The 256,656-nt window shown below is 40.0% G+C and overlaps 2 protein-coding genes across 2 annotated transcripts; one reads left to right on the top strand and one right to left on the bottom strand.

Moving 5' to 3' along the window:
• The first annotated feature begins 11,074 nt into the window (after window positions 1–11,074).
• On the top strand, window positions 11,075–24,239 carry GPR143 (G protein-coupled receptor 143). Its single transcript, XM_009820607.2, has 8 exons — window positions 11,075–11,318; window positions 13,002–13,111; window positions 16,095–16,189; window positions 17,723–17,815; window positions 18,323–18,432; window positions 19,802–19,910; window positions 22,368–22,485; window positions 23,940–24,239. The coding sequence occupies exons 1-8, from the start codon at window positions 11,075–11,077 to the stop codon at window positions 24,237–24,239; spliced, it is 1,179 nt and encodes a 392-aa protein (XP_009818909.1).
• An 18,237-nt stretch (window positions 24,240–42,476) lies between these two features.
• Window positions 42,477–242,335, bottom strand: TBL1X (transducin beta like 1 X-linked). The gene is made up of 18 exons (XM_059815202.1): window positions 242,306–242,335; window positions 241,304–241,447; window positions 183,617–183,689; window positions 133,896–134,003; window positions 97,199–97,306; window positions 78,994–79,139; window positions 75,990–76,239; window positions 69,200–69,332; window positions 60,344–60,485; window positions 57,423–57,486; window positions 57,222–57,319; window positions 55,615–55,675; window positions 51,268–51,389; window positions 49,753–49,827; window positions 47,135–47,262; window positions 45,297–45,462; window positions 44,405–44,506; window positions 42,477–43,242 (listed from the first exon to the last, which is right to left on the bottom strand). The coding sequence occupies exons 5-18, from the start codon at window positions 97,254–97,256 to the stop codon at window positions 43,216–43,218; spliced, it is 1,572 nt and encodes a 523-aa protein (XP_059671185.1). The 5' UTR covers window positions 97,257–97,306; window positions 133,896–134,003; window positions 183,617–183,689; window positions 241,304–241,447; window positions 242,306–242,335; the 3' UTR covers window positions 42,477–43,215.
• Between the last annotated feature and the right edge of the window lie 14,321 nt (window positions 242,336–256,656).

Here is a 256,656-nt window from a genome sequence, read left to right as displayed (position 1 = left end):
TCTGTGCCACTGGTGAAGATATTATATAGGATTGGTCCTTGTATGGACCCTTGAGGGACACCACTTGTTACTGGTTTCCACTTGGACGTTGAGCCATTGACTATAACTCTTTGGACACGGCCATACAGCCAATTCCTTGTCCATCTAACAGTCCATCCATCAAACCTGTATTTTTCCAATTTAGAGGTAAGAATGTTGTGGGGGACCATATCAAAGGCCTTACAGAAGTCCAGGCAGATGACATCTGTATTTCTTCCCTTGTCCACTGATGTAGTCACTCCATCGTAGAAAGCCACCAGGTTAGTCAGGCATGATTTGCCCTTGGTGAAGCCATGTTGGCTGTCCCTAATCACCTCCCTGTCTTCTATATGTTTTGACATGTCTTCCAGGAGGATCTGCTCCATGATCTTACTGGGCACGGAGGTGAGGCTGACTGGTCAGTAGTTCCCAGAGTCCTCCTTTTTACCCTATTTAAAAATGGGCATGATGTTTCCCTTTTTCCAGTCACTGGGGACTTCGCCTGACTGAAATGACTTTTGAAATATGATTCAGATTGGCTTGGCAACTGCATCAGCCAATTCCTTCAGGACCCTGGGATGCATCTCATTGGGTCCCATGGACTTATGTATGTTCAGGTTTCTCAGGTGATCTCAAACCTGACCTTCTCCTAGGATGCGAGGGACTTCATTCCCTCAGTCCCTGTTTTGAGGTTCAGGGGCTTGAGAGATGTGGGAAGAGAGATTACCATTGAAAACTCAGGTAAAAAAACTCGTTAAGTACCTCAGCCTTCTCCATGTCTGTTATCACCAGTTTTCCTGTCTCATCTATCAGGGAGGTACATTTTATTTAATCTTGCTTTTCTGGCCAACATACCTATAGAAACCCTTCTTATTCTTTGCATCCCTTGCCAAATTCAGCTCCAACTGTGCGTTAGCTTTCGTCATCCCATCCCTACACATCCGGGCGGTGCCCCTATATTCTTCCCAGGATACACATCCCTGGTTCCACTACCTATGCATTTTCTTCCTACACTTTAGTTTGACCAGAAGGTCCTTACTGAGCCATGCCAGTCTCCTGTCTTCTTTGCCTGATTTCTTAGACATGGGAATCAAGAGCTCTTGCACTCTAAGAAAAATGTCCAGCTCTGTTCAGCTCCTTTTTCCCTGAGGGCAGTTTCCCAGGGGATGCCATCCACTAATTCTTTAAACAATTGAAAGCTTGCGCTCCTAAAATTCAAGTTTCTGACCCTACTCTTCACCTGGCCCATGTATCTCAAGACTGTGAATTTCATCAGGGCATGATCACTGCAGCCCAGGCTGCCACCAGTCTTGGCATGTCTAGTTAGTTCACCTGTGTTGGAGAGCAATAGGTCCAGTGATGCATCTCCTCTGGTTGGGCTGTATATCACCTGGATTAAAAAATTATCCTTGATGCACTCCAAGAGTCTCCTGGACTGCCTACAGCTTGCTGTGCTGCTTTTCCAGCAGATGTCACAGTGATGGAAGTCCCCCAGCAGGATCAGAGCCTGGGAGCGTGATGCTTCCTGTAGTTGAAGTAAGAACGCTTTGTCAATAGGTTCCTTTGGTCAGGCAGCCTGTAGCAAACACCAGCCACGAGGTTTCCTTTGTTGGCTTGGCCCCTAATTTTTAACCATAAGCTCTAACAACCTGTTCATCACTATTTTTCAACTCCATTTTTTTACATAGAGGGCAACACCACACACACACACACACACACACACACTCTTTTCCTTCCTTGCCTGTCCCTTCTGAACAGTTTATAGCCATCGAGTGCAGTGCTCCAGTTGTGTGATTTGTCCCACCACATTTCCGCGATAGTGATTAGATTGTAGCATTCTAGCTGCACAGTGGCTTCCAGCTCCTTCCTGTTTGAAACTCTCGTGTCTTTGAAAATAACCATCACAAAGACCAAAACAACTGAAATAGTGATAAGAAGTTCCTGTAGCAGAAGTGAATGGATTTTTTGATCAAGTAATTCAAGGGTTGGCAAACTGCTAACAGCTTATTGTGGAGTCTGAAAGTCCTGAGAACCTAGAGAAACAGGTTGGGTAGCAGCCCAAGAGACAGACATCCTGGCATAGCTGGGAACCAGGAGGGTTTACTTTGGAAACCTGCCGTGTTTCTTCTGGTGATTTCAGCATAATCATGCTCTTCTGCAAAACACTTTGATTTCAACAAATTATCCGTTTTCCCAGAATGAAAAATACCATGTTAAAAAACTCCAGCAGGATGTCTCTTGTGTGATTTACACACTTTAAAAGCCTCTCCGAAGTGTGTCTTGTTTCTCCTGTATTGCAAATAAGGCTTCATCAGCACATAATTAGTGCTGGAGAAACCCTTAGAAGTTCTCAACCTCTCAACCTTTCAAATGTATGTTGACTTCTTCAGTTCTTTAGGATAAAAAAAAATGCTTCTGTATTCTTTATCTAGGGCTTTTTATAAGGCTGAAATTTGTGAAAGAATAGCATTTCATATGATACTCTGGTATTTCTATCTCCATTAAGTTTTTGATTCAAACTTCCTTCAATTCTTACATATTCTCACAAGATCACATATGCTTTGTGAGCAATTTTCTGAGGGTGAGGGCACTCACTGCGGAACAAACTGTGGCTGTGAGTGACCAAGAGAAGAAAGCCCATGATTTGCTGACAATAATACTCTTGGATGAGATCCTGAGACCTATTAGACCTGTAGACAGAGAAAAAGGAGATGAGTTCAGCACAGACTCCTGTAACGCATAGCCCGCTTCAGGATTTATAGTTTTCATGATTTTGCATGATAACAAGATTGAAAGTCAAAGAAAAGGGCAATAGCAACTCCTCATGTGGTTGCAGAGTCAGAAGACAACATACAAACTAACAAGAGGAGGTGAATAGGTAACCAGCTTTCCCGGGGGATGGAGTTTTCAGCTGGCAGTCAAATTCAGGCACAAGTTAAGTCATGCCTTGGGCCATAGTCCCTCTGGTAGCTGTATACCTGTTCCTTTTTCAGTTCCTGCATTTAGGGCCCTTTGTCAAATCGTATTACAGCATCTCAGACTAGCACTTTACAAAGAAACCCAAAAGCAGAGTGAGAGCACACAGGTTGAAGCACTGGTACATGACAGTCCGTACTGTTTCATTGTCAACAGGCTAACTAGGCAATGCTTGGGCACAGTCTGGGGACTAGTGTGGGCCAGTGACTGTTAACTATGAGACTGTATGGATGAAGCCACCCTTTTTTAGTTGCAGAAGAGAGTTCAGCAGTATATGCATATACATATATATGCACTATATAGCTTTATTTGGTCACGTGTATGTGTGTTGCAGCTTCATTGACCTGGGATTTTTTTTGCTTCATGAAGTTCCATCATTTCAGTGAAGCATCATTTGTAACGTCTATTCTTGCTGCTGCATGTCTGATCGTGGTACATTAGGGTGTGTTTTTTATTGTCCATCTTCTTTGATAACACATGTTAAGTGATAACATTCTCTATACAAACTGTGCTGTGCCACTTGCCCTTATATGCCAAAAACCAGACACTGATCCATTTTAATTACTTGAGGGACATAGCCTCAGAGGCTAACAAGCAGTCTTTAATGCATTTAAACTCTGATATCACAACATGTTTTACCAAAATTCTGTACTTGATGAAGATGATCACTGGAGCAGGGATGATCAGGGAAAGTGCCAAAGGGAGGGTTTCAAATGCTCTTTTTGCAGAGAATGCTGTGAAGGCTTTTAAAAGGGTAGATAAATAGCAAGAGGCCAAAGTATGCATGAGAGCAGACAAAAGCCGGTATTTTTCACTTGGACTTTGTCTTCATTTGCTAGCTAACCCCAAACAGACATTCCTTTTTTCTGCCTATCAGCAATGTGTAAATAAATCTCTCAGTGCATTCTATAAATAGACACAATTCCTTCATTACAGATGACCTTTCTACTCTCAGCTTGGTTACAGAGAACATGAACCATGTCCAGGTGGAGGTCATAGGATGTAGCATCTTGTGAGAGTCCGTCTAAGCATGCATGCAGCATGAAGTAAATGTTCCTTTTTTTGCAGTGCTATAGCAGTTTGCCCTAAGGTATCAGGTATGCACAAGAGGCTATAGTCCAGCACTGCCAGACCTGTGATATCATATGAATTTGGTGATATTATGGCTGATATAAGGCTGTTTTGACCATGCCCAGGAGTCCATGGGGTGCAGAAGTTCTTTCTGTGCATGCCACGTCCCCAAAGACTGCTATGCCCCTTTATAATGAAGGTATAGATGCAGTCTCCTCTCTCAGGAGACTAAGGCAGAACAGTTAGCAGTTGATGGGAAGATTGAGGGAATCCTACCGAGTCATACAAATCAGAAAAAGTGCCAACATTCAGGCTGTGGGAGGTACTGCTTTGTTAGCCTGGATTTTGTCTACAGCATGGAGTGTACTCATGTCAGTGGGGCATTGTTAGTAACATCCTAAGGAAACAGCTTCGGGGTGGGGGGTGATTTTATTACCCGTCTTCTGTGATAACACAGATCCTATTACAACCCCAAAGGTTAATTTCTTTTGAAAGTCTGAATTATGTCGTATTAAAGATACACAGAGAATTGCTGAAGCAATTTTCTGAAGCATTTTCTGAAGCAATTTTAGGACTTTAGGACTTTAGGACTCCAGTTTCTTGGAGTCATGCTCCCAGGAAGTTGACTAATGGAATTAGCTGAGGTAGCCAAGCTATAATATAAGTGTATATCGTCGTCATATTCACACAGAATCACTAAGGTTGGAAAAGACCTGTAAGATCATCAAGTCCAACCATCAACCAACAAACACCACCATGCCCACTAAACCATGTCCTGCAGTGCCACATCCACATGTTCCTTGAACACCTCCAGTGATGATGACTCCACCACCTCCCTGGGCAGTTTATTCCAGTGCCTCACCACTCTCTCAGTAAAGACATTTTTCCTAATATCCAGTCTGAACCTCCCCTGGCGCAACTTGAGGCCATTTCCTCTTGTCCTGTCACTCGCCACTTGGGAGAAGAGGCCAACACCCACTTCTCTGCAACCCCCTTTCAGGTAATTGTAGAGAGCGATGATTGCTCGCCTGAAGAGTATAACCAGTAAACTACTTTGGATGCTGAGGGGTTAGTCTCATTACTTTGTCCACCCTGGACTCTGAAGTCCACCTCTGATAATGAAGTCACGATCTTCAGTCCTGAAGAACAGAAAAGTCAAAAGAGTGGATCTTAAGTGCTTCCTGCACTATAATGTTTCTGCTGTTATTACTGAGTTTCCTTTTGATTCCCTGAGCCAGCTAAGGCATGCTTTTGGGCTTTCTGCTCATTTCAGAAACTACCAGACAATGATTTGTGGAGCAGAAGGTTGCAACTTTCCTTCACCCAAGATGCTGCAGGGCTGACTGCTGGCCATGCAGCCACTGGAGAGGGAAGAAACCCAGTGATGCTCATGGGATTTCACAGGGGAGCATTGGCTGGTCCCTGTGGTGACTGAACACTTTGTCAGAATTCCCTTCAATACTTGGTTACAGCATTCAACAATACCATCTAAGTGGCCATGGTACACTGACATTTTTAGCCATGTAATTAACAGAGTCTTGGAGAATTCTTGCATTGTAAGAGCTCTGAAATTAGAGCTGTAATATATTTTGATTTGGTTACGTAGACTGGCCTCGGAATAGAGGTTTTGTGAGATAATTTTCTAGTGCTAATGGGCTTTGAAACTATAACTTCTGGGTGGTGGGAGATATAATCTAACAAGATCCCACAGTCTAACAATCATAACAACGATGTAAGAGTATCCCACCTAATTTCTCCTGAGGGAACCAACTAATGTAACCTCTAAAAGAGAATGCAGAAGTAGTGGGGCCTCGGATACCTTTGGAGGATACTGAGGACAGGATAGACATTGAACATCTTTGTAGACCAGGGTACCCTCTGCATGCTTATGAACATTAAGATCCAGTTTTCAATATCACTGTCTGTGGAGAGGATAATATTATTTCTTTTCACAGTCTTTTTCATCAGTCAGTTCCTACTAAAACTGTGTTTCATGTAGTCTGCGTAGGTGTGGGACAAGGTGTCTCTATTACATGTATGCTGAAAGGGAGGTATCTTCTTGTTCTGTGAACTAATGTAACAATCACAATGATTAATAGTGGAATTTGTCCAGAAATGTGGCCACAAAATCTGTCTTAATGCAGGTTCAAAGATTGTAATATTCTCAGCATTGACATAGAGGAGGGGGATTTTGTTCTTCCAATCCCTGAGCAAAAATTATTTTCTCCACTTTATGGATGCATTTTTCTACTCAGTTATTTTGTAATTCATCCATATAAACCTTGTTTACTAATTTAAATGCATAATAGGCACAGTTTCAGTAACTAATTTTTGTATGTTTCTTCACGAAAGTCAGGTAGGATAACATTTCCCTGGAGAAGGTATATAAGAAGTCAATAAGATATATGTAACATGGTTGCATCAGCCAAATACACACAATTACTGCGCTGTTCAAATGCACACTCATTTCATGTATTTATGTTTTCATTCTTAAAGAAAACAAAAAGAAGTCAAAGACTATTTTTAGGCAAAGGAGATACATTCATTCTCATCCTTTTAAATTAATCTTCGCCATCCTTAAATGTAAATTAATAATTTACAACTCTATAATTATATTCAAATCACTGAGGGAAGGGAAGTGATACCTCTGTTTTTCTTCCAGTTCTTTTTAATGGAGTCTGTAGCTGTTATAATCATGACAGATGCTACACTTTGCATATCACTATTGTTCCAACATCCCTGCCTAAATTTACAGAAAACTTGAAATAGAAATGTTGGGGTGTGCATTTCCCCATTCATTTCAGTTATGCACTAAGCGAAATGCCAGTTTAAAATTAGCTTTAAAAATTAGTGCTGATAATTATGGGAAGAACATATCTTATCGTTTCTTCCAAAGTAAATCTAATTGCAGGAGGTCTGTGTGGGTAAAATGAAGAACGTGCTAAGCATAAAGAAGATTTGTATGTTAAGGCCTTTAAGAACATACTGCAGGATCTGTTGAGGAGATCGTAACTGGTTTTACTGCATCCATTTAGCTTGAAGACAGACCCAGCTTTCATCAGTTGGGAAATGCTCTGTCAGGTAATGTGTAAAAGACTATGAGATCATGAACCATTGACAAAATACAGGTTTGACATTTGTAAGGTAGCTAAGATCTTCATTGGGACCTATAAATTCAGGCAGTGATGCATTGAACTGTACACATAAACAAAAATAAAGTCTCCTCTGTCTCTATAACCATAAATTTCCTTCTCCTTTTTAAACTAGTGCTGTAGTCCCAGATTTAATTAAAACAGTTATTAAAGTATCTGTAACTGCACACTCAAGCATAAGCTATAGCACACTCCTTAACAGCAGAAACGGATGCCTGTCTTATTTTTGTAAACCTGTTGCTTTCCTTTAGAAGCAGGCAAGCCAGTGTTTCATCTTAATGGTGAACACAGACTGGACTGAAACATTATGTCCCAGGTCCGAGGAGAGCATGGGTAGGTATTTCTAAAAGCTGTGCATATGGAGTACTTGCTCGTTCTCCTTGCAAGGAGCACAGTATTTTTCTCATTCTTGAGCACACCGCTGCCAATGTACAAAACCAGGACTGGAATGTTGTACTTTCACACTGTGAGTTTGATTGATTAGTATTTGCAATGCCAAGGTTTTTTTTAATGTTTCTTATGTATGTGCTAATGGTTGTCTCCAAGCTACACCATTTGCTTAATTGAGATCCTGCCTTGGTGCAGAAATGAGAGACATACTGTATTTGTGGGTCTGTTTTGTACCACTGGCGACAGTGGGAACTGTGTCAGTAATTTCAGGGGGAAGGGAATTAGGACCTGTAGAACGACGTAAGTTTTATTGAATATTAAATAATGTTCCTTAACAAGACAAAATAACTCTTCTTTTACTTTCTTTCATTACTTTTCTGTTTCCTTTGCCTTTGTCCCCAGCTTTTATGCTCTTGTTTTCATAATCATGAGAAGCCAAATTAATCTCAGGTATGGGACTACCAAACCAGCTTTTAATTTTCTTTGACTGTTCTGACTCTTTATACCTTGACCCCAGCCACGAGGGCCGGAGACTAGCAAGATCTTACCAATTGAGGTATTGGGTGGCTCATTAGTTTGGCAGATCCATCTCCCATTCAGCCTCAGATGTCCACATGTAATGACGCATCCTCTTGTATCATGGCATGTATCCATTCACTCATGGGTCATCTTATTTTCTTTTTGTATTAGGTATGCTACAGGGCATATTCTTTTCTTCCAGTAAAAAGCACTTACTCTCTCTGTGTCATCAAATCCTGAGAGAGTAGGAGGGAGGGGGCCCAGAAGAAGAGGTTAAAAAGCAATTCTCAGAGAAGCAAAGCAATAAAAATAGGGTGCACAGCTGGCAAAACTGTGGAGAAAAAAGGAGAGAAGGATAAAAAAAAAATTAATCTCCAGAGTATAAAACTACAATTGAGGAATGAAGGTAGTTTCAAAGTAGCTACATAAAAGGGAGGGAGAAGTTAAAATAATGAAATGATAAATCCACATGGGCAAACTAGAAAATCACAGTTAGGATTAATGAAAACAGATGATAAGCAGAAAAAGCAAAACACACAAAACGTTCCTCTCTGTAAGCCAGAACAAACGATCAGGATAACAACTTGTCATGCTTTTCAGTTTTTTGAAGGAAGGAACATGGCAACAGGAATAGTGAGGGTAACAATTTTAGAAACTGATAGTGGAAATAAAAGTCTTCTATTCAACAGTTTCTGTCTAATACTCTAAGAGTTTTGCTGTTCTAAGTATAAACCAGGCAATATAAATTTACCTTCAAATAAGAGCAAACATAATTTATTTTAATTTATATGTATTCGCATTGTATGTGTGGTATATGATGGCTATATTTTAAATAATTGTCTGTCTCTGTGGAATCTTTGTCATTTTTGTTCTTTCATAGCCAGGTAGACTGCAATGCAGTATCTTGACAGAGAGGTGGCAACTCCGTGCACTGCTGCTCCAGCGGAGGTGGAATGAAGTCTGAGTCCCAACCTTTTACCAATAATGGAGCTTTGTATTGACAACATAGCATAGGTATTCTCCTTTACCTCAACAAGAGTTTGTATTTCTGGAGCAGGGCAATCTGGTTCGCAACGTTGCTGTCCACAGTGTATTTTTGTATACATGGTAGTTACAAACATAGGATTGCGACATCCAGGTCACTCATCTGTCCTCATCCATGGAGCAGGAAAATCTCTTTATGCTGGAAAGCAGCACAAACATCCAGACAACATTCAGCTTCAAACTCAGCTGCCTGGATTTCAGAGTATTTAATGATGTGTATGCCTAAATTCCCATTAGAGTCACTGGAGCCCACTCAGCTTACCATGTGCATTTATTTTAGGAAGAGCTGAACAGCTCTCTAGACTAAATCTAGACTCTAGGCTTAGTTGCCTAAGATCTTGATTGACTATACGGGACTTCAGACACCTTGCCAATGGATGGACACCGGTGTGCAGGAGCCTGAATCTGCAAGCTAACATCCTGCTCTTCAGGTGACATAGCCCAAGCAGAGCACTGGGGAGTCCCCTTGGAGCAGGCTGGGTGCACGCTCGACATGCCTCGCAGCTTGGGCTCCAGCTGCCACCCAAGCCCTGCTGTGGCCGTCATGCACCGAGAGGCTGCACGGCCCCCACCAGCAGTCAACAGGCTGTTGAGCTTGGTGGGGTTCATTCTTGCACTGGGATCAAGTATATAAGGTGTCTTCTGTAACGAAGACCTTGTCAGGTACCAGTTTTCTCAGGACTGGCAACTGTTTTCTCTACTGAGGGCAAACATACTGGCTGAAGCCTCAGTGTTTAATATCCCCTGCACGTACAACATCTCACTGTCATTCATCAGGCCTTCATAATTTCTGCTAAAAAAATAAGCTGGGCCATTGGAAAAAAATAACTAAAGGGTTAGGTCATTTGTTCTTATAAGGACTAATTATAAAATCCATGACTGTGTTATTTAACATCGAGTTCACTTCAAGTCTGTTGGCAATGCTCCCTACTGTATTTCCTGAACGTGTTCCTACAAACAAGCTTTCTGGAGGGATGAGGGCTGGCGCAAGGAGTTTGCAACTCAGCTGAGAGGGGAGAGTTAATTTTTGTATTTATGAGTATTATGAGTATTTGATGCTGTGTCTAATAGGAGCCCTGACTTAAAGGATATTGTCTAGCTTATAAAGTAAAAACAAATATTACAGGTCAAATTCCTGTTTTCATATTAAACCCTTACCAAAAAAACCCCAAAACTTGAGAAATCAGAAGTCCTGGAATTTTCCCTGTCAAACTGATCTGATGCAGCCAGTATAGACTAAAGAGAAGACTTTCTGTGCTTGTGGTTTAAATAGGATGAGGTTAATATTGTCTTCTTAGATATAATCTCTTTCTACGGTGATAGGATATCGTGTTTCTAATTTTAATTAAAGAGATGGGTGGGTTGGATCACTAAAATTTAGATTTGGGTTAGGGTGTGGATTTGTAGCCCTGCTCCTCCCTGTAAAGGCTGGGACTACTTGTGCCTGGACTCATCTTTTCAATTAATTTGCAGTAATTAAAGGGTGTTGTGTGGGATGGGGCTAAAGAGAAACACAATTAAAATGTAATGCTTCTCCTTTGGTATCTGCATCCTTATTTATTTTAAACCATCTTCAGTGCTCTGGTGAGTTTTAGTCTTCCTGTATCACATACTGTGCAAGCAGAAATATGTGAGTGAACTGTTGCCAATGGCTCTGAGCAAGCATGGGGCATGTTTCAGATTACACTGTGCTTTCTTGTTTGGATCTGATCTTGCTAGGAGAGGCTGAGAAAGGCAGCTCTAGGGGATTTACTTCTAGCAGCAGCAGCAACACATGATCCATCAATCGCGTGATTCTCACCACCGAGGACTAATGGGGAGGGTGAAGAAAAAGTGAACGCTGCCTTGGGAAAGCAACAGTATTTTCTTCTGCTCGTGGGACCCCTCCACCAGCTGGACGCTTCATGGCTTCTCCCAGGTTAGAAACCTACTGCTGCCCGAACCGGGATGCGGCTACACAGCTAGTGATGAACTTTCAGCCTGAAGTCTTCTGTGGAGTTTGCATTGGCAGTGCCTCCATCAGTCTGCTACTGACCATCCTGCAGCTCCTGCCGAAGAAGGGTCAGAGCCCGCGAAAGATGCCCAAAGCCTCCTCCTCTTCCACCATCCTTCTCCTTATCTCCATTTGTGACATCCTTGGTGGTTTAGGTAAGCGCCAGCTTGATGTCCCTCACCCTTGCTGTAGCAGGCTCTTGTTGCTCTGAGGTACCACAGCCAAATGCAGCTGGTGAGTGGACAACAGAGATTTCTGAGGGAAACATGCTATATGTATTCACAGGAAGATTTGGGCTAAGTGAGATCAGAAAATGACGGGCCTTTGGGGCAGACAGGTCTTGTTTAATAGTTATATTTTAGAAGTAAAAGCTCTTGGCAAATCTAGACCTAAATCTCTGCTTTAAAACAAATTAAAATCCAGAACAGTGGCTGGTTCTCAGAGTAAGGCATAAAAGTGGAGGCGAGGCAGCACATTTAAAACTAAAGCTGACATCAAACACTTAGCCGATCCCTAGGACTACATTTGAAAAACACTTCCTATATGTCTTTAAATCCTCTCAGACCAAGTTTGCTGTCTTGTTCATGTGCCAGCCACTTCTCTGGGCACATCACATCGACAGCAAACGAGTTTGAATTGCAGCTGTAGAGAGATCATGCTGGACACAGGCTTTTGAAATGCGAGCAAAGCTCCCTTATCAAGGGCAACATGCTGCCCAGCCCCTGGCTGATAGGCTGGAGGAATAAAACAACAGAGACTAAACCAAAACTCATTAGTCAAAATGAAACTAATGTGTCTAAATCTGTCCCGTCAGTCTATGGCATTTACTGCCAAATTAGATATAAATTACCATGACACATCCTATGAAAATACAGGATGGGTTTGTTTCTACAACGTTTTTGCCCTCACATCAGATAACAGAAGTAGTGCTGTTTTGTAAGTCTCACTGCCTGGGGAGGGAGTGGGATTTCAGGTCTTTTCCCCTTTCATACCTAGCCAGGTTCTCTCATGGTACATAATAAGTGCCAATATTCAAACAAACGATAGAGGGGGGAAATAAAGAGACATATGGAAAAAATGTGTGTGCATTCACCTGGAAAAGGTCCTTTCAGTCAGGTGGTGCCAGCAATAGATAAAGTTATTTTTCTGCCTTTCACTGTCAAACTCAAACTAATTATCCATCATTGTCTTTGAATTAGAATCACTTTGGTGGGTGGAAAACCATTCTCTCCTGGTGGGAGACCTGGTGGGTTTGTTCTGCTGTATGTTGGTGTTTTAATGCCTATTTCGAGCCAACCCAGAAAATCTCACTAACAAACTGTAAGTTCATTTTAAAAAATGGGTATTGTTCTCATGTAATTCCAAAGCCCTGCTTTGTTCGGTCCTGTGACAGAGAGGAAAAGAGCTGCTTGTAAAAATGAAGACAGTGAAAAGTAGGAAATACCTTTTTTCTTCAGTGGGGGATTATAGAGAAATGAATGTTAGCATATAAATATATATCGGTAAAATTGTAAATAGTTAGTTACTGGTTTATGTCAATCTGTTAAATGCTACACGATTTATTTTAGGGAAGAGCGTGACAGTATCTGTAAGTAAGTGAGATTTTAATCTACGTAACATTTCAAGTCCCAGCAGTTTCAGACTCTTGGGACTACTTTCCCTAAGCGATTACACCGATGTTTAAATAGCGCAGTTGTTCCTGCTCTGCTCCTCTGCAGCTGGAGGCTTGCTGTGAATGCACAAATCTGGGCTGCGATGTGAACTATGCGGCCGGGAAGAAGCATGTGACTCAAATCACGCCAGCAGATTCAAAGCATTAATACATTTTTTTTGTTTAGGTATGATCTTCCGGTCAAGTGTATGGCTAGGCTTCCCAGGCTTCATAGCTGACATTTCTGTGGTGAACGGGACCGACATGTGGCCTTCTGCTTTCTGTGTGGGGAGCGCGGTAGGTACAGAGATCGTCTCCCCTTCCTCCTGCTCCCAGTTGACAGTCCCTCATCGTGAGGAGTCTGAAAGGCAAACCACTGTGTCCAAAAGGAAAGTCAGCTGTGAGTCAGAGCCTGGATATGATGGTTTCAGCCTCTGCCACACCCCTGCAAGTGCATTCATGCCTCCCGCTGAAAGCCTGGCTCAGGGCGGGCAGGGTGCTAGCTGCCGCACGGTGCGTCTGAGAGCACAGGGCAACGCAGGTCACACTGGTCCCAAGCTTTTTGTGGTACTCGCTCATTGCAGGAGTGCTGGGATAGTGGAGGGCAGGCCTGTACTGAAGTCAGGGGTATGGAGGCATCAGGGTACAGACATTCCCGAACGGGATGTGGAATCACTGGCTTGATTTGCGCTAATACCCCGGCAGTTCCATCGCACCCGCAGCACGAACGTATGTGCCCACCTTCCCCAGCAGACATTGCAATCCGCACTGTGGCATATTGTCAGGATTGACTGAAACCAGCAACTCAGGTAGCTTAAATTATCTTCTGCAGTGTGAGAGTGTGTGTTATAGACACACAAGGGCTGCAAGAGAAATATACCCAAAGATGCGAAACTGCTGCAGAAGGTCCGTCCCTGCCATGCAGGATAACAGCTCAGATTGCTGTTTATATGGGCACTCAGCAATGACTGCATCTGGCCTAGTCTAATTAAGTACCTTCTGGATTAAAAAAAATAGAATAAGAAAATGTAAATGCATTCCAAAAGTGCAGATTGAAACTCGATTTCAAATATTACAATTACAATACTATCTGAGACATGTAATTTGAGTTTATTGTACAAGAAAAAGCCATGTTTCTACCAAAACATGGAGAATGACAAATAAGACAGATCATCGCTTTACCCAAATTCAATAGGAACGTAGGGTGCCCAACGAATCAATGCATGAGCAATAAGAGTATTAGCTTTACAATTCAAAGTTTACAATATAGAAGAGGATATGCTTCATGTAAACAAAATTATTCAGCTTCAGTAGTTTTTAAATAAAACAATATGTGCCAAAATGCAACTCACTGTACCTTACATGCCTCTATAATGGCAATTTCAGACATGATGGTGTTGTGCTATAGAAGCAAATATGACTTGTATGCATCTACCGACTCTCAATTCCATCATAGATGTTTAAGTTTTGCTTATTAGATGCAAATGTTGATTTTTTTTCTTTGAGGAAGGGGAAACCAACAACATCAATATCTTGTAGCAAGAATGTCCTATTCAAAAACCATGTTTCCCTGTGTCTTAAATTTCACTTTCTGGCCTTTAACATAAAAAATAGTATTTTTAAACAGTGACAAAGGTATTATATGCAGACTGTTTATTTTTCATTTGGATCTCAGGTTAGATGGCAAGCAGCATAGCGGTCTACCACAATTTTTATTTTCCCTTTCTTGGGCTCCAGCAAAGTGCTGTAATTTGAGTCACTTGCTAAATTTAGGTTTAATTATATTGGAATGAAAAATAACCCTCCTTCCTCTCACTTCCCCTAACATATTCTCATGTGAGTTAATAAAATATTTCTGATTCTATTTTATTTTTCCTTTTAGTACTATTGTTTTATTTCACTTAACCACAAGCCAATACAAACTCCAAGTAGTGAGGCTTTTACGCATCTCCTTTGAATAACACCCTCTGGTTTGCAAAGGGGTACCCTCTCAGGCACTGTAGCAAGATGTGTCATTTTGCTAAAAAGTGAGATAGCTTATGAAGATTTTGGTTTTAAGGGTATCTGATTTATATTATTTTTGGAGACAGTTTTGTCTATGTTGGATTTTCTGAGTGGAAAGACCCCGCAGTTTATTTTTATATGTGTGTGTGTATGTATAGTAAATTGTGCATTTTTCAACTGCAGCAAATATGTAGAAGTGCAGATGAAGTTACATGCTGAATGCTATGGATAAAGTGCATTAGAAAGAAGACTGGAATTTTATTTTCTGGCTCCTGTGCACTAGGAAAATGTCATGGTGTTTGAATTAAATACTGAATAATTTGTGCCGCAAATGACTAGAGGTAGGGTCTACACCCATGGTGAAAGGAAATATTTCCCAGCTTGATTTGCCTTTTGGAGGAAGGAATGGTAGATCTCTCTTCATGGACATTTGGCTCAGTAACAAGTATGTTGGTTTCCAGCTGTAAAATGATGCTCCTATGGAGCCATGATAAAGGATATTCAGATAAGAACTGAAAGAGGGCTCGGAGGGAAGGTAATCTGAATATTAAAATAGTTCCAGACTATTACAAAGAGCCAGCTCCTATGGGGAAGAAATTTGGAATTTATAAACGATAGCAAAGAAAGGCCACTTATCTTATATAGGCTCATGGGAAAAATGCATAGGGTCAGCTCATGAACGCTGTGGAATTTAACTTGACTTGAACCTGTTTCCTTTGGATTTTTATTGAAGAAATCAGTCAGGAAGTTCAGTATGGATAGTTTTTCCAGAGGGTGAGTGATATTTTTCTTAACAACCTTTTTTTCTTAATAACTGTTCCCTGAATCTGGTTCTTATGCATGGAGAAAACACCCGCTACATGCAGACCCCATGATGCATAGGCACACTGTGGTGATGGCTGACCTCGGATGTATTTTCATGCCTCAGTTACTGAGAAACTACTAAAATTGTAACCTAAAATTAAAACATCCTCACTATAAATTTCTTCGGGCTTCACTCACGACATTGAGGGTTAGGACTGGAGAGGTAAATAACAGGTTTTCTAAACAACAGAATAAGCTGTGAAAGCAAATGCTGTTCAATTTAGCTATGACTTCACCTGTTGGCTACAGCAATTTTTTTTGTGATTTTGAATAAGGTTTCATACTTCATAATCTCAGGTGGAAAATACACACATTTTAAAGAACAAATCACCAGGCTAAAGGTTTGAGTCCCTCCCTGTCCCCAGTGGTACCTGAGAAGCAGCTGTGACATTTGGCATTTTTTTCCCTGCAGATGTGGATCCAGCTATTATATAGCGCTGTCTTCTGGTGGTTGTTTTGCTATGCCGTTGATTCTTACTTGGTGGTAAGAAGATCAGCTGGACTGAGGTACCCGAGTTAAAGCTCTGAATTTGTTATTTTCCTTCCAACACTGTATGTCCTTGTTCGACTGCAGCTATCTAAGTGTGTAAGTGAAGCTTGTACAAACATCTGATGTCCATATGGTTACCAGGTAATGATACAGATGAGTGGTGGGCTAAGTGCTTAAATTGCCATGGCAATGCTCAGATACTGAGTTGTTTATGTCCAACTGGAATTTAAATCTAACAACGCAATTAATTTAACCTTTGGAAAAATAGGGAGCAGATCAGGCTCTATAAACTTTATTGCAGCAAGATAACTATTTTTGTCCCTACTCCATACCTGAAATTGATTCTTGTGGCAAAAAAAGTGTTATCCTGAAAATAAAAAAGTGGGAAGGGGAAAGTGCTGAATTTCATATAGTTCATTCTCCAGGTTTTTTTCTCAGATTTTCTATTTTATCCACTTCTCAGTGTCGTCATTATTACACTTCTGATCACATCTGTAAAGTCTTTAAGAAGAACAATATGTATTTACTATACATTTTTCTGCAATGTCTTGTAACAGAAGAACCTAAACCCTTTGAAAAGTACCATGCTTTTAATGCCAGACAGAAAATACCAAGTGTTTCTAAGTTGGTTGTTAGGATAAGCTACCCAGGGAAGTGGTGGAGTCACCCTCACTGGAGGTGTTCAAGGAACGTGTGGACGTGGCATTGTGGGACATGATTTAATGGGCATGGTGGTGTTGGTTGATGGTTGGACTTGATGATCTTACAGGTCTTTTCCAACCTTAGTGATTCTGTGTGATTCTGTGTGAAGGGCAAAATGACTTTCAGTTGCTACTGCTAAACATGGAATTATGTGACTCTGTTCCCAGAAGATACTGAGCAATCGGGTACTGAAGACATGGTTCTTCTGGCAGATGTTATCACTATGGGGATTTTTGAGTTAACTTCAACCTGTGGAGGATAAACCTGATTTTGTGAAGTCCCATAGTTCTACTCTGAAACAATAGGGACCTACCTCCTTTCCCCATCCCTGTTAACCAAAAACATCATGTGTATTTGGGCTTGATTCTAAGATCAGAGTAAACAACGGAAGACTTTCTACACACAGAGCTCTGAATCTCCCTAAGATGGGAGCAGTATCCAACTCTGAAAGTTAAAGATAATTCTCTGCAAATTACAGAAGGGTGGTTTATTTGACTGTTCGGCTCCATTCTTAAGTCTTAATCCCCTAATTTGCTCTCTGCAGGAGAAATGAAGGATGCAGGGGTTCCTTCTGGAGATCTGGGGATAAGGGAAAGGCTTTCTACCCTACAGGTTGGAGGACACAGGATTTCTGTATGCAAGACTCAACAACTGCTTTGGCTCATCCTTTTTCTGAAGGGCCCCCCCACCCCACCTGCTTTCCTTAGTTTAATGTACTGCCAGTGTTGTTCTGCACCATTTCATACCTGTAAAGCTCTGTTTGAATGAAGGTCCTATTTTTATGTTGCACTGTGGAAAGTATAAGGTTTGGTATCTTTAATTACGCCTGTCCTGTTTGGTGCCTGCAGTACGATTGTGCTGTACCACATGATGACGTGGGGTCTTGCAGTGATGCTCTGCGTGGAGGGAATTGCACTGCTTTACTACCCTTCTCTCTCCAGGTAAGCAGGGCTCTGGGAACACACTGTGAAATCATAGTGGTCTCTGGTCATTTGAATGTCTTTTGGTCAGCTTTAGAGGCAGTCATCCAAATGTTGGGCTTTTTTGATCTTTGACAAGCACGTCCCACTGAGTCAGTGAGTATTCTAGAAATACCTGCCTGGGTTTCAGGGGGCCCTGAAGAAGTATGCCAGGCAATGCAGGCACTTGGGACTGCACAATGCTGCAGCACTGTGATACAGCTTCTGCTACGAGCCACTGTTCTCCCACTCCTGGTTTTAGCTTTGTATTTGTTCCTTTAAATTTGAGAAAAATGCACAGGCAGCGCATATTAAAAATTAACTTTGTGTCCCATGTGAACGGGTGCTGAAGGTCTGTGAGTTAAAAGTTTAGTGTCTATTTGCTTAATTCCTTTTATTTTTTTAAGATAAAGATGATATATATAAAATAGCCAGAACTATCAGATGTGCAAAAAAAATATGCATAAGCTGTTCATGATTTCTTCTCAGCTGTGAAAATGGCTTGGAGCACGCAATCCCACATTACATCACAACCTATGCCCCACTCCTGCTAGTGCTGGTCGTCAACCCAATCCTGTTTAGGAGGACAGTATCAGCAGGTATGTTCTTAATGGCCAGCATCAATCAGTATGTGTTCTTCAGCGATTTAACAATACCGTAAAAAGTCATGCCTGTGTATTCAGTGATGTGGGATAGCTCCTCATTAAATCGTAAAGATACAGCAAAGGGTGGGAGGGAGCTGCCTATTGAAATAAAGATACCATCTTGATGGGAAATTTGCCCTAGAGACACACTCTGATGATGTACTCAAGCTATGTTGTTATAAACATCTACTTCAGATTGGCAAAGGTGTTTCTATGTTACTAAATTACTCTTGATTTAAAGTATTTGAGGCAGTGTATAGTGGATGCTTAACTCTACCATAGTATTGGTACCAAACTGGACTTTGGAATGTAATTTATTCTGATTTACAGATAATGTTGGTGAGATCTGATAGTTGATTTAACTTCTTGGCAGCCCTGGAGCTAAAAAAATAAAAAAATATGATGAGAATTTTGTTACTCCTGATTCTGAGATTATGAAACAAATGGGAGTTGTACACAATTCAGATGGGACCTTGAAGTTCCCATTTAAGTTATTATCCAGTGCTTTGAAGAAATGAGGCTGAAAAAAAGCCACAGATTCAATGCATTCTTTGCATGTAATATGACCAGTGCTAGATGTTTGCTAGCACTGAATTCATACTTATCATCTACACATTGAATATATAAAAACAGCAACAGAAGACCTTGTATTCTCAGTTTAGTCTTCATCCCATCTATCCTGCGTCTCTCAGTAATACTCATTTTCAAAGCAAGAGTTGTTCCTTTAAAAATTTGTTCCTATAAAAAGTTGCTCTTTTTATGGGAAAATACACACCAAATATATTTGTGTTTATGCATATGTATATTCCTTGTGATATCTGAACAGCATGTGGCATAACTGTCTATTTTTGCTGACATCACACCATTAAGTTTTAGAGGTGTAGCCAATGCTGTATCTATCAATTGCACAATGAAATACAATGTGCATAATAGGTTAGAATGTATTCTATTTTAGTCTAAACATCACCTAATAAATATATCATTATATCACACATTATATAGAAGTTGTAAGGACTACCTTTTGTTATAAAAGAAAAGTATGTTAACTGTACTATTTTCTATTTTCAGTGGGACTGAGAGAAGAAAAAGCAGCTGGTGGGATATCACTCATTTTAGGAATCCATAATGGATGTACTTCTTTTCCTTTAGTATTAGGCTATATGTGAGAGTCCTTGATGATGGTCCTTCCAGCTTCTGAACTGCTGCTGGAGTCAAATCCATCCATTCCTTTGTTCCCTCTTTACAGACATCTATCTTCTGGATCCTTGTGCCTATAACTAACAAGATACACATATATTAATGAAAATAATTGTATGCTTTCCAGTTGCCTCCTTACTGAAAGGGAGACAAGGGATTTACACAGAGAATGAGAGACGTCTGGGGACAGAAATCCAGATCCGCTTCTTCAAGATTATGCTGGTATTTGTTATTTGGTAAGAGGTGCATTATTTTGTTTTAAACTGTCTTTTTCCCAGCTGGAGAGGGTTGGGGACGAGAATAGAGTCTAATGAGTTGCTTCATTCCATGCTTGGAAGGGAGGGTGTCTAAGGAAGAAGTAGTTCTAAACTAGTTCACAAAGTAGCTGAATCACTCATGTAGCATCACAAGGCTGCAAGGAAATGATAAAAATGTTTAATCACCGGGAAAACAATAACCCCAATAAACAATAGCAAAAAAACCAAGACTACTTAGAGCCTCTTGTCACCAAACACATTACTGAAAACCTACAACAAATATGCCTCTAAGACTGCCTTCCTGGCCCTGACTATGATTATATAATGCAGCCACCTCTGTGGTCTGCAGATCCCAAGTGTGTGAAAAAAGCATGGATATCAACTGGAAATACAGGGTTATATGCCAGAAAAGAAATCTCCATATGATTGTGTGTGAAATTTCTGATCGTTTAATCTTTTTTTTTAATATTCCATCTTCTTCCATAAAAATAGCACTTTGGGGTAGGACAGGAAAGAGATAGGGAGGAGAGGAGGGAGAGAGCAAGGGAAGTGGGGAAGGAGTGCACACCTCATCTCCAAATCCCTCCGCCTCTGCTCCAGCAGCACCATCCAGCAGAGTGGTGACTGGAACCGGAGGTACTGGCTGCACGCAACAAAACTGAGCTGAAATAGGACGTGCTGTTGGAGGAAACAGTTTCTACTGCAATCTCACAATTATCACACAGCAGTAAAGGCACCAGAAGGGGTGGTGAGCCACTCTACAAAGGTCTGTGCAATGACCTAGCAAGAAGTGGTCACTGCTGTCAAATGTTTACTACCTACATGGGTAACACAAGTGACAGGGGGAGGAAGGAAACGGTCCTGGAGTAATGAAATGACGTGGACAAACTTCACAGTCTCTACAACTACTTCGCTTTTCAATACGCAGGTGTATTAATGTACGTTACGTTGCTTTAAAAGGCTGAGCAGGGAGAAAGACTGCCTTTTTATCTTCTCCTGGCTGCTGTACACTGGAGTGCTCTTGAGGGAAATTATTGTCTTTTCTTGGGGAATAATTGAGTCCACTTGGCTCGGGAGAGAGGTTTCTAGTACAAAGGGTGGGGTAGCCAGCAGGAGAGGGGGAGAGAGACAGAAGGGAGCAAGCCTGCAGCATGGCTTCCTGGAAATTGTTGAAATAATGAGGAGCAGAGATTTAGCCAGGCTTCCAGGGCTGTGGAAAGAGTGAGCTTTATTCTGCAGCCCAGAGGCACCACAGAAGTGCGTTGCAACCTAAGGAATGGTGGCCAGCTTGCTGGTCTGGGAGCAAGCATGAAAGAAAGGACCAATTCCCCAAGGACACAGTGGGGACATTTGTTTATTTTCATTCTGTCACATTCTGGGCTTTCCTGTTAAAAAAAATAAACATGACTCTCCTTTTGGCTTTTGTTCTCCTGATAAAACATAAGCTTTAGAGTGTAAAAACTCTCTCCAAGGTTACTGTAGGGAAAGACTGAGGCAGTCCCATCTCAGAAGCTTAGGGAAGATGCCTTTGCATCCTAGAGGTCAAATATGAGATGAGTTAGTCAAAGACAGCAGGTTGGGTCAACATGGGGCAGAAGAGATGCCTGCAGATTTGGAGGGGAGAGGAGGAGGGTTTACACTGTGATAAAAATATAATTGCAAGAAGGACATGTGTAAGCCCCTTTAGAAAGTATGACATGGATGCTGATGGTTTCCTTTCTGACGCTGCAGTAGAACTATAAAGAAATGCTGGTCTGACTGTTTAGAAGTTATAAGAAGTTACAGTCATTTACTACAACCTTTATTTAGTGTAGAATATCCTCAGTTTCTTTCACAGGATGACATTTGATTATGCTTATCCTTCTTTGGAAACAGAAATTACCTTTATTCCAAAAAGTTGATGGCATTTGCAAGGATTTTAAAATCAACTTTGGTTTTGTTTTGTAGTTTTTTTATGTACATTTTGAAAGTCTGCTGTAATCTAACCCCGAAATTCTAACTCCAGCTAGAGTTTCTGCAGCCTTTTGCAACACCCAAGCATATATTTGGTTTCCTTATCTGTGAGCACTATCCTTTTAAGACATAAGCAAAAGAAGTCAGCATGCATGATGTTCCCGTTATGGATCACTGTTTTTAATCATCTCATTTTTATCCTGCAATTTACTGTTCTGCAGCAAGCTCAAATGATTAGGTTCTTGTTTGTTTGTTTGTTATATTGATTTCTTTGTCTAGGTCTGGGTAAGTGTCTGGTTTTTGATCTCAGAGACCTACTGGTCCCTTCAGATTGAGGCAACATTAAAAAAAAAATCTCACTCTCCTTATTGGTGATCCTAATTTCTATGATTTGAAATTAAGGCATACTTTACATATACATACACACACAGATATATATGTATAATTGTCTTGTTTTCTTCCTCTTCTTTATTCCTGCAATAGCTGGTCATCCAATATCATCAACGAGAGCCTTTTGTTCTACCTCGAAATGCAGCCAGATATCAATGAAATCCTCCTGAAAAACATCAGAAGTGCTGCACTGATCACATGGATTATAATGGTAGTTCAGCCATGACATTGCTTAGTCTTAGAAATTACTTTTATAAGACCGGTGGAACAGCACCAGTGTAGTGGGTGGCTTATGATTTTGGGGGATATAAACACTCTGAAAATCAAGGAAGAAAAGTAGAAAGTAAGAGAGAGGAAGGAGCAGTCACTGGGAGTGCTTTTCACATATAAACTTTGCCAAAAATATACCAAAGGCCAAGTTTTTCTCCCATTTACTGGAGTATGCATTCTCTCTGTAAGTGATTGATACCCGTTTTAAGATCCACAACAGACCACTACAATGATTTCTAGTCTAACCTTGCTAACCTCTGCCATAATGCAAGCTACAAAGTTTTAGCTCACGATTCCTGAAGGTTCCCCAATAAAATGGGCATTTTCTGGTAATTCTCTATTATACATTTCTTTATTATAAAGATAATTGCATCTTATGTCATGACTTTTGGATAATTATTTGGGAACAAATATATGAAAAATCTTGAAAGCAATGGACAAAAAATAGCTGTAAGATGCTGGCCTCTTACTGTACCTTACCTTCTTTTCTCTGTCTTTTTGACAAGGGATTTTTCAGAGATGACATCGCAGGTTCCTTTTCCAAGGGAGTTTATTCTGGAGTTGTTAAATACCTGTAAGGCCTGAGTATGCTTTGTGTAGTTAAGCTCTTGAGCCATTTTGTATTGAAGGGTTAAGTGATGCAACTGATTTGATACAACCTCCTCCTCTGACAAGGAGCGAACAGATTCATGTGACAGGGACCTTACTCCTGCTCACCTGCAGAGCAAGAGGTCAGGTCTAGGAACTGAGCTATTTTTTAAATTGGCTGTAAAAATAATTTGCTCTTTTCTCATGAGAAAAATGGAAAGCGCTAACGCCATTTACTTGCCAGGCATCCCACGGCACTGGGAACAGAGGCCATTTTTTTTTGAAATCGCTTGGGAGTTTCTTTTTCAGTGTCTCTCCCCATTTTTCCATCTGACTTTGATGGACATTTTCACTGGCTGAGGAATCTGCAGCAATTCCAGACAGATCAACTGCTGCTATTTTAAAAAACTTGACTCTGTGTGTGCTAGTGTCTCTCAGATATTTGACTTGGCTTCTAGTGAAAAATGTAGTATTTGCTTTTGTGAAGAAAAAAGTCTAGAGCTTGTGGGGAATGTTAAAAACACTCCAGGGGATTGGCGAACTAAAGTTCATGCTAGAAAAGCCATTCAGTGCTTGCTGTTCAGTGGGATGGCCTCAGCATATTGGAACAACAGGTCCTAGTATTTCACTCCAGCTTGTTTGTGTCTGAAATGGGAACAACATACACTTTTATTTGCATGCAAAGCACATCTTTTAAAGACAGCAGTTGTTCAGTGAAAGGGAAGTTGTTAATGCATGCAAAGTGTTTTGCTGGAGTTCAAAATGAAGCCTTGCTGGTGTAACTCCTGTTGCACTTCTCTTTCCTAGGGGGTTCTTAATCCAATGCAAGGCTTCCTCTTCACGTTAGCTTTCTATGGCTGGACAGGATGGAGGGTGGACCTGAAATGGCGGAAGAGAGAAATACCCTGGGAATCGATGTCCTCATCAACTGTGGGTGAAAATGCCTATCCCTCACCAGTGAACTACCAAAGCAACATCCATGATTCAAAGAAGATATCGATGACTGACAGCCAGCAGACCGATGAGGCTATAAGCATGTTGTCTGAAGGTAACACTAGCAGTGATGACAGGTTAACCAGGAGCTCTCCCATCTACCAGGGCTGGTAGTTTCTAGGTGCAGAGCTGGATCCCACTTCTCAAATTGTCAAGACTCATAAAACCATGTCACTGTGTGAACTGTTGCGTACTCTGGAATTAGGTTTGTGCCCAATGGCTTGATGGCATTTCCTATAATGTGCATGTTTGTGCGAGAGAGAGTGTGTGGAATGGGGAGAAATTATGGTTTATGTCTTCATTTGCCTTATGGGAGATGTGTTAAAAGGTATAAAAGCGTGATCATTTTTCAGCAGGAGGCTATCTCTGCAAAGATGTGTGTTACTTATGGTTCATTTTCCTCCATTTTGTTTTAATCTCTCTGGTAACGTCCATATGGTAGAAGAGTCTAGTGTTTAAATAAATGGACTATTAATATGTTGGGTTTTTAAATGTGTTGCCTTGCTTGCCTTGCTCAGCAAAAAATTCCTCACCTGGAATCACAGCTCTAGGATTTCTGAGACACCATTTCCAGCTTTGACACTCTGGTAAAACATTAGTGACAGCAAACTTTGACGTAAGCACAAATATTCCCTGTTGGTGTAGAATCTCACTGACATAGTCTTCTTTTAGCTTGTTTATATGAATTCTCAGTTTGGTTTTATCTAGGGAGCTGAAAGGCTTTTTTAAAAAGAAATCAAGCCCAGTCTAGGCTCCATAAACACTTCAGAATAATGGTTCCAGTTCACTCCTGGCTCAAGCAAAAATAACCCTTCAAACTGTCTTTTAGTATGGATTCAGTTTGATCCTTACATGTACTTGTCTAACATGATTATGGCTGTTAGGGGCAAGTGCATTAAGAGACAACGTTTGTAAAAAACACATAGATGATCTGAGTGCTCATCAAAAACCAGAATAAATAGAATCAATAGTCCTTTCTCTGAGGTGTGCTCTATTTTATGTCTTCATCTGCTGAATGAAGAGATATTAAATCCATGCTCCTTATCCTCTCATATACATACTTCTATCAGTGCAGTGCCCTAAGTACCTATATCCAAACAATTCCCTTGATTGGTTGAAAGTTAAGAAAAAATGATGGTCGTCTCTACCCCAGGCTTTTAACTTCATATCAAAAGTAGAAGTAGCATGATTTAAGTCTGGTTGTGCTGGAAGCTGTTTACAATACAGTTTGACTGATGGCACAGGGGGAGCCCCTTGACCCCAGGTAACCGCCCTCCCTTCCTTCAGCATGTGGCCAGGGCCGGGCATAAAACAAAACCTATTTTTTAAACGCTGTTCACCTCCACTTCGGCTGAACTTCACTGGCTGTCCACACCTTTCTTTTCCAAGACAGTTCAGTCTCAGCTATTGTCAAAAAAAGAAATACATTATTAAAGAAAGACAGCTAAAAGGTTAGTGCAATAATAGCATGAAGCTTAAGCTGCTGTGTTACTCAGGGAGTCCCAGGATGGTTAGAGAAGCAGGCTCAGCAGAAACTATACAGAAAAATATGGATTGGCTATTTTGAATAAATTGCCTTCTTGAACTAATCATTTAATACAAAGGTGTTAAACAATGATCCGATAATTATTTAGGCAGATCATTACAGAGCTGTGGTTGTTTTGTAGCAAATCTCTTACATTGTGCCCTGTAGAAACCTGTATGGTTTTATGGCTTTGTATTGCTGTTTTCGTTGTCAGAAATATTGGCAGGGCACCAGATCCTTTCTTTTCATCACACTAATTTCTTTCCTAGCCAAGCATGGAGAGAAAGCACGGGGACTTGGGAGCAAATGATACTGATCTTTATGAAACAGAGACCGCATTTTCGGTGCAATACTCATCACAGTAGGGTTCAAAAGAGCAGGAAAAAGGCGGAGGTGGAATCGTTGGTAAACCTTTTCAGATGCTAGGGTGTGGGCCAAGCTAAAACCAAATAAACAGCCTCTGGCTTCACGGGAATAGTCATGTGGCACAAAAGCACTTGGGAGGTGACAGGCTGCAGCAAGAGGCCCTGTGAGAGGCCTGAACAACTAATCCCTCCTTCCTTTCGCTGCTCCAGGGCATACATGGGACAGGGGACAGATGCGGTGCCCCGGCCCAGGCCCCCTGAGGCCATGAGCAGCCCCTGAGCAGTGCTGGGGGGCTGCTGGCGCTGAGGCACCCCTGCACTGGGGCAGCCTCCCGCAAGGGCTGCACTTTCTCCCTTCCTTTTCTTGTTCTTTCAAGGTAGTCCTTGGGATGTGTGTGGCTCTGTATTGGGATGTCATCATGAACGATTAGGACCCATCTGAGAGCTTAAAGACAACTAAGCTAATGCTGAGGCATTGGGAACATGAAACGGGGCATAGAAGAGCAAACCAACAGCAGTTTTTAACTTGCAAAAGAAGTAGGTGGGAGTAGAGTTTCCTCACCCGCTGTTACCAGCCTCTGGTGAATGTACACGAGACATTCCTCCATGTCTTAAGATGGGGCGATAATTGATTCTGCTCCTGTGCAACCATGACTGTATTTGATTTCCCCCCACACGGACCTTGTTCTTGCCTCACCGTTCAACAATTCAAGCAAAGCATTGCCTTCTCCGAGTGTTGCAGGGTGTGCCCGTCTCTTCCCATCAGGAGCATGCTTTTGAAGTGCATCTCCTGATTGCCCCCGCTACCTGTGCTTGCTGCATGCATGTCATGGGTCAGCACTGGTCTGCCACAGCCGGCTTCATTTCGGGGGAAACTAAGTGTGTGCTCCAAGGGTCAGCGAGGGCACGCTATAGACACTGTGTCTTGGACAGTATAGCTGTAACACCTAAGCACTAAACCTAAACACTGCCTTCTTAAATGTGCCAGCCACCCTCTCTTGATTGGATCCTTGTGCTTATCAGCATATAGAAAAACAACCTAGTTTTCATTTGGACAGTGATTTGTATCTGCATAGTCATCATAGTGTGTTCATTTTTACATCTGGATTTCTAGCCTATGATGGTACAAAGGGTTGCTTCAAAAATGCTTATTTTTAGGAGCGTGCTGGCAGGCTGCTTCTGGTGAATGTGCTTGTGGGGAAGTGCTCCAATGAATGTGAATGTGCTTGTGGGGAAGTGCTCCAAAGGGAAGTACTTGTGTCTGGCCTGAATATTTGTTTTCTAAGGTGTGTTTCAAACATGGTTTGGGTTAACAGGGGAAAGATCTTGTCAGTACTGAAGTCCATAGATGCAGTCAGAGTCTATGGTCTTCACCTTACACTATCTGCGAGGGGGGTCTCTTCCACAGTCACACAGCTCTTCAGTTCATGAGCAGGAATGCAGCAGTTTCTTTGGAACAGCAGAGTGTGACTCAAAGGAGAAGTAAATAGGGAAAGAGATCAGATATTGTCTAATAAAGTATGTGTAGCTTAAATACTACGCTTTGAGAGTACAGCAATTGTCAGTTTCAGCTTACTGTATTTTGGGCATATCAGAGAACGAGACACACTTCCTTAATTTACTGAAGGAAAAAAAAGGTAAATTTAAAAAAAAAGTTGAATCCCTGCACTGAAATAAATTTTTTATAGTGGAATCTCATAAAAAGGATATTTATGCGTACAGGGCAGTGCAGCAGAATTGCCTCTATTTAACACCCTCCTTGCCTCCCAGCCAGCTTATCAAACCCAACCATACACAGTAAGTGTTCTCTGTATTCACCAAAACTTATTTTTAAGCACTCAAAGATAAAATTAAAACTTCCAGGAAAAGTGTCCTCCCATATCCTGTAATACTTTCTTAAACACTCCTAACTGCTCTGTGTTGGTGGAAGAGAATGCATGGGACTGTATTTGACCTGCCAGTCTCATATGTTTAATTACTATTTTATTTGGCCAGATGTTCAGGCTAATTGCAAAGCTGAAATATGAGCACTAAACTACTTGAATAGGCAGACTTCTTGCATACCAAAGCTCTGCATTTATGAGGTCCACCATATGTCTGAATATCAAAATTCTAACTACACCTCTCATTAAGCCCTTCCTCTCGTCTTGTAAACCAAATACATGGAGAAAGCTAGATAGTGAAATGCTAAATGTGATTCCTCCCCCACCCCCCCCACCCCCACCACCCCCCCGCCGCAACCCCCTTATAACAGGACTTGATTTGTAATTCAGAAGTTGTCCTTGTGTATTCATGATGAAAAGTTATCTGCTCTTCTTAAATTTTCTTAGTTTTCACAGATTCCTCAAGTTTACAGTAATCCCAGATGGAAATCACTAAACCACGTGGTAGCTAACGTAATTTTAAGACAGGTCAGATGATGTCTGGGTCACTTCATCCTTTAGGGAACTGGCATGCATCTGTGTGGTCGTTGAATTTGGCAGCTGAAGAAGATGCAGTCTTACTGAGAGAAAAATAGGGAGCACAGTCAAATCCAGGGATGCATTTGAATCTGTTTTCCCGTGTGGTTTATATTCCCTAGGATACGCTGTGAGGTGTATGGAAAGTTGATTCTCCTGCCGCACCTCTCTAAGCAAAGTCTTAAACATTCAGAGAGCTAAACTCATTAGAGGATTTGTAGGTAGTTTTCAAAAGGCTGAGAAAATTCACCGAGTGATGGTAGCATTTGAGTTTACACCCAAAACAAAGCCCCAAAGCGAACTAAAGCACTTTCTTCCACGCAGCTAACAAGAAAGGGTGTCTTTCTAGCTTTCTCCAGCTTCTGTGTGCTCATACTACATGAGAATGAAAGAGTGCTAGGAAAGAAGTCAGACCATCATACCTAGAGAGAACCCCTGTAGCCATCCCTAGACCTTTGACAGCCCCACGGTTTAGAGTGCGTTCCCAGCTAGCCTACGCTTGCCCCTGCTCGGTGTGTTTAAATGTGTGGTACAGCAAGACCTGCTGGGCTGTGAACTTGCACGGCTCAATCTGCAGAAAGGACCAGCATGGGCAGGGATATTTTTGTATGTGCTGTGTAGTTGAAAGCCTTGAGAAGATGTTTTGCTGCTCACAGCATCGCTAGAGTGAGGGTTGAAAGGCCGAAGGGATGGGTGACATTGCTGGAACCCACCGCAGCCAACGGGACTGTGTGAATTGAGTCAAACACAATATAATGGAATCATTAGTGAGACCCAAAGGTGGCATCCACATGTAGAAAAGCCCGTGTGTCTAATTAATATAGAAACATTTATGTCTCAGCGGTAGAAAGCTCAGCTCTAAACCTCGATTTTAATGCCTTCAGGATTAGGGAGTTTTTAGAGCCCTGGAAATTAGTTCAGGCTTCTCTGCATTTTGCAGAAGTGATTGTTTTGTGAAGTGGTTAACTAATAACAAAACAAAATAAATTTGATGGGCTCCTTCAATGTCTCATACATTATGTGTGTTTTCACATGTTAGTATGGGATACAATTTAGGCCAATTGTATTTATTGGAGCATCAGTTAACATTATCACGTACAATGACATTGAGTTGACTCTAATATGTTGCTAGGTGTATTTGCTTCTGCAGGACTGAGTGGCTGAGCCTACATTTATCTCAATTTTTATTTCGAGTACCTTTTACAAGCAGAATGAGAGGTGAAGATGCAATACTGTGTTAAAGAACTACTAGAAAAAGATATCTGTTAGTTATCTATATTATGGTAGGTGCCCTCTCTGCCCAAATGACCATAACGCCCTTAGTTTTAGAAAAAGCTATAACGTGTCTGGGAAGTTGAACTAACATAAAACCAGTCCATGGAGTCAGAGCTGGAGTTCAGCTGTGTACAAGCCAGAAGCTGCAGTGAAAGCAGCATAAATGTGTAGGACACAGGAATGCCAGCTTGTGTGGGTGCTCACACCAAGCATGTTAATTGATGTTAATATGGACTGAGAATAACAAGCAGTAAGTTACCTGTGTAAAGCAAGGCGACAAATACTTCAGAGTGGAAGTGACCTAACCTTCCCTTTCCTCGCTCCAAAACGAATTAGCTTCTGATGAAGGTGAAATGAGCAATCCCACGGAAATAAAAATATTCTATGGCGTTGAGTGAGGGATATATTCTGGGCAACTTCCAGATAAGATTACGATTTTGCAGACAGAAAGTCTCAGCTACAAGAAGCTGCAAGAGCTCCTTTAGTCAGAATGGTCACTGAAATTTATTTCAATCCCTGTGAAGAATTATGTGATCTGTTGCTGCTTGAGAGTTTGGCAGACAGCATATAGTATTTTGCAGTTCCTTAGCAGAGATATAGAGAAGTAGTCTAAGTGATTGCTTTTCTCCCCAGCAGACACTAGCTCTCCACCCAGCTTGGAGTTTCTCCTACTACTTTTTAATGGAAAACCTTCTGTGAGAAGAGTGCAGCTTTTACACAACAAGCTATACAGGGTTGGTTTGAATTCAACATTTCCATTTTGCTTGGTTGAACAGGTTAAAAACCTGGTGGCTAGATCAAGGGAAGGGTCTGTTATAAAAAGCATTTGAGGGTTAAGAAGAGCTTCAGTTCTCACCACACTGGTATGAAACCAGTTGTACGTTAGTGGGGGATCAAAACCCATTGTCATCTGGTGACACTGTGTTGGCTTCTCTGAAAACAGTTTGTAGTCTTAATTTGGCTCCCAAAATGCAGGCATCCGTTTTGGATGAGCTGCCCCAGAGGGCAAGAACTGGAAGCGCCTGGGCCTGATGTCTAGTTCCTGTATCACCATCCTGGGCAACCAGCTCCAGGTGGCCCTACAGGAGGAGGGGGATTGGACCAGGTGATCTCCAGAGGTCCCTTCTCACCTCAACCAGTCTGTGTGACCCAAAGCCTCCGGTGATCTGGGCTCTCACCCTCACCCCGTTAGGTCTTTTGGTCAGGTGTTGGGCACAGCCTAATGGGTGTTGAAGAAGCTCGCGTTATTGCTTCTGAGCTGGGAGCATGCGCCGAGCATTTTCTAGTCTCAGCCTTTTGAGGGATCTGGAGACTGAATTCACTCAGGAAAATGAGGGAGCAGGTGATCTTGCTGCATATCACATGATGGCTGTCATCTCTGGGAAGGAAAGGTATTCCAGCTGGAGGTGTTAGTCTGCCGTGGCTAGAAACTATTATTTCTAACAGCCATGCATGTTAGTGTGTCTCTCTATAAGGCCTCTGAATGAAAATCATCCTGTCATTTATATTTACAAATATGAGTATGGTATGATCTTAATCTGAATAAAAACTTACAACAGGTAAATTTGCCCTGTGAAGCTTGAATAGAAGAAATTGGGTATTCTTTGCTTGCCCAAAGGTAAAAATAGTATTTGTATAAAAATAACACAGTCAATTTAAGAAATAATGCCACAGACATTATTTAAGAAATTATATATATATATTTTTATATGTATATAAAATATTTAAGAAATAATACCACAAATATTTTCCACATCATGGAAACCACCCAGTGATGAAAGTGATGGGAAGACTTTGTGCTGCTCCTTCATCTCTTGGTCGCTGGGGGTCATTGCATTTTGGGGTGGCAAGAAGCCTTTTAAGCTTTCAGGCTTCTCCCTAGGGGACATTCGCCTCTTTGCAAAGCCAAGGCCCTGATCTGGGGAGCCTGGCAAGGTGGCAGCTCACTATGGCCCATGGCTCTGTCCTGCTGTGGGTGGCAGTACCCGAGGGGACCACCAGTCTCTCTCTTCATGCCCTGGTGTTGTGTTGGGCTGAGATTAAGGCAATCTCTGCCCTCACTTCTGTGGGAAGGAACCTGAGGCTTACGGGATGGAAAAGAGCTGTGGTGCCTTGAGATGGGTTCCCTCTCTCTGGAGAACAGGATGACAGCGTGTCTGTTAATAAAGACAACCTTTGTTGGCCAAGCCTTGCCCTAACCTAGTTTTTCACCAGCTTTCTCCTGCCTCCCGTGACCTACTGAATGCTTTCACACAGCATAGCCGAGACGGATGCAGAGGGTAAATGGAGGCCTTGGATCCTTGCTCTCAGCTGCCCCCGGAGAGGTACCCACCCACTTACACATCCGTGAACCTCCTGAAAAGTCTTGAAAATGTGTAAACCCAAACATGAACTCTTTTATCACGCTCATTAAAAAAAGGTATGTTTTAAAGACATGGGTTTAGAACAATGCTGTGGGGGTTTTTGCGCGGTGTAAGGAACCAGCTGTGGCTGGGTTGTCCTCGCAGTGTCCTCCCCCCTCAGAGGACACCAAGGCTCTGGACAGCATGAAGACGCTGGCAGCCATTCATTGCAGCTGTAGCCACATGACAGCATCTGCTCCTGTTTTGCCTGCTACAGCAGATCGTGAGTCAATTTCCTTAAAAAGGAAAAAAACAAACCCAAAACAACCAACAACAACGCAACTCTCTCCTTAGGCTAAAGCACTCAACCAGGCACCACATTCTACATGGCAGTGGCAGTGAAACCGCGTCCTCCCGCCCTGCCCCTAGTCATGCGCCTCCATGTGATGGGGAGCACAGCATTCTTCTCAGAAGCCCTTTCCTCAAGGCACCAGACTCAACTTGCCAAGAATCAGAGGCATTCCCCCAGCCATGCTGAGTGCTCTGGGTAACAACCCAGCTCTGCCAACACCCGTGTCAGGCAGCCAGCCATCCCCTAGGAATGCAATTACACCCAGAACAATAGAGCGGAGGCTAGATAAGGAGGCTGCTTCTGTATTTCCCAGGGATTTTGTAGTCTGAAAGCTGGTATAGCCAGATTCCTTCAATATAATGTTTGAATTTAAAATGAAAAAACATTGCGTCTACATTAACAAAACACTTTTTGCTAAAGACAAAAGCCTTTTTAATAAATATCTTTAAATGTAATAGAGGCCTTTATCCTTTGTTTGCTGGGGTCTGATGTTAGTGAGCTCTATGGCTTAAATGGCAATGAGGCCGATGTTGAATACCTGGAAACTTGTGAAAGACACGAGCAGATGAGCTGAAGACGTAAAGGCAGCCACAAGGGTCTGAGAATTGTTACTCTCTTCTAGATGCATTTATTCTCCCGCAGGGAGCAGGGTGGTGGGAGACGCAAGTGCCCGTGCTGCTGCTGCTGCCCCCACCGTCACACCAGTCCCGCTTCTGCCTCTCGGAACCCCTCCACCGTGGTCAGGAAATCAATTCTTCACCGGGCCAAAAGGAGGGGAGAAAAGCAAGCGATGCTGACCTTACCGCCTGGCGGTAGGAGACCCCTTGCTTCAGTTTGGCACCATTTATGTTTACAGGGGGAGCCCCGGGAGCCGCAGCCCTGTGCTCAGGGCTCCCGCCGGGGCTGCGAGAGATGGCCCGGGTGCTGCCTGCCCCCGGCATCGGCGTCTGTCAGCAGAGCTGCCTGAGCACCAGGCTGTTGGCTACAGGGCTGTAAAACCTTAAAAAAATGTTGGGGTTTTTTCATGGCAGCTGTTTCAGGTATGAGTGCTATGGGTACATTACTGGGAGACAAAAATGGTATGTACTGTTTTAGTTTATTTTAAGAAGATATCACACTGTAGATACCCCGTTAATGGCTTCATTTTATGCCAGGTGAGATTCCGATCATACCTATGAAACTGTGGGGTTGCCTCTTGTCCTGCTCCTGTAGACACTTGCGAAAGAAGCTGATCAATATTCAGGCACAATTAGACAAACAACCCATATGTCAGCGCACACAAACATAGAAACACACACACACAAAGTACTCTTTAGGTTTTGACATTATAACTTCATAGTTTCTGATGATGGGTAAACTATTAAATTAAATTCTTTTGGGGTTGGAACTTCTGCGGTGGTGACAAGTGCTGGTTTTTCCCGTACCAACACTTTCAGTTTCCAAATTTGCATCTGGAGAAATACACCTGAATCTACTGATCTTTTGCAGACTGGCACAAAGTCCAGAGCATTTTTTTTGTACCAACACATTTTTTTTAACCACTCTATCTATGACATCTAGGCTTTCTGTTAAAAGCCGATGTTTCTTGTCTGTGAAAAGATTTTTATAGATCTTACTCCAGTCTTCAGCAGTGTCTCTGTACTGAAGGAGGTCCAGGTAGGAATGTCATCCTAAAAGTTGGTAGATTAGAAAGGTTTGATTTTTTTTTAATTGCTTTGCTCTGTATTCCTTGATCAAATCATAAGATCTGGACCTTTAATGTGGATATGAAAAAATAAAAGCATGCCTGTGTGGGCTGACTGAACCACAGGCTCTCTGCCTGTGTCATCCTCTGTGGAGGAAGGTGAGCGGGTGGGTGACTAGACATGGTCATCTCATTGCGCAGGAATGTCTCATGATTCTCCCCAAACTAGCCTCTGGGAAAGAAGCCAACAAGCAGCCGTTGTCCAGAACTTAAAAGATGGCAACACCCGGCTGCCGACTTTTCCCATCAGATTTCTGTTATTCTCAGGAGCCTGTTCCTGTCCACCCTAAATGTCCTCACTGATGGTACTCTCTGTAGGGACTCAACACCTCTTTCAGTCCACCTGGCAGGACACCGTGGCTGTAAGGACTGCAGAAAGTCTCCAAAACCCTTCTAAGGGTTTGACCTTTCTCTTTTGCCCTCAAAGAAAACATTGAGAGCTTTTCAGGAACTGCAACACAGCATGTAGGGACGTGATGCTCTCTTGACGCCACTGATTTTCAGAAGCCTAGCAAGATAATTCTGAATTTTGGAACTGCAGAATGGCAGTGCTCTGCTACTAAATCCTGTCTCATTTGCTGTGCATTTCCTACTGTGATGAATTACTCTAGCAAAGGACAAGGATGCCAACTTTGTCCCGGTTTTTAATGGGAAGGACTTGGAAAGAGATGAACAGAATCTTTTCTTGATCTTTTGTATTGAGATAGATACTAATTATTTACACGATGAAGTCAAGACTTCTGTGAAGACAGAAGATGTGAGACCTTGCAGCAGGAAAAGAGGCTATAGCTGTTTTCCTGTAGTTATTAGGTTTTGTATTCTTTTGGTTTTGTGAATATATTCAAAAGGAAGTAGAAAAAAACTATCTCTAAGGAAGCAAAGATCTTCCTTCCTGTTGGGAAAGGAGTCAGTGAGGATGATAAATTCCTTGCCAAGTGAGTCATTTCTTCACTTAAGATACTTCAAAGCTTTAAAAAGTACTTCTTGCAGCATGGAGCTTAGATACGAAATTGCATGTGCTCTTAACAGACACAGCTGATCTTTCCCTCGATGGGAAATGACACATAGAAAAATGGCAGGGAAATAAGTGGTTTTGAGTGAGATGCTGCAATATTACAGCTTCCCAGAATATCTCTAACAAATACCCTTTTATTGTATTGCGCGTTGACAGAAGCGAGAAGCAAGTTTTTAGGACTGCTCAATGCTTCCAGTGTTAGTCGTCAAATAGTTTACAGGCTAAGTAAATATTTATAGGATAAATAAAGGAAAACTAAACTACAATTTTAGTTTGACAGCGACACATTTTCTTGAAACGCACCTGGAAATGATGTGACTAAAAATAGGGCCATCACATAGCATTTACTTAAGAAGAAGGTAAGGTAAGAACTTTTTATATAGCGCTACGTACTAAAGCTAGTCCCACCGTGGCTGCCTCCTTAGCTCTCACGTTCTTTATTTTGAGAAACTGTTACGAAGACTGCTGGTGGTTCCTGGTCTTGTGAGAGCTGAACAAACGTATTTGTCCGACTGCTTTCAACTCGTACAGTTACAGGGAATGAATTGCACATTAATGCTGTGCAAATTTCAGAGCACGAACTGAGACAAGTGGCATGAAAGGGCATTACTTTCTCTTTTTTGAGTATTTGATGACGTGGTAAGGTGCTCATCATCAGCATACCAGTTTTTCTAGCACTTGAGTCTTCCCAAATGTTGTATATCAATCCTAACTTAATGCTCTAGGTCCTTAAACACCTAAAAACTAGATGATGTGACACATAAGACTGTGTTTGATGTCAGCGCTAATTCCTTTTGAAGGCTTTTGACAATCTTTCAGCCTTAGCTTAGGTGAATGGTCAGCATGTTACATGTCACAAAGCAAAAATCCCATGTTTCATGTGGAATTCCTCACTAAGTACCATGGGTACCATTTTGTGGAATCAAACCCAGCTAAAACCCACACGACATTCAGCCTGTTAAAGCTAAAAAACCCCCACTGTATCCTTTGAGGTGACAGTGCTGCAAGCCCCAAGCAGAGAGGAGCTATGAGATGGTGCCCACGGGAGCTCCTGCCAGAGGGGACAACTGCGACGCCATCACATGAGCTGGAATATTCTGGTGTTCTTCAAAAACCTCCAACTGCTCAAGCAAGGTTGAATTTAAGCCTTGCTAGCTTAAAGAAAAATTAATGATTTACTTCGATCAGAACGAGAGTCCGATTTACTTTACCTGGAGAAACTTCCCTTTGAGGAAACTTTTTTAAGGAAACTTTTTTTGAAAGTACTTCAACCCAGTCTTACTCAAATTGGTTCCTTACCAGCTGTATAGATTTCCAATAAATGCATCACGGGGGGAAAATAAAACTGAACAATAAACGTGATGTAAGCAGCCATAAAGGTGACCTGGTTAGAAGGGAAAAGGTACTGAACAGAAGATGTCTGCTGAAGTACTGAGAGGAAAATTGCCTGCCAGCCTGGGAGCTGCAAGCCTGGGAACCAGAAGCATCCTTAAGAAGCACAGCCAGCATCTTTGAAGTGCAGCTGGGTACCTAGAAACCAGAGACATCCTGAGATACCCTCGATGAGCACAAAATCAAGGACCTGTAATGGCAACTTATTGTCTGAAAAGGTGAAAAATAAACTAGAAAAAGGGGAAAACATCCTGAGAAAGCAAGAATCGGTAACTGACATGGGCTGTTCTATTTGCAGGAACAGGAAAAGTCCCAAAAAATAAAAATTGATTTGAGAGAAGAGAAATCATCATCATCTATTGGTGAAAAACAGATATTAACAGCATCTATTGGTTGCTCAAAGTAGCGGTGTCCTACACCCTCTTATGTCTCTATGACACAAAAATGATTTTTCTATCCAAAATGGAGCCTCTCTTTCTCTTCCTGTGATGCACATACTTGTCACTTTCCTAAACAGGTCTGCGTGAACTTTCTACAAGACCTTGGACCCTCACTGGGGATGCCTGGATGACTCCAAACTCCACGACATGGATCATCCATCATTCTGCTGGACAGCCGAGCCCAGAGAGTTGTGGTGAACGGAGTCAAATCCAGTTGGCGGCCGGTCACAAGTGGAGTCCCCCAGGGCTCAGTTTTGGGACCGGTCTTGTTTAATATCTTTATTGGTGGTCTGGATGAAGGGATAGAGTGCTCCTTCAGTAGGTTTGCAGACGACACCAAGTTGGGCGGGGGTGTTGATCTGCTCGAGAGTCGGAAGGCTCTGCAGAGGGATCTGGACAGGCTGGATCGATGGGCCCAGGCCAATTGTATGAGGTTCAACAAGGCCAAGTGCTGGGTCCTGCACTTGGGCCACAACAACCCCATGCAACGCTACAGGCTTGGGGACGAGTGGCTGGAAAGCTGTCCTGCAGAAAAGGACCTGGGGGTGTCGGTCGATAGCCGGCTGAAGATGAGCCAGCAGTGTGCCCAGGTGGCCAAGAAGGCCAACGGCATCCTGGCCTGTATCAGAAACAGTGTGGCCAGCAGGAGTAGGGAGGTGATCGTGCCCCTGTACTCGGCACTGGTGAGGCCGCACCTCGAATCCTGTGTTCAGTTTTGGGCCCCTCACTACAAGAAGGACATTGAGGTGCTGGAGCGTGTCCAGAGAAGGGCAACGAAGCTGGTGAGGGGTCTGGAGCACAAGTCTTATGAGGAGCGGCTGAGGGAACTGGGGTTGTTCAGTCTGGAGAAGAGGAGGCTGAGGGGAGACCTCATCGCTCTCTACAATTACCCGAAAGGGGGTTGCAGAGAGGTGGGTGTTGGTCTCTTCTCCCAAGTGACGAGTGACAGGACTAGAGGAAATGGCCTCAAGTTGCACCAGAGAGGTTTAGGCTGGATATTAGGAAAAATTTCTTTGCTGAGAGAGTGGTGAAGCACTGGAACAGGCTGCCCAGGGAGGTGGTGGAGTCATCATCACTGGAGGTGTTCAAGGAATGTGTGGACGTGGCTCTGTGGGACATGGTTTAGTGGGCATGGTGGTGTTGCATTGATGATTGGACTTGATCTTACAGGTCTTTTCCAGCCTTAATGATTCTGTGATTCTGTGATGTGAGACTCTGCCTGTTGTTTTATTTTGCCTCCACTGAGCCCACATCTGGGGCCGGTCTGGTTTGTCTAAGGCACTTGATGCCACATACATACATGTAAGTAACCTATCCTAAGTATATCTGCTGTTACATTATCGGTAAGTTTGCTTCACTAGTATTAATGTTGTTGTAACCTGTAATATTTTTTATATATATATATTTACACTTCATTGCTGCTACTATTGGATGCTGCTATAATTGCTTGTTGCTATAATTGATCACTGCTATACTATTGCTTGCTGATAATAATTTGCAATAGCTTGAGATACATATAGATTTGCTTTCTTAATCATAGGTACCCTTGCTAGTGGTATTTGTGTGGTATTTGTGGCAATCTGTAATAAAGTAGAGAAATTTAGAGGAAAAAGCCGCCGTGCCATTGTGTATGACAAAATCCTACGAACCTACGGTCTCGATCTTTATACACCCGCGGGGCAGGTAACCCTTTAGGTCATAATACCACGTTACAACTTAAGTCGCCCAACCCCAGCCCTTAAGCACAGGATGCTAAACAGCCAGGAAAGAATAAGGAACAACACGCACAGAATTCTCTAATATCAAAATATAGCAATTTATTCAAGACACTGAATATGATCTGTTGATTCTCTCCTTAAAACAAATGAGCTACAATACACAAGGTGAATTTGAAGAAAGTGTGGGTGGGGGAGAAACAAAATAAGGGTTGATGTTGTTTCAACAGAACCTAGGAAATGCTGAAATGAGAACCAAGTCTGGCTGCAAGTCTGACACAGACAATAAAAACTGCAGAAGCCAGAATTCAGAATTTCAGTGAGTGGCTGAAAGAACATTTCTGCAATTGACAAAGAACCACATCTTTTGAAAAGGCAAAAGTAGGAAAAAAAGGAGGAAAAATTAAAAAGGGAAAAAGAAAAAAGAAACCCAAAAACAAAGCAGACCCTTACATTTGACAAAGTGCACTTCACTTGGCTCTAAAATTAGCTATTTTTTTCTTTTTTTTAAAACAAATTAAAAGGAAATTTCTAAGATGTAGCATGGGGTTAATGTGTGTATAACCCTGTAAGTCAGGCCCTTTAGTGCCCCATAAGGGACCCAGTGTTTTCTACATAAAAGATTCAGTATCCTTCTAACCCACAGAGTCGAGTGGTTTTTCAGAAGCTGGGGTTTTTTTCACTTCAAGGCCAGTTCCAGACAGCCAGCAATGATAAAAATCCAGTAAGTCTGTCAATGCTTTCACAATCCTGTTTGGTCACTTAGGCTTTTCAATTTCTCTTCTGTTACAAAGAACGATAAAGAAAATTATCAAAAAATATTGTACGAAAAAAATGAAGTCCACCAGCTTGTTGCTTCGTGTTGTTCTGTTGCAGGGGAACCGCAGAAAGGCACTGCTAGCCGGGGATGCCGCTGCAGCAGTGGAGGAAAGCGAGAGCTCCCACGAGGGCAGTTTGGCAGCTCTAGGCTTAGACGTCCCCGTTGAACTACACCCTGGAAAAGCCTCTCCCCATTGCCCACCTCCTAATGAAATCAGCCCTCTAGGCTAGGATTAGCCTTTGCAACTCCATCTTCTGCCTTCCTTAATAGCTGCCCTCATTTTAGCTGAAAACTATCTACTACAGTATCTTTGAGGATTTTCCTGTCTTTAGGGTCTTGGGGAGGGGAAGAAACGTGAATTTTCTCAGCTTTTCACATATGCTGCTTTCAAATCTGATGGTCCGTATAGAAAACTCTCTGGACCAGCAGCCTCTCACACGTAGGTTTTGCAAACCAACTGATTTTCAAATTTTGTTTCTCTTGACTTCTTACCTCCCTGCAGGCGGGCAGACAACAGGTGGTGACAATTTAAAAAAAGGAAAAAGAAACAGGCATCATGGACACTGCCGAGCTATCCACAGTAGCTATCTTGGGAACAACCACGAAACACGGGCTGTGGAGCCAGCCAGCCACGTGGCGTTGCTGAACTCGGATTGAGCAACCTCATCTCTTTGAATCCTGAGGTCTGGCCTATTCAGGCGTCACTCAAGGGACAGAGGCAAGGCCAGGGCCCCATCCGCGCTGCCCTCCGCTGCCTGCAGACTGGGAGCTTCTGCATGTTATTCTCAGAAACTCCACCCAAAAGCAGCTTAGGGAATTAACCGTGTACATCCAATGACTGTAATAAAATCATCGACCCAACCATGCTTTATAAAACCACATTAAACCTTTGTATTAAAATTCAAGTCTCTCTTCGAACATGTACTCTTTTTTGTTTTTAAGTAGTGACTTTAAATTAGTAGGTACACATGGTTATTATAAAACAGTGCAAAACTGCCACGTGATCATTTACAGCCGTGCTCTTGGAGCAGAAAACTAAAACCAACACATGAATGCATTTAACACCAAAAAATAATCCTTGATACCTTCCAGTTTCCAATTCTTTGACATAAACTATGAACGAGCCTAACTGTCATTAATAACCAAAATCCCACATAACTGTTTTCACCTCAGGACTGAGTAACCCTTTTAACAGTTATTTCTTTTCACTCTTTTCTCCTTCCCAAATGTGTATCTTTAAGAAACGCAGCTGAAGCTGGCAGTGGCTAGTTCCACTGGAAGGACTAAGATATTGTGCAGATTCAAGTGTAAAGAGAGGAAAACACAGGAGAAAAAATGAGGTATGGATTCCACGATGCCATGATGATGCCATGATGCTTGGCAGGTCTTGCACCACCAGTTCAGAACTGGTGGTTCTGGTTTTGGCTTTGCTCACTTCAGCAGCTGTGGTCAAATCAAAGGGAAGACCCTGTGTTACAGAAATAGCGACTTTGGGCGGGAAGGTACTATATGATGTTAAGGGGGTTCTCTGCTTGATTGTTTTCCTCTCTCCTACAAATCCTAGCCTAGCCTGTGGGCTAGAGAGGACATCTGTTCGACTCAGCCAGTTCTGAGGATTTCTCTAAATAATGGCTGCCACCACCCCAAGGTTACAGCACCTTCAGTAAACTCTGCCTATGCATCCTTCCTTGCATCCATCATTTGCTCTGAGTAATGTAGTCTTCAGTAGGCATCTGTGCAAATGTCTAGCTTGCAGAGGAAATCATGTCCAAAGTGGATAGGTGGTGCTTTGGAAGTCCTTATTATCATTCCAATCATTTCACCCACTCTAACTTTATAGTAGTATATATGTTGAGATATAATTTATACATCCTTTATCATGTCCTCACCTAATGAAGAGTTCTACATTGTCTTCTGAGCACCACACTGAGGACACCCTGAAGGCTAAACCTGTCTGGGCAGACAGTAAGCCTCCAAGTGCAGACCCAGAGCTTTCCCTGTAGCATGCAGAACACACAGCTGAGGGTGACAGCAGCACCACATACTGCCTGACGCAATGGAAAAGCCTGCTTCTAGGTCTGTGCCGACCAGGGATGGACAGGAACTTGGCAAGAGTCTGTTCGTCAACAATGACAGATGCAGTCAATAGGTCTTGGTCCAACTGGTCCCATTAAGTCAGTGGTAAAATCCTGCTGACTTATTGGAAGAGAAACAGCTAAATGGGATGAATAAGAGGAGGACGGCACTGCTCAGCAAGGCCACGGGCAGCCAAATCCATGTTCTGTATGACATCTGAGCTATTGCTAGAGGGAAGTAGATACATAACCATTTTTCCCTGGTTACCAAGGATAAACGAAAATATGAACTCAAGAAAATGAAAGCTATATTTATAGTCTCAAACTTATGAATCCCTTTTAATATGTGTACATCACCAAACAGCCACAAAAATGAAATGTGACTATATAAATGGCTGGCTGCTGGAAGAGGACTCTTAGTAAATGACTGGCATTTATTGTACCGAATGGCATTTTTTCTTACAACACTTTCTGAGAGAGAAGAGAAAAAGGATACTGCACCTTTCATGTTCCTTGGACTCTGTGTCATTCTTTTTGCTTGAATTACACAACTGGTCTACATTTGGTGGCCATTTTAGGCATTTAAAACTGTTTAACATAAAAAATACTTTTTTTCCAAAAATACACTGGGTTCTTTCTGTTAAAAGTCATCTTTCTCCTGTAAAAATCTTCCCCAGCACTGCATTCTTATATAAAGCACTTATTACACAATTTGCTGAAAGTGCCCTTGAGACGCTAAGATCTGAAGCATGGAGGATTTTTTTTTCTTTTAAACGGAGAGAAAGAAAGGAAAAGGAAGAGAGAGAAGAGAGGAGAAGCAGTCTGTCAAAAATTTTCATTGTCATGTCCACCTGGCTGCATCTACTATGGGCATACAGGGAAAAAAGAATAAAAAAGGGCAAGAAGAAAAAGGAGAAAAAAAAGGAAGGAGAAGTTGGGAGTGGAAGGGAGAAATAAAAGGAAAACAAAAGTTTCATCCTAAGCCTGGGATCCTCCAGGCTGTAATATTCCAGCTGATAGAAAAACCACTGAACAAAAAAAGTAGTCTAGAAAATAGAAAGTGTTGTGATTACAAAGTTGAGCATTTCATCAGTACAAACTGGTCTTTGAACGTCCTTTGGGAGAGCGACTGTAGTGTCCAAATTGGAAGGAAAAAATACAACACCGCATGGAGGAGGATTTTTTTTCCCTTTTGGTTTATCACAGCATTTTTCTTTTTTTTTTTTTATTAATTTTTTTTGGCACAGCTTTTTTTTCCCAGCCATCAGAGCAAGTTCTCAGACGCAAACCAAACAGTGCAATGCCTAGCTGGTGGCTTCATGCTTCCAAGGCTGAATGTTCCAGGTGGAAACCATTCCCTCCCCCTCTGAAGTGACTGTGTTTTTACTCCTTGATGAAGGTTACGGACAAAATACTAGACACCTGTGGCCAGGGAGAGTTGGTTTCACGGTACACTCTAACTTTGTTCAAGTTCGTACAGTTCTGGAGCTGTTAAGAATAGTTTTGAAGAGTGCTTCTCCCCACACATTCACTGCTGGTCCATTTGAAATTTCTTCTAAAACATTTCACTTTTACTTCCGCAGATCTAGAACACAAACCTGGAGAGAAAAGACTCAGCATTAAGAACCATTTCTGAAGGTGATGTGGAGGCCCTATTAATGTACGGCTCCGTACACAGGCTGATCAGCCAGCTGTATGTTATACTCCCCAGCTTCAAATCGGCCCGTCTCAAGTGCCTGTTTACATGCACACAAGCAGTGAACAACCTGACATGGGAGAAAACCCAAGTGAAAACCACACATTCAACATTTAGCTGGGCTTTAATTGGATTACAAACAAGCATTTTGGTGGCACAACCCAAGTAAGACTATGGGCTCTATTTAGTTGCCTAAATACAGTGCCCACTTCAATTTCTGAAATATATCCAAAATAGATGCACAGGCCTGGCAGGCATGACACAGGACCTAGAGCGGACATGCGCCCATTTGGAGCAGCTGTTGGAAGCCAGGCATGGCACCATCTCAAATGGCACGACTAAGCTCAAGCAACTGAATCATGTTGTAGGTGTACCCTTTGTTAAAACCAGTTGAAAAATACTGCTCTAAAATTGTTATGCCAGCCAGCCATAGCGAAAAGTTATTTTAAAAAGCTGTAGAGTGTGTTATAACATCTGTGCATCCTTCACAAGCTGATCATGTTACAATTGACTTTTTTTTAAAGTAACATTAACAGCAAAAATAGTGATGAATAATCAGTATCTCTACGGCAATATTTCTCCTTCACCACGTGATGAAATCTTTGGGCATCATGCTGAAAACTTCCTCTTCTAGGAACTATTCAAGGGTAAACTTCTGTGGGATAAAACTTACAAAGCCTCAGGACAACTGTTTATTGGAGAGTTGACTGCTGTGACCTGACCTTCATTAAAAACTGACAGATGAGATAAATAATGATAGAAACAACAGTACTGTTGTTCTTATCAAATATGTATCTAGAAGTCATTCCCATCTTCAGTAATATTCACCTATTCCACAAGCATTCTTCATTTCCAATAGGAACACCATCTCCTAGCATTCATTCAAAACCTTCCAAAGCAGTAGCGTTTTTACTATACTCCACAGAATTACCTACTCCTGTCTTGAGCTATCTACCCTTCAGCTCTGTCCAGAGAAGGCAATATGGCACGTATGGTTTTTTGTTGACACTCTCCAGAGGAGTGACACTCTCCACTCAACATTTACCATGTGTAAAGCTCCTTACCGATCCGTCTGATGCGCTTGCTCCCACTTTGTCTCCTCTAGCATTCCAGCAGACTTCAAAGATGCCCCCGGTGCCTCGGTAGCTATGTACTAGGGTTCCACTCTACAAAGCAAAACAGCATGCAAACATTTGATACAGAAGTTCCCCTTTTTTTTTCTCTGTCACGTGGCAGTACATTAAAAAGAAGAGAGTGGTGGTGAGGGGGTATTATTCACATCACCCATCTATGGTCATCTCTATAAGGTGCTGATGTTAGGAAACTGGTCTTTGATAATGAAGAGAAACAGGCTCCTCCAGAAAGCAATTTACAGTAGGACTCTCAGACATCTGTTTTTGTCAACTTTGTAACAGTAAAGGCCTGGGGAGTTAGGCTGAGATGGTCTTTTCTAAAGTTTGTTGTTAATTCAGGCTGTGAGGCATCAGTACGCAGAATTAAATCTGTGGAACTATGATGTCCCACTTTTCTCCAGAATATCCCCAGTCCCCAGCCTGCACACCCTTTGTATCTATCATCTCCTCATCGCAAAGTATAAGCCAGGTGCATCGGACTCACAGCTGAACTCAGCTTGTTACTAAATAAATGTACCACTTATTTCTAAGAATCAATCCACACCTTTGCTTCACAAAGCTGACGGCACAACGTGACGTACCTATTTTCACGCATGCTAGTGTTTTAGCGTACAACAAAGCCTGAGCAGAAATGTTCTGGACAGTCACCTCACTCCACCTGAGTGACGCAACTGTTACGCGGGGATTTGTATCAGCCGATAACAATCAGGTTCACGTTGGCTGGCAGGTCATATGCTACAGAGGTACATATATTTTCCATTTAAGCTTTTGCTATTAATGTGTCATCTAAAACAGATGTGCTTCACATGAAGCAACACAGTACCTGAGTATTCCATATATGGACACATTTGTCAAAGGACCCACTGGCTAGATATTTTCCATCAGGACTAAAAGCTACACTGTAGACAGGCTCTTGATGTTTTGTTAGCGTATGGATGCAGACTCCTCGGTCAACGTCCCACAGCCGAACAGTGGAATCAAACGAAGCACTGCAAGAAGCATTCAAACACAAGCATGTCTTAATTTGAGTGTTAATCAATTTGTAGTTCGATAGTGTAAATGTTTTAAGAGAATAACACAGAGTTTTTTCTATGCTAAGCAAGAAACAAGGTTTCAAACAGAAAAGCTAATACTCACTACAGCCTTGACAAGAACTATATCTACAGAACTGAATTCTTGTATGTGGAACCTTTGAGTTTATCTCAGGGTGCTGTATATAGGATCAGATCACTAGCCTTACAAGAGCCAAACTCCTGCTTTTTGAGATTCTATCTGACATTATGCAGGAATGTAAAATACATATTGTCATTAATAGGGTAAATGGTTCCAGAAACATCTTATTCTTAATGGATTTGCATTATTTAATGAATTAGCATTCTGTAATTCTCTAGAACTGTAGTTCTCACTTTATTTCAGTGCTGTTTTTTGCTACAATCAATCTAAATCCGAAACTGTGGGCTTAGAAAAAGGCAAGGGAAATAATTGGTGTTAAAAATAATATTAAAAGAACAACTCCAAGAAAGCGAAGTTCTTCTTCCCTGTCCACTTCCAGACTAAGGAGTAAAATAAATAAAACAGCTTTGATACAACTCCTCTCCAAACTGAATACACCATGAGTTGATTTGATAATCCCATGGTACTACCATCAATTGGCATTCTACAAGCAAACATATTTGAGGCCGCCCCTCGAACACTGTGTTTAGTTTTGGGCCCCTCACTACAAGAAAGAGATTAAGGTGCTGGAGCGTGTCCAGAGAAGGGCAATAAAGCTGGTGAGGGGTCTGGAGCACAAGTCTTATGAGGAGCGGTTGAGAGGGCTGGGTTTGTTTAGCTTGGAGGAGGCTGAGGGGAGACCTTATCACTCTCTACAATTACCTGAAAGGGGGTTGTAGAGAGGTGGGTGCGGCTCTCTTCTCCCAAGTGAGAAGTGATAGGACAAGAGGAAATGGCCTCAAGTTGTGTCAGAGCAGGTTTAGATTGGATATTAAGAAAAACTTCTTCACTGAAAGGGTTGTCAGACATTGGAACAGGCTGCCCAGGGAAGTGGTTGAGTCACCATCCCTGGAGGTATTTAAAAGATGAGGTGCTTAGGGACATGGTTTAGTGGTGGACTTAGCAGGGTTAGGTTTACGGTTGGACTTGATGATCTTAAAGGTCTTTTCCAACCTAAGTGATTCTATGATTCTGCATTTGCTAAACTCAAAGAAGAATTTTGAACAGATTTTCAAGTGGAATTTTAAAGATTATCCAAGCTTTTCTCTGTTAGTTAACAAGGCTATAAAAATTGTCAGTATCTGCCCAGGTGAGTTGCATGACCCTGGCTAGAACACATTCCAACTGGCTCAATGGGCTGCCATCTGTCTCATTAAGTACTTTCATTCACAACAAGCGGATGCTGGACGTGAAGGTGCAATGGAAGATTTACAATCCTTTTATGAAGGCAGCTGAAAAGTGAAATAGCATATGACTCAATTTTCCTTCTTTTTCTTCTTCCTTTTTCAAATATGATTCCTTTCCCTTCGTTTCCATCCCCCTGATTTACAAACGTAGGTACTTTTTACTGGAATTCTCTGCAGGAAGACTGATGGCAAGGTGACAGTAGAGTTACACGTCACAAAGACGATCCTTCTTGGTAGGCAACAGAAAGAGGTATATTTTTACCTTGCTAACATGATGTTGGAGTTCGGGTTGCTGGTGCCTGGTCCTGTAGGACTCCATTTGATAGTATAAATCTCTTTGCTGTGAGCCTGAAGATCATGTACACAAGTATCTTGCTTCATACTCCAAATCTAAGTCAGAGTAATTATGAAGTGGAAAAATGGCAAAGTTACTAATCTCTTCTCAGCTGAATTATTTCAGTTCTATGTTTTTCTTACCATTTGTTTATTTAAGATCTTGACACAAATGCATACATGTAATTTAAGTTTATTAATGCAACAGTTTGGCATCTACAACGCACACACGTTAGAATAACCCCATTAAGGGAAAGAGCTACACATTTAATAGTATTTATTCAACAGATAAGAACTAAATCGTTGCTGTACTGCCCATAGCCTGTAACTGTATTTTTTTCATACAGAAGCTTAAGTTACTCTATTTAGGTAAGTTTAACTTGAAGTTTAAATGACACATTGCAACAGCAGTCATCTTAAAGAATCAAAATAAAGTTTCTATAACTGCTTAGAACCTAATAATTTTCTTTTATGCCAGTCAAGAGCCACATCAAATTTTCCTTTCCCTCCTAACTCCACTTGTTTTCCTGATGTTTTTAACAGCACAGGCAATGGAACAAGATCAGCTATTTATGCACTGTTACATGGCCAAATACTTCAGTGTGAGATAAAGAATATGCTCAACAGAGATGACAGGTAATTTAGTAGATCTTTTCTTCAGCTAACTGAGAAAACAAGATGAAGCTAATTCAAAGCAGGGAAAAATAACTCAAATTTAGTCAGTTTCTGAGATATATCAAAAATGTAGTAATGATTTAACTCACTTGTTACAAGTCTGTACTATGAGGGAAATGATGTGCTCTTATGCTGAATTTTCAGCAGCATACCTGAGTCTGCTTTTGGAAATGCCACACAAAGCTTAGCCACATTCTACAGCTAACAGGCAGCATGTTCCCAGAAGTTGTAGGAAAATATCAAGAACTCCAAAAAAAAGAAAAAAAAAGAAGCCAGAGAGGACTGAAGCCAAAGGAAAAAGAATAAGAAGAATAATTGCCCAAAAAGGATTTGCAGTCTCCATCATTGAAGATTTTTAAAAACATGCAAGGCCAGGGACAGCAAACCGTTAGCTCTTGTGTCAAATTCAGTGGTCAGAGATTTGAACTGGGACCAACAACACTGAGCCGCAGTGGTTTTTAAAACACAGCACGCAACTGGGCACCAAAAAAATGTGCTACCACTGGGTCAGGATGTTTAAGCAGAGCAATACTGGTTACTATAATACTGCTTTGTGGCAGCATAACAAACAAGGTGCTCTCTTTCAGTCTCTTCCAGCCCTATTTTCTGTAAATTTTCAGTTATGTGAACAGTTTGGAATAATATGTCTAGAACCCAGAGGGATGAAAACCCGAGTGGATATGTGGCAAAGACAGACCAGAATTGAGCAGAATTCAGGCTACCTTTGAAAAGGAAACAGTCACAACGCTGATGTTCACTCAGCTCTTATCTATAAGTTTTGCGGCGCTCTCAGTTTCAGGTCTTATACACAGGCTGTATGCATGCTAGAAACATCTCCTACTTTAGCTGTGCCAATCAGCAGCAGAAAAAGGTATGAAGCCTTAATTTACACAACTATACTATGAGAAATCTGTATTACTGGTACAATTCTATCCACAAAACCAAATCTTTCCTGGGATGTTTGCTTTGCTCAAGGAACCAGTATAAATCGACAGTCCAGCAGGAGGGCTTTGCTGTTACAACATACAGCTATTCCTACATGGACATAGCCTTCATTCAATGTGGCTGAGAAAGGAGAGTGAGAGGAGTTTCGGCTGGAAAAGCTCTATTGGGAAAAGTACTTCTGCAAGCCCAGACTCCCCTTGTATTAGTAATACTTTGCTGGTGCAGTGCAACAGCCCAGGTGTGCTGGTAAAGCAGCCTATGCTGTCTGTGAGCCACAATCCAGATTCATTCCAACTAACTTCAGGCACCTAACAGAGGCATGTACATCAGCAGTGTAGCTGCCTTAGGCTTCCCATACAGTGAATGGACAGACAGGCATCTTCAGAGAGCAATTCTGATTTTTGCTGGGATCTGAATTTATATGTCGTGTCACATTGCTTAGTCCAAGGCTATTAAAAAAAATAAAAATCAAACGGCTCCAATGACATTATTTTCAGAAAAAAGACTCCAAAGGGCAAGAAAACTCTTTATTTTTCTATTCTTTTCAAAGTGTAACCAATAGACTGCTTCTTAGCATAGGGATTGTGCTTCTGTTGACAGGCCAGCATGTGTATATATACACATATACATGTGTATATATATACATGTGTATATATATACATATATGCATATATTTAAACTATGACTATTCTATGATAGTGACATATCAGCCACTTAACACTTATTTGGATAGGATGTCTCAGTTTTTCCAGTGGCTGCTTCTCTGTGTTCAATCTTTCAGATTGTCTTTAAGAAATACGGGACAAAATGAAAATATTGTTCATGCAGAGTTTTAAATGATACACTACCATCATTCTGGAGAAGATTAAAAAATAGACATAATTTTTGTCTTTACTTTTTGAACAGCAGGAATGGAAATTATACTACCTTTAATGTCATATCATCGGAGCAAGATGCTAGTAGCATGCCAGATGGGTCCCACTTGATTGCATTAACCTCGTTCTGAAATAAAGAGTGATTTTATTAAGTAAATATTCTGGTTACCTGCATTGTACCGGGCTCCCAGCAGAGGGCACTCAAGGCTTATGCATGCGACAAGTTCTACCACAAATTACAGCGTGAACAAAAGCAGTGCTGCTTCCCTAACATGCTATTTAAGTGTCATTTAGGAATAGTAACCATTTTGTTTGTGAACAATACACACAATCAGTCTTCTGATACATGCTCTGGCACATAGTCTCTCATACTCTTTCTTCATATGCTAGGATTTAAATAAACTCTCACACCAGACGGATTGATGATGCAGCATTAACCTCTTTTTACAATTGAGATATTTCTTCGGTTAATATTCTGTAGATCTCAGAGATACAAATTTTCAATAGAAAATACGGGTGGGGTGTAAAGTTTTGTGGCATTTATAATTCTTAGTATTGCAGCTCTACAATGCTGGTCTCTCTAAACAGAGGTGTATGTGTAAATGAAATCCAGGATGGAATATTGCATAGTTTACGATGCTTTCTCTATCAATCTTTCTAGCACTTTGTAATTAACTAAGCCTAATGTATCCCCTTGGTAATCAGTAAGTTTTCTGTGCTTTTTTGAGGGTCATACATATGGGGGAAAAAAGCATTTAATAAAAAAGGAAAGATTTTTTTAAAAACATCAAGTGGCTCAGGGTCTCAGTGAAAATAATCCTGGAAAATATTTAAATTTTACTTTATCCATTTTACATGTTTCAGTCATAATTAAAAGGAACTGTACAGATACTTGAAGTAAAAATTTGTATCATGAGCAACACGGTGCATTTCGTATAATCATAAAAAGCACCAGCCTGTTGGTAGGAATGTATAACCTGTCATGAAATATCAGTTTAACCATAGACTAGATAAAGGTCTCCAAATGCACAATTTTTCCTCAGTGAGGAGATAGCAAGTTCTGGAAATTAGTATCTAAATTACAGGTCAGTATATGATAGCAGTTTTCTCATGAATGAAAGCGAGAAAAACTAGCTTTTGACAGTCATTAAGTACCACCAGGAAAAGAGGGGGAAATACATCTTAAATAGATCTTATTAGATTAAATTGATTCTAAAACTGAACAATGGCTGGAGGTAAATTGTTCTCTCCTTATCCCCAATTCTCATTTACTAAAGGAAATTAAGCTAGCGGAAAACAAATTCCTATGTATTAATGTGCCCTTAGTCCGCAGCTCATGCTACATATAGTCTCACTGTTTAAGATGGAGGTTTTGTCTCCTACAGTGATTTAGAACAGTTTATCCCCTCTCGCAGACAGCGAGTCACTCCTGAGGAATATGGTTTCAGGGAAGCAATGGGATGTAACACCTTTGGTGCTAGAACACACCCTGCAAACACATCAGCTGCCATCATCGCTACATGGTGCAGTGACTTTATCACTAACATTTTGGACTTCTTAAACTTACTGTGTGTCCTTGAAAGGTTTTAACGGGACGATCACAGCCAAGTCTGCATACATGAATGCACATGTCAGTGCTGCAGGAGGCAAAAGTAGTGTTGTTCTGCCAGTCTACATCCAGAGCAGGAGCTGTGAAGTACAAACAATGGAAGGAAAATCAGGGAACACAGCAAAGAAACAGCTATCCCAAATAATTTTTCTCCTGTCACCCATCTGGATCAAACAGACTAAAAGCTACTTCTTGAACTACTACCTACTACCAGTTACAGGGATGATAGGGACTGTCTGAAGGGCACAAATTACTTTTTCTCTTGTAGTAGACAATCTGGATGCTTTGCATGGCATCTATTTATGAGAATCTTTTGGGTTAAGTTACATAAAGGGGGCAAAACCACCTGCCTCCACCCTCCCCGCTCCCAGCTACACACTGCTCTGGGGCCATCTCTATCACTCATTCCTCTGTAAGACAGCTCAGCGAAGAACCTGGAAGAAAACTAATGCAGAAAAACCGTGGACGATTTCAGCTGGGTTAGAAAAAATGTTCCTGTGAATGCCAGACATAACACATGGGAAGGAGAAGCACCAGGTGGCCGCCTTCCTTTGCGCTAGCTTTATGCAACCACTGATGCAAACCTATCGTTCTGTGCAGGCACGTGGATTAATGACACCTAAATTCAGTTTAATTTGGTTGGGGATTGATTTACGATAAGTACATTGGTCAAGCTGATCTGAAATGAGAGGAAGAGTTTCGGTAGAGGGATTGGCATTAACTAGGATTGAACTAATGAAATTTTGTACACACATAGTACATGAACATCTAACTAGTGCCTGTGTGCAACACACACACTTGCAAAAAGTCTGGAAAAAACAAACAAAAACCCCTGTCACTGCGGCCTAAAAGCATGCACAGGAGCAGGAGGGAATCCTGACATATAGCTTGCTTGTGTTTCTACGACTGCTGCTTGTTTTTTTGCTCAGGGAAGAGTTTAGCTGCCCTCCAGAGGATGACATAAGACTTGCTAAAATACAGAAATCTTCATTCTCAGCACACTCCTGTGAGAAGCAAGCGTGTCAGAACAAGAGCAGCATATAGGAAGCAAAGTTGAATCTCTTTCTGGCAACAATACAATGCAAGTTTATCATTAAAATGAAACTAAGAAATGCCTTATTCAAACACGTTCAGAAAAATATTTTCGTAATACAGAGGTGAAAATATACCTGTTGTGCCATGCGTATTATATTTAAATATTTTTTTTCCTGTTATAATTTTTATGAACTGCAAAATGAGATTGATCCATGTCACCTTCCAAATCATCAAGTGGCTCTCTAAATAAGAATGGAGGTCTGAAATTGTTTCATATATAATTATTTTTTAGAATATTAATGAAAAAGCTCAGTAATTCTGTGTGACAGGTAAGGAATTTCTACATTGCAGAAATATAAAGGAAATTCATGTGAGGAAGGCAGATTACTTCTGAGTTTTCCTATAAGCATGAATGGGGATCAGGAAACAGTAAAAGATTTAGTTTCTTCAACTGCCCGTTTGTCTTTCTTTTTATGCTGCAAGCTTTGTATTACTGTTTCTGAGCAAACAAAAATCTATCTTCATTAAAGCAATATGCCTTCAGGGCTAGTATCTGGTATGATATGTATGAGTTAAAAAGTCATTTTCTGAGAGCTGTTGGCACCTAAAGCGATGGATATACATTGCAGCATAATTTGAATCATAGAGTGATGATCATTAATACTGATTCATTTATTGGTGTATTTAATCATATGATTACTGGATAAGTAACTACATAAAATGGACTGGCAAAACGAATGAAAAATGTTTTTTGATGCAAGTAATCGAATTGCCAAAGTGTCTCCAAAACCACAGGATACTAGCCAATTGCATAAAAACAATTCGCATGTCATCTAATAATAGCAGTAACAAATCCTTAAGAAATACAGCTAAAATAAATCCCAACAATAAAAGTGTTACAATAACGATCAGTTAATTTAAGCTTTTTCTGAAGAAATTTAGGTGTGATTCAGAATGAGAAGCTCAGAAGAGTACAGAGTGAAGTGTCCGCAGGGAGTGATTCAGAGCACTTACATGTCTAAAACTGGGTCATACAAATACCTCTCATGGTATCACTTAACCAATTTGTTCCTGCATGCATAGACATCACTCCACATCTATCAGCAGGTGTGAAAATTGGATTATTTCACTCCATTTTAAAGAAATAAGATTTGTGAATACATATTGTGATCAAATGCCCTATGATGACTCATAGTTTTGCAAAGAGTAATGAAACCCTAGAAGCTACTCAGCCACATACTTAAATATTTTGACCATAAAACCTTAAAGTTACATGGGAACATCAATGACATAGAGGCCTTCAAGACCTAGACAAAGGAGTCTTCCTTATGTATTTTAAGATGACAGTTTTGTCCATATGGGTGTAAACTAAACAAGTTGTTGTAAAGCAGCCGAGAGTAAAAAATTTATGTTATTCCCAGGCCAACTATCTCCAGACTTCAAAGAAGTATGCAAAGAAGTACGCCAGACAAGTATGTGTTAAAGGAACTGTATTCTGTCTAGACTAGACTTTTAATTGTTAAAATGCCACCTTTAATCCTTGTGTAGACAAGGTTTTCGGATTCCAGATATGAAAAGGAATTTGCTGTCAGTTTGTTCTGGTGAATAGGTGATGCAAAGAGGACAAGTTGAGGTCTTTGTGGCTTTAGACTCACGTGAGCACAAAAACTACAGCTGATTTTAAGGGGCTCTTTGTATGACATATGCTTTTGGCCTATCAACAATTTCCTTAATAACTAACTGCTTTACGTCCCTATGAAAACATATTTGAAATAATGGGAAAAAAAAAAAAATTAGCCTCTCCACATCTCCACTTCAGTTGTGTCTTATGGTCCAAAGACAAACAGCATGCATAATAAGAATTTTTGAAAAAAATTATTAATGCAGACGGACATTGGCATATTGCATTGGAAAATGTAGTTAAGTTTTCAACTTGCTAAAAGGGGAATGGAGTGATATGTCCTTGATGCACATCACTGCTAAGACTGCTACATGTCAGTGAACATGATTCTGAAGGGGCAACCAAGTTCTGAATCTGCAACTTCTTAGATCAACAGTTAGGATTCAGAAGGCTTCAGAGTCTTATTAACTACATCACTATACAGTGCAAAGTTTGCTTTTATGGAACAGTTATGATGGATAAATAAATGCCACAGTGAGAAAATCTGTCAGCAGATACTGACTCCTCCAAACTGATCGTTGCATTAATAAGCGAGAAGTTGAGTGACAAAAATGCAGAGTATGGATCTGCTGTGCGCATGGACACAATTTTGTCTTCTGTTGAATAACCATTTCAATTGCTACTGCATATTAGTAACATCTGTGAAAATGTGAGAATGAGAACAACTAGAAATTGAGTTGAAAAGCATGCACAAATTAATGTTTTAAAATTAGTAGTAAAATATGTTTTTTAAACACCATCAAACACCTTGTGAAAGCCTGCTGTATTTAAAAATTGATTAGTTACAGCGAACAACCAGGAAGATGAACATTTCCTGCATCAGAATCTGGAATGTGTTGGTGGTTTTAAACTCAGTTTGACTATGCCCCTTAAAAATTCTTCACTATGACAACTCATCCAGTTTGGATCATGAATTCAGTCATCATCTTACAAGTCTGGTCTCAGGTGAATTTAAGATTATGTCAATGATTGCCTGTTACTCAAGATCACTCAGTATCTATGACATCTCCTGTCTTCTTGAAGCAGACCAGATCTACAAACAACCCTCCGAGTAAGGTTTTGGTGCAGCAAGGTTTTGAAACTCAAAGTTGGCAATTGACTTCTGATAACCAGAGAAAGCAAATACTGAAGAACTTCAAGTCAAAATTAAAAGCTAAGAAATTCCTGAGGACCTTTATGCTTGCAGTCATGAATGCAAGCTGCACAAGAGAACCATCTGCTTCTGTCTCAAGTCAGCTTCATTGCAAGAGGAGCAGAAATAGTGGAAGAGATCCCAGACACCTCCACCAAAAAGCCTCTTCATAAATTACCACTTGTTACTATTCGAACATAAAGATAATGACAGACTCATTTAGCTAGGTAGGCATGGCTGGTGTATAAATCCTCTCCTAGAATCAGTTTGACTTTCAAAGGTGATTCTCACAGAACCCCGTCTTTCTGAAAAAAGAATAAACCCACAAGCCAAGACACTCAGGATAGATAAGCACAAAAAAACTGGTTCAAACTTCTCTCTGGCAGGTAGGTTTTTACAAAAGGATAAATTACAGTGACAAAATTAAAAACTGCATTTCATTTGACTAACAAATTACCTGAATGGAAAGGAAACTGCTGTTTAGCTTCTCCTGTGTGAGCATCCCAAATTATTGTTGTCTGCATCCAAAGGAAGGGTGAAAAAAAAGATTAGTGACTGTTCCGCTCAGAGAAAACAGAGAGCACCCTCACTGAGAAGCAATTCTAAAAGATGCACTGATAAAATTATTGACTGCAGAGAGCCTTGTGTGCTGAACAGCTGAAAAAACAGAAATCACTTCCAAATATCACAGAATAATAATCTAAGTGTAGATAAAGAAGTATCACGCCTACAGAGGAAGTAATGTAACTACTAAGAATCGGCATGTTCTCCCTGAATAATGCTAGAAAACAGTACTACACATTTTTAATAAGCATTTTCTTACAGCTGTTTCAGTTATCTTCTTCAAAGTTCTCCCCTTTTCAAAGATGCAAGTTGAATTCTATTCCAAAACTACGTGATACTACATTTCTAACAATTAAACCACCAAGTGAAATGTTTATCTAGCGGCAGAGTACATATCACTTCATGCCACTGTGGTGGGACAGACTGAAGTGTAATTTGCTTACTACAAGTTTAATCCATACTCACAGCACACGTAAGCAACTCCCCTGTAAAGCTCAATACCACCTTCTGAGTGAATCGTGAATTTATTGGGAGTATATGCTTCCAGAAAATAAATTAAGGATGCCTCATCTTGCTGATAATGGATCATCTAAAGTATCATTGCTGTTATTGGGAATATAGGTTTGCCAGAATAATGGAACTACCATCGGGAGACAAGTGTAGTTGAATATAAGCCAGTACTAAAAGGCATAAAACTACGTTTCCATTTTCACAAGTATGTGAAAATACAGGGATTCATCTAGCCTACAAATCAGATGTACAAGCCTGAGCTAGTTTCCCTAGAGTCCCCTCTGTCAGTAGCTGGAGAGGAGCACTGTCAGTGCATATCACTGCAACACAGGCCATGCAACCCATCACTTGGAAGTGCCATTTTTCTTTCTGAATTTTATAAAGGAAGCCAAAGATGACATACACATCTGATTTTTAGACATCAAAAGTTAGGCAAGATGAGTGCTGTGTACTTTCCAGTTTCAGTTTTAATGGATTTGTGCTCATCATCAGCAGTCACCTGTTCATTTTAATCTCTAATATGCACTCAGCTGAAACTACAATGTTCTGCTTGATTTGTAGTCCAGAACTACCATTTTTTTTGCTTATTTGCATAGAAAGCCATATATATTTTATTCAAATACAAGTGTTTCAATAATTAGATGAGCTAAAAGGTCAAGTATCTTTAAGATCACTTCCTTCCCGGAAACAGTTGACAACACTATAAACATAGGTACTGGAGGCAGTTCTTTCGTTAACTGAGAAACATATAAGATGCAATTTTACACAGGAGGCAAGTGGAGTTGTTTTTTTTTTTAAAGTAAAATCTTTTACATAAAAATAGTACACATCTATGCAGCCTCAAAAATATAATCAACATGCACTAAAACATGTTAAAGAAAAGTAAACTCTCCAGGATGCCTGGAGGAGAAGAAAAGAATCTTATGGAATTCAGCAGCACAAGCTCACCGAGTCAGCAAAATGTTAGAATGATGTGTTTTTAAAACTTACTTTATCAACACCAGCACTTAAAATATAATTCCCCTTTTTGTTCCATTTCAGGGCAAATATTGGACCTTTATGTTGACCTAAGGTGCTTGCAAGGTTACCTGGAAGAAAGAAAAGGTTAGTATTACAGTTTGTTTACAAATTAGCCAAAGTACAGTTCACTGCTGTTCGATTCTTAAGAACAATAAATGTTGTTTGACTTACCATCTTCTGTCCATATTCTTGCAAAACCATCATATGAGCCTGTAGCCAATAGTGTTCCATCACTCTGTTAGGATATATAAAAATGGCAAAGGTCGATACTAGATGAAATCTGTTTCAACCAACCTTTTTCTTTACTTTTTTTTACAGTTTGTGCATTGTGATTTATGGGAAATCTGAGTCCACACATTGAGACAGATTATACTATGATTTAAACTAAAGGTTATTACTGGAGACAGCAAAGAGGAAATAAAACCCTCTAACATACTGTGAAATACTAGGCTACACCATCAGATAACAGTAATTTAATCAAAAGGATTAGAAAAAGAAAACAAGATATAACAAATTCTATGGGATTCTTCCAGATAACAAACAGATACTACTTCGTAGACATAAAGAGCCTATAAAACATCAACAGATCATCTAAATCGTGACTAAATCCCAGTTCAGTGAAATTCAGGCACCTCTACTTGAACGAAGGACCTAAACACCTAAGCCACCTACACTCACGGTTAACACCTCAAATACTATCTACCACAAAGAAGCCGCTTCTTACTTGTCTGAAAACAGTTCCACACATGCTCAGAGGCACAGTACCATGATGGATAGCCTGAGAAAAGTTGGATTCGTGGGTCCCAATTAAAAGAAAAAAAGCATGGGAAACGTAATCAGTAAATTACATGTATTCTGCTGGAGGGAGCCCTTCACTGAAGGATATGTCCTGTGCAGCCAACAATGCTAGAGTTATCGGGCCAGAATGAGAATAATTAAAAAGGAACTCTGCAACCTGGTGAGATGGGTACTGTTGGAGCTGGGCATTTAGTCTTTAAACTTTTCAGCACCTGGATTAGGAGTAAGATTCACCCCATTTATCTCCAGATGTCCAGAAGTTAGGAGTTAGTTTAAGAGATTAATCTAGTCTCCCTCTATAGCTAACAGCATCACCCACCTCTGGAGTGTAATTTATGATCCCGTTTGCTTTAGAGTCTGCCCAGACCAGCACGAAGGCATGTGTCTCTCTTTCTGCTGACTGAGAGGGAGTCTAGATGACTAGTTTAGACGGTGAAATCCAAGGGAGATGAATCCCACCCTTGGTACCAAAGAACATGATCTGAATATGGCCTCTAGAAATGACCTTTCTTATTATAACATAAATCACATAAACCAGAGAAGAACCGATTTAATATCACCAATGTGAAAATTTCACAGTGAAATATGATTAATATTGTGGTTCTAAATAAACAATAAAGGCAGATGGCATTTCTAGCATCATGAATAGAAAACTAGGAAAAAGCATAAAACAATCCTTTAAAACATATGTCCACTCTAACTCTCCAAAAACAGTCAGACAGAGCAGTTCTAGATTTAACTCAGATGTATAATGATGTAAGGGGAAAAATATCAAAACCTAAGCCAACTTCACTGTGATATACACTTACCTGGACCACCGATGAGAACAAAGGTGATAAGACCAAAAAGGGAAAAGGGAAGGAAAGCTAAGGGACTTGATGTACAGTTTATCCACATTTGTTGGTGGTAATTCACATTCTTGGGAAAACTCAAAGTAAGATGGAAGCCAAATGTTTAAAGTAGGAACATTTCCTTACATTAAGTACTAGCACAATGCAAGTGAAGTATCAGTGATCAATGACATCTGGAAAGGTAAGGAACTACTACAAGAAATACTAGAGGATGCCCTATACTTTTTGGACAACTTTTCTCATAACTGTTCTGCACCTTTGCTTGTTTTCCTCTTTCAATTACTCTTCTCCTACTCCTCAATTCAGTTTTTCCTAACTATTTTTCTTCACTGTGATATCCACAGGAAACAAGTAATGAACATTCTCAGGTTATATCTTTATTTGCTTTGATAACCTACCTGTGCTTTCTGTACTATTCATCAACTTCTTTCATTGTGTCAAATATACAATACTTAGGGGAAGCTGATTTGTGCAGTGGCCTTATCTTTTACTTTTGTGAAGCACCTAGTTCACCTGAAGGACAATAATATTGCAGTAAAGATTAATCAACTCTTGGTCTCTGGCCAGCGACTGAGACTGTATGTAACTGCTGAGAATCCCTTCCGGTACTTTATTTTTAAACTGTTTTCCTAAGAAAACAAGACTAATGTGATCACTCTGTACTAATATCAACAAAATGGACAGAATGCAAGTGATCTCAAAATTAATTAAGGTTCCTGCAAGGTTTTGTAAGTTCTTTTTACAATGCTCGGTGGCAGAAAGGAAACATGAAGCAGCCTTAATGCTGCCCAAAGACACTGGCTGGACACTGGGGATTCTTAACACCTGTCCTCTCTGCTAACTTCAGTCTTCTCTGTGCATAACCTTATTATCTAAGACAGAAGGTTTTGCAGGATGAAAGCAAAAAGCATCAGGCAAGACAGTTCCACCCACAAGGTGGGTAGGTAAAGAGAGAATGACTACACATGCTCCTACCAAGATAAAGACAATTATGTGAACATGTTTTGCTATGCACAGTATAATTCAAATGGGAGAGGGTCTTGATAGCCCAACCTCAGAAAAAGCTTTGTTGTGCTTTTATCTCCTCACATGACAAAATAAAGTAACTATGAGATGCAAATACATTATTAATCAGGCTTCATTACTACACAGATTGGTGTTTAATCTTCATTCTTAAAGTTAGCTTAGTTTATTTTTACCCATGGTCCTAAAATAGAGATATAAATACATCGTTATTAAGCTTGAAGATGGCAACAGTCCTGGAAAATTATAGCATATAGGGGAAAGTTCAGCCTATTATGAGTATTTGAAACAAGAGGTCAGTAGGTTAGGACAGAGCTTCTGGGCACCTCAGATATAAAAGATACGGAGCAGCAGCTGTAATTGACTCTGAATTAAATTTAGACCATTAAAAACCATACACAGTCTTAGAAATTAGCTTACATTCCAGTCCAATGAAGTCACATCCTTATTGCTGGGGACATCATGTCCTCCTTCTCTTATGCAGTGCCTCAAAACTAGTTGAGTGGAACCACTGTTGCTGTTTTCATTGAGATTCCATATTCTGGCTGTTGAGTCTCCGGATCTATAAAAGTAATTGTGCAGAGATGAAAACTCCTCTTGGTGTCGACACAGCAAACAAAGTAAGAATCTCTATTTCTGTTTTCATTGAGAGAACATCACAGCCTTTAAAATGTAATTATTCTTTCCAGTTCTGCCCTTCCTGCACTCCCTATACTTTTTAAAAAATGCTAACACATATTTAATTTATATGTACCATCTGAATCCACATCATCATTTGTTTTACTCAGAAAAGTTTTACCTAAAAGACATTTGCTTGCTCTCTACATTTTGCACTTGATACATAAAGTTGGTATCACCGTAACTGAGACAGCGTGGGGGAACTCACCATTACAAACATAACACTGTGGAGATCCGAGTAAGGACAGAAACACAAAGGCTGCGCCCACGAGCTTCCCATAAAAAGTGAGCACAGTCCCATCAGCTCCCAACAGCCTGCCGAGTCCCTGGTGCTCCCCCAGAGCTGCAGTAGACTCTGAACACAGCACGATGGGACCTGCGGGGTCACCGCCTGCAGTGGTTCGGAGTGTCCCCTTGGCAGCAGCCTCGGGGAAGGGGACGTCTAGCAGTGTGACTGACGAAGGTGCTGCGGTGCCTAGACCGTATAAAACATAAAAAGTTTTGATCTTTTTTTTTCTCCTAAGAAGGTGCTGCGGTGTCCGCTCCCTGGTCCTGCCCAGGTTCCTCTGACCACTACTGCAGGAGCAGGAGGTGAACTTAAGGCTGCCTTTAATTTGGCAATGGCCCTTTCGTAAGGTACTTCTGTTCAGGACAGACCAGAACATAGCCTCTGACAGAAGCTGTTTGCAAAACAGCCTCTCAGCATTAATTGAAGCAACAGAACCTGAAGATTAGGAAAGTAGAAAGCTCATTTAAATTAATTTTAAAAATTCATCTTAATTTCATTTTTTAAAATCATGTCTACAGGGTCCTTTGCTGTCTGTAGCTTGGTTGCTTAGCTCACGTTGTCCGAAAAAGTGGCAAAACGACTATTGACATAACAGAGCAAGACAGAGACAGCATCAGGATTTTAATCTATTTTATAGACCAAATATTTACTAGGGAGATGTTTTTATTGCAGATTGAAACCCCTGATTTTGTCTAGAAAAAGCTGTGAGGAGGAAGTGAAGAGTTTATCATAATCTGCTGTAATGTATTTATTTTCACTTTGCATAAATCTTTCTTCCAATGAAAACTGTCTCTGAGGTCAGAAATCAATTTGCAACAGGGTGGAAGGTGTTACGCTTTCTAGTTTATTGGGATTTGCCTCTCACTCCCCCTCCCCCCCGTTTTTTAAAACAATCAATAACAACAACAACTAAAACAATCAAAGTACCCTGGATTGCTTGTTTTGTCCAGAAGGTAATTTTCATTTACGTGCAGTAAGTAGAATCTTGGAGCAGAATTAGGATGTCTCTTGTATTTCCAAGAATTCATACAGTCAAGATGAAATTTCATTGTCAATATACCTGCTGCTTTTCCTTTCTTTAAAGTAATAACTAAAACTTCCTTTCCTATACACTAACAAGGAGAAAAAGCCTTTCTTCAAAGACTGAAAACCTGAGATCCATTTTGGTTTGATAAACCATGTCTTATTGAAAAAGAAATCCATCACAAGAGAATATTAAATTTTCTTCTGGTCTACTAATAAAACATTTTAATTACTTGTACTAAAAGTACTGGGCTAATTTTAAACACTTCACATGTCTTCAAGTGCAAATATTGACCAATCAAGTATTGAACTTGATCATCTTTGTGTATTATTTTACCAATAATTTAGCCAAATTTTACATGAACAGCAGTTCAACTGTAAAAGTTGCCAACTGTAAAACTGCCTATATCAGTGGCCCTGAGCTCTGCTGGGTCACGGCACGCCTGGGGAATGTCTTCTGAACCCTTTGTGTCAAGCTGAGATGTGATGGCTGGCCAGGGCTTTGCCAGCCAAACCAGAAGCTACTGCTGTACAGCCATTCTTTAATTTTTGGCACAAATCTTTCACTTTAGTGATTAAGAAATAATTCAGATCAAGATAATTTTTGCCACCACACAGAGCTGTGATTGTAATGTAACTCCTTATTTCTTCAGAGGTCTGGAAAACTGAACAACAATTTTGCATGTGTTGGCTAGAAAATTAACGAAGTTAATCATGAGGCTCAGAGGTTAAGCAACATTTTTAGTTGTGATAATTTACGATAATGGGAATGTAAGTCTTTCATAGGCTTCGGTTATTGGTTAACATGCCAAGTAGGAAATTCCTTCAGTGCTGCCTTCTCGACTATATAGGACTCCAGGCCAGTCCTGCCTTCATTGTAATAACCCAGTTTGTTATTGGATCCTGTGAATAAAGTACTCAGCCACTTGGCTATCAAACACAATATCCTATTTGCTAGTTCTAAAAGGGTTATGCTTTGGTTTTCAGCAGTTTTATTTAGTCAGTTTTCTGGCGATGTTTGGGCAATCTTGTTTTCCAGTATTTTAATTTTGCTTTTCCATTTTCTTCTTCCTAAGGCTACATAAGCTATTATGTGTCCCTGCAGAGAGGCTTTATAAGCCTACCAGTGTGTGGCAGGGGCATTTGTGTGTCTTCCCTTTTGTTGCTGGGGAAAAAAAAAAAGAGTATTCTCTGCTCTGGAAAGTATTCTGATTTCTGCTGAATGATTCAGTGAACCCTGCCTTATTAGAGGACCATAGTTCAAGCACAATTCAGAAAGATATTTAATCTCCTTAGCCCACAGAAGCATTTCTATCTGCATGATAAAGCAGCTCATTCCAACATGCAAGTCATGAACACTTGAGTAATAGGTATAATGTTCTGCGCTATGGTAGAGTACTGCCAAATTTTAGCAAGGCTTAGTTCTGAAAGAATTTTATTTCATGCTTTCCAGCCCCGGTATAATCATGAATCAAAGTGGACAAATGTTTGCAGAATTTTATTTGTGACATACAAAATCTCCATTCCATAACTAACAGCAGAGAGGTTAAAACGGCTGCATTTGGGTAATGAAATTTGCAAGATCACCGTTGAACCTTCGTATTTCTAATCTTCAGCTGGAAGTCTTATAATCACTGTTATTTTGATATGCAATATTGCTAATGTGTATTTAACACTTCTGGCTCAAACAGGTTAGACTTTTTATTATTTTATTTTAGAAGAGATTATTAAAAGCCTAAAGGGAAGGAAACTACTCCTCGTAATTTACATACCTAACTTTTCCTTAATAAAGCAGGTCTCTTAAAGTAAGTGCTTATGTTTCCTAGACAGTCAGCAGAAGAAAGTGCCTCAGAGGTATCCAGAGAGAGATGCCTGTCCCACTGATTCTACAACATTGCTCCCTGCATCAGGTTACTCAAATAGACCTCACCTAATAGCTGACTGCTTTGTGTTAATGGATTTGATGCAATGAGGAAACTGGCCCCAATAAAGCTACCTGCTAACGAATGAGCACTTACAGTTAGCAGAATTAACACCTGGCACTGTCTGGGGAGGTGAAATCAATCCTCTCAACCTGGTAATTCAAAGGATTATTCAGAAAGGTAATTCACAATGGATCCTAAACCATTGATATGAGGAACACAGTAAAGCATTATATAAAACCCAGAGATGATGACAGAAGATGGCCTAGAAACATCCTTTCTTCTTCTGAGAGACACAGCCATAATGGAAAGATCTCAGACAACAGCTTTTATGGCTATTTATTTTGCTGACTAGGGAGAGCGAAGGTGCACAGAGCATTCTGCAAGAGACAAAGTTCCCCTGTGTGAAAGAGGCTGGTGTAGATCAGCAAAGATAAGCAAAGAAACTCACTGCTGGCTTTGGGGAATGAGGCCAGATCCCTCTGCTTCGTGGCTACAAGAATTACTTGAAGGGCATGGCTGGATGTAACAGAGCAGAGCACACTCTTGGAAGCAGCAGCTGAACGTGCAGACAGAGCACCCTAAATTCAACTAGCAAAGCCTTTAGAGTTCAAGGCTCCGGCAGCCTTGACATTCACAGGTATATTTCCATACTGGGAAATTCAAGCACGTGCAGGAACATGTTGGGTCACTGGACCATGATCACCTATGCTAGCAAACTGATAGGTTATTCCCTGGCCAGACTCTGGCCTGTATAATTAGCACTCTTGCTCAGGGCCCTGACGTTCTCTCTGAATAACTCCTGGGCATGGCTTGGTGGTTACAACGGTCCAGGGACAATTCCCACTGTGCAGTTTGTTTGGCAGCCAGGACAGTTTGCTAGCACAGATACTGGCCATTCTGTGCCAGCTGGCCTTAGTGCCTAGGAATATTCCTAGGCGTGGTTAGTTTACTAATGTGGATGTAGCTATAATGGGTTTCTGCACTACCCAGGGAACATAACCATCTGTAATAATTTACATGTGTCATAAAATTAAAACTTAAGATATTGGAAGATATCTCATGGAAGAAAACAGTCTTTGAAGAGGAGGACAAATAGATTTTAAGAGCAAAATTAGAATTATGGCTGGGAATGGCCAAATCTTCACATCTGATCAAGCACCTACTTTTTTTTTTTTTACCTGTCCAAAACAATATATGCAATTATTTGTTTTGGAATGTTCATTTCCTTCATAAAGGGTAATTAATCCTCTCACATGGCTGTATGTATGCACTTTACTGTACTATTATAATGCTCCCATTCATAACTTCTAAGCATTCTTCTTATAAGCATCTGGTGACAGTCATGCCTTTCATAGCCTTTATTGGTATCTCTAGTCTCCTCCACCCTCCACTTTAAAGGTTATGGGTGTGGTGGAAGAGGAAAAGCAGCTGCAGAATGTATTTTTTCTGGCTATTTGATCACAGAAATTCCTGTCTCCACTGTTTTTTTTTCTAAATAGTCCTTTGCAAAGTCCAGAGAGTATATATTCCTGTGCTAGCCTTCACACCCTAAAAAGTCATTGCAATTGAGTAGGTGGGACATCAAATATCAAAATCCCTTTCTATCAGTGGGATACTCACTAAATCTAGAAACCAATGCTCTAGTTTTGGGTAATTCATTCTGCAAACAAATCCCCTTACACAGCTTGCTTCAGATTAGGTCGTGAACCTGCATTATTCTTTTAGTGCTTAAGATTACATCAGGTTGCTGTCTAAACTGCCGCTAATTGTTAGAAAAATTTATTGCTTGTATAACAAGGCTTGAAGAAAATACTTTGCCGTGAATTGAGATTCGATTGTACTAGGCACTGTATAAACAGAACAAACGTGTTATTTCCCTTATTTAATAGTTAGGTTTTTATATTTATTTTTTAAGAAGACGACAGATGGGTACAATCAGGCAGATGGGAAAACAGAAGAAAACTATGGACTGGGCAGCACAATATGGCTATTATAAAATCTAACAATTCGGCATTTGCACATCAGACTAACTGCAGTTTTCTTTTTTTGAAGCATTAAAGGACAAACAACTGCAGCATATGTAGATTTTGGGAAATTTCTCCCCCTTGTTTAATTGGTGCCGTAACACATAGTTTACCTGTAGTTGATAGCTTGCACTATTATTATACCAGACATCTCAAACACTTCTTTATGCAATGGCATAATCAGATAATCAGCTCTCTTCCTTCAGTTTCTTTTTTTTTCCTGTGCATTCTATACCATTTCAGTCACGTAAGCTTCATCACGCGCTCACTGCTGCATTACCTGAAGGCTAACTGCATCACATACTTTATTTATTATGAGCAGGCTAAAACCTGATCAAGATGCATATGAATCTAAATTATTTGCATTTTCATTGCATTGCCAATAGTCTGCATGAGACACAGAACCTGACTGTACTTTCTAGCCATGTGTGTATTTATGTGCTTCCAAAATCAGTAGCAAAGCTTATTAATAAAGATCTATTCCACTGAAGAGTACAGTTTAATTGAAGGGATCGTGCGAGGGTATTCCTCTATCTTAGACATCAGACTAATGGTTCTGATTATCATCCTCCAGGTTTACCTGAAGCTGTTTAAGATCTCATTGTCCCAGGGATCCATTTACCAGTGCTTAGCACCCTGCAGCAAAGTGAAACACCCACTGGTTCCTCCATCACTGCAGTACATACTCTGGTTTATTAAACGGTCCACAGTTTAAACTACACACACCAGGACTGTGAGCCACAGATCCTAAGGAAGCAGTACAGTGTGGCAAGCACTGGCAGAGAGGTGATACCAGGAAGTAGTTACCAATGCCAAAGCCAACAGATGAGGTCTGAGCACCTATATTTAGGAGTCTTAACTCCCTATGTAATGAGTTGAGAGATGTAGGTACCTGCAGAGAGACAGAGCACTTGAGTAGATGCCTAATTTCAGCTGTGCAGATATTCTCCAGAATAAAGCAGCATTCTTCACTTCATCTCAGGTGCCACCAGGTGTCCCTAAAGAATAATTCTGTATGGTATCCTTTCTCCCCACTGATTTTCCTTTACGTAATAATGTGGGTGTGCTAACTGATCACCTGAAGACTGTTCTCCATATAATTCAAATAAATACCATAATGGGTAAATTTACTATTAAAAAGTATACTGTTTAGGATGACAGGGCTAAAGGATATCTATTGTATCAACAAATACAGTCCCTTCATTTGAATGATCCTAAATAAAGTACTTGCAAGCTGTTGATCTCAAGACAGCCCATGAAATTCTAATTAAGTTTGCCCCCACTATGGGAAAGCTCTTCCAGATTTTATGAAACCTTCTCTACATTTTCATTCTTTAATAAGAAACAACCATGACAACAATTTAATGAGGTTAACTAAATTCTTCTTAGTTTTTGAGGTTTTCTTCACTATTAGGTCATGATTTAACATTTACGGGTAGTGAAAGCATTTAGGCATACATGGAAAATTTAGAGGAGTAGTACAGGAGCATCTTTGTTCCGTATCATTTGATGTTGTTTTACAAATTGTTACGTAGGCAATAACATTTCACGAACATCACAGATTCTTTGTCTTCCCTTGATTGTTTTTTTTTCCCTTGAAAACTCCTCTCAGATTTGGCTGGGAGGATTAAGGAATATCATATGCTACAGTTCTTCCATGTTTGTCAATCCCGATTTTTATTTATTTATACATTAAATAAATCTCTTTTTATGGCTCACTCAACTGTATGCCAGGAAGAGGACAATTTGTGTGAAATAACTGTTTTATGCTTGCCTTTAACTGTTTTATGCTTGCACTTTAACTGCTGACTGATCTTAATGATCAGAACTTCCCTTCTTAATAATAATCATTTGCTAGGGATAAGTAATACTGCCAAGCAATACTGCCTCAGACACTAGAAAACTGAGTGGGTAGAGGAATACGGTTAGCAGAAAATACAGCAAATGCATAGCATAGGAGTGTGGCTGCTACTGCTGCTCTTGTCTGTATCATGGCATCACCCAGGGACCCTATCACAAACCAGGAGACCCACTGAGCCTACAGAAAAAAAGAGCTGGAAACCAAAGTTTTTCATCCAAAAACCCTACAAACAGCTTTTGCAAATTCTACTGCTATACCCATTTAAAATGAATAAATGAAGATACTATTGCTACAGATGCTAAAAGTACTACCAGGTCTGGGCATTCCAGAAACAATGCATATTCAGAAGGATTCTGGTTTCTAAAAGTTTGTAATCTGACAGTATTCTTTGGAAACTTCTGGTTTCACTCTTTTAGAGATCTCGTGCTGTTTATCCAACCTGATTATTTATTTCTGTTAATGACTTTTATTTTTCCTATTTATTCTGTCCCATTTGCATTTTGCACTTTCCTTGTTTTCATGTATTAAGTCAACAAAGATTTCATAAGAAGACTACTCTGATGATCATGCAAGAAGTTGGAAATAAAATAAGGACTTTCCTCTTCCTTGTAATAAATGTGTTGATACTGTCAGGTAACTTTAACCCATTTCTCTCCTCTAAAATCTACCAGCTTTCCTCCACGTTCCCAGCTAGACTTCTTAAATTCAGCCTTCATTTTAAGACTTAACTTTAAGCATGAACAAACACAGATTCCAACAATGTCTGTATATAGCTCTTGGGGTATGTTTACGTCAGCATTTTTGTTTGGATCAAAAGCGCTTTTTAAGTCAAACTCCTGATTGTCCCCCTTACCGTGCTTTGGTTGTCATTGCTGAGCAGTCCTGGGCTAGACTCCTTTTCAATGACAATAAACCAAAACATGCCTTCATGATCAGCTTATTGGACAAAACTAGGTCCAGCCTGAAGCCCCCACCCCGCAATACAAACAGTGGTGACATAAGGTCCTCACACAATAGTTTTGCTTTACAGATCTACTCCTGTTTATGCCGCACCATGCCAATGCAGACACAGCCAAAGAGAACTCTATTTTAGAGTCTCCATGCTTTTAAGAAGAAAACATGGATGCCAAAGACTTTCTGAGATCCCAATGTGAACCGTTAACTAAGAGCAGTAGGAGTAGATTACATGACCTTCAAATAATCTGAAAATTATCCACAGTTATTTTAAAAACCTTTAAAAAAAATTTATGTCTATTCAGGGCCACAGAGTGCACATCTTAAATGTACAAATGCTTCATATTCTGCGTCACCTTATAATTACTTAACTCCTACACAGGTACAGTACTGCTGAAAAGAACAGTTGCAGGCTGAAAAAACAGCGATGAGAATACTCATTCATCTCTAGTATACACTCGCAAGTTCTTGCATCTCTAAATACACTCTAATTGCAGCAGCTGGTTTCAGTCATGGTCTTACCCAGATGCTAGCAGGTCACTGACAGGGTTCCAGGCACAGATGAACACCTCTGATTCATGGCCCCGAAGGACTGTTGCTTTGTTAGGAGGAATTTCAACATCCCCATCAATTTCCATTGGCTTTGAATGATTATCTGTAAGGAGATATATCAGAATAAGTAATTTGCAAGATGCTATCAGGTCTGCTTTAAAAACAAGCTGGCTACCCATGGCCTAAAGCTTACAACAATGTATACACTATAAGTAATATTCTGTGTTGTGTCACTGACCATATTACTCTATTTTCTTCCCTATGATGATTCAAATTTGTATTTCCTCAAAATGTAGAGCTTTCCAAAATATTTTGTATAAATGCATGTAGCTTTTCTTCAAAAACTAGTTAGCATTTATTTCAGTGTATTTTTTTTGAAGCTGGCTTCATTAAAAATGACTTACAGATCTATTAAAATAGCAGATTGCCACATCTGAGAAAAGCTTTATGCTGTTCTTTTAAAAAAGTAACATACAGCACATACTTTTTCTTACACAGTGTCCTGTAAGTAATATGTGTGCTACTCACAGATGAAGAATATACCAAGTAAGGGCCTCATTCCCTGAGCATGGCAGTGAAATTGTGAGTGATCACCTTCTCAAGGATATCATAATATATGCCAAGGTACCAGCTGAGGCATAGATATACTTAACCTGCATGCTGTAATTCTGGGGTTCTTTAGACTGCAGTCTAAGTAACTTTGTTTTTATAAAGCTCTCTTATTTCCTTAAGGAAAAAAAGTGAATTTAAAATGATGAACTTCTCTTAGTGGCAGCAATTCATTCCAATTTCCATCATGAACAATGTTTTCACTCCAGATTTTCATTGCTTCAGTATAGATCTTCCTCATTCAGCTCAAACTACACTTCCTGGCAGCAAGACAAGATTATTATCCTCTGTGAACAAGACACCAACCAAGGACAGGTAACACACTGAAAGAGCAGACAGCAGATGTTACACACAGAAGTGTGGCCCATTTCACAGAAAGCCCATCCAAGAGTGGATAGCTGGCAGGCAGGGGGAAAGGCAGCCTTGTGTTATCTAATCAATGTCTTGGCCAGCTGATCTGCTCTGATTGATCAAAATCCAAGTTCTCATTCTGGGTTAAGTCTTTTAGTTAGTCATTCTTTAATCACATATGGAGATCCATAGGTTCGCAAGTAGAATAATTATGCTCCTTTATTGCCACATGTTTATGGCATTTAAAATCAGCCATCTGTCCTGGTACTCAAGCTCTGTTGAGCTATTGCCCATCGACTGGCAAAACAGACTGTGACATTGCACAACTGCCATCAGAAGGAAGATCTCCAGATTTCTACCCTTACCCAGGCTTTCAAATATCCCGTTTTGCTCTGCCTAATTTAAGCTGAGTCACACAAGTAGCACATCTCATTGCGTATTTGGTTAGGTACCCTATTAACTATGTCTATGCCATATCTACGCCATAGATGGAATGGAATTCACATGTAATTCAATGAGCTGCATAGCACTGAGTATCAAAATTAGAAAACAACTAACAGTGTAAGTTTCACAGCTTACATTTCTAATTCAAAATATCTGTATTTTTAACTACAGTTATTACCCATGGACCCGCTGCATAAAACTGAACATATTACAAATGCCTATTTGTAAAACCTACACTTACGCTGAGTCCCTATGTTAAGCATTGTCCTTGATAACTCCCTATGTGTGTAATTGCTAAAATTAATACTGTCACGATATACTAGTACTCAAGCTTTAGCCTGACACTAGCAGCTGGGAACTTTCATATGATATTCTGAACAATCAGGGCAATGAAGAGCAAAGCACTGCTAAAACCCACCAGAATATACGAGTCTAGAACTAGTGATCCTCTGTTTCTCAGCACAGCTCAGGATCACCAGGTTTAAAGCATATATTCAAGAGAAAACCAGCAGCATGGTAAAGGCTATGCATTCGTCTGTGTCCTGTTCACAGTGCAAGTTGGAAGCTGGGAGTAAATAAAGAAGTGAGATATTTCAAGTGTTTTAATTTGAAAAATTTAAATGAGAAGCTACTCTTATCACCCACAATCCTGCTGTTACCTGCCTAGCTCTAAAGGCAGAGCTGCTTTTCACTCTTGAATAAAGCAAAATGACACCTTGGAAGCAGCATTACTCCAAGGTCCCAGAGTTACGAGGTGCTATCAGAGCAAGGCCATCTCATACTTAGAAATATTTTTTTCATTTGTACATGGCCAGATGGAGGAACCTAGATACACACTTTGAATGTTATTAACTGCTGTGAAAAAAACCTACAGTCATGCTGTGGAAAAAAACCCTTGATCGGCTGATACCTGCATCAGTACATGCAAGACTGGTTTGCCTCTGGGAGCAATGATATACCTGCAGGATTATTTTCTATTGTCTTCCAGTAATGATTTTGACACTACAGCTTTGGTGATTCAGGAGAAAAGGGAGGGAAAATGAAGAGTCTTTCAGAAATTGTTCGCAAATGTTCACATTATATGTGTTTTCTTCCTATTCAGTAGTCAGGAACATTAATATTTTGAGTGTTAGGCACAAAACTTAAAATGCCCCATTGAACAAAGAGGACAGGTCATGCTTCTGTGATAATGCTTCAGGCTCTTCTCAGATTCAGATAGACACTAGCAATATAAAACAGATACGATTATGGCAACAACAACAAACTGCAGAAACCCCTGAGCACAAGACAGCACCCTTGTAAAAATGCTGAGTTCCTTACACAGCAAGAGCTCTCGGGAGCCCTGGTCTGATCTGAAAATTTGGCTTTCCTATGGATGCTGCTACAATGTGTGCATGGGGAATGAGAATAAATAGGTAAGATGCAGTAACCATCAAGAATAGGCTTCGATTTTTTTTAAGTATCTTCAGAGCAGAAAGCTCTCAGTTAAGACTTCATTTGCACAAAGAATGCCTCTGAGGGTGTCTCTGAAAGAGAGGGCAGTTCTACGAACTGCAACAGACTCCCATAGGTGAAAAATTTAAGTCTGCATGTCACATAGTGGAGGACTCTGCCCAAATGTTAACACAAACCATTTTCTAAAGGTCAGAGGATCTTTGGTTACGTCCATGCTATATTCTTCTAATTTTTTTTCCTCAAACATATTAAAAATCCCAAATCTCTGGAAATTAAAAGTCATATTCCCCCAAACTACTATGATTAAGTTTTAAAAATAAATATAATTCTAACATACCAGTGAGTAATATTAACTCTCTCTCTATTTCCTCCAAATTAAAAAAGATATATTTTTAAGATCTTACCGGTGCTAACCCTGTCTTTTCTCAGGAAATGTGGTTTTTTACTTAAATCTTTGACAGGCCTTTCACTGAAGTTGTTCTTTACAGCTGTACTTATAATAAAGGAACTGGGCTCAGTCTTTTTTCCAGAGCTTTATTTTTCTTAAACCCAAGCCAATCCTTGCAAATATAATGAAACAAATGACACTAAAAATATTTGAGTTGGAAAACAATCCAAAGTTTGGCTCCATTTCTACATGCCAATTTTTATTTTTTCTACTAATTTGTGAAGTGACTCAAGCTGAAAATGTTTCTCAGGAAGCAGCAAGAGAAGGAAGCGATTTTATTTATTTAGCATTTGAATCTGCACCTCGAACTGTTGTTATTGTTAGATTTTTTTTCTGTCTCTTCCCTTTCTTAAATCAAATCACCCTATCGTATTATATTGATAATGCCACATACAAAAATATATCTTATTATATTAAATATATTAACACTGTTTTTGGGAAGACTTAGTGTCAGGGAGAACTCCATGTCAGAATAAATGCAAACGAGGTAACTTCCCAAAGACTTCTCTTTCACCCACTCCCCCCATGCTGCCTTTTTATGACACGTTGATATATGGGTGACTTCCAGGACTAGCACACTATCCAGACCCATCCCAGTATACGCTAGTTCTGTGGAATCCAACAACAGTGAAAATGAAGTTTTGGGAAGTTTCTCACACCTTTCATATCAGCAGTCTTTTCTACCCGGTAGGTCTCGCAGCTTTTACCTTACCCATCTTACATCCTATCCTAAACTTTTGTCCAGTCCTACCCTAAACCTTTTGTCCTAAGCTAAGCTCTTGCCAGACCTTCATCTTAGTCTATCCTAGACTAAATAGACTCTCTGAACATGATGATAAGGGAAAAGGTAAGGCTGGATATACAGTTTGCCCTGCATAAGCAATGAAAAGCAAGGGTATGACCCTTTTGTTATTTCATTAATGTAACTATATTTCTCTAACTTTACCACAAGAGAGGGAAATACAATTCTAAGAGTGTTAATCAGACCCATGCAGTAAATTGCCAGCTAGTCTTTATTTCTAGTGTTTTCTAATAATTACGGAGGCAGATCTTTTGCAGTTTATTTAAACAGGTCTGTTCAAGGGTAAGAATGACAGTTGCGTGCATCTCCCATGTATAATCCTCACCTGCAGTTGTGCTACACCACCTTGCTGATACCCTCCGAATGCCTCAGACAGAAAGGTTATAGTCCTCCCAAGGTGAGGTAGGCACACAGATCAGTCGGCTGTCCCTGGATTTCTCAGCAGACTCTCCAAAGTCGCATTCTCCTTAAATTGCCGAGCTCACCTCTTCACCCAGGATGACCAGCTGGCACAACAGCAGCTGCCAACACATGCCAGCTGGCCAGATACTCCTCGAGGACTTTCTGTCTTCCCATTGCCACTGCTCAGTTAACGTGTCTGCCTGGTAGGCTTCTTAGCCACACTAATGCTTTGAAATTTGCTGTCTGGTAGAGTATCTCATTGATTGACATGTATCCTAACTCTGTGAAATTTTACTAGACAGCACAGTGTCATGTTCTTGCATCCTGCTCCAGACAGAGCTATCAGATGATATTAAGTCATACAGGACTTCTCAACACTCCAAGAAGGTCTGCAACTATTCGTGAAAATCCTTCTATTAAAAATCGCTGAGAGAATTATTATTTTTTAATAATAAAATGGCAGATCTGAGAAATTAAGGCTTAGAGTGTGGTCCTACATCTGAACTGATCTGCAAGGCTTTCCTTTTATTAATACAATAGTATGCGTGTTTCTTCAGATCAGAAGGAAATAAGTCTGAGCGGTTCTGTATTCGTGATGAACTGATAATTAGTTTTCTACCTTAAGAATTCGATTTTTTTGGTCCTGAGTCATTTCCCCAAAATTTTCACAAATCAGCTGAAGGAAAGTGTCAACAAACAAAATGTCAGCATTTGATACATTTGAAAGTGCTTTCATTTCTGTTTGCGCCCCTTCGCATATGAAATAAGTTCAATTTCAAAACAAAGGGTCAGTTGGAAGTAAAACAAAAGCAATCCATAGTCTAAAACCAGATTAGTATTTTCAAATTTTTCAGAATTTTTTTACATTTGCTTTCTCAAATGAAAATTGTAATTTAAATTATTGCAGTTTTATTGGGGGAAACTATCCCATCTAACTGGAATTCTCTGAAGAAAAACCTGGTTTGAAAGCATTTTTTTCACTGACCCACAGAGGAATCTGTTCAGATCAAAGAGAAGATGAAGACTGATAAAGGTACCTACACTGGAAAACAAATAAAATCTGTTACAAAACTACAGTCCTGACCCATTACTTGTCTAAGCCAAAGAGCTGTTGGGGCTTCCTACAAAACCTGCCCTGCACGTTCCTCTAGAATTTCCTCAGAAGGCAATCACACATTAAGGCCTCATTTCAGAAGTTAGCCAGTGCCCTAATATGGCTTGCACACAGAAACCCGAACCATTAACCATATCTGCCCCACAATGTTAGCACAGTCATCAAGACCTAGTTACATAAGCAGGTATGTCCACTCCTTGTTTTATAAGGCTGACTTCAGATGTCTAAGATATGAGCGCAGTCTCTCACCATCACCAATAAACAAAGGTGAATTCAGAGCTCTTGAGAACTGACTGTTCCCAAAGACTAAGGGAATCCTGGCAATCCCAGGAAGGTAGGACCTCCAGTTAGATATCTCCAGTGGACTGTATGACTAAGCATGTGCTATTAAATAAAAAGGTGAGGAACTCTTTCCTTTGTGCTTTCAAGACAGGTTGGCTGCATCCAAGCTGTCTGCTGGGAACGGTCCTTAGCACATGTGACTCCCTATCCTGTGCTTGGCAATGCTGTTCAAGAATGGATAGCTGGTATAGTCCAAACTGGGCCAAGCACCATGCCAATAAGGCTATGGATGATCTTGTGCTTGGCCATGCTGTACAAGAATGGATAGCTGGTACAGGCCAAACTGTGCCAAGGACCATGCCAAGGCTACGGATGATCACAGGATAGTTAGCGCTCAAGGCTATGCTCTGGCCATGCTTCATTTACACAGATACGGCTTGTACGTCCCAGCCTCTCAACCCATCTCCCACCTAGCCTCACCAAAATGACCAACTGTGGCTACAACTTGTCCCAACTTCTATCAAACTTCTAAAAGCATCTATAAAGCTGATAATATTAATGAAGTCTGGGTAGCCTGCTCCAAGGAGAGAGCATACAACTCCAATTCTTGATACTGTCTTCAACTTGCAATTCTGAAGATACCTGAAGTTTTTTGGATTCTGAGAGGACACCAGTAAAACACAGCACTGTGACGTGAAACGTGATTTTCACTCAGCAGCCTTTCTAGAAATACCCCGCCCTCCTGAAATGATTCCACTGAGTTTTATCGCCTTGCAGACACCAACTAAGTACAAGAATATTACTGAAATTCAAATTGCCCAGTAGTGGCAAGCAGCTGCATGAGTTGGCTTACTTATTGCATGTGCCCCATTCTCCTCTCCATTCACAGTGGCTTCTCCGTTCTTTGGTGTGTTCTGCTGGGAAACAGCAGTCGTCGTTGCTCCCGCTGTTGCTGCCGTTGCTGCTGCTGCTGCTGCTGCACTGGCTTGTTGCTGAGCTAGTTTCTCTCTGAACGCTTGCTGCCGGGTCTGAACAACATCAGGCATCACTGCGTCTATCAGAGACAGTGATTCTATTGGCCTGCCGTCAAATACTGTACCATCCTGCAGGGAAAACGAGCAGAAGTGAAACTGCAAGTTTAGGATCTTCACCATTGCGGTCGGCAAAGAGGTAATGATACAAAGAAACAAAACTAGGTTGTGTGAAGATAACTACATGTTGACTTAACCAACAGTGCCATGTTACTATGGACCGTCTCTCTCTCAGATCCATGATGGTGTTACTCATGTTCCACTTAGAAATATGTTTGGTGAATAACTACTTTATTGGAATTCTACAGAAAACTCAGGCATATAAACGCTTTACAGATGCAAAAAAGTCATGCTGTGGGGAAAAGAAAAAGTCTGACTGATGACAGAAAGTTTCTCTTTGTTTTGTATGTGGAAAAAAAGAGTCGTGGCTAAAGCCATGACAAAGGCAAATATACTTTAGTTGAACTGTTTGTCTTCCTGTACTTGCAGGGGCATAGGAATGGAAGCAGCTGATGAATAATGAACCTCAGCCAAAACAAGATGTATGTACAAATTCAGTAGTTTCTTACACTGCGTTCATCAGCCCAGCACCACCAGTTGTAGCTGACTGTACAGGACTGCTTTGCCATTATTTTTCCTTTATTCTGCTTGTTTTATTTATAATAGTTACGACTTTCATTTTGATTTCTGTAAATTAGGCTTCAGGTTTAACAACCTTTAAGGGCTGTTTTTTAAGACTCAATACAGACTTAGGTCAACAACTGCTATATCTACTTAGCTTTGCTTCACTTTCACTTCCTATTAACTTAAATATAGGAAAAAGGTTTTTAGTAGCCTCCATAAAGTGCCATTTTACTGATCTTCTGCAAACTCCCTTTAATTCTTTGAAATAATCAAGACTCAGCAGTGAAAGATCTGTGTTTGAGGAATAGCAGATAAGATTAGGATATGCATAGATGAAGGAGCTGGGAAACAATATAATTATCAATAGATAACAATAACTAATAAAGAAAAACAGCCATTTGGCTGACTAGTATGCTTCTGTTGGGCTAGTCATTGAATTACCCCTTACAATTACAATATTACAATAATACATATTTGCTTCTTCATGGGGAAGAAAAAGGAGGAAAGAGTCGTAAGAGAAGAAAGATACAAGCTCTCTTTCTCCTCAACATTTTTTATGTAAATGTCTCTACCGACATTTATTTCAATACTGGCTCAGATCCTTGCTACACAATGAAAAAAATGTTTGCCAATGGATTTTGGCATCTCACATTTTTAACTGTAAAACTGCTCACTGGACTATTTCCATGACTGCCCTTTAACAGACCACAAACAACACTTACAATTTTATACATACTGGTTTACAGACTCACTGATTACTCGCTGCTCTTAAGTAATACACACAGAGAAGTAACACATAGAGAAGCATATATGTAGCCCTTATTGGCTGTCAGACATAGAAAGAATGGCCTTTGCTGTAATGTACTTAACAGTAGGTATTTGAACAGAATCAAACCACAATGAGAGCGACATAAATCTTAATGGTGACAACATGCATTTTTTTAGATTATTCTCTCAACTGAGGCCAATTCTGAAGCTGGATGCACAGCAGCAGACCCCTACAACTGTCATACGACCTGAACCGGTAAGTGCTGTTCATGGCTGAAAGTTTCTAACTGTGTAGCTCCAATTTCAGGCACAGGGCAAAAAGTTAAGTACCAGCAAATTGGGACAGATTCCTAGCATTGGTTTGTTATTACAACTGCATCAAAGTGCAGCTTGGCATGAATGTCAAATGTCATTGCCCCAATTAAAAAATAACACACACACAACTCTTTAAGATAGTATCGAGTCATAAAAGGAAAACCACACAGAATGTTAGCGATAAAAACAAATGAGTTTCCAAACTACACATGGCAAACAACACAACCTTTTCTCTATTTTATATTCCTTTGTTCTCACCCATGCTGTCCACATGCTACATTCAGCTATACAAGAAAAAGCAATAGCTTTTTATGTATTAATATTTATTACAGATCTCTGTCAGTTACGAACATCTATGGCAAATATTTTGTAATGCAGTACTTGCTTATCTGTCATGCTTCACTCTCTCTTGAAGCACCATGACTTTAAGGTTGGCAGGGCAAAAACGCTGGCTTTTCCCACATCCCCTCTTTGTTTCCCCTGGCAGTGCAAGGAGAACAGAGACACTTTGTGGCTGCTCATGCAATCCCCACAGACAACGAGTGCCCCAGCCAGGGTCTAAATTTACACACAACCGTTTCACCATGTACATGAGAGGATGATGCCTGGTCTTACATGATCTGAGCCAAAGTCACTGAAATCAGAGAGACTCTCTCCCGTGACCTCTGTGGATTTTTCATCAGGCTTCTCATGGCTTGCAAGCAGTGCTTCCTGCTAGCAGGCGTCAGGGAGTGAAGTTTTAAGCTATGCTGCAGGCTTTTCCTGCCAAATTCTGCCATGACCTTGAAAATGCAATACTGTAAACACAGACACATCTTCTTGTTTGCTGCAAGAATCTGTGCCCCCTGTATTTGTTGACTGGGGTAGTGGAAACACCATTAATATCCATTTAAGCAGCGCCAAGGAGGCCTCAATGCCACAGCTAAAAATTGAAATACATATGTTTCAGAGCTTTTCAGCTCTCTGCTGGGGGTGGGGCACAGTGTGAGGAACAAAAGGAAACCAGATCAACAGAAACCGCGGAGCGGTGACTTGTGTCTCCGGGCTGTTGGGACGCGTGGCTTGGCAAGCCCCAGCGTGCCGGTCAGCGGTGGCAGCGGTGGCGGTGGGGGTACTTACTTCGTTGATGCTGATCTCGGCTTCCACATACTGGAGCCCCTTCTGGAGGATGGAGATGAGTGCGGCAGGTGGCACTAGTGTTCCGTTGATGTTGGACTGGCTGATGTGGCTCTCGATACCGAAGGTGAAGGCCGAGTGGGAGAAACCTGAGAGCAGGAAAAGGAAGCCATGACACGAAATCTAAATGCACCAGCCAGATACACCTTCACGGTCTAAAAATAATTCTGCTCCGAGATCTGAGAGACGCTGCCGCATAGGCAGAAGGACGCGGGTTGGCTGCAGGGAGCCAGGGAGGTTAAGCAGAGCCATCCTGCCCACCCTGCCACCCCCAGCGCCCACCCCCCTCCCCGGCACAGGCAGGGCAAGCCGTAGAGAAATGGATATGCATGCAGAGAAAAATAACCAGAGGAGGACTGTACTAACTGAAAACAAAACCGAACACAGAAAATAGGAATCGCCACAAGGGCAAGTCCCAGGGCTAAAAAAAGCGCCTCAAATCTTCGTTTCCCTTGCTGCACTTTAGAGTGGGTGTCTTCTGAAGATAAAGACTTAAATCCCTGTCAGCACACAAGTTGTATAAAACCAAGCCATAGATGCGGCTGACACAGGGGAGCCATTCCCTTATACCAGGGAGGAGATTTCAAATCCTCTGCTCATTTACTGCCGAGTACAATATGACGTGCAGAGAATTGCCTTTAAAACGTGAAACAACAGAAAGGCTGCTCCCGTAAACCTCTTTTCTGAAAGCGAACAGTAATAGCAGAAGTAAGTAATTGAGCTCTGCCAAACAGCAGACGAGAAGCCAGTGCGGCGGCCCGTCCTTTAACCAGAAGCCTTTCTCTTCCCCATTTCATTTTTGTCATTGTCCTAGAAATAAGGGGTAATGAAGGTGATGGCACTGAAAATTAAAGAATTTTGCTGGACACATTTTAAAGAAAGAGCTGTGCCTTAAACGCTGGCTGAAGCTGCTGAAAACTGTTGCTGGGTACGAAGGCGAGCGCTGCAGAGCGACTGTACGTCGGGGCAGATGCGGGAGGGGGAAGGGTGAACAGGATGTAGATATAACTGTAGGAACCCATTTATCACCACACTGTCTCCAGAGCATTAATCTAACATTAAAAGCCTTGGGGAAACCACCCATGCACTGTCTCAAACAGGAAGAGCCCTCGCAGTCTCCACCGACTAGACAAGAAAGAAGGAAAAAAAAAGATGAAAAAGAAAGCAGCTCTCAAATGAAACTACTTCCGTTAAATATAGCTGTGCCTCTTCCCCTTGTCAACAGCAGTTTCATTTATAGTTTTGTCCGTTAAGGGATTTCCCCCATATCACTGCAATGTCCAATTGTGTGTGGGCTGGAGGACGGGATTTTGGGCTCGCTCCACAGTAATGCTTTCTCTTTCCACTCAAATTGTTTTCAAGATCCTTTTTGCAGCTAGCTCAATTATGATTGTAGATAGATAGCAAAAACAAGCTGAGAAACAGAACGCCTCCCACATTTGAAACCGAGGTATGTATTTCTCTGTGATTCTCTCCCCCTACACATTCTATTTTGCCACTGGTTTTCTCCTCTTCCTGGTAACAGCCTCTAAACTCTCCTTTCCCGACCCTACACTTCCCTTCATGGCACTCCCCCAGTTTTGGGGGATGCTTGGGATGCTTTGGATACTTTTTAGAAGTGGCAGATCCACCTATGAGCAGAATTACGTAGGATTACAAGGCATAAAAATGAAGCACAGCAAAAACCACCTGAAAAACTGCAGTATCATTTCCCTCATCCCTGGTCCAATTCTTATTCTGTATTGCTCCTTATGTCCTGGTCTAGTTTATGAGCTGCTGGACCTCCTGCTGCATCCAAAATAGACTAAGATCTGCAGGGCAGCATTTTTCCCTTGTTATTAGTTTTGTAGGACACCTAAGCACATTACTGGCCACCACAATGAGGAAGAAATCAACCACTGAGCGTGCAGAGTCTGTGTCTGAGAGATCTAGGGCTTGATCACTGAACACTGAGCTCTCTACGTATATATAAATACATGTCATGCAACTAACCAGAATGAGAATCAGATCCCACTTAATTTATATTTATGTGTATTTAAATTAACCAACCACAACAACAATACCTTCTTGAAAAGGAATGGACTTTAAAATGCGTGATGGATAAATCAGCAAATCTACTTAAGAATGGAGAAGAATGAGATGATTAAGCTGTTGTCCAGAAGCACTGCAGTTCACTGCTAAAAAAGCCAGCAGCTAGTTTGTGAGTCAGCAACTCAGAAAATTGTAGCATGGTCTCTGATTCAATCAAAAGGTGGATGGCCTAAGAATGGCAACCAAAAAACATCGATAGAAAATGTGAAAAAGCAGAAAATCATTACTGTGGATCTACAGTAGGCTTAATTTTAACTATTACTTTGTACCTCTCATTATTGCATTTAGTATCTTGCAGACTTTTTAGTTCGCTGCTGGCATATATCAAGCCCCATCTTTGCCAGCAGACAGATGACTGCGGCACACAGCTAACCTCTTTGTCCAGTACTGAGTTGCCACATCCCCAAAGAGCAACACGTCTCACCTGGCTGCATGTGAGAGAAGGAACTTCTCAGAACAAAACCCAGTTGTGTTACTGCAATGAATCTTCTTATTTTACTGTTTCTCTCGATGCTAAGAAACTATTACCAAAGCACCTGTTAGATGACAAAACACAAAACTCCTGGCTACTTTGTCACTGAAGAGCAATCTCACAAGAGCAATCTCACTCACACATCTCCAGCAGTTGTAACAAACTTTCCTAAAATCTTACAAGACTGAAATACTGAAAATCAACAGAGTGAAACTGCTTAAGTGGGGGCTGCTGGACCTCACCCCTCTTGGAAAAATCCTCCCATACAACTGTAATTAAAAGAAAAACACAACAGCAACAACTCAACCAGACCACCCGATAGCTCATTACCTCCTGATTTCTTGTACTACCGTAGCATTTATATAAGGCTCATATGAAAGTAGACCGGTTTTAAAAGTAACACACACAGTTAACAAAATCCTGAATGAAGCTGAACCCACATCAAGTTTCTGATAACACTGAAAAATCACTTGAGCTTTGCTTTTATAGTTACCAGATGTCATGAGATCTCTTTGGGGCTCTGCGTGTGAGTACACTGAATTATATAGCAATGCTGCAGCTCTGTAGTTCAGTCTTACAAAAAGGTGATTTATACTAAACAAAGGCAAGTTTTTTTAAATATTAGCTTGTGTTACAAGTGTTAACTTGGCCCTCCTTCTGAAGTTCATGAAACCACACTGGGGAAGGCAAAGCCAAGACACAAGCACCGCCCCCCCTCCAGTGACTCTCTGCAGGCTGTCAAGGCAGTTGGGGAGTGAGAGCAGAGACAGAAGGTGCTCTGCAAGGGGGGATCTGAAGAAAGGACGTGGTAGGGATGACATGAAACGACAATAGACCCAAACTCAAAATGCTGTAGTAGCAGTGAAATGAATGAAAGTCGCAAATTTGTGTCCATACGCATTATTTCTCACAAATGCTGTCATTTCGGTGACTGTAATAATCACTCTATAAAACAGTAACTTCTATTCAAATAGTACCAATAAATGAAATCTTAATGTAGTAAACCCTTCGAGGACACGTGCAATGAGGCTATGAGCTTTTAAGGTTAAAGACACAAACACAAAGGGCAAAAGGGGAGAGAACACGGCCACACACTGAACTGGTTTTGTACCAGTGAAACAGACAGTCACTTATGCCATGACATGACCAGTGCCCTAAACGGCACCCTTCAGCAGACTTGAGAGAATGGCTTCCAGTTTTTTTCTACCTCAAAAAAGATGGAAAAACATAAACCGTCAAACTATGTACAATCAGTAAATACATCATCATACATGAAAAAAATATCCAAATGAACAGTGCGGAACTTGGTGTGATCAGCTTAAAGGGAGGTGACCTATCAACTGTGGAATAGTTGGTCTTAAAAGATTTTACAGAGATAAAAGCATAGAGGATATAATGAATGCAGAAAAAATTACTTAAATGACACCTCCCCAACCCAAAAATTGTTAGGCAAGTGCTTTTGACTTGAAAACTGAGTGAAATTCCCCACTGAGAGATTCCCACACATTTTTGTACTGACAGTGATAACAGGTCCTGGTTCTGTGCTGTATCTTTTCCCACACCAAGGTGTCCATATACACTCTCAGTGGTACATACACAGACATTTGGGAATTCTTGCCCTAGGCAGGGCCAAAAAATGCGTATGTAGGGCTGTGTTTTGGAAAATTTCACTGATAGATTTTGCTGTAACTGCAAAAATGGAGATGATCGAGTTTTTTTTCCCTTGGCTGCTCCTTTTTCAGTTAGAAATGGCCTCCCCTTAAAATAAGATTTGTCATCGATCATAACATGACTAGGTTTTATTTAATGAACATAATGCTGCTCTTTGTGCACTTGTTTGATCTGCAGGCTACATAATTTTAATTGTTTGTAATATGCCTGGCTCACAGCAGAAATGTCTGTCAAACGTAGGCGTAGGAAAGGGCACCGGGCAGCCACGCAGCCTGGGGAATGCCTTGTCTTCTCCAGAGATGTGTCTCACCTCTTCTGGGAGTGAGGGATTCTTCTTTTAGGCACACAACTGTGGTGCTGCCAAGTATTCCTCACGCTAGCTCATCTGGCAATCACAGATCTAGCTAAGTGACATTCACTAAGTGCTCCTTTCATTTTCTGATCCCCTTAGCACCGTCAAAAGCAGTCTTGTTTAAATTGCAGTTTTAAATTGTAACAGCTACAGCACCTACTGCTGCGTTTGTACAGGTGAGGGGAATGACAAAGAGGGGTCTGCGGAAGCAAGGACTTCTGAAGTGTTTCAGTCTTTGCCGGTTACTCAGGAGTTACCTTGGGGATGCCCTGATTAGCAATAGTTAAGCGATCTGTTGAATACTGTGAAAGTCTTCTGCTTGTGAACCAGACCTAGTTTTGTCTGGTAATCTAATTAGTACACTGTTCAGATAATTTTTAAAAAAACAGTTGTGTCTAAGTTATTTGCAAATTACTCAATTAAATTATTCACACTGTAAGAGTCTTCACTGAAACATTTATTACTGTAGAATGAAACAGAGAATAAAGAATTATGAACATCAAATTGCCTTTCACACACATCTCAGGCATCTTTATGATGAACAGCCTCTATCTGAGTACAAGTAAGAACCCATTCCTACAAATCTTTCTATAACTAATGCCCAGCGTGGCCCTCTGTCCTGGAAAATAGTGAGATTTCATATGGAGTTCTGTGTAATTTCCTTTAATAAATTTTCCTATTTCTTTAACTCAAGCAGTCCAGATTGAGGTTTTCAAATCCAGGGATCTTAGGTTCAATTTCCAGAAATCACTAAATTAGCGATCTTATTACCTCAATAGAAAGAGAGAAAAAAAAATGAGGAGGCATAAACTACCTAACAACCCTTTCTTTTTCTGTAACAATTTAACCATCTCCAGGTGGAAATAATCAACCCTTCCTTATTTCATTGATGTCTCTGACATTGTGTTGTCTTTCTTTCTGGAAATTCCCAATACTAGCTCTTCCAATCCTCATCTCTGAAGTAACGTGTTGTTCTCTTCAAAAGTATTTGGCAGGTACAGGATACAAAAATGAGCAAGGTTTTAGAAATGATTAAAACTTCTGGCTTGGTAGAACCGACCTGCAACTGGTATAATGGGATCCACTGGCAATCTCAAGTTTTCTGGCTGCATGAGTGCCTGTTTTCTTAAGGCGGTATTGTACCTGGCACTACTGCTGAGACTTTGACTGATGTAAAATTCATGCAAGAATGGAAGGCGTGTAAGAGCTGACTACAGCTGTACCGGCTGCAGGGAAAAAAAGATGGCTGTTGGGGGTAAAGGAAAGTCATCTTTACAATCATAAATCCTGGGAGATTTAGACACATCAAGTAGAAACATTCCACAGTGTAATGAGTCAAAAGAAAATCACACGCAGGAGGAAAAGACGTCCCCACAGCATCCCATCGGCCGCTTTACGATGTTACCAAACCCAAGTAACTCCAAAGCTGCCTTCACAGAAAAACCACAGAAACCAGACGCAACCAGTGGAAAAACATCTTCCCCAGTTTGATGTTTGGGTCTTGGGAGTGCCATCTAAGCAGGAAGGCAAGAAGGGAAGAGTGGTGCAGTGTGGTGATCTGAAATAAATTAGAGCCCCACCACTGCAGCTTAAAAAAACTCCTCTAAAGAAGAGTGAAATAGGACCATTAACAAAATGATTTCTTCCAAATACTAATGATGTACAAACAGCACAGTTAACACTAAGTCAAGACTTCTGCAGGTCTATATTTACCAGTGTAGAGAAGTAAAGGACACATATCACTAAGGGCATATCTGAACACAATTTCTGGCTGCAAAACCAGAAGCCAACAGTCTAACTTAAAACAACTGCATTTTCTTGATCCTGGGCCTAAGACACACTAATCTAGCTCCTAAGGTAAATGACATAATTTCTTGCCCATTGCCCAAGAGAATACAATGATGTTCTTCACTGTACTTGACCGCAGCTGCCATTTCAGAGTCTAGTATTTCCCCCTCTATGTGATGCACTGAGTGAGAATTGAGAATGTAACATGGATCCCCATCCTTGCTTCTCCTTACGTTTCTGTCTAAATGTAATTATGTACCCATAAAAATACGGCCATAAAACCCTAGTGTACACATGCAGAGGTTTCCCCAAAAGACACTGGTTTCTCCAAATATGTTCGGTTGCAGTTAGTAAAGGGTCTGGTGCCTCAAGCCACTGATAAGATTCTACAAACAGTTAAAAAAAAAAGGTGGGCAAAAATCCTACACCACATCGTGTTTATTATTCACAGCAGACTGAGATTCTTCTCCTAGCTGAGCTTTTTCTTTCTCGGTAATACATCCTGGAGTGCCTCTCTGGTTTTGGCAGTGTCTGCTTATTTTTGAAGACTTACCTTCACAATTACATAAAGGGCTTAACAAGGACACACATTAGCAATTTAAAATAGGAACTGCAGTTGAAATATATTTTTAGAAAAATCAGATGAACAATAGGGCTTGCACATTTGTTTCAAGATTAGGATTGCTGAACGATTAAAATTATTTCCAGAACCCTGGGAAATGTGTCCTGTATTACAAGCTCTTTCACAGTCCCTGGGAAATATAAAGAAGGGATCCCTAACTGTAGCTTGTGTCAGCTGCCAAAATTATAGTGTGCCTGGTTACCCAAAGTTTTGTAAAGTGATTATTCACTAATATTAAACGTTACACCCTTTTTTCTTGGGTATCTGACCTGTTCACCTTCTTCCAAGAATTCAGAGTAAATGTCTGCTACCCAAAATTATTTTATTATGTGCCAAAGACTTTTTTTGGCATTTTTTTCTTTTTCATGCAGGAAAATATGTTGGAAAAGATTAATACAACTTGGAAATGATCTTTTGATGAGCAGTACTTGGCACTCACTGTTTAAGCCTTTCTGAGGGCTGCAAATTAACAAAAAGAGAAATACGATACAGACAGAAAACAGAACATGAGCAATGGAAAGAGGAACTTAAAAAAATCTTTTGAAAAAAAAATAATCCCCTTTTTCACTCACTCTGTGTAAATTAGACTGACAATTGTGAATAAATGTCAACACCGATCTAGCAACTATGGACAAGGTTTGAAATAACTTACAAAGGCCACAGCAAGGCAAAAAAAATCTTTTCCTTCTAAATTAATGGGATGCTGTTATCTTTTAGCCCTGTCTGTGCAACCAAACATCCAAAGAAACATACATCGTTTTAAGGATCGCATTTATAGAAGAGACTTTCACAGTCATACATACTTCACTCTTTTTTTTCCATAAGCTATGTTCTTCTATCAGTTCTAATATATACCTATAAGCGGTGGCAAATAGGAAACCACAGCTGACACTCAGTGGGCATTCAAGAACTTCAACACCAGGACGGTTTCTGCCGATGGTGACTACAAATGGAGTCCTAATACAGCTGCGCTGGTGAGGTGTGAGGAGAGGTGATTTGTAACTGCCATGGCTGTGCAGGCAGAAAGTACCCAGCGTGCAGGTTATTAGCAAAACTTTGCAAAGCTGCAAGATACAGTTTCTTTCACTGGGCCTGGAGAATCATAAAGAAAAGCAGTAAATTGATAAATGTGTAGCACTTCACTGGTTTTACTAGCAAAGCCATCTTAACCTACAGATATCTGCCTTCCACCCAACATCCTATTTTCTTAATATCCCTTTAATACTGCATTTATGCAAGCTTTAAAAAACAGGACATGAAGCAATCAGAACCAAAATCCGTGCTATGGAATAAATTTGCAAAGGTGTAATTGCTTATGTTTGTGTAGCTTAAAAATCACCATGTTTGCTCAGTGCCTGAGATCAAATGCTGTACGGCAACATTCAGGCCAAAGAAAAACTAAAATAGCCAAGTTTACAAAACCGTGAAGAGACCTAGAAGGAAATACCAAGTAAGCAGGGTTTTGCAAATGGCAAAAGAACAAGATACTCAGTGTATTTTTTTTCCTTCACAGGAACTTATAAAATTCTGCACCAAGTATTGCTTTGCTTACATGGCGTTTATATTGCTGTTGTTATGCAACAGGGGTAAAAGACACAGAGAAGTAAGTTTTCAAAAGGACTTCTTGAACTGCACCATAAAACATCTGAAACTATCGTTTCTACATATGTATATAAAGTAGATATCTGGTCACAAAACTCGAAGTCTGTGCGTATAAACACACACAAAGATGGCCTTCATAGAGCTTATTACATTCTTTTGAAAATATAACCAGAACAAAGTATGACAAAACCAGTAACTTCTGTAGCTGTAAAGATATTTTTTCCTCTCCATTGTAGAATTTGGATTTTGGGAAGCCAACCATCAAATACTGCTAGTACGTATTCACTGCTCTACTTAAAAAGTGCACAGTGTGGTTTTGACTCACACATCGTTTCACATGATACAGAGGTGCTGTCGGCTTAGAAACCAATTTGCTTATCTTTAAAGGAAGCTGGGAAAAGTATTTACCTTTAACCTATCAGCTTCATCCTTCCCAAGATCTATAGCTTTGATAAATTTAAAAAAAAATGGTTTTGGAACTGCAGCCCAATAAAGCGTGTTGTCTTCTAAAGCTGACTCTGATTTTCTTAAAATGTACTTAGTATTTGCAAAGAGAATAAATGATTACTAGCAGAGAGAGAAACGGTGCATAATAATACAGTTCTTATTTGAGAAATGGATTTGTCTTTTCAGTAGTCATCCGTCCTCCGACCATGAAGTATAATTTCAAATTTAGAGTCAGTCTCACTGTTTCTGGAATCATACAGTCATTTCCTCCCTAGTTTAAGAGAAATACAGAAAGTAGGGGAGAGATTAAAAAAAAAAAAAAGAGCAGCGATTTATTAAAACCTCTTATAAACCCTTTTGATAGTACACTCTATTTTTACTACATACATATTATGCTGGGGGGAGTTATATATATTATGTTTCATTACATGCAATATAGTTACAGATGGTTTTTCATTAGATGGGAATGTTCATTCTGGGGTGACTTTTAGGAAACACTTTTATTTAAACCAAACCTGTTTTTGTCAAATTTCTCAAGCACTCTTATCCAAGAATCACTATAACACATATTCCACTCCTAGAACACCGTGGCTTTTATTTATCTCAAATAATTCATGAAAGGTCACAAATGTTGGTTCTATACCCAACTTCCAGAATATCAGAGATCTGGTTCATAAGCTTAAGTAATTTTATTTTAATTGAGTAGGCTGGCCCTAAAGAGGATAACACATCATATAAATAGGGCTGCATGCTCACAAATCAGTTCTGTGCTAAACCATGAGAATTAGAATGGAGTTTGTATTGCTCCAAAGCCTAGCCATTGTACAGTTGAAAAGGTGAAAGAAACCCTGCCTTCAGTCTTAACACCAGTTCCTGAATAACATAGTTAGCACCTCGTTCATACTGCATTTAGATATACAGACATGTAAAACTATAAATTCACAAATAGTACTTCAAAATAATAGAAAAGAAGTGATAAATAGTCTCCCAGCACACCTGTAATAGTCTTTCCTCAGAGGATTTCGATATATTTTAGAACCAAAACTTTTTACCATCTGCTGTGAGGTAGTATTAACCTCACTTTCAAAGAGGAATATTGAGGCACAAAAATTTTAAAGCCAGGTTTAAACATCCAGTTTTTACATATTTCCTTAAAAAAAGCATTGTTTTATTTACTCGGCAATAGCTGTTCAGCACCCAGTTACACTAGCACAAAAGTACCTGTGCAAATAGGAGCTAAGCAAATACACAAGCGTATCTGTATCAGTGCAGCTGAGTTTGGTCTATGAACTACAGTTACTCTGTAACGCAGGGACTTTACCTGTGGCCCAAGAGCCAGTGATAACACACATGTAGACACAAATAGTGCAGCCATAGATTGTTACTGAAACAACACTAAAATGTGTGTTTTATCTTTGGCTGGCAGGATGACATTTTAAGGATGTATTTTTCCCTCAGCAAACAAAAGGCCTCCATCCTTACTATTAGAGCACAGCTATGTACACAGCTTCAAGAGCATTCCAGTGACTACCGTGTTTAACAGCACCTTCATGTATAGGTTCTTTAAAAGATGTTTGAGGCTCCCCAGTTTTCAGCAGGGGGCTGGACTAGTTGAACGTGAGCCAGCAATGTGCCCTTGCAGCAAGGAAACCCAACAGAATCCTGAGCTGCGCTACAAAAAGCGTTCCCAGTAGGTCAATGGAGAGGATCCTTGCCCTCTATTCAGCCCTGGTGAGACGCACCTGGAGCACTGTCCCCCATTCTGGGCTTCCCAGTACAATAGAGACAGGGACATATTGGAGTGAGTCCAGTGAAAAGACCACGAAAACAATCACTGGACTGGAGCATCTGGCATACAAGGAGAAGCTGAGAGAGCTGGGACTTCTCAGCCTAGAGAAGAGAAGGCTCACGGGGGACCTTATCCATGTGCATAAATACCTGAGGGGGGCTGCAAAGAGGAGGGAGCCAGACCCTTCTCAGTGGTGCCCAGTGACAGGACCAAAGGCAATGGGCACAAACTGAAACACACATGAATTCCATTGAAACAAAACACTTTTTTAATGTGAGGGTGATCGATTATTGGAACAGGCTGACCAGGGAGGTTGTGGACTCTCCATCCTTGGAGATACTCAAAACCTGACTGGACACAGCCCTGTGCAACCTGCTGCTGCTGCTCCTGCTGTGAGCAGGGGAGTTGGACTAGATGATCTCCAAAGGTCCCTGCCAACCTGAACTATTCTCTGGTTCTGTCATCTTCTGAGATCATCCAGCCTGAACTCTCCTATGATCCTAATGAGCCAAATTAGAAGAAAACATAAAAAACAAAAGAAAAATCATTATCCACTGACTCTACTATCAGTGCATGCTATTGTTTTTACTGTCACACTGGCCAAATTCTTTTATTGACCAAATGCTTCATTCTTCTAATGAATTATTCTTCAAGGTGTAGATTTTAGTAATTTAAGAAAAACTCATGCACTGTACATTCCCCTTCTACCTAGCAGCAGCTTTCCTATGCAAAGGAAGCAGTTAGCTTTGAAGCAAATTTAGCTGACCTACATATGCTAGTATTTTATGCTATGCTTAATCTGAATTATTTTCAACATGAACTTTTGTCATCTGTGACTCAGGAACTCTGTGCCATACACCGTTGTTCAAAATACTCTAAACGTACCTCACATGCAGAAAAAATACGGACTTCAGAGAAAAATTACAGAGGCTTATGTAAGTAAAGACCGTTACATAAGGCACAAATTCAAAAGAACAGAATATTGATCTTCAGTCATTCCCTATTGCCTGAGAACTTACCCAAGCAAATTGTGATATTTACATTTTGCATAAAATTTCTTTGTTAAAAAAGAGAATGAGTCATAAAGAATATATCTTCCTTCAAATTTCTTGCTTCCTTTTAAAGAAATTGTAAATAGCATTGGAAAAATTGTTATCTAGTACTTTTCCAACTACTAGTATCTAGTTGGGCGACATCATAATGATGAAATCCCAGAAGCTTCAGAATATTCGTCTTTTGGATTATCTTATAATTTCCAAAGAGTAAGATGTCCTGGATGTGGTTAACAGGAAAGGCCCATGTTTATACATGCCTAACTCTGCACATGCCTAACTCTAGAAAGGAATTTCTGCTGTGATTCACGGAAACGCTTCATGCGATATGTGCCCTTGAGCCTATGCTTAAAACCTGAGAGAAAACCTTTTATTTCAGGAAAACAAGGAAAATCTGTCAACCATAAACCAAACAGACCAACGCACTGCTGTCATCCTGAATCTACAGATGGAAAACAACTACGTTATTAGCTGCCTTAATTTGCACGGTTGGGAAGAAAACAAATCACAATTCTGAAATATAATGGTAAATTGTCCCAAGTCAGCAGCTAAAAATGTCATTGACATCTTTTTAGCAAAAGCATCCAGCTACTGCTTTTATTGTCTTGGACATGATTCAGATTGTACACTGAGGAATAGTTTACCAAGTGTATGTCATAAAACATGGAAAAATTCAAACTGAATAGTAAAAGTATGAGTGAAAATGGAAACTGTTACATAACCTTAACTCTAACAAGTCATTGCAAGACATCCACTACAATAAATGCCCTACTAGAGAGCAGTATAAGCCGCAGACAGGTGGGGAGTTGATTTTCAGATAAGGATTCTATAATGCAACATGCATGGAAGTGCTAGGAAAGGAACACAATTAAATCAATCAATGCATCAAAAATACCAAATCTGAAAAAGCTTTAATAACTGAATTGCCATGTTGGGCTGGGTAGGGAAGGTAATTTATTGTAGCATTTGGACCTATGATAGGGTTTGTCACTCACAACAGATGGCAGCACATTTTAGATTAAAAGGTATATGAGAGATTTGCTTTCCCTTGGTTTTGCCATCCTTCCCCACCCCCCCTTTCAATTTTCCTTGGAATCTTTTTACTCCCATTGCATTGTACTGCTTTGACCTTCATTCCAAAAGACAAATAATTATCTGTTTCTCTTTTGGGCAGACAAAGCAGAATGGGGAAACTCTATATTCTGAACTCTGTAAGGTTTTGTAGAAACACAGTTCTTCACTCTGAAGAAAACCAATAGAAGGACTATGTCAGCAGTGAAGATGGCTTCTAGCAAAAGTATGCTTCTCAGGAATCTGAAGAGGTGCAAACCTGAACCAAAGTAATTTGGATGCCAGAACTGTGGCTTCTCTGGTATACCTTATTTCACTTTTGTCAGTGCACCTGCTTTGTTGGTATAACTACATCCACCACAGGAGTATTTTGTGTGGTTGTTATCTCCACACTGGTAGAACACTCATAGTGTAGACTTAACTTAAGCCTGATTTTAGTAACTGAGGCCAACATTTTCACCTAAAGGTAGTCTTTAAATCAAGACACCTACAAATAAATATAACCTGACTTCTAGAAGTTTGACTCTGAAGATAAACAATGCTTGGAAGTACTCGGCACTTTTAAGAATTGGGCCACTTTAAATTGTGCACCAAAAAGCTCATATTCAAAAAGGAGCAAACTGAACATTGCAGGACTTGACTTTTGGATAGGAAGTAACAATCTTAAACTGAAATTAAACACTCAATTTCTTTACACCTTAAGAAGGGGGGCATTCAGGGTCCTGCAGTAGAAGTGACAACACCCAGCCACCTTAGTGGTGGAATTCCTATGCCATCAACCCATGGAGCCTAAATGGAAATTATGCCTGACTGCTTTGTTTCTCTGGGCATAGATAAGCCTTGAGACAGTCACCTATGAGAAGAGGCAATTATTTACTTACTTCAATACAGCTAAGCAATTAGAGCTTTAACTTGCCAAGTCCTGTTTCGTACTGGAGGGATTTGACTGTACTGCCCCTGGACTAGGCACCTTCTCCAGCAGCAGGCAACTCAAAGCAGTCTCCCTGGATGTATTTTTTTCTTTTAAACCACATGATCAGTCAGTATAACTCATCAAGTGCCACAACTTACCATTTCATTCCATCTGTAAATGTACTCAAGAATCATTTTATATTTCCTTCCAGGTAACTGATAAAGCTATTGATCAGTATCATGCCAAGAACAGATTCCTGTGAGTTTCCACTAGAAGCAACCTGTGAGATGAATATTCTTCAACTCTAATCACTTTTCAAGACGTTTCCATTAGCCCATTTTTAATCCATTTTGTAACCGTGGATTATACTGATTTTACACACTGTTCTTTCGTTTTGGTTTTAACCACAGTGTCAGCAAGGCTAAGTAAATGTCATGAAGTAGTCTAAGTGTACTATTTTCAGCACAGTTATCTTTGTCAACTTAATTTGTGATCTTGGAAAAAGCAGTATCAAGTTTGTTTGACAACATCTATTATCCATAAAAACTTGTTGGCTGGCATTAGGCATGCTGACATCTTTTCATTTTTGTTGGAGGTATCTAGTTTCAACCTTCCAATGACTTTGCTTGACCTATAGTTACCTGGATCATCTTGTTTAACCTTTAAAAATTCTGGCACAACATTTGCTTTTTCCAGTTCACTGGAGCTCCCCTTAGTATGCCAAGACTTGTTAAAAAGCAACAATAATGGTTTAGACAGTTCAATTCTATTGATACTCTCCTGTACAAGTTTTCTAATCTGACAGAGAATTAAGAAGGAAATATAATAATTGAACTTAATTTATAACTTCAAATTTAGAAGAACTGAACTTCTACTAGAATGACCTGCCAGCATTTTCATAAGGAAGTGTAAAGCACCCACCAGTATCTTTGCTATAATGTTTCAAATAATCTCAAGTGCTCTGTGCCCTGCAGTCGCAAAATACTGGAAATATTCCAGGGACAGTTTTTACATAGTTGTTCCACCATATGTATTTCCTTTTGTCATTTCTTTCTTCCTCCTACCATTTGCCTACTTTTTGTGGGAAAGCCTGGAAGTTTTACAGGGTAAGATTAAAGGACAGATACCTGAAAAAAAAATTGAACTTCTGTACAGTCTTGTAAGCAACCTTTATGGTTGCGTTTGATACAATTTTTAGAAGCTTTGAGCTCAGCTGATGTTAATAAATGATCAATGTAATAACCTTCTTTTCGGCAAACTCCTTAAACTGTAGGGGTTTGAACTTAAACTGTATTTAAACACTAACCTTCTAAATTTGGCATGCATTATTTCTGAAGCTATTGATTAAACATCTTTCATCTGCTGTCGCATCTTACGGCATTTGTACCAGCAGGTGGAAAGGCAAGATGCTGTATAACAATTTCTGCCTTATTACCCTACTTTATCTGAAAATACAGATAGAAACATTTAGTTGGAAAAAACAATGACAGTATGAAAGAAGATTCAAACTAAATGTTACAAGCTTTTTAAACAGATTAGTGGATTCATCATTGGTTATAGATCTTATTTGCTGAATGGAATTACTAGCAAACTGTCAGGTGTATCTACTAAATCAATACCTAGCATCTAGATTTCAATATGCTCAGTTTGAAGCATATTTGAATGTTTCTTCAAATATTTAACCTCAACTTCTACTCTCTTATATGGGTAAAATACAACAGAACAGTGGAAATACAATGTTTTTGTGAATGCCTTTAGTATGTGTGGATTAAGTAAGAAAAACATTTGGCTCTTTACATAAGAAGATAAAAGCAGTACAACTTGCAATAAATATGAAAATTTGTATGTGAAGTTCTCCCTAACATGGCAAAAGTGATTCCTTGCTTGTGGAGGATGGGTTACCTAGAAGAACCTTTTCCTCACATTTGGCTGATACCACCACTCTTGATTGACTTTGTAAAGCCTCCTTCTTTACACAACACTAACCCACCTACTGATCTAACAAGAGGAATAAAAAAGGCTGGTTTTCTTTTTTCACATCAGGAAAAGTTATTGTATTAATATACTGTAATGTAGTATCTCCTACAATGCAAATACAACAATGCAAAACAATTTCAGGATTCTTTAGGCTTCGGCTATGTCCATGTGCACACCACTCTAATGTTCAAAAGCCCTTTCCAGTGTGGTACCCAATAGCTTATATTTAAAAATAAACTTTGTCTGGATGAAATTTTAGTTAGATAGTTCCTAACTTTCTTTCATCTGATTGCATGCAAGAACTGGACTATTTTTTTATAAGGTCCATTATTAGAGAGAGGAACACCATGTGAGAAAGCAGCTACTAACAAAGACCACAACTGGACTCTCAAAGAACTGTTTTAAAAGACCAAATCCTGAAAAAGTATTATATATCTTCTCAATTTCAGTGGAGATTCCTTGCATAGCGATTTGGGTTCCTGGGACTGAAATAATCTTGGAAGCAGAAGAAACAGATCAAAATAATGTAGCTAACGAATGTGAGTTATAATGACCAACAGACGCAGGCTAACCCAGTATCTTCTACCTGCTGGGATTTTGGTTCCCTGTCCAAGACATCTCTCAAGTCTGGAGGGCTTATTCTAAAACTGGCTTCAAGTCTTCTGACAGGAAGGCATATATTTTACACAGAATATTTTTTTTTCTTTCAGTGTATGAAACACCAAATATTTTTAGTCAATTCTACTTTTACCAACCCAGAACATAGGGCCAGCACCAAGTAAACTGGGATCCTGGCTATAAATCCTTTGTCAATGTTTCTCATCTCCCCTATCACCCCTGCTCTAACAGAACATTTTCCATTAGTGAAGAGAACTTCTACTTCTTGCAGTCAAAGAGTAGAATCAAGACTATGAAAACAAGATAGACCCTAAATTTAAGTTTCAATTTCAATTTATTTTTTGAAGGAAAGATGAAGTTTTCCTTCTAAAATGAAAAGCCCTGTAAAGACATTATTTTCCTACATGAAAACAGACAGAGGTGGAGTGGAATAACCCCATGCATCAGTACAGGATAGGGACTGACCTGGTGTCGAGCAGCTCTGTGGAAAGGGACCTGGGAGTCCTGGTGCACCACAGGATGACCATGAGCCACCAATGGGCCCTTGTGGCCAAGAAGGCCAATGGCATCCTGGGGCGCATCAAGAAGAGTGTGGCAAGCAGGTCGAGGGAGGTTATCCTCCCCCTCTACTCTGCGCTGCTGAGGCCACATCTGGAGTACTGCGTCCAGTTCTGGGCTCCCCGGTTCAAGGAGGACAGGGAGCTGCTGGAGAGGGTACAGCAAAGGGCTACAAAGATGATTAGGGGACCGGAACATCTTTCTTATTAGGAAAGGCTGAGGGACTTGGGTCTTTTTAGTCTGGAGAAGAGAAGACTGAGGGGGGATCTTATCAATACTTATAAATACTGAAGGGGTGGGTGCCAGGAGGATGGGGCCAGTCTTTTTTCAGTGGTGCCCAGTGACAGGACAAGAGGCAAGGGGCACAAACTTGGTCATAGGAAATTCCATCTAAACATGAGGAGGAACTTCTTTCCTTTGAAGGTGGCAGAGCACTGGAACAAGCTGCCCGGAGAGGTTGTGGAGTCTCCTTCTCTGGAGATACTCGAAACTTGCCTGGACGCATTCCTGTGCAATCTGCTCTAGGTGAACCTGCCCTGGTGGGGGGGTTGGACTGGATGATCTCCAGAGGTCCCTTCCAACCCCTATCATTCTCTGATTCTGTGAAGTGATACTAAGGCAGAGCCACACTGACACTTGCGCAGCTCAGTTTACATATATAATCACCCTAATGAAATTCTAAAACATCAAATGCTTGCACCCAAATTTCCATTTACAGCCAGTATAAAACCAGTTTAGACAATCCCTCTTTACTTAATAAGTATGTGGCAGAACTATTTCAAGTAGCTAAGAAAAAAGTTACAAAGTCCATGTGCTTGTGCCAGTGCTGCCAAAAATCACTTTGTCTGAGATGATACAACTCTACAAGAACATTTGTTAACATAATGTTATTTATTTCCTTGTTTTGCCTAACTGCAATGCTTACTTTGTACCTGCATATGTTTGTACTTTTGTTATGTTCAAGACCATGATTTCAAAGAAACATGGGTTTGTGCAAGAAATACTTAGTCTGAGTTTATCAGTCTGAAACACTCAACACAACATTCCTAAAGCAACACCATGCAAAAAGCCAATTTTCCAATTTCATCTATGACCTGAAGTTGTGAGGAAAGACAGGAAATTTACCCGATTCCTGGAGATAGCGATACACCAAGAAATTCACTTCGTCACTGGTTATGCTCATCTTAGCCCAACCTCAATATGATGAGGTTTACGAGAAGTGTGATCCACGCTCTGTTCAAAGGGAAAGAAAAGAACAGGTTTTGTTTTATCTCGATTTATTATGAAATTTATTATCAAAATAGAGGTGGGAATTGTTAAGGTATTTGAAGATCTCATATAGTTATTAGAGCTGTTAAATCCCAATGTGAGGCACCCATTAAATATTGTGAATCGAGTACTCAAGCTGTACTGTACCTTTTATTACAATTAAAGAGCAGTATTTAACATATATGAGAGAGTCAGAGGGAGCATTTTATATCTTGTAAGCCTTTGCAAATGTAAACTCTTTTACTTCTGTGGCTGTACTATAGGTTCTTCGGACACTCATTCTACTGTGTGAGCATTTTCTTTTCAGAACTGCTGGCAACTACCGTCACACATAACATATCAAATCATAACCTCTTTGCAGGCCCAAATTTGTAATCTGGTTTTCTGTCCAGTAGTTCATCCACTGAAAAGACAGATTCTTTCCTTACAGAACCATGTTATGCAGAGAACTTAAATAAAGTTCCCATAAACCAGAAAAAAATCTAAATTTAAGATGAGATTACAAATCTCATTACCGGGGGGTATGGGGGTGAGGGGAGAGAGAGGAAAAAAGAGAGAGAACGCCATATACCTTGTGCCAACAAGGAATACAAATGTCCTGGCATTATATAAAGTTATAATGTTATAATGTTTCTGCTGATTAATGGTGAGCAAGAATTAAACTTCAATTATTCACTTAAGTAACTGTAACCTTTAGGATGACAGTTTTACATTACTATTTTGGGCATATACTCTTGATAATAAAAAAGCTGGGTTTTAGACAACAAATTTGTTTTGAACATTTTCCATTAAATCTTGATGATTCACTTCTGTTTGGGAATCTGACTTAAGTAGTTTGGTTTGAAAAGCTGTTAAGTACTTCTCAGACATAAACTTTGCAGCTTTGTCAGCCACACCATACCTATAACTAATCGTGTAAAGATGTGGATGCAGAAGCACATGCTATGCTCTCGTCACGTATTACAAATGAAAGACTGTAGGCGTGTGCCGTTTGTTTCAATTTCCCGTATGTCTCTTCTTGGCAAACAGAAAGGTCTTTGTTGATCGAAAACCTCTTCAGTAATTCCTGCTGCCTAAAGTAGCACCTGCTACTGCAGGCAATGCTGGTCAACTACAAGTTTCCCCTGCTATGATTTAAACCAGCAGATCACTCATGACTGTAACAGATGTCTCTGCATATTTATGTAAATGGGGGTCTTTCGAACCCTGGTAAGCCTTTTATTCTCCTGGGCTGCTATATTTCATCAATGGCTCGGATGCTGGCTTTCCATAAGAAACAATAGCTTGCTAATTTGGGAGACAACCTCCTCAAGTATACCAGTCTTTATTTTTACAGTTTGGTCTTCACAGAGAACAAGAAGAAAAAAAATACTGAAAATCATGAAGTCTTGGTGGGGAAAACTTCATCCACTTTGGAAAGGATGATCAGTTTCTGCTGACATCCTGGATGAGGACATCAGCTGTATCCAACAGCCAGTTCTGTCACACATGGCATGTATCGCCCTGGAAAGTTGTTTGGTCTCTTTTCTCCTCAATCCCTCATCTGTAAAATGGGTTCAAATTTCTCTGCCACAGGATCAGGAGTCTGGAAGCACTGGTAGCTGTAAGGGCTTCAGTTACCAAGGTTGACGACTGCAGACAGCGAAAGCACTACTTTCAGTATACCTTTATACATACTTCTTCCAGATAAACAGACTTGGTTCTGAATAATTAATAAATCCCTGTGCCCCTTTTTGCATAATCTTCACCATACAATGAAGAACAAGACAGACATTTGTGGCAACAGTTAAGGCCGTATTCATCCCTGTCTGAGTACTTAAAATACATCCGTATCGCTGCTATGGCCATGATAACAATATATCAAGAAACTTTGATAGCTGTGGGTTTAAAAAAAACACCCAACATAAAACTTCTAAAAGCATTTTAAAAATAGCAGTTTCAGTATTTGGTGGTAGGAAAGTTGGTAAAGATGAAACCTCTTACAAAAATTCAGTTTCAGCAATGACGTACTTTGTGGTAACATGAACTTTATTAAAAAAATAATCAAGAAACTACAAATGCTGTTTCTGGATGCATCCTGCTCATTTAAGACATTAACATGGTATTTCCCACATACAGAGGGTTGCTTTGGGAAAGGGAAAGGAAAGGAGGAGTGTTGTTTTTTGTTCTTCTAAAGATGACTTTTCTTAAATGAATTAAAACCAGAGAAAATCAGCCTGACTGCAAAATAAATAGTCTTGACAGCCCCAGAAAAACCTCCACAGCAGCTACTTTTGTATCAGAATCCCAAGCACACCGAGTAGCTGGATTTACAATGCATTTTCCCCAAAGTAAGTCAAAAGGAATTACTTTGTCATATGTGTTGGATCATCTCTTTATACACATTGTTACCATGCTGTAAATAACCAGATGATCCCCACTCATACATTTAAGGTTTCTTCCCTCCCACAGATGCCAGTGCAGCAATCAGATACACAACTGTAAAGCTTTTACCCGTCCAAAATGATACACAGATCTTGGCTTTGACCCAGAGAAATCTATTCATTAGAAATTTGGCTGAGCTATGAAAACCACACTCAATTTCATTAACGCGCTTTTTGATTTCCTTCTTCTCTGCAGGTAAACACCCCAAATAAAAGAGGCTACAGAAGACATGGTGGGGAGGAGAAGAACATACTTATCTTTTGTGTATCTCCAAGTCTGATTTGTAAGGAACAAACAGCTAGCCTCCCCCTCAACACAATTTTTTTTCATGTAGAAATGCAAACTTCTGCAGAAAATCACAGAAACCTTTAGTTATCATTATGATAGATTTATTTCTGCTAATTGATGGTCTCCTTTTGTTACTGAAGATCAGTATTACCTAGATTAATAGTTTTTTAAAAGAAATAAATTATAGCTTATAAAGAGTACTGATGTGCCTTTGGAGACATTTCACATTTAAACCAGCAGTAACATCTGAATTCTTCACAATGTCAAGAGGATTTTCAAAAAGCATTCAAACATGTGTTTGAGCTTTCTTTACTTGCAACACTTCTTCCTGCACTCAATTACACGTAACAGAAAGTTCTATTTACTTCAGCCTTGCCTTAAAAATTTGGGTTGTGATCCTGCAAATATTTAAGAATGTACAAACACGTGAGCTGAGCCCACGAAGACTTCCCAAAGTATAATGGATCCTAAACATTCAACCCTCCCCCGGTGGATGGGTTGTCAAGATCTTGCAAAATTAAATTTAACACTTATTTTAAATAAACACTCAATTCTCAGTTCTGCCGGGATAGGTTTGCAGAAATGCTTCCCATACAGAGGTAAAAAGCTGGTTTATTAGCTCAGATATGCTACCGTTGTGCTTCTAAGGCTGCTTGGCTTTTGCTGAACTAAGTCATTCACAGCTGGAGTTGAGCTGGCTCCAGCAAAGCTAACGCTGCGGCACACTCCCCTGTGTTCTGGGCAACCAGGGCAGCTTACTTCCTAGACTACACCACCGGACCCGATTTGGCGCTCTCCACCCACATAACACTGTTCTCAAATTAGGCCTTCCTGTAGTACTGGGAATCTTGCTAATGGGCCATGCAGGTAGCTCTGGAGAAGGCAGCCTCACATGTAGCTATGGTTCAGCACAGCACTCGCCAGGTCGAACAAGAATAGTTTATTTACATCCCATTCTCTTACTCAAGGACTGCTATCCCTTCTTGCGGCATATTTTAGCACTGTTGCCATAAATCGGGGAGATCTGGCTGAAGAATCAAGGGAAAATAACTTTTCCAACTTTGAAATAGCATGTAAAGACACAACCCCTCTGCCTCGCTTCTAAATCATGCTCACAGGGTCCTCCAAGGCCATGTCCTGACCTCCGGGCTAACCCCAGGGCAGCGGACGGCTGAGGCTTTTCAGCAAAGGAGTTTACATTTGCTACTTGAAGCAGCATTGCCATCCACAGGGACTGGGAGTTACCAGTCCAGTCTTCCCCTCAGGAAGGCGGAAACAGGCCAGACATTTAGGGAAAACACCTAAACTAAAACCTAAACCTGAAACCTAAACAGGAAGCTGGGCACTTCCCATTTCTGCATCCAGCCCTGCTGACAGAAATTCATCAGATGGCTAGTCTGGCCCTCATCTTACCCCCGAAGAAATCTGCAAGCTCCAGTCTGCTTTAACTGAGTGCTGAGCAGTCATCAGCTTCTTGGGGGGATTTTTTGGGGGTCATTATTGTTAAATAAACATCCTCCCCACAAAAAAACAACCCCAAAAACCAAACCCACAAATTTTCATTTATCTCCTGGAGGGGTTGCACTGTTTACCTACTTATTTGACAAGGCTAGGCCAAAATGTCTTTTCCCAACCAAAGTTTTAATAACAACAACATTGTCATTAAAATGATGGGGCCAAAGAGAAATTGTGTATTTGCTTTGGGTGAAAAAAGGAAAAAATTAGAGGTTTCATAAAAATGAAAACATTCCACAACGTTCAAATATTTACTGTTGTCAAATTGATGCCCTGCCGCATGGGAACCAAAGTTCACGTACTTGTGCTCCCATTCTCTCATCCAAGATGGCTCCATGCATCAAGCTGCATCTCTCAGGACCCACTACAGTCTCCCCATCTCAGAGAAGAGAATGCGAACATGAGAACTAAAATAAACTCTAGGAAGGCACCGTGACAGCATAGCCAAATCAATGTGTTACTGTTTTGCATATGCTCTGTAGTTTAACAAAAAACATTTCCCATAGCCAGAAGCCACTTCTCACAAAACGAGTCACTTTTAGTCAATCTCAGTATTTTCTGTTGAAAAATACTTTCTTCAGAAACTTTCAATGAGCCCTACGCTTCTGTATTTCTAGGCTGTGTCTTACCAGAGAGCCAGAACACAGTCAGCAAGCCAGCAGCTCTTCCCCAAAGGCTAACGAGCTCTGCTTGGCCCACACCATTGCATTCTTCAGTCTTGGCTTTTACTGCAGCTGCCCCTTCTCGAGGAGGAACTCCCAGTATGCTGCTTTCCCAAAATGCCAAAACCAAACTTCTGGAGAGGAAAAGAGCACACTCGGTCCCCTCTCCCCTTGCAGTCTCTCCTGCCATTTCATGAAGTTAAAGAGTAAAACATCTTTACAAGCACCCTGACGAGGGAATGAGACCATTTCGTTCCTGCTGATTACAAGGTACAGAGCATGCAGGATGGTTCTTTCCGAACTCCACCTACACCAGTCACCACAATAACAGCTAGCCCTGTTCAAAATGCAGCTTGTGCACGCACGACTTCCAGACTCCTTCTTTGCAAGGCTTGAACTTGACACCTTCCTTTAAAAAAATTAAACCTAAAATATAAACAGTTGCCCCTTCTAGAGATCACGTACTTAAGAAGCCAAATCAAGATGTGCTCACAGTAAGACCTGCACCATATCTCCCTGGCCTTTCTTAATGAGGAGGCAAATAGTTGACTCTCCACCATAGGTCATCTGAACTATTTAATGACACAAATGAGGCAATTCAAACCTCTCAGAGCTATTGTTCTAGGCTCTTTACAGATGCTCACAGATGTCTTTGCATCACTTATACTGTTAATACTTTGATGTTTTCTTCACAAGCACAGCAACAAATTCGTTCTTTTGGGGGAATGAAAGCTGAGATTCTGCAGAACAGGGTAACCTGCCTTCGAGAATGATTATTGCGTGGTACCGTATGCACTCTCTCACCTAGAGCTCTGCCACCAACATTTATGGCAGCTTAATAAGGACAGAGACCTCAAAGAGAAAAGGCAACAGGCTTGTCAGAAAACCTGCATTACCAAATGTTACGGCTGGCTCTTCTTGTGGTTTTGTTTTTGTTTTTAAGTGTATTTATTTACACTGACCTTCTGCTGATTTTAAAAAGGCCACACTAAACCAAAACAAACCCAGGGAGCCCCAGCTCGTCCCCATTCTCACTGCTGCCTGTAAGATCACACTCTGACGAAAGGAAGTAACAACCGCATCTGTACCTGAGAGCTTCAGGAAAAATGGCACGGATATAAAAAAGGTCTAGCTTGCAACTTGACATATTAGGGTATCTCATACAATTAATTAATCACTGAACTCAACCATATCAGCGTTCAAAATCTGGTGCCAACTGAAGAACGAGGAGGTAGACTGAATGTCAGCTATAGACATGTGTGGCAGTGATCAATGAACCTACAATTCTTTCTTGAAGGTCACTCTTGATGAATCAAATGCTGTGTGGGCAAATCTGACAAAAACGGGGTTTTCATTTACATAAAATAAAAACTTTGCTTAGGAAGAAGGTTGGTTTACGATGCAACACCTGTAAAGATGTGCTTTTGAACAGATGGATTCCTCTTTCTTAAAAGCGTAACTATGCCTACTGTATTTATCTTTTAAAAAAATCTGCAGTGGTTGTCCTATCCTGGAAAAGATGTTAACAAAATAATACATCATCCAGTAAAATATCAAAACTTTTAAAAAAAAGCCACCTAGAGCCCTAATACAAAAATACTAATAAAAATAGCTTGGCCGATTAAACACTTTGGTGGACATCACTGCAGAAAGTTTTATTTCAGCATGAATATTACTTTTCTTTAAATTATAAATTATTTTTCAAACTGAAAAGCCATTTGGAACCAAACCCACATCTATTTATTTAAAAAAAAGGGCAACAAGACATATTCCAGCAATTTCTAAGCGCTATTCAAACATTTTTCAATTAATCCAACAATTTCCAGTGCAAAATAACTAATTGTCAACAAAAGACAAGCCTTTCATCACCAAATTCCCAGCAAACTCTACTTCCTCTATCAAAAGATGCAGAACTGTGCATCAGCTTTTTCATACTTACAATCTCTTAGTTTGATCAGATTATTTTTCAGTTCTCAGCTGGTTTACTTAATTACATCAGCCTCCAGCATTTCAGTTCTAAGAGTTCAAGTGGATCTTTTCCAACTCCCTTTGCTGCAGAGTGAAATGGGTTTTCCTGTATTGATTTTTCCTTTTTTGGCACTTTGCTAAGGGAAAAAAAAGCAAACAAAACCAACTGCTATTCTTAATTAGTGCAATTGTGTTATACCTCTTTTATAGCTTAGTTCTAAGAAGAGGCAACTTCAATTAATTTTTTTCTTTTTTTTAATAAACAAAAATAATGTTTGCACTAGTATATTGTATAGAAAGCTCTGGGAAGCCAAAAATAAGACTGATGGGAGAGTAAAGGTTCACGGTAGTTCTAGAGCTTGCAAATAAAATGAAATGAATAGTTTTAAAATAAAAAAAGGAAGGGATTAGAGAGGCTTGAGAAATCAAAACACATGATTGCATTTAGTTTGAGAATCAAGATACCTCATCACTTGGAACAACTGAAGTCAATTGGGAATGCTGCCACTAAACAGAACCAGGATTTTCTTCCTTACATGAGCACAAAATGGCAATTAGGACAAACTGGGGGACAATAGCATGTGTCCACTCACTTCACACCAATTAGGCCAAAATACATGATCATCTGATTGTGCAGTTACTTGTCTGTGTGCGCGTGCATTTCCATGTACGTAATGCAAGAATAAATGTGTTTTAAATCTTACAAGTAGTGCTACATGCTCAAAAAAGTTAAGGAAGATTGCAACTTTAAAAAGATGGCACAATTGCTCTATTGACATCTGCTTTTCTTGAATTTTGGCAAGAGGAACAGTGTATTAATACTACATCAAATTTAACTTTTCACTTAATTTACCTGTATTTTCACAAAAACCTCAACAAAACCAAAAGGAGCAAATCACAGAGTATTGAGGTGAAAGAAATATGATGGGATGAGTTCCTACCAGAATTGGTTGTACCTGTTTCATTTTCTTTCAGTGACTGCAGACGTGAATAAAATAACACACCTGACCTTTCAGAATGAACATCCCCCCAAATATTCAGAATAAGGCACAGTTTCTTTTCAGCTGTTGACAATTTCTCTGACATCTAACAATAAAGATCCACTAACACGTGAAGTGTCTGAGTCCCAGGCTGGTCTGTAAGAATGGACGTGGATGTAGACAGACACCCAACTGTGATGAGACAGGCCAAGGTCCAGTACATCAAACATTTGTCTTTGAGGTGACACCATGGAGCTTCCAGAAACCTCCAATAAGGCCCTGAGCCACCCGCTGCATGGGCAGTGGGGGTTAGCAGGCATGATGCCCATTTTAAATGAGGCAGCGCCATAGCAAGGAACACCAGAGTGACGGGCCTGGAAGGACAAGTGAGCGACAGCCTGAAGGCCTTGCCTGAAAGATGGAATATCTCAATAAGGCTATTTCAATTATTTCTGATTTTTATCCTACAACTTTGCTGTTTAAAATGGTGCAACTCCGATAGCAGGGGCCAAAATCCTCATTTTTCCCAACACATCTGCGATTTAACTAGGTTGCAGAATCTGGTTGTGTCTTGCCTGCGCACCTTTTGAAGACCGAGATAAGGATAAAACATCCATGTGTGGCTTTTACCATGATCTTTACATAAACTACTTCCTATACCACCTGGAGGGCGAACCCTCATTTTAAAAACCACACCGCTATCACTTTACCAGTTGCAATGGTATTAGTGCCAGCTACAGCGGTAGGTATCTCCGCTACCCAACACATTATGGACAGGCATGGCAGGCGTGTCACATAAATACTGCAAGACCAGGAAGAGCAGGGAGGTGACGAGGTGATGTGCAGTAAGCACAAAGGGCTCTGAGATCTTTTCACACCCATAATCTCATATTTCGTTCCTTTGCCCCAGAGCTGTGGGGCACAGGAAATGCTCTCCAGGCAAGGGGCAGCAACACAAACACAGCAGCATCGCCATGCAGAAGGGCCTGTTCGTCCACATACCTGTAGGTTTATGTGTTACTCCTCTCCCACAAGGCCCAGATACTCAGTAAAACCTGTGTTTCAATTCTAGGCACATTCAAGTTTTATGCTTCTTTAGTATCTTTTAGGACAGCTTTACACAAGTGCAGTTAGAGAAACACTAAATGTAAAAGCCATTCGGGTATTACTGTCTCATGACAACACCTGTAACTTGCGTGACAAAACCAACCCTTGGACCTAGCAAAGCTCTACGTGTAAGATGATATAAAACAACAGGAGTCTGCCCAGGGCTAAAAAACTAGACTTTTTTGGACACGCAGACTGGCTCTGTGTGGCTGGAGAGGCCTAGAAGTAGTGGAGAGGAGAAGCACCAGCGTTGCTCATCACACATGTGACAAGGACAGGCGCATCCCTAACCTCTCACAAGTTGGGGCCCCATTGCTGCCCAGTGAGCAGGAGCCATGCTAAGGATCTGCGAAGGTCTAGAGACCAGCCGGGAGCCGCATCAGCCCGGCTAGTTCACGTCTGGATGGTCTCAGGCAAAGGGAATGTGCAGCAAAGGGAATGTGCAGCGACGTCATTAAGGGGGTGGGTTTTTATTAGTTTCTGCTAATAAGCTTAGCAGATGTTACTGGGAACAGTTTGATGTTATTTTTCCGTCATTTATAACTTTATTTTTAATTTTTCCCTCAGAGCAAGCAAAGGCAGTAGATCTTACCACATATTTCAACCTTAACTTGTTTTCCCTGTAGTATTGTTAAAAGTGTAGCTGAGGATTTTCTTTATTTTTATTATTATTATTATTGTTGTACAAAAGGAAAAAGAATTTTTCCCATTTGCCTATAATTCCAAAATAGCTGAAAGGATTATACTGAGTTAAAGAGGAAAAAATACTTTTCAGACTCACAGGATGGAACATTTCACCCCCCAAAACAAGTCTTTTGTAAATTTTAGAATATGTGAAAACAAAGAATTGTAATGGAAACTATTTCAAACTTTTATTATGGCAGATCCTATTCTAAACTATTTATAAAGATATTAACTAGGACTACAAATACTTAATGCTTTCTCTTGAATAATCCTAAGAGAATGCCAACGTTAAATGCTGCAAGGACAAAGATTATATGGAATAGCGCAACAGAACAGAAAAATAACACAAATTCAGGATATTTCACTGCTGTGTATTTCTACCTCCAACATTTAGCTCTTAGTGGAATTCTGTTGGCCTTTTTTGGGGGTTTATGTTGGTTTTTTTTAACACAAGCTTCACTAGGTTTACTCCTGGTTTACATTGGTTTGAGCTCTGGAGAATGATCACTAAATGCCTCCATTTTTGTGGAAGGTATAATACTACTTTCCTTGTTGGAAGGTGGAGAGGGAAGGAAGAAGGATGGAGTAACATAATTTGCTTTCAAAGGATGCCTGCAGAAAATTCTAAGCAACCACCAAAGCAAAAGTTTATTTCTAAGTTACTTTTCTGCATTCTCATTGCTAAATATTTCATAGAGAAACTTCCCATAAAAATCAATACAAAGAATTAAGACTGAGGAATCTCCGTCTCATGAAAACCTCCTCAAGTACCAACTTCAGATACTGTTTTTACTTTATTTCTTTTAATTTTTCCTCTGTATACTCTATACCCAGACTGCAAATAGCAAAGAAAAATTCACGCACAGCATATCCAGTAGTATAATCCAAGTTGTACAACACTATCACACATATTAGCCGCCTTTTCATCCATCCTCCTTCCTTTCCATGCTGTAATTGGCCATCAGGGGTGAGGCAGTCTCTCTGACATTTTAGGTTTTCCTGACTTTCTGTCTTACTGGTAAGACCAGTGGAATAGTTTGTGCTTCTCCTCTTTAGCTGGAGGGCATTTGCCCATTTTTACAAACACATTACCGGCCATGTATGGAGGTACCAAATGTATAAAGGTTTTTTACCCTCCCAATCTTCTATCAACTTCTGGTGTATTTCTATATGGTATTTTGCTGTTTCTTCCAGTAGATGGATAGCAGGAGACTTAAGCAGCAGCACTTTGTAAGGGTAGTGTATTCAGATAGTATTTTAAGAGTGACTTGCCAGTCCTTACTAGGTTTTGGTTTTTTTTTTTTTCCATTTGTAGATGGGTGGAGAATGTATAACACAGAAAGATAAAACATCACATTTCTGGCGGCAGCAACACGAAGTCCTACACAGTGCTAATATAAATAGCAAAGTCTATAGATTAAAAGGCAATGCTTTTTAACCTACTTTTTTAAAAAGCTAAACAGCCTAGAAACTAAGATGAACTCAAATATCCTTGGGGAGTCAGAGACAGGCATGACATAATCTAAGTTTTTAATAAAAAAATTTCAGCTGAATACTTCTCAGAAAGGATTTTAATATATTATGACACAGTTATTAGTTAGCTCAGAGTAAATAAAAAAGCACTCCCCTACTTTAAAATATCAAGATATAGAGAACTGAAACCTTAAATCTGTACATACAGGGTTTGCGAAGCTTTTAAAGGTTTTAATCCCTAGACAAGAATTGTTTCATGAGAGAGTAAAAAGATTCTAAGTTTTTGGCCTACCCTCCAAGAAGGACTCTAGGGAAGATAGAGGTGATCAGAAGGGTTGAAGTAGATGTCAATCATATGTTTGCTATCACAAAAATACTATAAAAGCCACCGAACACCAGTAGGATTTTGGGTGCCTAAAGGCTTGAGGGTCACAGGCTGGAAGGGACCTCGGGAGGTCTCTAGTCCAACCCCCTGCCCGAAGCAAGGCCAGCTCTGAGGCCAGACCAGGCTGCTCAGGGCTTGGACCAGTCAGGGCTTGAAACCCTCCAAGGTCAGAGATGGCACAGCCTCCCAGGCCGACCCGCTCCGCTGCCTCACTCTCCATGGGAACACACGGGAAAGTTTCTCCTTATACCCAGCCTGAACCTGTTGCAACTTGTACCTCTTGTCTCTCACCCTCCTGCCCTGCACTGCTGTGAGGAGCCCAGCTCTGCGTCCTCAATGATCCCTTGTAGGTGCTGGGGGGCTGTTAGGTACCCCTGAAGTCATCCCTTCTCCAGGCTGTCTCATCTCCCCCAGCCCCTCCTCACAGGGCAAGTGCTCCAGCCCCACCGCCTTGGCGTCCTCCCAATCTCCCTCCAGTTTGTCCACATCTTTCCTGTGTCAGGTCCCAAAACTGGACACAGTACCTAGATGTGGTCTGACGAGTGCCATACAGAGAGGAACAATCCCTTCCCTTGAGCGACTGGCTGCTCATACAGCCCAGATTATTTGTTTCTTCTAGTTCACACAAAGATAAATTACACTAGTGTTATAAAGATGCAAAACCTCCATATGGCTTTAAAATGAACATCAGTATCAGCATTAATTGAAAGAAGTAATTTCTCCAAATTGGAACAGTTCTCACTCGTCCTCTTTACTAGTTTTATTTGGGAAAACAACTCTTATTTGGAAAAGACATGCAAGAAGGTAGATGGGGTAACACTCCATACCATCATGCCTACTGGATCTTCTAAGGTTACTGTAATCAAGCGAGTATTTTAGTCATCCAGCTCCTGGAACATAATTCTCAAAGGCTAGTTAGCTATGAAATTCCCTCTACAAGGAATGGGGAAAGTTATGTGCCTGTTTCAAAGATTTATGTGTTTTCCTGTAGCCATGGATTAGACACTTGTCTGAGACTGGGATTCATTGCTTCAAATTTCTGCTCCAAATCTAGGCTCTAATTTGTAACTTTGGCTGTAGAGAACTGACTCAGTGTTTTTATTTGAAAAGAAAAAAAAAAAAGGAGAAAGGTGGCAGTGGAAGTGGTAGAATAGATTTAAGAGACTGCAGATTAAGGCATTCACTTAAGAATTAGCAGGTTCAAACTTGCATTTTGCAGCTCCCAGGAGAGCACACTTCAAACCTGGTTACAGGTTGCTGAAATGAAAACTCTGTGGAGCAAAGAATGTGAGACTCACAAGCCAGAAGGACAGGGAAAGAAACAGAGATCTGTAACCCCTCTTAATGATCCCTTGCTTATTGCAGGTATCTTGCAGCTGAATCATGAACCATACACCTTTCAATTTTTTCAGCATTAATGAAAAATATGTGTAGTAAGTATGAGCATTTGTGTATTGTTTACTCAAAGATGAATTTTCATCAATTTTTTCACTCTTCAGCATTATTTTTTACATATGTTTTACATTTCCTTATTAAGGGAAGATAATTTTGGTCTGTTCTTATTTCTACAGAAACTCAAGAGTCTTTGTAGTATTATGCCAGCAGCAGACATCAACTGCTATATTTAAGTATGACACATTATAAGCTTATATTATCACTTATAATTTGACACTATTTTAACTATTTGGAGTTTAAAGCTCCATGGCGAGTGTTTGCCTCAGGCGAAATTTTTTCTGGAAGTCATAAGCAAAAATAGTTCAGTCCTTTCAAAGTGAATGTGGGGAAAACCCAGTTTTGCCAATATTTATACAGCTGTTTCAGTGAGAATCTCTAGCGCTTCCACACTTTGGAGCAGGGACTTGACATGTGGCAGAGAGGTTGCTCTCATGGCAAAGGGCCTTTTCCGTCACAGTGAAAATCCACATAAATTTGACTAAAATAAAACCTCCTGAAAATACTACTTTCATACGCTCTGCACAGGTTTGTTAGAGGCCTGTAATTGAATTATGAAAGTATTTTCCTTGCATTAACTTTGCTTCCTACTCAGGCGACAGGAGCTCAGAGTCTTTTTATGCAAGGGAAAGCAGACACATGCTGGTGCAGAAGAAAGAGTGAGGGATGGGACAGGGACTGGGAAAGGGGAGGGGCATTATGGCTACAGGCTGATGGACCACTGAGTTGGTAGTCTTGGGTGTCTCCACTCTCTCCAGATAGCAGAGAATACTCTTTCTTCCCAAAAAGTATTTCAGAGGAAAAATTACTATAGCCAAAGTACAACACTGATTTTGAAATTCCTCTGCTGTGCTTCGTACTAATTTTTGTCAGTAGTTTATTCCTGCATATTTAGACCGTGTGATCTTTAATGCCTTGTAGCTTTACTAACAGCTTACTTTTATTATTTTTATGAGTTAAGGATTTTTCCCCCAAGCATTCAATTATGAGACTTAGCCAGTTTAGGGAATTATTTAAAAAAAAAAATTAAAAATGTGTAATCTTTTTCAACATAAAGTAGATTTTTTCTTCCTCTCCTACTTGTTTTTTCTCAGTTAAGAACATGCTTAAATAGCATAGCTGTTTGCTTATAAAGACCTGTATTTCACTTTGGTTAAACTGAATTTGAAAATTGCAGAAACTTTTAATCAATGCCTTTGAACAACAGAAATGCACACAAACACACACTGTTCAATGCATACTCATTCTCAGGGATTCGATTCAAAGACAGAAAAGCAACAAAACTTTTTCTTGTCAATGCCACTTTTAAAATGCTGGGTTTTGAGGAGGTTAATTTTTAAGTCTTTTCAGCTGTCACTGAGCAATATTTTGGTACTATAAACTAGACAAAAGGCAATCAAATAAAATGCATCAGTAAAAAGCCATCACTTAAATTTTTATTCACTACCAACTTGTACAGAGCTGATCTGGAGCTTGAGAAAAGGGGTATTCTACACCACACTGTCTGCAAAGGAAGCAAAGATTTACTGGTAAGACTTTCACAATGATGCAAAACCCAATTCCTTTATGTCCTTTATTAATAGATGCCTTAAAATTTAACCTGATGTTTAAGAATGCTTGCAATGCCCCAGGTCCAAAAGATGATTTTTCCCTACCAAATACACTGATGCAGATGATCCTCCTTCCAACCAAATATCTTGTGAAAGAAAGCTTAAAGAGAGGAAAAGGTTTGATCAATTCTACATTTCATATGAATATATCACCGTTACGTGGGAATAGCTTTTTGTTCTCTTTAAGAAAAGGAAAAAAAAAATACTACCGAAGATATTTTGTAGAGAAATTGTACTGATGATACTTTAAATTCAGACCCATGAGCAAGTCTTCCACAATTATTAAAAGTTGTACAACACTCTGTAAGACACGTAGTCACTAAGATGCAATGGATATCTATTTATGTTAAATGAAACCCTCAAAATTGTTTTACTTTATGTGAGCTAACCAGTAAGAGGATAATAGCATATCTCTTTTTAACTTAAACTCTCAGCTTCCTTATTTTAAGACGTGACATGGGCACACCCATACAGCCCTTACCATACACCCAGAATCAAGCACCTTAAGACTTTTTTTTGGGGGGTGGTGGTGTGTGTAATAATTTAGGCACATTTCACTGACAAAGAAAACCAGTTATGGTTAGTAATAAAATCTGCATTTCTTTTGGAAGGATTACAATATAAAAAGCAGGAAAATAAATTAAAACATGACATGGGGTATTTTTATACTATCAATAATGATATCAATAGTCTACGAAAAGCATAGTTTTATGTGCACGCAAATGCTAATTCTCACATAAAGAGATGGATATCCAACCTCAGGAGTTAACAGTGTCACCGTTAATGACTTTTTATTCCTCTGTAGTTTGAAAGTGCTCTTAAAACATTAACTAATACATCTTAGATGTTCCTGTGTAGGTTATGGTGTTACACAGAGCTTCTCAGGCTCTCATTAGATGTCAGCAATGGTTTAACCATCGTGGTCATAAGTCACCACATCCATTCTCTTCCAAAGTGAAGGACCACAGTACATCTGTGACAAACATACATGTAAAGCATGTTTTGCAAATTCAGGTCTCTAACCTTTCTGATCATTTCAACTGTTAGTAACAAGCACAAAATCATTTCTACTGTTTCTCAAAAAGCAAAGCTAACCACAGTCTTTCTAGTTCCACCTCAAGTTACACCGTAACATACTCTGCCAATAATGTTACCATGTGAGAACGGCTCTTCAGAGACTTTGAGTAATCCTTCTGACACAATGTATTAAGAAAAGATAAGAAATATTCACCCATGTGTCAGCTGTTCACTCCACCCCCCACCCCCCCACCCCCCCCCCCCCCTTAACCTAGCTTTCAAAGCTCCTACGGATTCTCTCTGCCGTTACAGGAGCAGCAACCAGCAGGGCTGCATCCATCCTCACCAGTGAACTTCCACAGAGCACCTCTTAATTCGTGCAGGGGGTGGCTGACGTGCTCTGGGTGAAGGTTCAGGTGCTAATCATCTCCAGATGACTGATCTCTCAACTGAGTTGCATATTTTTGACTATAAAAATCAAGCCAAGGTGGAGGAAAGGGAAGCCTTAACAAGGGAAGCCTTGAGAAGAAGTCAAATAAATTCCTACCAGCGTGGAGATGATAGAAGTAAATGACAAATAAATCACTGACTTCAAAACAATTCTATTGAATCAAACAACCCTGTGACTGCACGCACAGTGTTGTTACTTCATCACTAAGTATGGTCCTGTTCCTTATATTATTAAATTTGTAAAATATTCTGTAAGACATATAGAGTCACTAAGATGCAATGGATATCTATTAATATTAAATGAACCCCTTAAAATTATTTAACTTCATGTGAGCTAACCAGTGAGAGAATAATAGCATGTCTCAATACTTCAACTCTTATAATCTCTTTGCTAAATAAATACTCTGTTGCAGCAGCTTTATTTTTAAATTGGGGCAATTGGTTTATCTAAAGTGAAATGCACAACTTCTATGTAAATTTTTTATAAGGATCCTTCTTGCTTATAAGGACACTTTTATTTAAATTTTGTGCTCATGCGAAGTCATTTAAAACTAAGTTGCTAGAATGCCTATGCAGTGAAGCTGAAGGAGTAAACCATTTACACTTGATGTCTACAATCACTAATCCATAGGACATAGAACCATATAACACACAAATTACCACAGAGACATAGCACCTCATCAAGTCAACTTACAATGGGTGATTGTCAAAATTAAAGTTGCAAAGGCTACTAACCGATATGGCCTCTCCTGCCACCAGTTGCTGGAATGGTCACCTTTTCTTCTGCAACGGCAAGCCCATTCCCCAAGCTTCTCTCTGGAATCAGCCAGCTGAGCCAGAGAAGAGGCATCATGAACTTTCACACGTGGCAAAGTCTGAGCAGAGTTTGAACTGTGGAGCTTAAATTCAAGGGACTGGTAGCAAATTGCATGGTGAGAGAGCTGATGGGTAGGACTGCAGACATGTATCTGGGGGCGTGGAAGAAAAGCTTCAATGAAAGGGCAACAATGCACACACAGTGAAGAAGGTGGAGGCTGCCAAGTTGGGGGAAGCAGCCTAGTGAGAGCCGTGACAGGCGAGAGTGCCAGCTGAAGTGAGGCTCCATTCTGAGAGCAAAGAAATGGTTTCCTATTTAGTTCCTGCTGTTTAATTTCACCCTCTAATGGCATTTAGGAAACACCACTTACTTTGATTACAGGTGAGGCTGTAAAACAGAAGTTGCACAACTGTTTCTGCCTCAAGTCTGTATTCCAAAGATTTCACAACTCCTGAAACACCCACACATTCCCCCACTGAAACCATTCAATGGTGCTCAAAAAACCTGGAAAAAACTCCAACCTTAATTTCCCCCTCCCCCCAAGAGCACACATGGAAAAAGACTTGTAGTCAGCAAGTGGAATAGATGGGTTTCATACTAGCGGAATTGGTGGCTGTAACTATACCTCTAACGTCAAATGACATTTTTGTCATGTCAAGAAACCATCCATATTCTTTAGGTATAAGCAGGATACTCTCTTCTGCCACTTTCAGAAGTAAGGGATTACACACAGAAGAATGGAAAACTATATTATAAGTAAATATTCCCAAGACAGGATCCAAAATATTACTAATATTGAACGTGAATACACTATTCTGAAGACTTTGTCATCATTCAGACACAAGATCAAACTATTTGCATGAAGAAAAAACACTGTCTTGCACACTAAATACTCTTGCACCTCTGGAAAAACAGGAAAAAAAATCCTCATGGTACCGAGTATACATCCCCTATGTTCTTCTTCCACGTTTGAAAGAAGTGTATCGTTCCTCTTTATACAATTGTAATACAAAAAACCACACAGGAAGCCAAAGAGCTGCAAGCACATCTCTAATCTTGTGTTATTTCAGAAATCAAACTCTCTCTAAAGTCTAACTTCTCCAGCTGTTCCCATTTCCCATACATCAGCTTAAATTTTGGCTGAATCTGGAGTAAGCTTACTGGCTGACCAACTCCGGTGGCAACGGTAGGGAAAAGTTTACAGACAAAAATTGCTACTGCAGGCACTGGGGACACAATGGCGTGGACCTGTTGAATCTCCGATCTCAATTCAAGTTCAGCCGTAAGTATGAAAGATAACACAGATGTAGTTAGTTTTTACTCAATTAACATGGCACATCAGACTTTCTTACCTGTACACACCACTCTTCTGGTAGGTAATATAAATAAGAGACAGAACGAGCCATAAGAGGACTCACAAACTAATAGAACAGCATCCAGGTCCTTCACATTAAAATTTTTTTTTCAATATAAAATGGCAGTTTTGAAGTCACAAATGTATGGCGATAACTAGATGCTTAGTGTTAAACAAACCAGATCAGGGACGTGTTTTACAACTATCCTCTTAATAGCATCGCTTAGGCTTCCTGACAGCATCTAAAATAGCGCCTGGACTCCCTGATGTGGCTGGAGAACCTCAATAGCTTCATCTAGCCTATCCATTAAGAATAAAAACTGGGAGACAGACTTGTCACAGGTTGCAGTGTTCAGGTTAAGGACTTCAACAGAAGTCATTTAGGTATGATAACTCATTAAAGTTGTGCTAAAAAAGCTGCTATTGTGTCACCTGTGACACAGAAATGTTTGTCAGAAAACCAGTCATTAACATCTCATGGAAAGGCTGCAAGTGAGTTTCACTGTTTATGGATATTTGTTGGTTTAGAGTTATTCTTTCTATACCGGGCTTTAAAAAAAATAAAAAAAAAAGTCAGGCCAATGTTACCTAGATTTAAGTTGTATATTCTGCACTCCTGTAGGTCAATTAAAAAAATTCAGTCTTGCTTTATAAACCGTCTTCACAGGAGATCATAACATAAACCATTTGCGAGATGGCTGAATAAAGCTGACTGGCATGTGGCAGAATGCAGTAACTTGTATGACAAATTTGATGTAACTTCATTTAAAACCTTTTAGAAAAAACTTTTAGAAGTTTAGAAACTTTTTAAAAAATTCTTTGGATGTGAGTTAAGTTCTACTGTCGCTCTCTATCTGTTTCAGAAATATCAAACCTGGAATCTTAAAATATTAAGAAGAATTTTAACATTTCCACTGCCTGCACTGAAACACTTCAGTTCACACGGACTCCTTCAAGGCATTCAGAAACCGTGTGGTTCAAAGTCTCCTTGTGGATTTCGTTCCATGAGCTACCAGGCCATTCCCAAGGATGGAAAGGAGCCTGGTTATTTCCCAACAAGCTTGACATTGTTTTGCCATTTCCTGAATAAGCATATCAGTTCTTGGCCACCACACAAATCATCTAGTCAGGACAGGCTATTTTTATAGTTCCCAGATGGTCTTTATGTACTTTCATGCATGACATGAGCTTCACAGGATACAACCACTCTGGCGACCTTGGTACATGTGAAACTGTTCTCTCCAAGCAAAGAAAGGTAGGAGCTGTGTCGTGCACATGGGTACATCTATTTATGGCTATATGTCATGCGCTTTAGCTAGCACTGCATCATTTTATTTTCACAATGTACCTTGGCATTTGTCATTGGCAGGAGTTCAATTTGTGTCATAAAAAATATACTGTCTCCAGCTTCAGTTCATTCTAGCTATCTCCTGCTTCCAAAGGGAAATCTGACAAGCCATTTGCATCCAGGAGTCGATTGGTACTTTTGACCCCGGCTCCATATTTTGACAGCGAACACTCAGCAACATTACCCATTTCTGAAATTATATTGGAGATAATACTGATACTCAGCGTTGCTGAACAAACTCTTCTAAAAGATTCCCTTGAGGCTGTCGTCACATAGTCTTGGAACTAGTAAAAAAAAAAGTCCAGATTCAAATATTTTGACCTCACCATTATTAAAACTATATGATTGAAACATAACAACCAACGACATCTGGGAAACCCAGCAGAAACCATGCAACAAATTACATTCCTTTCTGAGGATAACCAGTTATTCATACAGATTGCTGCTTAACAAAATGAGTAATATATCCCCTGTACAGCAGTTCACATAAATGGACATAAATGGTGTTAGTCCATGTGATGCGGTCAAGATACTCACAGCCTCTGAAGGCTCCTTCCACACTACTGAGACCCTAAAGCATAGCAAAGTGTGACTGTAGTTTGGGAGACCACAGAGAAGGTGGAGCCCTTTGTACAAAACTAGAGATGACTGTTTATTTGCCCAATAGTATTAGTTATGGGGGAAGAATTTGAGAAGTGTCACTGGTGCTTCAACTGCCCTTTTTTGGCTCATTACTGTGTAGCTCCAGGCCATAACTGAAACCAAACCACACATCAACAAGGGGTATAGACACAGGACAGAAAAGGCTTGCGGACTTGGACTTGTAACTAAGACAGCAAATAAGAACTTCTGTATGACAACTTTTCCAGGCACTTGCTAGACTGGTTTTCATATTCTGCTCCACTTCTGGGCACTACATCAACTTAGAACAATTTAAAGAAAAGTTGTTGATGATGACGATGACTGGCATGTCGGTTTCAAATAGGTTTATATATAGAAGATGAGAAACATTTTATGGAGCTGCAAATACAAAGAAAAAGTGACAGTACGCATAAAGTCACAGGACACACCACAGAAAAGATGCAACATGCCTTTTTTCGCTCACTTGGCACAACTTTATAATTTTAGTACAGTGCTATTTACAAAATTCACCAAGGAACTTTATTTTCTCTCTCCACTAGGGACTCAAGGGAAAACTCTGCTCTGGGTGTCTACAGTTCAAATTACACCTTCCAGTATTAAACTCCTTGGTCTATACTTTGCCAGAGAATTGACATTTTCCTTCCTCATGTTCAAAACTCTCTACAGTTTTAAAAGCAAGTCTGGTACTCAATACAGTCACGCATTAATCTCTCTGACCTCAAAACTAGGGAAAATAAATGCCCCTGAACAAACTAAAAGAAGAAATGCCACTTCTGGATAGCTGAATTGTGCCCGTAAAGATGGCAAGAGACTATTATTGGAAGCGTAGACACATTTTTTGTTTGGATGGCTTAGCTATGGAAACCAGGGCTTAAGGCAGAATGAAGTACGTGCCCCAGATACGTGCTCTAGGTGTACCGCAACTTGCAGCCTGGAAGGAGACGTGGGTCTCGCTCCAGAGCTTCGCTCTTCTGAGCTCTCACACGCTTTGGACAGAAGTCTGCAGGGAAGGACCCCGCTGTGCAGCAGCAGCAGGGCCCCCCAACCCCGGCTCACTGACTGTGGGAGCAGGCTGCGCCTGAGCTGCACGAGCTCTACACTCAGGACAAGGTGCTGTGTCAAGCCCCTGGTCCATAGCAGCAGGGGATTAGCATCCTGGGGCCCCTGGTCTCACCCCTCGGTTGGCAAGTCTGCGCGCTACGTTAGATGCTACCTTAGTATGAACAGCAGCAACTGATAAAAAACAACAATGGATAGAAATCAGGAGGTCTGGCTCTGAAGTCTGGCTCCATCACAGATGTGTTTTGTGACCTTGATTTACAACTGAAAGGGGGTGTTTTGTCAGCTTCAGTCAGCAAGAGGTAAGGTGGCTTTGGTAGGCAAATGACGAAATGGAGGTATCATCTGGCAGCAGAAAAGACTCCTGCCATGGCCCTCTCCACTACAGCACAGGTACTGCCACTGAAAATGTCTCTGCGATATATGAATGAAGTGCAGAGGCAGCGATGCAGGTGTAACTCGTATCTTATAATTAAAGTGAAAAATTGTGTGATATATTAAGGGACCTATGCACACACTGAATTATTTTTCTCTACCTTACTAAAGAGAAAAATCCCTTTTTAGAAAGAATTTCACTAGTGTTTTACAATCTCTCTTTAGCCATCAGCTTAAATAACATAGTTTGACCACCTTTAGAAGTGAGTTGGATGGTAAATGGAGTTCATGGTAAATCCAGCGATTAATTACAAATTGTTGAAGTCTGTTTAGATTAGCTTAAAAACATGTGTTAAAAAGATACATATTTGTTTTCATATCCTACACAACCCCCTTTGCCTTAAAAGCCTGGAACTGTCCCAAAATTTAGTAACAGCCACCTTCACCCATTGAGAAAAACAGTATTACCCAGAGATAAAATCCTTTGCTATGAAGTCTTATGTTTTGTCTTGTATAATCCCTAAAGCGTTTTTGTGCCAGAGAAAGAAAAACGTCTGTACTACTGAAAATTACTACATTTATTTGGAACCACAACATGCTTGTGAATAAAACCGTCATTTGAAATTAAGATAAAATATTTCAAGCTTGCTCCATGTTGTCCTAATGAAGTATGTTTTATAATTCAAAATACTAAAAGAAACTAAGTAGTTTAAGCTGAAGACTGATTCCCAAAGATTACATTTGATTCTCAATTCCAACTCTGCAATCTTGGCAAATACAACTTAATCTTTTTACTTACAGCCCACTGTAAAGTGCTTTATAATAGCTCACTTAGGATTCATCCACCTCACCCGTGTTTTGTGGTAATTAGCTGGACAAAATTTACAGAAAAAATGAAACAAAAACGAAGATGCTAATGCGAACGTTATCAAAGGATAAAAACCACCACGTATCTTCATTTAAAAAATTCCCTTCAAGATACATCATCAACACAATAATAAAAAAAACAACCCTGACTTTGAATTCAAGGTTGATTGAATTTCGTCACACTCCCAACCTTCCAGCATCCTGTTAATTCAAATTATTAATTGGCAGATATCCAGCAGAAGCAGGGGAGGGAAAATCTAATTTGTGCATGTACTTAGACAACTAAAAACTCCCTTTACAAATGCTTATCTCCATATTCCCCTCTGTTCATCTTCCAGAAAAGCAACAAAATAAAAGCAAAAGCACTTTCTTAGTGGAAGAGAATGAAGTGCTAAAAGTATAACCCATTTTTCAGCAACTGCAGAAACACACATACTTGCCTTTTTTGCTCCCTTTGTCTTCATCACTGGTATTAGCAGTTGTTTTTTAACCGCTGCACAATATGGCAAGTCCCTCTGACAGGAGATGCAAAGGCAAAGCCTCTTTCCCAAAGAACTTGCAGTTAAAGCTCTTGACTAAACCCAGTGGAGTTATTAAAGTAAAGGATGAGACTTTATGGCTCTCAAGTGAAGCAGGGGCATGACAGTGATGCTGTGGTACTTACAGAACCTCATCTCTTGCAGGTCTAATGGAGGCACAGTTTACAAGGAAGGAGAGGAGGGATGCAGGGGTCTACATGCAAGTGCACAAAAAAAAAAAAGGATTTCTCCACTTCCTCAGCTTGCTCTTTCTTACGTCACACCTCCCACAATTATTTTTGTCTTTTATCGTTTGTTATGCTTTTAGAATTTCCCTATTTCCCCTCAGGGTTTCGGGTATTCAGAATGAAGGTTATATTTACACTGGGGTGGCTGAAACTTTGCTGTTTTCTATTTCCAAGACACAGTTGACTACACTTGGCAACATTTACAATATCTGCTGAAATCAACACCTGACTTCCTCTATACCAAGTAGCATTAATTAGGTAACTGACATCAAAAAAAAAAGAAAGAAGGTGATCAATGTCATCTGCCAGTTTTTGGTATCACTTTTTACTGCCACGATTAAAAGAGTGAATGGTTAAATCTGGAAATACTTGTAGCATAAAATAATACAGAAAAATTCAAACTCATTTGTGCCAGGTGATGTAGGCAGTAGAAGGGCTGGAGCTAAAAGTAGTATGTAGAACCACAGAATAATTCTGGTTGGAAAAGACCTTTAAGGTCATTGAGTCCAGCCATACAATAATAGTATTCACATGCCCTGCAATTTGTTCCTTACAGAAACCCCTCATAGGCCGAAAGCAGAAAGCCTGGGGCATTCCAGCAGGCACCGGTGGGTGACCCCAGGAGGCTACAGGCCACTTGTGGAGTGGGAGAACTCCACCGCAGGGAGCTCAGCCACGGTTGGCCACAATTAGTACAGCACCATGGTCCCGGCCCCACTGGCAAGGTTTTGCACTGCTTGCTCTATGGCCTGCAAAGCAATTTGAACAAATGGCATTACAAGCGGGATTTTATGTTGCTTTTCGTATTATTCCTATAGTCAATGGCAATAAAATGGACTTTGGGAAACCAAAAGTCAACCTGCAGAAATTTTTTTCTTGCACATCACTGCTAATAAGATGTCTCAAAGTGAAATTAGCTCAGATCTTTAGGGGCAATACCCCAATACCCCTTTTTGCACTGTTGTTGCCGTAGATAGAGGCGAACAGCTGTAACTGACCAGAACTTACTCAACCATTGGACTGTTGCACAGGGAGGGTAAGTTACACCTGCCCGTCTTCTGTCAGTATGGACTCTGGCTGATAGTCAAATGTGGAGTAAACACTCACTTGTTACCATGTGCAACAGCAACAGTTCTCAGTATACAGCGAAGATACTCATGTATGAAGGATATCTGAGATACAAGCTACGCTGTTACTTTCCAGAATCTGCATGCAAATTAGAAGGCATAATTTAGCCTTTAATATAATCAAATACCCTTTAAACATGAGGGGAATAATGGTTTATTTCGGTAGGTTCAACACCCAGTTCTAACGGTTCAAAAGATGGTGCACCATTAACCAAGGCACACAGAAACTCATTTTTCAATTTCTCCCCCCTCTCAAATCTTTACATATTGGGAAATACTTCCACTGTTCCACCAAGTTCCAAGAGGTAAATAATTTCAGTTGTTGTTTAAACTGACTTGGAAAAAAACCATTGCACCCTGTCATCCCTTCCCCAAGCCCTGGGGTGCTGCAAAATCCAGCAACATCTGCACTGCATACAGTAAGCAACCACATCATGTTTTTAAGTCGTGACCACATCCTTTTACCTCCATTTCAGCTTGGTGGGCCTAATTTAAGTAGTGGTTTACTAATTAGATGAAAAAGCATTAAAAATGCCTGCAACACCAATCAGGAATCAAGTCCCAGTGTCTATTTCGCCTTCAATGGGCTAATTTCCTTAGTTGCCAGATCAAAGGTATTGCAGATGGCACAGATGCAAATAGCAGAATTCAAACTTGAGGATTATAGACAATCAAATGCCACTGATGAGCAAACCAAAACTAATAATTATAGCTTTTATAAAATGCATAGGAAGTAAGAGGTTCATAAGAATTCTACTGATAGCTCAGTTCCTTTTTGCTCCCAGGTCTGTTTATTTAACATTTACTGTACCGATCAGGTGTAATACAAATGGGGACGGGGCATAACATCGATTGGTTTTATTCCAATACTGGACTGAAAAGCCTATTAATTATGTGAGATTACATACCATCCACAAGGAAATCACTGTTGTTTTCAACTGTTAAATTGAAATTACTAGGGGAAAAAAGCCACCGTGCTTTTAAAGCAATGACCAAATAACTTTTTATATATTCTCCATGATCCAGAAGGACAGGAGGTAATTTCTGGGGGCAGAATGTTAATTTTTATGTGCTGTATCAGTTAAAAACTTTACATGCAAACCGAAACCTATTCTGCATTGTTCAAAACAAAACTAAGAGTGGCTAAATTAATAGAACTATTCAGATGACAAGATATCTCATACAATAAATTGACATTGGTTTTAGGTTTTTTTATGCCCAGTCTTTAGGCTCAGATAATACAAGATACAGGAGTAGGAAAATGTGATCAGATGCATGAATTTATCTGTTTTATCAGTTCAGTTCTAGCTTAAAGCAGTTTAAATGAGCTTTGATAATGAAAGGCGATGGGACAAGATCAAATGGTGCAAGTGATGTGATTAGGTCTGTGCTAACCATGACGGGCAGATTTAATTCAGAACGGAGCAATCATGTCCGACTGTGGTAAACCGCTCAGCATCTCCCTTCCCAGGTAACACCTTCATAGGAGAGAGATTGAGATCTGCTGTCTTCACAAAGTTTTTAGGTAAATCCCGCATTTGAAGCTTCTGGTAACTTCTCAAGACAACTACAATAGAGAGAACGATGCAAGTTTTTAGAACACCAAGAAACCACTTGATGAATAAAATCTGCTGTGTAAACTCTCTCTAAATCTACTGAAAAGTATAATTAAAATTATGTAAACAAGCCGTGGGGCTGAGTTTAGCGGTCAACTAGAGCAACTGGGACAAAGCCACAGCAAAACCCATATACCTAAAACATTTCATCAACACATCAACTCCAGTAGTAACGAACATGTTGCAGTACCAGAAATTTTATTTCCTCCATCTCTGTAAAAACAAGGCCACTCCTATTTTGCTCTCTCTTTCAAAGGGACATGCAACTCTTCCACTGCATAGCAACAAGGGTTTAAATCAATATAAATGCAATCTAATTTGCCTCCAATATATCTGTGTCAAAATTTTAGGAACACAAAACATAATATAATGATGCAGACCATTACCTAGCAATGAGTTCTTAATATATTCGCTCTCCTGCGAAATCCTAAACCAAAACTGACTTAAGAATCAAGAGAAGAACATATGCAAGGAGGCTGTCAAGAGAAGAATATATGCAAAGAGGCTAGACTTCAAAAAACCTCCAGCAAAGATACTCTTTACTCACAGCCCTGTATGCAAGGCGAGAGCAGACACTGATTACAGGACGGGCCACCACAGTAAGAAGAGATCGCTCTGAGAGACGTGGCACCTTGAAAGCTTTGGGGAATGACTGAAATAAGCACCGCAAGAGACATGGAAATTCTATGTAAGGAGTTTTTGTAAATTCTCAAAACATTGACATTGATGGAAAAGTTAATATAAAGGAAAGAAAGATAGTTAGTTTATAGAAAAAAGAAAGGAGAAAAGTTGGCAAATTTGTATTTATACCTATCACAAAATTGGTAATAGGCAATAATAACAGGCTTAATCTACCTCAGATAGATACCAATTTTTCCCTCATTTTTGGATTTCGGCCGCACTAGCTAAATCAAGCATCTATGGAGTGGAGAAACTCAGAGGATCCACAGGCTCCAGCCTCCCAACTGGGATTGTCAAACCATTCTTTCCTTCCCATCCACTCAACCTCCCTGATCCAACTGCTTCTGCTGATCCCCTTCCCCATCCCTTGGAAGCACAGTCCTCAGATCCATGTCACTATGGATAGCTTTGCTTCCTTGACATTTGCTGCTCTGGCCTTTGGTTATTTTATTTAAAATTGATCTGTATTTGTTACTTTTTTTTTAATGATCTTTGCATAATTTTAGACATCTACTTATGTGGAGTATTTTCACTCTCTGAGCTTGCAAAACATTATCTAATTAGGATGAATTCAGCGTATTCGGGCTTACCCTTAAGCAGATAATTTGCAAAGATCTATCAGTATCTAGAGAGAAATCAAATGCATACATAAAAAGGGAAACCAGCTTCTCCAGTTTGCTACTAAATAGAGATTTATCAACTCAAATTGTTTAAAACAGAATCATCCCACTATGATGAACAGTTTGACATAAAGTTAGAGTTGTCTAAAGGAAGGAGATGAACAAAAATACTGGAATGATATTGTACAATCCGGAAAGGTTTGAAGCAATGTTTTGGGAAAACATGGCTGGAAAGACCTCCTGGTGCACCAAGTTTAGCCTTAGTTGTGTTTAATCACAGCTGAATTTTTGGCTCAAAAAATGAAGAATTTGCAAAAAAAATCATGAAACTGGCAGTGTAAAATGAGGTTAGTGTGCTAAAACCTGAAGTAATGTATTGTTAAAACGTGGGATTAATTTACATTTGAGGTCAAATTTTGAAGCAAATTATTAAGCTTCAAATGACCAAAGACATTTAATATCTGTATTCATGGAATGGAATCATGTAAGTAACAAGGAGACACGGTTTTGTTTAAGGCCAAATAACAATGTTTACTCAAAAAGGTGCATTACACCCTTCTTTTGTGCAAGTAAAAGGATTATTGTTTTTGCATGATGATGCTCAATTTTTAGTATAGAGGCAAAGACTCATCTCAATGTCAAAACGTATTCATATCAAATCGTTTTTGGAACAAAGTTGGTAACTTGAATGCTCAAAGGACAAATAATGATATTTTTTGCATTTCATTTCTCTACAGACATAAGAAGATATTCTAATATTAAGCAAGTCATTAACATTGAACTTATTAATAATAAGGCAAGATGATTAACATGTTTAAAGTCTAGTTTTGAGTTATATGGGCCATATGATTCAATTCCTGTGTAAAACCCAGCAGCTATACTTGAATTACTCCAAGATTTCTCCAAATTAATTAATTTTTTTTTGCTCTGTGTTGAGCAGAAGAGGCAGAAACAGCAGCAGAATCCTTAAGCTAAAATACCAGAAGCAGCATTTGACTGCTCAGGATGTATTTACATACCATTTTGTAGCAACTCCATGCTATACCTTGATCTGGAACAGTATTTCTGAACTAGCAGTCCAGAAATTGCCATTAACTAGTATGGTAGGAATACTTCTTAAGACAAATTACTGTTTTTCTCATCTTGTCAACTACACTTAATGCAACATATTCTGAACACACGTTTTTAGATAAATCAGCTAGAAGACAAGTTTGTCTTAAATGCCTTTTGCAATTGCAAAAGGAAGAATTGGTTGGTAAAGGCAAAAGTACACAAAGAAGCTGTAATATACTACTGTAAACAAACTGCAAGTTGATCTTTCAGATATTATACATTTTTCATAATTGCCTATCTAGACAAAAATTATTGAATGTACGATGTACTGTATATGTATATAATTAAAAGATCACAATTAATATATAGCATAAATAGTTCAGCATAAAAGTATTATCTCATTTGCAGGCCAGTTCCAGTTCCATGTGGGAATAAGGTACATGATATAGCTAATCTATTAAGGAGACTCTTAAACGGTAACCTAAAGGGAATCTTTAATTGTTTTTTTTCCCTAGTATCTTCCATGAAACTAACCTCAGGTTTTGGTTGGCAGTTTATATTTCAACAGAGAGAAAATGCCTAGCCAGAGTCTTGGACTCACTGGAATCCGTACGAAAGGTGCCAGTGGCCTCAGACCAGCTATTACTAATAAAGATGAGTACAGATCACTACAGTACAAACTCTTCGAAAGATGGTATCGTTGCCTTTTTCTTTATGAAGAATTCTCCGAGTCAGACTGGTATCTTTTCTGTGTTGTGGAGAATCAAAAATATCTTATACTTTTAAAATTAGTTTTACATGTTGAAAGTAATAATTCTTTAAACATGCAAACTAAAAAAAGTTCTATCAAGGAACGCAAAAATGATTAAGATGAATCACCATATCCAGAGACCTTGAGGGGGAGACCTTATGGGGGGAACTGAGTAGGGACCAGAGAGAAATGTTTTACATTTCCTTGATCAGAGATATACAATCATGCTGTAGAAGAAGGCTCCTATGATTGATTATTCTGTTTATTAGGACTGGAAGCAGGCTACATAAAAGGGAAATTAATTTGTGCATGCATCAGTTGAACTAAGCTTATTTAAACTGATTTGACAATAGACACAATTCATGTTACAGAGATTTGGGATGCTTGCTAACTTACATTGTAGCTCACAGAGTAACCAATGAAAAACAGATACAACAAAAATTACAAAACCAGTTTGTTTTATTGCAACAGCTACATTGCTTGGAAGAGTGTCTTTCCTGTTCCCCATGTATTTTCTGAGTAGGTAACAGCCATACTAACCCAATCTCCTGAACCATTTATTAGGAAAAGATACAGCACTATACTGCCCTGGGAAGCCATCTCGCGTGTGAAGGTCTGAACGCAGTAAGGATTATTTAAAGGGAATGGGCTTTGCCCAAGTCAACACACAGACTATATTGAGACATACTGCACAAATGGTTGCACCAATGTAAAACTGTGTGCACTGCAGCTGTTTGCCTCTGCTCCTTAGCTGGAGTTTACTGTCCCTCACAGCTGAACCAGAGCAAAAGACTGATCTCTCCAACTATACCATTACAACAACTTTACTAAGTCAGTGTAATCACATTTATGAAAGAAAAGCTTGGGCCAAGGTAGTCCATTACAAAGCCAAGTGTGAACCTGTGACCTTGGTGTACAAGTAAAAATGTAGTATCAGTGATGACATGCTTGTAATTCCATTTTTATTAATTATACCTGAAATCTCACCACTTCACACCAAAGAACTACATCTTAACTCTCACTACTACAGATAAGTAAACTTTTGAGAACAAATAATAATTCTATTTCTTTTCACTTACAGCATTCAGAGTGAAGATTAGACAGTAAAATATCATGTGAAAATGCTCACAGGCTGCCTGAAGATGGAAGTTCTTCTGAAAACAACTGATGTTAATTTGTATATTGGGCACAAATCTTTAGCATGTACTATCTATATAATAGTATGATTATCCATAAATTATATTCATGTTCAATTAAATCAAAGCAGTTCAGGTCGGAACAGCTCATACAAATAGGTAAATAGCAATACACATCCTATGCATCTCCAAGGCTTAATTTATAGAGAAACAACTTACTGAAAGAACAATTATATTACATGTTCTGTTTCTGTGTGGGACGACTGCATGAGACGTTCAGATATTTAGGGGTATGCTTAACTAGACTGCCTGTAGTAATTCCATTTCTACAGCATAATGTGATAAAAGAATTCAGTTTAAAACAAAAGCTTAAAGTGAACCAACCCTTAAAAAGCAGAAAATCCTATTCTTCTTCAGAAGAAAACTATCCTAATTCTGTTTGGGAAGCAGCAGACTTATTGCACATACATAATCCCTCGTTACAGGTAGTTTGCAGAAGACACTATGTCTCTGGAATGTGCTACACATGGTGTTTGCGCGGTACATGTTCAAGGATGTACCTGAGTTTTCCAAGGGTACCGAAGCCTAAGCTGAATTCATTGACCTGGGCAAATTTCTGCAGTTCTGCCCAGACAGGTCAAGCAGACTTCAGGCAGATGAAGAACTGTTTGCCTGCGTGGAGTCTCTGCTGAGCACTCACAGGAGCAGTTTTGGGCAACGCAGAGCTGTACTCTCATCCGCCCTGTGGCAGGGTGGCATGCTCATGGGGGTATGCACCTTTCGCTTAATCTGGAACTCCAGGTAAGCTAAACATACGGTTATTAACGATTACAACAAAAATTGTCTTTCTTCACTCTGCATATCTGTTACTAGCACTTTCAAGCAACTGGCATGGTGAATGTGGTAGCCTACTGTGCTCTACAAATCAACGGACAATGAGTACAGGATTGCCACAGACCAGTCCTAAAAGGTCCGAGTTATGCCTTAAATAATCACCAGCTTAGTTTAAAAATCAAAGGATCATTTTACCATCTTATTTTGGAATGCTAGCATCCTCAAGCCTCTCTTCACTATCATCGAAAACCTTCCTTGGAACCTTAGCTGTGTTAAAGAAAAAAGATTTTAAAAAAAGAAAAAAAAAAGAGGAATAATCTCCACTAGCAGTAGTTTAAAACGCTACCCTATAAAAGGAAGGCTCAAAGCAAGTATCTCAGAAGTTGGCCATGACTGGGATAGTAGTTTCCTCATCTCTCTAGCACAATGTAAAGGCATAAAAATTGTTACCTAATAGACAAGTCCATGTTCTAGCTAGATATTCTTTCTTCTGACTTGGCTGAAAGGTCGAAAAATACTGATCAGGTAATATTTCATGAACAAAACCAGAGTTCAGTTAACTATGATTCATGAAGTAGCAAGAGAAGTATCAGGGAATATATGAAATGCTGCTTTAGCCTTGAAACGGCTGCAAATTCAAAGAAAGTTTATTTTTACGTTATTTTAAAATATGCCCATTTTAAAAAATATTACAACAACAGTTGACTATTTTTCAGTGAACAGCCACAATGCCATCTGACTTTCAAGAATAACCACACTCTATGAATAACAAATGCTGAGTAGTCAAAGGGAATAGTTGATGTGTAGGCCCACAGGTGCCATATTATTTGTTGACAATACTTGAAAAACAATTTTACAAATCAAAATCAATACAGGGTTTATTAACTAAAACCAAGAATTACATTATAAATGGTAGTGTTTAAAAGTACTTTGATTTTTCTATTTCATAAATCTAACTGATCAACAAAATGATTTCGTGGGATCTAGTGCCAACAGCATCTATTGTTACCATACAGAAAACCTCTCTCTCTACCTGTGCAATACCATTGATAAAGTTCTAAATAAATTAAAAGAAAACATTGAAAATCACTAATTGTAAAAAAAATATAAAAGTTGTTAAGGAACAAGTATGCACAAGTATATTACAATACTTTTCAAACTCTGCACTTGCAAGCCAACTCTTTGGTGATTATTTCTTTTATTTCCCTTGTATAAAATACAATGTTCTACTTATGTAAAAAGAACACACACATTTCATCAAAATCAACCATCTTAATGCTGACCTATGTATAATGGAACATTCTTCTCAATCACATCAAATGAATGCTTCTGAAATGTTACTGAAAAAATACTGTTCTGGAAATATTTTTCAAAAAAGAATATTGAACATTTTCTTGCGTTAATCTGTGCCTGTGCATTTCTACCAAAAATAGTCACAACTTGCACTATCACATTTCATTTGTGAATTCTCAAACTGCACCCATTCCAAGCTCCTTGAACAACAGAAGCCTGTTCAGCATATCAGCTGATATGTTTGAAATATCTTCCACTTACATCCTATCCATCTCATTCTTAAATTGAAAGTAACTAATTCTCAAACTGCACCCATTCCAAGCTCCTTGAACAACAGAAGCCTGTTCAGCATATCAGCTGATATGTTTGAAATATCTTCCACTTACATCCTATCCATCTCATTCTTAAATTGAAAGTAACTAATTCATACATCAATCTAGTAAAGGGTGACCTGTTTCTTCCTAGGTATCATGTGCACACTCTTACCGTTTCCAAGTGAACTCTCCCAACTCTTCATGTTTCCACATCTAATTTTGCCTCATCTCTCGGTTTCATCTTGCTTTTTACACTCTGAGGTTTTCTAGTCAAGATGCTGTAATTCCCTATGCACTCATACAACATATCAGACATGATCTTGATATAGTCAGCCTCTTGTCATTGTCACCCCATCATATCAGTAATAAACAATGATAACAGTATGAATGCATGGGACAAAATTAACATGACCATATTCCGTTAAAACCTATTTTTATTAGTCTTGATAGCGATTTTGGCTATGATTTTCAAAAGCCACTACTAACTTGGGGAAATAATTTTGGTGCCTACCTACTAGAAAGTACTAAACTGGTCTGATACTTATCATGTAAAAATTGTTGCCCTAGCTCGGGCAACTAAACTAGTAAAACACAGGAGTGAAGACATTTCTGTGGTCCATTCCCAGGCACAAGGAAAGATCCACTAAAAATGATTAGTAACTTTTTAAAATCCTAAAGTTTTTATCTGCTTTTGGGTTTCCTCTGACTGGTTCAGATAAGCGATCGTTACAGAATGGCCTGAGCAGATTTGCACCACTGTTCCTAACAACTCTCCAAAATCCAACCAGAAGATTTCTAAAACGTTTAATGCCAGGAAGTTACGTGAAATTTTCCTAGAGCTTCTTTCTTCGAAACCCAACATTTTCTACCTGTATTGTCTCTGTCTTCACCCTAGACTGCTTAGAGACATTCTCTCCCAGAGAGGAAGGTCCCAGTATTACTATGAGATGGAAAAGCGCTAAAGCATGTACCACCACTCCCTGTTACAAAATCTCTGGCTAGCATTAAGACCAGCTGCATGTTTCAGAAGGAAAATGTTGAAGAGATCATGAAGATCTGCCTGATCTTCAGAGCGACAGAAAGTAAAAAGATTGATGATCAATTATTGGCTACGTATCTGGTGAAAAGTTGAGAGGTTCTGGCCTTCGGAACAGCGACTCACATCCATGGCAAGGAGGAGTCCTATTCAGGGAACATGCTTCATCTCACTGACATGTGGTTACTCTCTTTGGATAAGGACAACCTAGGGCAGGCAAAAAGCTTCTCAAGTAAACTGGGAGGTGTTACAGAAACAGATGCAATACAGACTCCACCCTATATATGGACATCTGAGTGTAGAGAAGAATCAGAGGCCAAGGAAACAGGCAAGAGAGGCCGTAAACTCTTGTTTAGGAGGAGATGTTTTATATAGTTGCTATCACTTTGAACTGTTGGGGAGATCTCTGCTATTGAAACATTAAAATCAGTACTTCTAACTCTTCAGGAAAAGAGAGCCAGAGAAAAAAAATAGAAGATAGTACTCTACATTATTGGCACCATTATCTCTCAGAATTACTGATAAGCCAGGAGGACAAGATCTTGAATTCATAGAGATAATATGCTAGCAGATGCCAGGAGGATATACTGTTGGTAATAGGAGATAAAGCAAACCACCAAACCGTATCACAGAACTGGATGATCTGCTCCTGAAGTATGTATTTGTAAAACATGAAAAGAACTACGAAGGGCATCCATCTGAGAGATGTAAGCTAGAAATGCCATGCAGTCAGCAGTACTAAATCAGGCACTCCCAAATTTTATCCCTAGAATACTTTTTAAAAGTTTAGTTAATCACAAGCATGGAAGTTCATTGGCCCAGTAAACTAGAGGAAGAGTCAGCATTTGGGAGAAAGTACAGAGATGAAAATGTGGAAGGCCTCTCCCTACCCCACTGCCACCAGGGGCCAAAGGGCACTATTAAATAGTCCAAGAAAGGCAACCGTTGGCAAAAAATCACACTCTAAATCTGGGTCGAGGGTGTAATTAGATTGAAATATACATTACACATTAAACAAAACCCAACCTCAGCTAGAAATTAATTCAAATAGGAAATTTTGGGCTAAAGAAATCAGACAAGAAAACAGAGGGCCTCCAACTTCTGATTCATGTTTTAACAGAATACGAACACGCTATGCAAAAAAACCCAAACAACCAACATATACTTTCTTCTCTGTAAGTAGAAAAAAAGCATTTTTACAGATAAGGAGGCCATTAGTAACCAAAATGAATGTTAAAAAACCAACTTTAAATTAGCACACCCAGATAATTTGTGCCTTAGAGTCCTAAAAGTGTTTGCGAGAGTATCATTTCAATGATGCTAATTTTGAATACATTTTGAAACACCAGAGAAATTCAGTAAGACTGCTAGCATTTTCTGCCAATATTTGAAGATGGTAAGCAGTATGATCTCAGTAATTAGAGAGCTCTAAGCCATTATTAATCTCAGGCAAAATAACCAGCAAACTGATAAAGGATAAATTCACTGGGAAATGCCACGAATAGAACGGATGCCAGTCAACACCATTTTATAGAAACTTGGTCAGTAAAACAGAAAGTTTGATTTAATCATCTGATAAAGTTACAAACTGTGGTCAATAGAAGTTACTCCATAAATGAAACATGCAGAATTTTGAACAGCATTTAGCTTACAGCCACACAACAGTCAGAGTAAGAAATTGTTATCAGTATCATCAAATGTGATTAAGATATAGATACAAAATAGTAGCTGTTAACACAAAATAATAATTGAAGAAGAGTGCTCTACATTACTCCAATAAAATCATCCAGTACTAGCTCGGCATTATCTAAGAGTATGATCAATGATACAGAAGTAAATATTGTTGATAGCAGTTATGGCACAAAAAATGTCAGACTGGTTAATAAAGGTAGCAGAGTAGTTATTCAGAGTAATATGGATTGCTTTGTAAGATGGGGATGGTGTATTACAGCCAAGTGGACTTATGTAGCAAGCAAGAAAGAATGAATGCAGGTAATACCCAGAAAACAGTGCATAGAAACCACAATCTTCATGGTACAGAAACAATTCAATACAAATGCCAGTGAAACCTTACGACAAAAAGGAGTAATAAAACCCCCAAACACGTAAGTGCATAAGACCAGAGATACTACTTTCGTTCACAGCATTAGTGATACTGGAATAGTGAATACAGGTGTACAGCCCCAGCATTGTTTTCCCAAGATGGCAAAGATCTTGGTTTTTCTTCATGTTTTCTCTGTAATTCACCAAAAACGGGAAGAATTCTGTACCTCCTTAAGACGTTAACCAGAATGCCCCACGTGCTGTTATTAGCACAGTGAGAGATTTAGAAAGTCGTGTGAAAAGAGCACAGCAGCAATTTGAAAAGGCTGCAGAGCACCAATGAATGTTACATGAACATAGAAACAGTTTCTGGTCCATTCCAGGAAGATAAGAGAGCTCAGGCCTAATGTTAGTGACTGGGCAGTACTGACAGTGGTGTAGGTACAGTGGTAAGACAGATCTTACTACTGATGTGTTTTGGGGTTATTTCCTACCATAGCAATTACTAAACACCGAAGCCACTTGAAGAATCATATAGTACTTCTTTGCTCTGCTACATTGCGGCTTTTCAATCTGTAGCTTAAAAACCAACCCTGAATAAATGCAGACTTTTTGTCAAACGTCTCTCTTTGAGAGAGCTGGACTGACGTAGCCTTAAGTGACAGCACCAGTAGAAGTACATCATCACGTATATGCACAGGAGCTAACTGCATGCATGGCTTCACCAGGGAAAAACCTGAAAGGCAGCTGGATAGGAAACCCCGTACCCGAGGTAAGCTCTTGTTTGGCGACTACTTTTGGCTTACCTGGTCGTGAGACCCTAGAGCTGCTGAATGCTGCTCCTCGCAGGCTGCTGTCAAGAGTCTGGGGGTTTGAGTTACCATGGAGATCACCGCATCTGACAGCTGAGAGGGCTGCAATGAGAGACAGAGGTACCCGTCAAGCCAGTTTCCATCATCTCATCACAACACGAGCATTTGATTCCTTTTGCTTTTGGCGTTTACCAAGGTACTAGCTCCTAAGTAAGGAGCTTTGGCAGAACCGTAAGGGGAAAAAACCCAACACCCATCACAGAAAGAATTAGGGAGGCAATGGCAAGCCCCAGCGACTCACAGCATTCAAGCGCTTTGCGAAGCCATGCACTTTTTCAGGAACCTGGAAGAATCCTAATACACCCTGGGCTTGGCTCAACAATTTTCAGCCTCTTTGGTCAAGTATAACATCAGCAAGCAATTCATCCAGAACTGCCGCTGAGCACGGGACCGAAACGCTAGCGCGCTGCCTCAGAACAGCGGGGGGGACACAAAAGTGCTCCCTGAGAAAGCTTCCAATGGGAATTGATTGAGCATCACTTCTGTGCAAAAAGAAGTAAGTAGGTCAAAGAAATTACCTTCTTGTATCTTTTGGGGGGAAAGTCTAAAGGAAAGCATTTATGAAAATCAAAAATGAAAGACAGCCTGGCATTCTTCTGCAATAATAAAACTATTTGCAGACTTTTCCATGCCTGCCATCGAGCATGACGAGTAAAGCCTTATTTCTTATTTCCTCTGCCATTCAGCTGCCATGTATCTTGACTAATTTCCTACTCGGGCATTTCAAGCCCTAAGTCTTATGCTCAGTTTTTGTCTATGTAATCTAATAATTAAATGCTGTACAGTGAAATGAGATATTGATTGGAGACTTTTAAAATTAATTATACTCTTCCACACAAACACCTAACAGCTTTTAAAACTATACATTAAGGATCATTTTATGATATAATCAATTTAATAAATAACATATTTAAACACATCATCAGGAGAAGCTTTCATAAATCCAGTTCTAATTCTCCGTCTGCAGTACTACAACATGTTCTCATTTACATCACTGTGAGACAAGTACACCATCTAACTAAACACAACTACTCACCTGAGAAAGAGTTATACCTATTCTAATCAGAGGTGAATGACTATACAAGGGGCAAGAAATTACTATTTAAGCATCACAAAGTATTAACAATATATCAGCTAGAAGTCTGTAGTTTTTCTGAGTTTGCTTACGGAATGCGTATGAACCTCCATCTACCTGACTACCTATATATTTACCTATCTAATTCTCAGATGGCATTCTGAGATGACTGTTGTCATCTCTCCATCTTATTTTTGAACTGTTTCCCATATCATTTTTCTGTGGAGCATGTTATGTTTATGCAAAATATAATATACTGAAGAAGCATAACTCTGTGTAAATATAAAATCTGAAAATCCAAGCAACAATTAAAGGATACTTCTGTTACAACTTCTCCATGTCTCATGGGAAAATTATTAAGAGCATTACTATATTAAAATTATCTCTATTCAATACTGTGACATTATGCTATGCAACAGTAACTAACACATACAGAGGCTGCTCGGATGACAAATACGGAAAATAACTGGCTTATCTATGCTGAAGGCTTCTGCAAGATTCATGGAGTTTAAAGGACACTGTAGAATACCAGATACTCATACTGTCGCACTGTAGACGGAAGTATTGTAATTGGAAGAAATCGTATTAATTCTTTCTGTCATAATTATACTCATAAATCGGTTGGGCCATGTTTTCATTTGTTCTGTTTACAAATCTTATATACCAGATCACTGGTAGCTTTTATCAGTCACGGGATCACTTAAAGGCTGTTTATCTTCCCACATTGCTACAGAGCAGGCAGAAGGTATCAGTACAGGCAGCACTGTAATACAGGCTGGAAGAGCTAATCGAATCCTAAGACTGGCTTTGGTTACCTTGACAGACAACTTTTTGGTAAAAACATTCATATTGGCTCTCTAGTGAAAAAGTTTTTTGTGTGAAGATTAGAGCCAAGTAAATAAACGATTTTTGAGAATGAAGCAAGCGGAAAGACACAAAATAGAGATTAAAAGATACGATTTCTTTATTATAATTTTATTACCCCTAAGTATCAGTGACACTTAAAAGTTACATAGATTACCATTATGAAAGGAAAGGAAAGGTATGCTCTCCCTTATGAGAGCGTACATGTGGATGGTTGTAATAATTTGTCATGTCAGCAGATGCCCCTACCCATAAGGCTTTACTCACACTAAAAGTATTTCTTAAAATCTAATTTCATACAGAAATAAGTGCTAATATAAGCTTTGAAATATACAGTATGCAAAGACAGAAAATGTTTTTTAAACTTTCATTGGTAATATTAACATTACAACCTATCGCTACTTACAATAGGATTAAGGTCTCCACAATTTAGAAAGAACTTGAAAAAAACAACGCACCAGAGATCACAGAATACAGCTGCAAAAGTGATTAGAGCGCTGTAGGAAATACTTTAATATGAAATATTTGGAGACTTCAGCTTGTATAGTTCATTTAAAAAAAAGACAGATGATCTGATTACAGCACCTAAGTATTTTCATGGGCAGAAAATACTAAGTACCAACCGGCTTGTTAATCTAGCAAAGAAGGGTATACATAAAACAAATCAGCATTTGGAAGCTGATCCCAAATTCAATTGAGAAATAAAGCACATGCTTTTCATCACCTGTGACTAACCGTTAGCACAGCTATCGAAAGCAGAGTGCAGAGATTCTCCGTTTGTTGATATCAAGGTTTAGCGGGACTTTTCTAGAAGATTAATTTTTGTGAAAATGCAAGTTATCCTGTAGTCATATACAAGTTACTGGGTTTCATACCAATAGGCAAAGTTTGCAATACAGAGAAAGGGAGATCAGGTGATGTAGTCATCCCTTTCTGGTCATAAATTAAGTATAAATTATGATCCAAAACAATTTGCCTAGCTTTGTAACTAAAGCACTGGATGGTGATGAGCATTGTGCATGCTAAGCTGCTGGTGCTAGCCCATACTTAGTGACACATATGTGCCTATATACACAAATACAGTGAAAGAGTGGGTGTGTGTTCAGGCTGTATGTGGAGTCAGAGAATTACAACCACCCTTCCAGAGACAGGTGGACTAAATTCTGCTGTGAATATTATTCTGGCTTCTAATTTAGGAAGCCTATTCTTTCCTCCATGAGCTGAAAGGACTCAGTCACAGGAAAGTGCTAGCGGGAGCTCTCTTCACAAGGGTCGTTCAGGGCATCAGTAAGATGACCGAAGGCAGGCAATACGAATGCTGCTCTCTGAATCTGTGCCTCCACTCCAAAGGCATAGAGCAATGAATAACAGTGCTTTGTGCTATTAACTACTTCTCAGTCCTGTCCCTGTGGGCAGTAAGCTCTCTGGGCAGAAAAAACTTCCTACGGGGGTATTTCAGTGGATCAGACAAGTTTCCCACCTCAGCTAAAATCCAGGTGTTGCCGTGGCCCTGCAGCACCACACTTCCAGCTCTCTCCCTGCAACAGCAGCCTTACAGCAGGCACACAAGGAACATGGGCTTCTCCCAAAAGGGGGAATGGGAGAAGAGAAGGAAATAAGAACAAGAAATGGCCTAAACGCTACACTGAACTGCTCTTACAGTTAGCAACCTTAGCAATCGCATCCCTTAAGCAAAGATAAGGAAAGATACTGGCAGTGTCAATTTAGCTAGCATTAGTGCTGTTGCTACGCCTTGAGCTGCTAAGCTGCCAGGAAATTTAACCATGTTTAAATATCAGTAATTGTAGATCTGGTACACACAGTTTGACTTTGGATGTTGCACTACTTCTGGAAACACAAAAGTCAGCCAAACAATGCAAATACGCCCATCGATCTCCCTATCTCTCAGCTACTCCATTGGACACAACCTCCGTGAAGCAAAACCATTGAAAACGCTGACACCAACTCACCTGGAGGCAGTCGATACAAAAACCCCTGCTTATATCAGAAGTGCAAATTTAACTGAAGAATACTAATGCTGCCTTTCACCCCTCTCCCCACAGCACTGGTCGGAGAGCAGCTGCCTGCTGGGACATAGCGGAGTAGAAGCTCGGCGTCAGTGCCAAGCCCCGCAGCACCGTTTACATTGAGAAGTCAATGAAGTGACATTCGCTTAAAGGAGGCCTGAATTTGGTACTGCCCTTAGTAGGCCACAGATGAACTACTACATTTATCCACCACTTCATACGTAGATTTCCTTTTGCAGGCACCTGCACAACTTTAGAAAACTGAAATCGGAGGCCAGATTTATAGGAGGCACTTGAAATTATCAGCTGTGCAGGTGGCTAGGGGTAAGAGCACCTAAATAGTATAGTAGATTTACTCTTGATTTAAACTCAGACTAATTAGTCACATCATTTAGGAAGATGTTTTTCTAAATCCTGCTAAATTCCTCTAAATAGATTTAGATACTTAAATATTTTTCCAATCTGATTTATGTTTAAATACTATTTCTACATGGTTTCAACTAAATTATTATTTATTTCTTTTTACTAAACAACATAGATGAGGAGAAACCAAACCAGTGACATTACTATTCTGTTTCATCACATTTCTCTTAACGCTGTTCCATAATAAAAAAAGATCAATTGGGTGACTAATTTATTACGCCCCTCCTTTCTGGCTTTTAAAGGCACAGGAGAGTTTAAATGATAAATAGGCCATCTTGAACAGACACTGAACTACAAAAGCATTTTTGAGAGGTTTCACTGTATCTCTGGGAAAGAACTGCAGGATACCTAGTGCACAACATGAACATTTTGCTTTCTCTCAAATTGATAAACAGCTTTAATATTTTCAAACAACCCCTGGGGGATTATACTTATAGCAAACCAGGACTATATGGAAGATTCCAATAGGACATCAATAATTATGCCACCCTTCTGCAAAAAATAACCTCAAGTGTATTTTCTAAAGCAATTCCTAAAAAGCGTACAAATCGGTGAAGACAACATTCCAACATTTGCAAAACTTCTGATGATATGCTGGGTTTTTAGTTTCTTTATGGATTAACATTATCTATAAATACAATCACAGCAGTATAACCACAGCTGTGGCTACCCCTGGGGCATGACCGGCAATTAGTCTGTACAAGGACCACGGATAACACTGCAGTCACGTGGAACCAAAACCAGGACCACCATTTTCAACACAACACAACATGCTGTGTTTCTCTATTGTGTTTCCACAGAGCACCTATGCACTGGAACATCAACCTCTGTTCAGAAAAACCCACCCAATGCCTGCATATTAATGTATTTGCCATAAGGTCTGATAGAGTAAATAAATTCTATTTAATGGCTTGCTATGATAAAAAATTTCCTCTCTAGACACTTATGTATCCATCTTCTCCCCATAGCAGCCTCCTCTAAAGGAAGTTAGGAGAGTTTTTTTATTTTAAATCTACCATAGACGAATGCTCAGATTTGATGCAGGAAACAAAGTCATGAGTCAGTCAGAAATCAGAGAGTATAGTACTAGTGCAAAAAGATTTCTCATGGTAAAATCTGAGTCAAAGCAACAAAAAAACCCCTCAGAAATAACCTCTGTCTTCCTAGAAAAAATTAAAATACTTAGACTTGAGAGCCTCTTCCCAGAATATGGCTGTCTTTCAGGTGCAGCTCACAGAGCCTGGGCTGCCACTTTGAAGCAAGTGTCTCGAGGGAACACAAAACTGCAAGTGGAAACTCTTTTCATGTTTCATCTTTACTAACTCTCTTGAAGCTACTGGACATCATGAAATTAAGAATTTTGGAAGCACCGCCTCCTTAATTTGGCTATATTCTGCCACTCCTTTTATGCAGGCTCCTCCAGACATAAATTAACTCTTAGCATCCCGAACAGTAACTCAATACAACCAGTCTTAGAGCAAGCCTGGAAGCCACAGTTAGAGCATCAACTCTCAAAATCATTTACCATAGTCAACGCTTTGGCTGCACAGATGCTTCAACAGCTTTAGCTTTTCTCCGCTTCAGCTGTGTATTTCAGTGTAGTAGATATTCTCACTATCATGCGTAATAGTTTTGGAGACAGGAGATACATGAGCTATCCACCATTATTTGATAGGCCAGTACTTTCAGCAGTAATAATGAATTTATGGAAATCTTAGCTGCCAGGAACCAAGGCAGGTAGCAATACTGAAAATGCTTAGTACTGTAAGAGGATTTTTTACAGTACACGGATTCATGGGTGCTGTGGCCTACAACACAGCAATTCTGATCTTTTTTATCAGAAAGATATACACGTATCAAATAGCACAACATTTATTTTACCAACCCTCAGGCAAACTGAATGCTATTTTTCTAATTACCAAGTCCAGATTAAAAAAATACTTCCCTCTTGACAGTAACTCATGAGATTTCTGCTGAACTTTATAAAACATGAAACAAAAAGCACAGCACATCTAGGACTGTTGTGATGGAAACATGAAGAAAAGTGCTTAATTATTAAATCTGTGATACTGCAGGTAGGTGGGAAAGAATTATCCCCTTCAGAAGCATTGAACTGTAATCCTCTTGTTTGTCTAGCTCTACCTCAGGCAAAAGCATAGAAGAAGAAACAGAAAAGATGATATGTAGTCTCCCCTGCATTGCCCTAGCAATTACCGTTAACTGTTTTAAAAGTAAGCACAAGCTTAAAAAGAAAACCACACAATTTAGTTTAATTCACCTAACTTTTGCCCTGAGTAGATCTGTCATTCTAACTTAAGAAATTAACTTCCAAGTCTTTGACCCCCAGTTGTGCAAATACTTCATCGCTTTCAACATCCACACCTTGGAGGTATGCAACTGCAGAGCAGTATGTGAAAGGATTTGTTGTTTCCCACATTTGGATGATGCAGTGTGTACAGTTTTTTGAGGTGCATCAGTAATGTGAATTGCAGCCCGCAGCAAAGACAGAGCTAGTATAATTTTCTTAAACAAGGTTTAAGATGTGTGGCCAATATCATCAGCTTCATTTTGGACTAGCTGTAGTTTCCAAGAAATTTTGAAGGTGGGATATGATGGGCACTGTGGTAATATAATCTTGATGTTGTGGAGGCACAAATACCCGTTGCAAGGTCAGGCTTTAGGAGAAACAATTACAATCAGCTTACTAGGAACAGAGATGGTAGGCACGCTGGACATGCCACAGGGGATTTGGGGGGCAGCTTGTCCCCAAAGGACCTTTTGTAACTTCATCTTGAGTGGAACTTCAGCTACATGTCACTGTAACCAGATGCATATATATGGTAATTAATATATTTAAGTTACATTTTCCTCTTACATTACAGCAATTGTATGAAACACTCTAGGCTAGAAGCTGCTGAATCAGGAAATGGATCAGAAGCTAACTAAAATGTCTTTCTAGTTATTGATTCCTGCTCTCTGTTTCATGTCAGCTTCCTAGAATCCATCCAACACAAGCACGAAAGGGTAATGAGTTTCTGAACACACACTCTAATAGTGCACACTGCATCAAAGCTTTCAGTAATTGCCTGGATGCTGCTTCCCAGCAGTACTAAACAACTTAAATATAATTAGCTGGAAGCCCTATGGGCTGCATCTCCCCACTGGAACACCTCTTAAACTAATCCATTTATCAGGCTGACAGACGACTGAATCACTGGTACTATGGACCCATTTTATTAGTAATATTTCTCAAACCAACGTTTTGGTTCGTTCCTTATCTGGTACATTTTTGCAAAGAAAAAACCTGTGTTATTTAGAGTGGGGAGAGAACCAGACACGTAACACATTCATCTGTTCCCAGTACTGAACAGTGTTATTTGTTTGATTAGCTCACTAAGTATAAAATTCTGGACCTATCAGCCAGAAAATGGAAACGAAATGTATGCATTATGGAACCACAGAATTCCAAAACTAATAGGGAAACACACAAACACTGAAAGGACTTCTGGAAGTTTTCCAGCCATTCAAACATTTTTGGAAGTTTGGATAAGAGGATCATTTTCAGGGTATCCTTCCTGAAGATGGCCTGCCTATAGCTGTCAAGCCAAAATTTCTCCATACTACTTATTTCTTGTACATCATTCTGAATGATAGGTGTCAACAGAAATTTTAAAGCTGTTTGAATTATATGCAAACAGACATGTATTGAACATCATGCTGCCACAGAATTATGCATTTTGCAAGCTACTAGAGAATTCTCATAAAAGTACAAAAAAAAGTATTTAATTTCTTGGGCAGAGTTTTCTAATGTTGTAATGAAAACTATTTTATCATTGTATCGCTGTGGCTTTTATTTCCAGACAGGTTCCAATAAGTGGACCTCTACAGGGGCTGAAATTTTGGGGATTGAAGGCAAGGTCTTCCCACATGTGCCACACTGTTGAAACGAAGCTGTTGCGAAAATGCTAAATTCTCATCAAATTCTTTTAAATGATGAAAAAAATTACTCTAGGATGTTACATTCTTATGCTTCTTTTCTAACAAGCTGTGGGACAGGAAATAAAAAGGGATAAAGCTGGTAATGGCCAGTAAGAAGATCTAAAAAAGAGGGTTTTTAAAAGGTGGCCGCCTTCTAGATCCATTATACTGCAGTCAATAATCCATATTCTGGCTTGTAATCGCTAGGACCCAGATGGAGTGGTAGCATCATTTATCTGGTTATTTCCCCTGGATGTTCTCATCAGGGACACAGAAAATCTTGATGTCACAAAGCAATAAACGAAGAAGAAATGACTCCTTGTACTACTTCCACATGAGCCTAACCAATATGCTTGTTGAAAAGCTGACGGTCAACATTCACGAATTCTCTTTAAAATAGTACTGCAAGTTAAATGTTAACCCATAGCTTCATCCTTTTATCTGGAAAGACAGCCATCAGCATGAATTCAATTCCAAAGAGTGACTACAAAAGCTATACTTAAATATTTAACAATGGAAGAGATAACTGAAATATAGTTATTCAGGGACCAGAAACAAACTGATTTAGCTTGTGAATCAAGCAGCAACAAGATGAGGTACAACCAGCACTTCCCTGGATCACAGACCAACCATCCACCTCAGAACAGGGCCAAAGAAAGGCAATTACTCGGACATTACCCGACCTGATTTTTGAAAATGCAATCACAGGTGTTTACACTGCCTGGTAAAGTACCTAGCAGGTTATTAAATACTGAGCTGTTGGAAATGTCTTCATGTGAACCCAGGAGCAGAAATCTAGTTTCACATGCACTCTCCACCCACTCCTTCCCTCCGGCCTGAAACTGGAAAACTCATCCCAGAGACATTGACACTTGCACATAAGCCAGCCAACTTCCCTGTCATTCAAAGCCAGCCTCTTCCTTCCCAGCTTCATCTCCTCTGATTTGTGTATTTTCTACTTCTACAAAAGAGCAGACAGTATCCTGAGCAAGGGCTGCCCCAAACCATACGAACCTCAACACTTGTCAGTCATACTTTCACATGAAATGCAGCATTTCACACTCCTGTTTCCACAGACTCCTTTAAAAGGCAGTGGTGTTGAGCAGAATGAACATTAGATCTAATCAAAAGAACATTTTGAAGCAAAAAACGTTGAAAAAACCTTCTCCTGCTTTTAGCCATTTTTAATACAACAGGTCATGGTCATGAATTTCGTAAGTAAGAAACCGTCTTTGCCAGGCAGGGAATGTAACATTACCTTCATTTCTATGCTTTACAAAAAAGTTTGCTCTGTTGTCAGTGAAGCTGAATTTCCTGGGTATTATTTCTCACTTGAGACAATTCTTTAATTCTTGAGGTAAATAATAACTCTTTAAAGCACTTCCAAAATTATTACATAAACAGATTCTTCCCTTTATTTTAAGCCAGGAGCAAATATACAGCAGCTTTATAGTTAAATAGTTGCACTAAATTCTTGTGGTTTTTTAATAGAAACAGAAGAAAGAGTTTGAGGAGAAGAGAGAAATCATCTAAGAATAAAAGTTACAGCTGGAGTCAAACTTCCCTAACTACTGTACTTCGAGTGGTAGGTAGTGTACACTTGGAAGGACATGGCATGCTAAGCAGTTCAATACTGCAAACATGCAGACAGTATTATGAGTGCAAATAAATGGCTGTTCCAAAAAAGCATGGCTTAAGTGACCTAATACATTGATCTGCAAACAGAACATTTATTTGTAATATCTATTTGAAAATTAGACTTCTATATTCAGTAACTACTATCTTCAGCATTAGAAAGATACTTAATTTTCTTGCAAGATGACTTCTGCTCAGTCTCCATCTTTGGACTCCTGACCGGAGGAAATCCAGAACAGCCGGGTCTAACCCCAGAGCGGGCCCTGATTTGAGTCAGGTGTTGGTCTAGAGACCTCATGAGGTCCCTTCAACCTGAATTTTCTTATGAACCTACAATAATACCCTCTCCATATTAAAATTACATATGCTCGTTGTGCTAATTACATAGAAAATAAGGAGCTGAATAAGAAATATAAGGGCACAACTTGCATATTGAATTCAGACAGATCCAAGGTCTTAAAGACATCAAACATGAGATGTTCTTTCTGATCATACAAAGGTTATGCTGGTTAAGCAACTATAACAAAGCTGAAGACTGATGACTAAAGACACAGAATGTTTTTGTTATACTGCAGATTACTTTCCAACATTACCCTTTCCTTTTACCTAAATCACTTGTAGAGCTATAGGAGTAAAAACTATTTATATTAAATTAGATTACAATTTAACTATGTGAATTGTAATCCTCCCCCAATTAAAATGCATGACATACAGTAATAGGTTATACTGTCTGGATATAAAAAATGCAGCTGAGAATACTGTCTAGAGGAACACACTAAACAAAAAAAAGAGCAGAAACATGAATTTATCTGCAGTAAACAGGACTGTGAAAAACCTGAGCATTTCAAAACATGCAGACAAAAAAACCCTCCAACAAATGTCACACAGATTCTGTGGTAAAGCGGACTGGTCTGACTGCTTCTTGGCCTGAGGATCCCAATCCTTTGAGCTGGCCAGTAACCTAGGTATTTCACCACATTTGAACTTTTTAGTAAAATATTGTAAGAGTCAGCAAAAGTCATGAAATTCCAGGAAAAAACCTTCAAAATTATCATCTGCACATTACAGAAAATAACTTCTCTGAATTTTAGTCCAGTTGATTGGTTAATCTGATTAACCTGATGGCTGATACTAGCTGTCTCATCATCATATGCCTTATAGGAGCAAATGGGTATCTATACCTCTACACTGAGACCAAATTCACCTCTTTTGACTAGCATATATGAGAAAAGTTTGTTTGCGTAATGAGATTGGGATAAATTCCTTTAATGAATTTGAGTAAAGTACTGTATCTCAGTATATATGATGTTTTACGCTTTAACACAATTCTGATACCATAAATAGTATGATCTAACTACCTCTGGGTTTTTTTAAATTTCATTTTTCCATTTACTTTAAGTGGTATTTTAGCTAATAAAACTCACAGATTTTTAATGACTCTCTAGTCTGTACTTTATTGAAGGGACACACAGAAAGAGTAGTCAAGATCTTAGTATTAGTAAATTAGCCAATTTAGCCAATACATGGTTTATATTCTCTATCTCATGGTATGTTCAGACATAGTAAAGTCTGTAAAGTACGTTCCAAAGCCATTACGAACAATCTTAATCAAGTGTCAGAACTTAACTTAAAAAAACCCAAAAACCAAACACAAAACCACACCAAAGCTTGAAAATTCAACTAATTAGTTAAACTTGTTGAGGAGGGAGAAGGACTTTTGAAATGTGAAAAACTGCAAAGTTACGTTGCTTTCCTTTTTTCTGAAGCTTCCTTAGACTTGCTACTCCAGCATGAAAGCCCAAAGGTCCAGATTCTGTTGCTCCAAACATAATTTCTTGTAAGCTTGCAAGGACCAAAGAGCTTAAGAATGGAAAGAGGAAAATGCTTGTTATTACTTCCAACACCATGAAGTGTCTTGCAGTGTTTAATGCTTACCTGTACACCAACTTTATTTAATAAATTCTTCTAGCTTTATTCAATAAATGGTAGGTCTGTTTTTCAAATGCTAAAGTGAGAAATCAAGAACATCTGAAAGCCATACAGATCAGGATGATAACTCAAATTACAATGCCGAGTGCTTAAATTTGTATATATACGTGTATGTCCTAACATAACACTGCACCTTCATGTACATTTTATAGTACTGAATTTTATGCAGCCAGCATGTGATGCATGTTACTTTTGGTCAGCACTAAAAGGTGATTTTTCCCAGAGTCTGAGAAATGCGATTACCACTGACTTCAAAACAAAAGGGAAGTGGCCTGCAGTTCTGGAAACCATGTCAGTCTTTTCATCTTGGAAACTAAACTTTCCTCTGGAAATTGAGAAAACTATGAAAAGTGAGAGCAAGCATTTGCACAGAAAGATACCTGCTTTTATTGTGCTGTATTAAATGAAACAGAACCTTTTTATTTCATGACGGAACATGTCAGGGATGTTCACGCCACTTAACTTTGATTCCAATTTAAGTATACGGATACTGATGCCTAAAGCTGGGTTGTATGAATGTTCAGTCTTCATTATAATGAGTGGTTTTTGTGTATTACATTAGCAGGAAAAGAAGGACCTAATAGCAAAAGATTCACTGAAGTTAAAGAAGAATTACAGCAATGATAGCACCAACAAAAAAAAGGATCATTAAGAGTCTTTCTGCATCTCAGTTTACGGATTTTGTTTACTTTATATCTAAGTGTTTTAGTGAGATGCAAGGTGTTACAGTTATTTTTTGCCCTAGCCTTTGAAATTACTTAGGAAAATTCTGAGGCATAGGCTAAAAGGCTTAGAAGCTCTGCTTAGAAATTTTGGAGGACAGGAATTAAAAAGTTAAATTTCATCAGGGTAGCAGAAAGTCTAGCCATACTCCCCTTTCTATCCACTGTAGTTTGCAATTTCAGGCTGCAGTCATGCTTCTTGTTCTGAGTGAAGCTTCACTGGTGTAGACTTATTCCCCTGCTTCTTGTAATCACTCTTCCTTTACATTCCTGCCGAACACTGTTGCCCCGCAGTATCTGTGGAATAACTGCCTATGTCAAAATGATTCTGATTAAAAGAGTTCAGAAAGTTAGTGTTAGAAAGTGTTTAAACTAATCTAGATTTTAGTGAATGTATCAGTTTAGGGAGTGACTACATGATCAATTAAATCTCGTGGGAGCAATACTGAACAGTTTTGAACAGTGGGGCACAGGAGCCTATTCAGCTGCTGCCAGAATAAAATGTGGGAGACACAGAGAACTGCCCTCATTCTTAGGTTTTGCTCCTTTCTTTTCTCTTCTTTTCCCAATATCTAAAATCCTAAAATTCTTATTCCTGATTCAGGCTGTCAAGTTTCCTCAAAACAATTACCTCTCCAGCAGTACCTGTGTTCAGACCTTTATAAAAGTCAAGGCACATCAATATGATAAATAAAAAACCCCACCCAAAACAAACACCTCCCCCCGCCCCCAAACACCACCTGAGTAAACCAGCAATGAGCTTAAACACAGTCATCTTGGTGTCCTCAATTCACCTTGTTATTGCACCTCCAGTTGCTGCAGCACAGACGGGATGCAACATCTCCCACTGTTTGGGGACTGCCCCTAAAGGTGAGCCATATGTTTTGCAACACCTAGAAACAGCAAGATAAGATAAGGAAATCTCTGCAGCCTTAAGGCAGAGCTGCTTTGATTTCACTGCTTTGTGTCCTGCCTTTTTTTTTTTTTTTTTTAGCGAGAGCTTTTGCAATTTAATTTATCTGGGTTAAGCCTACAGAAAAAAAACCAGATACTCTGTTTGCACGTGCGTGTGTGTAATGCCTAGGAAATCTCCTGTGTTGTCTGTCTGTGTAACATTTTACCTTCCACTAGACAAATATATTTTTAAACAGTCTGGAATCAAAACAACATTCTCAGAATTCAAGACATTCTGCCATCACTGTCCATTTGTTGCCCTCTAGGTTTCTCTCAGCTGGCAAATTTCCCATTTAAGGAATTATCAGATTCATCTGCTTAGACAAGGCTGCAAAATAAAATGAAAAGCTGGATTATTCTAGAGAACTCATATTTTTCTTTCGGGGCAGAAAATCCAGCGCATGAGACCTGAACATCAACAGCAAATGGCACCAATCTCTCCGTCTTCACAATTCTATTCACTATACTCTGCAAAATCTGATTTTGACTAAGGCACCACAACATTTATTTTACATTTATCCTTTACTTCGTTAAAAATGTTTATTATTAAATTAAATATGTTTATTATTATTATTGTCTTGGAGCCCTAAATATTACGCTCATACACGATGTTTTTTTATTACTGTAGTTCTAGTAAGCATGCTGCTTCTGCATACTCCTGCTTCTCTGTAATTTTTCATAATTACCAATTGCTTTGCTACCATTTTCCCTATATCATACTTTTTGCAGAGAGAAAGTGGAATAAAAAAAGGAAGAAAACATGTAAAAATTAATAAAATACCAGTTTTCCACAGCAAGATGGCTCAGGATATACTTGAGTGATGGAGTAGCTTTCGTGTCAGAAGCTGTACTGCAAAACCATGCTTATGTCTCTGGGCCCACTGGCTGCAGCACCAAGATTTCTGGTGGCATATGCCATGGTTCTTAGTACTGTAATACACTAAAACTCTGCACAACCCTTTCGTATCAAAGCGTGGGAACACTACTTTCTCCCCCTAGGTAGAAAGAAAACTGTGGGAAGGTCGGGAGAAATGTCTCAACATAAATTTTCCTTACTGAACAGCAAAAGCAGGTTTCATTTTCTTGCCACAGATGAGTGAACTAACAAAAACTCTGTCAAAATCAGGTTAGTGTTTCACGGGCTGAGTGCGTGCGCACGTGCACGTGCACCAAGTTAAGCAGAAGATGAACGTAAGAGAAATCCTAAGTGATCCTAAAGTGATTAACATACAGCAAACCTGTGACGGAGCCAGAACTGCTTTACGACTGTTGCCTTCCAGTACTGATACTAAACCACTATCTTATGCTGTTGACCTAAGTAAAAATCTATTTCAAGGCGTTATGTTGTTATAACACAGTGATTAATCAACTTCTTTTTTAGAGTCTCCTCTGAGAGCTTAAAAATTCATGATTCACTTTATCAGTATTCTGTAAAGCTTTCCATATTTTTTGAGTGGTATGATTAAATTTATCTGTGGTTGCTAATGGTCGCAATACGGGAAACACTCCATATGAAAATTACCGTTCCACATACAACCAATGGATTTCCTTAAACACACTGCAAATCCCAAACAAAAAGGACTGCAAGTGACAAATTCTTTTCATTTATTCTCAAACAGGCTAACCTGAATACGCTGTTTGTGCAAAAGGCAGAAAGAATGGACTTGTGAAGAAATACTGCAAAAGGAACAAATAAAGTAGTGCATTATATTTGCCACATTTTAAGGCTGGAAATTAGTCCATAAACTCATTTGGGTTCAGGCCCTACCGACTCACATTTTACAAGATAAAAACTCATCCAACATTTGATGCTATGAAATGAGGACTACCAAAAAGCATGCTGAATCTGGAAATTTGATGTTTTCCAGTTAATCACTAAATCTAAAAGATTTTCTACTAGGTTGCAAGGGTCTTCATACTGCCTTATTTATTTAGACTGCATGTTCTAGTAGTCCAGGCTTGGGCACCAAAAGATACTAAGTGCTACACTTTGCCATTCTGGGCATAAAGTATTAAAAATTTGTTAAAGAAATAAACTGTTTAGTAAGACTGACTCCATCATCCACAGAAATTGCCAGAGATACAGACCTACAAATACATTTTGGTTTTATTGAATGTAGCAAGACACAACAGCATACAATCTCATTAAAGAGCCAACCAATAATTTTGTGCCATCCGAAATGATAGTTTATTCTAAAACCTGAGGTCATGCACCAAAGAATAATAAGCTATACTGTAACTCAATAAAAAACGATGTTAAGAATAGCACTGTATCAAGGTATCTATCATTACGTAATACTATTATGAGGTACTAGCAACATAAACAATGGTTGGTATCTGAGTGATTTCTCTGTTGTGTGCATTGCAATGTATACTCTGGGAGAACAAAGTTCATTATGTAGAAGTTAAATGATCTCGTCGATTCTCCTTTATTTTTTCATAAGCTGCTGAGCTATTCAAAATCATGTAACTGTAGGGGTTTTTTCAGATGGAAAAAGCACCTTGGTTCCAAAAGAGGCATTGGTGTGACTTTCCAGAAATATCACATTAAAAATGAACCATCATAAAAATTGCATTGTATTGACTCTGTAACTCTAAAAATGCACTCTAGACTGTCATTACCATTAAAGGTGATGAATATGTTCTAATTCACTGGTGATTTTTTGGGTATAGGCATCCCTCCACCAAGGCACTTCACTTCTTCCTCCCTGTGAAATGGGGGCTCAAATATTATCATCAGATGGCAATGCAGACCCACCATGGGGCTCGTGAAGGGGCACTTCATCAGGAGTCTGCTGACAGATGCAAACATTCTGCAAAATTCTTTAAAGCAGAAGCATGCCATTAATTTTGATATTTTTTACTTTCTATGAAAGGTAAGTGACTCAACATTGAGAAGGGCTTTACAAGGCTAATATTTCGTCCCTGTCTAATGCTTTTTTGCTTCGTGATGTGCCTGTCTATTATGAGACTAAACTTATTCCAAAGAATAAATTAAGCAATAAGACATGACAAGCAGCACATTTGTAGGCAATTTACTTATCACCTGAGGCATGCTACAGCAGCTCAAGGCCAAAGGCTGAGTAACTTTAACCATTCAATACATGCAATAATAATCGAACTGAAATGCACAGCATTGGGAGACTTACTTCTATCATGATATGAAATTTATACATAGAACCAAGTGCTTCTGTGCATTTAGTGACTGTTATTAAACAAATGATATTGTTGAGAAACTTTTTTTAACCATTGTTCTGAAAATGTTATCCAATAAAAATTAAATGTGGAGGTTTATATACGTTGTGCTATGACCAGATGTTGCTTGTGAAATGACAGAACTACCCCCCGGACCGGCGGTCCAGTATCAGTTTAAAAAAATCCATGCAGACATGTTAAACAACTGGGCAGCATAGGACAGGGCAGATATCAGCAACCCTAGAGATTTAGCAACTGGCCTGCGCTATCCTGCTCACATACCAATTAATTAAGGTCTAGTTGGAAGCAACAAAGAATTAATTTAAAATAATTTATTTTTTCTAACAGCACTACCTCATCTCATTCTGAAGAGACCATGCACAGACAAGCGGCTGTGCTACTGGAACACTATTTACTTCGTTGCTCCAGCTTTAATGAGTAAAACGATGACATTATTTAGGTTCACGATCTATTCGCCAGTCACAGTAAAGTTCACCTCTTAAATAAATGGTGTGGCAAGCTGGCTTTAATTTGTAGTCGGCATACCAACAATTGATTTTTCCCATAAACTCACTCTCTTTCTGCTCTGCTTTGAAACTACACAGTCTGATCTGGTTTAACCTGGGTGCGAAGAGCTGTCATCCATCCATGTTCCTAAAAACTCCAAAAAATTAAACACGACTGAGAATAAAAGATGTGAAGATCTACTCGTGAGGTGGAAAGACTGGGCAGTAAACTGTTTTACAAGAAAGCACAGCACCTGTTTGTTCTGTTGACTTCTTTCTGCTCTGAGTCATCTTAATCTGTAAGGAGGGCTATTTTTAAAGACAAAGATAAGAACAGTAATTCCAAAAACTGAGAACTAGCTACTGGATTCTTTTTTCCTGTCTCTTATACCCTAGTCCCCACAAACAAGGGAAAAAAATCCATCCATAGTTGAATACTGAATATGAATACATGTAAATAAAATCAAAACCCTTTAAACATCATCACACGGGTGTTTTCTGTGTTCATTAGTAAATGAATGATATCACATCCAAGCTCTTGGATATTAAAGACAGAGAAGTACAGTTCTGGGACAGGCTGCCACTGCTCCTAATTGCTGAACTAAAACATGCTAGCAAAAATCCAAACAAGCCTATTGTTATTTTCTTATTTAAGAAATCATATTCTATAAAGAGGTTTCCTACAGTTCAGTCCAGACAAAATGTTACTCATTACATGTAGTCTCATACTAAAAGAAGTGCATTTCTGTTCCAATCTACATAAGTCATTCTTTTCAAGCATTTTAAATTTTTTAATGTATTTTCCACAAAACACAATTCTGCATAATATACACAATATTTAAAATTATTTTAAATACAAATTCAAAATTAAAAGACCATAAAACCAGACTTACTACATCAAGTCAAACATCCACTTTAGCCAGTATCTCTTCTTTAACCATGGGAAAAGTAGGTATCTAATGTAGAATGTATGAACAAAGCAAGGACACAGTGGTACTTTCCCAGCCCCCAACAGCCTACAGCTCTGGGACCTCCTGATGGTTCCACTATTGAGATACACCAGGACGTGTTTTAGTAGAACATTAATGCATACTCCTTCCAATTTATGACCACAGAAAAAGTCCTGCTGTAGATTTGTGGCAGGTATCATGGTAATGTTATGGGACAAAATACCTAACTGTGATTTTAGCTATCTTAACTCCATTAGTTGAACACAACCCTGTCCTTAATTTTTATATTTCTTGTTCTAAATGTGAAAAAGATTCTAGCATTCAAGTCCTTCTTTTGAACCCGGCCCAAATCCAAAACCAGACAAACACGCGAGTTCTTCTACAATGAATTTACACACTGACGCTATGCATGAGAACTGGGGATTTTTACAAACACTTATTCAAGAAATGTGAAATCTTCATGTACATGTACAAAATTACAATTTGTAGAGGGGATAGACCTATCAAAAAATTAACCAGAGAAAAGCTTTTGCACATTTCTTCCTTTTTGAAAATCTGAGTTTAGGAATATTGTCTCTGGTAAAACGATGTTCTTTTCATGCGAGTGTAATTGCTTGACATTGCGCCTAAGAACATACTCAAAATATGCAGTGATCTTGAGGACAAGCCCATCACTCACTCACATTCTCCAGTCAGTCAGTCCTCGGACTTCTGTGTATTTCCTTCAAACCAGAGGGACAGAATTGTATTTTGGAGATGAAGTGCCAATGTCCTACGTTACAGCTGCTGCTGCTGCTGCACTGTCTTCTACTTTATTCTAGCTGAATAATTAAATACCCTTTAGTCCTTCTGACAGTCCTAGACTCAGCATGGCTGTTAATCAATATCACATAAAAGGGAATTAGGCTTAGGCAACTGTTGTGCAAGGCAGAATGGATAAGGCAGGAGGGAAAGAGATCTCCTCTTAGAGCAGAAGACTAATTTTCTGTATTTTGCAACACACCCTACCAAATGTGCACACAGACTTCGGAACACACGATACATACATAGATGTGCAGGGGAATTCAAATTAACCTCAGAGATCTGTTACACCGTAACGGCAACCAACAGTCACTTCTCCCTCTATTCTTTCCTAAATTCCCCATCTTCACATGTTTTGGGGATCAAAGAAAACTCTCAGCACCAACATATTTAAAGTATTCGGTTTACAGTAAAAATTTGACTGCATTAAACCATTTCTGCAACTTCTACCATGTGATTGCAAAAGGGAAAGACAAACGAAGACATTAAATAAATACTATCTTAATTTCGCTCAGTGCAAAACATTTAGGAAGACTTGTATGAATGAATCAATAGGGTATTAAGAGCAATCCTAGGCTGAGAATCCCAGCAAATGAAAGATTCACATGAAGGGGTGTAAATTTTCCCCATGCTGTCCTGCCACCATGTTTATGCTCAGATCCACCCAGAGAAAAGGAGATGCAGTTCACAAGTCTCTTCAACAACTCTTCCTTTCTGATGAAATACTCACAGTACTGGATTTAGAAACACTTGAAACTTCTACCAGGCCAAGAAATGAACTCACAAGTCAAACAGCAGCAATTTCAGGTGGTTAAATAAATAAACTAACAGTGATGATGACACCATCAAGCCACTGACATAGAGGGGGAAGACTCCGTGTACTCTTTACACTCTTCTGTTCTGGGTGGCCTCTCATATTTCATGTTTAAAGACCTGGTATTTATAAAACACACTAATTCAACTTTAACACATGCACACTGTAAAAATAACAACTCTGAGTAATGAGGAATAGAGAGCATTTCAAATGGAAAACACTAAGTAACTGATTATTCTTGATATTATACTTTCTGAAGCATTTAGCTGAAATTCAATTTTGCAAGAAGCTAGAACAGTATTTTCCCCCCAATCCTACTGGTAATGTGAACAGAACCTGTATGTTCTATATCTAATTTATAACTTATTTCAATTTTTTTGTCTCACGAAGATTTGCTTCAAGCTGTAGGAAGTGTGCTCCAGCTAGCACCTCCCTCAAAACGAACCAGAAAACATATTCCATACAGCACACAGTCCACACTCATCAATTGCAGAAAGAACAGAAAAACAACTTCAAACAAACCTGGGCTTTTTTAGTTTCTTCAGTCCCTTCCCTGGAACTGCTTAGCCTCAAGGAAGGCTGGCCAACGTCTGGCTCCCAAGCTGGAGAAGCGATGGTGGCGTGCCAGAGCTACGCTGCTGAATCGGCCGGGGAAGGCACTACCAGGAGGACTAGGGCACCTCTGGGCATGAAAGGAGGCAAGGCCAAAGGGGCGGCCACGGCCAGAATGGTCATGGTCTTCACTACGTGCCCTGAGCTTTAGCTGTATGCCCAGTCTAACCTCCTTCTGAAGAGGTGCAAACGGTGCCTTGCTGCTGTTATCTCCCCCTCCCAGAGCTCTCCCGCTTCACTTCAGCCAACACCCTACGCGCTTTGTGGATCTTGGCCAAAAAGACTCTGGTGCTGCACAACCATTTACAACACTGATGTTTTAGTTATTTTTTTTCAGAATTTCTTAGTACACACTGATTAATATATAATGAAATACAATCTTCACACCAACTCAATAACGCAACTTGCTTACCATGAAGCTGTGTTACATATATACCTATGGAATAATTTGTACTAGCCCACATTTACTATTTTTACACACCATTTAGCCAGAAAGTAATGAATGACCCCTTCTTATATACAGGGTCATAATTTTTTTTTAAAATGGAAATTAAACTTCAATTAAAATGTAAAAAAATTCCATCTTTCAAACACAGTGAGATCTTTTGAAATAAACTTTTATTAACTGGTAAAACATTATGTAAAACGTTCTGCATTTTGAACCAATTCAATACATACAAGAGGAATTATCTATAACTAGCGAACTTAACTGAGTATTTCTGGTCCCTACATCCTCCAAGATTTTAAAACCAACAGATCTCAGCCTCTCTTTCTTGGTTTTCTAATGAAATTACTAATTGGGAGAAAGTAGGGGCTTTCCTGCCTAGTAATCTCCCAAGCAGTTTCTCATCTTTAAGCTATTCACTAAATGGATAAGCGGAAATGAAGAAAAGCCCTCCACCTGCTGGAAAGGCTACAGTTGCCAAATGTGGGTTTACTACCTTGGCCAGGTCCAGGTGCATAGTTAGAGTCTTCTTACAATTGAGTTGATGACTTTCTCTAAAACTCCAGCAGCAAATACCGTCTGAATATTATTTTCATTAGATCAATGAAAATAATAAATTCAAGACTTAATAGGTCCCAATTTTGCGTAGTACCTAATAGGACTTATAGGTCATGATTTTGCATTTCATATTAAATTGCAAAGAAAATCTGTTCCATTTCTAGCAAAAATTCAAATATTTCATTTTTAAGGGATTCATATTGCCTTGTGATTCAGCAGAATTTCTTCATGATGCAGCAACCGTCTGGAATGGATGCAGTGTGTCAGGCAATACTGCTAGACTTGCAGAACATTGATTAAAAAGCATGTCTTAAAAAATGGAAGTGGTAAGTACAACTATAATGAAAGCACCCAGAGAAATCCAAGCAAGAGACTGAAGACAAAGATACATAAATAAATGCACCGCTCAGTTCCCAAAATAGTTTACATTATCAAACTAATCTCTCCTCTGTAGGGTCACAGCCAAGTGTCATTGCATTTTTAGTCTAAACTGAAGCCAAAACTAAATATATACAGAAATAATATTTAAAGAACACAAGTATTCCACCTTCAAAACTTGATTTGCTATGAATACTTCAGGAGATGTCTAAACGCAAAGTAATTTTAACAAAACTACGTTTGACAGAAATATTAATTCTTGCTTAAAATGGGATCTCCCCTAAATGCCTTTATTTAACCCAGCTGATCATAATGTCTAACAATTTAGCTCAGCGTACAAAGACCTTCTTTCTCCTTTCCATCAAAACGGACTGTCACACAGACCAGTCTGTTAAATGGGCATCTTTGCCCCTCCTCCAGACAGTTTTCCTCTGACACCTTCCTCTCTTCTGTATTACAGAAGCTCTGGCTGGGATGGGAAAATGCATGAGACAAACCTTCCTTTAATTAGTGCAGATTGCTATGCCATGAATCAACAAATACACACCATCAGTGCTACCACTATAGCTGTCTTTGTCTCGAAGGCCTATTTGTTTGCCTCCAGTTTCCACTAGAACTCAGCTGCCTTAATCCCCCATATGCCACTCACCTTCTTATTTCGCTGTGTGCCAATTCTTCACGCTAGAAGGCAGTCTGTACATGTATGGAATTTTTTTTTAATTATGTCTCCAACCTACCAGCTGTCAAACTCTACTTGACATTTACAATAGTGTCTGCAGAGTAATCTGTATCTATTCCAGTTTTTTCCACTGTGAACGACTCGTGCTCTTACTTTATGAATTCACTTTCATTGTATACTCCTCATATAAAGCTTATTCTTTTTTGTATACATCTATATTATGGTTGAATACAAAATTTGAAATAGAGAAACAGTACATTCTTTATGATGAGGATGAATTGCATAATATGTATTGAACAATTCCTCTTTAGTTTGGCAGGCAGAACGCATGTTCTCTCTCTGTTCAGGCATTCAACCATCACTTTGGACTTCGGGAAAAAAAACTAAATTAGGTTTTCAATGAAGCTTTGCTATAGACCTCTGCTATACAGTAAAAGCTGTATCAAGCAACCAACAGTCAGCGTAAATCCCAAATGTCTTCATGTTTTGCATTTAAGGGTGGATGATAACTTTGCTGTTTTCTTTTGCTGCAGCTCTCAACAACAATGCGCGGTCTCAAGAGATGAAAATAGTTTCTTAGTCTGAAAATCATAAGGAAAAGATCAAGTGCCCTTTAAAAAAAGTTATGACTGTCTGGACAAACTTTTCCCAGATTTTCCTTCTTCAGTTATTTAATGAGCATATGGTTATTTATAATGTGAGCTACACTTGTAGTATTTCAAAAATTAGTTATAAACATGCCTAGAGCTACTCAGCTCCTCACAGGACTATACTGACCTCACTCAATACCCATCTAGTATTGTTTGCTTTGGGATCTCTTTGACAGTGAACCCATGTTCTTACTTCAGTATCTTCGCTCTACCTTCAAACCTACCTTAGTTTTCTTCTCTTAGCAAGTACCTTATAGCAAGTTATTTTAGTTTTAGAAAGATTATATCATCAGATATCAATGATAACAAATAAAAACCTTGGCCAGCAGGCATAGCTGATTAAAAATAACACATAAAATGAATGCAAGCTCAGCTATATTTTAAACTAAGTATTTAAGGAACAATAAGGAGTCAATCATTTAGGTTAGTGAAATGCAGCAGAAGCTAATAGCTGGGCTAATGTCTTTTTGACAGGTACTATATAGACACGTGTCCGAGCGAAGCTCCTCTCAAAGTCAGGAGACAGGCACTTCTGGAGCGTGATACACCTGATGGGTGAGACCCTGCCCCAGAAGGACAGAGGCCGTGTGCTGGGAGCACCCAAGCCTGGGTCAGGGATGGCTCAGAGGTAGACAGTCATCTCTGTTACCTGATGTCTGCGTAACCCAAGAAGTTAGGTGAGACGATCCCACCTAAAAGACCCTATGTTAATAAGTATCAGGGATACAGCTAAGAGACTAAAAATAGAGTCTTCTATGTTTCTTTCTCATGCATGTATGTAAACACGTGTGCATGCAGTTAAATTTTTTTTCCAAACAAAAAGAGTTAGGCAGCATCACCCTGAATTTAGACTGGATATTAGGAAAAATTTCTTTACTGAGAGAGTGGTGAAACACTGGAACAGGCTGCCCAGGGAAGTGGTGGAGTCACCATAACTTGGAGGTGTTCAAAAACCATGTAGACGGGGCACTGCAGGACATGGTTTAGTGGGCATGGTGGTGTTGGGTTGATGGTTGGACTTGATGATCTTAAAGGTCTTTTCCAGCCTTAGTCATTCTGTGATTCTGTGAAAATCCAAATTAATCTGCTTCCATGTTTATACAGTTTATTTTACTCACTGTTAGTATCTATGGGGTTTAATGGAACTTCTAATGTAAATATACTGGTTTGCTCAATATTTCTTTCTGTTTAATGGACATTTAATTCAATTCAGTGTACCATTTAACTCAATAAATGGTAAAACGATGTATTTTTCCTTTGTGATCAACATAAACTGCAGATGTAAAATGCGTAAAACATCCATTGAGCTACTTCACTAATGTCCTTCATAGTCTTCTTCAGAACTTTAGAAAAGATGACCATTTTCTATGAAAAACGTTGCTTTGGTAAGAAAACCAAAAAGTGCTATTCTAATAAGAAAAAAATAACTTCTTAAATTCAAATAGAACTTTAAGCCATTTTATTCCTTCAGATATGCCTTCAAAGATGAATGGGACGAATGGCTATAGTTAAGGGACTCCAGTAACTTGTCACCAAATGTGTTCAGCCTACCAGCGTTATTCCAGATTCACATCCTACAAATTCATTCTGGACTTGAAAGTCAAACAGACCTTCTCTGTTATGGCTAACCAAAGGAATCAAGATTTTCCACGTAAAAAATTTTTGCCACCACACCTGTTGTAATTCCATTAACATTACGGAGGCAGCCAGGATAAGGTTTGGCTCAACACTTGGAATTTAGTTAACGATCTCGTTGATGTCTGAGCCAGAAAACAATTTAATTTCAATTCTGTAAGCATTTTCGCATGAATGAAAAAGCAGTACACAGGAACTCAGCACATTACAATATAAAGAACGTGAGGATCTGATCCACAGAATAAGGGCCGAACAAATTAACCTAGAGCACAGGCTTTCAGTTTTGTAAAATAAAATTTTAAGTGTTGAACTTTCTGTACTGTATGCTCTTCTGAATGCAACATGATTCCTTCCTTGTTCATGTTCTTACTGTGTCTGCTTTTACTGTATGTTGTGAAAAAAAGCAAAAACTGTAATTAAATCGGAGCATATTCAGACGATGTTTTATGGCACAATGAAACCCTTTGAAAGCCCGGTCTCTCGAACACCTCCACGTCCCCCTCAGACGATGAACCCAGGTGACACTGCTCCTGGTTATTTCATGTTTACCGCACAAACCCACTACAACCAAGGAAGGAAATTCCAAGGTGAGCTTCAAGAAGCTTTCCAAACAAAGAGCTCTTCTGACAGATGTTTTATGTTTTAACATGTTTTCCTAAGAAAAGCTACAGTCTTGAAAGCTTTCTAACTCGCAACTACAAGCCCTGGGTGGAATTTCTGCAAACACATGCGTAGCTTTCTGAGAAAGGCTTTTGATCACGGACATCGGAAATCCCAGGGCAAAGACAATAGCCTGCTTTTTCTTCTCTGCTGCTCCACAATAGCTAACAAAATCAAGATTAGTTAACCCCTCCTCCAAAAAAAACAACAAAAAAAAAAGTGAGATGGGTCACAACCAGGGAGTTTTATTTAGGTGAACCTCTGCAATTCTTCTAGTAAGTGACAAGGAAAACATCAAAGCAAGCTTTTAACATATGCACCATGCCTCCTAAAAACTCTTTTGCCTCACTCTCAAATTTACAGCTTATCTGAAAGGAACTGATGAAAAGGCATAGGAGCAAGATTGGAATGACACATCAGACTGATAAAACACTAAAAATAAATACGAAATATCCCAAGAAATCACAATTGATTAAGCAAACTTTCCTAATGTGGTTACTTAGTTTTTTCTTCCCTCACAGAAGTTAGGGGGTTTTTCCCCCCTTAATTGTGTACTTCGTCAAATTCAGGCATAACTGATTAAGCATTACAAGGGTGCATTGTTTCTTCTACTCTTTCCTCTCCATACACACTGATTTTTTTGTACAGAAAGTGTATTAGTCAACTGGCTTATGTCCTCCTAAAGTACAGTGGCCAAGATGGAGAAATAACCGCTTTGAGAAGATTAACAACAAATTTAGTATTTAGTAAGTGTTGTGGACATTATTAAATACAGGAGCATACAACGAGATTATCATATTCTCACAATTGTAACCCAGACACTTGGTTTGCTACAGGTTATCAGAAGATGTGCATGTGGGCAGAGGCGTTGGACTGGGAGAGATTTTGTTTTACAAGGGGTCAGTTATGGGAGATTACACAGTGAGGAGAAGCACTGGGATGAAAACTTCCCCTACAATTATCCCCATACACCCCCACCCCCCTCCTCCTCCCAGGGGTGGTTGTTCTGGGTTTTAAACAGATCACTCAGAATTTATACATATGAAGACATAATAATATGATGTGGGAAGTTCTGCTTTAATTTAAATCAACTCTTTGTTAATTTAGAGAAGATTATTTCTAACATGTGAGTTTAAACTTTTCTCTTACAACCAAGCTGTTTCTTGTTTTCAGTTGAAACAAATACTTTATCCTGTAAATTTACTTAAAAAAATTTTCTTTCTCCTTCTAAAAAAGTGTGTGATGCATTTCCAGTTCATGTATAAGACTTTGGTTAACTGAATTGTAACAAGCTTTTAGCATATGAAAATCAAAGCTTTTTATGCACTGCAGTGTATATCATTATATGATATATGACATACATTGACAAATAAAAGAAAAATTAACAATTTATACCCTATATTGCCAACTAATGGTTTGTTAATGGCACTGGAAAAGAGAAAAGGAAAAGAAAGTGAAGCTCTTAATGTTAAACTATGCATTAAAACCATGGAACAGCAATGGCTGTGGCTGTATTGGAAATGGGGAACATGAAGAGCTGATGACATTCCTTTTTTTCCTGCTCTGGCTCCAGCCCCCAGTGAGACCCACACACGGATGTCAGATTCCTTTATTCTGGAAAGATGAGAGCAGAAATGACATGGTATCTCCTATACAATGTCATTTAATCCTGGTACTAATAAACTACAACAGCAGCAGTGGTCAACACTTCACAGCAGGTTGGGGCCACATTGTTTTGTTTATTTTGATATAGACAAGTACATGTACACAGAGCTTCCCCAGCCCAGCACTACTTCAAAACAACAACAACAACAAAAAAAACAAGAAAAAACCAAAGACTATAAAAAGTCAAACACTGTAACAAAGTACCAATCAGTCTTATCCTTCGACAAAACAAAACGTTAATCAAATCATAAATAAGTAACCTAATAATTCCTGCCTTAAATCCTTCCCCACTCCTCGCCGACCCCCACTTCCCTTGAAAACCAGATGGCCCCGGCAATATGCCCTGAAGGTCAACAGATGCACCATGTCTTTGGATGAAGGAAAGGTATATAATATCTTTAATAATATTTCCAGATGATAAAACTGGAAAACACACAGTGAAAAAAAGCACAAAAACATCTAGAGCAAGGAAACAAACCAAACACAGTTACTGTGTTAAAATATCCAAGACACTAATGAAAATAAAAGCCAGGTAGTGAACTCTTATTAATGCTATGAATAATAAATAACAAGTGAAAAGAAGATTGATTTTTTTAAAAAAAAATACTGTAAGAAATTACATAAAGAAAGGATACTAGATAACTCTGGGGACTGGTAATGAATATGGCTGCTTATTTGCCATGGCTGTCAAAAGTTATGAATTTCAAGATTTCCATGCTTTTATAAAATGTGCCCGTCTTTTGGTTTCACAGGAAATGAAGTGGGTGAGTAGATGAATGCGTGCATAGGTGAATAAACAGGTGAACAGTTTAGCCTGGAGTGGGTTGGCTCAGTCTGCACTCAGTTCCAGCAAAGTATGTCTGGAGAGAATCAAACGAATTACAGATTAAGCTATTCCAGATTTTCACTGGTGAATTTGAGGTCCAAATCCAGGTCTGTGAATCTTAATGTGAAAAACTGATTCTAGTGACAACATTATTGTGCTCCACACTTTCTGTGTTCCGCTACTTCCAGACCAAATTTGTCCAATTTACTGATAAAAACAACTTTTTAACTGCTGACTCTATCAGAAAGTCAGGTAGATACTTCTCCTCAGAACATTCGTGATAAAATATTTTATTCTGCTCCCTGTCACAACTGGGCAATTGTATATTCTTTACCTTTTGTGCATGGGTACAGTTGTGATTATTACTGACTGCAGTATGACTCCCTAAGTTGGATCCCGAGACAGAACTGCATTTTAAGGCTTAGTAACTGAGGTCCTGTAGTCATCCTATAACTTACTACTCGTAGGAATAGAGAGGTGTATCTATGCAGATATTCAAAGCTCATGGCACATAAGAAGTAGCTCAAATTAACTTAGCACTCTTTCCTCAACATGAAATAACTTGTTAGCCCACAGTAACTTGATCATGTGTCCTTAGTTTAAAACCCTATGCTCCAGAAAAAAATACAATTCAGTTTTATTTCCTCATAGGTTCAGGGCTAACAGAGGTACCAACAAACAAACAAAACCTCTCCCAAGTGTGTGCATCAGTAAAGTACCCTGAGTAGCTACATTACAATAAAAGTGGCCCCTTTTTACTTAGTGTAAAGAGTAGATTTATGCTGCCTTTTGAAATGAAACTTTTTGTACCTGTACACAAACAAAATAATAAAGCCTAATCCTGTCTGAAACCACAACCATACGAATCAAAAAGCCTTCAGCTACCTGCTGCTAATAGCACAATGCTAATGTGGATATGCCGCTGGGGCCAAAAGGTGTTAACAACCTTTAGCCTTGGACTGATAGCAGCGCAAAGTAGCTCCCACCAAAGCAAATGATGAAAGCCAGACAGTACCTCCCCAGCAAAACAGACAGGCAAGGGGGAATAACATATCCACTTTAGCTTAAACTCTGCTGGCCAGACTTTCTAAAGTAGGTCTGACCTTCAGATCTGAGGACCTGTCTCCATTAGAAAGCCTCTTCTGGCCTAGGGGAGATGCCATGCATACGAGTAGAAAGTGCTTCTTCGCCATCAAGGACCCACCATCTTCCCAAACAACATGAAGTACAATGACAGAAGCACCCACAGTTTGGCAGATAGGGCCTCTGCCGGCATTTTTTCTGGCCCTGAGGAGGGCCCTTTCCCCTTTTTCCTGTCCACTCCTCATCAGCAGAGTCCTATGGTGTAGACCAAGCCAGAAAGGGCAGCCACATTTTCAGGGGACGGCGAACTGCATTGCAAAGCAAGGTAGCGACGCAATGTGGGGATGTGCTGTCAGCCTGAAAAGCTCGACTGAAGAATGCAACACATAGGCATACAAAACGAAGAGCAACTGAAAAGCCTGTAACCAAAAAACAGAGAAAAACAAAACAAACATATGTTTTATAATTTTATTGGGGCGGTTTTGCCATCAGTTTAAAGAGAGCAGAGTTCAAACTTGAAAGCAAGCTCCGTCTCTGAGGTTCTCAATCTAGAACAGCTATCTGAAATGAAAGAAAACTCATTTGCAGACTGCTTAGGCCTCACGTAGCCCTGTGCACACATGAGCATCACTATGGAATTTACTTGGTAATGTTAGTGAGAAAATCCATTTGTGTGAGAATATTATTTAAGACAAGTTCTGTTGTGTGTTGTCACACATCCTTGTGACTTTTGGTCCTCCGAGTACACCTCAGACTCCCTCATTTAAGTGGTGCCAAAAACAGGAGAGAGGACAGTGAAATTTCCTTCCCTATGAGGGGTTTCAGCATTGTGCTCACAAGCACATTTTTCAACAAATCCTTATAATTTAAATGTATTTGTTTTGTATTCAGATGGGCATGCAAAGGCATCCTGACTTTCAGTATTACTGAAGATATCAAGTAATACTATACTCTTGAAGAGGGTTTAAAAGTCCTGAACAGAGTTTTGTTTTTCTCTTTTCCTCCTCTATAGAAGCCAGAACACATGCAGTGTACTATCACTTCAAAGCCCAGCTAACACAGAAGCCAGAGGGGGTAGATATCAGACAGGAAGACTCAATACATCCTAAAGCAGTACTGTAAATGTATATTCTATTTCAAGAAAAACTAGAATAAAATGCTGAGAAATTAAAGCTATTAATCTGAATCATTTTATCCATTTCCATAATCCCATTGTAAAGACTGTGGAATCTGTAGAGAGACTTCACTAGGTTTTTGGTGTGAATAAGGAGTAACATCATTATGTCAATGGACACCATTACAATCTGGGAAAAGCCTATTACTGATGAAATTGAAAAATAAAGCAGCATGCATGTCAGCCCAGCAAAGCAAGCAGCTGATTTCTAGGTTTGATTGTGTGGAAAAGGAGAAGTTATACAAGAATAAAAGACTGTGAAAGCTGCTCCATTTTTAGAACACAGAGAACGCAAAATTGTAAACATTTTACAGTAGGTCAGGTTCGGGGACTAACATTGGCAGCCTAGCATTCACACTGTATAACAAAAATGCCAGCAGAGATCTCTTCAAAGCAGCTCCATTGAAATATTTAGTTGGCAAGACAGAACATCAATAACATTATCTCATAAGTTTTCTATTTTTAAAATATTTGGAATTGCATTAGATGGGCCTAATGCTCAAACCACTTTGTTGCAACATTTTTTTAAAAGATAAACAAAAAGTCCTAGCCTCTTCTGAACTATTTATTCTTCTCTTCAGAATTACAAGCCGGTGAATATCAGTATAAAGAAACTCAGAAGCATCCAATCCAGCCAGCTGTTTTCAAGATATAATAGGAGACAGGAAGACTTGATCAAGAATAATGTATCGTTACTTGTATTAAGCTGCTGCCTAGGAACCCTAACCATGAGTCCTATATGCAAGATGATACTAAAATCTAGAAAAACCCAGATGAAAAAAAGAGACAAGATAATCCTCGTCCCCGTAAATTATAATTTAAGAATAAAATCAGAGATACGGAATGGATGTATGCTGGTAGATGAAAAGTGTAAGAAAACAATGCATATGTCTCCAGGCCACACTGCAAAGGAGATACTCATACTAGCTTGAGTACTGCAAGACACATTACGTTCCACATTATTTAATTTTTCCTATAGTAAAATATAACCGGCCCAGGTAAAGCATTGCCCTAAAGAATCCGCAATGTTTTGCTAACCATGCTAACTAGGGCTTCTGTACAAAACCTCACACTGTGTAGTGCTGTTACAGCCAATAAACAAACATTGCTCAGCATTTTCAATGTGATAATTTGTTCTTCTTTGTTTTAAAGTGGGTACCTCATACAGTCACCTGATCAGACTGTCGCACTCTGCCTGAATTCATGTTGTCACAGACCTTGTGGGACCCATCCAAAACAAGGGACATAATGAAAGCAAGCAGTCAGGTTAACAAGCCTGCTCCAAAAAGCACTGCAGCGGAGCCTTGCTCAGAGGGACAGAGCAGCTCTGCCAGCTTCCATGCTGGCACAGCAGTATGGAACAGGTATTATTTGCAAAGGGCTTTTCAAAACAAAACCTGCAGTTTTCTTTCCAGTTCCGTTTTCAGACTCCCCTGCTCCAGTTGTTAAAAAAGAAATGACAGTGGCAGAAGAATAAATGTGAAGCAAACTGTAGTATCTCCTACAGATAGCATCCTTCCTATTTCTTTCATACACACACAATTTGAACGTGTAGTTCCTTGAAAAAGCCTTTTTTTTCCGCAGTACAAAAAAAGGTTCTCTGGACAGCTCTAGAAAAACACAAAAGAAACACACTGAGGGTTTGATTCACAAGAACACATCTTCTGTTTGAGATTGGTACAGCTGCAGTGATCTCTGAAGCGTTTTCCCTGGGCTTGCAGTGACACTGACGCAGCACAGCTGACTTCTGGAAGAGGGAGTCCACTACACGGGCACTGTCGTGTTTCCAGCCGATGTGCAGCGTACCATCCACAGAATCGGAGGCATTCTAGCATAGGTTTTGCAGTGCTATGTTTAACTGAGAAAAAGGGAGCCAAACCACCTCTCTCTACAGCTCTTCCTTACAAAATGAAGGGAGTACACTACCTTTTGCCTTCAACCGATTTGGACTGCATAGGTTGTGATTATGCTCAAAAGCAACATCGGTCCCGCAGAAAAGGCTTATTGCACTATTGTGTTAAAGAGATAACAGGGAAGAAGAGGAAAAGCCTATTCAAGGGAAGGAATGAGCCCTCAGAAACAAATGTACATCAGTGCCACAATATTGATGTTGCTTGTAGTTACCTGAAAAGAATACTTTTGAAATACTGCTTGGAAGGCGGCAGGGAAGCCCACAGTTAAAGGCAACGTGCCTGGCTCTGTTTGGGCTTTTTGTTTGGATTTTTTTTCCTACTCTTTTCCTTTTTTGTCTCCCTTATGACTATAAACAGATGCGGATGATTATGAGCCTGGCTGTTAAGAGCTCTGGTAGTTTCAGACCACAGAGCCCCCCTGCGCAACCTACCAGGCAGAAGGGGTTACATGAGCCCAGGGTCAACAGAGCTTCCGTGGGAGCTTACAGGCTAGCTCGCATTTGCTTGAGCAGTGGATGAAGGATTAAGCCCAGCAGATGAGTACAACAGGTAATTGTCACATCTTAAACCACCACAGCTAAATCTACCAGAGTTTATGAGACAGTCATTTACACTAAAGGCCCAAATGGCAAAGGAGCTAATCACTCTTTTTAAAAGACTTCCCATGATATTCCAAGTAAGTTACTTTCTTGCTGTCCTAGAGTTTAGAATTCCTCATACAATTTCTGCAAATTTCAACAGGATACTGAGAGAATTAATTCATTAAAGCATCAAGATCATTTGAAGAATGGAAAGAAACAAACTGCCGCAAAAAGCTAGTACAATTTGCTAAAAATTGTTTTTATTATCCCACCTAATAATGGGATAATGCACTCGAACAGCAGAGAATTTTGTAGCGGGTTATTCAGAGGGAATTTCTGCATTAATATTAAAAGCTTCTTGGCCTAGAGATACTTCAATGTAACGGTTACATGCGTTTCTATTTCACATCCCATGTCTGCCTATAATGCAACGCTATGTCACTCAAAAGGTGGGAAAATGAAGAAAGTAATTTTTAGAAGCGCTAAATACTTTAGAAAACAACACTTCATTAATATAATCACTAAAAAGCGAGTGATTACAGTACCAGCACCTCAGAAGACAAATCACAAGCCTATGATCTCAGCTTGTGTATATATATGTGTATATATGCATATACATGGAGCGACACACACGGGCACAGCCCTATCTCTGAAGGTTCCCAAGGAGCACCCACAAGGGTTTGAGGCGGCTCCTTCCTGCCCCTCCGCAGAAGGAGCCACCCTTGAAGCAGGCCAGGCAGAATGACAGTGCTGAATGGCAAATCGGCAAGGACTAAAGTCAGGCAGCTACCTGGAAAGAAAAAGGATCCTTCGCAGTGTATTTATAAATGCTAAATGGCCCGGGAAACTGCTGAGAGATTTCCCATGCTCAGATCCTCATTTTCTCTTGCGCGGTCATCCCTGGGCCAGCGCTGGAAAACAAGGCAGCCATTTTCTCATAAGCTGTTACACTCAGCAAACCAGATTGAAGTGCTTGATAAGCTGCTGTTCTCTTCCGCGCCTGCAGCAATAGGAGGGGAAAAACAACCCATCACCCACAAACAGGTACAACCACAGCCATTTCTGTACTTGCCTGGAATGAGTCAGGGCGCAGCGGCGCAGGTGGGGCCGGGGAAGGGGAGGGATGGGGAGGCCTGGATGCAAAGTCATCAATATGCATGGCGAGCGCCAGTCCCACCCCAGCTGCTGATCCCACGGTTCGTCCCTGCAAAACCTTGTAGACCCGGTTTCGCGTTTCCAAAAATTAACTGCCACTGTTAGAGAACACTTTGCTTTTGCAGAACCTGTGGGTCTAAGATGCTGCCTGGTGCACGCTGTGAAAATGCCTCCAAACCTTGGGGTCAGTACGGAAGAAAGTGATTTTAACGTGCAGTCGTCAGACACGCACGCAGGTATGCATGCACCTGTTTGCACACGCATACGTGATGTAATTTTTGTAAGCAACGTGGCTGTAAGTAACGTCTCTCAGTTTGTTAGGGGACCAGACTGTCAAATCACCGAGCACCCCAACTCTTTACGGTGTAATCTGGATATTCACAATCGCTAATCGCTTGAGACTAGGAAGGCCTGTCCCCACATGTAAAGCAAGAAGCTATGACACCTATACTTTTGTTTGCTTCCATTTTCTATTATAATCGCCACCTATACTTACATTTACTTCAGTTTTCTATTATAATCCTCTTCTTGTAATTTTTGCAAACCTCCCTATTTTGCAGCAGTGTTTTGAAATTGGGCAGTGAGAAGCCCTGGGCACAGGGAGATGCCTTTTCAGTCCTATGTGAAATGTGTTCACTTAGCTACGCTCAAAGCTGCTGCGGAAAAAAATTCCCATTTAGGTTTTGTCAGCAGAGACAGCTAAAAACCAGCTGCTAAAGTCCCTCACTACCCCGTGCACACTGCCCACCCGGCCCTGGCTCTTCATTTCAACACACACAACACAAAGTCGGGCTCTGGACAGGCCCCAGCCGCCTCGGTGCCACTTGCCCAGCTGGGCCTGAGGGAAGCCCAGCTGTTGGGGGACACATGCCCCCATTTGGCCACCTCTGATGGCTTCTGCTTGCCTGGCGTGAGCGTGCTGCACCGGGCTCCTTCTCCAGCTGGAGGCGGCACAAACAGAAGGTGGTTCCCCAAGGCCACCGAGGTCCCCACGCCTCGGGCTCAGTTTGACCCACAGAGGGTCTGGCAGACCCGCCTGGCTTGGCTCTGCTGGTGGAGGGCACGTTGAATTCATTACTTCCAACTCAGACACCTGTCTCCAGTGGCTGGTCCACAAGAAACAGCAGTACAATCCTGCTACCTAAGGTACTTGTTTAGGTCAGCTTTAAGGTCATGCAGTGCCAATGGCCAGGAACCCCAAAACTAGGACTGCTGTCAATACTATGTGTTTTTAGCACTACACCTAGTAAGTTTCCATTCTCTACAGGAACAGTAAAACAGCCAAGGAGATGACACATAAATGAAAATGCTATTAAGACTGTGGAGACCCGAGAAGAAAAGCACACATGAGCTGTCAAGACCTAAGGCATCTTCTCTTCTCTTCCTTGCTTCCTCCAGCCAGAGGCATGATCCTGCTCTGACCGCTCCCTTCCTATCGCTTCCCTGGGCTCCGGGCAGCTCCTGCCACTTCCCACTGCTGCTCCCATGCGGGGCAAACAGCAGCAGCTGAACTCAGCCAACACTAACAAGGACATTTCTTGCCCTAGTGCCTGCTCTGGCTCTTGAGCGCATGCATTGTTTGCCCCTGCAACCTTTGCATTTGCACTTTCACACGTGCTTGCTAAGGCCATTTTTATATCAAGATGGTATCCAACCCATCATTCCTAATGCTGCAACCTGTGTAACTGTTTCCCAAAGCTACTGTGTTACTTTACACCGTGCTTTGCAATGGGGCAACTGTAAAGGATGGCACTACACCAAAGGTGACTCTTGCTAGCTTTGCAGAACCCCAGTAAGACAGTAAGTCCAAAGAAACACAAGTAGAGCGCCCATACTTCAAACACGTGATGCCCTCATCAGTCACCAAAACTAGTGAAACGTAGCCACGTCCTATATGATTAGCTGGTGAAGAACACTTTCGTTCTGTGACCATTAATTTTTACTGGATAAAGTAGTAAGTCTCGCTTCTGTGCCAAGTATACCTGCACCACGGCATTTTTTTAAGATCTTTTATTTTGGAATGCAGCATAGTGTAAGAGTAGGAAGTATTCTCACTCCACTAAAATTCAAAGTATGTAAAACCACAGCTCTATCAATCATGCCATCTGTGCTAGAAATGCCATTCTTTTATCTTTTTTTTTTTTGCCGCGGGACTATTATATCATGTGCAGGTGGTAACGTCTAAAAATGTATCACAGAAGATATATGTAAAACCAGACTACTCCTTTTCTTGATCAAAACAGTAAGTAGAAATGAACCCATGCTGATGTAGCTTGCACCTCTTGGCACCAGAGGTTTTCTCACTAGACTTGCAACCCTCGTGCTGAACCACAGTTTCCAGAAGGGAAGCACACAGCTCCTCACACCTGTTTCACACCATCAAACCAGATAAAATGGCTTGATCTCTTCCAGGAAGGAAGGAGTTCAGAGGTGGAGCGAGGAGTCAGACAAGCACCATATGGCCAGAAGGGAGGGAAGACAAAAGTAAGGGCTGAACCACCTCTCTCAGCAAGAGTTACGTTGGCTCAGCTGTGTTGTCTAATCAAGTATTCTAAATCAATTAAGATTGAAGCCAATTTGTACACATGAATCTTTGTATTTATAAATGAATCTAAATATTCCACAGTAATGTTCCATACGGTTTAATTCCTGTAGTACACGGACAGAAACCAAGGACTGGCTCAGCTCATTAGCTACGACAACACGCAGTTCTATCAGGCAAGCTTTTGTCCAGCAATACAAAAAATGAGCAGTGAATGAAAGAACCCCTTCCCGCCCTGTAAAACAATGATCCCCAATGCAGGAATGTCGGTTAATGTCAGTTAACTGTCAAGATGCTCTCTCAGTTGTTTGGAACTGTCACCAGGTCCGAGCTCCAGCCTGCTGAGGTATTTCTGTAACAATAACAAGAGAGAGTTTATTGACAGCAGTCATCTGGGTCATAAGACCGCCAGTGTTTGTAAATAATTCTCACCCATCTTCCCAGAATCCTAAATTTCCTACAGGTTTTAAAGAAAACAGAAAGCTGCCTTCTCTGCCTGGAGAGCATTTCCCCAGCTTTTTTATTTGGGTGGTGATGCTCGAGTGGAGGCAGGGTGGCTGCACACACCCGCTGAGGTGATCCTCCACGCGTGCCTACCTCACCTCTCCGCAAAAACGGCTGAGCCGCTCATCGTTCAATTGCCCAGGACAGCGATTTATAGCCTGTTCTAGGCAGGCTGGATCTGGTAATGGTTTGCTTTAAAAAGGTGCACAGCAAAGTAAAGTGTTTCAGCAGTGACTCAGCATTGTGTATTAATAGCCAGCTTAAGCTTATTTAAGACGCGACTGTTGCCATGTTTCGGGGACAGGGGCTGCATCAGACTGTCGATCTGACTGGAAGCTTGCCTCGCAAATAAAACCGTTTTTCTGCACCGTGCGGCAGCATGACAACAGAGCCGACAGCACCCAGGGAGTGGGAGCACAGGGTCAAGAAGGGGAGGGAGGGCAGGACTGGCCCTTCTGGAGCCTCTGCGTTAGAATGGGCTCGGGTCAGCTGCGAAGAGTCGGATTCCCTTGGCCCCCAGGAGGAACGGGAGGCAGAGAGGCTGCTGAAGTTGCGAGGAATTGGGCCCCACATAAGTCTTTATACCTACCATGCAAAGTGAATGGAACAGAAAACAGTGTTTAGAAGAACTTCGCATACTCATCTTGCACGCATATAAATACCTGTGTTCAGAAATTAAGAGAATCAGCTCTGGGTATATGCTTTTGGTCAAACTGGAAAGCACAGGGAGGTGAGAAATAGAAAAAGTCACCATAATCTGATTAGCTGTGTAATTAAGACTAAACTGGGAGATCAATAAGGGAAACTATAAGGACGGCTTTTTCAGCACAGTATGCTGGAGAGAAAATGGGAAATCTGGTGGAAATCTAATGGGATAAAGTAACAGATGGTAGGTAGCCACCCAGGGGACATGGAATATGTTTAAAGATGATACTGGCTAACAGTATGATTAAGAGTATATGCAGTATCACAATGCACTGAGCTGAACTAGAATATAAGTAGTAAGGCCATAAAAACCTTAACATTCTAGGTTAGACTGACATAGTTTTATAGATACCTACAAGACAAATAGGAAGAACACTTACGAAAAAGCTCTATATAACGCAAGTATCCAGGATATTTTAGGGAATGGCTCTTGACCTTGTCTTGAGAAACATAGCAAACAACTGTCTACAAATACAACACAGGATACCGCAATGAGGACAAGCAATTAAATTAATCAGCAAAGATCTAACAATAAATAATAGACTCAGTGTACAGAAAATAAAATTTGAGTTACGTTTCTGGAAACGTAAAACTAGATCAATCCCCATCAATTTTTTCAAACAGAAATACATAAGTAACTTCCAGCACAATCTTCTACATAACCCACTGTTCTTCCAGTTGGTACACACGCAGGAGTACAGCTTGCAGTCTATCAGCTGAACATACAAGGAGGTTAACTTAAGGTGGCCTCTCATGCTCAGGCAACACTTTGAATTTTCTCCTGGGTACACCCAAGTTTGCTCTACCAGTCTCATGAAACTATGGTGGTCCTGTGCCTTCCAAATATTTGCCAACAATTAAATAATACCTATAAACAATATAGTCCAGCTGTAGAACTGCTTATGTCTCCATAAGATAAATAAACATTATATCTATAAACTCCAGATATATACAGATAGATGGATACATACATACATACAATAGAGAGAGTGTTAAATAGAGTAGATGTAAACAAATGATATAAAAAAAGATATAAACCAATGCTGCATTATTGTAAGCCAGTTATTTATGTAGATTTATTTTAAAATATGTCTGATTGCATTCATAGGACTGATGAAGAGAACAGTAACGCACTAAACATCATTAAACACTTAAGCTAACATTCCTCCTTGATCGTCCCTTCACAACCACTTTGCCACGCAGGACAAGAATAACCTCATGACCTGAAGGTCAGAAAATTCTTACTCCAATATGAGAGCAAACTAAATAATTTCCAAAAGCACAGCCCTCTCCCATGCACAACTCTGCTTTAGTCTCTCCCATCTCTGACTGGCACTAATTTAAATTAGGGGACTGGTAGCTTTAGCACTTCAGCTGATATCAATTACCATTATATCATGCAAAGCACTCCCTGAAGTAATCAGGAACCAAGCTGCTTATGGAAATAGTGTAAAAAATGCACCAGAAATGAAACAGAAGCCAGTACACAGCAGAGACATAACCAGCCCCTCTGTAAGAAAAAGATATTTAAATGGGCAGCTGCATTCTACATCAGCAGAATTACAACCATTTCTTTGAATGGTTTTAAGGTGCATAGAGAGGTCACTGTCTTCCATAGATTGGGTTACTGCAAAGCCAATGGATAGTAACTACAGCCAGGCAGCAACTGGGTACTGGACTGCCTTAAAACAGCTGAGGAGAAACAGAATAAGCCAGAATGATGCTGACTCTGATGCAGCTTTAGAGCAGGCATTGTCCTCTCATTTACTCAAAGGTAGCTCATGAAAACTTCGCAGTGTTTTTACAGCCATAAAACCCAATAAACCAAGCCCCAAAACACAGATTTTTTTATTCTAGGAAAATGCTGAGAGGTAATGAGCTTGGGCCCAATTAAATGTGATGTAAGGAACCAACAAGAAACACACACTTAGGAAGCCTAAGTTGTAACAGCCATCGTACATTGTTCTGCTTTTGTCTGTTCTTGGTATCCCACCTAAATGGCTTTTGCCCAAGTACAAAGTATTTTGGTTTCAAGATGCTTAAACCAGTATCCATGACTTCTCATATAGGGCAAACTTGCTCAACTGAGGAGCCAGCTAAAGTCATTCCGGGCCCACCTTATGCGTACTGAAAGGGCAGACATAGATCGGCTTCCTGGCACCCTTCCATCCTACAATTTCCTACTGCTATTACACTGATGATTCAAATCTAATTTTAACAAGCAAGCAAGCCTTCTGCTGTCAGCAACCATTGTTCCAAGACAGAAGGAAAATACTTTAAACACATTTTTGTGCCTTTCAACATCTGCATTTTTGTACTGCTTTTGTGCACAGAAAAGGAAAATAAGGGAAGCACTTCCCAAGGTAGGAAGCTAAGATATCAGTGCTGTCACTTATCATTTTCTAAACAAGCCTAATTTTTCCAAACAATACATGGGTAGGAGAAGGGTATTATTAATTTAAGAACTAATGTTTTGAAAGCCTAAAAAACTTGCTAGAGTAACAAAGCAAGTTTCAAAAACACATTCCCCTAAGATCATGTAAAAATAATGCGGTTTGTTTCAAAAATACAAAAGCATTTTCCACATTCTTTGGTAAAAGCGAGTCCTACATAGCCACAATATTTATTTGTTTAAATAACTAACTATATGCATCTCTTTACCGCTAAGTCTGTGTGTAAATGAAACTTCTCCACCAGTTTAGAAAGAATCTAAAAAATCCCTCGATTGTGTACTATCTCACAAGAGGAGACCACTCACCATGTTTCTAAGTTGGCATAAGAGATCAGAAAAAGCAAAAGAATTTGAATATTCTTCTACCTATTTTCAGATGGCCTTCAAAAGCAAATTCAACACAGAATAATGAAGAGCTGAGTTCATGAGTTGTACAGCAAAAGAAGTCATCCCATATAATGTGCATTGGTAGAGAAAAGTTGCAAGGAATAAGGTATTTGTTGAACATAATTAGTTCTGAAGATTATTGTAGAAGAAGGACATGAACAGGGTTCCAATAACCAAGGATAAGACAACAACAAGCGTAGAAAAGTCTTCCTGACAAGGAAGAAACAGCCCAGTTTGTTCTGAGTTACAGCACAATCAAGTTAGCTATGTGGCACATCCTGCTGTTTATATCATATGATTTTAATAACTTAAAATAGAAGATTAAAGCCATCTGCAGTTCTCCTAAACAAAACAAATGCTATACTGTGTGCTGAAACATGTAAGGTGCTTCCATTACCTAGAATTCATATCATAGAAGGTTATTTATACATTGGAATGGGAAATATTTAATAACATTTAACACTCTAACAGGTACAGAAAATATTACCTGTGTAACACTGCCTTGTTTTTACAGCCCGAGTAAAATACACTGCTATACTGTTGACTGAATGGCAGTAGTCAAAAACATAGGGGATCAAGTGTTGTAATCCTCTAGGACATTATGGAACCTGCGCAAGGTATTGAATTTGATCTCTTTGTTCAAGTCAGTGGCATTTGCATTCATGCATATTAGGCAAGTTATTCATCTAAAAAAGGTAAGATTCTTTAATTTCTCCTTTTCTCCCAAACCCCATTTGTTCTTTTATAGAATTATTGCCATGAATAAAATGTTGCATTTAGACCAGCTGTGATACTGCCAGCCAATTTCACTGCACCTCCACTGCACCTCCATACTAGTTAAATATCATCCATTCCATATGGATAGTAAATATACTTCTTATTTGTTAGTCGTGTAATCTTACATCAAAACATCGTATCATGGAATGGTAGACTGTATTGGGTTTGCATGGCAAGGTTTTGGTGGCTGGGGGGCTACAGGGGTGGCTTCTGTGAGAAGCTGCTAAAAGCTTCCCCATTGTACAGTAGAGCCAATGCCAGCCGGCTCCAAGACGGACCCGCCGCTGGCCAAGGCTGAGCCCATCAGCGATGGTGGTAGCGCCTCTGGGATAACATATTTAAGAAGGGGGAAACCCAACTGTGCAATGGCAGCCGGAGAAGAGAGGAGTGAAAATGTGTGAGAGAAACAGCCCTGCATACACCACGGTCAGTGAAGAAGGAGGGGGAGGAGGTGCTCCAGGCACTGCAGCAGAGATTCCCCTGCAGCCCGTGGTGAAGACCATGGTGAGGCAGGCTGTCTCCTTGCAGCCCATGGAGGACCCCACGCCGGAGCAGGTGGACGCCTGAAGGAGGCTGTGACCCTGTGGGAAGCCCATGCTGGAGCAGGCTCCTGGCAGGACCTGTGGACCTGTGAAGAGAGAGGAGCCCACAGTGGAGCAGGTTTGCTGGCAGGACTTGTGACCCCGCGGGGGACCTACACTGGAGCAGTCTGTTCCTGAAGGACTGCACCCCATGGAAAGGACCCAAGGACCCATGCTGGAGCAGTTTGTGAAGAACTGTAGCCCATGGGAAGGACCCATGTTGGAGAAGTTTGTGGAAGTCTGTCTCCCGTGGGAGGGACCCAACACTGGATCAGGGGAAGAGTGTGAGGAGGAAGGAGCAGCAGAGACAACGTGTGATGAACTGACCACCACCCCCATTCCCGTCTCCCTGTGCCACTCAGGGGGAGGAGGTAGAGAAAACTGGGAGTGAAGTTGAGCCCGGGAAGAAGGGAGGGGTGGGGGGAAGGTGTTTTTATGATTTGGTTTTATTTCTCATTATCCTGCTCTGATTTTGACTGGTAATAAATGAAACTGATTTCCTCAAGTCGAGTCTGTTTTGCCCATGATGGTAATGGTGAGGGATCTCCCTGTCCTTATCTCGATCCATGAGCCTTTCGTCATATTTTCTCTCCCCTGTCCAGCTGAGGAAGGGGAGTGATACAGCAACTTTGGTGGGCACCTGGCACCCTGCCAGGGTCAACCCACCACAGACTTAATGTGCAAACTGTACAGTATGGCTGCAGCACACCTCAAGATACACAAATGACAACTTCTGAAGGAGCTTTAGATATTATGGGCTTGCACTGATCAAAACAAAAACCATCATTTTGCTATTCCTTGTCACTATCTTTACAATTGAGTAGTGTAACATGAAATAATGAACTGAAGAGCACAATAAGAAAACTAACATCTAAAATCGCCTGGAGATCTGGAGTCGGGAAACAGGAGAAAAATGCTGGTATTTAGTTCAGAACGAGGATGTTCAGAAAGAGCTCAACATAGCTTTTTCCAGTGACTACAACTGGAGCAAATAACTGTTGGATTTGCTTACAAATTCAGCCAGTGTTTTAGGGACAGGACACAGGACAGGCTTCTGCCAAAGCAGGCAAATACTTAAGCATGTGTTAGTATCACATACTATTAGCGGAGACACAGCCCTGTACATCTGGCTTCAAAGCACAGGAGATACTGAGATCTGCATCCACTGCTTTCCTCATCGCAGACATGCACACAAACTACTAGGCTATTTTGGATCGATGCTTAACATTGACTAGATAGATTAGAAGTTGCAGAGGCAAGGACTTGGGATTTAATGCAATGAAAAGGAAACAGATATACTGATGGAAAGTAAAAAAGAGCTATTACTTGGGAAAATGCAAGAGATAACAAGTTTGGTACAAAAAAAAAGAAAAAAAGTAATACAGAAGAAAGGGAAGGAAGGGAAAAGTGCACTGAGCCATAAATGAAGTAGAAGATATTATGGGTGGACAAGCTACATAGTAGAATTTAAAAAAACAAAAGCATCAGAAAACATACTAACAGAAAAAACATATATCCTCTATAAATTTAGGAGGACCTGGACTCCTGAATGTCCTGGTTAAATGAAGGGGGGTCTCTAAAAAACAAAAACGTGAAGAACTGACTTTTGAGTAAAGACCGAGAGATAAATTTGTACAGGTGAAAAATGGCAAAGTGGGGCAAAGAGAAAGTGGGATAATAGTTTACAAATATCTAAAGGAGGAATCTGCATAGCAGAAAAAGGAAGACATTTTCTATCAGATACGGAAACTCAAGAAGAAATAAATAGAAGGATTTTTTTTTCACATGGAAAATATTGAGTGACTAGCAGGAAAGGCTTTTTGGAGGGGAACAACTGCTGGCCTGTGAAAAAACTGCCAGAGGGAATACTGCAAAGCTACTGCTGGACAAAATAACAGAAAATACACTGATGGGAACAGTCCTGTATCAGCAATGAGGAATGCCTCATATGATGTAAAAGACCACTTCCCAGTCTGCCTATCCATACACAGTGCATACTGTAACTAAGATGTATTACCTGAAAATTTGTGCTCCCTTTTTAATATAATGCTAATATACTTTATTACTGATTTTAACAGGCTTTAATAGGAGGAAGCATATATTCAATTATTTTATTACATGCTTTGAATATAAATGGCGAGCATCTGCACTCTAGTTTACTCCTTCCGTCCTCGCCCTCTCATTAAAAAAGCGCCGGAACACTTCAGAATTCAGAGCAGCCCTCCCCAGCCCAGCCGCTTTCTTGGCTGGTTTGCTGGGATCTATATATCCAATCTAATTATTTTGATTCCCATTTCCAACCCTATCAGTGGTGCAGTGGTGCAAGAAATCAAAATGCCAGTCTCCTGAATGTATTAGAACCTAAAAGCTAACAGCTACTCATTTGCAGAGGCATCACTGTGAGGCCCAAAGCCCCTGTCATCGTGCAATTTATGTTCAGCGTTCTGGATGTGACTTGAGAGGGGTTTCCCAGTGTACCAGTACTGAGCATTTCATACAACATTTCAGATATGCTACAGCTTGTTGCATCATCTTGTTCTGTCACAGCATAACTGACTAACAAAACCCAGTAACGCTTCAGTTTAGATTTTGTCTCTCTTTAAAGACTTCCTTAAGTCCTTCTTCTTTGTTATTTTTCGCTTTGTTTTCTTAAAAGGGAAAAAACAGGATCATACAAGCTTATCTTCCCTGAAGTGATCAGAAGAGTCAGCAATACTCCTGCCAAAACACCTACCATCCTCTCAAGTCAGGGGGATCATATGTTGCTCACTAGCTGAATTCCCTTGGGGGTCTTTTCCCTGACTATACGCTTTTCCCCTCTTGAATTACAGTCTTACTTAGATTACTAATGCCTCAGCGCCACCAAAAATATTCCCATTCATTTCCACAGCTTTTACAAATATGATAACATGATTTGTGTTTAAATATAAGCGTCACCGTTTTACTTTTTATTATGAATATCATATGTTTGGCAAGCTGTCTGACCTTCCTTATGATGATGAATGCCGCAGCAAACAATTTGCTGTATCTTTAAAGAAATGGCCAATTCAATTACATTATGCCAGAAGCTTTCAAATCCCTCTCTGCCAAACGTCTTTGCTATATCCTGCCACAGACAGCCCATTTGTATTCCAGCACAGTAGGACACTTGTTTTATTGAAGCATACAGTTCTAGTTAGGTACTATCAACAGAGCACTATTTCAGTTCTCCAGCTCTGTGTTCCTTCCCACCCTCTCTTGCCTCAGTTATTAGGATTTTCAATTTTACTGACCAAACGTGTATGCATTACTAATTACATGCATGAAATCCAGTAGTTATCAACTGCTACAACAAAATACATTAGTGACCAATTACAGGAGTTCTTGGCAGCAACGGTTATCATTTTAGTGGATTTAATCATTGCACTTAAAGTGAAGCTTGAGATTCCCTTTGAGATTACACCACTAATTGCTTCTGTTTTGCCAGTTACTGCATGAGCTGGTTTGCAAAAAGGATCACTAAAGATGCTTTCTAAATATCGAAGAGCAGCAAACAGATGAAGCCTCCTGTAATGAGTCCCCCCCCAAATAAAACCACAGCGCCAATTCATTCATACCACAATGCCAATCTCCAATACATATCCCCCCTGTCATCTCCGCTTTTCTTCTCATTTCTTGTTATTTGAGCAGGTAACAGCAATACAGCTGCATTGCTGTTCATATGAGTTGTGTGACACGCTATCATTTATTTATATAGATAGTGAGAATATGACATTTAAAAAAAAAAAATCGTTTTCCCCCCTCTTCTGTGTTTGCAGAGAGGATACTACGTGTTATTATGCCAGAATGTTTGAGTGGTCTTAGACATTTAAGAAAAAACAAAACCAAAACCAAAACCTAGGCAAAGTACATGATTTATTACACGCACAATACCACCATAATAGGCTTCCACTCTCCAGGATTCCCTAAAAACAAACACTCCCCCTCCAAAGGAGTTTGTAATATAACATATTGTTCTTTAAAAGCTCACATCTACCTCCAGATCCCAACTAGTGATGAATTATCTGGTTTACAGCCTCATAAAGCACAAGTGTCTATATATTTTAATGCTGAGGCCAACCACAGGACTTTGGTAGCTTTCAAATTTAGTGATATACAACTTTCTAAACACCACTGAAAGGCTGTGACACTTGGCTTCAGGCAAAACAAGGAGATATAATTTGATCAGCATCTTAGGTCTGATCAAAATAAGTTGTCTTTCAAAGACAGAAAACATTGGGGAGGGTTGCAACTAAAGTGCTGTAAGCTGTCTGAGAACAAGCTATTCTAATAAATAAATTTGTTTGGTTCCTTTTTATTAAAATTTCAGCTGCTGAAGCTTTCCATTACTCAAACACCACTTTCCGAACAACAAAGAAACCCTCTCAAAAATATATTAAAAAAAAATCCTCAACCAAAAATTTCTCATAAGATTAAAAGACCTTCTAGAATTGTCTCATCAAACACCAACTTTTTTAGGATTTCAGTAGATGCTAAGTTGATACAACTCTAATTAGAAACTTAATTGATCTCTGCGAGAGTGAGACTGTAGAGAAAGAGTTTTAAATCCCCACAGACTTCTAGACTATGAAGAGCAGAGTGTATGATATCTTTAAAAACTGTCAGAAACCATACACTATGATTTACAAAAATAATAACAATCTCCCTAAATTAGCTGCTAAAAGAAGTTGAAGAGCTTCATCCTACAGTATCAACAGGCTGTAGCAACAGTACCAGTTGGCTTCACTTCAGCCTCTAAACTACGGTACAGACCATTACCTACCAGTCCCTGAAAAAGAGCACAGGATCACAGAATCACAGAATCACTAAGGTTGGAAAAGACCTGTAAGATCATCAAGTCCAACCATCAACCCAACACCACCATGCCCATTAAACCATGTCCTGCAATGCCACATCCACACGTTCCTTGAACACCTCCAGTGATGATGACTCCACCACCTCCCTGGGCAGCCTGTTCCAGTGTTTCCACTACTCTCTCAGTAATGACATTTTTCCTAATATCCAATCTAAACCTCTCCTGGAGCAACTTGAGGCCATTTCCTTTTGTCCTGTCACTTGTCACTTGGGAGAAGAGACCAACACCCACCTCTCTGCAACCTCCTTTCAGGTAATTGTAGAGAGCGATGAGGTCTCCCCTCAGCCTCCTCTTCTCCAGACTGAACAACCCCAGTTCCCTCAGCCGCTCCTCATAAGACTTGTGCCGCAGACCCCTCACCAGCTTCGTTGCCCTTCTCTGGACACATAATGCAGTACACAGAGGGTTGCGTCACGGATACGTCTTATCTTGCTTCAAACCCAGACGCAGATTTGCACAAACCCGGCAATCTTTCCAGAACACCAGGCACAAGAACTGCTACGTGCAGGATGCTCTCAAAAACAAGGCCAGTTCATACCCATGCTTAACTGAGAATATCTTGCCCCAGGGCACTCAATTTCAAGTCTGAATGAGAAAATCTGTAGGTGATGCAGTGACTACAGTAACTGGCAAATAATAAACTGGATAAAACACCTAAATTAGAGTAGAGATCAATCCTATATTCATAAAGGAATAGACTACACAATTTAATTGGATCATCCCCTTCTCTTAGTTCAATAGTTTTTGACTTCTGCCTTCTTCAAACAATTAAGGACGATTTTCCAGTAAAAAGTAACATAACACTGACATGATTATCTTTGTCAAGGCAGAAGTCACTACACCTACAAACCCTCAAGCCCAGCAGAATGACCACCTTTTTTTGTATGGGCAAGCTCCTGTATCATGCACACAAGCACAAAATTTAAACTGTAATTCCAAAAAGACTGCAATTGCATCTGGAATTTCTAGTACTACCTTCCAAATGAGAAAACGAGAACAAGACAGGAGAAGAAAATATTCCCAAAATAAACAGCTGAGCTTACGTAGCACCCAAAATACAGGAAATACCTGTCTTTCATCACTGTCAGAAGCAATAGACTAAAATATGCAGAGTAGGACTGATAACACAGGAAATAAATGAAAACATTTGCTGCGTGTTAGCATAGAAGTTAAAAGAAACAAGGCAAAAACCTCTCTCAAAGGTCCCTGCTGGATTTAAAACAGAGCTGTTGAGCCAATTTGGATTTCAAAACATGCCATTATCATTTAAGAATAGTGAACTTCTCTCCTTTAATAAACCTTACACCTGTTCGCTAGTCCACAGGCCTAATTCCTAAAACCATGCACAATGAGTGCAAGTATGACAAGGCACAGTATTTGCAGGAACCAGAACTTCAATGAGAACTACAAATGCACAGGAAAGCCACCAGTTACTTAATACAGTCTCAGGCATTATTAGTGATTCACTACCTAACTTAGAAATCAAAGAATGATAATGCTGCCACGATGCATTTCGGAAGGAATTGAAAGTCTTGTATGTGTATAGCTCACAAAGCCTGGCGTATTTTAGAGTTACATATTTAAATCTCTTTACTATCAAAAGCAATCAAGAGACTTTTTTTGTCTACTACTCTATCGCAAAGAGATAAACACAGTAAATACTACAGCAAAATAAAATACACTTTTCTACGCACTGACATGACAGATATCACTTTATAAGTTCATGCATTCAGTACAAGAATATGATTAAACCACAGCACAGAACTGGAATAAAATGCACTGATAACAAGTTTAGCCGAGACTCTTGGCTGAAAAGTAGAGTTTGTAAAATTTAATGTCGATACCAGTAAGGATATTCAACTTACTGAAGCCTTCCAAAACTAAACATAATTCTTTTAGCATGATAAATGCCAGCAGGAAGAAAGGCTCCAGCTCTGGCAATTGTTCCAGAAAACTCAATCAACTTGCCCACTGTTAAAAATGTTACCAGTAGAAAGAAGTTTCGTGCTACACTATACTTATCAGCTCACTAATATTACACACATTTCATATATGAATATGTATGAATAAATAAATACATTAAATAATACAACAAAGTACCTTTTTGACATGTAAAATAATTTATTGTAACTAGAATAATGCTTAGATTGCCAGGAAAGGAAACTAGGTTGATAACTGAAAAATATTCTTCCTGCCTTTTCAAACTTGTGTAGGCTGGGTTTGGGACTAGTTGGAGACCTTCAGACGCCTAGGAATGTCTGCCACATGCCCCATCAAAGCTGATGAAGAAAAGCTGTCCTTGTCCTATTTTAATGGAATCTAATCCAACTATTTTAATGGAAGCAAACCCAACCAAGACAATAGCTTTTGTCTCAAACAACGTGAAATGAGCATTCACCCTTTCCAAGACAACCATGTTAGGCCATCACGAGGTCATCTTCTCAGCCTTCATCCTCTGATGACCTCATACTTAACCTGACCTCTTCTTAGGACTTCAGTCCTGCCGAATCTCAGTGCCTTATTATGATCACCAACCAGCAAGATCGAGTTTAACTTTAAGAAGCAGAAAGGTCGTTCAAACTCAGAAATTAGTCTCAAGATAAATAACTGAAAAGGCAAAACACCAGAATACCAAGCAATCCTGCATATAATCTATAGGCTAGCAATAAAAAGCAAACCTACTGCAAAGCACTAAAGGTTCTACACAACATTCCCTTTAGCTAGTCCTAGTACTTCCAGTCTTTTACAATTCAAAAGCCAAGGTATTGTCTCAAGTTACAAGCTGCAATTAGGCAGGGAGATGCTGAAAAATATTGAACAGTTTTAACAATTTGTAAAGCTGATTTTCAGCTAAGCATTCACTTACTCAGGTGCAAGAACAGTCAAGCTCCCCAGTTCCCCCCAGATTTTCCCTTCAGGCCAGTTTTATCCTTAGGTACCTGTGTACAATAAAAAACAAACAAACAAAAAAACAATTTACATAACTCCTTGTAGGTTCATCTCTTGATTATATCAACTCTTATGGCCCCAAACTGTCAGCAATTTAAAAATTCAGATATCCAGCTTTTCTAACAGGATTATTTCCCATCAATTTGCTTAACCAGAAGCAAACTCAAAGCTTTTTTTCCCTACAAAAAGACTGGGTTTTATTTGACCAGTTCTACACACACACATACATATATATATGTATTTTTCAGACTCAGCACAACCTTAAATGAAAGAGTTTTCTGTGAGAAACCTCATGTAAATTCAACCTAGTAGAAGGTGGGATTGCATGATTTAGGTATATTTGATCACTTGTTTTCAGGAGTACAGACAGCAACACAGTTCAGGCTTTGTTAGCCATAGATTTAAGCTACCTTAAAACTGTTAACATGTGACAAGAAAATCCTACATATTCAGTTACCACTTTAAAAATTGAAAGAAGGTTTGTCTACAGGTGCACTGTCACTTAGTTAAGGAGGAGCTCAAAAAATAAAGTTATTCTACTTTCTCCTGGCACTAGTATGAATTAAAGAAGCATTTTCAAAATGTGCTATTCAACCATATGGAATCAATTTTTGCAGACATATGAAGCTCCAATTAAATAAGTGTGGCTTTGCCGACACAAAAGTCCACCTGCACATATTCAAATTTTCCAGAATTAGACCATCTGATTTAGAGCAGCCCATCTAACAATAACAGAGTAGAAAAGCAATGCATTTGATATGATACAGCCACTGAAACTAGTCTCTTTAAAGAGTAATCGTATCCTTGGTTTTGACCGTGGTCAGAATATAACCAGATTAGAAAAAAAAAAAAACAAAGATGGAATTAGTTCCCCTAAAATACAATTGCAACTACATCAGATAAAATTATTTTTTATCTTCTCCATCATGCAAGTAAATATATACTTGAAAAAGTAAGCAACGTACAGTTTTTTAAAGATTTCACCAGAAGTTAATAGAAATTTAAAAACTGACTGTAACTGTGCTTCCTAGTTTTTAAGTTTTCTTTTCGTGTTGTGCATCCAGGATAAGTATATGGCAATTGTGCATTTAAAAAAAACGAAAGTCAACAAGCTCTGTATAAACGCTAACATCCTCACAACCCTAAAACCTTAAAATAAGAAAGGTGTCCAATGACTTGGAAATGAATACATTTTTTAAGTAAGCACTTCAGAAGCCCCAATTTTTAATTTTATTTTTTAAGTATTTGGAGTTAATTGGGCCCCCTTGTTCATATCTAGTCTGCCTGGCTTTTTATTAGGTGATGACTTGCCATGTTTTTCCACAGGACCCTGACCTCATTCAGTAAATACAGTAGCTAGAAGAAAAGAGAGTATGGAAAATCTACACGTTAACTGAATTACATATGGTCACAGCACAGATCACAACAGATTGCATTACAGTCGCCTGTGAGGTACATTGTATGATCCCCATAGGCTGTGAACTTAAAGAATGAAACTTTTGAATTAGGAGCATTACAAATTTCAGTGTTCAACCAGAGATTCCTAAAACTCATTTATCAGAGTACCTAGACTGACATAATACTTTAAACTAATTTTCTGGGGAAGCTGTATTCATCTGCCTTAACGAGGTGACGCATCTTTCCTTTCTTCTAGGGCACTGCCCCAATTCACTGTCTTACAGCTTCTACAACAAATGAAAGCAAGTTTTCAAAGACCTGCCTCCTTTGCTGCACAGTCTTCGTACACTTCTGGTCCCGTAGAAAAGACCATACAATTCTAAGATCATAGCATTTAAAACTATATCATAATGCAAACATCTAAGAGCTCAGTTAACATGTTCTAGACAACCTTAATTCTTCACCTTCCCAGCTTTGCAGTGCTTGTTGGTAACTCTAACAACATGCTTCAAGACAGCTTTCTGAGTTTGGTTTAATTTCTAGCTCTTCTAAAGACAGTAACCGTTGAAAAGGAGAAGCTCCATCTTGTTCAACAGAGACACCCAGAGCCTCCTTCAAAACTTGCCCACCTCTCCTTCTCATCCAAACTGCACCATTGCCAATCCTGGGGATATGTGCCACCACCCCCATCACACTTCTTGCCATCAGGCTCAGTCTCCTATTTCTGATCTCAGTCCTGTCTCCCTGCCTTTTCAGAGTAACTGCTTCGTTCTCATCAACTTCATTATACGATATACTGCTTCCTCCCCTCCCTGCAACCAGAATCCCATTTCCCATTAGCTTCCAGCTCTCATCTACTAGCTTTCCTTTTAATCTCAGCATTATCCGTCAGCTTTCTGTCCGTTTCACAGATCTGTTAGCTCTTCCGCTCTGCTTTTCACCTTCCAGTGGTTTTCCCACTGCTTTACTCTCCCACTCAGCCTCCTGCGTTTGCCTCTTGCCCTAGCAGTTTTCAGATTTATTCTCAACAACCAGCTCCCTATCTTTTCCATATTTCCTTTCCTGGTTCCTACACAGTCTTTGTGATTAGTGTGCCATAGCCACAGCTGTTCCGCTTTGTGCTGAACTCACTTCCAATGATGGGCGTTAAAGAGATCTGTACAAGGGCTAATGAGCAGTAACACTTAATTTCGGGATCCCAGAAGGAACTGGTCAGAAGACAAGCCAAACCAGCACTGCTGTCTGTGCAGAAGTAGAATTTTAGGTATTTAAATCCCTCACTGCAGAAAAACATAGAGACCTATATATTTAGATCTCAAGGCAGCTGTATGAAGGTTTTGTGAACTGTAGGTACTTCAGTCTTGATGTTAGATTAACACCACCTACTCTTCTACATTTCTTTTAAAAAATCATTCCTCAAAGAACCCAAATAAAGTTAGATAGTCTAAATCTCAATCTAAACTCATTCTACATTTCAGTTAATACAGAGTTACTAGTACTTCTTTAAGCCATTCTTTCTGAAGACAAAACAGCCCTTGATTCAGTGAAATGTATTGAGTATTAGAGGGAGGAGGGAGGAATGGTTTTTAATTAAGAACATGCTTTTCTTGGCACTGTTTACCAAGGATAAGTGTGCTTATCTTTATTCCACTGGAAGAAAGTAGCTGACAGCATACCTTCACTTATTTTTTTCAGAAAGTACAAACCAATCAAAGACATCTTCCTGTCTTGTCTCAAACGACCCCCCTTTTTGAGGTGGAGGGGCTTAAGGGGGTTAAGGCTGAATTTAAGATGATTTTATACAGTTGGGAGAGGTTGATTCCCCCAAGATATAAAACAATAAAGCAAATTAAAAGACATTTGATTTACTGCATAAGTCCTATTTTTAGAATAGTTTCAATATTTGGCTTGGTAACAATAGAGTTTGTATCAGCAGAATACAAACTAAATCAACACAAACAGAAGTCAGAATTATGTAACAAATTAAAATATGATGAGAATTTAGTTAAGAACATTCTTCCCACCTTTGAATACACAAAAATAGTTCTTTCGATTATCTCATGACATCACCCTTATTTGTAACAGGCATCTTTTGAAAAGAAGAGGTAACACAAACCTTAATATAGATTAGGTGGTCTCAGCTTCTTGATATCAATAAAAACTAACAGCTAGCCGTAGGATTGTTCCTAACATGGATTTACAGATCAGTATCCTAAACGTGTCAGCTCTCCCACTAATCTGCCCTTCTACCTAATTTTTTCTTTTCCCATATTTTATACGTTCTCCTATCTCACACAACTCCTCCTCTTCCACTCATCTCCCTACGTTTGTTCCTTCCTCTTCCCCATAATTTCCTCACTGAAATACAACCCAAGTTTCAAATAATGAAGAATGCAGTTGCCTTTCTGCACAGTATAACCAGTACTTTGGGGACACAAGCCACATGCACTGAAAATCCTGCAAGAGCTTTTCCTTAGCTTTAATACAATTCGTGACTGGTGTATCAGAGAGATGAATGTAAAAGAAAATACTAAATTGGTGTAAGTGAAAACTTTAGATTAATCTTTCACATTACTTTTGCAATTAGCTTCCTAAGATTTAGAATCTTGTTTGGTGTAACCTGTATGTTGATTGCCCAGAAGACAATAGTTTTGGAAAAATAAAAATCTAGAAGGGTCACACTGGATTTAAAACCACATGTGTTGTTAATTGTTATCCTCAGCTTATTCCCAGTATTATTCTTCTTCCAGCCCTACCTTATTCAAATACACACAGTGTCACATTTTCATGGCACACTTAAGGTGCCATTTTGCTTCATGTGCTGGTAAATTTCTCTGTAAATTTCTTTCTGAAGGATAGCATTTGCAGTATTTCTAAATAGTGCAAAAAGTCACATAGCTTTTCTTCATTTTTTTCTTCTGAGCTACTATACTTCCCCTTCTCATGATGATTAAACAGTAGCTGGTCACATCACTCCTTTTCTCTAACAGAGCAGCAGATCCGGGCTCCTCTTCCATCAAATGCAACCTCATCCCTTCAGAGTGACAACAGCGGTCTCAGTTCTCCCTTGTCTACCTTTGTGCTCTGCTGCCGTCCAAAATCCTGCTCCTCCCGAACAACTAATGGGGTCTGTTCCTGAATCCCTCAGTGTGCCATGCACTGAAATACTCAGGAAGCTGACCAGTGCGTGCGTGTGTTTGCAAGCACGTGTGAGAGAGCAGGAGCAAGTGCTCACTCAGGAGGGGAAGGGAGGCAGCCACTCTTCCGGCTGACATTTTCACATACGGCCTGGGTGGTTAAGCTCTGGGATTCTCACAGCCTCTAATAAAACCTGTGCAACTGAATCTCCTTCTTGATTTAAAAATCTCAACCTCCACTGAAATGATGTAGAGTCAGTGAAGAAAGCACGTATCTCCCCTACGCTGCTACTGTATTACTGAGTGGCCATTTAATAACAGCATACTTTACTTAATGAGTACAGATGAATGATTCAGTGCTAGAAGGTGTCTGCTAAAGAGGAATTTCTATTACATTTTGATTCTTCCAATATTTAAACTAAAAAGAAAAAACAACTCTCTGATTTATCCGAAATAAAGACAGTAGACTGAAGTTACTTTTTATATTTAAATAACAAATGATGGAAAATATTTATGTACACTACAAGGCAGCCTTTCAACAAACATTTTGTGTGTCCAATATATAAAAACTAAGTATAAATGCAATATCATCAATGATGATGAATGTACTATTTACAAATAAATCACTCATTCCTCTGTTGAGCCATGCTGTGTTAAGTACATTTTAAATGCTGAAAGTGGTATCTAATTATCTTTATTTGACCCCAAATCCAACAGTGAAATAAAAATGTTCAAAATACTTGGATCTTGCTGATAAGCACTCAACATTAAAAGGTACCTGTCAGGGTAATGTAAGATGGTATTTATTCTTATTTCTTCTGAAAAGGTCTCAAACAGTTACACCAATATATTTAATGTTGTACTATCTCTTGTTCTTCAATTTGGTATACTGCCTGCTGGAGTTAAAGGTAGAATGAGATTCAGTCATCAGTATGGCCTGACCCTGCAAATCCACCACTGTCACATCCCCCGTGGAGGAAGCAGGGATGATAATATGAATCATGCCCTTAAAACTAGGCTTCAAAACCTAAATAATCCAATGGCTGTAACTCATACAGAAGCCAATTATCACTGGTGATCCTAGACATTTCTCAAAAGTTGGCATTCTCGGTCTCTCCTATTCATCAGCATGTTTGCATTTGTTTGCTAGTTATGGTAACATAAATATCTGTAACTACTAGTAGTAGATGGATGTTAAATTAAAAAAAAACCCACACTGATAAACTGACCAAAAAGACATAAAGTGAATTTCAGTGTTTGCCTCCACTCAATCTAGGGAACCCTTCTCCTCTGTTTATTTTCTCTTCCTGCTGACAAGCTCCTGGCATCCCTCATACCACAGTGTTTACATTATAGTTTCCATCACCAGTGACATGAAAAAGACACTTCATTCACCCACCCATAACTCCTTGCCAGAAGGGTCAAGAGAATCATTTGCAAATGAAAATCCGTCATTTTTCCCCACAAATTACCCATATGAAGCCAAGGACTGCCCCATCCTGTGCTACTGCCTGCATTCAACAGCCACACCTCATCACGTTAACAAGTGCCTGTGCCTCCCCAGCACCTGCATGACTGAAGGAAAATAACCATCTAATGGTTTCCCAGCACAGAAAATTTACCAGTATAATGGTGACAGAATCATACACTGCACTAATTTAAATCTTCCATGAAGGTGTCCGGGGTGGGGGTTTTTTTGTAATAACTAGTTTTTTGGCTTAACAACCTTCATCCAAAAGAAGCCCAGCTCACCTTGAAACATCTTTCTTACTAAAATAAGAGGATTTTAGTGTTATGGCTATAGCAATTATAGTCTGGCTGATGTGAGTTAACTTGCTTACACAGACAAGTCCTAGAACTTTTCAGCAAACAAGTGATCTGGGTTTATACTTTGTGCAGACTGAAGCCAGTATAGTTAACATTTCTTTGATCCTTGAGCTTCACACTTCAGAGAGCTGCGGGAGAGAGGAAGTGCTGGAGGCCTGGTAATTTCAGGAACTATTAATTATAGCAACTCATCATGAAGGGCATTGCTAGAAGTTCTCTTCAGACCATCTGAAAGCATTAGAGATAATCCAGTAGTTTAAATATAAACAGCACAACTGCTGTCACACAGTTGTCCATGAAAGACAAGGTCTCAGTGCCTTTTTTTTCCCCCAGATTGACAATCTGTAAGGTGTTGAACAGGCAAGAAATTTACCACAGCATAAGCCCCTTTCATTTTAATTTATTCCCTAGCATGTTTTTTGTGCTTGCTCTCAAAGTATAAATCACATCCATTTTTTAAACTGTCTACTATTCTATAAATATTATGGCTAAAATTTTCAAAAGACTGGCTATTAAATTTAGTCAGCAAAGCTGAAGTACGCGCTTGTGAACTCAACTCATTTTTGAAAAGAATTAAACCTAAATGGGTTTTCCCATAAAAAGACTGTAACTCCCTAAAGTGACATTCCGCTGGCCCCAATTATAAAATTAATAAGCTATTCAAAATTATTTGTCTCCTTTTCAAATAATACGTAGAAAAACACACAGCAAGTTATTGGTAGAAGCAGGAATAATTTCTTACTTACCGAGTTCACTTTCTAAGAGTTCTCCATGGCCTAGCAATTTATTTTGTAAACATTCAGGTTTATATTATAGTGGTTCCCTGTAAGAATCAATTTTTCATTATGACAATAGTCACCCAAAGCAGAGAGCCCCCTTACAGTCAGCTGAACATTTCGTGGCACGGTATGGCCTGAACCTAAAAAACCCAATAACGTAAGAAGTTAGATTTTACTTTTTAATCTGGCCCTCCAGTGAAACACTGAAAAGAAGCTTTATCTTTAAATCCTGTCCACAATAAAATCTAGGAAGGTGTAGTCCATCCTTTACCAGCTGCTTTTTCGCTTACTAATTTAAGAACAACACTTCTTCATGTTGCACATTTACCAGGAAGCAGCTATGCCATGAATGTGTTATAAACACTACACATGTTTTAGGCTGCACGACTTTCTGAAAAACAAGAGAACCTAATGGAAGCGCTGCTCTTTATCATCCTCTACTTCCTGACCACATTCTGGTTACTTAATTCAATACCAGAGTTAGAGCTGTGAAAGAATTTCACATCTCATTTTCCTTCCTATTTCCCCTTTCAAACTGAGGTCTTTGATGATATGCTGATTTCCCTAGAAGCCCACTTTCTCACAGAAATGCTACAAATGCAAAGGCAGAGGGATAACCAAACTGCAAGGCATCACTTACTGAAAACAATCATTCTGGGCCATAGGAGAAGACAAATACATATATTCTTCAGACAACATGACAGAAAAATTTCTCCGCACCAAACAGCAAAGTTTGAGCAGCAGAAAGAATGCAACACCTCATCTGGATCACCAACACAGCATTTCAGTGTGTGCCTCTGCATAGTTCAGAGACATGGGATGGTCTCTTTGGGACGATGTGCAACTGCAGGCCACCAGACGATGAATGTTCAGTTCTGAAGTTTCCATAGTATATCCGCTCTGTGCCCCTTAACACCACAAAATGCTTCTCAATACCCTACCAAAGGCAGAATGACTACAGGAAACACTATAATTATAGAACACCATAGAGGGAGAGATGGAGCTTGAGAGCACTGTCTATATCCTATGCCTTTGCAATAGCTGCGTATTTTTTTAACAATTGCCAAGTAACAACTTCTTCTAAACGATCACAGGAAGTGGACCATGCATCACAGAACAAAAGGGGATAAAAGTATCTATTTTATCCTCTATTTTCCTAGGGGGAGCCATTCATTCCTGATCCCAGATCTTGTGATCAGTTCTACGGTGAATGTGAGAAGATGGGGGGGTAGAACAGGGGACAAGTAAAATAAGTCGTTATTAAATGGTTTGGGATAAGAGCAGAAAAAACATACTTCTTATACACAAGTAACCACTGGAAACACTGAAGCAAGTTGATAGTGCCAAATAAGTAGAATGAAAACAAACAATTTCAGCCTCCCTTCAGACCCCTTGGAGACCTCAATACTTCAAATCCAAAGACTTGTCTCATAACTTAACTTTCTATAGTCATTCCAGAATAAAATCTCCTGTGCAGCTTACTAAACTCGAGCTTAAAACTGGTCAGGTTCTTTGCCCCACTGTCCTGTTCAGAAGCAATGGTGAGGAAAGTTCTTGTAATTTCTTGTCTAAATTCATTCAGGACCAATTTATAGTATCAATACCAGAAAAATTGGTTATAGTTTAGCTGAAACAGTTCTTCATTGCTGATGTTTACCCATATTTACAAAGAATAACTTTATCCCTTCTCAACCTTCATTTGACTAAGCTGAATGACAAAAGCTTTCCAATTCACTCTTCGAAAGATAAATACTTTGTAACTCTGATCAGCCTAGTAATCTGTCTTTGCACCTTTTCCAATTTAAGTCCATCTTTCTGTTCACTGTAAGGGAAGAGCGTTGGACACAATATTCCAAATGAGGCCTCAGGAAGGCTTTGTGAAATGCTATTAGCATTTCTCCCTCTCTCTACAAAAATATCATGCTTGATGCATCGTAGAGGCACATTAGCCTTTTTCACAGCTGCATCATACTGGTGGCTCAGAGCCATCTTAGTGGCATTATCACAGCACTTCACCTAATTCAGACTGCTACAACCATTAAATCATCTACACAACATCCTATGATGTTAACAGATGTTCTTTTCATTTTAAATATTTGCATATCGAGATAAAGACTAGCATGACCTATCTGAGACCAGACACTGGGGACTCTCAGAGCTGAATTAGCAACTGAGATTTTCTGATTCTTAATCCTAAATATACACCTCCAAACACTAGCAGCAAACAGATGAACTACACAGTGCACAGTAACAAGGGTACTCCTGTTACTCCATGCTAAATGCCTGTGCCTGCACTCAAAAGCCATTTCTAAATGGATGGTTAGAGATGGCCACTTCTCTCCTCTACCATGTAATTGCATCAGCCTGCTAAGGAGCCACACAGAAGATACCCAGAAAGGCCAAACTTCCACACACCTTGACATGGGGGTGGCCTGGCCTCCCCACTGCTTGCTCTCATCTTCATGTCCTCAGCTGGCACTGAAAGTACCTTTTTGTGGCGATCCCATATAGACAAGCCTCTAGGTGTTAAGCCACCTCCTCCCACACATACTTGCTCTTAGTTGCCAGAGCAAAAGCAGCTCAATTATAAACACTTCTACCAAAGCTCGTGCTTACACTGGTATATTCTCCTGAAAAATGTTTTCAGGATTCTGACTTTATAATTTGAACGCTCTTCTTGTTCTAAAATTCAGATCATACTGAAAGTGACAACTCACAATAAAAATGTAAAAAAAATCTAAAAATGCAGGAGCACAAATTCAAGGAATAATGGTGGACAAAGGAGCTGACCTGTACCGAGCAAACAGCTTGGCAGTTCCTACACAACACAGTGTATTGTAGCTACTCACATCATAGTGTTAATTTCACAGTCACAATCAAATACTCCTGAGACTACTAATAAAAACCTGTCTTTGTGAAAAGTTTGCCTGGACCATGAACATCACTAGAACTAGTCAGAAAATGAACTACTTTCCCTCGAAGCTCAGGATCTCTTAATTGCCTCAGAAATGCCATGCATGTTTTGCAGTCGCATTCCAAAAACTACATTTTCTTCCAAGCAACTAGCAGAGCCAGCACCGTCCCCTGAGCTAAGACATGGGAGTCTTTTTCTGTAAATAAAGCAAGCATTCTAGTCAAGCAACACACTACCACTTCTTCTCAGAAAATAAATATCCTAGTTATACTTGAACTTGGTTTCTCTTTTTCGCCCATTATCACATGTATACCTTAACCATTTCCTGTTTAGATCTGTAGTATGAGCTATCTTCCACAGATGAATATATTACTGGTAAGGGAAAAAGCTCACAAATATCTAAGGCAGATGGGATGACTTCTGCTAGTACCTTGTGGTGTAAAAGTCCGTGTTGATAACAGTGCTGCACTAAAATGAAAGAGTGCAGCTGTGCAAAGCCTCGAGCATTACCTGATAGAAATTGTAGGCTATTATAACTCACTACATCACCTCTACAAATGAAATATATATACCTTCTAAATATTTATATTTTCAGAGCACTTTCATGCATCACTGAAGGAAGGTATGGACCAGAAACAACTGAATTGACATGACCTAGCATGTTACTGCTGGTCAGCTGAGCTGAGCCCAGCAGTGGAGGAAAAATAACTCCAAGGTGGCTTAAGCGCATGTCTTTTACTTGACAACTGAAGGGATGAAAAAGCCATCATACCTGATGTTATGCCAAGTTATGCCAAGCCTCATGATGACCTATCTCATACAAAGCTGCAGTAACACCCAGCATTTTATTAATTTGCAGCAGCGCAATTTGCCCCTGGCTGTAAAGATGGTTTTCTGTCCTCTGTGCCACATGCACTCATTGGCTAGCTGTGAATGTATCAGTTTGGCCCTTTTGTTTTTGATAATGGAAAAGGTTATGCTTCACTGAAATTGCAGATAAATATCAGGCACAATTCTGGTTATGTTCTTGGTGTGTGACACATGGAATATGCAATACCTACACTTTTGACTGAGTGCACGCTTGACTTTTTCTGACTAAAAGTAAGTAATCTGAAAACCAGGAAAAGTATCTCCTGATGTTTGCAGTTCTTATCTACATAAATAATATTTCTATATTAAAATTTCAGAGTCCATAAATCTGGTAAAAAAGAAGTGCATTTTTTATTTGTAATATGGAATCTCCATGCAGAAAACCAGCATGATTTCAAGAAGATTTCAACAATTCCTTTTATTTGAATACAAATGCATGTGCCTATTGTAAAGTCCTACCAGCATAATCCATTCACATTCCTAGCTGGAAAATACACATGCCAAGATACATTTGCAAATAAGGCATACAGGTTGCAAGTATACAAATACATACTGAAATCTTTGCATGTATACATGGTAAAAGAAACATTGCAGTTTGCAAGCAAAAATGAGCAAGCAGTGTTTCAAACTGACAATGTGGTATGGTGTTATCAGGAAGGATAAGAATTAAAGTGATTTACAGTAAATTACCCGTACTGGCCACGCATGATACACAGTTACGAGACTAAATTAAGGAAGATTGCATTGTTGCCTTATTGTGCTTGATCTTTCAATTAATGTCTCAAGAATACTGAATTATCTATATCTGAGCACTGTTTGGTTTTGATGTTAGCATGAAATAGGTTTTTTAAATCACAACACACTTGAACAGATACCATTATCGTCAATACTTCCATTTCTAGTCACCAAGTCCCACTCATCCCTTCTGACTGACCTCAGCACTGTATGTTTTCATCTTTAGAATCTCATATATCAAAACTATCGGAGTAAGAAAAAAGTAAAGCATAGGCCCAACACAGAGCCTGTGTCTATGTTAAAGAGCCTAACTCCCTTCAAATTCAGGGAATCTGAAGCTCCTAAATGGATGTTTATCTGCAGCATGCTCCTTTCTAACAGACAGTGAAAAATATCTTGCAATGAATGTATTTTGTGAACATGGCATGTATGTATTTGTATGATGTGAGAGAAAGTATAGGTATGACACAGGATAAGGACTCAGCATATGCAAATGTCAGGTGGCATAATAACATGAAAACCAGAAACAATACAGTGTAGTTAATGGCCATAAAAGGGAAGCAAGAAACTACAGGAGGAGCACTCGAAAATTTTACAAGTGGTACTTCACCAGGTTTGCTAGGAGAATCACTTCAGTGATATTTTTGGCTTGAGTTTCCTAACTTTGATCAATTTACAGTAAATTTAAATTTGTCCAGAAGATAAAAAGCAAAACACACAAGACCAGAATTGCTTCCTTCAGTTTACTGTCTTGCATTTTGCATCAAAGCAACAGCATAGACAATTAAGATTTCCTAAAACTACTCATGCCACACATAGCCATTGAAGTTCTCCATACAGAATAACCAGCTGGCCACTCAGACATTGAGCAGTGGACTATAAACTAGGTCTCTCATCTTTTTTTAAGACATTCATGACATCCCAGTGAAAATACTCAGCATTACCAATTAAATTAATATCACATGTGACCATTTGGCAAGGTTGCCCACATCCAGAGTTTGAAACCAAATCATGCTGAATGTCTACATCATGTAGATCTAGCCACTTAGAAACACATTACAGCTGAGAATAGGGAAATATATTGAAAGTCCAGGGAAGTTTCCACAGAATAGAGTACCTGATATTTAACACACAAAGTTGGATTTTGAGACACAAAATTACAGCTTTGTTGAAAGATCAGTATAAATATTTGCATAACTTAGAAACTGAGTAACTCCTAATATGAATTGGTTGCACCTAAATACCTGCTGGTATAGTTCCAGCCAAATGCTGCAGTATTTTTTGTTAGTGCATGAGTGCCAGAGTATTAAACTAGGCTAATCTAATGAAAAGCAGGAAGTATCACTGTGGAAGAATAAACATTTTTAAAATACAATTTTATATAAGTAATGTAGGACCTAATGATGAAGAAATAAAATAATAAAAAAGGTAATGTCGTAAGAATTTTTATCTATGTGTATTTTATTTAATAGACTGCTGTGGTGCATGTCAGACTAAACAGCCCAGTCAAGACCTCTGAAAATTAGTCTAGACACTAGAAGAGGCATACTCTGCATAGTAAGAAAGACTTCTGAAAGGCTCTGAAAAGAAACCCTTTGGAGAATTCTTATTGTTTCTGATAAGGCACATAGGAGTGCTTTCTCCTGAAGTAATTATTTATATAAAGATAAAACAGATTCTAAAGCATAACTGTTGGACACCTTCACACTCCTGAGAGGCAACAATTCTGCTCATGGATTTCTTACTACATACAAATGAGTCACTATTCACCTCAGCAATCTCCATGTCAGTAAAAATATTGGCCAGAAAAGGTTCTATTATCTAATTACAGCAACAGAAAAAGGATGCAAGATACTAGTTATTTACTTCAGGACCTCTATGCCTCCCTGATGACCAAGCATACTAATGGCAGTCTACTTCACAATTATCCTAGACATCGACATACAACAATAAAACAACCAATGCCATCTGAAACAGCTACGATTTAGTGCAACTGACACTAAAGCATCTCTTACAGGTATTAAGTTCCCTGAAAACATTGGTAAATCACTTAAGATACTTACACGTAGAAGAGGTTTAAAAAGGAGAGATTTCTAATTTCCCTGAAATGTCACCTGCACTAGAGACTACAAGCCAGACGTGGCTCTGAGTCAATTCCACCCAATCTCAGATACTAAGTCAACGTTAGAATACTAACGTAGTCACAAAAGTTAGTAAAAAGCCAAGTCAGTGCATTGTTTTCAGGTAGATCCTGTTGCGATTGGGAGAGGCAAATGTGAAAAAAAGAGAGCAGAAAGACTTCACTGAGGGATACCCACATTCATTTCCACATACAGAGAACACTGAAATTTTTCAAGGGAAACATTGAAGTAAAAAAAATTACCAATGATACGATCTATTTTTCATTAAAATTTCTTCTTTTAAAACCCCTGAATATTTTTAGTGCATTATTTTTAATATTTTTTTTCAGCTTTGGATTCCCATCTGCTAAGATTGCTCCTCTCAGAGACACAGAGAAAAGAGAAAGTAAGTAAAATGCTTAGAAACATCGCAAGATAGAAATTTTAATCAAGGGTTTAAAATTTCTATCCTATTAAGTCGAAAGGAAATTACATTTTTTTCCTATCTTCAGCTATTTTATCCTTTGCAGGAAGTATTTTTGCATGTTGTCAAAACAGCCCTTATCAAAATATTTACAGTCTAACAGTCATGTTGACCCTGTCCAGTTTGAAGGAAAGAATGGGTGAGTTGACTTGTGTGCAACACACAAAGAGACCCTAACTATGCCTGCAAAAAGCAAACCAAAGAAAGAAAACCCCTTATTAAAGTGATGGTATTACCATGTGACATTACAGTTGCAACTATAATCAGTTTCAAAATAACAAGGGGATCTTCTTCACCTCTAAGAGTGCATATATTGTGGTTAAGATCTTACTGGGCAAGGAGAAACAGAGAATTCCCCGTGATCTCTGATGCTCAGCTTTCCACACATTTTCACCATTACTGCAAAGTCGATGTCAGCTAAATCCCTCTCCAGAGCTGCTGCAGAACTCCACTGACTTCAGGTTTCACCTTTTCCTACTGTGGCCCTGATCTATAGAGGATGCTCTTGCAAAGAGCCACAGTTTCTCCAGTGACCTACTCTGGCAGCAGGGCATTGAGTCCTTCAAGACATTGTCTGCCGTTCATTACTTACTGGCTCTTCAGAACAACAGAAGTACAGCCAGGGAGAGTATTTGGAGAGAAAATACAGGCTCAGTCAGTGGTCAAGAATTAAGAAACAACAGTCTACTAAGAAAGGCAACCTCCCAGAAAAAGGAGTGAGATTTTGAACATTATATATGAAATGAGCACTGCTTTACATATTGTAGCACTGTTGCTTATCAAGACATGGTACATGCTTATATGGAACCAGTTTAATCCCAAATGGAAAGGGAAAAAGGGAAATATGAGGTACCTGTAAACATCATTAATACTAGGGGCTGCAGCATAGTGGTTATAGACTTTAAAAAAGCAATAGGGATTCTGGCCAAAAGAGCTACCCTGACACAAAAGCTTTTACTTTCAGATCAGGCCAAGTTAAGAGTGTATCTTTGTCTCACAGCAACATAAACTTTGCATGTGCATTCCTATATTTAGCCATCCCGTGCACTTTAGATTAAAAGAAGCAGCCAGATATTAAGTCTATAAAAGAGTGATTTTCTTGACCGTAACATAAAAATAAACCAAAACAAGCCATGGTGGAGAAGAGGAGGAGCTAAGTTTTCCTTTTCCAGTCATTTAATCCTGACAAAGGCAGTACATTAACCCATCACTTTGAGCACAGGCTCTCAATTGTTTTTGTAATGAATTATATGCCAAGGGTTCAGGGAATCTTAGAAACTGAAACACACACGTGAGGTTTTTCCACCGATCTTCTCTAATTAGCAACTCTTGATGGACCAACAGCACACAATTTCAGAACAGTGAGAGCCTACAATATATACACATGATACACTAAAGTGAAGCAGTGATACCGAAATTGCTAGCCCTCCAGGGCAGAAACTAAAATATGACCTGACCCTGACACGGAGTTCAAATAACATAACAGACAGATTTCTAAAGCAAGTAGGCAGCTGAAAACTCTTCTTGCTGCAGGATGACCCTACTAAAGCCCGGGAATGCTCACCTTGAACAAAACTGACAAAGCAGCCTTCTCCTACCCCAGCCATTCCCCAGCAGCAGGGACAGGAATACATGGAAGCCAGGGCAGAGATCCCCTGGGCCACTGATCTTTTGCTACATTGTGCTACCTAAGAAACGTATCCTAGGGGTATAAATTAGAGCAAACCTTAGGCAGTCGTGACTTACAATTGCTAAAGAAATTGCACAAGAGGAGTTTGCTGCCTGGAGTCGTGACTCTCTGTGTGGTACATTTGCTCCCCCAGCTAGGCATGCCTCAGCAGCAGGAAAGCACCTTACCTCTATCACGCTCATTTTAAAGGGGAGATTAGAGACAAAAAAACTACTTGAATGATGCTCATTATGAACTATAATTAATTTGAAGATCTGTATCCAAACTACTGAAATTTACATTAAAAAATAAAGGTAATAAAGCCACATTTCTTTTTAGGAAGCTCAACAAGTGAAGAAAAAGTATGTCTCCCAACTTTAATGTCCAGTTTCACAAAGTGACACTTGGAAGTACTCATTTAATTGTAAAAAATGCTGCTGTCAAATCTGTTTTCAGTAACTGCTGGAAGCTTGCTTGTGGACAGAGGGCAACCTATCTTAGATCCCTCAGTGGAGCAAAACCAATTCTTCACTTACTTGCTTCTTTGTATTTCTCCAGTTTTCACTTTGCTAGTGCTGGCCCAGCATGGGGATGTTTTGTTTATTCTGGGGTGACAGCACTGTTCCCACATCACATGTAACTCCCCTTTAGGCTGACAACCCACAGCAGCAAATGCAGCTGTGCCAAAGCGTTCCCTACCGCAAGATCTCTCTACAGCTCTGGAGGGAGAGGTTAGGTTGAGTATTCCCATACCTCTGTCAGCGAGCAGCAGAAGGTAGGTGCTTGTCCATTCGTCACCGATGGTGGGGGCCAACCACACTCAAAAAAGTTCCAGCATTTTCACCAGAGTTTCCATAGTGTGGAAATTGAGGTGGAAGAGCTGGCGCGTGTTTAGTTCTCAATTAATACAGGTCAGGAGGCAGCTGGTATATGACAGTGGTTACCAACTCATGGCTTGGAAACACTCCTGGTTCCACTGTCTTATTGCAAGAATTCCTTTCCTTTATAGTTCATGCTTGCATGCTCTGTTTGCTTATATTTTCATTCCTGTTTCCTCCCTAAATACACATCTCTTTTTGTGTCTAACTTCTTAATCGTCTCTTTTAGTTCATCACTTTAATTTCCTGTTCCTTGCCAACAGGAATGATTATTCCTGCCCAGTGTTTTAGCTTTCATCACAAGCCTAAATTTCAAGTAAGCATCACTGAAGTACATTTGATTTGCTGAAGAAATGATCCTTTTTGGTCACTGAATTCAATCTCTCCTGTCAGAAGCAACAACATCATATATTTACTTTCCTAAACTGATCAGTTGCATCATTACCAATGAGAAGGCAAAACCTGAAACAGGACGAGGGGGGAGGATTTTTAAAAACAACAACAAACACCACCTTTATTTTCAAGATTTTCATCTAGAGATGACTGAAAATGCACTGTGTCCAAAGGCATCTGATATTAGGTCAATGAGTTCTCTACACTGTCTCCATTTCAGCATCTCATTGACAGTAGCAACAAGAGCTTCAACAGAGAAAAATATTGAGAAACGTCAAGAAACATCTCAGAGCGGAAACCGTGAAAAGAACTCTTTATTAATGAAGGTTGCTCACATGAGTAAAGCTGTAAGGTATTCAGAAGCCAGGACAGAAGGAGAAAACACACATACATACTCTGAACACTCCCCAGTCAGAAACATCAATTAAAATTATTTCCAAAATGCAAATGGATCTATACCATAAACTCTTCAGAGCAAGTATTACTAGTGAAATTCTAATCCAATTACCAGCAGTAACAAAATATACATATATGCTGCACATTTTCAATTCATCAGACACAAAAGTGACTTTTATAGCCCATCAAATAACAAAAAACAGACATCAGCCATGTAGCTGAAAATGGAAGATAAACAGAGGCTTAATAGACATGGATTTCAATCTGCCTAGAAAAGTATTTCCCTTGCTTTTTCACAACTGTTTGTTTTGAGAAGCGATAAATACTTAAATATCATTAATAAAAAGTCATTATTTAACTGACAGTTATGAAATGATACTCTGAATGTAAAGTCTTTGAGACAAAGCATGGCAAATGGTTAGTTACTAGTGAACACATAGAGCAACAGCAGAACACTTCACACTCAGCAAAATTTGGAATAGTATCATATCATTCTGCTTCAGTGAGCGCCTAGAAGTAAAAAATGGGATATTTAACAAGCTATGCAGGATTTATTACCTTCGAGATGTTACTCTAATTTGCAAGATATAATCAGGTTTCCAAGGAACAATGCTAAAATGTAATAAAGGATCCAGAACTGATTCCTTAGCAACTCCTTCTATTTAATCATAAAAACAAGATAAATCCATTTTACCAAAAATGAAAAGATGGACCAGGCAGATAGGAAACAAATCAGTTAAGTACAGACATCAGAAACTAAAGTATGAGATGGCATACAAATCCTGTGGTTGACAGAGATAAATCTGTCAGATAAATTCAGAAGAATTAGAACTGACACTAAAACTAAGGCTTAGGCAGAAGCTAGTACCAGTGCACAACAGGAAGACCGGGGGAGAGATGTTTCAGACTTGCCTTCGTTTTGAAAATCCCCTAGCTTTATTGATTTGTGTCACCACTTCATCATAATTTTTAAAACACTGTATTTTAGAAAATACTACGTTCCTACAAACTCGGATTTTGAGAACTGATATTATTTGCATTGCCTGACGGTGCATTCTGAAAAATAACAATATTCCAGTGTTCCCAGGAAATCTTACATATATGAAGTTTAAAGGAGACCTTACACAACATACAGTAAGCAAATGCAGTACTTGCTGTGAACACGAACTTACTTTCTAGCAAGGGATGACAGTATAGTTTTCCTGTAGCTCAAAATAAGGTACTCCTGCCTTATCAAATAAGGGTAATATTTTCTGTGTCAGAAGTGCTAAGCAAATCAGGAGTAACACACAAATTAATTGTTAATTAAATGATTTGTGAGCTTGTTGAACTTTCTTTCTTCTTGGGAAAGCAACAAGATTAGAGAGTCTTGGATGGTTGCTGCTGCTAGTGATTGCCAAAGAGGTGTTTCTCCATTCTATAAAGACCACTGAAATGAACCATCCTCCAGCCACCGCTTTTCCCACTCAGCCTTCACAGATGGCAGCGCACATATCAGCCAGTCCTCACTCCCTCACACACATGAAGTATAACTAACTATTCCTCTGTGACTCAGAGAGCAAGAGGGAAAAAATGAACAAAGCAAGGAAGTTACCAACAAATTACACTAATTCAAAAATGTCTTTCTTGTAGTATGCTTAACCATCACAAGGAATACAATACAGTGGCTACCATAGTTACTAACTCACTTTGTCATTCAATAACACCCTATAATGCCTAAGGATGAAGATGTAAAAGATTAAACATCTAAAACAGTTCCTCTCAATACAGTCTGATGATCAAGGGAGATGAAGAGAAGGAAATTTAAGAAAGACCCATTAACAATTATTCAGCAAAAGGAGAAAACCATCAAAGCATGCAAAAGAGTGAAAAACTAGATGTTTATGTAGATACACCTGATGTGATTACAAATTAAGATTATACATCCAGCATTTTCTGCCTCCTCCTAAACACCACAATTTTGTCACAAGCGATGAGGTATTACAAGCTCAGCATTTCAGCATACCAGGGGGACTAATTAAGACAGCACTATGTAATCTGTGTGATTTGCCAGACAAAAACAGGTACCTCTATATTGGACAGTTTCTTCAATTATCCTTCAGGTGGAGGACCCATTTATGAGTTTCTTTGCACACAGCTGGTTGCAGTATGATCAGGTGACATAAAGCAGCACTGAACATAAGTACTATTTATCAAATATTTAAAAGGCCAAAAACTGTGCATTAGTGGATATACTGAAACACGAATGTGTCACATAAAGTGTTAATGCACTCCTCCCAGTTCCCTCAACTTATTATTTGAAGCAACAACCTTCTGATTATTGCAATATTTAATTCAGTCTCAGAAGGAAAAAAACCTCCCACCACGTGCTAAGGTTTTTATGTGGTAAAATTCCTCCCTGTACCAGAGATAATCTTTAATTCAGTTCGACATACTGTTTTCATTACAACAAGCTACGAATTACTTCCAGTATAATCATAACAGGTAAGGATTATGTTAAACCATAATCTCAGCTGACGGCCTAGCCTTTCTTTAAGCTGTATCATGACTTTCTCCAAATAAATTAACCTGTCCAGTACACATGTTGACATTTTATATCAAAAGAGAGAACCACACTATAAATAAAGCGTTAAAGAAACATGGGTCAGCAGTAACTTGGAAAAGGTTTAATATTGATGCAAATATTTCTGGTATGAAAAATAGAAGAATGCTGTAGGTGTGAAGAATGCTTCTGTGAAGAGGAAATGGGGCAGGCTGATACCTTAACACTTAGATGTTAAGATCAAATGTTGTATTTGATGAGAATGCAGAAAATGGATACAATTGGGTTAAAACCTTTGAAGCTACTACATTCTAGAAAGCAAAGCAGGACGAGAATACAGAAGAAAACCAGTTTCTTAAAGAGTTTGGTCTAGGGTGCTTATATACGTGTGTGTGTGCATGCACGTACATGTGTCTGCACATACATGTATATGTGTGCATTTGTGTGTGTGTGTACAGGAAACACCACTGGCTAATCATTTAAAATAGCTCACAGGAAAAATAAAGTACCTTCCATTCTCTCAGATACATACTTCACAGAACAAGAAAAAGAAATAAAAGCTGCTCAAAAACATTATCTAGAAGTATGAGCTTGCGTCTTCCCACTCTCCCTAACACACTAAAAAGGCAGAAGGAATAAACAAAGTGTAAGTATTCACAGCACATTCAGCAAAAATACAGACCTTCCATATTAGACAAAATTCAGGCTAACACAGTATACCGAGTACTCACAGTAGCCTTTACTTAAAAGATCCTAGAAAAATAAATAATAGATCTGAAGCATCATTATTAGTGAGAGGTATTAGACACATAGCCCAGTCTTTTGCCTTGGGAGCTCAGGGGGATGAGTGACTGGGCCTTTCCATCGTTCCCCCTTGTGGCTTTCCGCAGGAGAAAGGGATCCACCAAGGGAGCCGAGTTGCTACCAGCGAATTCACCTGGAGAGCTGTGGACAGACACCCACGCCACCACCCTACAATTCCCAGGGAAAGGATGGAGAGGAAGGCTGAGGAGTGCAAGAGGAAGGCTGCCTAACCTAAAATGAGTCACTCAGGTTAGAACATTGGGAAATACACTGGAGAGTATGGTTCCAGCTAGCAGCCCAAACCTGAACTATTACAAAATCCCAAAGCTGAAGTTGAACAAATGTTTTAAAATCCAAACTGTTCTGTGTACCTCAAGGCTACTTCAGCTCAGTTAACTGACCAACTCAAATACAACAGAAAATACGGAGCAAATAGAGAAAAGATGCAGCTGTGGGGTTTAAGAACTGAAAAGCAAGAAATTTTCACTCTGCATCTAATTCAGTTAACTGGAGATTGCCACCACTGAGACAGTCCAAGCTGCTCTCCTGGATGCTCGGTTCTTCCTCACTTGCCTCAGAGCCCGTGACCCCGTGGCTGCAGCGCAGGGGAGCACGGAGGGAGAGGAGAAATGCAAGGCAGATCAATCAGCCTAACAGAAAGCTGCTCCCTCCCATACACCCCCCGAGTAACTTTCTATTGTAACAACGCTTCTAATCGGACTCTCGCGTGACCACCAGGGCTTGTGTATTAAAGTCATCGAGAAGATACCTACAAGGACATCCCTTTTGATACCAGCCTAGAGTGACAGCAGGTAACATGAAATCACAAACCAAGGACACTACACCTCTCGTCCCTCTCCTATAGCCAAGCCAAACTGCTAAGGACTGTAAGGCTAACTGGGAATTAGCAACTGCAGAACAGACTCCAGTTATACCCCTTCTGACCCGGAAAGGTTGGCAATACCCTCACAGTCCCAACTAAAGGAGGGAGGCACTCACAAACAATTTTGCAGCCTTTTAGAGCAATCAGTCATGTTTCTAAAGTCTGCTAGCACCTCGAAGCCTACCAGCCTCGACTGATGCACAAAAAAGGGCAAGGCTGGAGGGAGGAAGGCAGAGTGATCACTATCTATGTTTCCTCCATTCACTATTCCAGTCCTAGGTTAGTTGGGGTTAGGTTTCCTCCTCTCCTTAAATGCACAGGAGAACAAGACACACAGTGGCATGTAAACAGGATTAGAATGGATTACAGCTACCCAACGCTCAACCTCAGGAAAGCAATCCGGATTACCCAAACTCCAACTACTTAATTTCAAGCATGTCTTCCTCTTCAGTCTATAAATTCCGCCCGTACTTACAAGGCATGCCTAAACATGCACTGATAGGGCTGGGGAGGCTAGTGCACCTTCCATCCAAGAGCAGAGACCTAACCTCCTGTGGTTCAGTGCTTCCCATTGCTTGGTCCTAGACGGCGGCTTCTGCAGTAGGTGAGCTTTTCATGGATCTCTCTGGAGACATTTCACACTTCTCTGCAACAGCAAAAATAGCCTCGCCATGTACACAAAGTATGTTGGAACAAATTTACGAGGGACAAGCAACTAAATTTTTAGATGATGCAACACCTACAAAGGAAGGAAGCTGACTATATTATCTGGATAGAAGAAAATGCTCTAATTAACCTTCTAATTGAAATAAAACAGTACAAGTGACTAAATAATACTCTGAACTTTATCTCTGAAAAAAAAGAGGGGCTACTAATTTAATTTTGAAAAGTCACTTGCACATCTGTGATCAATGATTTGATATCCCTTGACAATATATCAAAATCTAATTAATTCTTTACATTAGGTGTAGATCAATTAATTGCCAAGTTTGGTCAGGCAGCTTCTGCTATGGGAGGTCTCCTCTGGGACTTTTTATCATTGTTCGATAAAAGTATTATCCCAAAATTCTTCTAAAACATCTATTATTAGTGACTTGTATCAGAAACTTTCTTGGATTCATTTCAAAGCAGGGAATTGCAATTGGGCTTATTTCTATTTCATCTTCCGGGAATTTGACAGGGTATTTTTTTTCTGGATGAAAATTTCTTAACTATGGAAGTGAAACACATTAAATATTAGTGGAGCAAGCAAAAAAAATTATACTGTCCATCTATTCCTCCACACCTGCAAACCTGTTGTATTAAAGGCATGAGGAAAACCTTATAGAGTGAGTAGAGCTCTGAAACAAAACTGCATTACCAGTTGAGAGACACTGCCTAGTCTCACAAAGCACTTCCTATTGAAGGAGAGTGTTAAAAAAAACCCTTTGTAGTTTTAACAATAGTTGAGACCACTGCAATATTTGGGAAGTGTCTTCATTCCTGTTTTCAGTGAGAATTTTTTTGTCCTATTTCCATCGAGATATCTTGTTACTAAATTATCAAAAAAAAAAAAAAAAAAAGGAAAACAGTTAAAAGGGTGACATAAGTGGTGCGTAACTAGAGCTTAGCATCGGTAAATGGTCCCCCAAGGATGTAGGAAAGTAATTTATGTGAATCATCCTGCGTTTTTTTAATTAAAACAAGATCCATATCTTTTCTAGAGACAGGATGAAGGTACATTGCCTCCAATTTTACTGGAGCTGGGAAGCTCAACACTGCCTCCCTAGTGAAACGCAGCTCCAGATTCAGTAGAGATTGTTAAAAGTTTTAGCTATAGAAAGAAGCTGAAGCTAGTGTGGGGTTCCAGATCCCCAGTCTTCACAGTGGCAATGATGTTTTATGGTTTTTTGTGGGTTTTTTTTTTTTAAAGATAGTTATTTAGCATTTAGCCGTGGTAACATTGTGGCATAAAACTTTGTAGACTTACTTCTATAGAGGTTTAAATAGGATTTACAAAACACACTGCAGCATTTTCTAACGAAGCCTCTAACTACAGAGGTCACCGACGTGGTTCCTGCTGTTCCACAGACCCGCATGCGAGTTTCCCAATGGCCACCTCACAGCCTGTGTGAAAGTTACAGCACGTGTTGCACCAGCCTGGTTTCTGACAACACACCTCTCCACACACTGCTACCTCACGCAATACAACAGCATGCATTACAAATCCACAGGGATAGGGCCATGGACAGCAGAGGTAGAGTGTTCATAAGCAGGACTGATTAAGTCTAAGTCTTGCTGATTTTACTTGGGGGGAAAAAAAACATCTGTGGTGATTTTTGGGTTTGTCTTTCACACGTGTATTTGCGTAACTGTTAAGATCAGAGCACAGCACTAGCAGTTGCAAAACTGAGTTCTCATACAAACTTTTTTTTTTAGTGGCTTAATTGCGAACATCATCTTGACACGTATTAAGATATTACGGCTGCTGCATTGTCACTGCTGTGAAAATCCTTTCCATCACTATACAGGTTTCCATTGTAATCATTAAGTCCCTAAATATTTCCTGTTTCCGTTGAGTTTCTCATATGCGGTCTCTCGCAAAATGGTATTTTATTTATCTTTCATAATGAAGTACTAACTGGGAGACACTGGGAGGCCTCAGAATTTTGTAAGATCAGGTTGGAGTAGAAACAAGAGGTTTGTTTTATCAAATGATCTTAGTTTTGGTCCAATAGATAAGATAAACAAGGGGTTTCTATTAGACTGACAGATTTTATACATTTCAGCAGCTTGTATGAATTTAAATGTATTTGGCTAAAACAGTTAACACAGATCCAACTGCCTAGAAATTTTAGGTAGCACTGTTATAGTGTTCTAATTTCAGAAAAATTGTATAACATTTTCAGCAGAAGTTCTGAGTAACCTGCTTCTGAAAGACTTTTCTTCTTCTTCAAAAGAAGAAAAATCACAAAAGATAACCGGACATTCAATGATCAAGGCACAAATATTATTGGGTGTTTTTTCCAGTTTTTTTTTTAGTCATACCTGTTTCTATCTTTATTTGTCCAGAGCTGAAAACCCCACTGTAACTGTGAAGCGTACCTATCTGAATCAAAAAAGTAACTGACTGATCATTCTAAAGGTAGAAGGAGCAGATCGTAACAGCATGATGCCACCTAAGCAGATCAGGTATCGTCTCTATCTTAACCAAAGTGAAACGCAATTCTCGTCAGCAGTGAACAAACCAACCACATGTAAAAAAATCAGGTTTATTAAAACACTAAAAGACGTGCTTACCATTAAGCACGTGCCCAGGTCTTTCCCTTGTAGTGTTAACTCTATTAAAAAATCAGAAAGATTTGACTTAAAAATTAACCTCTTCTTTGTAAGAATACACTTCAGTTTTCTTCTAACCCTCTTTGATTTTTGAACTCTTCCTGCGCATCTATAATGCACACAGCAATTACAGGGCTGCCATTTTACAGAGTGCAGTAACCTTGCTTCCTGCTGCAGCTGTACTCTCTGGCTACGCAGCAGTGCTGCAGAGCTCCCTGTTGTTCCTGAAATTTCTCACTAGGTATCTGTTTTGCCAGCCTTACATTTGCCTGTAGCTTGGATCAGCAGCTAACTGCACCCACATAGGTCTCTTGTCTCTCAAACCATTTCTGTTCCTCCTGCTATGGTAAAGTTTACCCAAGCCCCTTTTTTTTCCACATCAAGGACAGATGAAATAAAGTCAACTTCTCCTCCTTTCTAGATTTGGAAGATGGAGGTGAGGCATAACACAGGTCCAAGGCTTGTTTATTGCCTGCAATCAGACATGAGGAGGTAAGGATCGGATGGGGAAAGGAGAATGGAGCAGAAAAGAAGAAACTTAGTTTTCATAAGAGAGAAAAGAGTAAGAACTCCATTTTCCCAAGTAGCTTAGACCAGGCTGCTCTCCCTCTGGTCAGTGAACAAATGGGACGCAACAGCTAAATCAGAGAGGCACCTTCACCCTTCTTGCTCCATCTGTAGGGATGGCTGAAATTCACATGAAGCCTGGAGCATCTTGTATCATGGCAATACTGCTGGCTTCTGCAAAGAAGCAACACTGGATAATTCGCCAAAAGGGTAAGACTGATCTTCATGCACAACGTTTTAGTGGGCTTAGCATTTTGCTCAGCTCATTTCGGTGTTCATAGATTGAAAACAACTTCATATAAGCATACTTCTTTTTTGGTGTGGTAGGACATCTTCATTCAAAAACGCATTTGTGAAAAGACTGCAAAAAGATAGCAGAAGGATCTCCCAGATAGCTGCACATGACCACATACAGTAGCCTTTTTACAGGTAAATCGAAAGACTGGAAAGCTCAAGTCTTCACGAGCACCTAAACCTGTTCTGCCAGTGACACTTCTCTTCAGCACTCAGAGAGAGTGCCACCATGCTGAAAGCACAGTCCTTCAGTTCAGCCTTTATCACTATTACTATGCAGGGATGAATGTACGACATGTTATTCTCCGTTTTCGGATGAATGGATCTACAGTACAGGAAGCTTTAGGCTTCTGTTACAGCCAGGCTCTGATGGCCTGTGTTACATAACACTTAAAAATACTTAAAAATACTTTCAAATTTAAAAATGAGCTTTGCATGTAATAACTGCAGAAATTTTACACATTGCTATGATCATATAGAATTTAATGATATTAAGTCAAATGACTTTATAAGGAAGCAGTCAGTACATGACATGATGTGACTTCATATTCAGTTGTACATCACGGATGTATTCTGGAGTATGGAAACATTTGAGAGACTTCATTTTAGACTGAGGAGACAGACAAAACTGTAGCAAGCAGAAGTTTATGATGCTTTGCCATTGCCACACTATGTTATTTTTTAGTAAGTTCTCTTGTTATATTAGCTCTCTGTGCTTTAACGGGACCACCTGCTAGAAGGAGCTGACAAATCTGTGAACAAGCAGGAATAACTTTCCTAGTGATTCCTGATAACTGAACTGTACCTATACAACCAGCAAGGATGAATGGCCTAAAGCCACTTCCAGGATTAATATGGTTCACTGTTCAATCCACTAGGCACAGATAATAGTGTGCATGAGACTAGACAAACAAAATTAGAAGTCAGATTTTTTTTTAAAGTGCTGCCTACAGCAATAACATTCACAGCTGTCTGAAAGCTAAGCATATAATACAAAACAATATATTTTTCTCTGTAATGCATTTTAACATGCGGGACATATGGAAATCACAGGACACCTTTATTTCCTTGTAAACACTTATCTATAGCACTCATAAACATACCAAGAGGCTCCATGGTACCTCAGTCTAGAATGGAAGCAGATAGGGTTTCGGAAAAGGTATAAAGATGGATGATGTGTGGCACCTTTTGCTGCAAGGAATATTTTTTTTATTATTATTTCTGGTATAAATGCAAAGTAGTTATTCAACACCCATAAAATAAAAAATCATTTGGCTGGTAAAACTATTGTAAGTACATCTGGTTAGAAATTTTGACAGAAGAATATTTTCCATCCATAGATAGGAAAATAAATGTTTTTTTAGAACATATTCTGCAGAAATTTCATGAAAGAAATGCAAAAATAATTACAAACAGGTATGATGCAAATTAAGTTGAAATATATATATTAAAAACATATTGTATTTTTAATAATTTACATTAACTTAATATCACACACGCTTAATATTGTAGAAATGGTCCAAGCAAAGTAATCAACATGATAATTTACACCGATAACCTGAATAAAAATGAAGCATTTTGGTTGTCTCATTTTTAGTGCTGAATTTTAAAATACCAGCTTTACATTTCAATTCATAATAATAAAAGAAAAAAACAAAATAAAATGTTAGCATTCCCCATGGTCTGTGTCTGAATTAATTTGGTTCAAAAAAACACTTGCATTTTAAAATAAAGGCTGGGGGGAGGGTATTACTGTCCCTGGCCCCATCCCTGCTCCTCCAAAAAAGTAAGGATGGGAAGGAAGTCACTAGGTAGCATTCTGTATAATAAATCATGATTTAATCTCCAAGCACCTTGGAATTTAGGATAGAGATCTTCAAGAAAATAACGTGGTTAAAAATGGGTTTCATTTCATCTATGAGGATGGCCAGCTGACAGGGGCAAAATTAGAGTAACACCTAAATTTTGACCCAGAAAACACCAAGAGGAAAAATGGAAGAGAAAGTATACCAAGAGGAAAGACGACAACAATTATATATCACAGAATCACTAAGGTTGGAAAGAACCTGTAAGATCATCAAGTCCAACCATCAACCCAACACCACCATGCCCATTAAACCATGTCCCACAGAGCCACGTCCACACATTCCTTGAACACCTCCAGTGATGATGACTCCACCACTTCCCTGGGCAGCCTGTTCCAGTGTTTCACCACTCTCTCAGTAAAGAAATTTTTCCTAATATCCAGCCTAAACCTCCCCTGGTGCAACTTGAGGCCATTTCCTCTTGTCCTGTCACTCGTCACTTGGGAGAAGAGACCAACACCCACCTCTCTGCAACCCCCTTTCAGGTAATTGTAGAGAGCGATGAGGTCTCCCCTCAGCCTCCTCTTCTCCAGACTGAACAACCCCAGTTCCCTCAGCCGCTCCTCATAAGACTTGTGCTCCAGACCACTCACCAGCTTCGTCACCCTTCTCTGGACGTGCTCCAGCACCTCAATGTCCTTCTTGTAGTGAGGGGCCCAAAACTGAAGATAGTATTCAAGGTGCAGTATCATTGGGTCCTGCCATTTTCTTTATATACTGCTATAAATCACAGGAGAGTTGAGAACGCACCCTCCCTTCCCCCAGGCACACATCTCACAGAAGGATGCAGACTGAAAGAGACAGGTTAGTGCTGTACAGAATTAGGATAGAAGCATAACTGTCAACATGAAAATATATCTGCATGTGAGAAGTTTTGTTTTAAAATGCACACAACATCAAATGAATTATTTACACCCGAAACTCTGCTGTGGTCTAAGAACATAAAAAAGGGGGAGAAAAAACCAGAATCCTTTCTGGATTCCCGCCCCCCCCCCCCCCCCCTTCACTTCAAATAATGATACAGACTCTATGGAACCTCCCTGGTATCACTCAATTTAAAAATCTGTGGGTTTTTGCTTATATTGTTCAGGTGTAAAAAATACTCCCGAGTAGAGGGAAAAAAAGGCACCATATTAACTCAGAAGTATTACGCAACTGAATATGGCATTTTATAACAGACTTGTGCAACCACAGCCATAAATGTATTTACACATTCCACCTCTATAACCTGTAATACTAATGAACATTGACTGTTGTGACAAGCGCACAACACACACAACATTTAGAGCAAAATTCAGTCAAGTCCTAAAGAACTTCTACACACCCAACCATCCACCATCTATACATGAGCATGAGTGAGAAAATTTTCCCTGTTGATCACATGAGACAACAACATTACTGTACAGTTCATATTTTGGGTTTGTTTTTTAAAGTAACAACAGCTAGAGAAGAAAAAGGGAGCCTTGTTTCACCTGGAACAGGTTAGAAAGGCTCTGAGCAATGACATAATTCTGACACGGTAGCTGTTAGTTTAGGTTTAATCAGCCACAACTTCTATGTCAGGATGCAGGGCTGAAACCCACACACTTCAGCACTGAATTGGATCATCTGCTGACCACATTTTATAAACATGTGATCTCAATATTCTTATAATTTGAAAGACTATTACCATTCGCAATTTGCTTGGAAGTTTTTTGCTCGGTTGTTAAGAGTTTAGAAGAGGCTGAAGGCAGGACCTGGTGTTATTTCTTTGTTGGTATCATGAACAATTCTGGTTTTACAGCTCTCGCAATACTGAAGTTCCAAGAGTTCACATATAAGCACACAGCACTGGGATTAGTGGGTTTAATTTCTTGTCATGCATCTATTGGGACAGTGGAAGGCTTGAGGGTTTTGACATTAAAAGACTGACCTAATTAAAGTTGATTCACTCTTCCCAGATACAGAGTAGCCAAGTTTTGAAGCACCACACCCCATCCTATCATGAGGGTGGAAGCAGACTGGATCCTTAGAACATCTGCTGACAAGTTTATACCTGAAAAATAATTCATTTGACATAGGATAGCAAGGACTCAGATATCCTTGAGAAAATTCAAATTGAGTAGGATTAGTCAAACTCTATTTAGATAAATATATGTGTACTAATCGGAAAATTGCTTACATGTGAACTTTCAGATTTTACTTCCATACCTTGTTCCCTTGGTTCCAGTCATACTTTTTTCTTTTTTCACATTTTTGGGTTTCACTTATATTTTTCCTGCTTTATGTAACCATAAGCACTTTGCTTGAAAACACTGTATCGTGTACTGCATTAATTATTTAGTTCATTATTTGCCTCCTGCTACTTATATAGGAAAAGAGAGTACATAATGAACATTTATGCAAAATCTACAATAATAATTCAAGAAGTTGTATTACTGCTTCTTTAATATATATTTTAATGGTAAGAAACAGCAATAAAACTTTTCTCCAACATCAGCATATGGCACTTCTTAATACAGAAAAAAAAATTATTTTCATTTCTACTGAAATAACATACATATTTTTATATATATATACACACACACATACACTGGGTGATATACCAATTCCATTATAAATAAGAGGATGCATTTTTAAAAGTTAAGAGCAGAACTACTTGTTCCTCCTTGAGTATATTTCCAATGTTTCACTCTATCACTCATTCCTTGACTTCCCAATCTTTCTCTGTAATCTGCTGTAGTCCATACCAGTCTCACCTGTTTGATTTTTCCAAGCAACCCATATATGGGTATGTATGTGCGTCACTGGATTTTTTAATATATTTTTCATTATGCATGCTACTGTTCACTTTTTGCAGTTATCAGATAATTATCAAACCCCCTAGCTTTCCCTTTCATCTTAGTTTCCACTGAATTTCAGTTTTAGGATCGCAGGTACTAACACAATTCCTCAAGATCAGAGCTCATATAACAAATACAAATTCTCTTTATAAAAAATAACTTAATTATCCAGAATTTGGAGAGTTCACAGAACCATTTCAATGGACAACACAATTAGAAAATACCCCTACCCTGAGATTTCTGCAAATGTACTCCATAAAAAAATCCCGAGGCAGAACTAAAGCATGTGACTTTATCCCTGTTTCTCCATCTACAAAATCTGGTAATTGTATTTAACTACTTTGCTGAACATTCTTAAGCCTTTATTATATATAAAATTTGTGACGCTTTTAAAACTGTCAAGACCTGACAAACTGGCATCAGAATAGAGGGGGCCCATTATTCTCCCAGTTAGAATTAAACACCAGAAGTTCAGAGATTTACACATTACGAAGGCTCAAAGAGAGCACCTTTCAGCTTTTTGTTAAGCTCAATATCTTAAACTCAAAGAACCTTTCTACTTAAGGCTTGTTTCCACCCTTTAATCATTCTTGTGACTCTTCTTTGAGCCTTCATCTATTTTCTTCTTTACTTATGGACACTAAAACTAGAGAAAACAATCCAGCCTTAGTCCCCTCAGTGCCAGAGAGATTATCACCTCCCTTCCCATTCCCAAACTTTCTAGCTTATGCACCCAGAGATCATGTCAGCCCTTCAGCCGCAGATATTTTACGCATGATAGAGACTATTGCCCTAAGAAGTCGTCCTATGTCTTTGCCTCTTGCTACACAACGTTACCTTTGCTATATTAAAGCAACGATCTTGTTTTGCCCAGTTTGACAAGCACAGTCACTCAGCGATTTGCTCCATTCATTACTATTTTCTCAATCTTTGAATCATCTATAAACTTTGTAAGTGATTATTTTTACAAAGGCACAGATTAAAAAAAGTTCAAATGTGGAGGACTAGCACCCACTGGTACACACAGATAATCAAGGACCTCAAACTAACTGTAATCATCTTCCTTTAGGTCTGATTCAGCTACTGCGTGTCCTTCTCACCATGCATCATTCTTGTTTCTTCATGAAAATGCCAAATAGCACCAAGGGAGTGACCTTACAGAAGTCTAAATGTGTATTTTCACAGTACTTCTTTGTCAACAGCCCAATGTATAAGCACATTGAAAACATGGCAAGTGCAGTAGTGTAACAAGACCTATTTTTAACAAACTCATGCTGACAAGCATTAGCGATATCCTGTGATTCTCCTCTGTCCTTTATTAACCAAGTCCTACACCAGTTATTCCACCATTTTACCTGGATCAGTATCAGGGCTTATAACTACCTCAGTTACCTGGTCTACAATGCTGGTGCTCATCCAGGTTTCTACAATCTTCCCGGTATGCCAAGACTTATGTAAATCAACAGTGAAAGTCCAACATTAACTCCTTTGTCAGCAATTTTTGGATTAAACTACCTTCAGATTTTAAAACATCCATGCTGAAAACTGGACTTCCATCTATGTACCCGTTGTCATGGACTACATGCCTCTGGGAGGCAACAACATTTTTACTTCCCATTATTCTACATTTTAAGCAAAACATACCCTTCCCTATACCAACCATCAAGCTGCTCTCAAGTAGGAAAATCAAATACAACCAACAATATGTGCTTTTCCTTCTCACCCAAACATTTTAGTCTATATAACCAAAGGTACCTCAACAGGAAGTTCTACCAGTGCATGAAAGAAAATAACTGCAACACCAATATTCTTCCCATTGCAGGGTTGGTTTATTCCTTTTATACACGTAACTGCAACACAGGCCAATAAAAATGTTAACTGGACAAACAGAAGAAGGAGGTGCTTTAATTTGTTTGTAAAACTATGAAAAACTAGCAGTGTTTCTGATGGGGGAACATGTATGCCAAAATTCAGATGGAATACTTTGTTTAAAATATGTATAAGGAAATGCAAGAGAGGAATAGACTGTTACTTTTCCATCTGAATAAGCACAGGTACCATAAATAACCAGCCAGAAAATTTATCTCCCCTTCTCTGTGATCTTCAGCTTATCTGAGAAATAAAAGTTCAAATGGATCAGCTTTGGTCTCCAAAGTAGCCAATCTTTTGTTCTGGCAAGCATCAACATTTTAAAAATGCGGGGAAAAAAAAAAAATCTCAGAACAAATATTGATCAATCACTCTGTCAAGCTGAAGATGAACGAATTATCTACTTGGTCTCAGAAACATGTACGTCAAAATGCTCTGCTTCTGTGGGTTCTCTTGGATATTTATTTTGCAGATAATCAGGAGTTTTGTTTTATTAATGAGTGGGTTTAGTTGCTGGGGACTGGGATGGAGGGTGGGGAAAAAGAGGGAGATTTCATGCCTATAAAAGAGCAATTGAAGATCAGACTAAAGCTCATTTAAAGACTTCCAGTAAGAAACTGTGACCAAGGCTTAAAACACACTAAAGAAGCAGCTTCATCTTGAACTTTGGGAGCAGCTGTGCTCTCATCCCCCTTCCCCCAACACAGGAAACAGACTAGAAACAAAAATAAGACAGGAATGCTCCTGTGCAAGCTAATGTTGTTGGCTTCTTAAACATCCACTACTCTTGTGCCAAAAAAATGAAACCTATGCGGATTTAACACTTCAAAGGATAGTGGGAGACTGCTTTAAACATAGAATTTTCTACCAGAGACAGATATTCCTTCATTTTGTAAACAAGCTGGAAAAATGTTATCATGAGTACATGTCAAGACAGATTTCATTTATATTCCTGTACTACTTATGCACAAATACACTATTGCATATTACACTTTTACCTATTTTAGACCACAATTAATGCTGTAAGCAATGTTATCTCCCATCAGGAAAAAAAATGCAGCACCTGAGTCTTCTGATACCTTCCAAAACATTCTATTACAATATGCAGTTTGAAAGCTTAACACTACAGAGAAATGTTTGACAAAGTTCTCTCCTCATTAAGCAATGATACATAATTATACGTTCAAGGCGAATGCGAATAATAACATCTTGCCAAAAGAATGTACGGCCACATATGCTACTCACAGTATTCCAAACTACAAATTACAGTTATGCTTCCACTTGTGTTATTAAGAACGTGGCCTTTGTTCAGTGTATTTCATTTTTTGAACAAAGGTAAAGAGAAGGGAAGGAAAGTGAGTGGTAGGCTAAGTTCTATAACTTTAAAAAAAAAACAACTTTATCTAATTTTGATGGGTACAAATCATCTCAGTGGCTTGTTCTGCTTCACTCACCAAAAACAACTCATGTTTTCAACACTTAATTTAATATTTTGCAGGCTAATGGAAACTTTACATAATGCATTCTCCCTCCTAAAGCTAAAATGTCAACGCAGATGGGTTGAGATCTTGATATGGAGAGAAAGCAAATGTTATCTTTTCAAAATCTTCAGCCTAACAAACATGATGTGGAGGATGGGATGAGCACTGATGTGAAGAAAAAAAGGAGGGGAAAATAATCTTACTTATTTTAGAAAAGTGTATCTCTTTCTGAGCGCAGCACCCCCAGCCATACCTCTCTCAACAGTGCTTAACGTTTGATCAAAATAGTTTCTTGATCCCTCCTCATTCTGCTAGTGTCCTCCCTGTGGCAGGACATGAAAAACAGATTGAAAAACCAACAGTCGATGCAATTGTTAACAGTTACATTTCACTCTCACTTAAAATTTAGTAAGTATTGTCAGATTAGTCCTCAGTCACAATGAATTCCAACTCCAGCGGTTTCCTTTTTTAAAAAAAAAAAAAAGTTTCATCTTTTCTTTGTGCATTGAGAGTTCAGGGCCATGCAGCACTTGTGCCTTCAGCACCTGTTAATAATTCCTGAGAGAAATGGAAAGAGAGCAAAAGCAGGTGAAGGGAGGCTTTCAAGTTTTAACCATTCCATCCATGGATCACATCCCATCAAACCTCACAGTGCGGTCACTTAAAGCACCATTTCTTCACTCTTATACCTAGCAAGAGGGAAATAACTTTCTGTGGGTATAGCATTTCAAAAAGGGTGCAGAGTAATGCAAATGATTTTTCAGTTTAAAGGGATTTCATTCTAAATACAGGTAATTCAATCTGAGCATGATGAGAAAACAAAAGCAAGCACTGGTCACACCCTGGATGTGTCAGTCCAGAAAAGATCATTATCAGAGATGGTGAGCTTAATCCTGGATAACCAATTTTTCTCTTGAGCTCTCTTCCAGTTACCAATATAATCTCTTGTCTCCAGAATAAAATTTTGGCAAATTTTTTGCAGGAAGATTGGCATGCTTTCAGCATGCACTGCTTATTATACTCGAAATGGAACAGAAACAGTTGCTCAATTGTCCACTATATTGTCATTTCACAATGTCATTTTCCTCAATCTGCGTAAAGTTATATATTTATGTCTACTACATTTTCCGTAATCAGTGCTAAAAATAAGCACCTCATTACTAGAGAAGTGTTTTATAACCCAATATAATGCAGTTCAAACCACTTGATACTTGCTGACTTACAGCAAAGGGACAGGTAAATGGACCAAGCTTTAAACAGATTACAACTGAATTTTAAAAAAAAAAAAAAAATCAAACACGGCAGCACCTCTAGCAGAATAGTCCCGTCTACACAGGTGATACCAGGCTATCACATTGGTTTTTACACTGTCATCATTACTGGAGCATAAAGCTTCTTATGCCTGCAAAACAGTATCGACTGGACTGCCAAGAATGGATGTTCCAAAATGCCTGAACTGTCACATCCTCACACTCAAAGCAGGCTTGCTATCAAGTCCCACTCTAAAGGAATGCTTGGGTATTTTTTTTTCTTTTTCTGTGTTTTGCGTGGTTATATGTTCAGCCTGATCTATGAGATACTAAGCTCTACAGGTCTAGTAACAAAATTAACAGGAGTTCCACAGCTAAAGAATACTAAAGAATAGAATAGAATAGAATAGAATAGAATAGAATAGAACAGAACAGAACAGAACAGAACAGACTATTTCAGTTAGAAGGGACCTACAGTGACCATCTAGTCCAACTGCCTGACCACTTCAGGGCTGACCAAAAGTTAAAGCATGTTATTAAGGGCATTGTCCAAATGTCTCTTAAACACTGACAGGCTTGGGGCATCGACCAGCTCTCCAGGAAGCCTGTTCCAGTGTTTGACCACCCTCTCAGTAAAGAAATGTTTCCTAATGTCCAGTCTAAACCTCCCCTGGCACAGCTTTGAACCATTCCTATGCATCGTATCACTGGATCCCAGGGCGAAGAGCTCAGCACCTTCCTCTCTGCTTCCCCTCCTCAGGAAGCTGTAGAGAGCAATAAGGTCGCCCCTCGGCCTCCTTGTCTCCAAACTAGACAAACCCAATGTCCTTAGTCGCTCCTCACAGGACATGTCTTCCAGCCCTTTCACCAGCTTTCTTGCCCTCCACTGGACACGTTCGAGGACCTTCACATCCTTCTTCAAGGCCCCCCGCTTCTTGTGGGGCCCAGAACTGCACAGAGTACTTGAGGGGAGGCCGTACCAATGCTGAATACAGTGGTATAATCACCTCTTTTGACCGGCTGGTTATGCTGTGTTTGATGCACCCCAGGATGCAGTTTGCCCTCTTAAAACCAATCTGGATGAGAACCATATCACAATTAATTTCAAAGTATGTACATACTGATGGAGGTAGGCATTTTGTTATATACAAGCTATATTTTGAAATGACAGCTGGACCATAATAGAAAACAAACAAAACAAAAATGTAAATAATATCCACATTCCTATTGTGGGTTAGGGTGAAAATGTGGTCTAAAACCCAAGAAGTCTTTACGTATTGCACATCACACACCAATATCTCAAAGGGATTTATACATTTTTTTGTACATAGCTTAGTAACAAAAAGTCCTCCTGCAAGTGTTACAGAAATTAACTATGCAAGAAGTCTTAATTATCATTATAAATCTTCTGGTTGCTTGGAAAAAAATAAATTTATCTGATGATTCTTCACTTCAGCACAGCAATGGATTATTCTGCAGACATTTGGAACTGTGTTACATTTCTTTAATGATACACTACATGACAAATACAGTACGCCATTAGATTTCAAAACATCATATTGTAAAGAGAAGGCTTTAAACTTACAATTTATAAAGCTGCTTCATACCTCTAGCATGTCGTATATGCTCATTTCAAACATCTAAAAATATCTCATTTGTAACAACCTGATCTCTGGAAACATGACTAGATGGGCTTAAAATAGTCAGTTCGCTGACGGATTTATAACTTTATCTGCATTTCACAATTACAGTCAAAAGTATATTTTAAACAGTAAGTTCATACCCCTTCTGCAAACAGGTGTTTGCAACACCCTTTGAATTAAGTTCATACCAGACTGCAGCCCACATAACGAATAAATATGTTGTTCTATAAGCAGCAGAACTAAAGGAATCTGCTTTTTTACACTTTCATATCCCACGTCTGCTGAAAAGCCTCACAAACCTCTGCTATAACGCAGACGATTATGCCATGTACTGCCTGGCCAGTCAGTACGCACACACTCGACTCCTAAGTTGGTTGCTGCCCCACAGAAGGAACCATGAGCTGCGCTCTTCCCATCTTGGGAGGGAGTGGCATGACTTTGGTCTCCCTTCATCTCCTTGGCCACTAATTCTCACACCACCTGTAGGAATGCCCTACCTTTGAGCACATTAACACTCTGTCGAACATGGCTGATGTTTTCACAGAACCAAGTGTTCACAGAATCACAGAATCACAACGGTTGGAAAAGACCTGTAAGATCATCAAGTCCAACCTGTTCTATTACGGGAGGGATGGACAGACAGAGACAATGACAGATTTGAATATTAGGAAAAGGTTCTTCACTGGGAGGGTAGTCAGTCACTGGAACAGTCTCCCCAGGAAGTGGTCACAGCATCAAGCCTGTCAGAGTTCAAGGAGCATCTGGACGATGCTCTTACTCATACGGTTTAGTTTTAGGTAGTCCTGCAAGGAGCAGGGAGTTTGACTTGATGGTCCTTATGGGTCCCTTCTAACTCAAGATACTCTATGATTCTATGAATGCAAACCACACACATTTTGTTTCTTAGGAAAACCTCAGTAACACTTAGACAGGTGACTCATACCAACTCAGAATCCCCAGGCTCATTAGTACTGCCCAAGGAAAGTTTGTGGGCTGACCTACCACTTAGTTTTCACCATACAAACTCCGGCTTCCGCTGATAAGTACTGAAATCAGGCAGAAGTCACTCTAGCCGTACCCATCAGCGTGCCCAGGGCACACAAATTGATGATTTCAGTTTCTTTTTTCCTCTCAAACTTTTCATACTCTTACATTCAGGAAGTCCAACTTAAGATCCAGTGAAATGGCTATACTTGTCAGCTGAGCAAAACACCTCAGTAACGTAACATTTCACACCACCATAGCCAGTCAGGCCATTTCACGAGGGAAAAGCACAGTGCTTTGTATGTACTTCCTCAATGAGGTGTAAGAAATGGTCATTGTCCTCTAGACTTCATCTTTGGCTATTCGGTTTCCACCACTGGTTACCTAGGTATTGGTTGTGCAGAAATAGCAAATTCAAACCAATGGGCAAGAAACAAGTCTCAGAGAAGTCCGTACCAGTATTACACTCTAAACAGCTCTTATTTTTAATCGGCAATTGGATTTTTAATTTTAAAGGCAGTAATACTGAAAATCAACGCTTAAATAGGATGAATCCATAAAAATATGAGTTATTTGAACTGAATACCATATTGTGCTAGTGACCCTAATATGCCCATTCCTCGATCTACTGTAATTTTCAAGTTACAAAAATATACCGTAAATTAAGCTCTGGATTATGCTATTTAGCTGTCTTGAAATTTCCTTTATGTTCTGCCAATTTCAATTCTGATTTCAACTAGAATAGTAACGGGTAAACAATAATCTGGCACGCACTCATTTGCAGAAAAACAAACAGTATCTTTTTAAAAGTACAATAAACCAGATAAATTTTCATCTCACACCAGAAGAGTTTAGCTTCTAGTCCAATGTACTGTCTTTATTCTTTTGTTGCTGATTGCACAAATGGCAGAAAAATACTCTATTACACATCAGGTTTTTAGCTGTAAGGTCTTACATTTAGCTATCGCTATTTCTTCCCTCTCCCTTTTCCCCCATTTTAAGAGATACCATCAGTGTGAAATCTGCTCAATTTCAAACAAGGAGGGTAGAATAGTTTCACAGGGTAAATCAGCCCCAATTCTTACGTTTGCTTTTATGGATTTGAAAATGCATTTCATGTTATTTTTACTATTTAAAAAATACCCTCACTATTGGGTAAAACATCCAACAGACTGGATGAGAAAAACAGTGACCTTGGAGGACTGCAATGAAACTGACTGTGACAACAGTGTCTCAAATATGGAAAATAAACAAAAAAGGGATGGGAAAAAAAAGAGAATTACATAGATTTCTTTTTTATAGTAACCTCAGATATCACTTGTCAAAACATTTTAGCTGTTGTACGACTCCAAGACTGAAGGTGTAGTTTTAAATACGTACATGTATTAAAAGAGAAAAACAGAAAATAAAGTATTTAAAGCTTACGTTCCTTTTAACTTCTAATTAATAGTATCTTTGTTATTTTAGGAGCCTCCTGGGTATTTAGAGGGCTAAACTGCAATAAAAGCAAGGTACGTAAATGAAACCTATTAAGGTTGTCTTAGTCAATAAAAACTAATTGCATCGAACGACAGCCACAGCCGAGGGACAGCCCTTGCCGGTGAGCAGGAGCGGCGGAGGGCACGTCACGCAGTCCCTACCACCAGTCCCTACCACGCAGAGAAGGCTGCTCCCCCCCCTCCCGCCCCAAAGCGTAACACCTCCACCCCTGCCATCCCACAGGGCGCACCCCAGCCCCCTTCACCCACCAACGGGAAGCGATCTGACAGTACTATTTCAACAGCCATATGGCTGTGCCATGCAAATTTGGCCTTGCTGCCTCATACTGTTGCTGTTAACCTCCTCCCTGGCTTCCCAAAACATCTCCTGACAGATGCATATTGCCACAGCAAACACCTGTGGCAAAGTTTTCTTCCTCATGCTCTTCAGGGAGAGGCACAGAGGCTCCATCAAACGCGTTACACTGCCCCAGAAGATGCTTTATCCGAGTCGGAGCTGAGATTTGTGTGCACCAACACAGGTATGTACTTCACGGGCTGAGCAGCGAGCAGCCAGCCGTGACGCTGAGAGGTGGCTTGCGATGCCCAGCACCTTGTGAAGGCGGCCCCTGTCAGGGCAGACCTGCTGGACCCCCGTACGGGGGAACGCTCCCCTGCCAGACAGAACCCAAGGGACTGACCTCAGAGCAATTTTGGAAAATATGGTAGGCAGTGGATCTTAACAATATGGACAACATCTACATTGTTTCTCAAAACAGGTTGGTGAATGAAGCCTAGTGCCTGACCTACACAGAAAGCCTTCGAAAAACCGTGTGTTCAATGCATGAGGGAAAAAGTACCCCAAATATTTATAAACTACTCAAACTCTACCCATACACTCTCCGAGGACTACACGAGTTCCCTTTTTCCTGCATTATGACCTAGAGTGAGTATTTACAACTGTTTCCTTCATCTGACTTCAGTTTCATCTGTGATCTCCACATCCATCTTTTTATTTTATCCTTTGAATACCAGTATAATTTATTTCATTCCTTTGGTGACAGGCCTCCTTCATCTCAGAAGGGGAGCATTAACTTCTCTAAGGACTATAACAGGAGGAACTAACCGTGACTAGACAATGTTTGGAACACGCATTTTTTTACTTTTCATTACAGAATGAGTCTGCATTGCTAGTGGATATATAGAATTCAGACTGCTGGATGGGGAGATTACTTCAAAGAAACTTTCAAAGCACAATTCTACACAGGTATGTCTCAGGAGCAATTAACACAGTTGCTAACTTTCTCATTACTAAATGCCATCCTATTTACACAGAAGCCTCACAGACTCCTTCTTTAAGAGCAGCCAAAAATCCCTTCGGCCAGTCTTACCTACTGGAGGTACATGAACAAAGATAAAACATGAACCAAAGACGAACCAGAAGGCCCAGCAACTAGATGTTCACTGCCCACTGAAAGCTTTTAGTTACTGGGTATTGTATTTAAAATCTACAAAGTAGAAATAAGATGGATTTTAAAACATTTCTACTCCAGACAAGAAATTCTTAGAGATTGTAAACTAGAAATTAAGGCCAAGTCCTAAACATACACACACACTAAACTTTCTGCATGCATGTTCTGCTGTTGACTTCTGTGAAACTACTGTATGTGCAAGTAAGCACAGGCATAAATATTTAATACCTATGGCCATATCCTATATGAAGGAAATGTCTAGCCTACAATAAAGACACACATTTCACAAAAATATTCTTTAAGTGTATAAACACATTTGGAAGCAAAGTCTCTCTCTTTTTTTTCCCTTTTTTTTTTCCTTTCCTTTTTTTTTTTTTTTTTTTTAACATCAAACTCTAAGATTCAACTTAAACATCAAAACCAAAGTGCTTCTAGCTGCATTTTGATTAATAAGTTTAAGAACCGGAAAGCTAGGTATTAGGGGAGAAACAGCTTCATTAAGTTTACTTCTACACTGACGCAAGTTGAAGGAGGAAAGACACATATTTGTAACTAGTAAAAAGATCAGTTCTTGGCTCTTAACGCAGCTCCTTTTTAGATCAGTGTCAACCTGTATAGTACTGGCAATCATACAACACCTGAAATGGTCTGCAAACTATTACAGAAACAACTGGAATAAAGGTGTACATGTCTATGTAAGGAAGCGTGATGGAGAACATCAAAATTTTGGCCTAATTTTGATCTTGTATCATCAGGCATAATCACCTCTTTTACATAAATACTCTTTTTGTCATCAGCCTTTTAATCAAAATGCTTGCAATTAAAATGACAAAATTATAGTTTTGTAAAATAAGAAAACTGTATTTACTGAAAAATTACGTATATCTTTCCAGCAGCCAAACAACTGGATATGATCTAAAGATGTGTTGCTTAAAAAAAGTGAGGCAATTCTTTGATGTAGAAGACTTGAAAACACTAATATGTCATTTCCCTTCTCCCCAAACATACACGCAAGTGTACCAGAAGAACCATGAATAGCAACTGTTCTTATAAGAATGTTTTTCATGAAAAGTTCACTTCACCTCCCACACACATCAAGTTGACAATTGAGAATCAATTCAAAATGTAAGCACCTACGTCCTAAGACAACCCTCAGTGCTCAGTTAACAAGTCTGTCATCTGCTTAATTTTGGTTTGGTGAGGGATGTTGAGCGGTGGTTTTTTTTTTTTGCTTTGGTTTACTTTCACTTGTTTGGTTTTTTAAAGATTCATCAACATTATAATTTGTAGCAATTTATGAACACTTGCAGAACCAATTTCCTCTTTCAGAAAGGCCACTTCTCAATTAAAGGTTGAAAACGGGTGCTGTGTAAATGCTTACCTTCCAAGAGAAAGAGATCACAGCCTCTTCAAGCTACTGTTTTGCTACCAGCCTCAACCAGACCTACCACTGATAAGAACGCCTGAGAAGATCAAACCTGGGGGAAATCTGGCATGCGTACCTCTCTCTCCAATAAAACTGTGCTGTATCAGCACTGTTGTTTGCTTCTTTCTCGCTCCCTTCCCCCCGGCAAAGGAACATAAAATCTAGTAAGTGAAGCAAGACCTGCAGGATCAAAACACAATTTATTTCTCACCAGCATGATGTGGCATACACGAACACCTCAATAAACATCACTCCTCACAGGAAGCAGACTAGCCTAGAATAGGCTTTGAAACTATCAGGTTCAAAAACTGTGAAACCAATCGTGAGAGAAACCTTTTTGAAACAGCAATTGCAAAAGACCAACAAAAATCTGTCAGTTGGGTGAGGTGTTCCTCCTTCAAGGACCAGATTGTACTCCTTTTCTTTAGCTTATTAGTATTTAACTATGAAAGGTCTCTCGAAACAGTAGCTTGCTCATACACTACAAACTGTCTCCATGCTTTCACATATTCTGGGAAGATGGGGTTTCTCCCTAATTTGAACAGAGACCCATAAAGATACAAAGTTAGATGCTGGTACAACTATGTAAATGCACATACTACTAATTGATCGGCTGGGGTTGAAGAAATAAATTAAGTACTAAAATGGCCTCTTTCCATCACAAGCTGCATGCTCCTGTGACAGGGCCCTACCGTTCACTTTTACTTTTTTACCGCACCAGCCAGATTCATAACTAAGATTTCTAGGAAATTTGTGAAACAAAAAATAATGAGTAGTAATTAACAATTCTAAAGAAAGTAATTAAGTAGTATCTGTAGTGTTGAACAACTAACCCCAGACTGTTTTGCTAGGTCAACAATGCAAACTTATTATATTGCAATCCGCTGCCAAAGACGGTTGTTACTAGCAAAAAAGATGATAATCAAAACTTTAAATGTACATCTAAAATTTCATTTCATAGTTTTTGTGGCTTGAAATTAATTGTCTATATTTAAACAGCCTAGAGTACGCTTTGTACAGGCCCACATTCTCAACCTAAACAAAAAGAGAAAGAAATGAGAAGGAAGTCTAAGCTACTGTCTTACAGGTCCTAAACTCCTCTGTGGACAGAAACAGTTCATCACATTTTGTTCTTCACATAAAGTTTCTTTTAAGAAATATCTTCCACTAAACTCTCTTCAACCAGCTTGCCGATATTTCTAAGCTACTGAGAAGAAAAAACAAAACAAAACAAACCTCCACGCCTGTGCAATTTGCATATAATTCTTCTATAGTGAAGTTCATCATTCGATACTACTCATTTCTACACATTCATACACATAATCAATATGTAAATCTGTTTAATTTTGAGAAGCATTTGGGGCTTTTTTGCATTAGGTCACTATAGCTCATATTCTTGTTTCTTTAGTGTTTTTATTTGTTTAAAAAAGAACAAGGTTCCCAGTTCCTACTATTTCAACCACAAAACATGTTTTCATGGTTTTTAAGGTAGGAAATATTTGTAATAAATACTAAATCAAACCACCACTACAATAAATCTTCCCACTACATCAAATGTTACATTAAATAAAACTAAACACATATGGGAAATAAACTTGTTACCAATTTACAGTAAAGACCCCTTAACTTCAATATAAACCATACACCACCTTGACAGTTACCCATATTTTAAATGTGAGGAGCTGCTTCTGAGCATCAGGACCAAATTTCGCCCTTTCAGGAAACATATGAAGATGGAAAAAAAACCCCATCTATACACAGACTGGCAGTAGTCACTTGGTAGGATCTTTTTCTTTAAAATACTTTTTAAAATACTACTTTATTTAACTTAGGGGAAAACAAGGGAGGTGATCTTCTGTTGCCAGAATGTTACGATGCACCCCTGTATTAAAACTAATTACTTATCCAGGCGCCAAGCAGCCACTAATTCCTCTGATTTCAACTGGAGATATACCTACCCAAAGCTTCTGAAAACCAAGCCACTCGTTTAAATATCTATATTCAAAAATGTTGGCCTCTTAAAGGACCCGGCTAGTAAACATGCTAGTGACACAAATTATTAACAACATAATCAGCATGAGCTATAGCCAGTATACAAACAGTCTTGAGTGTCTGTCATAAAAGCACAGAAATAATGAGGTGCAGGTAACCCTAGTGTTTACTTCCATTTAGGTTAAACTCAACAGTCTGACCTTGCCTGACAGCAACCCCAAACAACCTCTGGCTTCAGATCCAGGTCACTACATGACAAGAGCACTACTTTGTTCCTAAAAATGGAGTCAAGAGAGAGAGATTACCACGTGTTTATCCAAGTTGCTGTTGGTCTAGCTGCAGTAGCCTACAGCTTTTCCAAAAGCGGTTTAATGCCTCTAAACGCCGATTACATGACAAGTCACAGCTACGCAAGAAAGTTTTAAGCAATTAACTGCCTTTGGAAAAAAACTGTATAGTCTGAATTACTTTTTGCACTGCATGTGCTAGGATGGTCTCAAGACTGAAGGTAACAGCTGTTATCTCAGTGGGACTGTCTTGTTTTTTGTGTCATAATTATATGGTAGTATTTCTGGAGGGCAACAGAAAGCAGAAACAATACGAAGTTGAGCCACATCAAGTCGCAGTGACAAAGCAAGTTACTGGAGTGACAAAGTGGCATTACTGCACCACTTGGGAAAAACCAATAATGGCACACATAGCTTTAAGAAACCCAAGAAAGCAAGCTTTAGGGAAGGAAATCACATGTATACAAACATTGCTAATAAATAATAATAAACAGAAAGTCTGTTCATTACATTATGCAGAACCTGGAAGAAATCATTATTCATCTGCCTGCCTGCTCAGTCTGTATTTTAGTGCAGGCTGCAGGAAATAATTTCCAATATTAAAAAAAAAAACAGACATGCAGGTGGATGGCTTTGTGTATCTGATTCCATCAGAACTCTGAAACATAAGTGCTGGAAACCAGAATAATCAAATGAAAGACTACAAAGCAGACTAAACCCACCTCAAAATAAATGAAAAACACGCATGTACATACACGCATTACATGGAAATCAGAAAGAGGGAGTTGTTGTCAGCTCTGAGCCAAAGGTTATCATGCTGAAGAAAGAAAATCTAGTTAGCAAAAATATTTTGATTATGCTACTTTCCCTCTGGAATAAACTAGCAAGAAGGAAGGAGTAAAATTTACTTTGTCCTTTTATAGGCAATTCTTGAAGAAAGTATAGCAATAGTCATAATTTTCAGTATTTCTAAAAATGTCATATTCTAATTACAAAGTCCTGTTAATCTTTATTCTTATGCACACAGACAAAAAGGTAAAATACAGTTTATTACATTTCAAGCTAAGAGATTAACACATTATTATTTATTTTTATTGGCAGTGTGCCCAAATACCCCAGATCTGCAAGACTGATAGTGAAAAGGAAAATATTTCAGGCCTCAAAGAGAGCAGATCTATGGTTGCCTGGAATGTGTAAACAGCCAGAGCCTGTTTTACTTCCCACCCCCACTCTCACCATACACACCTCCTCTACCTAACCCCTCCTAACATTAGCAAGGAGTGCTGCTCTCAAGCAGAGGAGAAAACAGAAATGTAGTAACACCAAATAACAAAATTCCTGACGTTTTAAGATGCAAGAATTTGGATTTACTGAAATGCGATGGTACCGTATAAATGGCTGGAGTCTAAACCAAAACTAATACTGCGTAAGACCCCCAAAAAAAGAAAAGAAAAATCAGTTGAGCGGGCTTGCTATGTGACAGACCTGATAAACACAAACTAAGGGAATCCAAATGCTCCTCTCTAGATTATTCTTTGTGCAACTAAAGATCAGACAGATCTGTGTTCTGTCAGAGAATACTAATCACAGCCCTACGAAAGAGAAGGGACATTTTCCTAAAAATCTACACAATGTAACAAAACTAATGCCAAAATTTAATGTTGGTATAAATTACCTTCTGTGAAAACAAAGATTATTACTTGCATAATGATATATACACCCACAAAGCAGTAAGTCATAAAAATAGATATCATCACATCCTTAAGAAGTTTACAATATAATTAGATCAGTGGTTTTTAATCTCTTTAAATTTGTGGACCTATAAAGATACCTTGTACAGTGAATTTGAACAGAATGACAATAGACTTCCTTTTTTTTCTCCCCACAGATCTCTAAAAAACCAGTCCGTGTGTCCCCTGGCAGCCTGCAAGCCACAGTTTGAAACTACGGAATTAGAGAACTGGTAAATATTACTGCTGTTATTTACCTAGTAGCTTTAGTCTTCAAAAACAAACCAAACAAGAATGTACCCCCCCCCCCCAAAAAAAAAAAGGAAAGAAAAAAAGGCAATTAAAACATCTGAACAAATGGCTGTGTATGATGGGAAGCTCAGAAAACCTGAGAGAATACAAAGGGAAAACTTGAAAAAAAAAAAATACATATAGTACAAACACTGAAAGGCAGTTTCATAATGTTGTTTACAAATAATAGGTCACACAGCTCTCGTACTTTTCCTTTCTTTTAATTTTACCATTTTTATGAATGCATTTGGCTAACATTCAAAAGAACACATCCATAGACTAATGAGGGTAAAATGCTGGCTCAAAGGAGACACAAGCAAACGGTCTGTCAGTAGAATATTTGCAAACAGCTGAAATCAATAATAAATTCAACCTAACCAAATGCAATGCATACAAACAGAAATTAAAAGACTGAGGCAATTGGCAAATGCATAAATTATGTTTCAGGCCACAGGGCATACTTTCTCACATACGTTAGCACGTTAAATAGGCTGGCAAGACATTCGCTCCACTTGAGACACCAGAGGAATAACCATATGTATTTCCAAAGACAAAAACAACAATAAAGACAATGCTAACAGCATAAATAATTATATATTTATGTAAAACAACTATTTGTAGAATGTTTGAGTCATCAAATGAACAAAGTTTGAGTCAGAAAATTTATTTTTATGGTTAGAAAAATAAACTTAATGCTCCTTCCGCATAATTTTCCTTATCCACTGTTGACAAACACTGAGCACCCACCCCTGAGAAAAACAGTAAATTAAAATAAAACACATACAGCACATCACCAGTACACAGACATACCCGTTCTAGGGTTTTTTGCATCTAGGAGCCGTGAAACCTTTGTATTTATTTCTATGGCCAGCATCTAATGTGAAGGATGAAGTGTCGCGCTATGCGCTGTCAGGCTTCTGCCTTCCAACTGAGCCTCCCTGGTGTCAACCAAGCCAGCTGCAGGACTCATACCTCCAGAAAGCTTTGCTTAGCTGGCATGAACCAGTCAGCAGAGGCAGGCTTGGCGCTGGGGTCTGTACAAAGCAGTGAGAGCCAGACTGCTGAGACTCATCACAGAACGGATTAGAGAAAGTATAGCTCCAGACTCTGGCCAGTGCAAAATGCAGGGGGTATTCCTATCACTGCGTGGGAAGGCTGGTGCATGGTCTCGACAGAAGGTATGGCATTCGTAACCCTTACGCAGAAGACAACCATTAGGTGCCGGACCTGACGTGTTGGGCTTCTTATATGATAGGTGACAGTAAGCAAAATAGTTTTGAGGCTATCCACGATCTAGAGAGGCAATGACGAGAGCATCCTGCCACTGCTTGCCAGTCGCTTTATGGGTGGCTGCTGCTAGCGTTCCTTAGACGTCTCTTTTGATGTGGGCTGGCCTGAAAAACTAAGGGCACTTGACTGAAAAACGTCATAGGTTCCAACCATCCATATAAGCTGGTCACTTTTCAATGTATGTGTCTGCAACCTCAACTTATTAAGTCTTACACTTTATACTGCAAAATATTAAACCTAAGTAAATTTCAACACAGCTAACACAGCTCCTGGACATTTTAAAGAAACTGGGCTCTAAATCTCAACTTCATGTTTGTCAGCTACAGAAACTTCAAAGAACATTGTGAGGATTCAGAGAAGAATGGTATTCAAAATAGATCGTGGAAGTTACGCCATACAAAAAAGACTACTTATGTGGGCTATAGGAAAGGAGAGGGACATCACAATCTCTGTTTCATTACAAGAACACTGACTATCAGGACTAAAGCTAAAATCACACGTCATCCGATGTTTTAAAAAAGGCTCAGAAATGTTTACTTAATCAGTCAAGAATCTGTGCTGCCATCATATAAGGCCTGATCCTAGAAGTCTCCTGCACATGCCAAATACATTTTTGCAGTATCAGGCCATAGCTATAACAGGATTTGCTGAATGTTCAACACACAAATGTATCATAAACTCTGTCCTCGCTGGCATTACCCGTGTATCTTGGAGCTGACAGAAAGAAAAACTATGAAACGCAGAAAATATCCGTTAAAACAGAACCTCTTAAACTTCACTGGAAACTCCAATAGTTTTCACTGGGGGGGAGGAGGGGGGAGTTAAAAAAAAAAAAGACGTTTAGAAGCAATTACAAAAAGGTTAGAAAAACCCAACAGAGGCTTGTTCAGAGGCAAGCTAATACCCTAAACCCAAGTCTGTTAGCCAAGACACTAACTTACAGATTAACAACTTAAAGCAATCATTACTTCCAACCCTAAACTGACCACCGAAAGGAGGATAAAACTTTTCCTAATTTTCTTTTGATACTTAGCTATCCTAATTTATAATTTGATGGAAAATGGGATTGTACTTAAGGAAGTAGAATTTTACATTCACACTTTTTAATAAACTAGCAACAAAATAAACTGACAATGTGTTTCGATGTTTAAAATTCTTCAAAACCAGTCATTAATAAAATCTTCATAGTAGTTCTGTAGGATGGTAGGCAGATAAAACATTTACATTCCACTTACAGTGGAATGATTTATCCAGCTTGGAACAGAGTGCCCTATCAATTGCCTTGTAAAGATGTTAAGGAACAGATTTTTTTGTTTTTGTAGATATATATTCAAATTTACTTTAGGAAAAAAAAAGGAAAAATGTTGTACTTCAAAATACTATCATGGCAATACAAATATAGCAGCAAACAACGACAAAAGTATTACCTGTAATTATCTGAACACTTTTAAAATATGTACAGGATAGAGGTCACTATGTTTTTAGCAAGAGGAAATGAAATTTTTTTTCTTTCACGCTGGACACCATGTACATGAACACCTGCTATGCACAACAAACCTTATCTACAAAGCCACCAATCACCGAGTATGATCAAATTGACAACGTGTAGTTGTATTTAACATGTTGCCATTACAGAACACAGAACTCTTCCATGTGTCAAGTGTTTTTTTCACCCAAAATATATGCTGTTGGTAATATAATAGATACCATGAAGAACATACTGCTTACCCTAAGCAAAATTTAAAATAAAAAATTTAATCCAGCAGTGAGCACATACGCATACAAAACACACAAAACATTAGAAAAAACAGACACACACAAAAAGCCATTGCTGTAACCACAAAACAACACTAACATATTAGAAAATACCCACATACCATACATACTACCATCGTAACACTGAAGAAATGCACAGGAATAAGTGTTTTGAAGGCATGTCATCTTAGCCAAGAAAAAAAATACAGTTCAGAAAATTCCTAAAAAATTTTTGTTGGCTACTTGATGGTCAGCAGATTAAAACCAGCGGAGCCTAGCTTTTGAAGTAACCTACTCCCACTCTTCTTCCTCATTTCTGTAAACTGCCCATAGGGGTCTAAGCTACATTCTATTTTTTACCTAACCTCTACCCAGTATCACCAGGCTAGGCAGCAAAGACATAACAGTGGTCTCCCAGAAAAGTTGATTTCATTCATCAGCAGTGAGAATAATCATTATGTTAATGCTTTAGTAAATTTGACCTGTGTGTAATAAATAGGTTCTTTCCTTCCACTCTAATACTGTATTTAGGGCCATCCTTTCAGCTTGCCTTATGTTTTTTTTCCGAGCACATAAAATCCTGTGAGAATGAAGCTGGACGAATTTTTACGATACACTGTCATGCACTACTTTTAAACTAGTTGACTCATTTAAATTAACTGGGTATGTAAGATACATGATATTTATTGATACAAGCAGAAGTATCAGAGCCGAGCATGATTGGGTTTTTGAATATAACAACAGATTCCTACAAATACAAATGAGCATTGTTAATGAGTTAGAACACCATCAACCCAAAAAAACAGTAATAGTCAAGATGGAAATAAAGAAACCTTGAATATCTTTCACAGAATGACACAAAATCTGTCTTGTGAACACTATGCAATGTTATTAAAAATGTACCTGCTTCTGTTCTTTAATTTTTAAGAAGTGGGATAGGAAGACGTGTTCCTCATTAGAATAATCCTCAAGCCTGCCTTTTATCTGTGCCTTCTGGATCACATTATTTTAGTTTAAAAGTCAACAAACTAAAAAGTAAACGATAATAACTACATAAAACTACAGAAGCTCTTACATTAAAAAAGGACAAAACTCAATCCAAAACGTAAAAAAACCAGCAGTCGAAATTAAGCTACAGTGAAAGAGAGCTGAATGCATATAATTGGCAGCATTACCATTACCTTCTGAAAAAATCAGAAAAGATTTGGTGTGTTTCAATCAATTCTGTAACCAAATTAATCCCTAAAGGTCTAATTCACGTGTGGATGTAAATGGGCATGAGAAGAGTTAACTTTGTTTTGTGACTGTAAAAATCACCAGATAGATATCCTTGGAAACTAATCCCCACAATATGAACAGGCACTGTCTGTGCTTGGATTCTCTGTCCCACCCCGTCAGCAAAGCTCAGCCCTATCTGTAGAGAACGCTAGGGAAGAGGGTAATTTGACCTCAATCTCTCTGTTGAGATCAGGATTTAAATTCTACTTCTAAGAGGAACCAAAAACTAAACAGAATTTAAAAAAAAAAAAATCAAAAACCAAAAAAAAGAGGAAGAAATGAAGAGATTATCATTTTGAAGTTTGACTGCATACATGAGCCACATACGGTACCCCAGTTGTCGCCTCCTGGTCTCACCATGCTCAGTCAGATGTACAAACACAGCATGCGCTCCTGACTTCGTCACATTTCAGCAAGCGCATAATTAAAGGAGGCCGCACCTCTGTCTTCTCCCAAAACCTGACATCCAGCCTGGCCCAGTCCCACGTTCATTTCGCTGTCTCTGAACCATCTCAGGTGCTGCTGACTGGAGGTTGAAACCTGAGCATATCCTAGTTCAGGGTTTGAGAGCCTATCCATTGCACTCCAGCACTGTTCTCCAACCTCAGGGCGACTCCTTTTTTCCCCAAAGCTACTTTTCGGACTACCTTAAGGCTATCTACATACGTATACGTATATGCACATGAACGCACACACCTCAATTAGTGTAGTTCATTTTAAACTATTAATATTTGTGAAACTGATTACTGGTCAACAATCCCAACTGAGACTATGTGCTCACAAAAGCCTTAACACTAAATGGGTCTCTGGACACGCACATACCCTCTGCCAGTAGCAACTAGACTAAACCCACTGGCATAGACAACAAGCAACTTGTAGCTGCTAAATGACAGTGCAACTATCATATGGTTATAACAATTCCTAATTGTAAGTTACCAACATACATGGATTTGAAAAAAATCCCTATTTCTACTTCACTTTATAAAAATCTCATCTATGTATTAACTGTACACTGTGAAGGTCAATTCTTTTGGAAGAACATCTTTCCAATGATTTTGCTGCAGGCTACAGGGTTGTGTTCAAATTGGCACAAACTCATCAGTGGACACTTCTAAGCATGAAACACAATAGCTGTATACATGTTAATCATAATGCCACAGCTTCCTTTCAGCGGTACTGTTATAACATGATTATTCTGTTCAGAAATACAAATCGTAAATAGTTGGCTTCACTCTTGAACTACGGAGAATATTCTGCAGAGTCTCCATTCAACGGTAGAGGATTAATGAAGAGCTGATAGTGCTACACAGCAAAATACAGCAGAAGCCAAAGTTGTACATCCAGTGCAGTTTGCTGCCTTCACAAAGGAGCACAACAAATGTATTATTCTGCAGAATGACAAAGGGAATCTATCCACCAAAAGAAAATCCTCTTTGTTTTCTTGAAGATACCGTCAAAGGATATTTTCCAAGTATTTTTAATGCTTAAGGGAAAAACGTATCTTCTTTGCTGTATCAATAATTTATTGCAGGTATGGGAAAGTTGTGTTTCAACCAGAAAAAAAAAGAAAATCACATTTGATGTTACCACATCTTTCCACCTAACAAAATTATGATTTTATGTGAGAAAATGCATTCTAAATCCACTACATAGTAGTAAGAGGTTAAACTGTAACTAAGAATTAGGAGATCAAATGAAATTTAGGTCAGTAAATGCAATCATGTTTTGAGTGGCAGTGGAGCAACGTATAGAGTAACCGTTACACATTAATGGAGAACACTGCTTTTTAAAAAGCCTTGTTTCACCCTCCAATGGCAAAGAGAGTCAATAAAACTCAGGACTTAATTAGACGAAAGTATTCTGATGAGTATATATATAATTATTACACATTATTAGTGCTACTTGTCTGTTCATAAATAGGCCATAAGTTGTGTCATCTAAGCATCAAGAGGCACTGTTTTGTCCACATGTTTAGTGTGCTGTGTTACTTCTCATAGCAAATGAGTAAGATTCAACACCCAAGCCAAATGGTATTTATGCAATGCACTTAGCTAAAATATTAAAATAATTGCTTCGTCATACTACAGTACTATTATAATGATTTTATGCTGAATGGATACCATAGGGTTCTTGGCATAAAATTCTGTTACAGCTTCATACAAAATTATGAATCTCTACACACGCTCCAATTTAAACAGGACAAGCGCACATGTATTGACTGTCTGTACTACAAATAGAGAAGGTCAACAAATGGGGTTAAACACTGTGATGCCCTTATAATTGCATAAAGCCAACAAAATGATAAAAACGGAAGCCAAATCATCAGATGCACCTAACCCCAAGCCTCTTTTCCTACTGCAGTCGTACCAGTAACCCAGAGTAAAGACAGGGACTGGTGGCTGGGACCTGGGTGGAGGATTACAGAGGCAACATACAGACTGTATGTATGTACACCCATATACACTTCTCTCCTCAAACAACAAATGAAGAAATCCAATACCGGCTGCTAGAGTCCAATATTTTTAAAGCATCAATATCACTTAAAACTAAATACAAACACGCACAAGAAAAGCAATGCAAGATGCCTGTGCTGCTTAACCTTCAAAAACAGCCATGTATCGGTAGTTAAACCTGCTTTCAGTTAAGCTAGCAGAAGCAATTTTGTATTTCTGTGGAATGACTAAACATTACTAACTATAATTTACAGATCTCCACCTAGGATAAGATATCTTCACAAGAAAACCAGTAAGAAACGATGACCTTTTCTTATGAGACTGAACATCCTTCTTTGATTTCCCCTAGCTTTTACACAGTCCTAACTTCGGGGGGCTTCTTGTGTTTGTAAAACAAAATACTGCAGTCATTCTTAAATGAAATTCCGTTATATTAATGACCAGACTGCCACAAAAAAAAAAAAAGTCTTTAAAATATTCCCTTGTCTACCAAAGAAAAGAAAAATAACCTAAACCCCATTTTTCACCTTTGGACGTTTGTTTCAGTATCATTAAAATGACAGATTTTATATTGACAGGAAGGCTGCTATTCCTATGTAGAGCCGTAGTTCCAATGTTTTTGTTTCATTTCAACCAACTTGTCCAAGTAGGCCATTTGGTAGAAACATATAAATGGCACCCAGGGGGTCTGGGTTCTTGCTGTAAAGAGGTCAGCTATTTCCTCCTAACTAAAAATAGGCAAGAGGAGGGAGGGGAAGAGGGAATGGAGTTTAATTTAGCAGCTGAAAAAGAGTTTACAAAATCACTTCCATCTTGCCTCATAACGAAGATTATGAAAAAAATAATCCATCCTCAAGAGTTACAAAACCTTGATCGTTTTATAGGCAGGCTGGTGTACACGATCCAAAATACTACTAGGAATTAACAGAGTAACAGTAAAGAGAATGCAGGGTATGGATCACACGCCACGAAGGCGAAGGGATGCCTGCACCCTCTTTGTGCAGAGCAGCCCCATTTATTGGCAGTAGCGCTGCCAGGTGTTAACAACCCTCCTCTCTCCTACCAACCAGCTGAGGTCACGCTGTTGTCCGGCAGATAAGGCACTACAATCAGCTGCTGTTCCCCTGAGTCAGTTTTTTCCACCATTTACCCTCCTGGCTTTTTGTCTCCCTCACTCACTCACATTACAACCTTTTCAGGGAAAGGATCATCGTCTACAATATTCCCAAAATTGCCCTGCTTTGAAGGGTGGCCCCTTGGCACTACTAAAATATAAACAACATCAGTTCAATACGGACTACAGCATGAATTCTAGCACTGGACTTCATGAATTCTAGCACTGGACTTCAGCAGTAGCCAACAGAAAATAGCAAGAGCTAATGGCATCGAAGCACGCACCCACGTGCTATCTACAGTGATCACTGGGCTTTAGCCCTGGGATGGGTTTTCCAGACTTGTCTCCACGATGAACTGAATTGAGCGTATTGCTAAATCCTAGGCGTACCGCACTACTGACTTATCTCAGCTACCGAGAAACAACATCCCATCTGCGCTGAAGGGCGTACTCCTTCCAAGCTCAGGGATGTAGGCCTTTAACGACTGCCGCTGCCGGAGGAGTCTCCGTTCAGGAATTTCTTCCAGGAGGCATGGCAGGTTAGACACATCAAGTGGACAACAGGTCTACTTCTGTCCGTCATCACAGAAATGAGAAATGCCCATCCGTAGATAAATGGGAGAACCAGAACTCGACAAACTGGCGGAGCGGAAGCCTGACAACTCCAGGCGCAGGCATGTCCCCCTTCCCTATCAAGGACTTAATTTATTTTTGCTATTTCGATACTCTTATTGTTGAGCGTGGAGGATGCTTGCCACCCGCTGAAAAGAACAAGAAGTAGCGTAATTCACAACGGTGGCATGACAGAGTACACTGGAGTTACTTAATCGGGTGGGGGAAGGGCAGAGGATGTATTCAGATGACAACTTCTCTGCAGAGGGGTTTTTTTTCGTCCTATGAGACTTGGTCAGTTGCGTAGTTGCTCGTGTTTACATGTATGTATAATTTTTAATCCTCTTTGCTTCTGAAGCACACTTTTTCATCTTAGCGGGAGGAAAAACAACCTTGGTTGTGGCTTAGCTTGCTGAAGGTGTTAAACTGAGACGACTACAGCAGCTCTGCTCAAATCTCCACCGGTTTTACCATTATTGCGTGTAGCCCAAGAAAGGTTTAATGTATTTTTAATGTGATGGCATCCTCCCCCTCTCACTTGCCTTTTTCCTCCCACCCCTTCTACAAACCTTCTGTGGGAAAGCCTCCCTTTTTTACTATTGCTGTCGTTGAGATGTTGAGATTATTATCTGTAATTGTTTAAAAAAAACCCCAAAAAACAAAAAAACCCACCAAAACATACTAGGACAATCCTGCTCTCTTGCCAACAACATCTGCTATCACAGAATAAATACATTTGCTTCAAAACCTGCCCAGTATCTCTGTATTTGACAGTATACTAACTGTAGGACAGGAAGAGGCCCAAATCTAGCATGTGCAGCCACATGGTAAGCAAGGTATATTCTGTTAAATCTTGTACATGCCACACGAGCAGTCTCAGTTAAAGAAATGCTAATAAATGGGCTAAGGAAGAAAGATACAACATTATATTTGTCACGAAGAAAGACCTTGTATTTATTACTACAATCAGTTTTCCCTCCGGCACAACGTATTTGTTTTCATACTATTGGCCTAAAATACCAGTCTTGAAATTTTCATTTTACATTCCATTTTATTCAAATCATCACTTGAGGAACGCTCTTTTCAGTGGAGTATCTCAGTTTTCTGCAACATTATGCTGCAATGTTTTCTTTTTTCGCGAAATGCTCAATGAGCTTCACCAAACAGACCACTTCCCCTCCCCCACCACCCCACCCCCCCACACCCCACCCCCCCACTTCAGGACTTGTGCGTCAAGAAAGGAAAAACGCCGTGCAAATCCTCGTGGATAACAGCAAGAGACATGTTAAGACAACATAAAGGAAAGCCTTTATTCAGTCTAAACACCGACTTCGAGAAATTAATATGCAAGCCTAACTTTTAGGGTGTGGCTTTGTGTTTTTCCCCCCTTTTTGTGCTGTGCAGGATGTCTGCTCGAGAACCCAACAACATATAATTAAATAGGTCAAGGGTCATTCGCTTTACATCACACCGCGCCGATATTCAGCCGCGCACTGCACCGAACCGAGCGATCAGACCGACCGCTGCGACTGAACCAGCACCACAAAATGGGGAACAGGCTCGCCGAGATGACAGCAGTTGAGGGAAAGGTGTCCACCGGCTTCCCGCCCCGCCGGCGGCTGCCTCCAGCGCCCGCGGCCCGCCCCATCACCTCCGGGAGCCGCACCGACGCTGGGCACGCTGGCCTGGAACAAACCGGTGCGCAACAGGTCTGCGCGCCCGCGGCGCCCTGCCTCCAGCGCCCGGTCCCCCCGAGGGGCTCCCCCGGCAGCGCCGCCGCCCCTCCACCGGCCTGCAGCGCCGGTAACGGCCTTGGCAGCAGCATACATCGCCGGGGGGGGGGGGGGGGGCAGATCAACTTGTTTACCTACTTGGAAGTAAACTTCGATGCACGGGAGCGATCGGCCCCTCCGCCCGCTGCTGATTCAAGCCCTGGCGATGAATGGGATCCCCTCCCCCACCCGGGCTCTGCAAACTCCACACTTGAGCGTGAATACCTCGCATTTCCCACACCCCCACCCAGCATTTCTTTTTTTTTTTTTTAAGGAAAAAAACCCCCCACATTAAAATACTATCTCAGAAGTAGGGAAACGCTCCACAAACTGCCCACCCCCCGGCCCCAGCGTCGGTCTGCTCGGGGGCAGACGAAAGCACACCCGCCACCGAGACGGCAGCCCCACACACATCTCCTCGGCCCAGCGCTCCCGCAAAACACACCAAACACAAACAGACGCCAAAACGCCCGGGTTCAAAAAACTTCGTCATCACAGGCCGCGCCTGAGCGACCCCCCGCCCGCCCCCCCAGCCCCGGGCGGGTCAGCCCGCCGAGCCGGGGCAGGCTGCAGAGGGGACGCCGGCGGGCGGCGGGCCCCGGCCCCAGGTTCGGCTCGGCTCGGCTCGGGGGACTGCGCCGGGGAAGGACGTTTGTCACCTCGGCGCGCGTAAGAGGAAAGAAAAAAAAAAAAAAGGGTCCCCGGGATGAATAATCCGCCTCGGAAACTCACCTCGCTCAGCGGGCGTTAAAGGCACAGCTCCCACTCCGGCGGGCGGCGGGGGAAAGCCTCAACTTCTGCGGGCGGCGCTGGCGGAGACTTTCCCTCACTTGCCGCGCATGGTGCAACTCCTCTTCCCCCGGGGTCCCGGCCAGCCTGCGAGGAGACTGTAAATCCCCCCTCGCCGCCGCCGCCGCCGCCGCACACGCCTCCTCCTCCCCCTCCGCGCGCACAGGCGGCACAAGGAAGTCCCGGAGAGTGGGAAGGGGAAAACGGAAAGTTTTGGGGCGGAATGGCGGTCAGGAGGTGCCGCCGCTCGGCGCGGCTCCGCCGGCGGGGGGCGGTTGGCGGGGCCGGTGCGGGCGCGCGGCGGCGGCGGGAGCGGCGCTGAGGGGAGCCGGCCGCGCCCGGGGCCCGCCGCCGCCGCCACCGCCGGGCGGGAGGGAAGGAGGGAGGGAGGGAGGGGAGGGCGGGCGGCGGGGGGTGGGGGGGGCACCGGGGGGCGAGCGGCGGAGCCCGGCGGGGCGAGGGGGGCCGGGGTGGGGGGCGAACCTGCCGCGCCGCGCCCTCCCCCACCTGGGTCCCGCGCAGCCCCACGCACACGCAGAGACGCGCAACTTCAGACACGGCGGGTGTCCCCAGCGCCGCCAACGCCCCTCGGGGTGCCCTCAGGTAACTCTGCCCCTCGCTTCCACGCTTTATTTTCAGTACCGTTGTGCCTTAACACCCCACGCCCCCCCGTAACAGAAACACGGCGACAAACCAAGCGCGCGCGCGCGCACACCCCCCCCACCCCCCCGCGCACGGAGGACAACCTCCACCCTCCCCCACCCCGCCGAGCAGCGCGGCGTTAACCTTGTGCGAGCCCGGCAGCGAGCAGCGGGGCCGCCCCGCGCGGCCGGGGACACGCGTTGCCCACGGCTGCCCTCCCCCCCGGCACGTACGGCGCCCGCCGGCACCGGGGCCCCGCTCAGAGGCTCCCGCCGGCCCGGCCGTTGTCGCCGCTATCGTTACCGTTGCCGTATTGCTACTACTAAGCCTGAGGCCGGCGGGGGCGCGGGGAGAGGCGCAGCAGGCCCGGCTCTGCAGAGGCCGGCCGACATAGGGGCGCATTGTCCGAGCCCTCCCGCAAACAAGAGGAACGCGGGATTGCTACGACGCTGTGTTTTGCACACCGAAGCGGGCAGGGTGCAGTGACCCGCGCGGGGCGCGCTCCGCGGGCCCACGCTCCGCTCTCCGGGGCGCTGCCCCGCCCGGCCGGGGGGACAGCCCCGCGGCTGCACACCGCGGCCGCTCTCCCCGCACCGCCGCCGCTGCGCGCCGGCCGGAGCGACGCTCCCCGCTCCTCTCCCCGGGCCGCCGGTGACGCACAGGCCGGGCTGCGGGCAGCGCCCCCCGAGCACGGGGGGAAGGCGGGCTGCCGCGGCCTCCGTGGCTGTGAATCAGCAGAAACGGGCTCCGCTGCTTATCGGTGGGAATGCAGCACCCGGGGACAGAAAGGCCGCTGCCCTTTAGCCTCCAGCGTGCCCGTCCTGGCCCCCGCCCCCCCCCCCGTCGGCGGGAGCGGGGCGCAGCCCCGCACCGGGCGGATGATGCAACGCGGCCCGGCTCCATGTGCTTCCCCTCCCCCGCCCCGGCCGCGGCGGGCGCCGGGCTCCTGTTTTTTCCGCCTGGAGGGTCACCCGGCGGCTGATTGATTCTCCTTTCGCCCTGCTCAGTCATTCGGGGTTGGAAAGTAAATAACAAGTTGACATCATTACCGCGCTCCGCAGTGCCCCGCCGCGCCGCGCCGCTACCGCGCGGCGACGAGTAGCTGCGCACGCCAAATCCCCGCCGCACCGGGAGCGGGCCCGCTCCCCCCCGCCGCCCCCCAGCACGGCGCGGCCCGGTGCCGCCCCCCCCCGCCCCGGCTCGGCCCGTACCTCTGCAACGCCGGAGCGGGGGCCGGCCGGTTGGAGGGGGCCGCCGGGCTTTTTTTGGCGGTCGCGACCCCCCTGGCCTCATGGCTAATGTCATGGAAATAATAAGATGGTCTGGATGTTGCCTGGGTGTCTGCCTCGGTGGGCTCATCCCGGTGACGGCGAGACTCAGGAGGCCCCGAAAGTCGTATTTATTATTGTTTTTTTCCAAATGACCTTTCCACTTTTTTCTTTTCTGGTCTTATTTTGACATTAAAGGGAGTTTCATGCTTGTACATTTAGCCCAAAGCCTACGTATGTGCTGCCACTGACAGTTCTTATGGAAAAATAAGATGTCATCCAAGGCAGCACAACAAAGATCATTGCTACGTACATCCATGTATGAGTTGAAATGAGAACTCTCCAAACACTGGGAAAGGCTATTGCGGGCTAATGTGATTCACTGTCATATTCGGAGTCTAGAGATTGCGGCACAAGGCCGGCAGCTCTTAGACAGACATATGAGCAAATGTCTCCCGTTCCAAATAAGCTCCCATTTGACTGACTTACTTTTTTTCAAAAGCAAAACCTACATTAGGTTTTTATTACTTAACGATGTAAACAAACTAAAACCCCTCCAGATTTATAGTGAGATGGCATTGAATTTTTAGTTCTCGTGCTTTTCGTTTGTTTGCGCTTTTTTCCCTAAAGTCCTATGGGTTTACAAGTGAGGTAAACTCTTCAGAAAATGGTCCCAAGTCAAGACTTGGGTAGCTTCCGAGGCTCTGTCACCCAGCGCGGAGGCTGGGTCCGTTCCCACTCCTCCCGTCTTCTGCAGAGAGTGATTAAGCGCTCACCCCCTCCGTTAGGCCGGTCCTTGCCCCTCAGCCTGGCTAGGCCAGCTCAGCATGGCGGGCTGCATGGCCGGGAAGCACTGGGGCAGGGGGGATGTCCTGAGCAGCAGGCTCCGGTGAGGAAAGGCCGGTGAGCCTCCGGCTCAGGCAGCCCCCGGGTCCCAGCTGGGCACCCGGACAGCTTGTCCCAGGCTGGCCGGAGCCTGGCCACGCGCGCTCTTCTGCTGAGCGGCAGGGAGACAGAGGCAGGCACGGAAAGAGGGGGTGGTGGGGAACCGAAGGTGTTGTGCTGGCAGGGAAATGAAATTGCAGCCTCATACACATACAATGAAGTGACTTCTACTCTTTTTTAACTGGGCACAACCGCTGCCCGTTACCAGCGCAGCGTAAGTCAGTGCTGCAGGAAGCAGGGCAAGCAGAAGAGGGCAAGTCCGAAGGGCTACGGCTGCCTGCCTCTCCTCGCTCTCTGAACCAGTTCCTATGGCCAGTCCAAACCGTCTGTACAGAGCTGTGTCTGAGCCGCAGCCATGGCAGGCACGGTCTTCACTACTCCGGGAAGCCGGGCAGGCTGCAGCTAGCCCCTAGGGAGACGAGGTTAAATGTTGATGTAATGCTTGCCGAGAACTTAAAATGAAGTCTATCAAGGAAGGCGGTATTTTCAAGCTATGCTTGGCTAAGGGGAGCAGCACAGAACCCATGAGGAAGACTTGGGTTCTTTTCAATTAAAATGAAAAAAAAACCCCCAACTATAAAGTGATGGTGGAGTATGAGATAGAAGAGTGAATCGCTGCTCTGGCCATTACAATAATTTTGGCCTTTGTGTAACAGAATACCCCAAAGCGACCACATATAAAAGAAATCACCAGGTTTTTAAGAGTCTTGTTTTTTCGGTTTCGTAACTCGTGACGCAGCGATGGCGATCTGCAGCAGTGCTGTGGCCCTGCAGCTCCAAATGAAGGAAGCCAGAGCTGTGGTTTCTTACCCTCATTAAAATGGAAACCCAAACCTGAAACAATCAAACTCAAGGGCTAGCGGGGTTGGCCTACTGTGGAGATAATGGGATCATGAGACAAAATATTTTGCATTTTAAAAGATGAAAGCCACTGGTATTTTTCTAGTGCTTCGTCATCGTGTATTGTGTTGGTAACTGTTTCTAACTATGTTTTCCCCCCACACCATGTTTTTTTGTTCTCTGGCTATGCAGATAAAAGTAAGTTCTCTTGAATAAGCAAATCATTCAAAAATAAATAATTGGTTCTTCTTTTACATAGCTGTAGTTAAATAACTCTCCTCACAAAAAAAGTCTGAAACACAGATTAGTTATTTACTCCTGTTATGAACTGTAAAAAATGTGGAACTGCTAATCCGCTAATTAAGTTTTTAAGACAATTAGTATACAAACTTTTGATACGATAATGAAAACGGAACCAGTGTTTTAACTTGAATAGATGCCTCAAGACTATTTGGATACAGCTGCAGTATGCAATTCTTATGTTGCAATACATACATAGATATTCTATAAACTGAAATGTGACATGGTAGGCACTAGTTCTGCAACACTTAGAAATATGTTAAACACAAATGCCTAGCTTTGCTATTATGAGTTGTCCCGCCAGACAACTCATGGTGGGAAAGTAAAGACTTTTAGCACGTTGTTATTATTATTGTTACTATTATTATTTAGCACATCTGTGGTGGCAAGCTTTGATTTCTATTTTGTGAGCATCCTTACAGTATTTGACATTTTTCAGATGAATGTTCTCATAGAGTCACTCATGTGAGCAACTGCTCCACAGCATCAAAAAACAATTTCTCATTTAGCCACTTGTTAATACCAAGAGTTTCAATTTTAAAATAACTTTCTGATTGACTAAGATATTTTCAGGAATTGAGACCATCACTGGTATTTTTTTTTTTTCACATATTACTTCATTGATATCTTCGGACTAGACTGAAAGCTTTTGCTTAATTCGCGAGTACTTGTGCAAGCAGACCTCTTGAGTAAAACAACATTATCAAAAATCAAAAAGCAAAGTGGGAGACCTCATCTCAAAGTTTTTGGAAAGCAAAACAGTCAAAAATGTTTTGATTTTGTAAAGCAAGCATGGTTTGATCCTTTTTCTATCCTCTCTACCCTTTTTTTACTCCATGGTTTGCTTCATGTGGCTTGTAATACCTGCACTTCCTAGTGATGTTTTTTCATCCACCTTTTTGAGATGTGAAGATCTAGATTCTTCAGGCTCTAACAGGAATTTGATCTAATCTAATAGGAATCTAATAATTTCTGATAAAAATTTTGATGCTATTACACTGTTGCAGAGGTTGCAAACCAGGATGCACTATTCATGGTTTCTTCCTTGTGCCATTATATAATCAATGAACATCTCCCGCTGCTCGGGGACACTGCATGTTAGATAAGCACTATGCCGAGTGTATTTTTGCTTCTTTATATAAGATGTTAAGAACATATTCAGTTATTCTTCCAAAGTGCAGTTGCAAAAATCTAAATAAATGAGGGAAACACTCCTATTTACTATATGGAAGATATTTTTTAGTATGTGGAACATGTGTAATTGTTATTACTTAAGGTAAAATAAATCCGAAACTTTGATGTATGTGATCTACACTCCTCTGATCTATTTAGTGGGCTGACACGAGGGGCTAAGCTAGCTTTATGGGTCCCTTAGGATCCTCAGATGGAACAGAGATTTTTTTATGTTGCTCTAATTTACTCTTAGAGACAGTTTGGCCTCCTGCCAGTCTGGGATAGAAAGAAGAGGGAGGTGATCATCTCTTTCCTTGTCTTTCCTCATCCATGCAGTGTTGCGTGTCCCCAGCTGTGCTGAAGTAATGCCTGGGACAGCAGGCAGGAGATTCATTTCAGAAGTGCACTCCTGATTCAGACTAAGACTGGTGTAGACGCAGTCTGCGGTAGTTCCCTGTTTCTATTGACATTGCATTGTATAATATTTTACACTTTAAAAGGTTCCTCTTAATTCAGTGGGATTACTCAGGATTTAAAGCATGATTCACTGTTGGAAAATGCAAGACATATGGATTGCTTCCCTTGCCAAATGCAAAATTTTTGGTTCAAGAATTCTAAAATGGCTTTTCTTTACACCATCTCTATGGCTACTGAAGCGCCCAAGGTATGCTGTATCATTTCTAGATGAGAGCTGCTGTTTTTGAGAACAATGAATAGGGGGGTAAAGTTTTCTAAAGAAACTCATATACGTGATGCTAATGCTGGCAGAAAGCTAACCTGACTGGGAGCGCCTCGTGGGGTGCCACGGCCAAAAAAGCTGCTGTGATTACTGGGTACATAGAAAGGGACACATAAGGAAGGAGAACAGAGGTTATACTACCTCTTTGCTTGGCACTGGTAGTGTGGCTACTACTAAAGTAGTCCCTATTCAATTATCTGCACTTCAAGAAGGATGATGAGAAATTGGAGGGACTACAGAGAAGAGTACTGATAGTAATGAAAGGATTCGAAAATGGCTTATTTTTAAAGATAGCGATCCCTTTAACTTATCGATGAAGTAACTCAAGCCACTAGAAGAACCAATGTGTGGGAAAAGAGCTAGCAGAGGACTCTTCAATCCATTACACAAACATAGGGAGATCCACAGTTCAAAGTTACAGACAAAGTAGCAGGTTTTTAAGGACAGAGAAAATTAACTAGTGAAACAACTGTTGTGGATATTCTTTAACTGCAATCTTAAATCAAGCACTGCTACTGAGTTTCAAAAGGCACCAAGAAGTCCTATGGCCCATGTTATGATGTTATATACTCAGAGTAAACTATCGCAATGGTGCTTTCTGGCCTTAAAATCTTCAAATACAGACTTCTGAGAAGAGGTATTTTTGAGAAGCCAAAAGTCTGGTTGGCTAACTGTTTACCTATCGGTCTATTTAATACAAATTTCCATTAAAACTGTTGTTGATGTCCTGGCAACAGAGAAGTTTTACTTTGCCTTCCCAATTTGCACACACATTATTTCTACAGGTGTGCGCAAAGTGACTGTCTTTCTCTTTTTAACAGGAATAGCTTTGTAGAAAACAAACATTTTCCCTGAAGTTTTGGGATTTTTTTTTTCATATTCTGAAAGTTTTCTCTAGGACCTTATCCAAGAAAGAGAAGAAGCAAAGAAAAGTGTAATATCCAAACCCTTCGCTCTAGCAGTAAACCAAACTATTGTAAGAGTAATGAGTCAGACCCGCTTTTCAGTCTTTATTTCCATGTGGCTGTAGTTGACTTCATTCAGTTTACAGCCTCTATTCACAGGGTCCAATGCTCTACATGGACATGAATAAAAATGCATGAGAGGGCAAAGAAACTCAGCTCATTTTCTGTGATTAAATTTAAAATACAGTACTAGCAAATGTTTAAAAGACAGTATTATGGTATTCAAAGTGCAGTAAAAATGAGTATTTAAAAATTCAAAATATACTTTCTAATTCCACGCTTTGGCCAGCTGTATTTAAAAACTGGGTATTTAAATTAAGACATTCAGGTACCAAATCTATTTTTAGTCTCTGTCTTGTTTCTCTTGAAATCAACAGTGGTTTTGCCACTACTTCAATGGGAGTATAATAAGGCCTTTCACTTTCAATACCTTATAACTACTGGAAAAAGTGGATACAATAGGGATGAATGCACCTCTAATAAGTAATCTTTTTTGTACTATTGCAGTTCCTAAATAACGCAGAAATTCATTTGAAAGAGTGAGCAGCGATGGAGAAACAGGTTCAATAAATCAGTACAAATCTCCATTACAACCAAAACGATTCCTTAATTCTTTACTGTCCTTACTCTCAAATCAAGCATTCCTACTTTGTCTGTCAGTGCTGCTAAGTGAGTTCCTTCCTTCCTTCCTTCCTTCCTTCCTTCCTTCCTTCCTTCCTTCCTCCCTCCCTCCCTCCCTTCCTTCCTTCCTCCCTCCCTTCCTCCCTCCCTCCAAGTCACAGCATAAATCTCATCGCATTAGCCCCCCAGGTAGCCCATATTTGCTGCAGCCCCACACCACACAGATGTGGGTGATTCATTGAATCCTAGAGTGTTGATTTTTTCTCACTAATTTCAGCATTTCCTTTAATGTTGGTATTAGAAACAGAAGTTAGGAAAGATAATAGGAATTAAGTAGTTCCTGTATGCCTCTTAGCCATCTTCCTTGAATATCTTCCTAATATGTGTCTAAGTTTAACTATGCCTTTTGAGACTTCCAAAATCAGACTTAGACAGCTTGGGCTTCAAACCATAGCTTCCTCTGCATTGTGTCATGGTAAATTTGTGACTGCCAATATTTCACAAGCTGCAATTGCTTATGATTCCTCTGTGTAATTGGCTCTGTGTAGGCTGCTGGTTTTTTTCTTTTTTTCTTGATAAAGAGGGGAAATACTAAGAGGACATAACAGATTACATTGTTTTGTATTTTCCGTACTAAGTTCTTTTGTTCTTTTACTTTCAAGGCTTTATACATTTCATTTAAATTAAATTAAAATTTTGTAATGAAGGATGAAATCTGTGAGGCAACTTGAAATATTTTAAATCATTTACATAAAATTTCTCATTATAAAATTATTTCTTTACTTACCCTTAGAATAGAATTAGCTTGTCAGCCCTAAGCTTTTTCTTTTTTTTGTCTTTAAGGATGCTAACCATCTAATGCTAACTAACTTATCTAAGTTACATCTCTAACTCTGTCAACCATGAAAGACTGGAGAAAACATAACAACTGAGATATGCGAGGTAAGCCCAGAATTTTCATAAATGTACCAAAAGTGGAACTGAAAGTACCTTTGGGTATATAGTGATTAAACTTACCATGTGTCTTCTTCTTAAAAGAAAAAATTTGAATTGAAAATAACCATTGTATACATTACCAAAAATTAAATGCTTTGGAAAGAAAGGTTAGATGGAAAATCAACATTTTTTATGAGTTCTAGTGTAACACTAATTGCAATGTTTTCCATTTCTGTATGTTAACAAATTTAGATCGAGCCCTCTGTGATAAGAATAGAGGCAGTGTCTTTACATACTTATCGTGGCATATTTGTACATTCATTCACTTGCTTCTCTATTAGAACTTGAAGGGACCTGATACTGAAATTACCCTGAGGCAAAAATACGTAAACCAATATGCAATACACAAAGGATTTTTGCAACACAGGCGTACTATCAGGTTAAAAAGATATCAACTAAAGTGGCATCTAATTTCAGCACTAAGTGTTCACAGAATCAGCTTCAAGATTAGGGTGAGACCGTGTTATTGTTCAAGCTGATTGCTTTGTAACTTCCCAGATAGAGAAAAGAGTGTTGTTTGTTTTTTTTTAAAGTCTTATGGACTCTCAGTTCTACAAATCCCAGTCCCTCCAGATGAACTTGGACTTAATTGGAAGTAAGAGCAGCTGCAAGATTTTCGGATATCACACAATTTCCATAACAGTCTACATTTGCACTCATCAGTGTTTATATTTACTGTTGTAAGAGTAATGAGTAGCCCAGCTAGAAAGATTTATCTGCAAGCTAGAGCGATGTGAGCGTTTGCAACTGGAGTGTGGTCACTAAATAGAATATAATTACTTTTTATCTCTTTCCTTCACCCAGTGCCAGGAGAAGCTAACCAGCTTGCCTTCCATGAGGGTGAGCTTCTGTGGAAGCTTCCCGATTGCTTGCAAAGGCACATACTGCCCAAATCTTTCTAGCAGGGTATATGTTAACTTTGCTTGTTATCTTCTTTTACTAAGTCTACGACTTGCTGTAAAACAGCAAAGCAATCATCAGATTTATCAACTACAACAAAGTCGTGAAATTAGTTATTTTTCAGCATTATTTGAGGGCTCACACCATAAATGAATACTTATGTGTAAGTATTTGCACACATCAGTAAACACACAGACACAATATGCAAACATGCTTCATTTCATACCTTGGACCTAACACATTAGCCTTTACCCTCACAGAGTCCAGCTGAAATCAACGGGACCAATGTGCCAACAGTCCTTTACTAAATCCTAACGGTTCAAAGAGAAAGGCTTTGTTGTTCCAGTTGCATTGCAAGATTTCTATCGTTTAGCAATAAACTAAGACCCTTATTAATATCCATCCAATTATCACCACATACTCTTTGCTTCCCAGTAGTAATCAGAGCTTGAAGCTTGGGATTAATCTGTGTTCTGATCTACCCAAACCCAGGAACAGAGCAACAATCATTTCTTTATGCTTTTCCTTCATTTTGAGAGTAGCAAATAAATTTTACCTTGAGGTTTCTTTTTTCTTGGAAGATGCTGTAGTGACAGGATTGTAGAGAAGCAGTTTCCCCTTTTTATTTCTAAAACTAAAGAAAAATACCTTCACATTGTCATCAGCTTACTGTACGTAAAAAACCCCCACAGTCATCAGCTTACTTTATTTAAAAAAAACCACCTTGAAATGTAGCTAAACACTCCAATCTGTATTTTAGCATTGCTGATCATACCATTTTGTTGCTGAACCCAGAGAAGATGGTCGGGGGGGGGGGGCGGGGAGGGATGTGCATCTACGTGTAGAGGTGTACATACGCATTTGCCTCAGAGAAGGATGTGTTTCCACAAGGATTCTCTCGTGGAGGATTAAATAGTAGATCGAACCCTCCAGCTTGGTGGATGTGCTGGAGTAAGGCATGATGAGTTTGCTGAAGGCCTGGGTCACCAGAGTGGAAAGCTGTGCCACCACGCCGCACCCATGCCCTGCTCTATTGGTCGGCGTAAGGTCCTGTGCAGGTATTTGTGAACAGCAATTGTAGACCTGAGTTCATGCAGCAATACAACATCCCTTTCAGATGAAATACTATCCTACTCATCCCTCAAAGGTACGCTGAAGCAAAGATAAACAAGGGGCTTGCCTGTACTAGAATGGTTATAGGTTTAGCTTTAAGTGAAACTTCCACCACTATGTAGAGGTCGTTGCAGCGGTATGCCTTCCCTTCAACAAGAGAGCTAAATAAACTGTATTTGGGTAAGGAACAAGAATTTATGGTGGTTTGAAAAATATGCTAGAATATAACATTCTTATGCCTGTAATTAAAGCAATGTTTTTTCTAACGTGGATCAATCTGAAGTGACTGCTCAGGAGCAGCAAAGAGAACAGGTACTCAAATGATGTCCCAGATCCTGTTCTCCAGCTACTGGAAGATACCCCCTCCCTTGTCCTCTGCATCAGAAATGTTTCAACATGCAGGGACAATGTCCAGAAGAAGTGCAATGCAGCAGAGCTCCGTTAAAGCCAATGGAGTTCTTTCCATTTACAGCAGCCAAGGGGCTTGTCCCTAATTTCTTTCTGCAGAAGAAAGTGCAAAGCAGTTTTTACATGTTATGAAGTGGTGGACAGGTTGATGTACTTGATGTACTGCCTAGAGGAGGTCCCAGAGTATGAAAGAATGTCCAAGAGAGAAAAGGGCATCTTGTAGGTGATTTGTTTTTTTCTCCCCTAAACTGAATTTTGCACTTTTTTTGCAGTGAATGTAAGCATGGGTTGCTAATACTTGAGAAACGCTGTCAACAAAAAATGGAGTCACGTAAAATGCTTGTAATTATCTCTAAAATTAATACCCCTTTAAAGAGTGTATCTACATGACCCGTCAACAAATCAGTTAAGTACTTTCAGTACGTTTTACTTGTATTTGACAGAACACTTTACTTGCTGAAGTACACCAATGAGTGGGAGAGATTGCAGTTAACAAAGTAAATTAGAAATAAATGTTTTGGGAAATATTTTTTTTTCTATACTTTGTGTCAGATTTGGAAAGAAAAAGAAATCTTCAATTCCAAGTCCAAAAGGCCTCACTTACCTTACTCACACTAGCTGCCTTTCTGTTTTAAACCACGAGCTTCTACAGCTGTGAGAAAGAGCGTGAGCTTGAAAAGGAAAACAATATAAAGTCCAGTGGGTTCCAAATTCTCCGTATAGACATTCCCCCAGTTTCTGAAAGTTTTAGGGTAGAGTTCTGGCTTTATTAAAATCCATGGTAAAATTACCATAGGCAAAATTATCATAGGCATAACAATATACTTTTAATCTTAAAGAGGTGTTGGGTCTTTTTTTAATTAATGGAAGTTGGCACGTTAGTGAATGTATGAGATTGCATTCCACCAAAAAAAGCAATAAACAAAGAAAATAGATAAATAAATGAACTAAGCAAAGTAAAACTAGAGTTGCATGAGCGTATATCATAAGAAATGAGCTTTTTTTTTTCCTAAAATGGTGGACAAAGTCCCTATTAAAGTAAAATGTGACATGTTGGCAAAATTTGTCAATGAGGTATTTAAAAGTATTTTCATTTTATTTACATTTTTGTTTACATTTATGTTTTAGGATTTATGTTTTTTTCCCTCTCTAGTTAGGAATCTGTAAGCTCAGTAGGGCCAAACTCTATGATTTCCTTTGTGAGAAGGACACATAGTTGCTGAATAATTTATATTGTATTCATAAGATAATTCGTAAGTGCTGGTGCTTCGCACCCCCCCAAATCTGAATGCTTTTCATATTAATAATGCATTCATCCTCCTGATCCCCTGAGAAATAAGGTGAGGGTATTATCTTCCAGAAAAAGCAGCAAATGCATAAAGGAGTAGGGTTTTTGACTGTGGTTACAACAATACGATCTTGGTCAGAACATTTTGATGGCAAATCATTAAGTGTAAAGCAGGGTACACGTGTGAATCTGTAGGCAGTTACCGTGGATGCAGACGGCATGAGCGACCATTTGGGAACAAGTTATAGAAGTACACACTGAGCTCACTCATGTGGATGAGATCTTTTACCCCTCAGCAAAGATAGTTCAGATTTTAGTGGCACTTCCTATCTCCCTACATGTGGAACAGGCAAAGAAATTGAGCTGGTGTGGGATGAAGTGGGTAGGATGGGGGTGATGGTCCATATGCTGATGGGCAGGGCTGGCGTTCAGGGGGAGCTGGGCAGGTTGGAGAAATGGGCTGACAGGAGCAACGTGAAGTTCAAGGGAGGCAGAAGCAAAGCCCTGCTCCAGGGCTGGAGTAAGCCCCTGCAGCAGAAACCAGAGGGGCACGAGAAAGTTGATGGCAGGCAGGAGCAGGTCTGACAGGGGTGCCCAGTGGGCTGGAGCCCACCTCGCTTGTGGGGAGGACGGGGGCACAGCATTAGTTTTGCTTGGAGAAGGGGAGACCCCGTGACTCTGCAAATATCTGGTGGGAGAGGAGGGAAAAAACAGTGTCCCAGCTTTGAATTTGGCCCTGTGCTGGGCAGCAGGCGCTGGGACAGACCAGATTTGTGTGAGTCTGTGATGCCAAGTTCACAGGCTGACTCGGCCGGAGTACAGGGACTGGGGCGAGAGCAGCGCCTCTCTTACAACAGGATATCCTCAGGAGCCTAATTTCTAAGACTCTTATACGATGGCAAAGTGTTTGTTTTACTTTGCCCTAAGAGTCTGCTGAAAGGCGAAACCATCCTGCACATGCCATAGGGGAAAGCAGGAGTTCAACACTTCCAACAACAATAAAAAAGGAGAATGTTTGTTGAGAAATCTGAGCATGATTTTCATGGCCTAATATTAATCAGCCAGGTTTGAAAATGATGGTGAAATTATAAATAGAGCTGAGAGGCATGGCATACAAAAATACAGTTGTATTTGCATTATAAATTTTATATAAATAGAGGGGGAAAAAACCCTGAAATTTTTCAGGCTTGAATTCCAGCCGCTCTGTTAACATGAAACCTGTTCTTTCCCTTGTTATTTTTCATTCCTGTGCCTGCGAAACCTGGGTTGGGACCGGCCACCTCTCTCTCCCACTGCTGGCTCCTCCCTCTCCAGCCTTTACAGCCCTGTAACTCCTAATTTGCTTTTCGTAAGAGATCAAGAACAGGTTCAATGTTTCTAATTGCAGCCTGCCCCCTTCCATGCTAAAACCTAGTGTGGGATCATTAACAGGTGGGTTCCCATGGAGGTATTTGGGTCTAGCATAGTTGCAGCTGCCTGGATGAATACATTATTTGGTTAAACATTTTAAGTGTCCCTTTTCCAGCCTGTGCTTGCCTGTGTGCAAACTGCAGCCGCTCAGATCCCCTGGTAGTTTGGAGATAGCTACCTTGACTGGCAGTAAGACCCTGATTTTGCTCTGCAGTTGCTGTTCAAGCAACCCTTTGCACCAGCTGAATTTGTAGCCTGCTCGTTACTTAATCAGCCTCTGAAGAAACATATGTGGAAAATATTTTTTTTTCTTTCTGGAACTTTTATCACTGAGTTTTAGATGCTATCTGTTAAAGAAAATTTATCAGGCTTGATATGAGCTGTGTTGCCGACTTACCCCTTCCTATCCATCTTTTGGCTTGCATTTTCCTTCTTGTCTCTCACTGCTACTGCTAGTATACTGTTTTCTGCTCCTGTGTTCTTCCTAAGGCGCCTTGACATTTGTGTATTTATTCCCTAAATGGTACCAGCATGTCCCCATTCCAAATAAAGTACCATGCCATATTGTTCCTGATATCACTTAGAGATTTCTTAGCTTATGCTGTAGCTGTAAGAGTCAGTAGTGCTGCCATAGGTGCCCTGGACTCCAGGAGCCTGCCGGGAGCCGGGCAGCTCTTGGGGAGCCCTCGGGGTGCGCTGGTGTTGGGCATGCAGGGATCAGCTGTGGCCAGCAGCTGGTACTGGGCTTCTCACTTCTGGGTGAAACGTTTGACTGCTGACACCAGTGGACGTTATTGCTTCAACTTCGATAAAAGCCAGTCTGCATAGGCTTTGGTGAAAACGTAATTCAGCACACAGAAATTTTTTCTTACTTCTGGGAGGTTTCTTACTCCAACAGGTTGTGAAGCAAATGGCCTGGATTGTAAATTTATTTGTGACCCCTAAGTAAGAATATTCTGACTTGAAATTCCTGACTGGGGCAAGAGGGAAATGTGTTATACAGCGGGTCATAATAAAACATAGCATCTTTTTCCTGAGTTTTGCATCCATTCAGCCACTCTTAAGGGTACAGTTATAGATTGGATTGCTCCTTGCTCTTCCTGTCATTATTGTCACCCTTTCCTGCTCATGGTGGGGGCATCAGATCCAGTTTTCCTACACACTCCAATGTACGGATTCAAGATGTGGGCTGGTCTTGCAGAAGGATATTGCATTTTTCACTTTCTCTGAAACTGAATAAGCAATTGTCACAATCCAAGCTATTGTGCTGACTTTAAAAAAAAAAAAAGGTTATAAAATGGGTGTCTGTGTATGGGTGGCAAAACCGGGTGCTAGGTAAATGTGCAGAGCAAGAATATGCTTATTAAATAGGCAACAGAGAATTAGAGGCAACTATTTGAGTTTACGTTCAAGTATATTATGGGACTGTTTATAGGGCCCAGAAGAACTTCCTGAGCATTAACACATGCAGTATGAGAAGCAGAGGTGGTAGAATCTATATAAAGGTGAATAGACATGTAAAACCAGAATAACTTGTTAGCATTTACATTGTTGCTGCCTTGAGGCTATGGCAACTATTTCACCCACCTTTTAGAAATTCATTCAGCATTTTTTTCCTGTGGGGTGGATTAAAAGCATTTTTTTAAGGTCAGGCAACAATGTCAATAATAAATCAAGCTAATCTTATG

The sequence above is a fragment of the Gavia stellata genome, chromosome 1 (genome assembly GCF_030936135.1).
Source record: "Gavia stellata isolate bGavSte3 chromosome 1, bGavSte3.hap2, whole genome shotgun sequence".
In the NCBI taxonomy this organism is placed as follows: domain Eukaryota; kingdom Metazoa; phylum Chordata; class Aves; order Gaviiformes; family Gaviidae; genus Gavia; species Gavia stellata.
Note: the sequence above shows the minus strand (reverse complement) of the source record. Positions and strands in the feature narration are given on the sequence as shown.

Coding starts and splice junctions, on each gene's coding strand:
- TBL1X (XM_059815202.1), bottom strand. CDS start 97,256: ATGAGCATAACCAGTGACGAAGTGAATTTCTTGGTGTATCGCTATCTC. Junction 60,486..69,199: donor AGTGACCTGCTAGCATCTGG/GTAAGACCATGA, acceptor TTACTTTTATAG/ATCCGGAGACTCAACAGCCA. Junction 51,390..55,614: donor GCAGTTTCCTTTCCATTCAG/GTAATTTGTTAG, acceptor TGTACTTCACAG/CTCCTGCTCTGGATGTAGAC.
- GPR143 (XM_009820607.2), top strand. CDS start 11,075: ATGGCTTCTCCCAGGTTAGAAACCTACTGCTGCCCGAACCGGGATGCG. Junction 11,319..13,001: donor TGACATCCTTGGTGGTTTAG/GTAAGCGCCAGC, acceptor TTTTTTGTTTAG/GTATGATCTTCCGGTCAAGT. Junction 13,112..16,094: donor CTTTCTGTGTGGGGAGCGCG/GTAGGTACAGAG, acceptor TTTTCCCTGCAG/ATGTGGATCCAGCTATTATA.